Genomic DNA, 288358 nt, shown 5'->3' with positions numbered 1-288358 from the left:
CTACTCAGGAGACAGGCAAGAGAATCGCTTGAATCCAGGAGGCAGAGGTTTCAGTGAGCCAAGATCACGCCATTGCACTCCAGTCTGGGCAACCGGAGTGAAACTCCATCTCAAAAAAAAAAAAAAAGAGAGAGAGAGAGAGAAAGAAAAATAAACTTTTGGAAAGCCCATCAGTACATTAGAGAATTGACAGAAAGCTAAAAGCCCCAGGCTCAGAAAACACAAGCAAGGCGTGTTATGTATGATGCCTTGCTGGCATCATCACTTCTAGACATTTGGTGTCACTATTTCTGGCCCCAGTGCCACTGGACACTCACCATTACTATTGCCCCTGGACTCTGAATTCCATCACCACTGTGAATAACCCCAACAGCGCCATCAAAAGTAGCGTGTTTGCTAAATGCAAGTTAGAATTGGGACCATCCGTGAAAACACAAACAATAGATTATAAGTTCCTTGAGCTCAAGGAACAGGCCATGTCCACCTCTCTACCATTAAAACACTGCTTTGCCTAAAATGGTGTTCTGTAAATATTTGTGAATAAACCAAAGAAAAAGAAATGAATTGTCATGACATCATATGACATGGAGTGACAGCATGAAATGCGGACAACAAATGATGACAAGCAAAACATTATCACAGAGTAATTTCTGTGCTGAAAATTTTAGACCTAACGACTTAGGAGTTTCAGACAATGGGTAATCATTTTCTTCATCCAGGCTTCAATTTCTCTATGGTAAAATAAGCATGAGAACTGCCCTGTCCCTGTCACGGGGTTGGTTGTTTCAAGACTAGAATAAGTACTTTGAGAACGGAAGTGCAATGTTTTATAGGATAGAGCTCTAAGGGTTTTAAATAAACTCCTAGTCAGAGATACCAATCAGAGACCCTAAAGCAACCCCACCCCCCAACACTCGAATGTCAGAGTCCCACCTTGGAGAGAGATTGCCTGTCATAGGTAGTCTACAAGTTGGTTGCTTCCTATCTTAGTGTTGCAATGGGGATTTCTTAAGGAAGTTCTCAGCTAGACTGGTGTGAACACAATGAAAGGAGAAGAGTAAGAACTGGGCAATTTAAATGCAAGAGGTTTTATTTCCCAGGATATCTGAACAAAGTTAACTCCTTCATACATCCTGCAACTCAGAGCTGAACTGAGATATTCAGCCCATAACCTTGACTTTTACAGGTGGTCAGCAATTAGAGGTAAACAATTTGGTATATGTATTCAATATTAAAGGGCTACAAAAGTCATAAGCTTTTTGAGGACAGGGAATATTTTTCTTTTTTCTTTTTTTTTTTTTTTTTTTTTCTGAGCCAGGGTCTCGCTCTGTCACCCAAGCTGGAGTGCAGTGGTGCAATCTCAGTTCACTGCAACCTCGACCTCCAGGCTCAAGCGATCCTCCCACCTCAGCCTCCCAAGCAGCTGGGACTACAGGCATGCACCACCGCACCCAGCTAATTTTTGTATCTTTTTTGTAGAGACAGAGTTTCACCATGTTACCCCAGCCAAGCTGGTCTCTAACTCCTGGACTCAAGGGATTCACCCGCCTTGGCCTCCCAGAGTGCTGGGATTACAGGCATAAGCCACTGCACCCAGCCAGGAATATTTCTTATGTGTGTGTATTTTTTTTCTTCCAGCACTTTAAATAAGTCCTAACATATAAGTTTTTAATAAGTGTTGCTGAATTAACATGAATAAATAAATATGTGGATATATATGGTCTGATATAGAATCATTTCCTTAACCAGAACTGCCAATATGCAGCGTGAGTGGGCACACATAAACCATTGAAAAGCGAGCTAAGAGATGGAGGATAAATAAGAAAACAAAGATTAAGAGAACTCCATCCTCAAACTATTGAAAATGCCCTTCTGGGTTACCACTGATATTCCTATGCATCGAATCACCCTCTGATCACTGGTTTAAAAAGAAATAATTTCCCTAGGCATCACACCTCGTCCTGGTGAAAAACTTAAGTACTATCTATTGCGAGGGTTATAGAGCAAAAGAATGAAAAAGATTTTCAGAAGACAGGTACTTCAGTATGACATCCGGCATTTGTATTTTACCTTTTACTTTTTCAAAGTGTGTTCACTGTACTATTTCCCAACAATCCTCAACACAAGCTGATGAAGTGGATAAGATTTTTATCTACATGGAAATACACAAACCAGCTGGGCATGGTGGCTCATGCCTGTAATCCTAACACTTTGGGACGCTGAGGCAGGCAGATCACTTGAAGTCAGGAGTTCAAGACCAGCCTGGCTAACATGGTGAAACCCTGTCTCTACTAAAAATACAAAAATTAGCCAGGCACGGTGGCGTGCACCTGTAATCCCAGCTACTTGGGAGGCTGAGGCACAAGAATCGCCTGAACTCAGGAGATGGAGGTTGCAGTGAGCCAAGATCACTCCAGTCTGGGTGACAGAGCGCGACCTGTGAAAGAAAGAAAAGAAAAGAAAAGGAAGGAAGGAAGGGTGAGAGGGAAGGAGGGAGGGAAAAAGGAAGGGAGGGAGGGAGGGGAGGGGAGGGGAGGGAAGGAAGGGGAGGGGAGGGGAGGGGTAAAGTGACTCATCCACAGTTATACATCATTATGAATAGAAAGAACCAGGACAAGATGGGCCTTGTGTCACCACAGCGAAGACTGTAAACTCCTGTCAGTCATCCTGTGTGACTTTTCCTCTACCCCTAAAGGTTCAGGTGAGTTGCCCACAGTGGACACAGCTGATCTGACAGCTCTTAGCTGGGGCTGATGCTGAGACTCTGGCTGAGAAATGTTACTTTCAAGCAGACTGAACAGAAAGTGCTATTTCTGAATTGCTATCTTAGGGAGGGGATGTCAAATGAAATGTAATTTCTGAGGTTCTGGGTTTTGTTTTGTTTTTGTCAACTCGGGCAGGAGAGATGTTCTGTACCACGGAAGGAGCAGGGAAGGAGGAAGGGAGGCTGGCAGCATGAGAATAGACCATTCCAATTAAAAGCTACAAAGTGAGAACTGTGCAGAGCTGCTGGAGGTGAGTAAACTTTCTTGAAAAGAGATGCAAATTGGAAAATTTAGAGAGAAACAACAATAGATGTTGGTTTAGGGACTCTACTCAACCCATGTGGCTTGTTCACACTGAACACACGTAGGAATGCTGGCCACTCAAATAAACTTTGGACCCTAGATTCCCGTTTACTTGAACTTCATGGAAAAGGTGACAGGAATAGAGGAGGGAAGAGCTAATGTATATTACCAACTGATCAGCAGAGACAAACGTCATAGCCATCTCAACTGTCAAAGGGTTTATTAACAGATTTGGGAAAATAAAGAGAAGCACATATGAAACAGAACAATTCAAGCCAATGAGTAAGCAAGTGCTTTGGGCTATAGACAGGACCAAAGTTCTCGATATACCGTAAAGGGAGGGGTGACACTGGGATCTTCACCTAGATCATGTCACACAGTCATGTGTGGACTGAGAGAAGAGTGGAATTCTCACAGAGGAGAAGTTGTTAATGGCTGCACTAACTTCCCAGTAATCATGACAAACTGGTTTATTTTTCCCCGAACAGATTTTTCAATTAGTAAAAACTAAATAATATAGCTCCCCCAAAATGGACAAATGATATGAAAATTTTTTTATAAATTATCCAGTGATTGAAAATAATATCAGCAACTTAAGCACAAATTAACAATAAGAAAATGGCAGGGGCTGGGCACAGTGGCTCATGCCTGTAATACCAGCAGATTGGGAGGTCAAGGAAACAGGATCGCTTGAGCCCAGTTCAAGACCAGCCTGGGCAACACAGTGAAATCCTATCTCCACAAAAAATACAAAAATTAGTCAGGCATGGTTGCATGTGGCTGTGGTCCCAGCTATTAGAGAGACCGAGATGGGAGGATTGCTTGAGCCCAGGAGTTTGAGGCTGCAGCAAGCCAAGATCACCCCACTGCAGCTGCAGTAAGCCAAGATCATACCACTGCATTCTAGCTTGGGTGACAGAGTAAGACACCGTCTCAAAAAAAAAAAAAAAAAAATTGCAGGGCTGATATTTCTCCTTCCATAGTACAAGCTCTTCATCAGCTTCAATAGGAGGTAAGCAGTAGGATGACTTTTTCAGATATGACAGGGTATCAACAAAGTTTTGAAATTATTGAAAATGAAATAATATTTGAGATATAAATTTATATCTATTATTAACAATGAACCATGTCCTTAAGTGAATACTTTTCCTTGAGACCTGAGCTAGTAAAAATACTAAAACATCACAATTAGCATATTTTAAAAGACTGTTTATTTTTTATCTCACCTTTTACAATTTCTTTTAGCTGGGCACCATGGCTCAAGCCTATATAATCCCAGCACTTTGGGAGGCTGAGGCAGGAGGATTGCCTGAGGCCAGGAGTTCAAGACAGACCTGGGCAACATAGCAAGACTCCATCTCTCAAAAAATAAAGATAAAAAATAAATTAGCCAGGTGTGGTGGTACATGCCTGTAGTCCCAGGTACTCTGGAGGCTGAAGCAGGAGGACAGCTTGAGCCCAGGAGTTTGAGGCTGCAGTGAGCTATGATCGCACCACTGCATTCCAGCCTGGGCAACAGACGGACTCTTTCTCTAAAAAAAAAAAAAAAAAAAAATGAATAAACAAAAGTTAGTAATAAAAAAATAAAATTTATCTCATTTCTACATGATGTTTTAAAGCAGTTGTAGGTATATATTTTAAAAAATGAATAAACATATATTAGGAGATGCGCTGGAAAATGCTCCTCTGACAGAGGTAAGGAATCAGAAAAGCAGAGATCATTGGTTTCATAGCGAAGCAGCAGAAATTCAGAAGGCAATCATTCAGTTGAAGTCAGTGCTAGAGTTTCATAGAATTTGGATTTGAGGTGTGTAGAGATGGTGAGTCCAAGTGAAAGAAAAAGTGTCAACAAAGGCACAAAGAAAAGAACGTTAGAGACAGATCTGACTAATCTGGGGCTGGCACTGGGAGGAATAAAGGTGTAATAGTTCACTTTGGGACATACTTGCCTCCTAAAAACCGGAAGTCTCCTAGGCTTTCATCATCTCCTAGTCTCACCCTCAATTTTGTCTGTCCCTAGCCTCAGCTATCACCTCTGAGATGAGCCCCACAGACATATCTTTATATCAAGGCTGTCTTTTCCAGGTGCCAGCTGGACAGCTCCTCACATCTCCCTGACTCCTCACATTCCACAAGTTCAAAACCTTTCATCAGCCTGAACCACCCCTTCACCAGTCTCCATCCTCTGACATCCTGTCCCTTTGCATTACAACCATGTAAAGGGATCTGTTGGACAAGTGTCTGTTTATTGTTCCTAAAGCTACTTTTTATACATTTTTCATGAGGTAAAAGCTATTATTATTTAACAAATATTTATTGAATATCTACCATGTGCCAGGCACTGATAAAGATATCCTGACTACATCAGTGGGGAAAACACACAAGGATCCCTGATAAAGAAGAACAAGAACATCTAAGTTTAAAATAATAAACCTACAGGTAAAATGAAATGCCAAGTCCACCAATTACCTGATCTACAAGAAAGATTTATCTGAGACACTCAGCAACAACATCTGTTATTTTACAGGAGTAATATCCTGATTTTTGAAGTCAAACAGATCTGGGTTCAAATCCCAGCTCAGTCACTAAGTTTAGCCTCTTAGGCAAGTTACCTGCAGCCTCCTTCCTCATCTGCAAAATAGGCCTAAAAATACAAAATTGGGGTGCTGTAGGTTTGTATGAAATAATATGTGTAAGTACTTTACACATAATTGGTGCTCAATGTTAGTTTTTCTTTAATAAATATGCTCATGTTGGTTTCACTGAGAAATGGTGCGTGTGTGTGTGTGAGACATACAAATAAATCAAGTTGAAGAGATAACGTGGCATGGGGGAGTTGAAGGACGAGGTCCTACCCAACCACTGCTGCCTCCTCTATGGAAGCTTCTCAACTTCCCGGTCAGAATTCACTTTTCCTGGGCCCAGGAATTATTTCTAGACCACAGTGATTTTTACTGCGGTGATGTCTATATCTTCATTGCTACAATTCTTGAAGGTAGTGTCTTACATTTCATGTCCCCTTCAGCACCCAATACTGTACCAACCACAAATATTAGCCTTGTGGAATTCAGGTAGCTAATCATGTCCTAGCAAGACATTTTACAAAACCAGATGAAAGAATCATGGCATAGGTCCTGTATTAGTCGCCTTGGGCCTCCATTACAAAATGCCACAGACCAGGTGGCTTAAACAACAGAATTTTATTTTTTCTCATTTCTGGATGCTGGGAAGCCCAAAACCAAGGTGCTGTCAGAGTTGGTTTCTAGTGAGGCCTGTCTCCCTGGCTTGCAGATGGCCCCCCTTCTTGCTGTATCCTCCTATGACCTTTCCTCCATGGGAACAGCAGAGAGGGAAGGCTCTCTGGTGTCTCATCCATTTCTTATAAGGATCCCAGTCCTATCGGAGTAGGGCCCCATTCTTATGACCTCATTTAACCCTAATTACTTTTTCTTTTTTTTTAGATGGAGTTTTGCTCTTGTTGCCCAGGCTGGAGTGCAATGGCGTGATCTTGGCTCTCTGCAACCTCTGCTTCCTGGGTTCAAGCAGTTCTCCTGCTTCAGCCTCCTGAGTAGCTGGGATTACAGGTGTGCGTAACGTCTGGCTAATTTTTGTATTTTTAGTAGAGACGGGGTTTTACCATGTTGACCAGTCCAGTCTCGAACTCCTGAACTCAGGTGATCTGTCCACCTCAGCCTCCCAAAGTGCTGGGATTACAGACGTAAGCCACCGTGCCTGGCCAACCTTAATTACTTCTTTAAAAGGCCCTATCTTCTAATACGGCAGCATTGGGAGTTAGGGCTTCAACATATGATTTGGGGAGAGACAATTCAGTCCATAACAGGTCCTTACCTTTATTTTCACCTGCAAAAAGAAATGTTAATTAAAGGGAGAGAGAGATTTGTTGTCCCTGATCTCATAAAACTCACATCTATCTTCATCTATCAAGACTTGAAGACAAGGTTAGAAATGAAGAAAGAGGCAGGAAATAATGAGGAGCCCCCTCATGCAAATTGTTTCATTAGGGAAGAAAAACCAGTAATCAGGGAATTAGGAGTCTAGAGCTTAATGCCAACAAGGCCATTTACTCACTATGCACTAATCTCAGGCAATGCATCTAGCCTGTCTTCATTTTCTGTTCTATAAAATGAGGTTAAGATTTCCCGCTACAAAAAAGATTCTGTGATTCAAAAATAAGGTAATATTTTCCATCTTAAATAATATGCTTTCCCCTTATTAACGTTTTCACACTCACTATCTTTGAAAACATACTTAATCTTGGTTATTTTTACATTGTTTAATGCTTGATGTGAATTCACACCCTAAACACAATCCCTTTGTGTTTACTTTCTCTTCTTTACAATGCCCAGTATTTGAGCATAAATTGTTACTCTTGTCCCTGACCAGTTGAGAAGGTACATCTCTGATTTCTTGCCACAGTGAGAAATAAAATATTGTAGTGTACTGCTCCCCGATGTCTTTCTCCTGTTTGAACCTCATCTACCTGAAATTTTATCTTTCTGGACCTTCCCTTCACCAGAAAAGTACAATTCCTAGGCAGCATTTCCTTAAAAAAACAGATGTGGACTGCATTCTTCAGTGAAGCTCAATGTGGCACTCCATTCTGGTCCCTGGATATAATTTAAGTTAACTTCATAACAGACAACCAAAGTAAAAAAGGTGGGGATATAGTCAGTAGTCCTGTTCACCAAGTTTTCCATCTCTCTGCCTGCCTTTTGGGCACATTGTAGGATTGCACATCCCGGTCACTCTGGGATTGGATGTGGCCATGAGACTAGTTGTAGCCAATGAGGAGAAGTGACTGGTGTCACCTCTGGGTCTAGTATTGAATTGTAGGACCATCTGAGTGCACTCTTCTCCTCTGCCCTTGGCGATCAACAAAGATCAGCTAGTGACCGCTCTGATAGATTGGGTCATGGAGTGAGGACAAAGAGCAGACAGTCTCCCCATCTCCCCAAGTCCCTCCTTCCCCAACACAGGGTGGACATATACCATGAGAGAAAAATAAACTTTTTTGAAGGTAAAATTACAAACATTTGGAGGTTGTTTGTAACTGAGGCAAAACTTAGTCTATCCAACTGATAAAGATGACTACTACGGGCTCCAACCCTTTCCTACATTCTTATAATCTGAAAGATACAGCCCCTCCACCTTGGACAGCACAGCCCCACACATGTGGTTGTTCAAGTGCACACAACTAAATCTTTCAAGAGAAAATAGACTCTCAAGTTCAGTTAAAATACAAATATTATCAGAACTCAGTTATCCAAATCCAAATTTGAAGTGTTCCATCATTTGAGATTCCGTAATTTGAGGGCCTTGTACTAGACCTGTGCTGTCCAACATTGTAGCCACCAGTCAGTCACATGTGCTATGAAGTACTTGAAATGTAGCTAGTATAACTGAGGAACCGAATGTTTAATTCTACCTAATTTTAATGAGTTTAAGGTTAAAGTTAATGTAAAAGATTTTATTAACAATACTTGATTACATGTTGAAATGGTAATATTTTGGCTATATTGAGCTAAATGAAATATATTCATAAAATTAATTGTACCTGTTACATCTTACTCCTTTTAATGTGGCTACTAGAAAATGTAAACTTGCATATGTGTGCCTGCCATTCTATCAATATTTCTAATTTTTAATTTTTTAATTTTTTAATTTTTTTTGAGATGGAGTTTTGCTCTTGTTGCCCAGGCTGGAGTGCAAGGGCACAATCTCGGCTCACTGCAACCTCCACCTCTCGGGTTCAAGTGATTCTCCTGCCTCAGCCTCCTGAGTAGCTGGGACTACAGGCATGCGCCACCACTCCCGGCTAATTTTTGTATTTTTAGTAGAGACAGGACTTCACCATGTTGGCCAGGCTGGTCTTGAACTCTTGACCTCAGGTGATCCACCCGCCTCAGCCTCCCAAAGTGCTGAGATTACAGGCGTGAGCCACCACACCTGGCCTTAATATTTCTATTGACTGATACCGGTCTAGAACCTAGTCCTCAGGGTTGTAAATCTTCATTCAAGTCCTGCTTTTCTGTTTTCCTGTCCTATGTAAAACTATGCTGTCAACTCCCTTTAGTTTCTAGAGGAGTGAGTTTTCTTTTTTTTTTTTCCTTCTGGAGACGGAGTCTCGCTCTGTCACCCAGGCTGGAGTGCAGTGGCGTGATCTCAGCTCATCGCAACCTCCACCTCCCGGGTTCAAGCGATTCTCCTGCCTCAGCCTCTCAAGTAGCTGGGATTACAGGTGCAAACTGCCATGCCCAGCTAATTTTTGTATTTTTAATAGAGACGGGCTTTCACCATGTTGGCCAGGCTGGTCTCGAACTCCTGAACTCAAGTTATCCACCTGCCTCGGCCTCCCAAAGTGCTGGGGTGTAAACAGGTGTGAGCCACTGCGCCCAGGCTGAGTTTTCCCTTTCTAGCCCTAGAAATCCCTAATCCATTAAAGGTTGAAAGAAGTGTTTCCCCTGTTTCCCTAAGTCCTGACGAGCTCTCCCCTAGGGAATCCTACTGTGCCACTGTTCTCTCTGAAGCCAGCTTTCTCAGTCCTGCTGACAGGCCTTCTCCAACTTCCTTCTTGAATTGTTGTATCCTAGTTTCTTGCTTCCCTGTGTCTCTGTCCTTTTTAAACCACCAAAGTGTCCTGGTTGGACATCATTTGCATTTGCATGCTGACCCATTACTCTGAGACATCTCCATTATGTTTTCATTTAACAAGGAAATTACTAAAGATCTCTGTATTTATTGTAGGGGCCATAAGAAGGATGATGCATTGGAAAGAGTGCCTATCAGCTCACCACTGGGTTTTAGGAAGAGGATGCACTTGGCTTAATCTATTGCTTTTCTTGGGTGATCTCTGGGAAGATGTTTCTCCTGGCCACAGTTTCCCCTGCTAGAATGGCTGGTCGTAAAATATTTCTGCTGGACAATCATGGAATTCAGTGGCATCACTGTAGGGTCTGTCCATTGATTTCTGCTGGAGCTCCTCACAGTCAGAGTTTAAAAGATCTTGGATAATTCAAAGCCTGAACACTAGAAGAAGCTCTCAGGATCTTCCAGAGCCCGGGGAGGAGCTAGCGTGATGAAGGCCTAGACTCCTTTCATTACCCTTCTTTGCATCACATATTTATCTGGCCTTTGGTGCTGTCCCTCTGAATGTTAAGTAGCTGACCCAGTGTCATATTCTTAAAAGGCAAGTAAAACATCCCCCAACCGTGGCCTAGAGCCTACCAAAGGCCACTGACGGTACAGCAAGATATTTTTAAATCCTGCAAAGATCAAACAATTCTTCTACGGTTGCTCCAACAGCCGCAGAAAAACTACCCTCCACCTCCCCAAGCTAACTTCCTGACCCCAAAACCCAGAGTCTAATCACTGAGCCAATAGCTTTAAGTTTGGGGTTTTGACAGCTACGGAAAGCCAGGCTGCAGAAAGGTGGCTTCCAGACAAGGGCAGAGGAGGCTGCACGAGAGGTTCTGCAGGCTTACTTACTTTTAATCTGCTAGGTTCTTCTAATCTGCTTGCTGCTGCTTTGCATATATTTATGGTTTGAGTGCCTTCTCATTCCAACTCTTGAAGTGAATTAGTCCCAGGGATTGAAGTCAGGGAGGCTTCTCTTGCATGAACTAATCAGCAGGGCAGGACCTGCTGATTAGTGTACCTTGCATGGTCTCTTTCCCAAACTAGGGGCTTCCAGAATAGAGGCTGACACAGATCAGGCTCTGAATCTGAATACAGATTCAAACCCAAATAGATAGCACCAAGCTTCAAGCCAAATAAAATTGTGAATATAATAAATAAATGAAAGTAATGGATGAATATTTTTATGTTGATAGGTATCACCAAGCTTATGCTCTCAGCTCAACGGCCTGGCCACATACTGCCTAAACCTCTGGGCTTGGAGACGAGAGCTGTCCCAGAATGCAGTGAGCGTATGCTCTACACTGCTGGCCTCGACCATTGCATATAAACACAGGTTTCACTCAAGCTGTTCTGCAAAGGAGTATAGGAATGCAGGTTATTTACCAGTGAAAGAGTGTTTTAAGTGTGTTTAGAGGTGTAGACTGCTGTGGTTTTGCATATGTGAGGTAACCAATCATAGGATATGATTTTAAGGTCCAGAGCATGCTAGGGTTCTACCCACACTACATCCCATTCATGAAATCACTGATGCCTGAAATGCCCTGCGACCTTTACAATCATTTGGCTTAAGGGTAAGAATATTTCTAGAAGGAACAGTTCATTAAAGCTTATTAATTACCTCTAGTATAGATGATCCTATAGTATCAAACTCCTTCTGAGAACTGTTTTGGAGGAAGAAAGAACAAAGGTTTAAGGTGCCTGAGGAGATATTTTAGAAAGAGAAATGGGTACAGTGAGTTCCCCTCACTTTTCTGCATTAGACCAGCTCTGGGTGAAGATGGGAATTGGAGAGGCAGGAAGAGAGGGGAGCAAGGGAATTGGGCAGTATGGATGACCTCGAGTTCCGCCTTCTCTTTCCTGCCCAGTTGCCCTTCGCTTCAGCCTGCATGTTGCTGGAGCGTAGAGGCCAGACTGGGTTTGGTTATCTTTGTCACCTGAAGGGGAAGGGGGTGTGGTTTTATTTTAACTCGGCTTCCTTTGCTACTTGGGTGTTGCTCTCACAAGTGTTAACTTGCCCTGTTTGTTGGAACTGAGTTGTTGCTCCCTAAGCCCTTGTATTTCAGCAGAAAGAAGAAAAAAGCATCTCTTTGAAGGGAAGGTGGGTGAAAAAGAAAGCCACATTAAAACGCCAGCCAGTGTTAAATTTGGGCTTGCTCCTATTTGTAAGAGGTTTAAAAATACCCTGGGCCCTTTTCTGCTTTTGCACGCTTATTTAGCAGTTTGCCCCCATTTCCAAGCAGCCCCTTGTAAAGGTGCTTCCTCTGCTCGTACACCAGCTGAGAGCTTTTGTACCTGTTCTCTGAAAGATTCAGTGGCTCTAGAAACTCCTGTTAGAAGCTTGAAGACTGTGGCCCCAGCTAGGGAAGAAGATCTGACTTCAAACATGAGAAACACTAATGAAGAGTACTTCATCCTGCTCCACCCACCCCAGCACACGCCCCAATCAAACAAACCTAAACCCACACTTCAGGGGTGTGTCCCCCCCACCCCCAGCTACTTATTCAAAGATAAGTTGACTTAATTGTTGTTGTGAGAGAATGGTGAAGTGTGCTTATTCCACGTGGGGTGGGGGTTGAAAACAGTTGAGCAAGTCAGGGAGCCATGGAGCTCTTCCTAGGAAATAAAATCCTTTGTGTGTCCTATAGGAATGAGTTTTAAAATCTGGTGCTCAAAATGGAACAACAAATGGTAGCAGACACCAGTAAATAATGGGTTAAATATAATATGATGTAACCATAAATAGATAACTGAACAGTTGCAAAAAAAAGAATGAGGAAGCTTTTTGGGCACTGACATGGAACAATTACCAAGAGATATTAAGTCACACGAAAGCGAGGTATGGCACAATGTGGATAGCCTGCTGCTACTGTATAAAATATCTATCTAAACACAGATTATCTAACACAGATTATCTATCTAACACAGATTATCTAAAATCCACAAGACAGAATAAATTTTATACTGTCTCCCAGTGCCCTAGAATGTTTGAGCCCCAGGTTTCCTCAAGTGTAACCTTCCCAATATTGGCCTTATTGACTTTCTTTCTCTTCCTTCCCTCATTCTCCTATCAGATTAGTTGCCTTTGGGAGGGAAAATCCCTGCCTGGGGAACCAGGTCAGAAAGAGACATTTCACGGCCTATCTTTCTGTACTCTTTGCATTTTAAAATGTAAATGTGTTGCCTATTGAGAAAATAATAATATGGCTTAAATTAGGTGGTCAAAAGCTTAATGGAGTAGCAAGCCTAATTCTGGGGGTGCAAATCTCCCACCTACCAATGGCAAATCTAGTTAATCCAGCCAGCAACCATCCCCTAGGCAGCCTAACAGCCTAATGGCAGCAGGTCCAACCTGCAGATTATCTTCAGAGGAATGTGGCAGCCTGTGAAGCACTCTCCTTTCTGAACCTACACCTTTCAAACAGATGCCAGGATCATGCCAGGCTGGGTCAATTTCACCAGGCTATCAACATCCCATAGAACAAATCTTAACACATAAATGAATTGGACTTCACAGGTTCTCAACTGAGAAACTTTCTGGGAAAGGATTTTGGTCCGAAAGTTCATGAGCTGCTGGGTAATTCAAAATAAAACAAAATATACTACTGATTTTTCTAACTGTAAATTTAAGATTTGTTCAATGCAGATAAAGAAAAAAAAATACACAAGGGCCAAGAATTCTCCTCACTAAACATGTTATTGGGGTCATCACTTCATGGCAATGTGTAGAGGTTGATATGGTTTGGCTGTGTCCCCACCCAAATCTCATCTGGAATTGAAACTTCCATAATTTCCACATGTCGTGGGAGGTGATTGAATTACAGGGGCGGGTGTTTCCCCTGCTATTCTCGTGATAGTGAATGAGTCTCACAAGATCTGATGGTTTTAAAAAGGGGAGTTTCCCTGAACAAGCTCTCTTCTCTTGTCTGCTGCCATGTGAGATGTGCCTTTCACCTTCCACCATGATTGTGAGGCTTCCCCAGCCATGTGGAACTGTAAGTCCATTATATACCTCTTTTATAAATTGCCCAGGCTCAAATATGTCTTTATCAGCAGCATGAAAGCAGACTACTACAGAGGTCATCTTCTTGTTGTTTATAGCTGCATAGTATTCCACTGAGTGGACCTTCCATTGCCTTATTCAGCCAATTTCCAAGCTTTTGCTATTATAAACAATGCTGCAATGTATAGTCACATATAAAAGTATTTGTGTAGTTTTACAATATATTTTTGGATAGATTCCTAGAAGTTGGATTACTGGATCAAAGGGAAAATGCATATGTAATTTTACTAGATATATCAAATTCCCATTCATGAGGCTTATACCATTTTACATTCCCACTAGCAATGTATGGAAGCATCTATTTCACCACAGCCTCACCAACAATGTTGTCAATCTTTCAGATATTTATCGGTCTGACAGGAGATAATATTGTATCTCAATGAAGTTTTAAAGTGTATTCATTTTAAAAGTATGGCTGAGAATCTTTTCATAAATGCAGGAGCCATTTTCCTTTCTTTTTCTGTGAACTCTCTGCTCATATTTCCAACCCATTTTTCATAGATGTGTTGGCCTTTTTCTTCTATATTTTTTGAAGCTCTTTACATATTATGGTTATTAACTCTTTGTACTATAAGTTGCAAATGTTTCTTCCCAGTTTCTGTAGCCTTTCAAAATACATATATTGTTAACCTCAGATGAAGAAACTAAAGGACAAAAGATTTAAGGATGCTTCACAAGGCCATGAAATAAAGGCTACACACACTTCATTGATAACAAATTGTAGGTGCACAGTAGTTAATGACAAGAGGTCCATCTGCAGACTCCATCTGGATAGCAGTACATTTAGACTCAGAGCTCCAGAGTCCAGATCTACTGGATAATCTCAGGAATGTCATCTCTATGCGTGAGGCCGCTATTTCCATTTCTCTAAAAAACCAAGCAGAGCACCCTGTTTCCATTTTTGTGGAGCTCATTTGTTCAATACCTTCATTTGTTCTGGAAACCCTCCATGTATACAGTGGAAGTCAGGCAAGGTCTCTCTGAGGGGGTGATATTTGAACTAAGACCTAAGACAAGCCGGCCATTGTGAAGATCTATAGAAGAGATTTCTGAGCAACGCAAATACCAAGAGCTGAGTCTCTCAGAGAGAAAAGACATAAAATGTTCCAGAGAGGAACAACTGGAATACAAGGTGGAGACCCGTGAATAATGGGGCACGTGATGGTAGATGAAGTTGACAACAGAGGCTAGATTACACAGACTGTTCTAGGTTGCGTTACATGTTTTGGTTTTAACTATCTTTTTCCTCTGGCTGAGTCCAATTGTTTGTTTATTTATTTTTCCCATGAATTAATTATTTTTACTCTGTCTTCAGCTTCTATTACAGGAATACTAGCTCTCACTCCCACCGTGTACTCCTGTTAAAATTTGGAGAAAGCACTGTTCTTGTTCTCCTGGGACCTGGCAGCTCTTCTTCCTGGAGGAGAAAAGCAGATAACATACACAAGTACTTCATTTAGCACAGTTACACAAGAGGCAATTCATTCTCTATACAGAAAGGAAATACATGTTCACACAGGCCAACACACTCAACCTGGGCTTTGCCCAACACAGACCAGTGATCATCCCTTATACATTTGCAAGTTGCCTCTTACGCAAAGTTCATACAGGTACTTTGTAAGTTCCTTGTGGGGAGGAACTTTATTTATGTTTTGTACCCTTCATAAATTCTTAGGACATTGTTACATATTCAATAAACATTAGTGGCTGTTTACTTACTAAGTAGGTTTGCTTGGAGTTTAGCTATTAAGAAGCCCTATTTCAGCTGTCATGCCCATTGCAGGAAGTAGCAACAATTACAGAAGCCGAGGAAACTATTCAAAATAAATATTTCCTATGCTTTAGCACCCATTATCCCTCCTCCTTGCAATCCCTCACTGCTGGTAACAAACGAGTGTTTCCGCATCTCAGGAAAACCTGTGGAACCTGGAGAGGGCAGTGAAGAGCTAAATGAGTAATTCTGAAAGAAATTACACAGCCTACCTGGAGTATAAGAGATCTACCACAGGATTTTAAATCCTGACTCTTTTTTAATTGTATGCTTGTTTAATTTGAGATATTAAATATTCTGCTTGAGAAATATGTTCTGTAATCACTTTTTATCTTTGGCTATAAATGATATTCCTCTTGTTCTTGATAATGATATCTAATTTAGTAATTTAATTTTCATTCCACCAGACAGGCGTTCCCACACACAATTGAAGTATGCATTTAAAAAGAAACCTAAGACTGAGCAGGTTGGCTCATACCTGTAATTCCAGAACTTTGGGAGGCCAAAGCAAGAGGATCACTTAAAGCCCGGCTTTCAAGACCAGCCTGTGAAACATGGTGAGACCCTCGTCTCTACAAAAATATTTTAAAATTACCTGGGCATAACAGTGGTGCACACCTGTAGTCCTAGCTACTCAGGAGGCTGAGGTGGGAGGATCACTTGAGCCTGGGAGTTAGTGATTACAGTGAGCTATGATTAATCAGTGCCACTGCACTCCAGCCTGGGGAACAGAGGAAGATCCTGTCTCTAAAAATAAAAATAAAAATAAAAAATAAAAAGAAACATAATATAGATGTCTTCCTTGGATCCAATTAATATTTACTGAGTGCTTCCTAGATGCCTGACACTTTCACAAACACTATTTTATTTAATATTCTCCTAGACTAGTTTAGTTTTTTCAGCAAACATTTATTAAGCACCTATAGGTGCCAGCATCATACCAGATGCTGGGGATACGTATCAGTCAGGATGGACTTGCTAATGTTGTGGTAACAGACAGCCCCACATCATAGTGACACAAAACCAAGAAGGATTATTTCACACTCACACTGAACATGCAGCATGGGTTGGCTGGCAATCTGTTCTTCATCTCCATCATGCCCACTCAGAGCCCTGGGTTGACAGAGCACTCACTGCTCTACATTGCTGGTCAGCCAAGGAAATAGCCAAGGGGATGGGAAGGTCTCTGTCTGACAAATAGCTTCTCTGGCCCAGGGTTGGCACAAATCACACTCATACAGAACCAGCCAGATGGCCTCAGGGGGTCGAGAGGTATAATCCTACCACATGCCCAGAAGCAGAGTTCAAAATAGTCTGCAACCAGCATCAAGGACTTAAAGGATGGAAAGTTTAAATGATGTGGTTCTTGCCTTTGGTGGAGCAATCAGTCCAGTTGGGGAGACAGACGCATAATTTGAAATTTTCAAATCCTGTGTGCTCAGTGCCAACAGAAGTCTGCAAAGAGCTATGGGAGCAGAGAGGGAAAGTGGTGAATCCAGATTGGACCTATGGAGGGTAGCAAAGGCCTTGAAAGCCCGAAAAAATGATATTCACAGAGTCAGATGTAGACTCTGCTCATTCAGCTCTGTTCAGAGCAGAGAGAATCTCAGCAAATGGAATTTGAGACTTTCAATCATATTGCCAAGGCCAATCCCATTATGAGATAACTGCCTCAGGGGTTATCAGAGCCTGATGCTATTGAACATGCTATTGTTTAAACAATTCCTCTTAGGCTAATTCTGGTGCTCTCTAAGCAAACATCTCCATAGGGCTCCTCTTCCAATGTAATGTGAGTCTGAGAATGTACCTATCACTGAGGAATATTTAGGTCCACAAAAAAGTTTTATTTCTCACTTAACTGATGTGCTGACAAATCAAAATTTTGAGCCTGAAAGATTCAGGTCCTTTGTGGTATCACCAAGACAATGTCATGCTGTGAAACCTTATAAGAAAAAAAACAATTACAGGCTCCTTCCCTGGTCAATAGATATGCTCTCTGTATTGCACAGTGGACATGAGACCTAATTCATCTATGAATTTATTTTTTGTTCAATTTTTGAAATATGAGATATTTCAAATACACAAAAGGACCAAAATTATATAACAACATTCCATACACCAACCACCTTTTGTTGTTGTTTTGTAGAGACAGGGTTTTTCTGTGTGGCCCAGGCTGGTCTCAAACTCCTGGACTCAAGAAATCCTCCCACCTCGGCCTCCCAAAGTGCTGGGATTACAGTCATGAGCCACCATGCCTGGCCCAGATTTGACCTTTGATATTTTGAAATATTTTATTGTTTAGAAATAATTCAATGTCTAGTTAGTGTCCTTCTCCAACCCTTTCCCTCCTCTCTCTCCCGAGAGTTATGTCATTTCATACATATTTTTGTGCTTTTATAACATACAACTTATACTTTTATCACAAATAAACTACTGTGTTTTTTAAACATTTGACATAAACATAATACATGCTCCTTTTGTAACTGGCTTTTTTCTTCTCAACATCAGCTTTTTCAAGATGTATTCACATAATTACATGAAAATACAGGTCATGCATTTTAAACTGCTATAATACAGCATCTCTCAATCCTGACTACACATTAGAATTGCTTGGGGAACTTTAGAAAAAAACTGATTCCTGAGATCTACCCCAGGCCAATTCAATCCATGTGATCAATTTTGGTAACTGTTACATTCACCCTTAAAATGAATATATATTTCCTAATTGATGTGTACAGAGTTTTATAAATATCCATCATACATACCATGTTAATTGTATTAGTCAAAATTCCTATGCCCTTACCTGTTTTTTTGTCTTCTTAATTTATCAATTTCTAACTAATACAATTTCCTATTATGGTTGTTGATTTGTCGATTTCTCCTTGAAGTTCTTCAGTTTGGGGTTTATATATTTTGAGACCATATTGCTAGATACTTGCTCACTCAGGATTTTAATTTAATTTAAAGTTTTAATTGTAAAAGTTATTCCTATTTATTGCTATAAAATAATCATCTTCATGCATAGTGTTTTTGTCTTATAGTCTATTTTATTTGATATTTGTGTGAGTCCCTAGCTTTCCTTGTATTCATATTTTCATAGTATCTCTTTTACCACTATTTTATTTTCAACTTTTTGTGATATTATACTTTTGTATTTGGAAACCATCATATCAAGGTTTTAAAGTCAGTTTTTTTCTTTTCTTTTTTTTTTTTTTTTTGACAGAGTCTGACTCTGTTGCCCCGGCTGGAGTGCAGTGGTGCAATCTTGGATCTCAGGTCACTGCAACTCCACCTCCCGGGTTCAAGCATTTCTTGTGCCTCAGCTTCATGAGTAGCTGGGATTACAGACATGAGCCACCACTCCCAGCTAATTTTTGTATTTTTAGTAGAGACGAGGTTTCACCATGTTGGCCAGGCTGGTCTCAAACTCCTGACCTCAGGTGATCTGCCCACCTCCCAAAGTGCTGGGATTACAGGTGTGAGCCGCCCCACCCAGCCTAAAGTCAGTTTTTCTTAAAAGAATCTGAGTCTCTGTATCTGAACTGGTGAATTTAGGCCATTTACGTTTATAATGATTACTAATATATTTATTTGGACCTATTTCTGTAATTTTGTTTTGGGCTTTCTATTTACTCTTTCTTTTTCTTTTTTTTTCTTAAACTGTTGGATTTATCATATTTTCTATTTCCTCTTTTGCCTTGTTCTGGTTTTAAAGCAATATTTTCTATTTCTATATTTTGAGATTACCCTTAACATTCTTACATATGATTAATCAACAGAAATCTTAATTTAACCAATATTTCTAACTTCTTATAAATAATAGACTATTAAAACATTTTAAATTCAGTAAACTCCTATTCTACATGTAATAGTTGTCTTCTATTTTTAATTCCACCTTGAAATTACATCCCCAAAACTCATTATTTTGTTGATCCTATTATTGTTTTCATTTGTATCGCTGCTTATCAATTTATTACTGTTTCATATCATTTATTATACATTTTGGATTCCTGTACCATGTAGGCAAATAAATGTGGATATTAAGTCCAGGTAAAGTATAGGTCGGTGGTTTCATTTTCTCAGGTCAGACTTTTTTTTCATCAAGAACCATATGGAAACACAGAGGTTTCCTTTTTGTATCTTTGGCCATTGTTTTTTTTTTTTTTTTTGCCAGGGTGGGTGGGGGGGGTTTTGTTTATTTGCTTGTTTTTTCACCCTATCATTGAGGGTACAGCCTCAGCCTCTCAAATTTCTTGGCTTTTGCAGAAACCTCAGATTTATTCCCTATATCATGCAAGTTCTAGCTCCTTATTTAACATATTGTCATCCTTAAACCTAAGCCCCAGGTTGCAGGAACCCATCATCTTCACTCCAAGGGCAGCCACATGTCAGATCACAAGTTTACTAATCTGGTTTTCAGCTCCATCTTCATTTCTGGGATCTAGGGATTTCCTTTTTTTCTGGCAAGCTTAGCAAAATATTTCAAAAAATTTTTACACACTTTATTTGGCTTCTCTCACAATTTGTAGTGGGAGAGTTTCAGGTTATCTTAGTCTACTCTTTTGCCAGAAGTAAAGATATTCTATGTATTTGGGGTATGTGCACATATGCACAATAGTATGTGTTATGCATGTGTAAAACACGCACATAAACTAACAACACCCACAATTCCATAAGGTCAAATTTCTGTAAGAAATTTCTTATTATATAGTAACAAAATCACTCACAGTGGTTTCTCCTTCTCTGATTGAACCCTAATACAAAAATTGGTACTAAGAGTGTTTTTGTTGTTTGCTTCTAAATGTGCTTGAAAACATGTAGAAAACAAAAAAACAGCTCAGGACTAAATTCCCAGCTCAAGATCTACATAAGGGGCCTCAAATATATGACTACCCTAAAAGAAACCTTTATCTCCTTCTGCCTTAGGGCTAAGATTTTCAAAAGCCACACCCAAAGTCTAGAACAGCAGGTGGCTGACTTACAATGCAAATTGACTTCCCTTCCTCATAGAGTCTCCTATGTTAAAGTTAGGATATTAACTGGTAAAGAGGCTGAGTGCAGTGGTTCACACCTGTAATTTAGCACTTTGGGAAGCTGAGGCAGGAGAATTGCTTGAGGCCAGAAGTTCCAGAACAGCCCGGACAACATAGCAAGACCACATCTCTACAAAAAAAGTTTAAAAAATTATTCAGATGTAGTAATGCATGCCTGTAGTCCCAGTTGCTCAGGAGGCTGATGTGGGAGGATTGTTTGAGCCCAAGAGTTTGAGGCTGCAGTGAGCTATTTTACCACTGCACTCCAGCATGGATAACACACTGAGACATTATCTCTAAAAGTATTTTTTAGGCAGGGCACAGTGGCTCACGCCTGTAATCCCAGCACTTTGGGAGGCCCAGGTGGGTGGAACACAAGGTCAGGAGATCGAGACCATCCTGGCTAACACGGTGAAACCCTGTCTCTACTAAAAATATAAAAAAAATAGCTGGGCATGGTGGCAGGCACCTGCAGTCCCAGCTACTCAGAAGGCTGAGGCAGGAGAATGGCATGAGCCCGGGAGGTGGAGCTTGCAGTGAGCAGAGATCGCGCCACTGCAACCCAGCCTGGGTGACAGAGCGAGACTCTGTCTCAAAAAAAAACACAACAAAAAAAACCCAATACTTTTTAATTGATAGAGAATGGAACCCTGAGTATTGGGATGTGAATATACGAGTAAATCCTAATGAAGCTGGTCGATTCAAACCCCTTAACTCTCTTAAGTCTCCTTTGCCAATAGAGGCAGCCCTTCTTCCCCTAAGGAGATTAGTCTCCTCTTATCTGAAGAGCCTATCACTACCTCTCCCAAGATATTTTGCCTTGCTGGAACTCCTGAGATATTTTGCCTTGCTTGATCTTCCTCCAGCCCTAATCCCACCACCGTTCACTGCTCCTTTACTAGACCTAAATCGTGGTGGGTTTCTGTGTGAAGAAGACTCATGTGGTCAAGATACAAAGTGTGACTTAAGAGGAGGTACAATAAACAACAAATGAAGTGAATTATTTTACCAGTTCTCAACAACAGAAATCTAAGTAACAACCAATTCCCAACCTTGAGCCAGTTCACAGACCCAGAACCCCTTGAATAAAGAAGAGACTGGGCCGGGCGCGGTGGCTCACGCCTGTAATCCCAGCACTTTGGGAGGCCAAGGTGGGTGGATCACGAGGTCAGGAGATCGATACCACGGTGAAGCCCTGTCTCTACTAAAAAATACAAAAAATTAGCCGAGCGCGGTGGTGGGTACCTGTAGTCCCAGCTACTCAGGAGGCTGAGGCAGGAGAATGGCGTGAACCTGCGAGGCGGAGCTTGCAGTGAGCCGAGATCGCGCCACTGCACTCCAGCCTGGGCGACAGAGAGAGACTCCCGTCTCGAGAAAAAAAAAAAAAAAAAAAAAAGAAGAGAGTGAGTCCCCTTGAGTAAGGACCATGCTACCCAGACAAAAAATACAGATACTAAATCTTCCTTTTAAGCTTTCCCCAAAGGGACTTATGGCCTTTATCCAGGAAATTGTGCATTGGAGAAGGAAAAATGATCAGGCTTTTCAGTGAATACTGGACATCCACTAATTACTGTAGATCTAAAGCACCACTTTGATCCATCAATCAGTAGATTTTATGGAAGTCAATCAATGAATGGGATTTTGGCTCAAGTCTGTCTCACAGTAGTCCCGGTGGGTACCCTAACCACTGACAAAAGCATCACTGTATGCCATTGAGGTTTTGTGGCTGTTTGTTATGCAATATTATTGTGACAGCTGATAATTGATATAATTAAGAATATTTAGGTGAGGCTAACAACTGTTAGAATGGCTATCACCAAAAAGACAAAAGTTAATTTGCAAGGATGTGGAGTAAAGAGAAACCTCACAAACTGTTGATAGGAATGTAAATTAACACCAGTATTATGGAAAACAGTATAAAGGTTTCTCAAAAAATTAAAAATAGAACTACCATATGACGCAGCAATCCTACTACTCGGTTTATATCCCAAGGAAATAAAATCAGCGTGTCAAAGAGATATCCTCACTCCCATGTTTATTGCAGCATTATGCCCAAGAGCCAAGATATGGAATCAACTTAGGTGTCCATCAGTGGATGAAGAGATGTTTTGAATGTGGTATAAGCTTGTCTAACCTGTGGCCCACGGGCTGCATGCAGCTAAGGATGGTTTTGAATGCAGCCCAACACAAATTTGTAAACTTTCTTAAAACATTATGATTTTTTTTTGCAATTTGTGTTTTAGCTCATGAGCTATTGTTAGTGTTAGTGTATTTTATGTGTGGCGCAAGACAATTCTTATTCTTCCAATGTGGCTCGTGGAAGCCAAAAGATTGGACACCCCTGAAGTATATATACACACAATGGAATACCATTCAGTCATAAAAAAGACGGAAATCCTATCATTTGCAACACTGATGAAACTGGAAGATATTATGTTAAGTGAAATAAGTCAGGCACAGAAAGACAAATACTGCATGATCTTACTCACATGTGAAATCTAAAAAAGTTGATCTCATAGAAGTAGAGAGTAGAATGGTAGTTACAAGAGACTGAGGTGATTGGGGTGGGTTGGGGAGATTGTTGGTCACAGGCTATGAAATTTCAGTTAGATAGGAAGAAAAAGTTTATGAAATCTATTATACAACATGGTGACTATAGTAAACAATACATTGTCTTCTTGAAAAACGCTAAGAGAGTGGATATAAAGTGTTCTTACCACAAAAATGATAACCACGTAAGGTAATGCTAATGTTAATTAGCTAGGTTTAGTCCTTCCACAATGTATATATACTTCATAATAATATGTTGTACACAATAAATACTTAGGATTTTATCTATCATTAAAAAATTTTAAGACTATTTAGAGGCGGTTAAATTTAAAGGATGTGATTTTTAGATGTGACATGTGGTATTTATTAGCCTTATTTACAGACTAGGAGATTAAGGAGATAAGGGAAAAACAATTTACGTGTTCAAGGTCTCAAAGGATGATACTAGACTGTGTCCAGTTGTTATTCTCCAGGTAATAATCTACAAAAGTACGATGTAACTACATTGCAGATAGGTTATCATGCCCTGTTTAACTAGAAGACATTTACAAAGCAGGTGGTATGATATTAAAAATTATGTTCTTTCTTTGCATTTTTCTATAGACTACCATTTAACCATAATATTAATAGTTGCCTATCTCTAGCTCTAGTTCTCTGTTTAGTATCTTACAGAATGTGTTATATCTGTAATACTACTAATTCGCTTTATATCAAAGCATGCCCAAAACTGTGAGCCACCCTTTCCTTTAAGGCAAATTAGTGGGGTCCAAGCTCAGTTGTGTGTACAGAGTAACAGGTTACAGTAGGGAAATTTCTATAGCACAGAAGCACAAGAAAATCTCCTTGTCCTAACTGGACTCCCTCACTGAGCTCCCTATGTACCTACTTTCTACCATTAGTCACCCCTTGGGTTCTAATGTTAAAAGGAACTGGTAAAATTCAAATATTTCTTGAGAAGGGTGCCATAAAATACAGAGGATTTTCTCCTACTGGCTGGAGGCTGGGGGGAAAGGCAAGTATGTAGAGAAGAAAGCTCAGGCCCAGTGAGGCCAATCGAAGATAAGCTAAGGCAATGGACAATCCTCTAGCTGGAGTCGGGGAGACCCATGGGGACCTTCTCAGGAGGGATCATGGAGGTTAGCAGTAGGCTTGTCTCCTTCTTCATTTGAAGGGGGCAGATGACTTCTTTCTAGGAGTCAGAGTGGGATATGATCAATGCCAAGAAGTGAAGCAGAACAAAACTGGTAAAATGGTAAAGATCATTCATCAGTTAGGTGTTAGAAGACGGGTGCTGGTCTCCAACTTGGCCACAGATGAGCTGCCTCACTTTGGGCAGGCACTTCACCTCTCTGGCCTCACTCCTCACCCACCAAATGAGAGTCCACCAGAGGATCTTTCCTGATTTCACATCCGGTGAAATGTACCCTGGCAATTTTTGTATTAGTACCAATTTTTGTATTAGGCCCCTGGACCTAAACAAGAAATGCAACAGAAACAAATATTTCTAAATCCCAAGTCTCAATGTCTAACTGTGATTTCTGAGTAGAAATGCTGTGTTTGCCGCTAAGAGTGACCACATCCGACAGTAATAGACCCTGTTTCCTTACCATGAGGCTAATGTGCACATGGCTTGGTGTGGTCTGAGCCATCCCCAGCACCTGCAGCCCTTGTTGACTTAACGGCACTGTTTCCAAAGAAGATTACTGTAAAGCCATCTTTGCTGTGATGTTCAAGGTAACAGGTGGTTGTGGTTTCTGCATGGGTCTCTATGCTCAACATCTTGCTTACTCAAACTTCTGTTCAAGTCATACCAGTCTCCTGGATGGAGCAGTCCCGAATCATGCCACCAGTTGTAAGACCCATCACTACACACTACACTACAAATATTGTTCCTAATCTCTTCAGGATCAGGCTTCAGAGTTTATTCACCAAAGAGGCCCACAGCTAAGCCACACTCCTCTAACTGGGAGGAAACAGCTGTTATAACTGTACTTTCTAGCTGCTTTCCAGTTTTCAAAGGTCTTTGTAAATTCTTTGCAAATGCTGATTAATTCTCTCAACAGACCAGTAGGGAAATTTCTATAGGAAAAGTTTTTCTATGTGACAAACCTGAGACACTGAGCCTATGAATTACCCTTTACTACATTACAGGTTGGCCTGAGCCTAGATCACAAGACACAAAAATGGTGTAATATTCTCTCTCATGGCTCTAAGTCTCTTACATCTGAAAATCCCTGATGCATTTGCAAATCTCCCAGACTCCATCTTTACAGCCAAGAATGTATCTCTGTAATTCTGTCTGACAGATATGGACTAGCCAGTCTCATTCAATGAACATTGCATATCAACAAGTATTTATTAGGCTTCATTTAGCATACTTCTGCTTGCCAGAACACACACATCTTTGTACCAATATGCAGGAATGATCATCACCATCAGTCTATAGCATCTCACACTCTTAGGCAATAACATAAGACTCCTCCCAGCTAATATGTTAATGTGTAGAAAATACCAGATGGATCCCAATTTTTCTAGCCAAACTTATGACTTCAGAGTGAGGAGGAAAGTCTCTCAAACCTGTCCTGCTTGGAATACTCATCTTAATTCAGATCAAGTGGTAGAAACTGATTAGGTTTCTCATGAAGCCTTTGGCCCTGCTCTGACCAAATTTCCCGTGGGCAACCTATAAACTATGTCTGAGAGTTCCTCTAACAAAGAAAGCCACAGCTAACCCATACTCCCCTAACTTTGGAGGAGTTGGCCGGAGTGAGGTCAAGGAGAGGAAGGGAAATTATCTACGTGTATGCAAAGGGAGTGTTCTCTTGAAAGCAAGATGGATCCTTGAACATTCACTTTGAGTTCAGACGTGCCCTGGCAGGCATTTGGGCATTGGCTTTACCCAACATCCTACGAAATAATTTGTACTCCTTTCATTGATCCAGGAAGAGTAAATAATGGGGTCTGCCTGAAAATTTAATCAGGCTAGGCTTCCTGGCTTCATGAAGGTGTCAGTCTACAGTGGGAAACTTTCTCTCCTCATACATTCCTTTAGTAATCAGGACAAGTTGTTTCAGGAGACAGTCTCAACATTAAATCGATTCTCCCCTTTCATTGTTACTGTCCATGCCCTAATTCAAGCCCATATCACACATCTCATATGGACTCTTGCAAAGTTCCTAGAAGCCTAGACTTCTGCCTCTAGGCTTGCTCTCTTTAGTCCATTCTCAACAATGCCATGAGAGTGTTCTGAAAATGAATTGTATGTGCTTCCTGCAGAAAAAAAAAAAAAATCCAAACTGTGTAGTTTGGTACTCAAGGCCCTTCAAAATGGAGCCTCAACTTGTATTTCTAATCTCATTGACCACATCTTTATGTGTCCTTTTCTCCTGACATATCTGAAGGGATAGCATCAATTTCTTATTGCCACATTAATTCTGTGTAACCAACACCCTGAACCCAATGGCTTGAAACAATAATTTATTCTCAGGTTCCTAGTCTACAGTTTGGCTGGAGTGGCTCTGTTAATGTGTTCCTTATGGGACCCAGGTTGAAGGGGGATCAGCTACTATCAGCTACCATCAAAAAGGTGAGCAGAAGTATGTGATACATCTCAAGGCCTAAATAGCTAGTAAGAGACATATGGTCATTTTTTCCCACATTCCATAGGCCAAAGCAAGTTACATGGCCGAGTTCAACATGGTGGGGAAAGGATATATTTGTACTTCTAGTAGGAGAAACTGCAGTATCATATAGCAAAGGGCATTGATGCAGAGAAAGATAAAGAATGGGAGACAAATATCCATTGCTAAATAATAAATTATCGTTAAAAGAGCAAATATTTATAATCTCACAGATTCTATGGGTCAAGAATCCAACAGGAGCTTAGCAGGTGGTTCAGGATCTCTCATGAAGTTGCAGCAAGCTCTCAGGCAGAGCTGCAGTCATCTGAGGCTAAAGGATGTGCTTTCCAGCTCACTCCCACGGTTGCTGGCGGACTCACTTCTCCACGTGGGCCTTTCCAAAGCCTGCCTGAGTGTCCTCACAAGTTGGCTGCCAGCTTCCCCCAGACTGAGTGATCCAAGACAGAGAAAGAGAGCCCAAGACAGAAGCCATAGAATCTTATACCTTCTTTGGGAAATGCCACACCATTACATCTTCTGTATTCTATTAGTCACACAGACCAACCCTGGTCCACTGTGGGAAGGGGCTGTACAAGGGCCTGAAAACCAGGAGGCAGGGGTCATTGGAGCCATCTTGAAGACTGGGATCACAGCTCCCATTTTAATATAATTTAGTTATCCTCATAAACTGCTGAAATGTTTCCACACTTCTGTATTATTGGGTCTAAACCACTTTAATCAATACAGGTAACAGTAATTGTACAAAATCCTTTGTTAAGTCAGGTTAATTTTTATACCAAAAATAGTAGCCATAAATGTTAACATCAATAGTTTTTCACCATTTGGCTTTTTTGCATATTTGTCATCCTGTCTATAAGTTTTCTTCACAACAGCACATACCCATTACCACTTATTCCCTATCCCCTAATCAACCAGGTGAATTCTCAAATATCACCTTCTCTAGTAAGTCTTTCCTGGCTACTGCACACACGTGAGGTTATCCTCCTAGATGTGCTCAAAGCATTCAGTACATACCTCAATTAAAAGTCTTTAACAAATTCTCCATGACACCACAGAGTATCTGTTTCCTTCTTCATCTTTTTAATTACACTATGAGATTTCCAGGGGCCGATATTTGGTAATAGTGACTCAATAAACATCTGAAAAAAAGGTGAGAGGGATTAAAGGAGAAATGGAGAGAACACAAGGCCAAATCCTGATAGGTTTTTAATATTGTTTCCCTACCACCTGCTGGTTAAGCTCCTCCTACCTACCAGGCAGGTGTTGATGCTTCTATAGTCATCGTCTTAGTTAATCCTCACAATAACCTGGTAAATGAAAATTATTTGGTGAGGAGTCAGTTTTCAAGCTCAGAAAATTAAGTTTCCCAGCACACAGTAAAACCTGAATTACATCCTTGACTCTTGTGTTCCAAAGCCATGATTTTCACAGCACCCCATACAGCCTCTGTGGGGAAGAGCCCCACGGTTTCCACTCTACGGAGCAGTGCATGCCCTGCTTAGTAGAACTGGTTCTCCCATTTAGGGATCTTGCTATGTCAGTCCATGGAAATGGTTTGGTAGGGCATTCCTCGACTGATTGCTCTTTTTGTGCCCTGATCAGGGCTCCAGAACCTGCACCTGGGAAAGCCTTGGAGCGCACTCTCTCTCATCTAAGAGGGTAAGTTGTATCTGGAGGGGTAAGGAAATTACAGAGGAGCTTGAAGAAACCCACAGCCCTGCAGGCAAGCATAGCCCAGCAGCAAAGTCCAGTTCCCCACATACTGTGACACAAAGATGAAAAGGGGCTGCTGCAGGCATCTCACTCCAGATGTCCGTCACTGGAGCCAGGCAGAGAGTCCTGTGGGGTTTGACATTTAAAGGTCACAACTCCCAGGAAAGTTGTGAGGATGAAATGAATGGTCTACATCAAAGCATTCAGAGTTCTTTGAAAGAAAACTGCTGTATAAATTCATAGCATCTTTTTGAAAATCATTATTTTTTTAATTTCTTTTTTCTTTTTTCCAACCAGTTAACTTGGGTATGCATATATATATATACACACACACACACAGAAATACACAAGCCAGGCACGGTGGCTCACACCTGCAATCCCAGCTACCTGGGTGGCTGACACAGGAAGATGGCTTGAGCCCAGGAGTTTAAGACTACAGTGAGCCATGATTGTGCCACCCAAGTCCAGTCTGGGCAAGAGAGAGAGAGACCCCCATCTCTTAAAAATAAATAAATAAATAACAAAAACACACAAAATAGATACATTGATTTTAGATAAATTAAAACTTGAGTCATGTTACAGATACAGGGGAGGCGGGTATTACAGTCTTGTCTTTTTTTCCCCCCTTTTTATTGGCCTCCCCCTTCCTACCCCCTATCTATCCTCACAGCACTAAAAACCTATTAGGTATCCTTCTATGTCTTTTTCTGCCTGCTCACATGCATACTGATACTATCCTAAGGGTAAGTCGTTGCTTGTTTAACAATAGAAATCATATTATACAAGCATTTCAGTATTCTGCATTTCTTTTTCAACAATATCTGATAGAATTTCCCCCAAGTCAAATGGGATAGTTCTAAGTTATTATTTTTAAAGTTGTACAATATGTTATGATGTGGATGGGCCCATATTTTTTTATCCGTCCCTGTCTTCATAGACACTTACTTATCTCCAGATTTTTTTAATGTTATAAACAAAGCATCAATAACATTTATAGATAGAGCTCTACATTTTGGAGTTTTGTTTCTGAGGCCCCAGGAAAGGGATTGCTGCCTCAGATGGTATGTGTATTTTGGTTTTCAGGAAGTTTTTTCAGTCTGATGGAACTAAAGTGATAGCTCATTGTTATTTTGAAATGTGCATTTCCCTGACTACTAGCGAGAGTAAGCACTTCTTCAATGTATTTGTTAGCATTTTGATTTCTCCTCTAGTGAATTTCTTTTCCATATCATTTTCCTTATTTTTGTTGAATCATTTGCCTTTTTCCTTACTACTTTATGAGATCTCTTCAAATATTATAGACAAAAATCTTGGTCTTCTACATTGGAGCCATATTTTTCCATATTTATCATTTGTTTCTTGATATTATTTATGGTCTCCTCTGACATCATTGTTATTTTTGTATATATATATATATATATGCACATATTTACATATATTTTTATAGTCTCTGGTTTTCTGTCTTAGCTAAGAAAATGTCCTCTCCTCCTAAATTATTCATGAAGTTTTCTAGATTTGATTGTATGTTGTTGTATTGTTTTGCATTTATGCCTTTAATCCATCTGAAATATATTTTGTTTTTGAACATGATGTAAGACAGATTCCAATTTTATCTTTATCCACATGAAGAAAAACTATGCCAACACCATTTCTATAAAAATCCCTTATTTTCTCATTAGATCACCTTTGTAATATATTAAATCCTCACACATGTTGACATTGTTTTCTACTTTCTTTATTCCATTGTGCTGGTCTATTTCTCCATTCCTATGACAACGTCATCTTTATATGATTAGAAGCTGTTTTGCTGTCTGCTAAAGCAAATCCAACTCCCTATTTCTTTTTAGTCACACTTTCCTAGCTACTTTTGGACACTTGTCCTTCTATATGATATTTAAGATGATTTTTTTCCAATTTCAAAGAGAAAAACCTATTGAGATTCTCTAAAATTTAATTAAATTTTCACATTAGTTTTAGAAAAAAATACAATTCTAAGCCTCCATATTCAAGAACAAATTGTGTCTTTAATAAATTTTTTATAATTGTCATTGCTACTCAGAATGGAACATTTTCTCTGTGTTCATTTTAGGTGTTTATGGTAATATAGGAAAAGCTAATAAATTTCTATATATTTATATTATAAATAGCCATGAACAAAGTCTTTTATTTATTCTAGTATTTTTTACTAGATACTGCTTTTCTAAGTATACAGTTGCAGATCCAGCAAAGGGGATTATTTTATCTCTTCTATTCCAAAGTTTACACAAATTATTCTTTTTAAAAAATTACATTAACCAGAATCTCTAAGCAAATATTAAGAAAGAATATTCACAACAGTCAATCTCATCTAGATTTTAACTGGAATGGTTTTAGTAAGGTTGTATAATTTTGGAAAATAATTTTATCGCTGTCAAGGACCTCATTTCCCAAATACTCTTCACTTGGTGAGAACTGTCCAGGGTTTTCTCAGGGAGCAGCATGTCTAGGAAGAAAAGGTGATGAGAGGGAGGAGTGGGATACCAGGACTGGTGGAGGACGGGGTGCTTCCGGGAGCACCCCACCATGAAAGCAGAGGCCAGATTACACGAAGGCATCTGTGTGCCAGTAGGAAACACTCTACTTGCCAGTAAGACAACAGGTCCTCCCTTCTCCCATCTACAGAATCACTGACTTCCAATTGTCCTCTTCAGTTCTTCGTGAACCCAGCTTCTAATTCCTTCTCATTCCATATCCCTGGGCATGGAAAGCCCAGCCACACCCCAGCTCTCCACAGCCTCTCCCTTCCATCATCCTGAGGACTCCTGAATCCCACTTCTTCCTCTAAGTGAGACCCACCTGAGCATGTGTTTCACTATTTTTACAGGTCTCACTATTTACTACTAACCGAAGACAAATTCCTGGCCAGACAAGGTGGCTCACACCTGTAATCCCAGCACTTTGGGAGGCTGAGATGGGCAGATCACTGGAGCTCAGGTGTTCGAGACCAGCCCGGGCACATTGGAGAAACCCTGTTCATTTTAGGTGCTTATGGTATTATAGGAAAAGCTAATGAATTTATATATATTTATCTTATAAATAGCCATGAACAAAGTCTTTTAAAAAAATACAAAAAATTAGCTGGGCTCAGTGGCATGCCTGTGGTCCCAGCTACTCAGGAGGCTGAGGTGGGAGGATCACTTGAACCCAAGGCTGCAGTGAGCCTAGGTCATGCCACTGCACTCCAGCCTGGGTGACAGAGTAAGACACTGTCTCAAAAAACAAACAAACAAACAAACAAACAAAAAAACAAAAAACAACCACCTGGCAACTCAGACACTGCATAGGAGAACCATTTACTTTTGTTGTGAAGAGCTATCCTGTGCATTGTAGGATGTTTAGCAGCATCCCTGGCTTCTACCCACCAGATGCCAATAGCACCTCTGTTTCCAGTTGTGAGAGCCAAGAATGTCTACAAACATTGTCAAATGTCCCCTGGTGATGATGAGTTGAGGTGGGGATGGGCGGGGATGGGTGGAAAGGAAGCAAAATCACCCTATAGGGAGCCACCACCCCAGTCTCTATACCCTGAAGCATGATACCTAGAGTTGCCTATGTATCAAACAGCTCTTTTGCAAATCATTGCCTGTAGATTGAAGCATCTGCCCTTGTCACTTTCAATTTGGAACTTATTTGAAAATACTGCCTCTTTCCTCTCTTCAAAGAGATCTTAATACATATGGCTTGCTTCTCTTGACTGGCAGTCACCCAAGCCTCTTGTTGAAGGATGATGGCTCAGAGATCCTGAAAGTTAATTTTGTGTGTGCCACATCAGGGTCAGTTCACACCAATGTTACCTATTTTAAGTTGCAAGAGTGGGATCATTTTTATTTAGCTCGCTGGTATATCACTCAGCATGAAGCTACATGTACTTTTGTTCCTATTGATGATGGAGATAAAATATGTGCAGCTTTCAGAATTGCAATTTTCAAAAGGAAATTAGCTTGCCCCTGAGCAGCCTGACACTGCAGTTTGGCTGATGACATCCTAGTAAACAACCTACAAATAAACTCTTGACTTTAGAAATAAGTAGGAGCTATTTATAGGCAAGCAATAATTTTCAAGTGGGTAAGTGAAGGGGAAAAATAAGCTGAGAAAAGTCAGCAAGGAAACTCCCATTTCACTCAATACCTTGAAGTGAGGAACTGTAGGGCCATTCACCAAAATGGAAAGTTCACGTCACTATTACTAATGGAGGAATGATGTCTTGGTGAATTTTTAACTTGTTGAAAATGCCAACCCATTTTATATGAAACAGCCACAATTTAAAACATAAAACATGAAGGCATATCCTCAAGACTAAGGAAACAAAGGGATTTCAACCAAGATCTTGGAAGTATCAATCAGATAACAGGTATCCTAACAACTGAGATGCTGCTAAAAGGCCATCTGCTGAGAATGTGAGGTTTCCCATTCTGAGACTGTTTGAGAGAGGAGTCCATGTGCATGTGAATGTAAAGCCCCCTTTGCATTTTGAAAGGGTGTCATGTCCCTGCTGTTGTGTTCTTTCTAAGGAAAATCCGAAAACTTCGAATTGTCCTTGGAGGAAGGGCAAGCCAGGATAGGACACGGGCTGCAAGCAGCTCTTATGACAAGGAGGCGACATCCTAACAGGGGCAAGCAACCAGGTGGGCTCTGCAAAGGCAAAGATGGGATCTCGAGAAAGCTGTGCTGTTGGCCCTTGGCTAGGGACATAGTCTCCTTCCCAATCAGCTTTTCTGGGCTGAATCTTAGGGTTTCTGAGATTCAGGGCTTTTGTGGCTCTAAAATTCACTGGAACTTAAGACAAAGCTCAAGGCAAAAAGCAACAGCTGGTTGATGGGAAAGTGTCACTCTTGGTTCCCAGGGACTGGGATAAACCTTGCTCTCTTTTAAGACGGTAATGATCTCAGCATCTAAGACCTACATGAGAGAGATATAGATACTGTTCATCATGATCAGGGACCAGCAAACCTTTTCTGTAAAGATCCAGGTAGTAAATATATTAGGCCTTGCAGGCCATGTGGGCACTGTCACAACTATTCAATTCTGCCAGTGGAGCACCAAGCAGCCCTCGACAATATGTAAAAGAATGGACATGACTATTTCCCAATAAAACTTTATTTACAAAAATTGACAATGGGCCACATTTGGCCCATGGGCCATGGTCTGCCGACTACTGATCTTGATGAGTGACATCAAGCACAGCTAAATTTCCCCACCTAAATAGGTCAGTCATTCCAACCTGTCTGGCCCTTGCCCTCGTCTTCTCTCTTAATGCTTCTTCCTAACCTCAGTCTTTCCCTGCTCCAACAAATATTTCCATTGCTGAAAATACTACCCTCTTAAAATATATCATTAACCCATCACTCCCCACATTAAAAATCCTTAATAGTTCCCCAGTGCTTAGAGTAAAATGATCAAAATCTCTCAATATAGCATTCAAATCCCTCTCCAATCCACTAGGCCTTCCCCATGCACATCCCGAGCTCCCACCATGGTGGCAAAGACACCTCTCCCCAAATATGCCAGGCAATTACCCGCCTCCAAACTTTGTCTAGACACATTCTCTACCTTGTGCTACCATTCCCACAGTCCCTACCTGTCAGTCATTCTCGTTCTTACACTGTCACTTCTAATTCACTTTCACTTGAAGCCTTTCCTTTCTGTCTGTGATAAATGATTTGCTCCCTTCAATGAGCTCCCACAGAATTGACTTTATCCCTTAAAACAGTATGCCTTGAGTTCCATTTGCTGCCTGAGTCATCACATGCCTCTTTGCCGTTCCTTGTTTTTATATGCCACAGTATGTTCAATTCAATCATTTGATCATTCATCCATTAACAGATATGTTTTGCACACCCACTGTATGTTTTGCAGTCTCAGGCTAGTGGGGAGAGACAGCTATGCAAAAATAAATAAACAATTTGCTATATTAGAGCATTTCAGATAGAGATAAATGCCAATTAAGGAAAACAACACAAGGTAATTTGTTAGGAAGAGTGAGAGTGTGGTTAGGGGCAAAGCTATTTTTCCCAGGGGAAACAGGGAAGGCCTCTCTGAGGAGATACTGTTGGACTGATACCAAGTATAGATGCTAAATTGAATATTGAATTGTGAGACGCAAACACTTATACAAAGCTCTGCACAGAGAAAACACTTTTAAGCGGCCCTTGAATTCATAATAAAAATATTCCATAATTTAATAAATTATAATACAGTTGTTAAAAAGGAACGAAGTAGGTATAGCTATACAGGCACATATGAAAAGATACCTAAGATATACTGTTAAGTGGAAATAAAAGCAATTTGCAAAAGTATGTAATATATATTTACATTTTTGAAATTAAAAATATTCATATGTAGACGCATGTTAATCTATGCCCAAGAAAGTCCTGGAAGGATACACAAGTGAAAGTTAAGAATGGTAGTTTCTGGGGGTGATAATGAGAGATTTTGATACTTTTGCTTTCCATTTTACACCTTTCTGTACAGTTTGAAATTTTTGCAAGAAGCAATTTTTACAGTATTTTTGGCAAAAAAAATTTTTGCCAAAAAATCAATTTATCATAAAAAATTTCCCTTCACAAAGGCTTCTTCAGTGTTTTTCAGTCTGTAACTTATGAGTACATTTTCCCTGACATACGAAGAGAAAATTCTTCTCCATTGTCCTTACCATTATCGAAACTTGTGTGCCTCCACATCTCTATCCCTTCAATACCCTTAACACACACACATACCCAGAGCTGCTATGCACCCTCACAATTCAGAGGGCATTGTTTTCCATATTCCAGTGTCCCGAGGCATTAACTGAAACTCTGCTCTAAACAGGCTGGGGTTGCCAGATAAAATACAGGACCAACAGCTAAGTTTGTTTCCAATTAACAGTGAATAATTTTTTAATGTGTTATTTTCTCAAATATTGCCTACTAAAAAATACTCAAAAGTTACTCTGTGTTCACCTGAAACTCAAATGTAACTGAGTGTCCTGTATGTTTATTTGCCAAATCTAGCAACCCTAAAGCAGCCACACGTCCTGAATGAAAGACACTAAAACCTTAAATGAAGGATGTTACATCTTCTCCATGAATCTACAGAGTTAGAGGAATAATGATGCATTTTTCCAAACTCTGACTCTGTCAACACAGTTAAACATGGTCCCATGGCTCTCCTTTCACTGTCTTCTCAAAGACATATTTACATATGTTAGGGCTTAATTATATGTTTTAATGTACCTTCTCTTGTCCTTCATGGAGCCTTGTCAACATCCACGCTGCTTAGATAGAACGTCCAGCAGAGAGAGACAGACAGTGCCTTAACTTCACATGCCCAGAGCTAGAACTCAGCATATCTTTTGGGCAGTGGTGCTGAGCCCTGACGCACACTAGACTCACCCGAGAAACTTTTCAAACATACCCACCCCTAGTCTCCGCCCCAGATAAATTAATCCAGAATCTTCAGCAGTGGGAGCCAGGTGCTCTGCAGTTCCCCAGGTGATCCTACGGTACAGCCAGCATTGTGAACAATTACTTTAACACCTAGGCCATCTGTACTCCACCCTCAGGCTTAAGTCCCATAAAACGGTGCCCTTCAGACTTTATGTGAACACAGATAAGCTTGGGATGCTGTCAAAATGCAGATTCTGATTCCACAAATCTGGGGTGGGGCTTGAGATTCTGCATTGATAACAAGCTCCCAGGTGATGCTGATGCTGCTGACCCTTGAGACACACTTATAGTAACAAGACCACTAAAAAAAGAACTAAACCAAAGTCATTGCCACTTTTTACTTCACAATTCATATAATAGGGAAAATAAATATTATAATGAGATTGATAATAAAAACTTTCTTTGGATCCACAGTCATCCTAAGACTAGCACCATATGTGCACTCCAGTTTCAAGTGGCAACTTCTCTGGATTCATTTCCTACCCATAGGAAGCTAAACAGAAAATAACATTAGTTCAAGTTTCAGCAGACGGATCGTTTTCAGACGGGAATACTCAGAAACTTCAGGCTAAACCCCCTGCCCAAGGGTCATAAAACCCCTACAGACATGCCAGGCTTGGCAGAGGAATAACTTCTGACAACTATTTTCAGATAGGAGCAACAACACTTTAGTGGAACGGCTGGGGATGTGCTGCCTAAGGACAGGGACGTGGGTTACATGGCCTCAGAATGGCCCCGCAGCCCTATGGGGCCATAACTCAGCGCGGCTCCCAAACAACCTGGGCCAATTCTCCAAGCAAAATTTCCATATGTAATGGACAAGAGTTCCTGAGGTTCTAGTTTGAATCTCTCCTCTCCCACTGACCAGTTCTGTGACCTTTAGGACACATTATGCCGCTTAAGCCTTAGATCTCTCAGGTCCTCTGCAAAATGGGAACACAAGTGGATGTTTAGATAAGATTATATGTAAAGTATTTAGTTAGCACAGTGCCTGGCACATTAGCAGCACTGAATCTTAGCTATTATTGTAGGTCCTCCTACTTCTTTAAGTGAGATGAAAATACTAGCCTTGGTGTCACTCACAGAGAGGAGCTGAGCAGCTGCATTCAATACAGCACTGAGATCAAAAGTTCTGCTTCCCTCTGGGCTGCCTTTTCGTTTACCCTGTGTGAAGGACAGCAATTGGTGCCCAGAGAGAAATACAATAATAATCACACTGTATCTGCACACATGAAGAAAACAGATCAGGCTTGAAAGGAAAGTGCAGCAGATTTTCTCCCTCTTCACGGGAAGGGAAGTTTGTCTTGTGACCAGAGCTACTTCCTTTTGAGGCCAGGGAAGAAAGAACTAAGGCCAGATTGAGTTGCTCTGTGTACCCTCTATAGGTGCAAAGGCTTAGTGTGGTGCTATTAGTGAGGTCTGCGAATGGCAGGGGAGAGGAGCTAGTGAAGAAAAAGTGCGATAGGTTTTTAATATGGATGAGAAGCTGCCTGCTTTCTCCTAAGCAAATGAGGAAGGAGAGAAGTAAGGAACTCAAAACTATTTGCAGGTGGTCTCTGGGATAAAGGGATACACAGTGGAGGTGATATTATCCTGAGCCACATTTCAGTATAAAACCTACCAGTATTAAGTCCCGCTGCTGGGAGACCATCTCTGACTTGTCTCAGCAAAGAGACAATAAAAATGTAAAAATAGCAGATAACCCTTGAAATTCCAGTGTCAGCCCCAAAGAACAGCTTCCAAAGATGAAGAGTGGGTGGACTTCCAGAGACACAGATTTAGATTTCTAACTTTAGCCTGAACTTTCTGAAGCTTCTCAGCGGTACCAGGAAAAAGATTTGGTGTGAAGGAGGCTAAGAATAGCAGCTCAAATCAGACCGTGGAATTAGATGAGTTTCAATCAGCCATGTGTCCCCCCCAGTGTCTTTCCCTCCTCCCCAGCCTCACTGGGACAGGGACACCCATAGAGCTGGAGAGTTGGAGCTGTGAGAGAACAATGACAACAAAAGCTGACATTTCCTTAACGATTAGGACTTGCAGGCTGTATGCTAAGAACTCAATAGATGGGTTCGTTTAATATTTCCAATATTAGGAGTAACTCCATTTTACAAATGGAAATATTTATACTTAGAAATATCAAGAAACAAATCCAAGGTCAACCAGCTGGTTAAATGGTGGAGCTGGAAAAAGAGCAATAGGTGCTGGGAAATAGAAAAATGGAAAGAAGTAGAAGACTAAGCACCTTGATAGGAAGAGGAGAGCTTCAAGCATTGAAAGGGCTAAATGTGGCATTACTAACAATAGCAAAGACTTGGAACCAACCCAAATGTCCAACAATGATAGACTGGATTAAGAAAACGTGGCACATATACACCATGGAATGCTATGCAGCCATAAAAAATGATGAGTTCATGTCCTTTGTAGGGACATGGATGAAGCTGGAAACCATCATTCTCAGCAAACTATTGCAAGGACAAAAAACCAAACACCGAATGTTCTCACTCATAGGTGGGAATTGAACAATGAGAACACTTGGACACAGGAAGGGGAACATCACACACCGGGGCCTGTTGTGAGGTGGGGGGAGGGGGGAGGGATAGCATTAGGAGATATACCTAATGTAAATGACAAGTTAATGGGTGCAGCACACCAACATGGCACATGTATACATATGTAACAAACCTGCACGTTGTGCACCTGCACCCTAGAACTTAAAGTATAATATAGATATATATACACACACAAAAAAGAAAGGGCTAAATAATGGGTGGCATAGGCTGCTTTCTACCTCTATTGGAAACGCATAGAGATTTCTTAGACTACAGCAAGGAAAAAGGAATTTGGTTAGAGAGCAAAGAAAAAAGAAAAAACTCCTGGATTGCAACACTACGTGACATAACATTCATTGTTAAGAGACAATGATTAACCTGCTGAGTTAATTTTAAACAAGGGGTGGGGGAAGATGGTTTTGTGCTTCTCCAAGTGTGTTTCACAGAACGCTAGTTCCTTAAGATATTAACAGAAATAATCAAATATACTCAGGAAATATTGTGCTAAATAGAGTTAAACAGGTTTCTTTAGTGAAGGAGCTCTAAGAGATTTATGAGCTCAGTATGTTGTGAAACTCTAGTGGTGGAATAGAGTAGGTGGTGTTTCCCAAACTTATCTGACCAGAACCCTTTTTTGAACTAGTCTTTCCTCAAATATACTTGGGGAAGGCCTGGGGTTTTCTGAGATGATTTAAGTATGGAACTTTCTGGAAGCTGGGGACTGGCCTTGCTACTCAAAGTGAGTCCATGCACTTCATTATCATTGTAAGCATCACTTAGGGGCTTGTTAGAAAGCTTAGGTGCTTTCTTACAAGTATCTGGCACCTTGGTGCTCCTCCATGGGGCTTCTCTACAAGGAAAGCTTGGACTTCCTCAAAGCATAGCATTCTCAGAGTACTGGACTTCTTCCATGGCAGCTGGCTGCCAAGATGGAGAAAACAGATGCTGCCAGATTCTCAACCCCACCCCAGACCTACAGAATCAGACTCTGCTTCCTAACAGTATACCCTGATGATTTATTATATGCAGATTAAAGCTTGAGAAGCTCAAAATTTCTTCAAGCCTCAGGATATGGTTACACACAATTCTACAGCAGCCATATCTCTAACATTAGCTGTCTGCTATATAACAAACCGCCCAAAAATTTACTGTCTTGAAACACTAATGACTTATTTTTCACAATTTTGTAGGTTGACTTGGCTTGGTTGGCGGGTTCTTCTGCCTTCACTAGGCTGAATTCATGGGCTGGACTGCCAAGGTTTCACTTTTGTATCTGGCGCCTTGGTGCTCCTCCATGGGGCTTCTCTACAAGGAGGGCTTGGACTTCCTCAAAACAGCATTCTCAGAGAACTGGACTTCTTCCATGGCAGCTGGCTGCCAAAGATGGAGAAAACAGATGCTGCCGATTCTATTAAGGCCTGGCTTGAAAGTCCTAGAACAGCACTTCCGCTGCATTCTACTTATTAGTCAAAACAAACCGCAAGGCCAATTAGATTTGAGGAGAGGAAAAATGGTTTCCACCTCTTGACAGGTGAAGTGCCATGCATATGCAAGGCAAGGAATTGGTAATGGCTGTCTTTGGAGACTATCTACCATACTCTCTACCCCTCTTGAGTGATATTAGATGCTGTACATGATCCCTTCTTAAACTCTAAGTACTTGAAAAATGCTTTAATATGTGTCCCAGACTGGCTCTTCCTCCAAGGTAAACAGGAACTTTAACCCACTCTATAAAGGAAAGGTATGTCCCATTTATGGAATGTCAGTGCCAGGGGTGTGGGGAGAGGTGTTAGGTCTCATTACTCATCAACACCAACCAAAACCATTTATTCTAAACCTACTATGTGCCAGGAACTTGGTTCTGCATATATAGCATTATATAGTATAATGTACAATTCTAAGAGTACTTTCTCAATGATTTCCTACCCTTCTAATGGTAGGAAACAAACACTAAACTAGTAAATCATTAAATAAACACAATAATTTTGGAAAGCAATAAGGCTATGAAGAAAATAAAATAGTGTGATGTGATTGTGAGTGACTTTCTAAGTTGATTTAAATTAAGAGGTCAAGGAATACTCCATGGAGGGAGTGTCATTAATCGAGACTTGAAGGATGAGGAGGCAGCTGCTTGAAAAGCTGAGATCACAGTGGCAAAAAGTGCAAGTGCAAAGGCCCTGAGGCAGGGATAGGCTCTACATGCCTAAGGGGCAGAAAGAAAGTCGTTGGACCTGGTGCACAGGTCTCAAGGGGCAGGGAGCCTGAGATGGGGCAGGAGGAGTGGGTGGTGGAGTCAGGCGTTCACAGGGTGCTGTAGGTGAGAGCGAGAGTATCTCATTACTTTCTGACTGCCATGGAAAACCACTGGACAGTTTAATGCAGGATGTGACACAGCTTGATTTGCACTTTTACAAGAAGACTCTGGCTGCATGAGAAACAGATTATAGAGAGAGGGCCGGGCATGGTGGCTCACAGCTGTAATCTCAGCACTTTGGGAGGCCAAGGCAGGCAGATCACTTGAGGTCAGGAGTTCGAGACCAGCCTGGCCAACATGGCGAAACACCATTTCTACTGAAAAATACAAAAATTAGCTGGGTGTGGTGGCGAGCACCTGTAATCCCAGCTACTCGGGAGGCTGACGCATGAAAATTGCTTCAACCTGGGAGGTGCAGGTTGCAGTGAGCTCACATGGTGCCACTGCACTCCAGCCTGGGTGACAGAGCAACACTCTGTCTCAAAAAAAAAAAATTATATAGAGAGAAGAGCAGAAGCAGAGAGACCAGTTAGGAGGCGAATGCAACATTCCAGGCAGGAGGAAATAGCAGCTTGCACTAAGGTGGGGCTCCGGGTGCAGACGAGCCAGGTGGAGTATCCCTGTCCTCTCCAACCTCCTACCATCAGGGAAATGCAGTCAGACGTCATCCCAGACCCTGTGGTTCCATGTGAAGAAATACATGTCTTGATTAGGACTTCACAGGGTAGAACATTGCTTCAAGTCTCTTATCTTTTTTTAATTTTATTGGGTTTAGATGATGAGGATTATAATAAAATTTTCCTACATATCCTTTTGTATCTGGAAATATGTGACCATGAGACACTTTATTTCCTTCCTTAATCTTCCAGGGTCCTGACCCAAAACCCAGATTGGTCTGAATTAGGTCTGGTCTGCATCTACTGCAGCAGAAGGTGAGTATAATACCACGGTGAACCCTGGCAGCAGTTTATGGTGCAGCTAGTTAATATTCACTGACTACCTTTGTTCATGTTTCAAATATTTTGGCAAGGCCATCCATCACCTCTCACCTTCAGAGATTAAGCAGAAAGAAGCTGCTCTATGATTCCTTTCTTCCCACTTGAACCCAGAATGTCCACAGATGCCATAGCTGGTGGCCACCTCAATCCCACAGGTACTCTTTAGTTGGGACAGCATGAAGTGACAAAGTTTGTATTTCTTATTTCCATGATATTACCATCTTTTTAAATCCTTCACATGTTGCTGCTTCTGATTTTGCAAGCCATGGGCATGATATATAACATGTTCAATTTTCTGAGATCATTTCAATTTTTCTATTCAATGTATCATTCTAATTGTTATACACTGATGGTTCATTCAATGTATAACAAAACAAATTTCATTTTTTATACTTCTTTAGTTTCATGTAAGCTCCAAAATCGGGGAAAAAAACTACTTTCAAACCCTATCTCTAAATTTTGTTCAGAAACACAATCACTATAAATAATCTCTGCCTCTGAGAAAGTTTCAATAGGTGTAACTTTGTACATCACTGACTCCTTCAAAATAAAATATTTATCCACTATGTGCCAGGCCTGTGCCAAAAAACTCAGAATCTAATGCAGTTTTGAGCATGATGCCCTAATCAATTAAGAACATAACAAATGACCTTTGTTCATTATAAGCGAATTTCATTCTACTCTGTTGGGTAGGAGTGTACCAGATAGATCAGGTAAACCATGTGACAGGGACAGAAGCCAGGAGAACAGAAGGCTCTAGCAACACATATCTTATTTCTGCCTTTATTTATTTCCCCAAAACCTTTCTTAAAGTCTGCAGCTAACAGAACAGGCGGTTTTGGAGCCTTGACCTCAATGCCTATTTGTTCATGGGTTGGTAAGAGAAAAGGGACTTAGTTTCCCTAGGGGCTCATCAATAAAGAAAAAGAATGGCTTTCTCCTCCTTATTCCTCCGGGAGCTTGGAATAACAGTCATATTCTGTCTACTAGTTCCAGAAGCTGTTACTTGTGAAGTAAGACAACAGGGTTGATAGTAAGCTGGGTTGATATGGTAAGGAGGGGGAGAGAGAGAGAGAGTGGGGAGGAGAGAGCGAAGTAAGAGGAGGGAGGAGAGAAAAAGTGGTTTAATAAAGAAAGGAAGAGCAGTGATAAGAGACTGTTAGAAAGGCAATGATGAAGTCAGAATCACAGAATCCTGAATGAGAAGTACAAACTTACTTTTCCAATCCTCTTTTAAAACATAAAGTAGGCTGGGCATGGTGGCTCATGCCTGTAGTCCCAGCACTTTGGGGGGCTGAGGAGGGAGTATCTCTTGAGGCAATGCATTCAAGACCAGCCTGGGCAACATAGTGAGACCCTGTCTCTACAAACAATTTTTTTTTTTTAATTAGCTGAGCATTGTGGCATGCACCTGTAGTCCCAGCTACCGGGGGATGGGGTGGTGGGGAAGGGCTGAGGTGGGAGGATCACTCGAGCCTGGTGAGTTGTGATTGTACTACTGCACTCCAGCCTGGGTGACAGAGACCTTGTCTCAAAAAAAAGAAAACAAACTGAAGTGACTGAGGCAGAGCAGCAGGGGTGAGACCGGAGGACCTGGCTCTTCTAATTCTCAGAGCCTTTTTTCCCCACATTAACTTCGTTTGAGGATTTTGAGAAACTCCAGGTATGTCCAACTCCTACATAGCACCTTGCACTGTGTAAATGTTGAATGGCACTCACCCAGGTAGTGGCGATGACAGCAATCATATCAGTATTAGCACAAAGCTTTCCTCAGGTCTCTGAGTAGCTTTCAATAAGGAAAAGTCAGTGACAAGGGCAACAGCCAGGGTATAGAGCCTTGCTGAGATCTGTGGTTTATTTTTAGTTTGGAACTCCTCTCAGTCTCAGTTCTTTCTCCACGGGGTTTTCTCCTTTAAAGCTGTTGTGTGGGATGCAGGTGGCTGTGGGGAGGAGAGAGAGACTTCTAAAAACAAAGGAAAGAATGGTTTTCAACCACTCAGGATAATGGCATGGGCACAAACCTAACCAGTGGCAGCTCGTTGATCTGGAGCTAGACGGGGTGCAAGAGAAGGAAGGAGCAGAGAGAAAAAAAGCAACCCCTTATAGAACTGCCCAAAAGAGGAAAGCCTCTGGAAAATGACTGGCACAGGGCATTTTAGAAGATTTTAAAGAATAAATCAATAACTCTGCTTCCTGCTCTCTCTCTCATGATACAGTTCTGGACACAGAAGAGTGGCTTCAACATGCAAAAGGAGAAGATGCAAAAAGAAAAAAAGTGGAAAACAATGCATCAATTCCCCTCATGCCTATATGTCCAGTTTAAAGGAGATCTATCTGAGCACTCTGTTTGTTGAATGACTTATTGGGGAGGAAGGCTATTTCCATAGGCTAAGAGGTCCCTCATCTCTCCTGCTCAGTCCATCCTTTTCTTAAAAGCCAGGTTAACCTTCATAATGTTTCTGGGTAAGTCATATTTGTTTCCAAAACTGCCCATGGTTCCCAATGCATACAGTTTTGTCAAGCCCAGTGTCAGGCTGATACTCAGGCCCCATCTAGTATACATGCCAGCTTTGTCTCACACCATTCCCCTTTAGACACCATCTGATCTCCACCCTCTGCCTGAACCGTTTCCTAATTCCCAAACACATTCCATGCTTCTCCAGTTCTGTAACTTACTCCTGCTCCCTGGAATAACAGCAATAGGAAGAGTCTGGACACTTTGCTTTAAATCCTACCTTTATTAATTTATTAGCTGTGTGACCTATAGCAATTTTTTGAACCATTGAGTCCCATTCCCTCATCTTTAAAATTAGGGATTATAACATCTACCTCACAGAATCATAGATATCAAATTAGATAACACTGTAAAAGCACCAAACATAATAGGTGCCCAATAAACGTTGGTCCCTTCTCTTTATTATCCTTCTATACTAAGTACAAATATTACCTCCTTCTTACTGTAAGCAGAAGAGCCTCTCTCTCCACTGTACTGAGCAAACAGTTATGGGAGAATATTTATGGCTCAGTGAGGGAGGTACCAGGTCAACCAAGTCCATCTTGGAAGCAAATGGGCTGGCAGATGACGTGGTCATATGCCCTCAGACACAGAGACTTGCAGTTGTAGAGCTAGAAATCCTTACAGATTATATAACCAGGTCTGCTGTCTTACAGATCAGGAAATGGAGGCCTAGTGAGAAGTCAAGACTGGACTCCTCCCTTTTGCTCTTTCCTTTTTACCATGCCTTGAATAAAGGCCAAAATTCGCTGAGCCATCCAGAGGTCCAGGAATGCCCTGTGATGAGACTGGAACTGAACTGCGAGCCAAAGAGCTTCTGCAGAAGTGTCCAGTCCATTGCCTTTTTTCCATACAGGGATGCACATTTTACCCACTCAACACTTATTGGGCTTCTACAAAGTGTTGGGTCCACATCTATAAGGAAGATATTCAAATGTCTGAGACAGCCATCATCCTGCCCTTAAGACTGACAGCCAAGCTAGAAAGGTGTCGTGTGTTGAAATAATAGCCATGCAGTGTGGGAACCATGTGCACACCCCCATAGGAGCACCAAAAGATGGGGTGGTGATCCGTGGGAGAACAGAAAAATCATCACAAAGAAGGAGAAGGATGACTTGGAACTTGAAGAATAAGCAGCTCGCTGTGTAGACAGATGTTGGGACGGGCATTCTCACTTGATCATTTATTTTCATTCTCCATACAAACAATGACAATAGCACATGCTGGAGGTGAGGCTGCACACCTGTGTCTGCTGGCAACTTCCTTCTCATCACAATGGAAGATTCACCTCCAGAAAAGGCAGCCAAGGACTGTCTCAGGCTGTGCCAGGGATATTTATGAGCCAATTGCCAGCTACTCAATATCTTCCCTACTTTATTTGCTTTCCATCAGTTACTTCTAAGGGTTCCCACATCACCTCCTTTATTGCTGGGATTAAGGTGAGCCTAGATAGGAGAAATCAGAAGCTCAGATATAGACAATTCAACCCAGAAAAAAAAAAAAAAAAGACAAAAGCAAGTAGGAAAGCTCTTAAGTTAGAAATAAGTGGGTAACCTTTCAAAAGGTGTTTTTGCACAATGGGTCAGTTGGGGCTTCCAGAAAGTAGATGCCAAGATGGAGTTGGAAGTGTAAGAGATTTATTGGAGGCAAGACCTGTGAAAGATAAAGAGAAACAAAAACAAAAAGGGGAGTGGATAGAGAAGGCCTTCAGTCTACAATAGAGGTTTGACTCCTGTGAAAAGAAAGGGGAAAGAAAGAGAAGTGAGTAGAAAGTTCAGCTGCAAAGATTGCCCAGAGAGGAGAAATGACTGGCCTTTTACCGTGCTGAGCTCAGTCATTGGCTAGGGCAACCTGGGCAGGTCATGGCTTTGGTCCCTCAGGAATGGGCCACTGACAGCACACCTCACAGCAGGTTCTCTCTCTCTTTTTTGTTTTTGTTTTTTTTTTTTTTTTTGAGACGATGTTTCGCTGTTGTTGCCCAGGCTGGAGTGCAATGGTGTGATCTCGGCACACTGCAATCTCCACCTCCTGGGTTCAAGTGATTCTCCTGCTTCAGCCCCCCGAGTAGCTGGTATTACAGGCATGCACCACCATGCCGGCTAATTTTGTATTTTTAGTAGAGATAGGGTTTCTCTATGTTGGTCAGGCTGGTCTCGAACTCCCAACCTCAGGTTATCTGCCCACCTCGGCCTCCCAAAGTGCTGGGATTACAGGCGTGAGCCACCAACAGCAGGTTTTCTCTTAAAGAGAGACAAGCAGCACCTCCCCATGGCTGCTGAACACTTGCGTCATCCCACAGCAAAATAATTTAGAGGGGAATTTACTGTGCTAATAGATAGCAGAAACTTGTTGTAGGTATGCCGGGTGTAAACATGGATCTTAAGATAACAGATTAAGCTGGGTGCAGTGGCTCACGCCTGTAATCCCAGCACTTTGGGAGGCCAAGGTGGGCAGATCACCTGAGGTCAGGAGTTCGAGACCAGCCTGACCAACATGGAGAAACCCCGTTTCTACTAAAAATACAAAATTAGCCAGGCGTGGTGGCACATACCTGTAATCCCAGCTACTCAGGAGGCTGAGGCAGAAGAATTGCTTGAACCCGGGAGTTGGAGGTTGCAGAGAGCCAAGATCGCGCCACTGCACTCCAGCCTGGGCAACAAGAGTGATACGCCATCTCAAATAATAATAATAATAATAATAATAATAATAATAGATTAATTATAGACTTTAATTGCTAGTTAATTAATGGTATACCTGGCAGGAAAAATTCTATCACTAGCGCTTATGACTGGTCTGGGCTGAAGGTGTGCCTTCTAGCCTTGAGCTCTTAGCTCTCTATGAACCAAACCTCCCCACCCTCTAAGCAAGTGACTGATCACTAAATGAAAAGAATTGTAAGTCAAAGTTCTTAGCTAGATATAGAGAGAGAATGGGGTAAGGGAGAAAGAATAATCCACTAGACTTTCAACACTGTGAGTATAAGATTCCACTGGTCTTTTCCCCCTGTGAATTACTAGCTGTTCTCAGTATCTGGCACATGGAAGCCCTCAATAAATATAAGATAAATGATTCAGATAAACAGATGAATGTCACCCACCCTCTCCAAATAAAACAGTTCTCTCTAGCACTTATCCTTCCCTGTGTTTAGCTTCTCAGACATACTAATTTTGATTTTGTTTCCTATATTCTTTTTACACATCATGCTGTATCCACTGGGGTTCATTGTGGTAAAGAACAGAATCTTTTCTTTTCTTTCTTTCTTTTTTTTCTTTTAAGACAGGGTCTCACTCTGTTGCCCAGGCTGGAATGCAGTGGTTCAATCTCAGCTCACTGCAACCTCCACCTCTTGGGTTCAAACGATTCTCCTGCCTCAGCTTCCCAAGGAGCTGGGATCACAGGTGTGCTCCACCACGCCCAGCTAATTTTTGTATTTTTAGTAGAGATGGGGTTTCACCATGTTGGCCAGGCTGGTCTTGAACTCCTGGCCTCAAGTGATCCACCTGCCTCAGCCTCCCAAAGTGATGAGATTACAGGCGTGAGCCACCATGCCTGGCCAAACACAATCTTTTCTAACTAGGTAGTTAGTGATATTTTCAGGATGTTAAATGGTTTACAAAATCACTTGGAAAGAAATAGACCCCAGGCTGAGTTGTAGGGAAAGACTCCCAAAGCATAGCGCAGAACTGGGCCACCAAGAGAGCCGCTGCCTCCTCTGCAACCAGAAAGTGACCTCCTCCAGAACCACAGTGCTGCTGCAGCAGTAGGAGACTGCCAAGATCAGGAATCCCCTACGGCTGCCAGTCTGGATCCCACCAAACCTGCAATGACATAAATGAATGCCCCTACTCTGCCCCTTACCACCCATGAAAGTAATGAATAGATGCTAGAAGCTTTGGTAGTGCTGCTGCAGAAAAGCCAAACGCCACCAGACGCCTGTTGGCTGCAGGAGTATGGCCCCCATCACATTTCTGTCTTCCCAGTCTCATGTGAGTATTCCTCATTGATCAAACCCGAATCACCTGAGAAAGCCTACCTGCCAGGGAGTTTACTAGCCTCTGTGGAATAGAAGAAAGCACTGTCGAGGGAGGGCAGAGTGAACTGAATGAGCTATTCCACCAGACTCCCCCTTGGGAGGAAACTTTGGAGAAGGTCTTATCTGCTTATATCCTATCAATTGAAAAGTAAGTATCTTCAGTCCAATCCTAAGGTCAGGTTTTACCCTCACTTGTGAAGAGATTTAAAACAATGTTTGTGAGTTTTCTATGGACATTAACAAACGAAACAAACAAACAAACATAACAGGAGTCATCGGTCTTTAGTTGTCTTCCACAAGGGGACAGTATTCTAGCTCCCTGAATACCTCTTTCCATGCCATGGGGTCACTGATCCCATTCTATAAGCATAACTTTTGTGAGGTCAAATAGTTAACAACCCTTGAATAGTTCATAGCAACCAAACCACAACTCCTAGGTTTGACTTTTGGTGCTCTTGTGACTTCTGTGTCTCCATGGGAATCATCATGACATGGTTCACATTAGTCAGTAAGAGATACTGATTGAGCATTCACTGCATGCCAAGCGCCGCTTGCACATGTAATAGGCATGCTGAATAAGTACAACTTGTGACTTACTCAGACCTGTCTCTGTCTCCCATTGTCCCTAGATAGTTTATCAGTGGGTAACCTTCCCTGCCCCTGGAGAAAAGCCCTGGCAGCTTTTGGTGCTTTTCTGCTCACTCCTGGGTAGTAGAAGAGCACTGGAGTCACCTGAAGCCACAGGACATTTGTGTTTCAGACACAATAATTTCCAGTCCCATGTAACAATCAAGAGGCTGCACTTGACTTAGCTATCAATTCTCTCTCCTCAGGCCAGCTTCAGGCTGGAAGCCCGTAGAGGGGAAGGAGCCTTGGCACTTGGGCTCTCCTTGCCCCCAACACAGTCTTCCCAACTCCTTCACTGCCAGATCTAAAGGAGAAGCGGAGTGGGGGGAGGTCAGTGAGCAGGACCCTCTGGGCCTGGCACACGGTTAACACTGTTGTCCCTGGGAAGGGGAACTCTTTCTCTCATGAAACACTTTTTTTCCCATTTTTTTTATTGCATTAAGAAACACATAGGCCGGGCGCAGTGGCTCACACCTGTAATCCCAGCACTTTGGGAGGCCGAGGCAGGTGGATCACGAGGTCAGGAGATCAAGACCATCCTGGCTAACACAGTGAAACCCCGTCTCTACTAAAAATACAAAAAAATTAGCCGGGCGTGGTGGCGGATGCCTGTAGTCCCAGCTACTCGGGAGGCTGAGGCAGGAGAATGGCGTGGACCTGGGAGGCGGAGTTTGCGGTGAGCCGAGATCGCACCACTGCACTCCAGCCTAGGTGACACAGCGAGAAAAAAAATGCTCACACAGCTAATTTTCTTCCCTTCATTTCTAATAAAATCCATCTCAATCCGTCTCAAAATAAATAAATTAATTAATTAAATAAAATAAACACATAACACAAAATTTACCATCTTAACCATTGTTTAGTATAAGGTTCACTGGTATTACATGCATTTATAACATTGCACAACTATCACTGCCATCCATCTCCTGAAGCCTCTTCATCTTGTAAAATAGAAACTCTATACCCATTAAACATTTCCCCCTCTCTCTCTATTTCCCCCTCCTCCAGCTCCTGGCAATCACCATTCCACTGTCTCTGTGATTTGACTGCTGTCATGGAACACTTTTGTGACTCTTCATGAGTCACCTGGTAGACTCATCTGTCCTGCAGCACCGGTTGACCTGGTGAATATATCGCTATTTTTGGTGGCTTCTTGCAACTCTTTCCTCATCACTGGGTATTGGGCATGTATCTCTGGCCCTTTTCTATGGAGTTTCTCCCCTCTTCCCTCTCCTCTCAAGACAGGACATGTCCTATTGGATGGCATGCAAGATGCCTCCACCTCATCTCTTATGAAGGGCCTTCACCCAGTCCACAGGAAATGGGGAAACACTTGTGGCATCCTTGCCCTGAAAAGTCCTTGATCTGGCTGAGGGGACTGAGAGACATGAAAGAGGTCCTCAAAGCTGTTTCTTCTGTAAATCTGCAGAGGGCGTGGAGGTGGTGGGATCTGTCTCACACTCCTTTCAGTAGCTGATAACTGTCATATTGGTGCCTCAGTCAAAACAGGGGCAGGAATGGCTCTATTTTGGCATCCTGCTGCACAGGCCCTCTAACATCCCTTCCCTGGGATTTGCGCTGGCCCTCCCTTCATGCAGGAAGTTCCTCAGCAGTAGAAATTGTGCTCATGTTCTTCTCTCCCATCACTAACCAGCCCCTTCACACCTTCAAGATCCAAGCTCACCTCCCACTCCTTTGGTGAAGCTTGAAGTCTTTTTGAGTCTTCTTCAGAGCTCCCTAAGACGTTTACCTACATTTTTTACTACATTTTGTGGTGGTGTTTTTTCCCAACTATTTGCCTTACCTAGTAGCCTAAAAACTCTGCAAGGACAGGGCCCATGTCTTAGTCAAGTTATACCTCTAGTTTAGCACTATACTCAGTCCATAGAAGGCAATCCATTTGTCCATCCAGCACATGTTTGTTGTTTGTTGAGTGACTACTATTTGATAGGCACTGTAGACACCTCAGTGAACAAGACACACAAAGCCTTCACTTTCTTGGCACTGGAAGGGACAAATGCATTTATGACACTTCACGGATTCCCCTGACAGAAGTCTTTGTCTATGCTAAGTCCTACACAGGTACAGCCCATTGAAGAAGTGAGTAAGATTCTCAACTACTTAACATGGAGGCTATGGGACACACTGCTCCTTTTCGTAGTATCCATCACACTTCTAAACAGTTGCCACTGACACTTCTGGAGAAGTCCAACCTGTTCCATGCACATAGACTCACCCATTCAATGACACAATTTATTCCAAAGAAGGCCTGGTAGACGTCTTGAAAGTCTAATATTGGGAGCTCTGTCATGCTTCTTGAGAAAGGTGATGCTTCTCAGAAGGGCGTATCCTTCCCCATGAGTCACCTGAGTACATATCCAGCCCAGGGCTCCCAGCAGCGACACCAGATCTGCACATGCAGAGAGGGAGAAAAAAATGCTCACACAGCTAATTTTCTTGCCTTCATTTCTAATAAAAGGTTCTAGGTTATGAGACTACTGTTTTGTTGCACTTCTTTGTGAAGGGAGGCAAAGACAATAAAAATAAGGCAAATCATACCTGAACATTGGAGGTGGAAAATATCTGTGTCTGAATCTGTCAGTGCTAACAAATATATGCATCGAACTCATTGATAACAACAGTCTCTTCATAGAGCATGACCCAGATGTACACTTATAGGGCCTAGAAAAGAAAAAAGAACATTTCCCCTATACTTTACTCCACTAAGCAAGAAATTCTCAAGATGGAACTCCCACTAAGGCAAGATGACTCTAGTAGCTCTGTGCTTAGATAGTTGTGAAGGGCAGTGGGCATAAAAAGCTTCAGTGATAGTTGTTAACAGTGTAGGTTCCTAGACCCTAAACATTTTGATTCAGGGATCAGTCAGAGCCCAAAACATCATAGGATTTGCTTTAGCTTTTAGTATATTTGCTGTGGAATTTACTCTCTAGAGAGTCAATTTGTCAAATACCTGTGCTTGACCTCAGATTACACAGGGTAGGGCAGACCTTCCACGGGAAAAGTTGATGGGCCATTTTCAGACTTTGGGTTGACACAGAGAAGAGCATGTCCCAGGGAAGCAAAACTACGGGAGGCTGGACCCTGAAGGAGAGGATGTCTCAGAAAAGATTAGCTCTGCATCAAATCAGTACATAGGCTGCCGGTTCCTGGGAGGAAGGGAGGCAGCAGTCCTGTGCTCAAAACGGAGTTACACAGCAAAGACACAGAGCACATTTTTCTCTTAAAATCTTTCTAGTTTCTCAGAAGTCTTCCTGAACTAAGACTCCTCTGCCCGCGGTAAGGTCTTCTTATAAAAGAGAGTGTCAGTACCACAAAACCAAGTTGTGAAACAGCTGAGCTGCCAATTTCCTGGAGGCCATCACTGAACCCAAGGCTGGGCTCAATCTGAACTGAACTGGCTTTTCCAGGTATCTTGACTCAACCAGCCCATCCGGAACTTCCCTACAAAAAAAAGAGATATCACTTTAGCAAACACCTTTGTCCTCTCCTCTCATTTGGAGTTGGTGTTGTTTTATGGCACTGACAATGGAGACTAGGAGTATAAATGAGACATTTTCAGAGCTAAGTAGAGTCTATTTAGTTTTACGACCAGGGGCCAGGAGACATGCTACTCCGCCCACCTCCCAAGAGACTGCTGCAAAAATAGGCCAGCATGATGCTGAATCTGCAAACGTAAATGCAAATTTCAGTATGACACTCTGCCCTAGTGGTTCTCCCTTTTGGACCTGCTGCTTCTCTTTCATAGGTTTCATGTTTCATCCCCACCCCTACCTTCTAACAGATGCTATGTAGAGTTCAAATTCCCTGTGTTTACTCTGTTCTTTATCTGAGATGCTCCCCACTTTCGTCTCTCTATCGCATATCTTCAAGATCTAGTTCTGGTTTTCAACCTTCTATCAAGGCGTACTTGACAACTCTGAACTCCAGAAATCTTAACTGCGTAATTGTAATCTATAGTGGTGGTTCCAAAATTTGACTACAAAACAAAACTCTGCAAAGACCTTTTAAAGTATTTAACCATTACCCTCCTCAGATTGTCCAAGTTAGAAATTTGGATGATAAGGACCAGGAAATCTGTCTTCTGTTTTGTTGTTGTTTTTAAATATTTCCCTAGGCCCTCATTTAAGAATCACTGGCCTAGAAAGAGGTTGTACTTGATATATACTATCATTATTGCTTTTTAATTTGTTTCAAGTTTGCTACTTCTGTTTTTTCTACCAACCCACTGCCTCCCCACTCCTACACACACACACACATACATACACACACAACTACACATGTACACACTGACAAACATATACACAGCATAGTGCAGGACTGAGTACATGGTGAAAACATAACAAATTATTGATTCTAGATTACCATACCTGAGGATGAAAGAAGGAAACAAAATGGTGGGAGTACGAATTATTTATATTTTCCTTTTGTTGTGACTGTATGAAGAACAAATCTTGCACATGACTCAAACCATCCTCTCAAGAGCTCATCTTAAATGGTAGAGCTTGTTTTCACTGCACTGGACGCCAGCCTGCGCATGCCCTTCAAGATTCCCTCAAGGGAAGGGAGGGTGAGGATAAAGACACAGACAATGGGCTCTTGGGAAAGGGAACTAAGTAAAGCCAGGCCTTAGGAGAACTGAAAAGCCATCAGAAATATTAATACAATGATAATAGCTATTATTTTGTGAAGATTTACTATGTGCCAGGCACTATACTAAGCAATTCACTGGCAGAGATACCCTTTTTAAAGATTCCTCCTTCAAAGATGAAGAAATTGAGTCCTAGAGAAGTTAGGTCATTTGTCCAAGTTCACAAATGACAGAGTCCAGAGTCTAATCCAGGCCTATCAGACCCCAGAGTTGGAGTGTTTAACTATTTTTTCCATTTCTTAAGAAATGGAAACAGATCCAAAATGGCTGCCTCACCCCTAGAGCTTTTATACACGCTCTTATCTTTATGACTCTAGTTTAAATTCTTGAGAAAATCTGACTAGCTAATGAATTAACTGGATTTGAGTCGAGCGTTCATCCATGATCCAATCAGCCATAGCTAGAAGGATCACTCTAGAGCTCTGATTGGTATAGGCAAATTGCCTGATATAGCCATCATACCAGGGCATTGCTTACTATCCCTGAAACCAGAACACTGGAGTATGCGATGTAAAGTTGTTACCTCCCTCACATGTAGAATCAGGCTAATAATGGTACACCCCCACAGTGCTATTTTGAGATTTAAAGGAGTCAATCTATATGAAGTGCATAGAACAGTGTGTAGCTCTCAGGAATTGCTATGAATGGCATTATTATTCAAGTTATATTACCACTACTTTTGCTTTCGTTTGCCAGTATGCTATGTTCTTGACTCCAAACTTAGTTTGATTGCCTTGACCCACACCTTTCAAAAGCATGTACACGAAGAACTGCCAAACTTAAACCTCTCTGCAAACACATCTTTTCCAGTGTAGCTTTGATAACACGCTGAGACAAGCAGAGGTGAATGCCTCCCAGTCTGAAAATTTCCAGGGCTATTCTACAGTGACCCAAACCAAGGTTAGCTTTTATCTTTGGGAAAGTAATTACCAAAATCAAGTCTTAAAGGAAGAAAGTCGATTTCGCAGAAGTGATAGGCAGAAATGCCCTCCAGCAAACTGTCCCTGAAGTCACATGTGTTACTCGACTCATTCATTTAACAAGGAAACGATTCATTAGTGACTATGAATAACAGGTAAAAAGGACTATCGTACTGAGCATGTCCAAACAACCAAAGTGAGTGATGCGTTGACGTTACATTCCTAAGTAATGCCAGGACAAGAAATATGGGAAATTTAGATGTTACGAGAAGGTAGTTATAAATCTCAGCATAGTTCTCCTAGAATCAACTTAAGAAATGCTTTATTACAAAATAGGCATTCAAACTTTTGTTGATTTGATAGAGTCAATAAAGTACAAAGAGACATATCTCTGCCATGAAGCATTATCCAAACAAGAAAGGTAAGGAATTTCTCACCCTCAGTTATGCTGTATGTTATCATAACAACCACTAACTTACATCTGTGCTATTTCAAATTTCTCATTTGATATTCCCAACTATTCCCCTGCAAGCAAAGTAAGACCATGATTATCCAATTTTACAGATGATAAACTTGAGGCTCAGCACCTTCTTGCCTCTACTACTTGGCGCTGCTACTTGCCTCTACTACTTGCCTCTACTTGCCTCTACTACTTGCCACTGCTAGTAAGAAGAAAGTACAACTAGAACCCAGGTCTTCTGACCCATGTGTCCTTCCCCTGCCCCATGATGCCTCTGTGTGGGGTGTTTCTGGTATAAACTGTGGGAAGAAGCTTCCAAATAGCAAGATCAACTGGTTGAGAAATCATTGGTGTTTTTTAAAGTGTGTCCCTTAAATCACTATTGTGTCATGATAATCCAAGAAAAAGCTTGGGACCCACTGCTCACCATGCAGCCCATCTTGATTTATAATGCACATTAGTTTATTAAAGGCTCTGAGCAATCGTATCATAAAGAAACCCAAATAACTTTTATTAGCTCTGTATTCCTCAAACTTATGTGAGCATAAAACTCTGTATGCATTATTTATTAATATTACACAGAGGCATATTCTTTGGAAAACATTTGAGACTGTGTTAAAAAGAATTATTCGGTGACATGAGTAAATTAACTACAGAATCATGCCTCACTCTACCTTGCCTAATTCCCGGTTTCTTAAACCCAGACTAATTTCTAAAAGCAATACTAATTCTAAGTATAATTTCTGGACATCCAGTGAGCTATTAGAAAGCATATAAGGAGAGATGAAACTTTAAAGAACTGAAGCAGGTTTTAGAAGAGCAGATTAATATAGAAATAGAGTTTCTACCTCTACCCTCCCCATGGCCTGCAGAAACTCCAGATGGACTTCATACTTCATTCTTTCTCTCCACCTACATAGCTTTTCGTTTATCTAGGGTTACGTCAGTGGCTTGAGGAGTAAGATATTTTTTCTTCTGTTCCTCATCTGTAGCTTTCCCCACAAAGAGAACTTTCTCTAATCTTCAGGGATAAATCTTTGGCTTTCTGGAGATCAACATCTGATATAGAAAGTGGAGGCTGGGCACGGTGGCTCATGCCTGTAATCCCAGAACTTTGGGAGGCCGAGGTGGGTGGATCACGAGGTCAGGAGTTCAAGACCAGCCTGGCCAATATGGTGAAACCCCGTCTCTACTAAAAATACAAAAATTAGCTGGGCGTGGTGGCACGGCGCGGTGCACCTGTAGTCCCAGCTGCTCGAGAGGCTGAGGCAGGAGAATCACTTGAACCCCGGAGGCGGAGGCTGCAGTGAACCAAGATCACGCCACTGCACTGCAGCCTGGGTGACAGAGCAAGACTCCGTCTCAAAAAAAAAAAAAAAGAAAGTGGAAAATTGGTCACCCTGTGGTTGCCAGGAACAATGACTGGCAGCATTAAAAGAGAAGGGAAAGGAACGCATGTGCCTTAGAAAAACCTTTATCAAGGATTAATTAACCAACCAAATGAAATCCACGGCACAAACAGAGTGAGCGAGCCCTTTCTTTATCAAACTACTTTTTTACACCTTCTTATCAGTGGCTGTGGCTCCACAGCTAACTACCTCCCCAGTTTATGTTCCTTTCCCTGGAAGAATTTGACTTTTGACTCTCCTTGACTGCACACGTTTACATCCATATTAAATTCATCGGACCAAACTGCCAGTTTATTGCACATGTATCCGATCATGCAGTTCAGGACACGCTATCCCAAAATATGGCACCTTGGCAATCAAGGAAGCTGCAGAAGCAGGAAGGCCACTCTCACTTCCTGCCTCCCTTCTCCCCTGAAGCAGGCCATAAAATCTAGCTGATACTCCCTGAAGTAGGTCATAAGATTCTCACTCCAGAGGGGTCCTCCCTATACCTGGGGAAAAGGAGTGGAAGACACAGAGACTCCAAGAGGTATCAGAACAAACAGGCCTGCTGAGTTTCCCCCAGTTCGTTACCATTAGGTCACATCCCCTTTGTCTGATCACACCTCTACATGACTGTCTACTCTTCGTCAAACCTAAGCATAAAAATGCGCAGCTCTCCCTGTTTCTTTGAGTCTTTATTTCTGAAGATTCTTGTGTCACATATTAAATAAGTGTGCATGCTCTTCTCTCATTAATCTGTCTTTTGTTATAGGAGTCTCAGCCATGAACCTTGTGATGGGTGAAGAAAATATATTACTTTTTCTTCCCCACACTCACTTGGGGAAACACACGTGCTTCCTTGCTACACATAATTCCAAAGGGCTTAGGCTTCCCAGAGACTTTTCTTCTCCTCAGGTTCTCCTCTCTCAGGTTTCTTCTTTACCATCAGAGCAATTTTTCCAGGAAACAATCCTGAAGGTTAAGACAATGTGATCTAGAGGGCATAGGCGAGCCTCTCCTCTGGCCCCAAGGCTGCAGATAGCGACTTCCTTAGTGGCCCAGCCTTCTCTCAAGAACAGGGAACACATTTATTCTAGGAGGGTTTCTCCAGAGCAGAGGTGAGTTAGCGCCTTCCAGAGGGTCAGCTGGGCCACTCCACTGTTCCCACCTTCCCTGCCCTCATTGTCTCCATCAGTTAATTTCCTGGGAGACAGTGCACTCTGCAGATCCTCCCAGGGAAAACAGCAGCCTGAGGACTGGGGTCCTGGAGCACAGACCACCGCTCCATTGTTTTAGTCAGAACAATGCAGCTAACACTAAGCACTGTTGAGTCACCTCTTGGGAATTCAGCATTCAGTCAGTCACCTCTTTTCTCTCTTGCTCTGAGAAAGAGCAAAATTAACTTTCTAGATGTTACCGAGTAAAGGATTCTTCCTTGAGGTCTTTAACAACCCAAGGCAGAAAAAAGCACCCTACTCAGATGATTCCCCCCTTAGCTGCTTGTAATGTTCTTTGTACCATTTTTTTTTATCACTCTACTTAGGTTAAAGATGGTACTTTTAGCAAAGGTTAATAATAAAACTTCTGAATAATAAATATTGCAATTTTAAAAACAAAAACAAACGTAAAACGTACAGAAGTTTTAAAATGTTTTAGTGTATATATTTTATTATATAAATATAATTAATGTTAATAGATATTAGTAAGTTCACATAACAATGCTACGCAATAGGTATGATTATCTCCATTTTACGGATTAGAAAACAGAGGAGGAGAAAGGTAAATTCCCTATATAGCTAATATAGTGAATAGGACAGCTGGCGCTACTTTACTTTTTCCTCCCAGACTCTTTGTCCTTGTGTCCCCGTCACTGAGAGGTGTTACCCTTCTGAAAAAGATCCTCCCTCTTGCACGCACACATGCACACACAACCACACAGTTAAAAAAATTTATTTGGACATTTGTGAAAATGCTAAGGAAGACTTTATTCAAGGCCATTGAATTGAGAGATATTCCAATAGAGGAAACAGATCAGGCTCAACTCCAAATAAATGGACAAGTAGAGATTTATAGCCAAGGAGCAGGGGGAGGATATCAGTGGATGGAAAATTACTAAGAGAAGACAGCAAGAGCAGGGGGATTCTTGCTAACCCAACTTCACAGGATTCTTGCTGAGGGCAGGCCGAGGACTTACGCATCAAAAGTCGGGGATGAGGAATTTGATCAGCAGTCAGAGGTGATCAGATATCAAGGGTGAAGGGATTCTGGCTAAACTGACTAAGCTGTATTCTTACTAAAATGGGTGTGGTATCAAGACAAGGCTAAAGTGTAATCCAGAAGAGGGCTGAGGATCTTGAGTAAAATTTGGTCCAGGAGGGAATCCGTCAACACTCACACCCACGCCCACACCCATATGCCCCCCCCACACACACACGCATGCACACACACACACACACACGCACAAACCAGGTTGCCCTCTGGCATTCCCCATAGTGTTTTTCATTTTCTAAGAAAATGAGGACTGGGTAGAGTGACTCAGTCCTGTAATCCCAGCACATCGGAAGGCTGAGACAGGAGAATCACTGCTTGCACCCAGAAATTCGAGACCAGCCTTTGCAATACAGCAAAAGACTCCATCTCTACCAGAAACAAACAAACAAAAATTAGCTGAATGTGGTGGCATGCACCTGTAATCCCAGCTACTAAGGAGGCTGAGCTGGGAGGAATGCTTGAGCCTGGGAGTTCGAGGCTGCAGAGAGCTGTTATCAAGCCACTGCACTCCAGCCTGGGTAAGAAAGTGAGAGAGAAAAGAAAGAAAAGATTGGGGCAAGTTAATGATTGGAAAGCTGGAGTTCTAAACACTGCCTCCCTTTTTATTTTTGATCTCTGGGACAAGTGAGGATAAGCGGAGGACCATTCTTTTTCTTTTTTTTTTCTTGGAACTCCCTGAGAAAGTGTTGGGTGCTGGGTATAGAGAAAGAATTATTTTTTTTCTTCAACTCCCATAGGTTATTAGTTGAAATGGACCCCTATAACAAGAAAAAAGCAAACGGAAGTCTATTAACATATACATTTCCTATGTACATGGGAGATACCAAGGGGATGAGTAGCTCTCAAAGAGGTGGCTTTGAATTCCAGCTTATAAAGCATCTTCAACAAAGAATAGTAAATTTTTAGAGAAGTGACAAGACGGAGTAAAAGGACTTCACATCTCTAGGGGCAGCAATTTGTGGGCAGGCAAATCAAAGGCAGTAAAGGCTAGATAGCAAAGCACAGTCATGTAGATTTGGGGGGTATCATTTCAGAACGGTTTGTAAATCGGATAGCCCTCAGAACCAGAAGACATTCAGAAAGCTCCACTTCACAAAGTGGGCAGGCAGCATTTATAGACAGAAGACCCAAGTAAGGTACAGAAACAGCTTGATTGGTTACATCTGTAATTGACTGACGCTCTGCTACAGTGATTGGCTGAGACTGCTTTATGTTACCAAAGTGTACACCTAAATTACACTTTCAGGTAGTTCCTGTACTAAATTAGGTTGCAGTTCTTTACATAGAGACTCAAAGTACAGAGCCATCCTCGGGCCAGATTTAATTTAATTTAACAGTGGTTAACCTTTGTTCTCCCTGGTAGAGAGGGTAAGTGGGGTACCTTTTGTCTTTGGAAATCTGTGTCCTGCTTTTAGACAAATAGAGGGAGGGCAAAGAGCTTTCCTTCATCTAAGTATTTTAACTGTCTTCAGCTAAAACATCTTTCATCTTAGGAGGTGATCTATTCTGGTCTTCCACAAGCAGAAAGGCAAAACAGAGCAATCAATCGTCTGGGGTCCCAGTTGTTGCTGCTAGGTCTCAGTGGGCCCAGCCGAGGGCAGCACTCTGGGAGAGGCAGGAGGCAGGAAAGCCAAAGCAAGCAATGCAGGATTCGAGCTTCGGGCTGCCTCAGTAAAGCAAATCTCTTCCCACATGGGCTGTTTCAGCTTCTCATCTTTGATCGTTTCTTCATCCAGGGGAATATTTAATGCTTTTTAACTGGTTTTCAATATGTCCCTGTTGTAAGAGGCCAAGTAGTGCTATGAAGTCCTTCCTGCCATGATTTCAGACAAAGCATGTTTAGCAGTCCCGCAGATTTAAGCACACAGCAGGGTTAGGAAAAACTGAAAAAATGTTGAAATGAGCAAAAAGATTAATGGATGTTCTTTCAACTGAATGCTAGACATTGTCTGGAGCAGGGCTGTCCGATTCTATAGAGGTCTGTGCTTTTCTTTGCCATCGACTATTTTGCATCTCTGTAGAGATAGACATTAACTTGTGGAGAATTAAATAGGGATCATTCCCATTTGTAAAAAAGCAAATCAATTTTATCCTGTAAAGTTACCCATTGATTTCTACCTTGTGGCACAGGCTGCTTTTGCATGGAGTAGTAAGTTAATTTCAGCATTCCTGATTCTCTATAGAAATGACTAGTCTTTGGATTTTCCCTTGCACTGGTTATAATATCCTACAGTCTTCTCAATCTTTTTTTTTTTTTTTTTGAGACAGAGTCTCACTCTGTCACCCAGGCTGGAGTGCAGTGGTGCGATCTTCACTCACTGCAAGCTCCGCCTCCTGGGTTCACACCATTCTCCTGCCTCAGCCTCCTGAGGAGCTGGGACTACAGGTGCCCGCCACCAGGCCCAGCTAATTTTTTGCATTTTTAGTAGAGACAGGGTTTCACCATGTTAGCCAGGATGGTCTCGATCTCCTGACCTCATGATCTGCCCGCCTCAGCCTCCCAAAGTGCTGGGATTAGAGGCCTGAGCCACCGCGCCCAGCCTTGTCCTCTCAATCTTAATGAGTTAAGTAAAACATTTGACATGTGTGCATTCTATATTTGCATGTGTAGGGGAAAAGAAATATTTTTCCCCAACTTTTATTTCCCTCAGGTTTATGGCTGAGGGCCCTATAACAAAGACATTTGTTTAATACACATTTATTTAATACACAAAGTTTTAGATGACACGAGAGCCTTCAGAAATGAAGACTCAAAGAAACAAGAAAACCTGTGTATTTTTATGCTGTTTGATGAAGAGTCAATGGTCATGGGAAAGTGTAAATTGGACAAAGGGAGCGTGACTTAACGATAATAGTGTGAGCACTCCCTAACGGTAATGGACTGGGAGGAACATAGCCAGGCCTGTTGGGTCAGATACTTTTCTGTGTCCCTGTGTCTTCAGAGATAAGGGTGCTCTTTTCCTCCAAGTATAAGGAGGGCCCCTCTGGAATGAGGGTCTTATGAACTGCTTCAGGGAAAAAGGTTAGAGAGTGGCCTTCTTAGGTTTTATAATGTACTTCACGGGAGAAAGGCAAGGGGAAGGGAAAAATGGCCTTTTGGCTTCTGCTGTTTTCTCAGATCCCAAGGGGCCATATCTGGGGTAGTATATCCTAAATTCCATCATATGACAGTCATGATTTTATGTTTTTTAAAAACTTATTCTCTGACAGTAGGAATTCCACAATATGGTAACTAACATTAAAATCCTCCCTCACTCCTCTGCTCTTGAGTGTGACCCAAAAATTAGAGCAGATGCCAGACCATTCTGGCTCCCCAAAAGATGCAAGTTTACAAGTAAATAGACAAAGTGTTTCAAAGTTCCTTGCGAGGGGACTAGGATCTCATGAACCATCTTTGGTAGAGACTCCCTGGGGCACTGAGGCTGCATATGGCCCTACCTGAAAAGCTCAGCCAGCAAGGTCTGTGTACGAGCCGGGCATATCTTCACAGACGCCACATGTACGCTACACCTAAACTAGGAGAGCTTGGACAAAATCTTCCTAACGAAAGGGGTGGGGAAAACTAAAATGAAAAAAGCAAAAGAGAATTCTCACTGACATCACATAAGTTACTTGAGAATTTTGGACTCTTCAGACTGCACGTTTTCTCTGCAATATCATTAACTCACACATAACAACATGGACCAGAACATGGCTATAATGAACAGGTGGTGGACACCGACTTTACCTGAGCATTCCATCCTATGCCTCTTCTATTACTATTTGTTTCCTTTAACCCTACTTTGTGTAAAAAAAAGAAAAACAGGGCTGGAGGCAGTGAGTAGTGAGTGGCCCATTGTCATCCAATTGCCTGACTCCACGCTTTGCTTTTGCCACTATCCCTGATGCCCGTCTACAGACAAAAGCAGATGAGAAATAGCACCACAAAGGCAAGTATCAGTCATCCCTTAGTATCTGCAGAGGACTGGCTCCAGGACCCCCCCCCCCCAACACACCTCGGATACCAAAATTCAAGGATGCTCAAGTCCCTGATATAAAATGGCATGGTATTTGCATATAACCTACATACATCTTCCAGGACACTTTAATCATCTCTAGATTACTTATAATACTTAATATAATTTAAATGCTTAATATAATTTAAATGTAAATTGTTGTTATACTGTATTGTTTTATTTGCGTTATTTTTTATTGATGTATTTTTTTGTATTTTTTTTTTTTTCAAAATATTTTCCATTCCTAATTGGTTGAATCTGTGAATGTGGAACTCACAGATGTGGAGGTGTGACTATAGCCTAGTGCCATTAAATAAGAAAAAGAAAGGAGACCCAAAGACCATCTGGTTTCCAAGCATGGTCCAAAGACCACCTGCATCAGAATCACCTGTAGAGCTTGTTAAAAATGCAGACTCCTGTTGCCCACTTCTAAAGATTCTTAATTAGTTGGTGATTCTTATGTATTCCATAGTTTGTAAGTCATTAAATTTTAGTCCAAATATCAAAAAGAAGGGAGCATGCTGCTCATCCTCTGTGGGCCTCACTTAAAAACTAGTCAGGGTAGAGCCAGACTGGGCTCCAGATATTCCACTGTGCAGGCCCTTCCCACCATGCTCTGCTGCCTGTCAGGCACAGTTAAGGTGGAGAAATGAAACCAGCTTTATAAAAGTGTTTTGCTTTTCACCATCTGTCTCCCATTTTCAAACCATCTGTTCCTTCTCATGAATTATTTTGGCTATTAAGGCACTAGAGGGTGATGATTAAAGCTGAATTCTGGACCCAGAATACCAGGATTTAAATTCTAACTTTGTCACTTTCTAGCCTCGAAACCCTGGGTAAGTTACGTATCCTTTCTGTGCCTGAGTTCCATAGTCTATAATAATTCTGATAGGGCTCAGGATATACCACCCCAAAATATGACTGTAGGAGACCAGAATATGCCATTCCAAAATATGCCTCTTTGGCATATTGATGATTTTGAGCTGGTTATTTTGAGAAACTGCAGACAAAGAAGTAGCTCTGAAAAGTTACCATTTTGTAAGAGAAATTTACATTTATAAAGGAAATCTCCATTTGTAAGTGTGTCTCCCTCTGCTAAATCACTAAAGATTGTTAACCAGTGGATGGAGAAGGCATGGACTTAAATCTGGATAACAAACCATACCCTGTTTTAGGGTCCTTTCCCTGGCCATCTTGTCTTAACCAGGCTTTCCCCCACAACAAACACACACACTCTTCTTTCATAGAATGACTGTATTTAAGCCTTAAATGCTTTCTTTGAGATCTACTCTAGAGATCTACCTATTTCTCTGGGTTTTCTCCCATGTATACATGAGGTATACATGTTCATAAACTTCTGTTTGTTTTTTTCTTGTTAATCTGTCTTTTGTTACAGGGAGTCCCAGTTAAGAAGAGTAGAGAGAAAATTATTTTTTCTCTCCTACATATCTACTATTATTATTGTAAGAATTATACTTATTAAAGGAAGAGTGATGGTTTAACACAGCTTGTGAGAATTCAAATAATAGTACACGTACTGGGTCTTAAACAGAGCCTGGTGTGTGATAAGTGCTCAGTAACTATCAGCCTTATTATTATTGGCTTCTCTCCTATGATTTCCTTAAGATAGGAAGAGAGGGCTGGGCATGGTGGCTCATGCCTGTAATCCCAGCACTTTGGAAGGCCGAGGTGAGTGGATCACCTGAGATCAGGAGTTAGAGACCAGCCTGGCCAACATAGTGAAACCCCATCTCTAATAAAAATACAAAAATTAGCTGGGCATGGTGGCAGGTGCCTGTAATCCAGCTCAGGAGGCTGAGGCAGGAGAATCACTTGAACTCAGGAGGCGGAGGCTGCAGTGAGCCGAGATCATGCCATTGCACTGCAGCTTGGGCAACAAGAGTGAAAATCTGTCCAAAAAAAAAAAAGGAGAAAAGAAAAGATAGCAAGAGAGTTTAACAATTAATTGGGCAATCATGGGTATAATACTGAAGGGCAGTTGCCCCATTACAATCTTAAGTCACTGGCCCATTACTCCCTCCCTTGGCCATTATCTGTCAAGTTCACTGCCCTTGAAGTTCTCCAGGTGCAGGTTTGGTGAGGACTGAGCTTGGCTGGTACAGAACTGTATGAGGCAAGTGCAAGAAAGGAAGGGAATTCAACCATGTCTCTGTAACTATGCAATATGTCATTCTAAAGTATTTTTCCCTTCGTTAGCTGTCAGTACAATTAAATGTGCATTTTAATACTTCTTCCCCTGATAAAAATCAGAAAGACATCTACTAAAACAGGGCATAGGCCCCTCAGGGAAGAAAAAGCTAGAACATCTTTCTTCCCATCCCGATTTTATCTTGTTCTTATATATCCCACCTCAAGCTTTCCTCCCAGACCTCCAAGTTGGTGACTTTCTTGGAGTGGAACTAAATCCTGAGATCGATTCAGCACCACTTGCTGTGGCAAAGAAGAACTAGATTTCTTAAGCATTTAGTATAAATATCATCTTTTTAAAAGAGAATGACATTAAGAAGTGGTAACTACCAAACCAAAGCCTGTTATTTAAATAAAGAGCAAGTGTTACTTGTCATGAAGCTGAGTGTGTTGAAGTGTGCCCCAGAAATGAAAATCACTTTAGATAATCACTCTTCTTGCTTTTAAGAGAATTCATAAGACTCACCACGCATATCGAGTTGGAAAGTCATTAAAAGTGGCTGAAGCATGGCATTTCTCAGTGCACCTTGTAGCACAACTATTACACTGCCCTGGGGTAACACAGCTTGGTGAGCATATGAGTTCCTGAGACGTTGACTATTTATTAAATGAGTATTCATTCTATGATACCCTGGGCACTAGAGGCCACAGGGGATGTATAAGATTTTGCTTTGGGCAGGGCACCATGGCTGATGCCTCTAATCCTAGCACTTTGGGAGGCTGAGGAGGGAAGACTGCTTGAGCTCAGGAGTTTGAGACCAGCCTGGGCAATGCAGTGAGACCCTGTCTCTACCAAAAATTTAAAATTTATACAGGTGTGGTGGTGTGCTCCTGTAGTCTCAGTTATTCTTGAGGCTGAAGTGGGAGCCTAGAGTTCAAGCCTGCAGTGAGCCATGATTGCACCACTGCACTCCAGCCCGGGTGACAGACAGAGAACCGACCTCAAAAAAAAAAAAAAAAAAAAAAAAAGACTCTACTTTTTCTGGCCACTTGCTATCTGTTTAACTCTTGGAGTAAATACTGTAAATCTCTTTGAGGTTCAATTTTTCATCTGGAACACAGAGAGCAAAATAATTAACTACATTGGTTAGGATGCTTTTGTGGGGACTGTAAGTTACAGAAAAAGCATGACTCAAGAGCTTTAACACAATCATGGGACATCCCATTTTACATAACAGAAAGTGCTCAAGTATGAGCACAGGTATGCCAGGCAATTGGGGCCTGCCTCTGTTCTCTAGGCTCTGCCCCCCTCCCTCTGTGTTGGCTTCCTTTACAGCTATGGCAATTCCCGGCAAACGTCCAAACACCACAAGGTCCAGGGGAAGGAAGAAGGATGTCTTCCTGCATGCCTCATTTGTATCAGTGAGGAAACCTTCCCTGCTTCCCAACCCGGTACCAGACCAAGCTTCTCCTCCTACTTCATTAGCTGATACTATGTCACATGACCACCTCTGAACCAATCACTGGTAAGAGGTTACATGATTGGCTTAGACTATTCAGTACTTTCCCCTGGGCTGAGGACAGAATCACCTTCCTGGTGGACCAGGGGATAGGGAAGAAGACAAATACCTAAACAAGAGCAGGACTCTGCCAATAGGGATGGAGCAGTAGCTGGCTGGTGTGTAGGCACCCAATGGTGTCTCCTACACTGCCCACCAAACTCTTGTGATGAATAGATGAGACAAGGAATGAAAATGGCCTAACACAGTGTCTGACTGTGAGGATAATAATAGCAGCTGACATTTTGGAGGATGTATAATGTGGCAGGCACTTTAGGTGAGTTATCTAGTTTAATTAGTACTCTGTGGGGTAGGAACCATTATCATGCTCATCTTTTGTTTTTTTTTTTTTATTTTACTTTAAGTTTTAGGGTACATGTGCACAACGTGCAGGTTTGTTACATATGTATACATATGCCAAGTTGGTGTGCTGCACCCATTAACTCGTCATTTACATTAGGTATATCTCCTAATGCTATCCCTCCCCCCTCCCCCCACCCAACAACAGGCCCCGGTGTGTGATGTTCCCCTTCCTGTGTCCATGTGTTCTCATTGTTCAATTCCCACCTATGAGTGAGAACATGTGGTGTTTGGTTTTTTGTCTTTGCGATAGTTTGCCGAGAATGATGGTTTCCAGTTTCATCCATGTCCCTACAGAGGACATGAACTCATCATTTTTTATAGCTGCATAGTATTCCATGGTGTACATGTGCCATATTTTCTTAATCCAGTCTATCATTGTTGGACATTTGGGTTGGTTCCAAGTCTTTGCTATTGTGAATAGTGCCGCAATAAACATACGTGTGCATGTGTCTTTATAGCAGCATGAATTATAACCCTTTAGGTATACACCCAGTAATGAGATGGCTGGGTCAAATGGTATTTCTAGTTCTAGATTCCTGAGGAATCGCCACACTGACTTCCACAATGGTTGAACTAGTTTCCCATCTCACGTGCATAGACACACATAGGCTCAAAATAAAGGGGTGGAGGAAGATCTACCAAGCAAATGGAAGACAAAAAAAGGCAGGGGTTGCAATCCTAGTCTCTGATAAAACAGACTTTAAACCAACAAAGATCAAAAGAGACAAAGAAGGCCATTACATAATGCTAAAGGGATCAATTCAGCAAGAAGAGCTAACTATCCTAAATATACATGCAGCCAATACAGGAGCACCCAGATTCATACAGCAAGTCCTTAGAGACCTACAAAGAGACTTAGACTCCCACACAATAATAATGGGAGACTTTAACACCCCACTGTCAACATTAGACAGATCAACAAGACAGAAAGTTAACAAGGATAGCCAGAAATTGAACTCAGCTCTGCACCAACCGGACCTAATAGACATCTACAGAACTCTCCATCCCAAATCAACAGAATATACATTCTTCTCAGCACCACACCGCACTTATTCCAAAACTGACCACATAGTTGGAAGTAAAGCACTCCTCAGCAAATGTAAAAGAACAGAAATTATAACAAACTGTCTCTCAGACCACATTGCAACCAAACTAGAACTCAGGATTAAGAAACTCACTCAAAACCGCTCAACTACATGGAAACTGAACAACCTGCTCCTGAATGGGTATATAGCTCCTGAATGGGTACCTGCTCCTGAACTGGGTACATAGCGAAATGAAGGCAGAAATAAAGATGTTCTTTGAAACCAATGAGAAGAAAGACACAACATACTAGAATCTCTGGGACATATCATGCTCATCTTATAGATGAGGACACTGAGGCACAGATGGGTTAAGCAACTTGACCAAGGCAGAGTCTACATTCAAACTCAGACCATCTGACTTCAAAATCCAATTCCCAGGTACTCATTCTGTCAGATTTACTATACTGATGTTAGTCAAATGCATCACCTCATCCCTTCCCTAATTTCAAGAAATGTATGGGTTTTAGGTTCAATGGGATTAACACACAAGAAAAATGAGAACAATATGAGAGAGCAGCTAGTGACACTCTCAACGGCATCACAGAGGAGGGAAAAGATCAATGCACTGAGCATAGGAAAAGACAACACAGGGGACATCAGGAAGGCCATGGACAGGGCCTGGGCTTGGGGCAGGTGTGAACATGGGGAGGCAATGAAGGGTACCCCAGACTGGTGTGGCAGCTTGTAGTTTCCAGGAATAAAAAGCTACTTTTATATGATCTGGGCAAAGGGAAACAGTTTTGGTATCCACTAGTTGGAGAAGTGACAAAGCATTGCAGAGGTCCAGCCACATTCAGTTTTAGGAGAGAAACTGTGAAGGCTGCTTCACTCATGAAACCATGGGCTCTTGTGCTTCATTGCAGTGGACTTCAAGAGTCATAAAACTTCGTGCAAGGGAAGCCCAATTCCATCAGTAAACTCTCAATGATCCTAATAGCCTTATACCTACTGCCTGTTAGTTCAATCTGTAGTGTTATGAACTCCAAAAAGAAGTTTAATCTTGGTGGACAAGGCCTAGAATCCCCCTCCCACTCCCAAATCATGTCAAAACCTCCTTCTGCAGATTTGGATTGGATGAAGTTTGGTGCTAGAGTTCGAACTCAAGGTACCAACGGACATATCCTCATTTCTCACATCACCTCAACTCCCTAAAGATTATATTCCCAGGCCCGCTGTATGAGTGCCCAAGTCTTCCAAATGACTCTGGAGATGTGGACCTAAACTTCACATTCTTGTGAAAAGCATCCTGGGTTTCCCAGTCAAAGACTTTAGAATATTGGACACTAGATGGTATTTCCTGAGGAATATGACTTGAGGAAGGAAGAGGGTTTCTCTTTACATCTTACACCATTTCCTGTAGCACCAACATTCATACAAGAAAGGACCTCCAAGGACATGCTCTGGGCAGGGTTTGGGGTCATATTTTTTTCCTACATTGATGTGTCTGAATCAAACTGATGTTCCTATCCTATTTAGAGACTTGTCTGTTGACAGGTTTTGGTTCTTGTTCAGCATCATTTACTTAAAGTTACTTCCCAGATTTCTTTGCTTTCTAACATTTAGGCATTAGGTACCTTTCTACATTAATAAAACAGAACTAAGTTGGGAAAGGATGTTCTTTGGAGTCAGAGATGGAGTCCAAATCACAGCATTGTCAATCACTGCTGGGTGCCTGTGGACCCAGGACTGAATTTCTGAGGCAAAGTTCTTGTGTACAAGACAGCACAAGGCTCCCATCTTAACAGGGTTAAAAAAAATAAGTATAAGGAAGGCATCTAGATCATTGTCTGTCACATAATTTATGTTTTAAGTGTTAGTTTCTCATTCCTACACCCCCCATCTTTTTCTCTTTAGAGAAAGCAGGGAAATATTCAAAATTGTAAAAGCAAAAGAGCATTTTGTAGTTGTCATGATGCCTGATGATGCCACTAAGTTACTGTGTGACCTGGGGTGGGTCCTTTACCTTGTCTTGGTTCCATTTTCTCATCTACAAAAAGAAGAGCTTTCATATTCTCAAAACTACTCATATATTTTAAATTACATTTTTTAATTATATAATGTCTACATTCCCCAAGTTCTGAGTCATAAAAATTCCCCAAATTCATCTGCCATGTCCAGGCTCCTGGGTCATCTCCCACCACTGGGTGTGGTCCAGTTTCTTCCGTTTCAAGTTTACCCACTGGAGCCCTCCTGCTTTTGATGCGTTGTCAAATGGCTGCTATCTAAGATTAACAAATACTTACTGACCACTTAGGAAGGGGCAGTGGCAGGGATCTAGTGATAGGGATCTCCAAAGGACCCAGTGGCCAGACCTGTCTAGACAGCCAGCAGTTCAGTAAAAGTGACTGATAGCAAACACAGGTGGAAAAGAATGTAAGGTCACCTTGCCCTGTGATTTGCAAACTATGTGCCTTTGAGACCTGGATGTCCCTTAGAGCCCCTGGCAGCAGAAAGGGAGGGAAGGCAGAAGCAAATGGGCCCAGCCCCACTCCACCAGAGTGTGTTCACCTCTGATCCATTTATTTCCCGGGTTTCTGCAGAAGTTTCCGCTAGAAGAGTCTACTGACAAAAAGGGGAAAAAAGTCTTGAAAGCTACCCACTTTAATCTTACCCTTTCATTTTACAAATAAGGAAACTGTCCTTTACACTTCAAAAGCCTCAGAATAATTCCTGTCCTCTTTAGATCCAACAGTTCCACTTTCAGGTAAGTTAGTCCTAAGAAAATAATTATGGATTTGTGAATGTTTCAAGAATGTTCATCACACAATGCTTTACAGTAGAGAAAAAAATAACGGAAGCACCAGCAAGAAAGAGGAGTGGTTGAATAAATCTTTTTTTTTTTTTTTTTTTTTTTTTTTTTTTTTTTTTTTTTGAGATGGAGTCTCGTTTTGTCGCCCAGGCTGGAGTGCAATGGCACGATCTTGGCTCACTGCAAGCTCTGCCTCCCAAGTTCACGCCATTCTCTGCCTTAGCATCCCAAGTAGCTGGGACTACAGGTGCCCGCCACCTTGCCCGGCTAATTTTTTGTATTTTTAGTAGAGACGGGGCTTCACCGTGTTAGCCAGGATGGTCTCAATCTGACCTTGTGATCTGCCCACCTGAATAAATCTTATATCCCCAAACATGGAAAACTGGGAGGTCTCATATATTACAGATGAAAATTACTTATATGGAAAAAATGTTCATAATATATTGCTAAGTGGAACACAGGAAAACAGACACACGCAGGTGTATTTATTTTGCCTCTAACATCTCCATCTGTGTCATAGAACAGTCTCTAAAGGGACATCATTGTGTCCTGGCAGTCTGGCAGTATCTAAAGGGATATCATTGTGCTGATAATGGTCTGCCATTGCCCTATGGCATCACCCATTCTTTCTCTCCTGCATGACCTCTTCACTGCCACAGCAAGACAACCATGCTACGCTGCCACGTCTGGATGCCCCAGTGCTTCCATTCCTAGTACATCAGAATTCTGCTGGGTTTTTGACAAAAACAGGTAACTGTGAGCTACATTTTTTCTTGATCTTAAAACAGCCATGCTCATACTCAGAGCTGCACAGTCTTTCTTAAATGGCTCCATCCATTTCTGGCCGTCAACCCCTATCCAGCAGGTGTCAAGTCCAGTTTGTCACCAAGAATTGGAATAGACACCCCAGAACCTTTCATTCTTCTTTCTGCTTCTACTTTCTCTACCTTCTGTAACAGTAGAAGGTTCATTGCCTGATGCATGTGGCAAGTCAATATGCCGAGACACTAGGTCACAGCAGAGAAAGAAATTTAATCTTAGGGTCACCAAACAAGGATGTTGACAAAAAGAGTCAAACTCTGTAAAATACATGAAGAGATTTATTCTGAGCCAAATATGGGTGACAAATGGCCAGTGACACAGCCCTCAGGAGATTCTGAGAACATGTATACAGTGTAGTCAGACTATAACTTGGCTTTATACATTTTAGGGAGACATAAGACATCAATCAGTACATGTAAGATGTACGTTGGTTTGGCCCAGAAAGGCAGGACAACCAGAAGTTGGGGGGCAACTTCCAGGTCAGAGGTGGATTCAAAGATTTTCTAACTGGCAATTGGTTGAAAGAGTTAAGTTATTGTCTAAATACCTAGAATCAATAGAAGGGAATGTCCAGGTTAAGATAAGGGGTTGTGGAGACCATGGTTCCCATTATTCAGAGGAAGCCTCCAGGTAGCAGACTGCAGAGAGAATAGATTGTCAATGTTTCTTATCAGACTTAAAGTCTGCTCTATTCATCATTCCAAAAGGGAAGAGGGTAGAATGAGACATGTCCAGCTTCCCCTTCCCATCACAGCCTGAACTGGTTTTTCAGGTTAATTTCAGAACTCCCTTGGCCGAGTGGAGGGGTCCATCCAGATGGTTGGGGGGCTTTGAATTTTATTTTTAGTTTACAAGGAGATGAGAAGAAACCTCAAATCCATCTCCCTGAGGAATTCAGGGTTAGGGTTTTGGAGTGGGCCAAAGTGTGGAGATCATTGATTAGTTGAAGAGTGCAGGGGGAAGTCATGGGACGGGAAGATGAAGAAGCTGTATTCTCACACTGATCTTTCTCTGTGTGGTCTTCAAACTGGTTGCTGGAATTTGGGGGTCTGAAAAACATCTTTCTTCCTATCATAGCACATACACCTGCATGCATGCACACACTTACAAACACATAAAAACACATGCTCATAAACAGACCCACACATGAGAACACCACACCTAAATCCCAATGGTCCTTAGATTGCACTCAAAAAGTTGTGGTCCAATCAGTCACCCCAAGCCTCACAACCTTATGATATCTAGTTAAACTTCTCAAGTTTGGGCCAATTGGTATAAAGAAGCCCAATGCCAGGTATTTTTGTTTGTTTGTTTTTAAAGTCTGACTTATAGAATATCTTTAAGAATACAGAATTTTGTATTGGTATTCTTATTTCTCAACTTCACAGGACATACATTAATTGAAGATTCTTTTAGAATGCTACCTATCTACTTTGCTAAACTTATCTGTAATTAGTACCCAGCCCCAGCATTTTAAAAGCTATGTGAATCTTCAAAGGTAGTCTTCTTCTTAGCAGGTTAACAATTTGCTCCCACAATCATATGCTTAAGCTTAATAAACCCTTTCTTCATATATATACTTAAAAAACAGAAGCTTCATCTCATACCTCTGGAATTACTAATCTCTAAAACTATTGAGTGTGGGTTAGTGACATTTTACTTTGTCACTTAGCTAATTGAAGAGCATAGAGCTCAGTCAAAATTAAGCAAAGATGGACCCTGATCCCTTTCCAGGCCCTACCCTTTTTGGAACTAGTTTAGGGGTGTCCTGGCTGAGACAGCTTCAGAGAAGAAGGAGGGAGAGAGGCAGTAGACCTCTGAGATCAGCCAGCCCCTCCAGAAATTCACTATATTTATGATCAACATTCTTATGATTTTGTTTTCTTGGCAAAACAAGCTATTAAATTCAGAAGATATTTGACATTTATATTCATAGTAAAAATATAAGTATATTTTCGGTTCATATTTCCAAGTCTCAGATTAAAAAACAAAGGTAGGCTGAGGCAGGAGAATGGCGTGAACCCGGGAGGTGGAGCTTGCAGTGAGCCGAGATCGCGCCACTGCACTCCAGCCTGGGCGACAGACCAAGACTCCGTCTCAAAAAAAAAAAAAAAAAAACAAAAAAAAAACAAAGGTGAGATATCCAAGGCCAACACTGAAATCCTTAGGGATGAAGCTGGCATTTGCCTCCCTAAATCACCAGACTGGGTGCAGCACAGAACAAGGGTTGCAGTGGGGATAACATCCAGGATATAGAAAATGCTGGTAACCTTTTTTTTATTTTATTTTTTGAAACAGAGTTTCGCTCTTGTTGCCCAAGCTGGAGTGCAATGGCATGATCTCGGCTCACTGCAACCCCCACTTCCCAGGTTCAAGCCATTCTCCTGCCTTAGCCTCCCGAGTAGCTGGGATTACAGGTGCGCACCACCACGCCTGGCTAATTTTTTATATTTTTAGTAGAAACAGGGTTTCACCATGTTAGCCAGGCTGGTCTTGAACTCCTGACCTGAGGTGATCCACCCGCCTTGGCCTCCCAAAGTGCTGGGGTTACAGGCGTGAGCCACCGCGCCCAGCCGGTAACCATGTTTTTTTAAAAGTACATGGCCTTTTGCCCTTTTTAATGAAACAAAATAACTCAGCACAGAGGGATCATGCAAAAATCAAACTGTATAATGTGAATCAGTTATGGGAAGGCCGATCAGACTTTTCATGTAATACCTGCTAGGAACCAGGAAACAGAAACAGGATGAAGAAACGCAAAGACAAATGCTTTACCACCTGTGATGTAATCTTTTCAAGAAAAACTAGATACTCTTTTGGTCAGAAGGCCAAGCTAGAGTTTGGAGACATGATGCAACTCTCAATTTGTTAATGACTCACCCTGTAGCACTTATCTCTGTGCCTTGGGAAGAACTCTTGGGAGTAATGAACAATGAACAGGAAGGGAAAACCCTCTGTGAATTAAGAGAAATTAGGCACCTGTCTACTAAAGTATCAGGAAAAATGTAGGAAGATTCGGGATTTCTCACCCCTGGGCCCTGAAAGCCTGGAACTGTGTTGTTCCAGACAGTCCCAGTTATAAAGGCTCATGCTAGCATGTTTCCAGGGGTCTGTCAGGCCCCTCACCTCCTGCAGGTACCCAGTTCATCTTTAGATGTCTTTGGGTTCCTCGGTGGTCTCAGAGAGCTAAGCCTTCCCAGCTGCACCTAGGACAGGGTTAACTTCAGTGCCAGAGTTGATAAGACCCTGCCTTGCCTCAGATCAGTGCTGAGATCTGAGTTAAACCTCCTTAAGAAACAACTAGACCTCAACAGCTTTCAAAAGGAGTAAAAAGAAAGAAAATGAAAGAAGGAAACTGGTACACTGGCAAGCAATTCCCTGAGTTCTGTTCCCTGTTGGAATGATATGACTACTTTCTGTTTGATATGTATCTGTAACTACAGCCATACTCCTCAGGAAAGACAAGGTGAGAACAAGTGCAAACGGCAGGAAAGGGTTACTTCTTTCTTACCCTTCCGGATGGACTGATGAGTAATGAGCACTAAGTACCTTCAGATGGTGGCTGACCTGCCCATCAAAGTGCAATACTGCCTGGATTCCAGACAGCACAGTTTCGCGTGCATTCTCCCTGCAAAATGAGCAACTTTGGTTCAGTGAGGGGTGAAACTCTGAATACAAGGGACTGAAAGGACTTTTGTTCTAGACAATCTTTTGAAATCTTCATTTTCTTTAGCTCTCATCCTATTCATGTCACTCAACAATGACTTACTGTTCAGAAAGAGCTGCATCTGCCAAAAACGTTGGGCCCTGAGACTCTGATTCAAAAGCCACCCCTGATTCTCAGAAACCTATCCTAGGTTTGGGATATCTGCTAAACTTTACTAAAGTTACGGCAAACAAAATATTAAGTTGTCCATCTCATGCAACTCATCACTCGCTGCCTCCAAGTCAATAGGGCAAAAATACAGCTTTTAGCAGGGGAAAGAATCCTTCACTAAAGGAAGAAGTCAGGGGGGGCCGGTGGGTGGAGGGCAGGGTGGACAGAGTTAAACAATTTTTCAGGAAGCTGGACCTTTCCTGCTTTAGCAGAGCTAGAAACTAGGTAAGTCATCCCGCCTGCCTGTGTTTCCTTGTATTTCATCTCTAGCCCAGTCTGTTTTATAGACATCCTTGGATAGTTTACCATACACCCTTTCTTTTGTATATGCCTCTGTTTGTAAGGACAGGATTTGGTATGTACTCTTAGGATGGCAGAGGTGCCAGGCATCCACATTAAATGAAGATAAAATGAAAAGTGGTACTCCAATGTTCTGGAAGAGTAGAAGGAAAATTCAAACACTAGTGGAATAGCAGTGAATACAAGTTCGTGTCACTTGTGAGTCTTTCAAAGGGGCTGGGGACCAGGGAGAAAAGTGGCACCACTGAGCCAGAGAACTTCCTAGCATATGATTTCCCCTTTGCTGAGAGCAAGGCAAGTTGAGGGATCCTTCATTTCAGTGCTCAGATCTGTAGCAGAAGCTGCGAGCAGGCTGGGTAGAACAACAAGGTAGAAAGATATTGAGAACACTGGGTGTCTGGAGTATTCCAGGACAGGATGGTGTAGGGTGGGAGCTTGAGGGACTGGGCAAAATAATCCCCAAAAGAGAAAAGTCCATCAGTCTTAATTTTCCCTAATTTAACCAGGTCTGAGCAAATGTCTGAATTTATGTCTGCATTGCAGAAAAATATTCACAGCTGTTGAAAGTAGATTTTGAGACTGGAGCTCAGTTCCATTAATAGTTCAGTCATGAGAATAAAAGGTAAAATAAAAAGCTAAGAGTCTTGTTACAAAAACAAATTAATAAATAAGGCTTCTGGGTTTGTAGTTAGAAAGACCTAAGGAATAATGATTGAATCACTTGATTTTATAATTCCCCATTTCTTAAAGGGAAGGCCCAAAGCCCTCAGAAAAGGAATCATGGAGAAGAGATTGTAGCAAGAACCACACTTCTGTCCCAAAACACTCGCATACATAAACACGCATACACACACAAAGTATGGTACCTGGCACGTGAGAACTGGTATCACAGGGGAACGTGGCCTCCACCAACATATTTAATAGCACATTGGCAACATTTGTACTTTCACTTTTCAAATAACTTGAAACTGAAAACTTAGGGTAAGGCCAGAAGTTTTAAGTCAGTGATTTCTCTTTCCCCAACCAATGGCTAAGTCACTTTAGGACAATTCTCACTTGAGATGGGCCAAGGAGCAGCTTGTCACTAGACCAAAATTCTGACCCCTATGACGCTCAGGTTTGTAACTTGTAGTTGATAAGACAGCTAAAATGTTAGCACTTTCTTAGAGCATCAACAATATAGTTAGAGTTGGTTATTTACCATCTTTACCTCACCCAGCTCCTCATAATGGGTAATAACCAGCTAGCTGAACTGTTTAGGGTACAAAATCTATTATGTTATATTATGGGTGGGCAGTGTAGCAAAGTGGTGATAAGCTTGAGCTCCAGCATCACACTGACTTGAAACCTGGCTTCACTTCTCACTGGTGTGTTCTTGGATTAGTTACTTAACCTTTCTAAGCCTTAAGTTCCTCATCTATAAAGCAGGAGCAAATAACAACGGTAATTCATCACAAAGTTTGTTTGTGAGGATAAAGTGAAATGTATTCTTACTTTTTTTTATATACTTTAAGTTCTAGGGTACATGTGCACAACATGCAGGTTTGTTACATATGTATACATGTGCCATGTTGGTGTGCTGCACCCATTAACTCGACATTTACATTAGGTATATCTCCTAATGCTATCCCTCCCCCCTCCCCCCACCCCACAACAGGCCCCAGTGTGTGATGTTCCCCGCCCTGTGTCCAAATGTTCCCATTGTTCAGTTCCCACCTATGAGTGAGAACATGCGGTGTTTGGCTTTCTGTCCTTGCGATAGTTTGCCCAGAATGATGGTTTCCAGCTTCATCCATGTCCCTACAAAGGACATGAACTCATCCTGTCTTATGGCTGCATAGTATTCCATGGTGTATATGTGCCACATTTCCTTCATCCAGTCTATCATTGATGGACATTTGGGTTGGTTCCAAGTCTTTGCTATTGTGAATAGTGCCACAATAAACATATGTGTGAATGTGTCTTTATAGCAGCATGATTTATAATCCTTTGGGTATATACCCAGTAATGAGATTGCTGGGTCAAATGGTATTTCTAGTTCTAGATCCTTGAGGAATCGCCACACTGTCTTCCACAATGGTTGAACCAGTTTACAGTCCCAACAATAGTGTAAAAGTGTTCCTATTTCTCCACATCCTCTCCAGCACCTGTTGCTTCCTGACTTTTTAATGATCACCATTCTAATGGGTGTGAGATGATATCTCATTGAGGTTTTGATTCCCATTTCTCTGATGGCCAATGATGAGGAGCATTTTTTCATGTGTCTGTTGGCTGCATAAATGTCTTCTTTTGAGAAGTGCCTGTTCATATCCTTCGCCCACTTTTTGATGGGGTTGTTTGATTTTTTTCTTGTAAATTTGTTGGAGTTCTTTGTAGATTCTGGATATTAGCCCTTGGTCAGATGGGTAGATTGTAAAAATTTTCTCCCATTTTGTAGGCTGCCTGTTCACTCTGATGGTAGTTTCTTTTGCTGTGCAGTAGCTCTTTAGTTTAATTAGATCCCATTTGTCAATTTTGGCCTTTGTTGACATTGCTTTTGGTGTTTTAGACATGAAGTCCTTGCCCATGCCTATGTCCTGAATGGTATTGCCTAGGTTTTCTTCTAGTGTCTTTATGGTTTTAGGTCTAACATTTAAGTCTTTAATCCATCTTGAATTCATTTTTGTATAATGTGTAAGGAAGGGATCCAGTTTCAGCTTTCTACATATGGCTAGCCAGTTTTCCCAGCACCATTTATTAAATAGGGAATCCTTTCCCCATTGCTTGTTTTTGTCAGGTTTCTCAAAAATCAGATGGTTGTAGATGTGTGGTATTATTTCTGAGGGCTCTGTTCTGTTCCCTTGGTCTATATCTGTTTTGGTACCAGTACCATGCTGTTTTGATTACTGTAGCCTTGTAGTATAGTTTGAAGTCAGGTAGTGTGATGCCTCCAGCTTTGTTCTTTTAGCTTAGGCTTGTCTTGGCAATGCAAGCAATTTTTTGGTTCCATATGAACTTTAAAGTAGTTTTTTTCCAATTCTGTGAAGAAAGTCATTGGTAGCTTGATGGGGATGGCCTTGAATCTATAAATTACCTTGGGCAGTATGGCCATTTTCACGATATTGATTCTTCCTATCCATGAGCAGGGAATGTCCTTCCATTTGTTTGTGTCCTCTTTTATTTCATTGAGCAGTGGTTTGTAGTTCTGCTTGAAGAAGTCCTTCACATCCCTTGTAAGTTGGATTCCTAGGTATTTTATTCTCTTTGAAGCAATTGTGAATGGGAGTTCACTCATGATTTGGATCTCTGTTTGTCTGTTATTGGTGTATAGGAATGCTTGTGATTTTTCCACATTGATTTTGTATCCTGAGACTTTGCTGAAATTGCTTATCAGCTTAAGGAGATTTTGGGCTGAGACGATGGGGTTTTCTAAATATACAATCATGTTATCTGCAAACAGGGACAATTTGACTTCTTCTTTTCCTAACTGAATACCCTTTATTTCTTTCTCCTGCCTGATTGCCCTGGCCAGAACTTCCAATACTATGCTGAATAGGAGTGGTGAGAGAGGGCATCCCTGTCTTGTGCCAGTTTTCAAAGGGAATGCTTCCAGTTTTTGCCCATTCAGTATGGTATTGGCTGTGGGTTTGTCATAAATAGCTCTTATTATTTTGAGATACATTCCATCAATATCTAGTTTATTGAGAGTTTTTAGCATGAAGGGCTGTTGAATTTTGTCGAAGGCCTTTTCTGCATCTGTTGAGATAATCATGTGGTTTTTGTCTTTGGTTGTGTTTATATGATGGATTACATTTATTGATTTTCGTATGTTGAACCAGCCTTGCATCCCAGGGATGAAGCCCACTTGATCATGGTGGATAAGCTTTTTGATGTGCTGCTGGATTCAGTTTGCCAGTATTTTATTGAGGATTTTTGCATCGATGTTCATCAGGGATATTGGTCTAAAATTCTTTTTTGTTGTGTTTCTGCCAGGCTTTGGTATCAGGATGATGCTGGCCTCATAAAATGAGTTAGTTAGGATTTCTTCTTTTTCTATTGATTGGAATAGTTTCAGAAGGAATGGTACTAGCTCCTCTTTGTACCTCTGGTAGAATTTGGCTGTGAATCCACCTGGTCCTGGACTTTTTTTGGTTGGTAGACATTAATTATTGCCTCAATTTCAGAGCCTGTTATTAGTCTATTCAGGGATTCAACTTCTTCCTGGTTTAGTCTTGGGAGGGTGTATGCATCCAGGAATTTATCCATTTCTTCTAGATTTTCTAGTTTATTTGTGTAGAGGTGTTTATAGTATTCTCTGATGGTAGTTTGTATTTCTGTGGGATCAGTGGTGATATCCCCTTTACCATTTTCTATTGTGTCTATTTGATTCTTCTCTCTTTTCTTCTTTATTAGTCTTGTTAAGGGTCTATCAATTTTATTGATCTTTTCAAAAAACCAGCTCCTGGATTCATTGATTTTTTGAAGGGCTTTTTGTGTCTCTATCTCCTTCAGTTCTGCTCTGATCTTAGTTATTTCTTGCCTTCTGCTAGCTTTTGAATTTGTTTGCTCTTGCTTCTCTAGTTCTTTTAATTGTGATGTTAGGGTGTCAATTTTAGATCTTTCCTCCTTTCTCTTGTGGGCATTTAGTGCTATAAATTTCCCTCTACACACTGCTTTAAATATGTCCCAGAGATTCTGGTATGTTGTGTCTTTGTTCTCATTGGTTTTAAAGAACATCTTTATTTCTGCCTTCATTTCGTTATGTACCCAATAGTCATTCAGGAGCAGGTTGTTCAGTTTCCATGTAGTTGAACGGTTTTGAGTGAGTTTCTTAATCCTGAGTTCTAATTTGATTGCACTATGGTCTGAGAGACAGTTTGTTATAATTTCTGTTCTTTTACATTTACTGAGGAGTGCTTTACCTACAACTATGTGGTCAGTTTTGGAATAAGTGTGATGTGGTGCTGAGAAGAATGTATATTCTGTTGATTTGGGGTGGAGAGTTCTGTAGATGTCTATTAGGTCCACTTGGTGCAGAGCTGAGTTCAATTCCTGGCTATCCTTATTAACTTTGTCTCATTGATCTGTCTAATGTTGACAGTGGGGTGTTAAAGTCTCCCATTATTACTGTGTGGGAGTCTAAGTCTCTTTGTAGGTGTCTAAGAACTTGCTTTATGAATCTGGGTGCTCCTGTATTGGGTGCATATATATTTAGGATAGTTAGCTCTTCTTCTTGAATTGATCCCTTTACTATTATGTAATGGTCTTCTTTGTCTCTTTTGATCTTTGCTGGTTTAAAGTCTGTTTTATCAGAGACTAGGATTGCAACCCTACTTTTTTTTTGTTTTCCATTTGCTTGGTAGATCTTCCTCCATCCCTTTATTTTGAGCTTATGTGTGTCTCTGCACGTGAGATGGGTCTCCTGAATACAGCACACTGATGGGTCTTGACTCTTTATCCAATTTGCCAGTATGTGTCTTTTAATTGGAGCATTTAGCCCATTTATATTTAAGGTTAATATTGTTATGTGTCAATTTGATCCTGCCATCATGATGTTAGTTGGTTATTTTGCTGGTTAGTTGATGCGGTTTCTTCCTAGCATTGATGGTCTTTACAATTTGGCATGTTTTTTTCAGTGGCTGGTACCGGTTTTTCCTTTCCATGTTTAGTGCTGCCTTCAGGAGCTCTTGTAAGGCAGGCCCAGTGGTGACAAAATCTCTCAGCATTTGCTTGTCTGTAAAAGATTTTATTTCTTCTTCACTTATGAAGCTTAGTTTGGCTGGATATGAAATTCTGGGTTGAAAATTCTTTTCTTTAAGAATGTTGAATATTCGCCCCCACTCTCTACTGGCTTGTAGAGTTTCCGCCAAGAAATCCACTATTAGTCTGATGGGTTTCCCTTTGTGGGTAACCCGACCTTTCTCTCTGGCTGCTCTTAACATTTTTTCCTTCATTTCAACTTTGGTGTATCTGACAATTACGTGTCTTGGAGTTGCTCTTCTCAAGGAGTATCTTTGTGGCATTCTCTGTATTTCCTGAATTTGAATGTTGGCCTGTCTTGCTAGGTTGGGGAAATTCTCCTGGATAATATCCTGAAGAGTGTTTTCCAAGTTGAATCCATTCTCCCCGTCACTTTCAGGTAGACCAATCAGACGTAGATTTGGTCTTTTCACATAGTCCCATATTTCTTGGAGGCTTTGTTTGTTTCTTTTTACTCTTTTTTCTCTAAACTTCTCTTCTCGCTTCATTTCATTCATTTGATCTTCAGTCACTGATACCCTTTCTTCCACTTGATCGAATCAGCTACTGAAGCTTGTGCATGCGTCATGTAGTTCTTGTGCCATGGTTTTCAGCTCCATCAGGTCATTTAAGGTCTTCTCTACGCTGTTCATTCTATTTAGCCATTTGTGTAATCTTTTTTCAAGGCTTTTACCTTCTTTGTAATGGGTTCGAGCATCCTCCTTTAGCTGGGAGAAGTTTGTTATTACCAATCATCTGAAGCCTTCTCTCAACTCATCAAAGTCATTCTTCTTCCAGCTTTGTTCCATTGCTGGCAAGGAGCTGTGTTCCTTTGGAAGAGAAGAGGTACTCTGATTTTTAGAATTTTCAGCTTTTCTGCTCTGGTTTTTCCCCATATTTGTGGTTTTATCTACCTTTGGTCTTTGATGATGGTGACATACAGATGGGGTTTTGGTGTGGATGTCCTTTCTGTTTGTTAGTTTTCCTTCTAACAGTCAGGACCCTCAGCTGCAGGTCTGTTGGAGTTTGCTGGAGGTCCACTCCAGATCCTGTTTGCCTGGGTATCACCAGTGGAGGCTGCAGAACAGCAAATATTGCAGAACGGCAAATGATGCTGCCTCTGGATCTTTGCTCTGGAAAGATCCAGATGCCTTCTGGATCTTTCCTCTGGAAGCTTCATCTCAGGGGGCACCTGGCTGTATGAGGTGTCAGTCAGCACCTACTAGGAGGTGTCTCCCAGTTAGGCTACTTGGAGGTTAGAGACCCACTTGAGGAGGCAGTCTGTCCATTCTCAGATCTCATACTCCATGCTGGGAGAACCACTACTCTCTTCAAAGCTGTCAGACAGGGACGTCTAAGTCTGCAGAAGTTTCTGCTGCCTTTTGTTCAGCTATGCCCTGCCCCCAGAGATGGAGTCTACAGAGGCAGGCAGGCCTCCTTGAGCTACGGTGGGATTCACCCAGTTTGAGCTTCCTGGCCGCTTTGTTTACCTACTCAAGCCTCAGCAATGATGGACACCCCTCCCCCAGCCTCGCTGCTGCCTTGCATTTAGATCTCAGACTGCTGTGCTAGCAGTGAGCAAGGCTCCGTGGGCGTAGGACCCTCTAAGCCAGGTGCAGGATATAATCTCCTTGTGTGCCATTTGCTAGGACCATTGGAAAAGCGCAGTATTAGGGTGGGAGTGTCCCAATTTTCCAGGTACCGTCTGTCACAGCTTCCCTTGGCTAGGAAAGAGAATTCCCCGACCCCTTGCACTTCCCAGGTGAGGCAATGCCCCGCCCTGCTTTGGCTCACACTCTGTGGGCTGCACCCACTGTCTGACAAGCCCCAGTGAGATGAACCCGTTACCTCAGTTGGAAATGCAGAAATCACCCGTCTTCTGTGTCACTCACACTGGGAGCTGTAGACTGGAGCTGTTCCTATTTGGCCATCTTGGAACCTCTGAAACATATTCTTACATCTTGGCACCATAGTTGACATACAGGATGTACTCAATATGTTGGTTCATATAATCTTCCTAAGAAATTTAAGGGAAACAAAATACAGAGGAAAAAGTAAGAAAACTTCTGTTTGATCACAGAATCTAGCCCAGCATAACTTAACATGCAAGTTAGCCCTTTTTTGGTTTGCTTGTTTATGTGTTTTGCCTCCCACCAGTTGTGCCCAATAGTCCTCAATAGCCTGGAGCTTGCTGAGTCCTTTCTGGTTGGGCCTCTGGGTATAACAGCCCCAAGCTCAAGTCTGACCCAGAAGCAGGTACATGCCCACTCCCTGCTACAGGACAGGGACTTCTTAGTCACTAAGCTGACAGCTACCTGGACCATAGGTACTGCCTTTTTGGTTCCTCTAAGCTAGACCCTCTAAACTTGAATGACCTTTTGGAGCCCCTAATTTGCTTGTTTTGTTTTGTTTTTAATAGATTTTATTTTTAGAGCAATTTTATACTTACAGCAAAATTGATTTAGCAGCATTCCTGGTCTCCCAAAAAAAAAAGTTGAGCAGAAGCTACAAAGATTTCCCACATACCTCCTTCCTCTACATAAGCACAGCCTCCAACATTATCTATATCCCCCACCAGACTGGTGCATTTGTTTCAACTGATGAACCTGCATTTGCATATTTTTATCACCCAGAGTCCACAGATTACATTAGGGTCCACTCTTGGTGTTGTACATTCTACAAGTTTGGATGAACGTTAATGACATGTAACCATTGTTATCATACCATACAGAATCATTTCACTGCCCTAAACATCCTGTTAGAACTCCCAGTTTTAAAGAGGATTGTGTGTTTACCTCTCCTCCCCAGACAGGCCTTCACTTCCCATCCCATTTCTCATCCTACTGCTCTCCAGGTGGTGATTATTCATATGCCTCCCTTACTGCAAGTTCAAAACGGACATGAAAGGAGTTCCTCCTCTAAATTCACCTTTTCTTCTTATTTTACACCAAGATTTTTCAACAGGCAGAAGCCACCAACCCTGCTGGAACCAGGAAAGAGCACTTTGTCTTTCATGAAAGAGTAAGCCTAACTCCCAGGGTCAACTTATCCAGGAGGCACAGTGCCGAGGGCTCAAACTTAAAATTTCTTGTAAAATCAAAGAAAAAAGGAATATGATAATGGATATATAATAATGAATCCAGTCTGGGTTATAGTCATCCTTATGCCAACACAATCACAATATATGTTGGGAGTTTTTTGTGTTTTTTTTTTTGAGATAGGCTCTTGCTCTGTCACCCAGGCTGAAGTGCAGTGGCTTGATTTCGGCTCACTGCAGCTTTGACTTCCCAAGCTCAGGTGATTCTCCCATCTTAGTCTCCTGAGTAGCTGGGACCATAGGCGTGCACCGAGAATGCCCAGCTAATTTTTTTTTTTAAATTTCTTGTAGAGATGGAGTTTTCGCCATGTTGTTCAGGCTAGTCTGGAACTCCTGGGCTCAAGCAGTCCTCCCACCTCAGCCTCCCAAAGTGCTGGGATTACAGGTATGAACCACTGCCTGGCCAAAATATATTGTTAAATATATTTCTATGGAAGAAGGGGTGGATGCATGTAAAAATGTGGCTCTGCCACTCCTGCTGAGTTTGGAGAGGCCATAATAGAAGGGTAGGCCTGAAGCAAACTCGCCCACCTCCCACCTCTACCTCCCACCCTCACCCCCTACTCTACCCATTTACTTCCTCTGGCTGGTACAGGGCAAAAGTCACAGCGACTTTGATTTTTAAAAAGGACTTTTTTTAAACTACCACCAACATTGATTATATATAACTTGTTTATTTCACACATGCATCATAAATCTAACCCAGATTTCTTCACACCCCCAGTCCAAATACAAACTATTGACGTCAAAGCAACTAACACTACAGTAGGATTGTACCTGCCTAGGCCAAATTAAGATCCAGCATGAGGTAGCCCTCCTCTGGAGGCAAAGCCTGACTTTTAGGGCACTTGAAAATCACACATAAGTGTGCACTGATTACATTTATTGCAATATATGGCAATGCTTTTCACTGATTACTTAAGATCAATAAAGCTGAATATGTGGCTGACTACCTAGTCAAGAGTTAAATCTCAGCCACACTTGTAAAGCCATAATGCAGACTTCTCCAGCTGCACACTTTGTTAAGAGTCAAGTATTTTCCATTTGATGCAAGATGCAGAAAAAAAATACAAAAAAAGCAGTGTTTTACAGTAAATTTGGGCTATCCTTAGGCTGTGTACTGAGAAATTATTTCAACCAAAAGTTTGAATCAATTGCAAATTAGACAGATGCAGACCAATCTTGATCCATATACTTGCAGCAAATGTAAGCTTTCAGCTTTGTTTTTCAATCAATGCATTTCTAATTTTCATGATGCTCTCCTGTGTGAGACTTGATGACTTGTGAAATACAAACTCTATATTCACAGAGAACATGGTTATCCTCGGGGTTGAGCTGAGACAATCTCACTTCCCAATTCCAAAGCCAGAGAGCACAAAAGAGATGAACATAGAAGATAAATTACTTTATCCCATGTTATACTTCCATAAGACAGCTTTCTCCCCATGAGAGTTTCACTCCTTATTCTCATGACAAAGAATCAAGCTGAAAAAAATATGCTTAAGCCCTGTGTGGGATGGGGAAGATTGTGCTTTGGCAGAGAGGTAGTGAGAAAACTGAAAATCAAGAAGCAAAATGCTTGTAATCTGTGTACGAAATGGACTACTTTAGGACACCTTAAATATGGGTAAAGTATGACCCCTTTTGAGGGAGAAAAAAAAATTTTGCAGCCTTTAAGGATGCATGTGCAGATGATTGCAGTTTGAGAAACACCCACCCACATTGATGTGCAATGATTTTCTCCACTGCTCACATGCAAGTTTATCTATTAATACTCAGGAGTTTTCATTTCAATACTATGCTTATCACAGTAATTTTAAAAATGCATATTAAATTAAACAGTTTTGTACCCAGAAAACCACATCCTTTGGCTGGTCCTGGCAATTTGAATCTTTCTATGAACGCTTTTTTTCCAGCTTTTACCCTTGTATCTTCGTAGGTGTTAAATTATTAAGTAGCGTTAATGCAGTAAGGTGCTGGGTATACAATAGGAGTTTTAAAAATAGTGGTTGCATTACGAAACTGGTTTTAGCATTTAAATTATTGCTCTTCAGATTGCAATGCCAGGCTTTTGAAAGAGGCCCAGTGTTGAATTTTAATTAACTCAGCCTTCTTTTCAGCAGCCTTCATCTCAAGCACCCAAAGGCAAACTTGGGAGTGGTGTTAATTTAATCACATCCAAAGTGGAGCGAGGGATTTAAGGAACTCACGGGGGACTCTTCAAGGTGTGAAACCTCTCAGGCTCTGTGAAGGCAGAAAGATTAAGTCAGACTTGAAACTTTACTTACACATTGGTAGGTGGGGAGGAGAGAGAATCAGAGAATAAGCTCCTGAGTGTTGTGGTTCAGCAAAGCGTTCTACTCTTCCTTACCTCTGCATATTCCTCTTCTCTAAAACACCTCCTCCTCTTTTGCCTCACTTGTGTTCAGCTCACTATTTATCTCACTCTACGTGTTAGCCTAGGCCTCATTTCCTCTGAGACGTTAGCACTTCATCAGCCAAGATCTGGAGTAGGTGCCCCTTGGATGTCATGGTGTAGCACTTACTGGGTAACTGAAACATTCACTGTTGTAGGCCCACAGCCTGGCACAGAAGAAGCACTGAAAACCCTAATGTGTCTTCAGTGCCTCTGCGTGCAAGCTGTAGGTCATGGCATATAATCATCGCAAAGTTCTATTAGGTAGGTGTTGTTTGTACCCAATTTTACAAACAGGCTTAGAAAAGTTATTGACTGCTTAGAGTCACATTACTAAGAAGCATTAGGGCTGAGAGTTCAACTCAATCTAACTCCAAAGGTCACACATTTAACCACCATGCCATTTTGCCACCCAAATATTTGCAAAAAAAGAAAAAAAAAGATATTGTTTAATGAGGTTGAACAAAGTAGATTCACCAGCAACTTACCTTTGCTCCTGCAACTTACCTTTGCTGGCCTCACTCTCTGTTTTTTTAAACCTGTTCAGGCCAGAATCAGAAAGCAATAAGTTCTATGCCAGAATGAGTCAAAATAGCATTTATTTATTGAATAGGTACATGCAAATAATACAAAATAAAAGTTTCAAAAGGAGGGACAATGAAAAGTGAGAGTCCCCTGACTCAGAGCCAGTGAGTTCCCTTTTCCAGAAGTAATCATCAAGATCTGTTGTTATCATGGGAGATAGAGACCTGTATTTTGTAAACTGTGATTCCAACCCAGTAATGGATGGATTTACTGGGTTCTGACCAGCATATTTTTTAAAGTCATAGAAAAAGAAACAAATGTGAAGGATGAGAATGAAGCACATGTAGTAAGGGTAAATGTTGTTCATGTAGCTTGTGTTTCAGTTTTACACGTAGCATAAATGTACACCTGACGGTAACGGAGTATAAAATGGCTCCCTTATTGTGAAGCAATGTTTGAAGTAGTTTGAAAGCCACAGACCTGCCAGACCCTTATAGCTTAACATTATGGAGTTCACCTGCACCAAGAACCTTCCATCCTTACTGCTCATTAGCCTGAGTGACCCCATTAGAGCAGAAGTCAGATTCCATCCCTCCTCTGCGCAAACCCTTCCAAGAACTCTCCTCTTACCAGGAGTAAAATCCATGAGACAACATGAATTTCAATTTGTTTGTTGTGTTAGCATCCTTAAAAAAACACCAACATGAAATATGATCATATTTAGAGAGACTATTTAGGCCAATCTGACTGAAAATGTGGGGTTTGTGATCCAAATAAAAGACTTTGGGGGGCTCTGGAAAGGGCCTTTGAAGAGACAGGCAGCACCCTTCACAGCAGCAGAAAACAAGAATGGATTATTATATTTAGGGCCTAATTTGTGACGATGTAGTTTAAAATACAATTTGCATGACATTTATAAAATTTCCTTTGAAGAATCCTGGGGGTGCCTCAGGGAGATGGAGCACTCTCTGGAGCAGCAGACCTGTGGGACAGACAGAACCCCAGAGAGATGCACTGCCCATTCCAGAATATGCCCAGGACCAAGCACCAAGCAGGAGTCCAACCACCAGCCCTGCCCAAAAGGGCACAGGGGCACAAGGAGCCACTTCTCATATGGGCAGTTCCTCACAGGCTTCGACCAAGGTGAGCAGCAGTGGGGATTTATCATATTTAATGTACTGCTGAATGGGACAGCCAAAAATATTGAGGCCAACTCTCCCCATCAGAAGCAGGAGCAGCACTCATCAGGAGAGTAGAGGATGGTACCATATCCCCTCCCTCCTTTTCCCTCTCCCTGTCTCTTCACTCTCTGGAGCTGTGTGCTCCTAATCGCAGTGGTTTTGTCCTCACAGGTCCATGTGGAGGCTTCAACTAGGGCATCTCATGGTGGCCCCATGAGATTAGGGGTAGCAGCTCCTGGAAATCAGGGTGTGAAACCATGGCATATTTATTTATTTATTTATTTGTTGACTTGGCTACTGTCCACTAGACACGTGAGCTCATGTGAACAAGGATCTTGCCTGTCTTGTTCTCTACCAGATTCTCAAGGCACCCAGGAAATATATCTTAAATGGATGAATCAGTGCTAGGCAGTGGACCAGAGACCATGGTAGTCAATAGGTTCTCCAAGCACAACCAATCATGAAGCAGATGCAGATAGGGGGGTTTGCACCCCTCTGCACCTGGAGGCAGCCCTGCATATGCCTTCTAGGGTGAGCCACTGGTTCTGATATGTGTGGTATAGCTCCCTTTGTGTGTGCTTACCTGGTGAAAATAGATGGGCAGCAGAAGGAAGCACACAAGCAAAAGTACTGGGGCTACAAAGGGCACAGTGAACATCAATTTCTATAAGTGACCAAGGTGCACTCTAAGAGGTCAGGTGCTTGGGAGGGCATGGCTGGAGAGGTAAGATCCAGTCATGAAGGTACATGATGTTAAAAAGTTTGCACTTTATTCTGTAGGCAATTGGAGACTCCTAGGCAGTTTGGAAGCAAAGAAATTATGTGACCATCTACATGAAAGAAGCAACATAAAAGAAGAATCAGAGAAAAGGAGGTTATGTAATTAGGGACACCAGTTACAAAGCTATTACACATGTCCAGGTAAGAGATGACGGGGGCTTAGACCAGCATGTGGCTTTAAAGATGGAGAGAAAGCCCTGGGGAACAATGAAAGGAGGTGGTGGTTGAAAATGTGGGTCTGAATGTTAGGTGACAAAGGTGGATATTCAGACAGAAGAGTCATATAGTTCCTGCTGAGGCCATGGGAGAAAATTAAAACAACTACTTTGAGTAATGGATCATTTAGAAAATCTGAAGAAAGCTAACAACTCTTCCCCCAGAAAAAAACATACACAAAAATTTAGATATAGTTTCAGAAGCTTCACATATAGTATAGTCCCCTCTCCCCAGTTAATCTCCTCATGGACATTAATTAAGAGTCCATGATTGAGAGAAGGAAGAATAACAAAGAAAGCATCCAGAGGAAGGGCCTAACCCAAGGGGTGAGGAGAGGAAGACAATGCTCCCCAACCAAACACCTATCAAAAAGGTAGGAGAAATAGAAGAGAGGGTAAATGAGGGTACAAGATAAGACACTTGGGTGGCTGGCAAGATGGCCGAATAGGAACAGCTCCAGTCTGCAGCTCCCAGTGAGATCAACACAGAAGGGTCATGATTTCTGCATTTCCAACTGAGGAACCTGGCTCATCTCATTGGGACTGGTTAGACAGTGGGTGCAGCCCACGGAGGGTGAGCCAAAGCAGGGTGGGGCATCACCTCACCAGGGAAGTGCAAGGGGCCAGGGAATGCCCTCCCTAGCCAAGGGAAGCTGTGAGGGATTGTACCATGAGGAATGGTACACTCTGGCCCAGATACTATGCTTTTCCCACAGTCTTTGCAACTCGCTGACCAGGAGATTCTCTCAGGTGCCTATGCCACCAGGGCCCTGGGTTTCAAGCACAAAACTGGGCAGCCATTTTGACAGACACTGAGCTAGCTGCAGGAGTTTTTTTTCATACCCCACTGGCACCTGGAATGCCAGTGAGACAGAACCATTCACTCCCCTGGAAAGGGGGCTGAAGCCAGGGAGGCAAGTGGTCTAGCTCAGCATATCCCACCCCTACAGAGCCCAGCAAGCTAAGATCCACTGGCTTGAAATTCTCGCTGCCAGCCCAGCAGTCTGAAGTCAACCTGGCACACTCAAGCTTGGTGGGGGGAGGGGCGTCTGCCATTACTGAGGCTTGAGTAGGCCATTTTCCCCTCACAGTGTAAATGAAGCCGCTAGGAAGTTCGAACTGGGCAGAACCCACTGCAGCTCCACAAAGCCTCTGTAGCCAGACTGCCTCTCTAGTTTCCTCCTCTCTGGGCAGGCCATCTCTGAAAGAAAGGCAGCAGCCCCAGTCAGGGGCTTATAGATAAAACTCCCTTCTCCCTGGAACAGAGCACCTGGGGGAAGGGGTGGCTGTGGGCCACCTGCTGGCTCTGAAGAGAGCAGTGGATCTCTAGCATAGTGCTCGAGCTCTGCTAAGGGACAGACTGCCTCCTCAAGTGGGTATCTGACCCCTGTGCTTCTTGACTGGGCGACACCTTCCAGCAGGGGTCAACAAACACTTCATACAGAAGAGCTATGGCTGGCATCTGGCAGGTACCCCTCTGGGACAAAGCTTCCAGAGAAAGGAACAGCCAGCAATCTTTGTTGTTCTGCAGCCTCTGCTGGTGATACCCAGGCAAACAGGGTCTGGAGTGGACCTCTAGCAAACTCCAGCAGACCTGCAGCAGAGGGGCCTGACTGTTGGAAGGAAAACTAACAAACAGAAAGGAATAACATCAACATGAACAAAAAGGATGTCCACACCAAAACCGCATCCAACGGTCACCAACATCAAAGACCAAAGGTAGATAAATCCATGAAGATTAGGCAAACCAGCACAAGCTGAAAATTCCAAAAACCAGAACGCCTCTTCTTCTCCAAAGGATCACAACTCCTCACCAGCAAGGGAACAAAACTAGATAACAAACTACTCCAAGATAAAGGAGCATGTTCTAACCCAATGCAAGGAAGCTAAGAACCTTGAAAAAAGGTTAGATGAATTGCTAACTAGAATAAACAGTGTAGAGAAGAATGTAAATGACCTGATGGAGCTGAAAAACACAGCACGAGAACTTCGTGAAGCATACACAAGTATCAATAGCTGAATCAATCAAGTGGAAGAAAGGATATCAGAGACTGAAGATCAACTTAATGAAATGAAGTGTGAAGACCAGATTAGAGAAAAAAGAATGAAACGGAATGAACAAAGCCTCCAAGAAATATGGGGCTATGTGAAAAGACCAAACCTACATTTGATTGGTGTACCTGAAAGTGACGGGGAGAATGGAACCAACTTGGAAAACACTCTTCAGGATATTATCCAAGAGAACTTCCCCAACCTAGCAAGACAGGCCAACATTCAAATTCAGGAAATACAGAGAATGCCACAAAGATACTCCCCGAGAAGAGCAACCCCAAGACACATAATCATCAGATTCACCAAGGTTGAAATGAAGGAAAAAATGTTAAGGGCAGCCAGAGAGAAAGGTCGGGTTACCCTCAAAGGGAAGCCCATCAGACTAACAGTGGATCTCTCTGCAGAAACTCTACAAGCCAGAAGAGAGTGGGGGCCAATATTCAACATTCTTAAAGAAAAGAATTTTCAACCCAGAGTTTCATATCCAGCCAAACTAAGCTTCATAAGTGAAGGAGAAATAAAATCCTTTACAGACAAGCAAATGCTGAGAGATTTTGTCACCACCGGGCCTGCCTTACAAGAGCTCCTGGAAAGGAAAAACTGGTACCACCCACTGCAAAAATATACCAAATTGTAAAGACCATCGACACTATGAAGAAACTGCATCAACTAATGGGCAAAATAACCAGCTAGCATCATAATGGCAGGATCAAATTCACATATAACAATATTAACCTTACATGTAAAACGGGCTAAATGCCCCAATTAAAAGACACACACTGGCAAATTGGATAAAGAGTCAAGACCCATTGGTGTGCTGTATTCAGGAGACCCATCTCACATGCAAAGACACACATAGGCTCAAAATAAAGGGATGGAGGAATATTTACAAAGCAAATGGAAAGCATAAAAAAGCAGGGGTTGCAATCCTAGTCTCTGATAAAACAGACTTTCAACCAACAAAGATCAAAAAAGACAAAGAAGGACATTGCATAATGGTAAAGGGATCAATGCAACAAGAAGATCTAAATTCTAAATATATATGCACCCAATACAGGAGCACCCAGATTCATAAAGCAAGTTCTTAGAGACCTACAAAGAGACTTAGATTCCCACACAATAATACTGGGAGACTTTAACACCCCACTGTCAATATTAGAGACAGAAAATGAACAAGGGTATTCAGGACTTGAACTCAGCTCTGGACCAAGCAGAACTAATAGACATCTACAGAACTCTCCACCCCAAATCAACAGAATACATATTCTTCTCAGCACCACATCGCACTTATTCTAAAATTGACCACATAATTAGAAGTAAAACACTCCTCACCAAATGCAAAAGAATGGAAATCATAACAAACAGTCTCTTGGACCACAGTGCAATCAAATTAGAACTCAGGATTAAGAAAGTCACTCAAAACTGCACACCTGCATGGAAACTGAACAACCTGCTCCTGAATGACTACTGGGTAAATAAAAAAATGAAGGCAGAAATAAATAAGTTCTTTGAAACCAATATGAACAAAGACATAACGTACCAGAATGTCTGGGACACAGCTAAAGCAGTGGTAGGAGGAAAATTTATAGCACTAAATGCCCACAGGAGAAAGCAGGAAAGATCTAAAATCGACACCATAACATCACAATTAAAAGAACTAGAAAAGCAAGAGTAAACAAATTAAAAAGCTAGCTGAAGACAAGACACAACTAAGATCAGAGGAGAACTGAAGGAGATACAGACACACACACACAAAAACCTTCAAAAAATCAATGAATCCAGGAGGTGGTTTTTTGAAAAGATTAACGAAATAGATAGCCCACTAGCCAGACTAGTGGAAAAAAGAAGAAAAGGAGAAGAATCAAATAGATACAATAAAAATGATAAAGGGGATATCACCACTGATACCACAGAAATACAAACTACCATCAGAGAATACTATAAATACTTCTATGCAAATAAACTAGAAGAAATGGATAAATTCATGGACACATACACCCTCTCAAGACTAAACCAGGAAGAAGTCAAATCCCTGAATAGACCAATAACAAGTTCTGATATTGAGGCAGTAATTAATAAGCTACCAATCAAAACAAAAGCCCAGGACCAGATGGATTCACAGCCAAATTCTACCAGAGATACAAAGAGGAGCTGGTACCATTCCTTCTGAAACTATTTCAAACAATAGAAAAAGAGGGAATCCTCCCTACCTCATTTTATAAGGCCAGCATCATCCTGATACCAAAACTGGCAGAGACACAACAAAAAAAGAAAATTTCAGGCCAATATCGCTGATGAACATCGATATGAAAATCCTCAATAAAATACTGGCAAACTGAATCCAGCAGCACATCAAAAAGCTTATCCACCAAGATCAACTCAGCTTCATCCTAGGGATGAAGGCTGGTTCAACATATGCAAATCAATAAATGTAATCCATCACATAAACAGAACCAATGACAAAAACCACACGATTATCTCAACAGATGCATAAAAGGCCTTCAATAAAATTAAACACCCCTTCATGCTAAAAACTCTCAATAAACTAGGTATTGATGGAATATATCTCAAAATAATAAGAGCTATTTATGACAAACCCACAGCCAATATCATACTGAATGGGCAAAAGCTGGAAGCATTCTCTTTGAAAAACAGCACAAGACAAGGAGGCCCTCTTTCACCACTCATATTCAACATAGTATTGGAAGTTCTGGCCAGGGCAATCATACAAGAGAAAGAAATAAAGCGTATTCAAATAGGAAGAGAGGAAGTCGAATTGTCTCTGTTTGCAGATGACATAATTGTATATTTAGAAAACCCCATCATCTCAGCCCAAAATCTCCTTAAGCTAATAAGCAACTTCAGCAAAGTCTCAGCATACAAAATCAATGTGCTAAAATCACAAGCATTCCGATACACCAATAATAGAGAGCCAAATCATGAGTAAACTCCCATTCACAATTGCTACAAAGAGAATAAAATACCTAGGAATCCAACTTACAAGGGATGTGAAGGACCTCTTCAAGGAGAACTACAAACTACTGCTCAAGGAAATAAGAAATTCCTGGGTATCCTTGTTGACTTTCTGTCTCGTTGATCTGTCTAATGTTGACAGTGGGGTGTTAAAGTCTCCCATTATTAATGTGTGGGAGTCTAAGTCTCTTTGTAGGTCACTCGGGACTTGCTTTATGAATCTGGGTGCTCCTGTATTGGGTGCATATATATTTAGGATAGTTAGCTCTTCTTGTTGAATTAATCCCTTTACCATTATGTAATGGCCTTCTTTGTCTCTTTTGATCTTTGTTGGTTTAAAGTCTGTTTTATCAGAGACTAGGATTGCAACCCCTACTTTTTTTGTTTTCCATTTGCTTGGTAGATCTTCCTCCATCCTTTTATTTTGAGCCTATGTGTGTCTCTGCACGTGAGATGGGTTTCCTGAATACAGCACACTGATGGGTCTTGAGTCTTTATCCAATTTGCCAGTCTGTGTCTTTTAATTGGAGCATTTAGTCCATTTACATTTAAAGTTAATATTGTTATGTGTGAATCTGATCCTGTCATTATGATGTTAGCTGGATATTTTGCTCGTTAGTTGATGCAGTCTCTTCCTAGTCTCGATGGTCTTTACATTTCGGTATGATTTTGCAGTGGCTGGTACTGGTTGTGCCTTTCCATGTTTAGCGCTTCCTTCAGGAGCTCTTTTAGGGCAGGCCTGGTGGTGACAAAATCTCTCAGCATTTGCTTGTCTGTAAAGTATTTTATTTCTCCTTCACTTATGAAGCTTAGTTTGGCAGGATATGAAATTCTGGGTTGAAAATTCTTTTCTTTAAGAATGTTGAATATTTTTATTTTTTTATTTATTTTTATTTTTTTTTTCTTTTATTATTATTATTATTATTATTATTATTATTATTATTATTATACTTTAGGTTTTATGGTACATGTGCGCAATGTGCAGGTAAGTTACATATGTATACATGTGCCATGCTGGTGCGCTGCACCCACCAACTCGTCATCTAGCATTAGGTATATCTCCCAATGCTATCCCTCCCCACTCCCCCCAACCCACAACAGTCCCCGAAGTGTGATGTTCCCCTTCCTGTGTCCATGTGTTCTCATTGTTCAATTCCCACCTATGAGTGAGAATATGCGGTGTTTGGTTTTTTGTTCTTGCGATAGTTTACTGAGAATGATGATGGGATCTAATTAAACTAAAGAGCTTCTGCACAGCAAAGGAAACTACCATCAGAGTGAACAGGCAACCTACAAAATGGGAGAAAATTTTCGCAACCTACTCATCTGACAAAGGGCTAATATCCAGAATCTACAATGAACTCCAACAAATTTACAAGAAAAAAACAAACAACCCCATCAAAAAGTGGGCGAAGGACATGAACAGACACTTCTCAAAAGAAGACATTTATGCAGCCAAAAAACACATGAAAAAAATGCTCACCATCACTGGCCATCAGAGAAATGCAAATCAAAACCACAATGAGATACCATCTCACACCAGTTAGAATGGCAATCATTAAAAAGTCAGGAAACAACAGGTGCTGGAGAGGATGTGGAGAACTAGGAACACTTTTACACTGTTGGTGGGACTGTAAACTAGTTCAACCCTTGTGGAAGTCAGTGTGGCGATTCCTCAGGGATCTAGAACTAGAAATTCCATTTGACCCAGCCATCCCATTACTGGGTATATACCCAAAGGACTATAAATCATGCTGCTATAAAGACACATGCACACGTATGTTTATTGCCGCATTATTCACAATAGCAAAGACTTGGAACCAACCCAAATGTCCAACAATGATAGACTGGATTAAGAAAATGTGGCACATATACACCATGGAATACTATGCAGCCATAAAAAATGATGCGTTCATGTCCTTTGTAGGGACATGGATGAAATTGGAAATCATCATTCTCAGTAAACTATCGCAAGAACAAAAAACCAAACACCGCATATTCTCACTCATAGGTGGGAATTGAACAATGAGAACACATGGACACAGGAAGGGGAACATCACACTTCGGGGACTGTTGTGGGGTGGGGGGAGGGGGGAGGGATAGCATTGGGAGATATACCTAATGCTAGATGACGAGTTGGTGGGTGCAGCGCACCAGCATGGCACATGTATACATATGTAACTTACCTGCACATTGCGCACATGTACCATAAAACCTAAAGTATAATAATAATAATAATAATAATAATAATAATAAAAGAAAAAAAAAGGCACAATCTATAAAAGAATTATAAAAAAAAAAAAAAGGAAATAAGAAAGGACACAAACAAATGCAAAAACATTCCATGCTCATGGATAGGAAGAAACATTCCTAATGTAAAATATTGTAAAAATGGCCATACTGCCCAAAGTAATTTATAGATTCAATGCTATCCCCGTCAAGCTACCATTGACTTTCTTCACTGAATTAGAAAAACCTACTATAAATTTCATATGGAAGCAAAAAAGAGCCTTTATAGCCAAGACAATCCTAAGCAAAAAGAACAAAGCTGGAGGCATCACACTACCTGACTTCAAACTATACTACAAGGCTACAGTAAAAAAGACAGCATGGTACTGGTACCAAAACAGATATATAGACCAATGGAACAGAACAAAGGCCTCAGAAATAATGCTACACATCTACAAACATCTGATCTTTGAGAAACCTGACAAAAACAAACAATGGGGAAAGGATTCCCTATTTAATAAATGGTGTTGGGAAAACTGGCTAGCCATATGAAGAAAAACGAAACTGGACCCTTTTCTTATACATTGTACAAAAATCAACTCGAGATGGATTAAAGACTTAAACATAAGACCTAAAATCATAAACACCCTAGAAGAAAACCTAGGCAATACAATTCAGGACATAGACATGGGCAAAGACTTCATGACTAAAACACCAAAAGCAACGGCAACAAAAGCCAAAATTGACAAATGGGATCTAATTAAACTAAAGAGCTTCTGCACAGCAAAAGAAAATATCATCAGAGTAAACAGGCAACCTACAGAATGGGAGAAAATGTTTGCAATCTACCCATCTCACAAAAGGCTAATATCCAGAATCTACAAAGAACTTAAACAAATTTACAAGAAAAAACAAACAACCCTATCAAAAAGTGGGCAAAGGATATGAACAGACACTTCTCAGAAGACATTTATGTGGCCAACAAACATATGAAAAAAAGCTCATCATCACTGGTCATTAGAGAAATGCAAATCAAAACTACAATGAGATACCATCTCACGCCAGTTAGAATGGCAATCATTAAAAAGCCAGGAAACAACAGATGCTGGAGAGAATGTGGAGAAATGGGAACGCTTTTACACTGTCAGTGGGAGTGTAAATTAGTTCAACCATTGTGGAAGACAGCGTGGCAACTCCTCAAGGATCTAGAACCAGAAATACCATTTGGCCCAGCAATCCCATTACTGGGTATATACCCAACAGATTATAAATCATTCTACTATAAAGACACAGGCACATGTATGTTTACTACAGCACTGTTCACAATAGTAAAGACTTGGAACCAACACAAATGCCCATCAATGATAGACTGGATAAAGAAAATGTAGCACATATACACCACGGAATACTATGCAGCCATAAAAAAGGATGAGTTCATGTCCTTTGCAGGGACATGGATGAAGCTGGAAACCATCATTCTCAGCCAACTAACACAGGAACTGAAAACCAAACACCACATGTTCTCACTCATAAGTGGGAGTTGAACAATGAGAACACATGGATACAGGGAGGGGAACATCACACACTGGGGCCTGTCTGGGAGTGGGAGCTAGGGGAGGGATAGCATTAGGAGAAATACCTAATGTAGATGACGGGTTGATGGGTGCAGCAAACCACCGTGGCACTTGTATACCTATATTACAAGCCTGCATGTTCTGCACATGTATCCCAGAACTTAAAGTATAATAATTTTTTAAAAAGCACAAATATTATCCTCATTAGCTACCTTATAAGAATGTTGTATTAAATGATGTATTTTGTGGAAAAAAAAAAAAAAAAGAAGTTTGTTCTTGAGGTCAGAGGTGCCTCATATAACACCAGGCAGACTAATCACATGGCCGATGATGAAAAGAGACATAGACAAACTTCTCATTTTTTAGATGTTTGGAAAAGACTTATTGCTCAGGTAGGAGTGCCAGAAAACCTCAAAAAAGAGCTCGAGGGGGCCCAGAAGCAGAATCAGATGCAAGTGAAGTGCAGAGTTCTCAGAAAGTCCAAGAGAAAAACACTTGCTGGGCATATGTAGGCCTCTTTCTTTAGAAAACTCAGCAAGACTCATGTATTGAATGAATTAATAACCTTGGTTTCAACCATTTGTATATATGTGGACTGTAGGTGTGTAGATGTGTGTAATTGCCTACATGTGCACTTAGTATTATGCATATATGTATATTTACATATAAATATAATGATGCATTTACATAAAGGCATCCATTCGGCATACATACCTGTGCATATGCAGTATAAGGCTGGATTATTCCCCTGCCACACACAAAGATTTTGCTGTCCAAAGACTCAGTGCAATGAATGGCATGGAAGGGGCTCTATTTTCAAGGGTGAAGCAATAGAGAAATACCGAAGGCCTCGGATAACCTGTGATGGGGATCCCACGAAAGCCACAGGGGACAGCGCCAGTAAGCTTATCACTCCTGCCATAGACAGGAGATTTCAAAGAAAAACTGAAACCCTTTCTCCGGAAATAATCAGGAAAGATCTTATTTTCTTCTTTGAGGTCAGCACATTCTGCTTTTCAAAATCAAATCCACAGCAGTTTATTAGTAATGTCCCACATGTACTGCCTCAAGTTGGCAGCTGTGGAAGCTAAAGAAGCATAAGACCTGATTCTTGACCTCGGACAATTTAGTTTAGTTGTGGAGGTAAGACAGGGACACAGAATATTATGTGGCAATTGAAAGTGTAAATATTATAGATTTAAGTAGGGTAAAGAGCTCATTCTGGAGTAGAGGGGTCAGTGAAAAGTAATTGTTCAACTGGTAATAAGAGAAGATCTCTGTGAACAAAGTCTAAGACTGCAAACTTACGACTGTTGGGAGATAGACAGATTCATACACAGATACAAATCTTTACCATCCTCAGACATCCGCCAACTTGGTTGTTTAGGTTGTAGGGCTTACACGAGGAAGGGTGTATGATAGATAACTCTAAAAATGTTTGAGCCTTAGACCCAGTGAGTGAGAAAGGGTGTCATTATTTAATATTCTCCTGACATTCACCTGCCCCTTCTGCATCGGTGGCTGTGACTGAGGACTTGGTTCTTTATATCACCCAGTGTTCATGAGGATTCTCTGGAGAAATTTCTTGCTGGTCTCAGTATCAAGAAAGGGGGATCTTCTCTTGAGCAATTTTGTTTTTGGTCTTGCATGTGATAGGAATTGAACTTTAGACAAGGCCTCTCTTTAAACTTCACTGCTAGAAATGCAGGAGACAAATTTTGGTCCCACTTGTAGCAAGGGTATTTGACTCTATGAGATGCATTTATTTCAAATGATGTTCATTTTTGGCTCCATCTTGTGTGCCTCATTTTTCATTTCACACACTTCTTTTTGTAGGTTATGTGCTCTTGTAAGCTATCTTGAATTCTGTTTTAAGGACAAGGTAGCATATAAATATAAGGAAATATATAAATGACACAGAGGAAGGCTTTAAAGTCCAGAACACTATGGCCAGGAAGACTGTGGCTAGAGTTATGGTCTGTGGCCGTGATAATGAGTGTGTTATTAGGGCAGTCCAGCAGTGATTACAGACAGTCAGACAGACCTCAGTCCAAGTCAGAGGTCTCTCTGCTGTTTATTAGTTATATGATCTAAGGCATAGTATTCTCTAAACCCTCATTTTCTCATCTTTACAGCAGTGATGTCTTTGTATCGGGAAGGGTGGATTAAATGAGGTAATGTATAGAAAGCACTTAGCACAACAACACTCAATCATTAGCTATTGAGATTATCAGCACTATCACCTGGAGAAGCAGCGGGTGGGCCGCCCCTCTTGGCCAGGTCTTCTATGCGCACTGACGTTGTATGAAAGCTGTCTCCACGTCTCCTACACCCACCGACGCCAGGTGGCCACGTCTGAGCCACATAGGGATCACGCCTGTGGAGCGCACCTCCACACGGGCAGCCCTCGTCCAGGGCGCAGGGCACAGGGTACATGTCTACGGCCCAGTCCTGCAGACGGCTACCTAGAGACCCCAGTGCGCAGGTTAAGGCAACTGCACAACTGTCTTTCCGTTCCTTTCCCCTGCCGGACTTCGCGCTCTGATATATACAGGAGAGGCCCTGGAGGGGACAAGGCGTCCTCACTGCAATGCTTCGAGCAGCGGCCGCAGGCAGCGGCGTGGAGGCTGCAGGTCAGCTGCGGGAAAGGGGGTCCCATGGGAGCCGCTAGGCGCAGCCTGTTTCCCGAACTCAGGTGGAGGTCGACGGGCACAGGTGCCCTGCAAGGCGCGGGCGTGGTAGCCGGGAGCCCGCTCCTCTCCAACTCCCCTGAGACTTAACCCTTTGGCCAAGAGAGGTCGACGGCGGGCAGGGGTGAGAAAACCGCGCGAGGCGCAGGCCTGGGCACCCGCGGAAAGGGGTCAGGTTTCGGGGAAGAGCGGCGGGGCGCCGCACGTTTCCTGCAGCCGCCAGCATCAGCGTGTCAGGTGGTTGCCGGGCGGGTGTGAGCGCGCGCGCGAGGCAGAGGGGGCGCGCTCGCACAAAGTTTGTGCCTGCGGTGCGCCTCGGTCGGGCTCGCCGGGCTCGAGGGCGGGCGGGCGGCCGGGGCTACGAGGCCCGGTGGGAGAGAGCCGGCAGGCGGCGGCGGTGGCGGCGGGGGCGATGCGCCGCGCCCGGCCGCGCTAGGTGAGCCGGCTCCGGGAGCGCGGGCCGCGGTCATGGGCACCCTGGGCAAGGCGAGAGAGGCTCCGCGGTGAGTAGAGGCGGCCCGTGGCCCTCGGGAGCGCCTGTGTCCTTTCTTGGGAGAGACCCCTGCCCGTCGCCCCAACACCCGGAGGGAAGTTGAGGGCGGAGGGGGGCCGGGGTCGGCCGGAGTCCCGGGACACCAGCGCGACGGGCGGACGTGTCCAGAACGCCCGGCGCCCTGCGTCCGGGGTTTCGGGGAGGGAGCTGGGGCTGAGGGGCGGCAGAGGGGCGGCCGCGAGGCCAGAGCTCGTCCGGTGAGATCTGCTAGGGCCGAAGCTCTTCGCGGAGCCGGCGCCCGCCCGCCGACCTCCTCCCCCACATCTCCCCGCCCGGCATCGGGACTCCCACTCGCGGACTTTCCGCGCTGCCCGCACCTGCTGGGGCGCTGGGCTCCGGCTGCGCCACCTGGTGGCCCCTCCCGGCCCTGCCCAGAACGGCCGAGGGAGCTTGCAGGGAGCCCGCAGAGGCGGCATCGGTCGGTTGCCCCTGCCCCACGGAAGTTTCCAGATCCGTGGGTCAGCGAAACATATCGCCTTCTGGATGGGAAGCTGCACTTTTCTCCCCCTCACTATGATTCTATAGAGGGTCTTGGATAACAGAAGTTGAAGAAAGAGGGACAGTGAGTGAAAGGGCTCTTGGCCAGGCAGCTTTGAGTTTGTAGCCAAAGGACCAGAACTGGGCAACTGCATGAACAGCGGCCTGGCCTCTGCGTAGGGACTGGACAAGTTGTGCACTTCACATCTCCATTCACGTCGACACTGATGGGACTGTGCCTTGCACCACCATACCCAGTAGCGGCAGGAAGCTTGCGATGCTGGACTTCCCGTGCTTATAATCCCAGGAACGAAGGGTTCTTGGCCCTGTATGCACGCCCTGCCTCTCCCCATCCGGGTATCCCCTGAGGGTCCATCACTGTACTTTGCACTAAACTCAGAAGGAGTTCAATACATTAAATTGAGTATTATAAGGGGGAGAGGACGGGACTGGAAGGAATCCACACTAGAAGTCAAGAGAGTCACCTTCCACTGCAAAGAAGGTTGGGGAAGTTCCAGTTCCCTTGCTCCATTTCATCTCTTACTTTTCTAGGCTGGATTTCATAAAAAGCTCAGCCTGAAACTGACCTCCACTGAGATACCTCTGCCTGGAGAGGATTTCACCTAAACCAGTTTAGAGTTTTGACGGTCTCCTTCAGCAAACCTATGGGGCTTTGGTTACTTTTAGGCTTGGAAAACACCTTCAAGTTAATTTCTCTCGGGGTTTTGTTTTTTTCATTTACAAGAAAACATTTGGCTACTGTTTTTTTAAAAAAATATGCCTTTACGGACTCAGAGGCCATTCAGTCTATGGATTGTTAAAACACCTTCGACCTGCCTATAATAGAGCATTTTATAAATCCTTGTCTACTCCCATTTCACCAGAAAAGGCAGAACGATTTGAGGATTTTTCACAAGGCAACAAGTTAAGAGACTGTACAGCAAGAAAGCCAGGTTTCCTAGTCTATGGTGCAAATAATCCCCATCTTCTTAGAACTCTGAGGCTGCACTTTGGCTTTTAGTACTTTCTCTTTTCCCTGTTCTCTCATGCCCTAGTCCTCTGAGTCTCTCTGGGCTCCGTATTTCCCAGATTGCTTTTGTCACCCTTTCTTCCCTTTTACTACCCTATACTTTACCCTGATCCCTCCTAGTTCTGGTAAAGGCATCAACCTTCAAGAATCCACTTATGAAACAAAGTGGTTTCTCTTACTGGGGACACTGGGAAACTTTACCAGAATTAGAAAACAGGGCAGGATTAGGAGTCTTGAATGGTCAATGTCACCAACCAAGAAAGAAAATGGAATTTTCCTTGGATCTGTAGCCACCTCCCCTCCACCCCTAGCAGGAAGAGTTCTGTCTGTAGATAGAGCCTCTAGTTGCAGTTGCCTCTTCTTCAAGGTCTAGGGAGAAGTATTGTGGAAGGCCTGAGAGAAGGAGACTTCTACAATGAATGACTTTATTTTTTTTAAACCTTTCCCCTACTCTGCCTTTGGTGGAGGTCTTAATGGTGACAAAGGCAGCAGATGGGGCAGAAAGCTGAGTAATCCCAGCAGTGGCTATGTAGCCCCAGGTGTAGAGAGTTGTTAGTGCTTCCAGGAAGGGAAGGGCGCCCACCTGGGGCGCACGGCATGGGCTACAAGGGGCTGGCCTCTAGCTGGTCTCTGCAGTGGTGGCCAGGCACGTTGCTCTTCTGATTCTGGACCTCCACACTGTAGAAGAGGAGTTTGGAAAATGACCATAAAGAGTCTGTCCAGCTCTAGGGACCTCAGGACAGTTCTGAGGGCCTGCAAAAGGAATATGGGCTGAGATTCAGCCTTTACATTACCAGTTATGCTTTTGAAGGATTTTACTTTTGTTTTAAATTGAATTGAACTTTTCAGACTCTCTGTGATGGTCTACTACTAATCCTGATGTGAAATGTGCAGAGTTCCAGGCACAGTAAATATTTATTAAATGAATAAAGCCAGAGAGGTGCTGGGTACAAATCTCAGGTTTATTATATATGAGTTTTATAACCTTGGCTATGTCATTTACCCTTTTTTAGATTCAGTTTCAGCGTCATGAGATGGGGATAACATCCTTCTGGGCTGTAAGCCTCAGGACGCGGTCAGTCCCCAGCACAGTACCTGCCATAGCATAGGTACTCAATTCATGTCACCATTATTATTTTGCTTTTAGAGACTGATCCAGTTCTGGGCTATCACAGGACCTGTTTGAAAATCAATTATGGCCAGAAACTTGAGTCCTGTACCACTGACTTGATCTTTCAGGAATTACTGCCTAGGGTTAGCAGGTGCCCAATAACCAATTGTTGATTCAGTTTCACTGGACCTGCACCCGGTCAGAATGGAGCCGAGCGGCCACTGCAGACCAGCGCCCTGGAGCTAGTTTGAAACAACCTGAAGGGCCAGGGTGCCTTGCACAGGTCTAGCTGTGTACTGAGTGGCCCCATAGTTCAGTTATACACCATCTCTTAGCAGGCTGGTTTCCCAAAACCCGCATGTGCCTAGCATTTTATTTTGATCTAAGCACTTCTTCAGCCCCTTTGGTTGAGATTATATCCTGTCAGAGCAGCTTTTCCCGACACTGTCCCGCAAACTGCCTCTTTCTTCTCTGGGAACATCATGCTTCTTACTCTTGACACTCATAGAACACTTATTTAACATTTATATGGCTTTCTTTTCATTATCTCAGTCTGATTCCTCAGCTGTGTTTTTGTATTAAGGAACTTCTAGACTGCCATTATGTAACAACAGCAGCTAGTATGTAATGAGTATATAAAGTACCCTCACCTAGACTATCTCACTGTGGTCTTCTCTGGCCAATCACAATGCCTTACTCATAGAATAAACACTTAGAGATTAATTGATGCCATTATGCATTTATCGTATATAGTGAGTAAAGTTACACTTCAGAGGTCCGTTTTTTCCCTTTTTCTCTTTGCTGCTTTGGTAGTAAACTACAAAATAACCAAAGCCACAGTAGAGAAGAATTAACTAAATGCTCAAGACAGTTACCAGCAACACTCATCACTATTAAACCATAAAAGATTATAGATATGGATCTGTGTGTGTATGTGTATTTTTTAATGGAGAGGACAATAAACTTCCCAAATCATTTTGCAAAATGACTTTTACTGATGAGGTCATGACCAGGGATAGAGCTGCGTGTGAGTAGATGAAAGTCCATTGGACTCTTAAGCCATTTCTAGATCCAAACTTGCCCTTTTACATTGAGTTCTGGAACAACGCTCTCACAGCTCTGCTTTCTGTTTTAATCAGGACCCAAGTAAGGATTTGAAAAAATGATGTTTAGTAACAAAAATGACTCATAATGGTTACCTGTATTATCAGCCATGAAAAACAAGATCTTAAGACCAACCAAGATTTGTAAGAAAGGCAGGACTCACTTAAAATCTAAACACCACCATCATCACCCCTCACTTCCTGCACTTGGGTCCTCAGTCTTTGACTTCTCCCCTAAGGTCCTTAACGATGATTCTGAGGCTGCCTGACCTTGTGTAGTATCTCAGGTATTGCTCAAGACTAATGAAGTTAGCCAAAGATGATCTGGAACTCCTGACCTCAGGTGATCCACCCGCCTCAGTCTCCCAAGGTGCTGGGATTACAGACGTGAGCCACCATGCCCGGCCAAAGTTAGCCAAAGAAACCAATATAAACAATTTTTAAGATTCAAGTCAGTGGCTTAGTAGCTGAAAAAATATATATATTGCTGGGAGCTAAGGACTGCCAAGATAGTCTTGCCTCTGCCATTCCCCTTCAGGAACTAGGAGACAGTAGGACAGAGCAATCCTAATGCCAGGATGAAGAGCCCTAGTTGCAACCCTGAAATCTCACCTTTGCTGGGGAGATGTCTCTTTAACAGCCAACCAGTCGTTTGGTGCATTTGCCAAGTGGGAGGGGTATGGCTTCTATCAGCCCAACTCCTGAGATTAATTGTCTTATCTCCATTCCCTTCCTCTCCAATCTGCCTTCAGAGCGTGGAGCTGCCAGTTTGTCCCCTCACTGCCTTCTCTCTTTCCCCAGGAAACCTTCCCATGGCTGCAGAGCTGCCCCTAAAGCAAGACTAGAGGCAAAGCCAGCCAACAGCCCCTTCCCCTCCCATCCCAGCTTGGCCCAGATCACCCAGTTCCGAATGATGGTGTCTCTGGGACATTTAGCCAAAGGAGCCAGCCTGGACGATCTCATTGACAGCTGCATTCAATCTTTTGGTAAGTTGGCTAACTGCCCACAGGCATAAAAATCACTCGATTACATTGTTCTTCTTTAAAAGTGCTTTACAGAACAGCAATCTAGATTGTATTTTGGCTTTAAAAATAGCTTTTGAGCCTTTGAAATGTTGGAGACTGTCTGCAGAGCCTATGGCACATGACTATGTGGGTGTAATAGGTCGTGATGAGAAGTGCAATTTTAAAGTGAGAAAAGTTAGGAGAGTTTGCATTTCCATTTTTCTTAGGATGGAGGTTTTTCTTGTGATGAAAAATATCATAAAATAATACTGTGCATCTGGTGCTTTGAGACTTTTCTGTCCTTGCCTTCTTGGGGCACATAAAGACTGTTACATGAGCAAACTTTGTTATCAAACAGAAATTGGAATCATTTGGAGGAATAAAGTCCCAATAATTCCCCTTGCAATCTGGAGGGCAGAGTGGTGGAATAGGAAAGGACTGGGTAAAGCCAGGAAGTTTGTGACGAGAAGACATTGGTTAATAAGTGTTGCAATGCAGGGTCAAGGGGCTAGGAAATAAATGTGGACACACACATTTCAGATGCTGCACTCTGTCAGCACCTTTGCTCACCACGAGGGAGGCACAGCTTAGTGCAGCCGTCAAGCAATTATCTGAAAAGATTTTTTTAAGTATTATAAGCGTGGTGTATTTTTGGATTTTTATTTGTGAAATAGTGATTGAAAAGTACTAAATATTTCCTCCTAAAAATGATTAAAATTGATGGATTTCAATGAAATCATTGAATTCAAAGATTTCCAGCTTCCTGTTCCTCCTGTGGACCCCTTTTTGTATCCCTCCATCTCCCACGGTGAAGCAGAGGAGCCTGTGTGGCACAGCTCAGACATACCAACCCCTGCCAGCTTACCCCAACCCTGGGAGCCTCCTGGGAATCTAAGGGAGGCTTAATCAGATCCTAGGCAGCTCAGGATCCATGAGATCTCAGAATGATGGACTAGTGGCTGTGTGTGTTAAGTGCTTGCTCAGACCTTATGTATAGAACTGGGAAATACTTGACATATTAGGGATATTCATTTAGTACAATTTAGTACAGCATTGAACGGTTTCAACTATTTCAACGTCGGTTTAAAGTAATGGTTCTCAAACATTAGTGTCAGAATCACACATGGAGGCTGTTTTTTGTTTGTTTCTTTGTTTTGTTTTTTAGCACACATTGCTGGGCCCCACCCCCAGAGTTTCTACTCCCGTAGGTCTGGGGTGGGGCACAAGAATTTGCATTTCTAACAAGTTCCCAGGCCATGCTGATGCATCTGACCCAAGAACCGCACTTTGCGAATCGTTGCTTTAAAGTGCTGTTTGTTGTAGACTTTAACTTGGAAAAGAGAAAGAATTTTTAATATTACTAGTTTAGCATTAAATTTTCATTAGATTTCTCTTTATTTTATACTTCAATCTTATTTCACACTTTAATCTTTCAGTTAAGATGAATCTGGGAGCAGAATGAATGGCTTTCTATTTCAAAATAATCTCCTTAGAAAATATGCCGTGAGGAGATAAACTAGAGGATGGTGGAGACCGGGGAGGCGGGGCTGACGTGGGGTCATTGTTCATCATGTACTCCACTCTCACTTCCTTCCCAACCTGAATAAACTGCAAAGTTCCTTACACCATTTCAGCAGTCAGATTTACTGGGCTTTAGCAGGCTGCCGTGACTATTTCCTGAATAAGGATTTTTCTTCTTTCTGTTTCACTATTGAAAAAAGAGGGACGAGAAACCTGTTTATCACACCACCTTCCTTCCTTCCATGCTTGTTGTGCAACTGCCGGCCGAGTTCAAGACTGTTTTTCTCATCTTCAAAGAATCGTGATATCAACCTGAAAAATACGTGACTGATTCTGAAGTCCTTCCCCCCAAATAACCAAGCCTAATTCAATCCCCTTAACAGACCCTCCAAAGGCAACAACAATATATTGTGTTCTGGAATATGTTGAACTGAAAAAAGTGGCTTAAAATCCCAAAGCCGTAAAAGTCCCATTGAGTCGAATAGTCTTTTATCCATTATCAAGCAGCATTGATTAAGCCCTTAATTGTATCTGACACTGTGCTAGGCAGTGCTCAAGAAGAATTACAGCGACCAAACTCTGCCTTCCATTAGAGCTTACAACACCTGAGAAACATACTGTTCAGGAAATATATATATATATATATATATACACACACACACACACACACACATATATATATACAAAAGACAAAGAACAGGGTATATATATATGTGTATATATATACACATATGTGTATATATATATACACACACATATATTCAAAGGACAGGGTGATAAATACCGAAGGCATGCAGGAAAAGTAAGTTTTTATACCATGTAGAGTTTGAGTAAGTGCACTTCATGGGTGAGGACATAGGTCAAGGAGAACAGCCACCATTTGTTTAAGTCCCTCACGGGCCAAGGGAATGCTGTGGGAAGTCAGTAAGGTAAGATCTCAGGGTTTTGTGTATTATATACTGCAGAGTTTCTCATCACAGTACATGAAAGAGGCAAAAAAGACGCTCTGTGTCTGAAGGAACGGAAGCCAGCACCTTTTATCTGTCTCTCTTCTTGCTCTTTGGTTATCAGTTGACCCATCTATGGGGCTGGGACATGGAAACTGGGCTACAGAGGAAGTGGAGCCAGGAATCAGCAGCAGACTTTATGAAGGAGAAAAGACCATAGCAAAATATATGCCTGTGCTTCCGTAGGTCTCTTTAAGAGGTGATCTGACAGTAGAACAGAGTGAGGCTAATGCTTCTCCTGAAGTTTACCTTACTGGTTAGTTTCTCAGGTTTGTAGAGAAAAGTGGTGCTTTAGATTAAAGCAGTCTAGCTAGCTTTTTGTTAATGAGTTTAGATGTCTTCTCATTTTAAACCCATGAAAAACTGTACAGAAGTGTGGAGGGGAAATTATTATCATTATTATTATTGGTACTCTTTTGCCTCAGACCCTAATTTCAGCTACTCCACCAAGCAACTTGAATAAAAGAGGGAAAGAAACTGTTTTAAAGAGAAAGACTGAATAATTGTTAATTTAGTTTCTACTGCCTCTCAACCTCACCTTCTTGCTTTCAGGAGGTTTGAATTGGCTACAGCTGTGCTGTCCAATGCACTAGCCACAAGTGGCTATTTTCGTATGCATTTCAATTAAAGTTTAATGTAAGATTTCATTTCTAAGCCTCACCAACCATAGGTGAAGTGTGCAATAGCCACAAATGGCACCTACTGTTGGACAGAGAAGAGAGCATTTCCATTGTTGCAAAAAAGTCAGTTGGACAGTGCTGGAGAGGGTAGATGGTTGTCTCAAAGGAAAAAAGAATAGATTTTCTGCAAACCGTGGGATTTGCATTTTGCTAGCATTTCTAGATAAGAGTCTGAATATTGCTTAGAGCATCGTGGGCATTCAGAAGTCTCACTGATGGCTATCTCTTTAGCATTATTAACCATTAATTACCACCCACACTGTTCTCAGAAGAAGGACTTATATTGCTTTTAAGGGCAGTGGCTAGTACATATAAATTAAGAGCACTTTCAAAGGCCTCTAACAAGCCTCTCAGTGTCACATACAAGGTTACAGATCTGTGACTAGAAACTTACGGCCTTGAGTCATAGTTCATTGCTTTAACCATGAAACAACCCACTCCCACCTTCTGTTCTAACCAGAGGTCATGCTTTACATTCTCAGCATATTATTGCTAGTTAATCCTCTCTTCAGCTGAGCATAATAAGGCAAATCATCACAACCTGGTTACACTTATGTCAAATATATGTGAATCACACCATCTGTTTCAGAGGTAGAAAAGACCTATGAGATCATCTGGGCTTTTAAATTTTTTCCCTTTACAAGAGGGCTGCCAGCATTTGGGGCCAAATGGAAGGCTTCAAATGTCTGAATTCACAAAGCTCTTTCCTTATCTCTCTCTCAATGCAAGACAACTTCTGACAGCATCAGAAAGAAAACTGCACACCTGCCTCAGAAAGGGCCCCCCCGACACACATACACAACTCCACCCCAGCAAGCAGACCTCCTACTCCCAGCGAGACGTGGGAGAAACTCCATGTTTCATCTTACCTATTAGTGTGAAGGGAAATGCTTCCTAATATCTTCTATTTATGGACTGTCTTATTTTTTCTTAGAGTTCCATTTGTATTGATTTTCTTTTATACTGAGAACAGCTCTGAAATAGGCAGGTCAGATATTACCCTCTCCATTGAACAAACAGGAAAATAAACCTTTGAGAATGAAAGAATTTGCCTTGTGCCCCCAGTCTCAAGAGAGGATGTGCTGCTCCTGTTCTCCTTCCCCTATCCCTAGCAGCCACTTGCAACCTGGGTTGGGGCAAGCCTGGATCTCTCTCCTAAGACAGGCCTTCCTACACTCAGGGGAGACCTGCATGCCACATAGGATGGGGCTGTACCTGGCGTCCACTCTTCTGCAATCCTGGTGTCTCCCCATTTAGAAATGAAACTCCATTCAATGTAACAAATATTGATTGGACCCAATCTATATACCAGGTGTCTACCTGATATTCTCTGTTGAGCAAAGTGTGAATCAGTGAATTCCTGTGTGAATTGTACTAATGCTATCCAAAGACCTTCCAAACTAGAAATACCCCAAAACTAATATGTATGTTTTCTCCATCATGGAGCAGTTGGGTATTAAAAGCATTTTATAGGCCTCAGCTTATTGAAAGTAAAACAATTCCATCTCTTTTCAAAATGGGAGCCGCAAAAGGCAAACACACACTCAGGGCCATAACCCTCTCCGTAACAAAGGAAAGATTAGGTATTTCTTACCACTCTGCAACTTGGTCTGTGCACCAAAGCAAGGTGCCCAGAGGGCAACAGGAGCATAAGACCAGAAGCCAAGGGCCATGACATCATTGGGGATATAGACCTAATAACAGGCAACACCAAAGAACAAAGTCAGTCGTAGTGTCAGGAAGGGGCCGAAGCCTTAGCTACTGTTGATGGCAGGCCCTGTGTGAAGAACACAGCTTTCCCAGAAGCCTCCTCAGTGGAACCCCCCAGTCGCTGGTAGTCATGGCTACAAGATTTCATGTGTAAAGGATGGTCCTCAGGGACACTTGCATCCTGAGGCTTCTAGTCATCAGAGCAGGTCCCAGGCTGCTCTTAGTCCTCTAGAATGAACTAGCATTATTATAAGACTGGACACTATTTATTCCAAGGAGGCCTTTGCTGCATCTTTGATGAGCAGGCATCACCAGTTCCCCACGCTGGTCTGCCCTGTCATGAGCATGGGTTTCAGTGACTGCCAGGCCTGAGAAAGGAGGAGATGGGAAATCCCCTTCATTCATATCTGTGCTCTCCTGCTTGGCCGTATTTGTTGCAGGCCCCGCTGTAGAGAACAGAGGCAATGCTTATGCGTAAGTTAGACAGTGTCTCAGGAATTCTGCGCAGTTCAATTCAGTAAAGCCATCCAGAGAGATGAGTTTTACTGCTGAGAGAGCTGGAGACAGACAGACAGTGGGCAGACAGTATAACACTTAGTGTGGACTCTGTAGGGTCCTGAGCCTTTACCTAACTTGACCCAATTAATCCTCCCAACAACCCTATGAGGTGGTTGTTATTTTGCTCCTTTAACTAATAGAGAATTGTAGCTCAGGGAAGTTAAATGACCTGTGGAAAGTGGTTCAACTCATTAGTGAGAGAGCTGCTGAGATGTGAACTCTGGTCAGTCTTCCCCTGAGGTTCACGTTCTTTCTGCTGTTCCAGAGATTCGCCAACTTTGGCATGAGGAATAATCAGGGAGTGTGTTGAACATTCAAATTCCTCACAGTCAACCCCAGAGATTGCCATTCAGCCAGCCGTCACTGGTTTTGATGGAGGTGACCCATGAATGGATGTTGAGAAATACTGTCATATAGCACACTTGCTTCCTGAACATCCCAGATCATTTTTCTCAGACATCCTGGGAAAACCTGAAGGGCACAAATCTCCAGGGAAGCAATAGAGCATATAGGTTTTTCAGCTATGTGAACTAGAAAAGCACATGGTGAAGCCAGCCTCTTGGAGATCTCTAAAGCAATCCAGCCAGATCTAATGAGATCCCTGCCTAAGAGCAGGTCTGAAACCCTGGGAGCACTTCTATCAGATTTTCCTGCGTTCCTGTCTCTTCTCAACTGCAGTAAGCCTTTATAAAATGTACAGCCTGTCTGTCTGTTGGCTATGTAAATAGAATGTGGATGTCTGTTACAACTACAGTTTGATTCTTGCATTCAAAGGCCGTATTCCTAGTGTACATTTCCACCTTTATTCAACACTCCAGTTTCCTATGGTGCTGGGAGGGTCTACTCCATAACTCATGCCCATCCCCATGGGTCAGAGGACTACAATAGTGACTTAGCTGGGGAGGAATTGGGGAGTGCTTCTCCTGAGTACTTACCCAAAAGTACTACTTTGGCAACTGATTATGTAAGGCAATATATTGACCTGAAGTTTATGAAGTCTGTGATGAAAACACATTGGGAAACCGTGTGAAAGCAAAAACAGTCTTTTCGGTAATTGACAGAAACAGCTGTGTTGGACCCTGAGACCCCTGGAGAAGGTCATCTACAGTTCAGGCCCCAGCCGCAGCCCACCTGCTGATGTTAGAACTTGTCCACTCCTGCCCGGAACAATTATAGCTGCTGTGTCTTGTTCTGGAGTTACAGTGAGCTTTGGCTACAACCTAGTTGGGGTTGCCCTAGAGTGGCTGAAAGGAAAAGAACAGGGAAAGAGTGAGAATGTAAGCAGGGCCAGCTTCCTGGGCATGCCACCTCTGAAGGCCCACAGGTTCCCATGCTTGGTTTAATGCTGTCACAGTCTTGAAATTTTTAATAATTTTTGAATAAGAGACCATCATTTTTAATTGCACTGGGTCCCACCAACTATGTAGTCAGAGGTCTGTGTAAGAGCCACAAGACCAGAGGGCAAAAATAATTTGCCATATGTTGAAGACACATAGAACGATGTGGATTTGTCTTAATTTCTTTCTTCATAGATGCAATTGTGAAACAAAAATTATTTCATTATCTCCTGGCAGTGGTGTGCTGGGCTGGCTCATACCAGCTCACAAGAGCAGATTGTTAAATTTTCAGGAATTTTGCAAGCTAATTGTTAAACACAGCCATGATTGAAAATTAAGTTATATACGCTTACAATTAAATTATATTAAAAACAAAGATAAAAAATACTCAAAACTCACCACTTCCTAATTCATGACTACATTTTACTATTATCTTTGCTTTTGAGGTTATTTCTGTTATGTCTACCTGGTACAAACGCTATATAATGGTATGCTAGCATGCATCTTTTCCCAGCTCCGTGTTCAGTGAAGTCATGTTAGTAGCTTGTTAGTAGTCTGTTGGGAGTATTTACACCGTGGAAATCAACAAACATCACTAATCAGGGCTGCCTTTTCAATCCCTCCCCTGGAGAGCCCATTGTTAATCATTTACCAGCACACCACTGTCTCCCAGATACAGAGGGTGCTTACATAACAAAATGTTGAGGTGGGAAGGGACCCTAAAAGCTGGGATTTCTATTTTTTATCTCTTAATTAAGAGAAAGTAATAATTCTGCTATTATTTTGCTTTCATCTATGTATCTTATAAAACAACATCTCCGTGTGTTCTTCAAAGGAAAGGAACAATGGACCTTAAAGATAAGGAAATCATGTATCAGTGTGGTTGAGAAGTTTTCTTAAAGAAGTGACAATGGAACATGAAAACAGCGTGAGAGATTCTCATTCTGAAGTCAAAGTTATTTGGTGTTTTTATTGTTTTAATTCACCTCTAAAATATCTCTGAGATTAACCAGCCTTGTTTCTGACCAACCCTCAATTTTGTGAACTTTTGTTCTTCATCTATTATATGCTATCTCTATTTTGATTTCTGATTCCATCTGCTTAATTATTTCCCTTCATTACCCACTGCATGGTAACAGGCGCTATTGGTGTATATAACCAAGCTTTTGTTGAGTATGTTTTCATAAGTTTGTTTGCCTACTGTATTTCCAGTTTTATGAACGGTCTGTTCATATCCTTTGCTTATTTATCACTTGCTGCTTAATGCTTTTATTATTAGAGGCGTGCAAAAGCTTTTTATATAAAAAGCTGTTAACTCTTTGAATATCATTTACTATAGGCATTTTTTTCCTATTCTCATTTTCATTTTTATGTTGGTTTTGATATTGTCACGTGTAGAAACTTTGCATTTTTGTGTTTAAATTTGCCCATTTCTATTTAGCTTTTTAAAATTCTAAACCTTAAAAAAATCCCTATTCCAAAGATTTAATTAATAGTCCATTGTCATTTTAATCACAGTTTTACTTAACCTAGTGTATAATTCCATATCATACATTGTTGTGGATGATCAATACAAGCTTGTCAATAAGTTATTGCTAGCGAAAAAGAAGCCTTCAGTTTTGTTTCTGAGATTGTCATTTCCTTAAAACCACAGCACTTGGACTGGTCGTTTTGTAACTCAAAGCCTCCGTTTTTCGCTGTGATACCATTAAAATGATTTCTGAGACTTAAAGTGTCTGGAAGAAGGTGTAATGGGGCGTCTCCATCATGATATTAAACTTGAAGAAAGTCCGTCAGGAAATTGCATATTTTAAGAATGTGCTTTTGGATGTATTTGAAGAGTCAATATTCTTAGGATGGAGTCTTAGAAACCCAACAAATTTTTAACTCAGTCTTTAAAAATTATTAGTATAGACTGTTTCTTGGTCTCACATAGACTTTGTGGTAAGATATACATAACATAAGATCAACCACTAGCATAGACTTTTAAAATATTATTTTAGTAATAGCTAACCTTTGAGCATTTACTATGAATACCACAGTGTTTATGTTAATATTTTACATATGTAGTCTCATTTAGTTCCCACTATTTTATAAGTTCTTATATTTACAAAGATCTAACTGTCCCTCAGCATTTATACTTACTTTATAAATGTTAATAACTTTTAAAATTATTCGTGTTCACCATAGAGAACGTAGAAAATACAGACTGGCAAAAAGAAGAAAATTACTGTCACTCATTTTACCATCAAGAGCAAGATAAGCACTATCAACTTTCTTGGGTGTGCCTTTCTTGATTCTCTTCTATGGATATTTACATGTATTATAATCACAGTAACTTCTTGGTAATAAACTCACTATAACTTTTTGATTCCCATAATTTATATCTTAAACAATTTTGATCTTGAAATCAATATTATTATTTATAAAGAGGTATACTAGCACACAAGGTTGCTCTTCTATTTTAAAATTGATTTTTTAAAAATAATTCTGCTTAGTCCCTTCAAATATAGGACATAAAAGTGAAGGTTGCTTGGCAACTGAAATGATGGTAATGAGGAATTAAAGACATTACAAGACAAGAAGAATACTCAGTTCTTTTCAATGCTACATGCTAATTGCAGTAACTGTGGCTGATTACAGTTGTAATAAATGAAGGAAACAAAACTTCCATTAAAAATTCTTGATGTGAACTTTTTTTTATTTTGTATTACAGTGAAAGTGAGATGGGGTTTGTTGAAGAGAAACTTTACTTCCAGAAACAAGAAGAGATCTTTTGTCTGTATTAACTTTTTTTTCTTTTCTTTTCTTTTTTTTTTTTTTCTTGGCAACAGAGTCTCACCCAGGCTGGAGTATGGTGGCGTGATCTTGGCTTACTGCGACTTCCACCTCCTGGGTTCAAGCGATTCTCATGCCTCAGCCTCCCGAGTAGCTGGGTGTGCACCACCAGAGCCAGCTAATTTTTCTATTTTTAGTAGAGATGGGGTTTCGCCATGTTGCTCAGGCTGGCCTTGAACTCCTGAGCTCAAGAGATCCACCTGCCTCGCCCTCTCAAAGTGCTGGGATTACAGGCATGAGCCACTGTGCCCAGCCTATTAACTTTCTAAGGGAATATTAAGAAGTTAGCAACTGGGTGAGATACATAGCAGAAACACAAAGATTTGGTACATCTGTGATTCTTCAGCAGCACAGAAGAGATGGTGGGCAGTGGTGTGAAGGAATCCATGTCTACTTTGTTTTCTTTTCCCCAAAGAGTAGTCGAGGGCCCTGGAGAGATTGCTAAGGTTCTTACTAGAGCCTTCAAGCAGAAGATGCTGCCTAGGATGGAGATGTACTTAGAAGGACACCAGTGATTCATTGAAATGGACAAAGGGAGTAGAGACTAGAGGGGGAAGAGGGAAGCAGAGGGGAAGAGGGAAGCAGAGGGGAAGAGGGAAGCAGAGGGGAAGAGGGAAGCAGAGGGGAAGAGGGAAGCAGAGGGGAAGAGGGAAGCAGGGATTGCCGGTTTTGTAACAAAGAATGCAGTCACCAGAAAAGTAAGGCATTTGGGGATGAAGCCATCCAAGAACTTATCAAAGGTATATCTTTGCCAGAAAGTGAGGATTTCTAGTTGGAGGAGCAAATGGAGCTATGTCTGTCTCCTCTTCACTGATCTATCTGAATCATGGTATAGGACTTGGTTTTGTAATCTTGTGAACAGCCTCATTTTAAGGGGGAACTCACAATATTCAGGAAGCCAAGAAATGTCTGTGTTAATCATCTATGAGTCTGTCTTGCTAGAATATAGTTATAGACTATGGAATGTCCTTAAATCTGATGAGCAATTAATCATTGGTTAATTTTGGATTCACTTATTAAATGCCAGATGCATAGGGGATTTTTCACACTCTCTGCCCTTCCTCCTTCCCAGTTCATTAGCACTACAATTGGATTCCATATTTACTTCATCCAAACCTACCTTGGTGGGTTCACCATTTACCTCCAGTCCTGGGGAGTTCAGGCCAGACTGTGAGTTACTGCCATTTCTGAGGGGCTGCTTCCCAGATGAGAGCCATAGGACCCTCGCCTCTGGCCACTGGACTCAGTCTTCATTTATTGCCAACGGTGAGCACTTGGCCTCAGGAATGGATGCTGGGGTCCACCTATTTGGCCTTGTTTTAATCCCTAAAGGAAAAGCTCCCTGCATTTATTGTGTCTGTGATCCCCCCACCCTCTCTGTCCCCAGTGCCTAAGAGTCTCATTACCTTGTCAGCAGCTACCAGTGTCTACCTGAGATGGACTAAGCTTCATTTAACTGACAAAGTGCACCCTTAAAATTGCAAGGAGAAATGATGGAGGAGGACCCTCTGGATTAAAAGAGACTTAAAAGACATTTCAACCAGTCATAGTATATGAACCTTTTTTCTAAAAATTATATGTGTGTACACATACACACTCATAGGAGTATAGATGGATCCAAATCTGCTATATGCTGATCGTTGTTGCAGCTGGCTGAGTGCATGGAGTTCCCTTACGTTGTTTTGCTCACTATGGTATACATGCTTATAATTTTCCATAATCTTTTTTTGAGATAGGGTCTTGCTGTGTCACCCAGGATGGAGTACAGTGGTGCCATCTTTGCTCACTGCAGTCTCTGCCTCCCTAGCTCAAGTGAACCTTTCACCTCAGCCTTCTGAGTAGCTGGGACTATAAGCATGTGCCGCCATGTCTGGCTAATTTGTGTGTGTATGTGTATTTTTTTGTAGAGACAGGGTCTCACTATGTTGCTCAGGCTGGCCCCAAACTCCTGGGCTCAAGTGATCTGCTCGCCTCAGCCTTCCAAAGTATTGGGATTACAGGCATGAGCCACTGCACCTGACCTCTAATAACATATTAAAATTAAAATTGTCCTCAAACCTAAGAAAAATAGATGATTTAGGATTACAAAAAATTCAAACGGATTTTAGGAAATTTCTCTAAATTTTCTTAGGTGGCAAAATAGAGTGGCTGTGCCTGTTTTAAAGAAGGGAGAGGAAAATAAAGAGTGAAAATGGTTACTTTGGTTACACATCATGAAAATAATTCACCATGTCATGTACTTGACATCTCATGTCACAGCCCATTCCCCAATCAGCACTGAGATGCTCAGTTCCTGTAATCTTTAATGCTACTGTCAGAGGCGGGAGTTGGAGTTGAGTAAGTAAGAGAATGTGATACTCTCCTCCACACCCCATCTCACACACACACACACACACACACACACACACACACACACACACAGAGTTTTGAGCAGGGAAATGCTGTGACTGTGGCACAACTGATTGCAGCAAGCAGTGAAAAGATTATGGAGGCCGCATTGCATGGCAGTCTTTGGAATCTAAAGCTGAGTCTGCCATTTACCACATGTGGGGATTGTTTGCCCATTTTTAAAATGGAGAATAACGGTAAAAAAAATTTAAAGGTGGTTTTACTTTTAGTGAAAATTTAACAAGGTTGTGTTAGTTTGAGTTTTCCCAGGAGCAGATCCTGAGACAAGGATTTTTAAGTACAAATAGTTTACTTTGGAAGGTGGTCCTAGGAAAAACTGATAGGGGAGTAGGGAAGGCAGCCCTTGGAGGGTGCATTACCAAGTTACAACTCTGGGAGTCAGAGTAGAAGGCTCTTTTCAGACCTATCTTATCCAAGGGAAAGGAGCTGGAGCATTGATATACCAAGTCCCATCGGTCATTGGTTGAGGGCTGCTTTTAAGAGGGTGTTAAGTTTCCAGCACATTTGGCCTGCCCTGCACACAGGTGGGGGTGTGAAGGGCTTCCAGAAACCTCTCAGGCTGGTGGAAGTTGAGTTGGCATGCATTACAATGGTAAGGTCTGAGAGTATGTGTGTGGGAACTTACAGGCTCTGCTACGAAGTCAAAAAGTAAATGTTACATGGGCAAATATAGCCTACATGAAAATCCAGATAAACAGTTTCAAAGTTAGTGTATAGTCATACTCGAGGTGTATACATATAGATACGAGTATTGAAGGATGATGTCCTTCTGTAGGTGAACCATTTATGAGTGGCTGTGGACATTTTCATCAGATTTAAACACAATCTATGTTTTTGGTTAGACACACTGTGGGAAATAGTATAATTAGTCAGAATTCAGGATGTGAATAACATAGCACAAAGAACTTAGACAAACAGGACTTCAATAAAAATAAATGTAAAGTCTTGCACTTAAGTTTAAAAATAGTGCTTCCTATATGTTCTGGATGGGGGGAAACTGTATTAATTGTAGTTCTTATGACCAATACCAAGAGATTTTAGTAGATTGTAAATTCACCATGAGTCAGTAGTGTCATGTGTCTTCCCCAAAATATTAACTTTCCAAAAGTTAAAATAATTAGAGATTGCATCAACAGAAATAGCCTTTCCATGTTAAGGGAGTAATGCCTCCATTCTATTCTGAGGTCCAGTCCTAATGCTGACACATAGTAACTTTATTCCCTTAGCAAGTGTCTTAATGTTTCTGAGACTCAGTTTCTATCAACCTGAAAGTTAGTAGATACTTCCCCTGGATTGTTGTGAAGTAAGCATCTTACTAGAAAGTTAGAATTTATGGCCCAGCACGGTGGCTCACGCCTGTAATCCCAGCACTTTGGGAGGCCGAGGTGGCAGGCGAATTATGAGGTCAAGAGATCGAGACCATCCTGGCCAACATGGTGAAACTCCGTCTCTACTAAAAATACAAAAATTAGCTGGGTGTGGTGGTGCACACCTGTAGTCCCAGCTGCAACAGAATACTCTGGAGGCTGAGGCAAGAGAATCGCTTGAACCCAGGAGGCAGAGGTTGCAGTGAACCAAGATTGCACTACTGCACTCCAGCGTGGCGACAGAGTGGGACTCCATCTCAAAAAAAAAAAAGAAAGAATTTATGTAAAATGTTATTAAAATTCCAATCTGCAGTACATACTCAAAAACAGTAGCAATCATTATTAGTATAGACTTGTTAAGTGTTAGTGTATGGGTTTTTCAGGTTAATAATGCAGCTTGCCAGAGGATCCAAAATCACGGCATGGAGATACAAGATGGTTATAATAGCTATGCCAAAAAAATTACCAGGATGGTGTCATAATAGACACAAACAGCTATAAGACTGAAAGAGAGTGTTATAATTTAAATTTTTACATGAATTTGAGCTATATTAATGCAGTGTTTAGTAAGGAAAACCTGAAAAGTCTTTCATTTTTCAAAATATTAGGACAATGATGGAAATCCAACCAGAACTATCTTTGGGAATTTATTAGAAATAATATGGGGTATTTCATATATCTAAAACACAGGAAGAGTACAAGATGCCTGCAGGCCTTAGGAGTGCCTGAAATTAGGGACTATAATACTTTTAGGACACTATTGCGTATGTTCTGTGTATGTATGTGTCTCTTCTCTGTCTGACTTGCTTCTCTCTGCTTGTCAGCTCATCATTTTCTTTCACTGAAGATTTGTTTTCTACATGGCACTAACAGCTGTAAATCATGCATCTCTTACCATTAGAAATTTAATATTTTTTTCCGTCAATTTCAGTGAAAAAAAAACTGTCAGGGAAGAACTTTGGTTCAGATTTGGCCAGGTGGCTACTGTTTGAATGAATTAACTGTGGCCACAGGGTTGGAGTCATTTCATAATCCAGCATTTCTCTCTAAAACCACATGACGGAATCTGGGGAAGGAGCATTTCCTAAAGGAAGGCCATTGTGCTGGGCATACGAAGCAGTATCTGTCATGACCAAGATCTGACCAAACACCAGGGTGCAGCATGCTATTAGATTCAAGTTTAGTTTCTGGATTTTAAGATGGGAATGGAAAGGCTAGAGAGAGTGCAGAAGAGATAAATAGTTAAGAAATTATACAGAAATAACATCTGTGAGGATATAAGATGGCAGAACCTGAAAAGAAGACAAATAAGTGGGTTGCCCCCTTTGTTTTCTTAATAATGTAAACATGTATGTCTCAATAGTAATAACCATAGAAGAGCTAGTATGAGTTATTTACCTCCAGTGGGACATATAAAGGGTAAACAAATTTAAATCTACCAAAGAACTGGGACTTCCCATAAAAAAAATTAAACATCAAAAGGAGAACTTTCATATCTGACCATAGTAGAATACTGGATATTAGAATTATTTTCCTGCTACAAACAGCTATAAAACTGGACAAAATATCTGAAGCAACTATTTTTGGGTCTCAGAAAACAAGACAGACATGTGATTGTGGATAAAATAAAAAGATGTGAGGTTAACTCAAAACTCCTCTTGGCTTTCTGCCTGAGAGCACTTTACAAATCATGGTACAGGAAACCGGAGCCCAGTGAGCAGCATCTTGCCTTGCAGAGTATCTTAGTTCATTTTCTGCTGCTGCAACAGAATACCAGTCTGGGTAATTTATAAAGAGATTTATTTGGCTTACGATTCTGGAGGCTGGGAAGTGCAAAATGAAGGGACCACATCTTGTTATGTCATAACGTGGCAGAAGGCATCACATGGAGAGAGAGAGAGCTTGCAAGACAGAGAGAGAAAGGGAGCCAAACTCCCAAGATAACTAACCCTCTCCCAAGATATGGAGTTAATCCATTCATGAGGGTGAACCCCTCATGACCCAATCACCTCTTAAAGGCCTCACCTCCTAATACTGTTACAATGACAATATTAAATTTCAACAAATTTTGGAGGGACATTCAAACCACAGCACGGAGAGAACAGTTTGTGTTCAGGGATTCTGGGATGGCTGGCATTTGTGGAGTAGGATACAAGAGAGAAGGTATTTCCAAAGACTAAACTATGCATGGATATGATGAGACTCTATGATCCCTAATAGTTCCTGGGGGTCTTTGAGTTAAAGGAGGTCTCATGGTCTGGGAAATAATGCAGTTCCAACCAGCCAAAATAGAGAGACATAACACTTTGGACATTCAGGTGGGATGTGAAAAAGACTGCAGTGTAGGAGTTGGGCTACTTTAGCCCTAGAATATGAGCTAATCTTGACTCATCCTAATGAAGCCTAAATCTGAGCTTCAACAGGATTAATTTAAGGTCCCATGAATTAAATACCACTATAAAGGAACATATTAACGATTCAAATTATCAATATTGCACTTACAATGCCCAGCATGTAATAAAAATTATAAGACAGAAAAAGAAGCAGGAAAATGTGACTCATAACCAGAAGAAAAAAGATCAATAGAAATGAACTCAGAGATGACACAAATGTTGGAATTAGTAGATAGATAATTTAAAGCAGCTATTATAAATAAATATGTTGGAGGATTTAAAGTAAGATGAATAGATGTAAGTAAAGTAAGTAAAGTAAGATGACCTTAGCAGATAAATTGCAGCAATTAAAGGAACCAAATGGAATTCTAGAACTGAAAAATAAAATATACCAAAAAGAAAAATTAACTGGATGGGCTTAATACTACAGTGGATGCAAAAAAAAAAAAAAAAAAAGAAAAAGAAAAAAAGGAAAAAGAAAGGTCAGTAAAGTCAATGACAGGTCAATATCTCAGAGACAAAAGGCTGAAAAAAAAAAAAAATAGACTAGAGTTTCAGATGATGTAACCAGAGTTTAAATGGACATGAAAGGACCTGGAATAACCAGAATCTTGAAAAAGAATGAAGTGGAAAATTTACACTACCTGTTTTCAAGACTTAATATAAAGCTATAGTAATCAAGTCCATGTGATATACATATAAGGATAGACAAATATATCAGTGGTACAGAATAGCACGTTCTGGAAGAAATCTACATATATGGTCAGGTTCCTCAACAAAGGCACCAGAGCAGGTTAATGAAGAAAGGAGTGTCCTTTCAACAAATGGTGATGGAACAAATGACAGTCATGAAGAAAAGGAACTGTGACCTGTGTCTCACACCATACACAAAAAATGAGATGAATCAATTTACATAACTGTAAATAATGTTAACCTGAATGTAAAGTTAAAACGATAAGGCTTCTAGAAGGAAATTTAGGACAATGTTTTTGCAAACTTAGGGTATTTTTTTAGACAGAACACAAAGGACTAACCATAAATAATATATTTAACAAATTGGACTTTATAAAAATAAAAAACTTCTCATCAAAAGATACCATTAAAGAAATGAATGGAAGAAAAATACTTGGGTTATATATATATATACATATATATATATATATGTTTTTGTCATTATATATGTATATATGTATATGTATATATATGTGTATATATGTGTGTGTGTGTATATATATATATATATATATATATATATATATATATATGACAAGAACTTCATTTAATGCTAATATACAAAGGGAAATTCCCTGTGGCCCAGATGAATTGCCATTATTGGGACCCTCTGGCTCACACCAGATTGATTTCTGATCACACTTTTGAAATTAGAATTAACCAAGCCCCACCAAGGAGTCTGTAATATAGGCAGGAACCAAATCAGCTGTGTTAAGTACTTCCCTTGCATGTTGCCCTGAGAACAGGCAAAAGACTTCACTGCTGATTTCTGAAATTGGAAGGGGTCTTCATGGGGTCATCTAGTATAGCTTGTAGATGTACTCCAGGGCAAGGATGAACTCAATGGTCTAAATCAGTCTAATCAAACTTGATCTGATCCCTTGGGAGCTTTTTAAGAATGCAAATTCTCTGCGCCATCCCTGGATCTCTTGATGGAGTAGGTATTAGGTAAGGTCTTGGAATCTATTTTGAGTTCCATTGCTGGTTTTTTGTTTGCTATTTTGTTTAGGCCAGTCAATGAAGCAGTGGGAGTGGAGAAGAAACAAAGAAACCTGTAACTGGTTGTGATCAATTAGTTGTAAACACCACTTCAGTCAGACCAGTTTTTGTTCTGCTTTTGTTGTTATTTTTTATTTTAGTGTGTTGTTTGTTTGAGACAGGGCCTTGCCTCTGTGTCACCCAAGCTGGAATGCAGTGACAGTATCAGCTTATTGCAGACTTGAACTCCTGGGTTCAAGTGATCCTCCCATCCCGGCCTCCCAGAGTGCTGGGATTATAGGCACTTAATGGGTGAGCTGCCACCCCAGGCCCAGCCTTAGTTTTGTTGGTAAGCTACTCAGGAGGTCTCGAAAAGTCTCACCTGCATCTTAGTCTATCAGAATCTGACCCTTCCTTCAAGGTCCATCTCAAATGCTACCGTGTTTATGAAGGTTTAGCCATTTCTTCCAGTCAAATCTGACTTTCCCCTTCCTCTGAACTGCCCGTCTTTACCTCCCTCTAGGCCCTGACTGTACCCTGTACTGTAGTATTGTCTGTAGCTTCTTCAGGCTGAGACAGGGTGCTTATTATATCTGCAATCCCATAGTACCTATCACAGTGTGCTCTTTTAGCGAAGAACTCTGGTCTTGTGATGAGAAAAGCCAAGCCTAGAATGCCAACTCTGCCACTTGATGGTATTATTATCTGTGGGTTAGTGATTTATCCAGGGGTGACATTCAAAATATTTATGTGTATGTATATGTGTGTGTGTGTGTATATATATATATATATATATATAAATGAATGAATGAATGACAGGGTCTTGCTCTATCGCCCAGGCTGGAGTGCAGTGGCACAATCACGGCTCACTGCAGCCTCGACTTCCCTGGCTCAAATGATCCTCTTATCTCAGCCTCCCAGATAGCTGGGACCATAGTCATGAGCCACCATGCCAGCTAATATCTTTTTATTCTCAGTAGAGATGAGGTCCTGCTGTGTTGCCCAGGCTGGTCTCAAACTCCTGAGCTCAGGCCATCCTCCCACCCCAGCCTCCCAAAGTGCTGTGATTACACGTCACCACACCTGGCCTGGAAAATATTTAACCAGCATGACACATGTCCCTTCATTTAGACGCCCACTGGACAGGCTGGGGATTAGCCCTGTCTTTATGCTTTTCTCTTTGGTAAAGTGGATACAGTCCCTACCCACCTCACAAGGTTGTTGTGATGGTCAAATGAGATAATGCGTGTGAAAGTACTCTGTAAAGTACAAAGTGCTATACAAATGTAAGTCAGGGTTGCCTGGTGGTATTTCTAGTGCCCGTGTGTGGGGTTGGTTGCCCAGCCCTCAACATTGTCTCATGGTCTGCTCTGCTCTGCTCAGAGCAGTCTCCCAGGAGCTAACCAAGGAGTTGTTGAGTAATTGAGCAGGACACTGCAAATCTGAGAAATCCTGGAATCAACCTGTTAGGTCCTAAGGAAACTCAGAATATCAGCTCCTTCAAGGATGGCCCCTTTTTAGGCCTGAAAAATATCAATGTTTCAGTACATATATTTTGGAAAAGCTAAATAAAACAAAAACCTAACAAGGCTTTTTGAATTTTAACCTAAGTTTTCCTTATTTGAGGACACCTTGTTCTATTGCACAATGACCTTAAAATTCAGGATCCTTAAAGATATCTGGGCATCTCAGACTCATCTGATTGTCACCATATGGCAAGGAGCTGCTCTGCCTAGATCTGTAAATGGAGTTAAATGCCAGAGACATTAACATAGATTAAAGGAATAGTCTAAATCTTAGTCCCTGCTTTGTCTTTATAGTTTCTTGCCTCCTCTTTTTACCCTTTTACTTCCTTAAAAACTGTCTTAATTTCCTCACCATCACCTTCCCGCATGCTCTCAGGTCTCCAGGTCCTGGGGATACAAATCCTTAGCTACTTCTCTCTTCCAAATGCATTTCACTCTTCCCTCATATTCAGTGCCCAGTTACTGTTTTGTGTTTAGCGGTAGTTGCCAGTCAATGTCAACGTTTGTTCTTATATGCTTTGATTTCAATGAAGGAAATGGCCCCAGTGTAGTGTGTACAGCAGAGAACTAGAGACTGTAGGGAACGGACAGAAAATAGACACAACCCTTTTACTTACTCTTGAAGGATTCCCATTTAAAAGGCAATGCAGGGTTGGGCACAGTGACTCATGCCTATAATCCCTGAACTTTGGGTGGCCGAGGTGGGAGGATCGCTTGAGCCCAGGAATTCAAGACCAGCCTGGGCAACACAGCAGGACCTCATCTCTACAAAATATAATAATAATAAAAAAGAATTAGCCGGGCATGGTGATGTGTGCCTATAGTCCCAGATACTTAGGAGGCTGAGGTGGGAAGGTTACTTGAGCCCAGGAAGTTGTGTGCAGTGAGCCATGATTATACCACTGCACTCCAGCCTGGGCAACAGTGTGAGACCTTGTCTCAAAAAAAAAAAATAAATAAATAAATAAAAAAGGCAATGCAGGACTATGATAGATATTAATAACTTTAAAACATAATGATAAAATAACCAGGGTGATAATTTGTAGCCCCTTCTTGCTACTTCCTAGCTGTGGGACATTGACTAGATATTTTTACCTCTCTTGACTCTATTTCTTCATGTGTGAAACAGAGAAAACATCTATCATGCAGAATTGTAGTAAATATTGAGAGCATATCTGTAACATGGCCTAGTTCACTCCTGGCACATGGTGGATGGCTCAGCATATGGTGGCATTTATTATATTCTCATTTAGCATGCAGGCCAGCTCTGGAAACCCTCAATACCCAGGTAGAGGATGTGCTTTTTATCTTTACAACTGTCAGGGTGAGAGGCAGTGGTATCTGGTGGAAAGGGCAGGGTTTACCTCAGAAGACTGGAACTCAAGTCACAGCGTTGTCACTCATAAGATGGGTGACTTTAGGCAAGTCATACCACCTTACTCTCTGTTTCTTTACCTATAAAATAATGCAAATAATACCCATCTCTCAGAGTTGTGAGGCTGAGTTGCGGCAACGTGTGAGGAGAGAGTGGTAATTCATAAAATGCTAATAAATAGAGGTTATTAGTACTTCAGCACCAGGGTGAGGGTTTCATGTGCCTACGTGACAACTGTCAGGCAGCCTAACTATTTGGGACCCACAAGTTAACCAGACATCCATGGTGTGAGCTCAGTTCAGAACCTTGTTCTCCTCAAAAGATATTAACACTTTTTTCTTATCTTGAGTACCATCTCTGGACTCTCTCTCTGCTGGGAGGGGTGGGTGTAAAGACATTATCAAGCTCTCATTCTGCAAAGAGCAAATTGAGGCTCAGAAACAATCAGGGCCATCCCAGAGCCAGGCAGCCTGGGTTTGAATCTCAGGTCTACTACTTACTAGCTGTGTAAACTTGGACAAATTACCTTATTTCCTTGCCTCAGTTTCTTCATCTGTCAGATGGCACCTGTCTCACAGGGTTAATATATGTAAAGGCTGTCTTGAAACAGTTTCTGGTACACAGGAAGTGCTCCAAGTATGTTAGCAAAAAGAGAAGCCGGGGGTGGCTAAACCTTGAATGTAGTTCATTTCTCCTGGTTAGATGCTGCATTTCTTCCAACAATCTCAAATATTTCTCCTGGTCTCTTCCACATCTTCCAATAAGTAACAACATTGTGAGTTTCAGTGTTGTATTTTGGCCATTTCTGTAGGACAGTGACACAACACATCAATTCATGACTTAGGATGTTCTGAAGCACATTCTTTTTTGTTTTGTTTCGTTTTGTTTACGGAGACAGAGTCTTGCTCTATCCCCCAGGCTAGAGTGCAGTGGTGCAATCTTGGCTCACTGCAACCTCCGCCTCCCAGGTTCAAGCTATTCTCATGCCTCAGCCTCCTGAGTAGCTGGGATTACAGGCGCCCACCACCACACCCAGCTAATTTTTGTATTTTTAGTAGAGACGGGGTTTTGCCACTTTGGCCAGGCTGCTCTCGAACTCCTGACCTCGGGTAATCCGCCTGCCTCAGCCTCCCAAAGTGCTGGGATTACAGGCGTGAGCCACCGTGCCCAGCCCCTTGAAGCACATTCCTATTCAGCTCTTGACTACTGAATAGAGACCAGTTTCTTTCCTTCGGATAGTAAGAGATTCCTCACTCACCAGTGCAGTTCTCACTTTCAGAGTGGCTCTCCAGGTCCTCCTGCACACTTCTGTCTAGCACCTCTGTAAACTCTAAGATTGTCTGGAGGGTTCTAGAGTTGGGGGAGTGCGCTTAAAACCTAGGATTGAAGGGAAGCTTGGAAGGCTACTAATATAGTTTGGATGTTGTTCCTGCCCAAATCTCATGTTGAAATGTAATGTTGGAGGTGGGGCCTGGTGGGAGATGCCTGGATCATGGGGGTAGGTTTCTCATGAGTGGTTTTAGTACCCTCCTCTTGGTACTGTCCCCATGATAGTGAGTTCTCATGAGATCTGTGTCCCTCTGGGAAGCTAGGACAGGGCCCCACTGCTCCTTCTTCCCTTGCCTGGCTCATTCCTATAGTGCTGCATGGGAATGGTCAATGTCTATGAGCCATGGGGTTGCGTGCATGGCGGCTCATCAAAGAATCAAACTGTAGCATAACTACCCAGCCAGATGTGTGGCACTTCCTCCCTCTCCCTCTTGCTCCTGCTTTCACCATGTGACGTGCCTGCTTTTTCACCCTCTACCATGATTGTAAGCTTTCTGAGGGCTTCCCAGAAGCAAATGCAGCTATGTTTCCTATTCAGGAAACAATTAAATTTCTTTTCTTTATAAATTATATTTTCTTTATAGCAATGCAAGAATGGACTAACACAGAACCAACTAACTGCCAAGGAGGACCCCGTGCTTGAGGGAAATCAAGTCCAGTCTCACTGGCACAGTGATAAACTACAGTGGACAGCCACTCCTTGAGTAGTGGTTATAGTTAAGGGACAAAAAATCATGGTCCCAGTCTGGAATAGCCAAGGATGAATCAGAACAAAGAAAAAAAAAAAACAAAATAGTGCTTAAATCTAGCAAGAGAAATAAGAATAATTCATCACTGTTACAGTGCTTCACAGTTTTCTAAGCATTTTTATGTATTTAATCAAACATCATCTAATCCTAACCGCAACCAAAGAAGGGGTGAGGAAACTTTCAGAATAATTTCTATCTGATTTCAAAACACTCTGTTCAGTTACTTTTTACCCTACATGGTGATGTGATGTTTTTTTGTTTGACACTGTTCATTGCAGAGAATTATAAGCAATTAAAGGACAGTTTCTATGGTGAAAAGCATATTTTACAATAAGACTATGATCAGTGGATTTCTATTTTATGTCAGCATACACTGTTTGCCACAATTCCATCATGCACTGGAATGACGTTATCTATTATCTAGGCTTGTGGGTCTGATGGGACCAAGTCACTCATTGAGAAAAATTGTCTGAGGAAGGCTGAGGTCATGGCTAACCAGTAATTCTCAGATGGGCCTTATATTATTTTATTGTGTAAGTATTTGGGAAGTTCTCCAAGTTGCTTCTTCGTGCCTATTGGGTATGTCTGAAAATATGCAAAAAAGGCCAAGAATTTAATAGATAAGAATGACATGATAGAAATATGCTCCAGTGAGCAAGGTAAGAGCCTGACCCAGATTTTCTTCCCAGTTTGTTTATTTCTTTTTCTTTGGGTCCACTGGCCATTTGCCAGCCCTCCTCCCAGCAAGCTGCTAACAGCTCTCTGTGTCCCTCTGGGAAGCTAGGACAGGGCCCCACTGCTCCTTCTTCCCTTGCCTGGCTCATTCCTATAGTGCTGCATGGGAATGGTCAATGTCTGTGAGCCATGGGGTTGCGTGCATGGCAGCTCATCAAAGAATCAAACTGTAGCATAACTACCCAGCCAGATAATTCAATTGTTCCTAGAGAGTTTGATGGGACCCAGAAGAAGTAGCCACTGGGTATATTCAGTTGGCACTGACTTCAACAAATGCTGTTAGAGTTTGAAGTCATGGCGTTGTCCCAGAGTCAGCTCACTGGGTCTGCCCGGGACTTGCAGTACCTCCTCCCTGCCCTTGTGTTTATTTCCTAGCCCCAGTCCCCAAACCCCACCCACAGACTTGTGTCCAATTTCCAGAACTGAAGAGGACCAACTTCCCTCCTGACTTCTCAGACTCATGATTCTTCAGACATGACAAGTCCAGATCGAGACTGCAATCCCCAAGGAAGGCCAGCTGTCTTGCTCAGCAGAGACAATACAGCTAAAAGCTCTTTCTCACTTTAGGCAATTCATGCACTTGGTTAGACATTTATAGACTTCAATTGCTCATCCAAAAAATCTAGGTCATTCTTTACATAGAGCTTCACACTTTGGAAGGAAAGCCATGCCCAGGGAGGAGCGTTTCTGTTGATGTCTGGTTTGGCTGAGGCAGTAGAGAGTGCTTCTGCTGTGGGAAGAGGGAGAGATGGGCCAGCACAGGCACTGTGGGCTCTTATGGGACCTGGCATTTTCACCCCCTGGCCACTGGCTCACAGAGTCTCTGAGTAAATGGTGCCAATAATAGCTGCCTTGTGTTGATGTCATGAAAAGTGGTGGGTTTAAGGGTTAGGCTCTCTAAGGACATTTTTAAAGTATGTACCATAATTCCAGTGAGAAGGGCTGGGTGGGTCTGTTGGGGGTGTAGGGCTTCCTGGGGAGGAAGAAAGAATAGAGGTGTGGGTGAGAGGTTCAGCCGTATAACATGGATGGCCAAAATGGTAGAGCTCTTCCCAGTATATTCCTACCTACCTCCTAAGCCCCGAGGAGAAGGACATGCCAAAGAAAGAGCCTTGGGCTGGGAGTGAGAGGGCCCTTCTTTTGGAGGTTCCTCTACTCACCATGGCTGAGGCATGTTGCCTCAGTTTTCTCATTTTTAAATTTCAGCCCATGGTCCTGCTGCTGCATTGAGCTGCTGTACAATGCAAATGTTCAACACACGTGAAGCTGTTTGTTGAACCTAAGTGCCACAAAAACGTAACATATCATTATCAGGTGTTCTCACCCAGAGAGAATAGTGTGGTTCTTCAGCCACTCGCTTGCTTCAGGGATGGTTTGTGTGGGCATGTGCTCCTTTTGTACAGGTCTGTTCATGTGTACCTAGATGCTGTGCAACTTGAAAGGCCTGCTCCTCCTTCCTGCTCTGCTACTCTGGCCAGCAGGACAATGAATATCAATAGAACAGATGGAGGAAGCACGGTTCTTTTCCTTCAAGTCTTTTCCACGTTGGCTTCTCTGCAACAGGAGCTGAGGGAGGCTTGGTTAGAACAGATCATCTTTGTCTGGGGGTGGGTTAACCAGATTTTTCCCTCTTCTGTGTCTGTGGCCTTGGTTGTGGCACCAGCTGTCATCACTGCCCCAGCAGTTGGGTGGGAGAGAAGAGATGAGCCTGGCCAGCACCTCTCCTGCTTTGGTAAGACTCCACTTAAAGGCCTGTTGTAAAAGTTTGAAATTGCAGGTCAGGGTTAATCAAAGCTTGTGTATTGTCCATGTTATGGTGTCCCCCAGCCATTACAAGTAAATAACTAAAAGCCAATTGTAACCAAGATATTCAGAGCTCCATAAATTCCTGGACACCATAATATGACAAGAAATAGACACTAGTCTAACTATATGGCAGGCTGTCCTACGTGGGCCAGGGTATGACATACCAGGTTACCCCAGAAAGACGAAGAACAGGACAATCTTTACAAGGAACTGAGCTTCCCTTCTCCCAAATTCTCACCTTATATTAACATTTTTGTTCTTGGTTTAGAGCACCAACCACTTCAAGAAACTGCTGTTGCAATGTGTATTTCTCTGAAAGGATTCACCCTTGAAGTCCTTGTCTCCTGCAGAGGAATTTGTTGATCTGGATTAACTGTCCAGTCATTGGGCAAGGCCCAGAGGGCATGAGATTAGGAGTGAGATGAGGAGTGGAATGGGTTCAGGAACACCTGGGGAGCAAGGAAGGAAGGAATACGAAAGGAAGCCCAGCAAGCACCAGCCCTCTTGAGGAGGCTTGCAGCTGCTGTGGGTGCATGCTGGAGGTGGCCCACACCTGTCCTGAGAGCTGACTGCAACCATCTCTTCTTAGGTGCATGTTCAGTGACTTGATGTTGGTAGCTTGAAACTGGCCATAGTGGAAGTATTTACACCATGCAAATACCTGAACACTACAAACCAAGGTTCCTTTCACTTCTCTCCCAGGAGAGCTTTTCATTAAACTCTTGCAAGCATCCTGCTGGTGGCAACCATAATGGATTCTCACTTTCCCTGCAAAGCGGGACTTAATCCTGAGCAGACCACTTGCTTTCTCCTGATTGTTCTCCTCCCCTGAGTCTTGAGGGGCTGGGGACTAACAGAGACCAAAGTAGCCTTGGCGATACGTATGAAGTGGCTCAGGTCATAGAAGGTATACAAGTTCAAAGTTTGTGTCACCACATTGTTTCTTCACATGTACTTCCTGCCTAAGTTGCTGCTGTCAGCTCTAAAAAACTAAACAAACAACCACCAGAAAACAAACTACTGAGCTTATTTTCAGCTTGCCAATTTTTATACAGTCTCCAAACAGGATTTAATGAATGTAATAGTCTTGCTGACAAGTAGGTTTTATTTCTTTGGAATATTTATCACATAGTTATTTATTTAGAATTCTGTGTGTGTACCTACCAGGTTCAACCTAGACCCAGCCTAACCATGTTTCTGGAGATACTGACCTCCATTATCAACCGCAGCCTTACCACAGGCTCTGCTCTAACCTTGCCCCTAGATTTTCTGATCCTAGCTTTCCCATTACCACCCTCTGGCCTCTGGTTGTGGCACACCTGTTATTTCATGTTAGGCCCTCAATGCTGACAGCTTGCCTATCCTTCATATACTGATCTGTCTCTGGTACACTCAAAATCCCTTCACACATCAAGAGATTTCCTTGGAAACCAAAACAAAGGAGAAGAAGTGACTGTTCCGGAGTTGCTGCCTGGTGCTGGACATTTGTTTTCATGTTTCATGTTCATCTTGCAGCAAGGCGTTTCCATCTCATCCCCCAGACAAGCCTTCACTGTAGGAAAGCTGGCCCCCACCTCTTATCAGCAATGAGCAGGGTCTGCATCACCACCCTTTTCCAGTTTTCTCTCACGAGACTCTGATCATCAGGGAGCAGGTCTTCTCTCTCAGAGGCAAGCAGCTTATTTCAGGCAATGACAGCAGTTTTCATATAGTTCTTCAGATCTCCTTTAGTACCTAGGACAGTGCTTTCCATAGGGTGGATTCATTATCAATGTTGGTTAGTGGTGTCAAAAATTATTTCTACTTGAAGTAGAATGAACAGTTGCTGTATAGAATAGTTAGGAAGCCGTGTCCTGTCACTGGAGGGGTCCAAGTAGAAGCCAGACAACCACTTACCTGTGATGGTTTTAGGAGGGAATAATGCATTTGGATAGAAAGAAGAGGTAGAAGATGGCTAGCCTTTTCCACCCTGATTGTGATCTCATAAACGATGGGATGCCAGCACTGAGTCTAATGGTGGAAAATAGGCTGTTGGCCCAGAGACAGATGACTCTCCAGAATCCACTTAGTTTTTCTGTTTTCTTGAGCAAGTGGTCTGCAGGTTGGGTGAGTCTTTAATTAATACGCTTCTCTAGCAGCGTACATCACTCCCCTAGTCAAATGGCAGAGCATGTAAGATCAACATTGTGTACCCCACTGAGGCTTCAACCCTTTAAAGAAGTCTTTTCCTGTAAGTGTAAGGAGAAGCAGATGGTAATGAAAAAATATGCACATTTTATTATGCATTGCACATTTTACTTATTAGAATTTTTAGTATGACACCCTGCATTTTAAAAAGCCTAAAGATGAAAACAAAATGGAATTATTCTTTGAAATATTTAAATCAGCTTGCAGCAATTATCTCAAAATATGAAAATAAAATCTAGCAGCCTGGAAGGTAGATCTTCCTTGACCACCCACTTTGAAAATCTTGTCTTTCAAAGGGAGCCTCTTCCTCTCAAAAAGGAAGAAGAGCATGCTGTACGGAATGAGCAGGCAGGAAGGGACTTATTCCTGATGAGGTTGTATAGAAGCTGGAGCTTATGTGTGGGAGAGCTGGTGGTGGGAATGAGGGCAAGTGACTACACGGAACCATTCTCTCGTTGAAAAGTAGAACCAGGACTGGAGAGGAGTTACCTCGGAGTTCTGGACTGGGTGTAGAGAGAGAGTGTTTCTGTCTGCCCTTTCCCTAACCACATCTCTGCCTCCCTTTGCTGAGTGAGTCATCCTCTGCCAGCCTTACCATTTGCCAGCACTCACTCCCACAGAGACCATGTGAGGATTAACAAGCCGTACTTTGGGAACGTCACTGAAACTCTGTGGAAGAAGCGGTGCAAGGTAAAGGTGAAGTGTGGATATGATTGTGAATCTTAAGCACAGAACCCTGAGTTCTTAAAGGCAATTTTTTACATTAGTATCAGTCAACCAAAGTTCACAAGAGTTTTTCAGAAATCACCAGAGTACAAAAGCTATTTCATGAAATGTGCAGCGGCTGTGACCTTAGTGAGATTTCTTAGACTTGTAGCCATAAGGACTGGAAGAGTTCGTAAAGCTCAGCTTCCACTTTATTCTTGAATTCCTTATCCTGACAAATGGTGACTCAGCATGCAGCCAGGTATAGTGGAAAGAGAAGGGGCTCTGGAATCAGACAGACCTTGGGCCAGGTCCCAGCTCCTCCACCCATTGTCCCTTTGACCTAGAACAAATTACCTAATCTCTCTATGCTTTGATTTCCTCCGCTGTGAGTTGTGAACAATGCTTGTTGTTGAGAGTTAGAACATGGTTAAAGTGTTTAGCACAGCTCCTGGTATTTAGTAGGGCTTCAATAAATGATAGCTGCTATGCTAGTTACAATAATGCTTCTTAAGTGTTGCTCTTCGGGCTCTTTTTTAACATCTCTGTGATGGCAATGCTTCCATCATTAGACAGTGCTGATGGTTAGAATTTTCTGCCACATGTTGTGCCCAATCCTATTTCCTATAATTTCTATCCATCTACTCTGGTGCTGCCTTTTGTGGCCCCATGGAACAAGTCTAAACCAGCTCCCACAAAGAACACTTCAGATATTTGAAGACAATTTTAATCTCTTCCCCAAGTTTTCTTCGTGGTAAACCCTTTGGTTCCTGGAATCCTTCCATAGGTGACTTGGTTTTGATCTCACCCAGGACACGTCTAAGTCCCTTTTCCTCACATATGAGCATCCATGGGAAGATGCTAGCCAGCCATAAAGGAAAGTTGAGATGGCAAGTTTTAGATGCTATCCATACTGAATAAGCTGGCTTTTGTCCATGGTTCTTGTGAACATTCTAATGCATACCCCACAAGTATATTTCACAGTTTCTTCTTTTCACTGTAGTTTCACCACAGTGTTCAGGAATATGAACACTGCTACCTGTGAGGAAGGGTACATTGTAAAGACTGTATTGTCAAATGCTGCATTGAAAAGCCACCCCTTGTAACTGTGGTAGGTTTGATTGCATTATTGCCCCCTGACTTTTTACCTTCTCTGTGTCGGTGATATGTTCCATGTGACTTTGCAGTTCCTGCCCTTTGACTTTATATTCAGTAGTGTGACTTGCTTTGGCCAACAGAATGAGTCAGAAGAAACAGCATGCCAGCTCCAAACCTAGGCTTCAGAGGCCCTGGGTATTTCCAGTTACTCTTCAGTGTTCTGCCATCATCATGAGATAACCTACCCCCACCAGCCTACTGACCCAAGGAAGCAGGGAGGCATGTAGGCTAGGGCCCCCAGCAGCACCCAGCCTGCACTAGCTGATTCTAACCAACTCACAGAAACTTGTGCAAAAGTAAGTGATTACTGCTTTAAGGCACTGAGTTTTGGGGTGGTTGGTTATGCAGAATTTTTGTGGCAAGAAATAATTATTATGGAAATTATCTGGGGCCAGAAAACATAAAGTAATTACTAACCCTACCTGGACAGAGTACAAGTTTAGAAGAATTAATGAAAGATTTACAAAACTATAACCAAGCTAGATGAACACTTTATAAAAATGATTTACCAAATTGTAACTTTGAATTTCTTTTGCAAACTGTGACCAGGAAGAAAATAAATGTGTATATTACATTTCACAAATGAAATAGGTAATGACGAAAGCAAACTCAATTTCTAAATATATGTGAAAAGTTAACGTGTTTCCTATTCGATATAGTTCACTCATTTACTCAAGAAATGTTGACTGAATCATGTGTCAGTACCATTCTAGGCCCTGGAAATATAGTTGTGGAAAAAATGGACAAGGCCCAGGTCTCATGAAGCTTGTATTCTACTGGAGATTTAGAAAATAAAAAATTAAATAAATAAAGCAGATAACTTCAGATAATGGTAAGTACTACGAGAAAACTCAGGCAGGTTAAGGAATACCTTAGGTAGTTTAGAAAAGACTTCTCTGAGGATGTGACATTGAAACTAAGACCAAAATGACATCAATAATTCAAGGGAAGAAAGACTACATTGAAGAAAATAGCAAACGCAAAGGCCCTGAGGTAGGAATAAGCTGGGAGTGTTCGAGGTACAATTAGAGGTGTGGAGAGGAGTAATGTGGTATGAAATGAAGTGGATGATACTTAAAGAGGCCAGGACATGTAGTGCTCTTTTGGCCACAGTAAGGAGTCCGTTTTATTCTAAGTGGAATGGAATCCACTGAAGTGTACTAAGTGCATGACTTGATTTATAGGTTTTAGGAGTTCCTCCTGACTTCTGTATAGGGAATAGATTGTAGGTGGACAAGAGTGGAAGCAAGGAGGTCGATTAAGTCATTGCATCATGGTGGCTACAACTAGGGTGAGGCCAAGGATGCAGAGAAATGAACAGGTTTGAGATATATATTGGAGGTAGAATCAAGACTTCCTGATGGATTGGCTGTGAAGGAACATGAGAAATAAAGGATAATGCCTAGGTTTTTAGTTGGGGTAACTGAGAGGATGGTTGGTGGTGCCATTTCTGGAGATGAGGAAGATGGGAGGAACAATGAACTCGGGAGGGAGAGGTCAGGAGTTTTGTTTGAATGAGTTAAGTTTGAACTTAGACGTTGAATTGGATTTGCCAGGTAGGCTGCTGGACATACTAATTGGGTAGTGAAGGCCGAAGATACCAGTTGGGCAGTCATCAGCATATAGATGGTATTTTAGCCAAGGGACTAAATGAGTTCATCTAGAAAATAGAAGTGAAAGTGTTTTATTTTTAATTTAAAATTTAAGAAGTTTTAAATTTAAAAAACTGTCAAAAAATAAATAAAAGAAAAAGCGGGAGGACTCAACCACAGAGCATGCTGACATTTAAAAGCTTAGCAGAAAAAGAAGAGACAGAAGAAGAGCCTGAGAGAGAGGCTGAGAGAGTGTGATGCTATGGAAGGCAAGAGAAGAAAGTGTTCCAGGAAAGAGAGTCATCAACTTGGGTTGTGTTGGGTTGAATGCTACTGAGTCATAAAGTAAGATAAGGATCAAGGAGTAACTATTGGATTTGGCAGTGTGGAGCTGATTGGTAACTTTGAAAATAAAAGATTTAGTGGAATAATGGACACAGAAGTCAAATGGAATGATTGAAAAGTGAATGGGAGAAAAGAAACTGGTAACAGTGAGGTTTTGCTAAAAATGGGAATGGAGAAATAAGTAGCTAGAGAGGATGAGAGTTTAAGGTTCTGTTTTGTTTTATTTGGTTTTGAATTGGAGATGCAGAGGCATATTTCAGTGACAATGGAAATAAACCCACAGAGAGAAAAGTTGATATTGTGGGAGAGAAAATGGACAAATGCAGGATCAATGTTCTTGAGAAAGGGGGAGACCCAGAGCACAGTGAAGTGTTGGCCTTCCATGCTAACAGAAGAGGGCAGGGGGTAAGGGCAACAGAGTACCAGTGAAATGGTGGATTTGGGGATGGGAAGATGAAAGACACTGTCAGTTTACATAGACATATATATATATATTTTAGTATGTACAATTTGATTATTGAGAGGGGCTCACGCTCTGTCACCCAGACAGAGTGCAGTGGTGTTATCATAGCTCACTGCAGCCTCAAACTCCTGACCTCAAGCGATCCTCCCACCTTGATCTCCCGAAGCACTGGGATTACAAGCATGAGCCACTGTGCCCAGCCACTTATATTTTCTCAATGAGATATAACTTTAGGTCATCATTTGAGGAGCCAAGACTTCTGAATCCTGAGCCCAAAAGCACTGTGTCCTTCATTTACCATTTGGTACATTTGAAACAGAATGAACATGATAACCCCTTTAATATAATTTTAAAGAGCAATACAGATGACAAAACAATTCATGTATATTCTTTCATTTGATACTCTTGCCTTGAATAATTGAAGTTCCCAGTCTGGAACAGAATTCAGTTCGTATAAATGAAGACACTGTAATGAAGGGACTATTTACAGAGATGAGAGTGGAATTAAGAGATGTATCCAGAAACTATCAACAGTCAGGAGTCATTACCACCCTTGGGGCCAGGGGGCCAAAGGAGATTAATAGTATTAGATCCAACGAAAGCTGGTGCCGTGAAAGGAGGACCAACCAGCACGATCATTCGTTGAAGAGATATGTAGTCATTGTCAGGGGAGTGGTGTCAGTGCAGAGAGGGAATAAAAAACAAATATCCTGACTTCCCTCCACTCCCATCTCTTGCTGGTGCTTCCCAATGGCTAAACCCAACTGGAAGCCAGCTGGCAAGTGAGTGGGCTGATATTTTTCATGGTGAAAGAATAGATCTGGCAGAGAATAACCAGCACAGCTCCTAACACTTCATGCCATAAATGTTGAAAAGATTTTGAAAACCACTCCAAGGGGAATCTTTTTACCCAATGCCAGTGTATAAATGCATCTTATTATTTGGTGCCAGCTGGGATTTAGAAAACCTAGCTAACCATGTTCTTTAATACAAATCATCATGAGTACTTGTAATCCATTTGCAATCTTAAAATGTGATGTTTGCCCATAGTCGTCTTTTATTTCCATCCAGAGGCATATTAACCATAAAACTGGAGAAGCATATATTTCAGGGCTCCTCACTTGCATAAGCCCCTTCCAAGGCCATGGGAGGGCCCTAGAAATGTATTCATATGGTCATTTGTTTTTGTAAAATTTGTTAAGGTAAGATATTTTAACTGCAATCTATTAAAAACCAACTTTTCTCACTCTGACCCCACAGAATTCTCTCCCTGCCCACCCCCCAACCAGTTATATGAACTTTAGGCCCCACAAAACCTGGATCTGCTTCTGCTTTCAGTGAGACTCAAGTATGCTGATGCAGATTTTATCCCTTTCCCGATTTTACCGCTGTGGAGAGGAAAAGCGGTAGTTAATGAGCATCAAAATGGACATTCTGCAAGGGAAGAATGTAGCAGGAGGATGAGAAAAACAGAGGGGGGTGGTGCTAGGGGCAGTGGAAGAAAATCACTGTGCCTGAAGGATTGCACCTGAGTCACGGAGGGGTTGCAGGTGTCTACCAGGTGACTAATTTCCCTCCAGGGCCTAACTCAGGTGCTGCTCTTTATATTTTCAGATGCAGATGGAAACCTGTGTCGAAGTAACCAACTGTTGCAAGTCATGCTGACCATGCACCGAATTATCATCTCCTCTGCAGAACTGCTCCAAAAAGTTATCACCCTATATCCTTTAACATAGTGACTGGCAATCCCAAAATGGGATCCACCCAAAAAGTAGCTTGAAATTTGAAATATGCTTTTATTTTTATTTGTTTGGAATAACCCTGAGTGGCAAATAGGTCCATATGTCCTTTCAGGGGTATGGGTGCATGTGTGGGGGGTGTGTTTGTGTATCCTCTGTTGGGTAGGGCAATGTTATTGATGCTGATTGCTCTGGGGGGTGGTCAAAGAAATCAGTATGCAAGCACAATCTTCAGGTTCTTAATAGTAAAAAATATTTTTTTCTGTAGAGTGTCCAAAATAGATATTCATCCTGTGCAAATTGACAAAGGTGCAAGCATGACTCAAGGATAAATTTCTTTCTGGCCTTCCTGTCCAATTCTTCAACTTTCTCCAGGTTCTGAAGAAAGATTCCCAGTGCCACAGCATCTGGAGAGTCTGCTGGTGCCTTATTTGCTTCAGGCAGGAGGATTGACTATGTGCCAAGCAAAACCTGCTGGATTTTAACCTTATTATGGGGTATGAATCAAGTAGGGAGGAGAAAGCTCCTGCTTGCTTTTTCTCACTGATGACACTGTAAGCAGCAGCCCCCACAAAAGAAGAGTTGTAGGCGGAGTGAGACCGTTTAGCACCCAAGGCGCAGGTCCCTGGTACTGTGTCATGACTTGTAGCTGCTCTAACACTTTTCCACTCTCCTAATTCCCCACGTTTCATCTTACAGCACACAGAAAAAATAAAAACCATCAGGACTGAATCCCTTATCTATACCTACTCATGAATCTTTACCTCTCGTCTCAAAGGAGGTGTTTTCCAGTAGCACACAAAGCGGGGGAGCATTGCGAGAAGTGCACATAAATAAGAGGTGCAGGTAATAAGTGGGTGCCTCTTCTGCAGAGAATTTTAAACCATCGTGAAACCAACTCAGTGTCTACTTCTTATTAATTTCATGTACCAGTGATTATAAACAAAGTCAGTGATTAAATATTCCTCCCTAAAAACTTGTTTGTTGGCCTAGGGACTAAATTGTTCCTGGGGTGTCTGGGCACAGTAGCTCACATCTGTAATCCCAGCACTTTGCAAAGCCAAAGTGGGCAGATCACTTGAGGTCAGGAGTTTGAGACCAGCCTGGCCAACATGGTGAAACCCCATCTCTACTAAAAATATGAAAATTAGCCGGGCGTGGTGACATATGCCTGTAATTCCAGCTACTCATGAGGCTGAGGCAGGAGAATCACTTGAACCTGGGAAGTGGAGGTTGCAGTGAGCTGAGATCACACCACTGCACTCCAGCCTGGGCAATGAAGTGAGACTCTGTCTCAAAAAAAGAAAAAAAAAAAAAAAAGAAAATTGTACCTTGGGGTTCCTGCCCTTAGTGCACTACTGGCTGCCTACATATTGGAGCAGACTCCCTCCCTTCCCATGGTCCCTCGTACTTCTCACAGAATCTTATTCCACCAGCTATCGCCCCTCCTATACTTTCAAACTCTACCTCTTCAATGGCATCTGCCCCGCCTCTGCCTAAAACACATTCAAGTCTCCTCATCTAAAAATCAACTCTTAACCCTGTCTCCCCTTCATTCCATTGTTAGGGTTAAAAATTTGATGTGAAAGCGTCTTAAAATAGTCTACACTCACTATCTCCAATCTCTTTACTCCTCCTCACTTCATAACTGTGTTAAGTTGGCCCCCAGTATTTGAACTTTCCTCTGATGTTACCAGTAACCTCCTAATTGCAAAGCCCAATGGCTTTTTCTCATCCTTGTTTCCACTGACCCCCAGAAGCATTAGGCATGACTGACAACCCCGTTCTCCTCCCAGCTCTCCCTCCAGGGCTCGCGGAACTACACCCTCCTGGCTTTCCTACCTCTTGGGTTGGGCCTTCTCCAGCTTTTCATCTAGAGGCTTCTTTGAGCTCTGCTTACATATAGGTGTAATGTCCTGGTTTTCCTCTCACTCAGCTTCCTTTCTGTGGGTGATTTCTCATCAGAATTTCTACCACTGTTTCCACCATTCTTCTGTGCTGATGGTGACTTTCAAGTCTGGATTTCTCTAACTTAAACCTTTGCTTTTTTTTTTTTTGGAAATTGGTGCGGGGAGAGGGGTCTCCCTATATTGCCTAGTCTGGTCTCAAACTCCTGGCATCAAGTCATCCTCCCACCTCAGCCTCCCAAAGTACTGGGATTACAGGCATGAGCCGCTGCACCCAGCCATCTAACCTAAACCATTTTTCTTAGGTTTATACCAGTGTGTCCTGGTAACCCTTAAGACTTTAATATATTCATTAGCCCACTGTCCCCACCCACAGCCACTACCTCATTAATTCTGCTTTGACACCAGTAAAGCCTTGTTTTGCCTAACTAAGACACGTTCTGAGAAATACATCATTGGGCGACTTTGTCATTGTGTGAACACCGCAGAGTGTACTTACACAAACCTAGATGGCATAGCCTGCTACACTTCTAGGCTAGATGGTACAGCCTGTTGCTCCTAGGCTACAAACCTGTACAGCAGGTTACTGTACTGAATACTGTAGGTGGTTGTAGCACATGGCAAGTATTTATGTATCTAAACATAGAAAAAGTACAGTAAAAATATGGTATAAAAGATTAAAAAATGATATGTATAGGGGGGCACTTATCATGAATGGAGCCTGCAGGACTGGAAGTTGCTCTGGGTAGTCAGGGGTGAGTGATGAGTGAGTGTGAAGGCCTAGGACATTACTGTACATAACTGTAGATTTTATAAACACTATACACTTAGGCTATACTAAATTGATAAAAACAATTTTTTCTTCAATAATAATTTAGCTTACTGTGACTTTATGTTATAAACTTAATTTTTAAAACTTTGACTCTACACAGTGTACAGCTGTGCAAAAATATTTTCTTTATATTCTTCTGTAAGCTTTTTTCTGTTTTAAAAATGTTTAATGTTTATTTACTTTTTAAACTTTGTTGTCAAAATCTAAGACACAAATATACACAGTAGCCTAGGCCTATATTGGGTCAGGATTATGAAGACAGGACGAGGCAATAGGAATTTTTCAACTTCATTGTAATCTCATGGGACCACTGTCATATATGTGGTCCGTCATGGACCAAAATGTTATGCAGCACATGACTGTGTTTTCATGGTCAATTTCAGTTAATAGTGTTAGTTTAGTATCTATTCTTGCCTAAACCAGTAACATCAGAAACACTCTTGACTTCTCCTCTGCTTTCACCTCCTACAGTCTGTCACCTGATCCTAGGGTTTCTACTTCAGAAATGACTCTTATCTGGTGTCTGCTCTCTGTTCCCATACCATGCCTTAGTTCACGTCTCCGTGGTCCGTCTCCTGAACCACTGTCCCACTCCAGTCTTTGTGTCTGCATGGTCCGTCTACCCCGTCTCATGGTAGCTACCCTTGAAATTCTTTCCTACAAAGCAAATTGGGCAGGCCATTGCTTCTGAGCCTCTGCAGACTACGGAGTTAATGTCAACTCCTTAGCTTGCCAGGAAAAGGTCCTCCTCAGTCTGTCCCCAGAGAGTTTTTCCTGCTTCATTCCGTAGCTCTCTGAGAAACCCTTTCCCTTCCTCACTGAACTTCTCAATATACTGGATGTAATGGGGCCTTTTTTCATTCCTGTGCCTTGAAAGCCTTTCTACCCTCTTTGTTTAAAAGCTCTTTCAAGACCCTTCTGGGAAGCTTTTCCAGACTTTTCTAGCCCTTCTCCCCTTTTAAAAATACTTCTAGTGTTTTAAAATAGTATTATTGATTGACAATCTATTTAATTCCTTTGATTTTAGTTTGGTACTGCTTAAGTCAAAGTGCGTTTCTCATATCTCTGGCCTGGATGTAGTCTGCGTTGAAAAACTCGCAGAAAGTGTGAAGTGTTTTTATTCTGTTAGCTAAATAAATGTATCTACCTAAACTTCAGTCCGTTTTGCAATGTAATGCCTACGTACTCTGGTCTTTGTAGATGGCCATTTCAAGTAAAGTGCAGAACGTTTGTGTCTAGCTGCTGTGATTTCAATTTGGTTACTAATATAAAAGATTGCAAGGGTACTGAAAAATTGATTGAATGACAAATTAAGAAAGATATAAATATTTTTGTAAAGTACATACACTGTAACTTACCTATTTGTGTGTCGTCTCCCCGGCTGGACTCTGTCTTTCAAGGGCAGGGAGCAAGGCTTATTTATCTTTGTATCTAGAACTTAGTTTAGTGGCTGTTTCGTGGTAGGACACAATAAATGTTGCATTACTATGGGTGCAAACATTGGGATACTTTTTATATTTACAAGAACTTTTACGTGTGATATCTGGACTTTGCTCAGGTGAAGATGTAACCTGGGGTAGGGAAAGGGATTCTGAGAGTATGAAATAATACTCCTGTAATGAAAGCCAGGTTAAACATTGAAGGCAAAATTATTTTCTTTCTTTACGCTTAGTTTCCCTGTTCTCTGACCTGGAAGTAATAGAATTTTTAGTTAAATAAGCTCAGATGGCCTCCTGATTTCCATTGTGAAAAGAAGAGAGGGATAAATTTGAAAACATGCTTTGAATAGTTTAGATGCCTGAAAAGTACAGTCAGAACTGTACTGGTACTTTATAGCCACAGTACTAGCTATGAAGAGAAGAAAAAGGTATGGGGTCTGAGGGTTCCAGCAAACATTGAAGTTTACCAAGATCAGCAGATGCCTGAGCCTCTTACTATTTAGCCTGCATGTGCTGGTGTTTGTTTCAGCTTCTGAATGAAGTGAGAAAGAGGGTGCCCTGCTCCCTGTCGGGGGGCAGCCTTTGCCATGGCATAGGGGCTCTAAGGACCTCTGAATGACGCCCAGGCTCAGCACTCACGTGTAGACTGACTGGATTTACACCATTGACGCTGCGCCACATGCAGCCAGCGTGCACTGTCAGAGTATACTTTTGAAGGGAAGGATAAGGAGCCACTGGGAGAAGGCGAATCACACAGTAAAAGTCACCATGTCGATTTAATGTATCTACTTAGCTTTAAAACAGAAGTGTGGTCTTTGTGCCTTCCCCTTTAAAATGGAAGAATAAAAATTTCAACAAGTAGAACAAATGATAAAAATATAGAATCTGAGAGGTATTTATCTATGTGCCTTATGCCTGAATCTCTTTGCATTGAAGTGATGCATTTTCTTAGTGATGTGGCATAAAGAAACATAAAGCCATCTCATTCTCACTTCTACTTTTCCACCCAAAGAAAGGCAGGCATAAAAACTTTCTACTTCATGAAGTTTGCCAGTTCCCTGCACTTATTTTTATGTCAGTTACCTTTGTTAATGTGTAGGGTTTTGTGGGTTTTTGTTTTGTTTTGGTGCTCTGATCTAAAGGGCAGATTTTATAGGCAGTATATGTATTAAAATTTAATTTTTAAAACTAGAAGTCATTTTATTAAAATTACAAATTTTATAACCATAGTTCTTGTTTAGGGTTTCAAGTTTAGCTTGCAAATCTTACTGTTTCCATAAGTCTAGCATCTTTCAGCAAGCATTTTTAAGGGACTTTGAAAAATGTTTCATTAATTTGAATAATGTTAATTAAATATTTCCAATGATTTTAAACTATAGTTCTGCATTTTATATCTTAGATAATTTTAAGTGCTTCAGATACCTCCCTGAAATTCTAAATAGTTTTTTATAACTCTAATAGATTAAATTTATAAACAGTAAAGCTATCATTATCTTAGATGTTCCAAAGCTATGCATAAACTTAATAAGGTTTCAATTTAAAACCACAAGTCTAAAGCACTTAATTGTATATTGCAAATTGAAGTTTCAAGGCTATCATTCTAATATGCTTTTAAACATTACAAGCATATACAATTTCAAAATGCACAGATTTCCTTCCTAACAAAAAAGATCAGTACTATGACTTTGACTCTCTTTTACTTTTCTTTATTTAACTCTAAATTTTCCAAAGGTTAAAATATATACCCCCACAGAAGGAAGACCAGTCCTGTCCCAGTTAATTAAAATGTTTGCTGGGTTGTTCACTGGATTCCTCTCATGGGCCCAGCTGGAATTCACTGAACCCTATATTGTAGTCATTATGCACAGCTTTTAGAAGGAAAACAAGGCATGGCCTTTACGGGCGGGCACACAGCCCACATAGCCTAATGCCTCAGTCTGTTGATGGGAAATGGCAGGACCTATTCAGGCTCATCACTGCATTGGAGTTCTCATCTCTTTGACTCTTCAAATAGATGAACATTTTTTTCCATTTAGCTTTAAAGACATGTGAACTTGATGAGATCTTGCTATTCTTTTATATTCTTGGAATGCTCAGAATGAAAAGGATCCTTAAGGTGATCTCCAGTTTTGTTTTCGATTATTCACATGGTTTATCTGACTTGCCGTTACAATCTATGAGGCCAGTCTACTGACATCCTCTAGGTGTATATATTGTAACTTTCATATTATTGTTCTTCATTATCATGACATATCTGAATATGTATTTTTTCCTCTTCGAATTCACTGCATACATGTGTATCAGTTAAAAGAAACATTGTAAAAGATAAATGGGGCTGCTGTTTTTTCTTTTATTTCTGCTTCATTTTTCCTTCATAGGGGCTGCTTTTTGAGCACAGGCAAGGAGTCATTTGCCCCTTCTTCACTTTTTATAAGTTACCTGTCCTAGAACCTCTTTACATGATTCATTTCTTAGTTCTGCGGTGCTGCTGCCTCCTTCCGTAAGCCAGGTCAGCGTGGGCTGGAGAGAAAATTACCATCATCGCCTTTCTAGGCAATAATATGCATACAGCTGTACACATCAAGTTGGTTTTTACCCTTTGGTCAGAAAGATAAAGCATCACATTTTCATTTTTTAGAAAAAATATTTTGGGAGGTAGTTGCAGCAAATACTTCCAAGGATGAAAAGTTGTTTGGTTTCTGTAACAGAGGTCTCCATTTCCCTTAACCACAGCCCTACCTATAAGGATGCTTTGGCAAAGAATTCACCAGGACTTTGCCTGAAGATCTGTTATTTTGTAAGGTAATGTTTCTTTATGTATTTCAAGACTTTGTGGAGCAAGGTGAAATGAAAGGTGAAGCAAGGGACTTTCCCTGCCTTTCCTGACCTCTATAGAACACACTTGGACAGATGGAAAAGGGTAGTCCTTCATAACAGTGAATTCTCTCTGGTGTGCTTGAGCTTAATTATTTTATACCAACCTTTTTTCAGTCTTTGGTATCAAATGACATAAAGGAGGGAATACAGAAATAATTAAAGGTCTGTTATTTTCTTTATTTTTACTCTTAATTATACAAGTAATATAGCTCATTATAGAACATTTTTAAAATTGTAGAAAAGAATATAACTATAAATGATCACTCATATCCAGTTACCTATTTTGGTGTATTTCCTTTGTCTTGTTTTCATGTCAATTTTTTTGAGATGAAAATATATATACGGTTGTATATCCTCTAGTTTTCACTTAACTTTATAGCATGAGAATCTTCTCTAGTCATTAAAGACTTTTTGTAAACATTGTTTTTAATGGCCATGTAGTATTCGAATATGATAAAGCATCACCTATGAATAGATTGCCTCATTTTGGACATTTGGTTTATCTATAGTTCTCTCCTTTATAATTATCTCCGACCCACATGATTGTGCCTGAATCTTTGTCATGGCTCCTTTGATTATGCTATGCCTTATCCTACCACAGCATTTGTGTGGAGGGACAGAAGATTTTCAGTGGATGGGTTTTCTTCCTTCCCTGCTCCCACCCCAGCTCCTTCAATATACTAATAGATGAATCAGACTTTGTCTTTTTCTGAGTTCTCTTTGTGGCAGTAAATTCCTTTTGGAACCCAACAAATTGTGAGTCCTTGGTATCAGTTTTGGATTGTGTTTTTTAACCCCCTCCTTGTAGGTATTGGATAACAGAATTCTGGGTCATGTTTAAAATGGACGCCCGCTTGACAGACACTATGGAGGAGTTTCAGGAACTGGTGAAAGCTAAGGGTGAGGAGTTACACTGCCGCCTGATTGACACAACTCAAATGTGAGTGTCAAGGTCTTGACTCATCTTTCGAAACCACCTCCCTCCTGTAATAGGCACCTCCAGTTGCTTGCTAGGCTTCTGACCCCCAGCGGTGACTGCTGCTCTCTTTCTTCACTCTGAGAAGCCCCTCAAATACACAGGTTCAAACTGCCTCACCAAAGTGAAGGCTTGGCATTTAACAGAAAAGCAGAGAGGCCTCATGGTCATAAAGCAGTAGGTGACTTATATCCAGGAGCAGAAAAAGTAAGTCCCAGTCAAAAAGAAATCAGGTAGCAAGATATGGACTAAAATTAATCCAGATAATGAAAAACTGAAAGTGCAAATGACTGAACCCACGCTTGATGCCAGGAGGCACCCCTGAACTTGTAAATGGGGACAGGACTAAAAAATGTATTCAGGAAAAGGCTTATAACATATATGGATGTCTATGAAAGACACTTAGACTTCCAGAGCTGGATGGGATTCCAGGAATGTTTTAAATTATTCCTTGGAATTCTTATTTATAAGACTGACCCATTCTGGGAAAATGAGTGCCTTTCCTAATTAGGGGGAGGGGAATGTACGCTTTGTATGACAGGGTTTTCACAGTGTGGCTGCTTTATTTTGAAATAGTACAAATCCCTAAGAAATAGAATTCTAGAACTGATATATATTCTAGAGATCATTTCATCCAACATCCTGATTTTTCGGACTGGGAAATTGAGGCTCAGCAAGAATGTGACTCATCTAGGGTCCAGCTAGTTAAGCTAGTGACAGAGCAGCAGCTAGCCTCTGAGGTCCTGTCCATGATGCACTATAGCCATGTAGAAATTATTTCAAGATTACATTCCAGAGCCCCAAATAAGTCTGTTTATCAGTTTGGATTCTCTGTACTTCTCTGCTTAAAATTACACAACTTGAAAGATAAGAGATTATTCAAAGTAATAGTTTCTTCATTTTAAAGATGAAATTAGAGCCCAGGGCAATTCTCAACCCCAGCTCTCCTTGTCCCAATATTTCCAGCTGACTTTTCTTGACCAAAATTTTCCACATTATATTCTGTAGGAATTATTAGTCTGTGGGATATTACTTGGCCAGATATAATTGAGGAATAATGAGTTAAACTTTCCTTTTGCAGTGCTTTTCAGAGTGTGTAATATGCTCACTGGCCAAAGAGGCTACAGAATTTATAGCACTTCCCAAGCTCATTGACCACAGAACCCTTTTATCAAGAGACAAGGTTCCCAGGAATACCAGTTTGGAAAAGACAGGCAACCTGCTGTCTTTCAAAATGGGGCCGCTTCCCTTTGCTTGTTTAGTGAAGGAAACTGAATAAGAAATGCATGGGTTGATTACAAAAAAATAATGGGGGCAGGGCACACTCTTGGGTCAGCTAGGCTTCCTTGGTCATTTCAGTAGCTGAGGACATTTGAGGAAAATGACACAACTCTGCCAAGAGTGACCATATGTTTCTACACGTGATTCCCTCCCTTTATGACATCTTCTTGCTGTGGTTCTTTGAGCTCTCTTTCTGGCATGAAAACTGTCTCACTGCCTTGGGATTTCGAACCAGATAGAGAGTCCCTATCATTCACACAAGAATGAAGGAACACACAAGCAGAATGGAGGGAGCAGACATACCAGAGGATACACAAAGGAGCCAGGACCAAAGGCAAGGAAACTGACCGATACCTGAGACTCCTTCCTTCCCATTGCCTTAAAGTAAACTTATTTATCCTGTACCCAACTGCACACTTAAAAGGCTCACTGAAAACCAGCAAGACCTCCTGGTTGCTGCCGTGGAAAAAAAACTGATTTGGAGAAACTCTGTGAATGCAGTTTTGGCCAAGGAAAGTTAGCTAATGGTGTTTTGTATATTCTTGTGAGAAATGTTAATGGATTTACTTGCAAAAAGCGATTTATTCCTTTTCCCTGTCTTCTCCCTTTCACATTTGCCCACAAAAGCAATGCCCGTGACTGGTCCAGGAAACTTACTCAAAGGATAAAATCAAATACCAGCAAGAAACGGAAAGTCTCCCTGCTCTTTGACCATCTGGAACCAGAAGAGCTATCTGAGCACCTCACCTACCTTGAGTTCAAGTCCTTCCGAAGGATATCGGTATGTATGCAAGGGGCAGGAGAAAAATCTTCCCTGGGATATTTCTGAAAATAAGATGAGAATTCAACAGCCCATCCACTTCATAACCTTAGAGGCCCCCTCAAATAGTGGCAGGCTTTCCTGCCAGACATCATAGAGTCTGAAAAAATCAGTACCATCTGAATTCCTTTGGTTGTGACTCCTGTGTTTCTCCCATCTCTCTTCTTCCATGCCCCCACCCCATACCATCCCACCACTCACTCAAGTTACCATACTGTGGGCACACATCTCACACACACACACACACACACTCTCTCTCTCTGTCTCTCTCATTCTACCCTCATACCCCTGATAATCATTAGGCTTCAATAACTCTTTTTTAAATCTTCCTCAAAAAAAAAAAAAAAAAAAGGGGGTCGGGGGGCGGGGAGAGGATATGTCCTTTCAGAGTTTGAATTCATTCTGGGGTAAGCTTTGAATGGCTCTGGGAAATCCCAAAATAGATTCTACTGGCCTAGCCCAGAACATACCTAAATCCTTGAAGTGGTGCTGGCCCAGAAGTCACTGTGATTCTAGGGATAAGCTGTGCTGACCCAAAACCTTTCAACTGGGGCAACTAAGCAGAGTCAAAGGGAGAGAGATTTCAGTTGATCATCAGGAACAGAAAGAGTACACAGGTTCATCCTTTCTTCACTGCAATCCATATGTGATCCCAAAGAATATTAGTTCTATACAAGAGAACTTGTCAACATGTCAGATGCCAACAGACCCTCACTGGCCAATGTGCTTTCCTGAGAAATGAAACCCTTATTCCACTTAGCCCCTACCCCTACCAACAGATACAGTCTTCACCTTCGTGCTAAAAATAGTGACCACCTAGTTGCTGGGTCCATTTATTAAAATGACCAGTATTTTCCTGGTGAGGGGATGGAGGCCCAGAGGGCTGACTGGAACAAAGTCGACACAGCTGATTACAGTCAGAGCTGGGGCTAGGACTACATGCCTCTCTCAGTCACTCAGCACCAATTTATTGAGCTCAGTTGTGTCTGGAAGGAGACCTGCAAATCAGGTTACAAAGGTTATTTTACATTTTCATTCATAATGTTGACATCCCTTCTGTTTTCACTCAGCTGTTTGGCCACTCAGCCAGGAAGCTCCCAGCTTCCATTTGGAAATAATTTCTCCAAGCATTAACTCACCATTCTCTGCACCCCTCAGTACCCCAGACCCAAACTGAAAGGCTCTGCCTGGGGAGTTCCCATTTGGCGGTGGCTCCCCGTCACGGGGAAGGACAGCAGTCAGAGCTGAGCCACTGAAAAAAGCCATTTATCACACAGGCAATCTGAGCTCTGCAGGGGTCAAACTGGCAGGCTGCTTGGTCAGGCCTGCAGGATGTCTGCTTGATGCCAATGCTCACATCAGTGGAGGCAGAAGTGAAAAATCCGTGCAGAATGAGGAATCCCAGCCAGTGTCCCCAGGGGTTGAACAGTGTTCTATTTGCAAGTGAAAACATCAGTTTCAACCTTCATTTCTTTTGAGTGGCTTGGTCCCTTCATAGAAGACTATCTCAGGGATTTTTTGTTTTTCCTGTACAGTGCTAAACAGTTTTACCAAACACAAGTTTTCTCTCCAACATGAGGTTGGAGGGAAATTTGTGCTGTGAACTGAAAGGCATTTGATATCTTCTGTTTATTACAAAACTGTAGGGGTAGTGAGGATGTTACTGGGATAATTCTTTTAAAAAAACAAGTGGATTTAAAGTTATATTTATAGTGGGGGGGTGTATTAAATGTATTCACTGGAATATATTAATTGAATGAATATATTCAAAATATATGCATTCAATGAGTTGTGGCTACTTTCTTTTAGAACCAGTAAGATGTTTGCTTTATATATCTCTCTTAAGGAGCGATTTTGGTCCTACTTATAGGTTTTCCACCCATCAGCAGCCATAGCACAGTAAAATGGGGCTCAGTTAATTTGCAGCTATTTTATTTGGGTTGTGAGTTCTCATCTATATATTTACTACTTAGGCAGAACTAAGGTGTACTGTAGTAATAAACCCCCACCCACCCACCTCCTATACAATCTCAGTGGCTTAATTAAGCAAAAGTTTATTTTTCACTCACACTGCATGTCTAACATGGGTCAGCAGAGGCTGATTAGAGTTCCCCAGGAACCCGGATGATGGAGGCTTCATCTTGCCAGGAATTTCCAAGATCTCTGCAGCAGTGGGAAGGCAACATGGCAGACCATTCACTGGCTCTTACATCTTTCCCTCCAAAGTTACATCGCTTCCACTCAACATTCTGCTGGCTGAACCATGTCATATTGTCACACCTTCTTTCAAAGGGAAGAGTTGGAAATAATTGGGGAAAAGCACCAAAGACTTCCATAGGAAAGTTGAAGAGAAACAGACTGTGCCTTCCTCTTGGTTATATGATTTGAGCAGAGGGATTCTTTGTGACAGGGACACAATAGCTACAAACATCACTTAGACTAGATCTTCAGGGACATTTCCAGTTTTACACATGCTGTTTCATTGCCAACTATAGTCAATGCTGTTGTCAAGTTGGGAAACCGTGGTCAGCAAACATATAGCTAACCAAATTTTAAGTACTCCATTTGCCTCTGCTCCAGTTGGTGAGTAGAAGGAAATACAAACAGGCTTGTATTAGCATGAAGTTCGTAACTACTCCATTAGCGCAACCTTACATATATGTAGCACTTTAAAAAGTTAAAGCTTTCACACGTTATCTTCTTTGATCTTCATAACAATTCTGTGTCCTAGATAGGGCAGATTTTATGATCACATTTTTAAGGCAAGAAAACAGCTGGGGAGAGAGAGATTTGTTTTTGTCAGGGGAATTACCTTTTATTCCCTTAACCTTAGCAACGATACTGATCTTTATTCTGTAGTGTATTCTTTAGAATTTAGAATAGTCAGTAACAATATCTACTGAAATGCGGTATTTGGATTAACTAATGTGTCTACACATCCACTTATTCCTAATAACTTTCGATGTGGAGAAATCATGCTGTGGGTAGAATAAGAAAGATTTCCCTCCCATCATGCTTGTTGGCAAGTGGCCAAGATGCAGGAGAAGAGGGCCAGGAGCTCCTCTGTTCCATGGCAGTTCCCAGCCATCAACTGAGCAGACTGGACTTGTCCCTTAAATCTTCTGGAATACCAGAGTACAGTACTGATAGGTTTTTTTTGTTGTTGTTTTGTTTTTTCTTTTCCTGCAGTTCTCTGATTATCAGAATTACCTTGTAAATAGCTGTGTGAAGGAAAACCCCACCATGGAGCGATCTATTGCTCTGTGCAACGGCATCTCCCAGTGGGTACAACTGATGGTTCTCAGCCGCCCCACGCCGCAGCTCCGAGCAGAAGTCTTCATCAAGTTCATCCAGGTGGCTCAGGTGAATAACTGGTTTAAGACTTTTGGCTTGGGCTATAAGGTAAACATTCTATCCCCTTTTCCTCCAGCTTAGTCTATTAATTAGAGCTGTTTTTTCCCTCCTGAACCATGGCGAGGGGGTGGAGAGGTTTGTGTGCCTTCAACCAGATCTAGATACGGTGACTTGTCTCTTCTTCCATACAGGACAGTGTGGAGGGGAGGGGGCCATACAGGCCATATCAGGGGTCAGGATCCAGTTTTAGATCTGTTTAGACCTTTAACATTTTTCAAAAGATGCTTACCAGCCTACTTATTTTCCCGAGTCTGGCCCACATGGCAAAGGAAAGGGCAATTCTAAGATTTACTGGAGCTGGACCAGCCTGGATTATCTTAGGTCTTTAAGCCCATGCAGTGCTGAATGGCTGCATTTTATGTTTGAGGGGCATTTTATAAGAGGAAAACAAGTACTATGAACCTATATTTGAAGTTCCTCAGAGATTCTAGCTTCTCTGTCCCAGTTAACTGTCCCATATAGGCACTGGCATTGCACGGGAAAATAAGACAAAGTCCTTACCCTCAAAATAAAAGTCTGGTAAATTTGGAATAAATAAAAGATTACACTTAATAATATCTTTCTCCAACTCTGGATGGTCTAGACCAGTGTTTCTCAAAGTCAACAGCTCTGACTTTGGATCACCTGCTCTGATATTAACTAAAGGTATATTAAAATTACAGATCTCCAAGCCTAACCCCAGATCCAGGCAATCAGAATGTCTGGGTTAGGTCCAGAAACCATTGTGTTAAACAAATACTTCAGGTGATTCTAAGAAAGCACTGATCTAGAAGGTGGTCCACAGATTAGCAACAACAAAAGGAGAGAGATGTAATGCCTCCCAGATTTGGAATCCACCAGTCTGAATAAAGCAGAAGGGGAGACATGGACAGGAAACTGCAATGCCTCATAACTAGTCTTCAACCAGTGTAAGGGAGACTCACGGCACAGAGACAAGAGGCAGCCTCTAAGCTCCCCATGTAACTGACATGTACAGTGACTCTGCTGTCATCTGTCTTCTGTGTCACAGAAGCTCCACCAACTACAGAACTTCAATACACTGATGGCTGTGATAGGTGGGCTGTGTCACAGCTCAATCTCGAGGCTCAAGGAGACAAGTTCGCATGTCCCACATGAAATCAATAAGGTCAGTGCTATTGTCTTCTCTGGGGCCCTTAGCAGCATTCTCAAGATGTGTGCCAACATTTTCTCCTTGGTGGGCAGCCCAGAGAGCATTTCCAAACCACACCATCCCTTGTCAACTAGGCTAAGTGGCAGGGAGGCAAACCTTAAGGAAATCCATAGGATGGAGAAGTCACATTTTTTTTAGAGTAACTGTGATTTTGTCTGGCCTCAGACAATGTCACTGCAAACATTCCTGCTGGACCAGTTGAAACAATGTGCCTCTTCCCATGTTCATAGGCCACGGAATATTCAGTTACCATCTTTGACACTGATTCCCTCACTCCAGCTCCAGCTCCTTGCTCTAAAATGTGTTCTCAAAAGGAATTGTGGTTCTGTTGACCATAGGTCAGTTCGCACATTGAGTGTAGTTATATAGTGATACATTAAAAACTTAGCTATCCAGAACCCTTAAAGAATGACATTCTGGATAGTTGAATTTTACCAGATAATTGGATATGAGTTCTTCAGATACCATTTTGTAATACATAATGTTTTATTAATGAATATTTTTCTTAAATGTTCTGTACATTTTCCTACATTATTAGATTTTACAGAATATACTTTAATCTTTTATGACATAGGGCTGTTTTGCTTGTTTCTCTTTTTTATAGAAATAGGGTCTTGCTCTGTCATCCAGGCTGGAGCACAGGCTGGCATGATCATAGCTCACTGCAGTCTCAAACTCCTGGGCTCAAGCAATCATCCCACCTCAGCCTACCAAGTAGCTAGGACCATGGGTGCGCACCATTATGCCCAGCTATTTTTAAAAAATTTTATAGAGATAAGGGTCTCCCTGTGTTGCCCAGGCTGGTCTCCAACTCTTGGCCTCAAGCGATCCTCCCATCTCGGCCTCCTAAAGTATTGAATTACAGGCATAAGCCACTGAGTCCAGCTGGAGCTGTTGTTATAAACCACTGTAATATACCGAGGATATAAATGTATGGCGTGGGTTAGATAATGACTGCTCTTTGAGCACTTTCATGTAAGAGGACCTTACTATACTCAAGCCCCAGTCCTTCCAAACTGGCATGGAGAGTAACTCTCTTTTTAGGGAGAAATACCTGAGCTCATTACCCCATCTGTTTTTCCCAGGTGTTCAGCTCCCTTTTGGGGAGTCTTTTATTATCTCTGTTATCACAATGCTGGGCCTCTGGGGAGGCCCCCCACTTCCCAGTGGTCTGATCAAAAGGGCATCATCTTTAGTCACCTCTTCATTCCTTAACAGTTCTGCTGAAACCAGGTGGAACAGTTGAAAAGATTGCCCACATCTCAGAGGTGACAGAGAGAAACAGTCACAGAGATTAAGAAGCCTTCGTGTCATTTAGCTTGTAAGAGAGTGCTTGCTCCTCTTCAGCTTGGGGTCCCCCACAGCAATGCTTCCTGTCGGTAGCTACTTGACCCTCAGGGTGGTCTGCATAGTGAATTAGTAAGTCCAGGGTTGAAGCAAAAGTCCCCAAGTTGTTGATTTCACCTTCGGAGGGGAATAAAAATATCTCTATCATTTTTGCTGTTACACTCTTATCTTGTGAGCCCCTTCCATGCCTAGGGCTCACCTGCACCATTGGTAGAGGTTTATGAGGAAGAAGGTCTCTTGCCATCTCCCAGTGATTTGAAAGGGTCTGACTCCAAGAACTCCGAGTTCTTCATTGTGGAGAAATGGTATTTTGTAGGCCACAATTTTATTAAGTTTGGGCACAGTGTCCAAAAGGGTTACAGTAGTCCCCCTTATCTGAGGTTCTGTCTTCTGTAGTTTCAGTTATCTGAGGTCAACTGCAGTCCAAAAAAAATTTAATGGAAAATCCCAGAAATAATTAATAAGTTTTATTTTATTATTTATTGATTGATTGAGACAGTCTCACTCTGTCACCCAGGCTGGAGTGCAGTGGCTCAATCTCAGTTCACTGCAATCTCCGCCTCCCAGGTTCAAGTAATCCTCCTGCCTCAGGCTCCCAAGTAGCTGGGACTACAGGCGTGCGCCACCATGCCGGGCTAATTTTGTATTTTTAGTAGAGACGGGGTTTCACCATGTTAGCCAGGCTGGTCTTGAACTTCAGACCTCAGGTGATCCGTCCACCTCAGTCTCCCAAAGTGCTGGGATTACAGGCATGAACCACCACGTCTGGCCAATTCATAAGTTTTAAAATGCATGCTGTGCTAAGTAGCATGATGAAATCTTAAGCCATCCCATTCCATCCTTTCTGGGACTCCTTCATATCAGTCACTAAGTAGCCATCTTGGTCTTCAGATTGACTGTCATGGTATTGCAGTGCTTGTGTTCAAGTAACTCTCACTTTGTTTAATAATGGCCTCACAGTGCAAGAGTAATGATGTTGGCGATTTGGATATGCCAAAAAGCAGCCCTAAAATGTTTCCTCTAAGTTCTTTACTTAATAAGGAAGGAAAAAAAATCATATGCTGAGGTTGCTAAGATCTAAGAAGGAATTTCATCTATAAAATTGTGAAAAAGGAAAGAAGTTCATTCTAGTTTATCTTTTGCACTTCATACTGCAAAAAGTTATGGCCACAGTGCATGATGGGAATGGCATTACATTTGTGGGTGGGAAACATGAACAGAAATGTGTTCCACTTGACAGCAATCGGGTTTGTTACTACGCAGTTTCAGGCATCAATTAGGCGTCTTGGACTGTATCCCCCTAAGGATAAGAGAGGACTCCTTATGTTGTATGATAACATGATTGGCAGACAGTCACTTCATGTCTTTGCTTCTGAGAAAGCTGGTTATCACTCATGGGGAATGGATTCTGTGAACTGCTTGCTGACTTGAATGACATGTGATTGAAAAGAAAACCAGATCCGGCTGCTCCCTTTCTGTGCTGGTGAGCAGCCGTTCCCACTTCCAGGGTTGAAGCAGGGTGTAACCTCTGATGTCCTCTCTCCTGTCCTTTGCTCAGAATTGATCTAGTCTATTCAGTCTTTTTAGTTCAAGGTTTTAGTCTGTGAATGGAATGTCACTTGCTTTCTAGTCACAGGCCCATTCTGAGAATCTTGAAAGGCCCACCGAGCACCTCATAGAGAATAACACAATAGACTACTGAAGCTCCACTCTTAAAATACATGCTTTTCCCCATGCCAGCAACATAGTCAGCATTTCCTGACATCACATTTCAACTGTTAATCAATGCAGTGTCTCTGGAAGCATTCAGAAGACACCAAGGAAGGGAATCACATGGTTTGGGGACAGGAGTTAGAGGGATAGTGTTCACTATATATTCTTGTATCTTTTTAATTTTTGTGTCAGGGCCTTGTTTTTGAAAAGAAGGAAATTTTAACATAAAAATGATAAAACCCCCATTTATAATGTTTAAGTTACATAATAGATTCAAGCATGTCTTGTGTTTGTAAATATATTCTGTGATATTTGACATAGCCGAGGTTTTAATTGGGGAGTCATAATCTGTACCTTTTACATGAATTAACCCCTGCTCAACAAATTCTGGATGGGGTGAGATCATGGCAGGGGATGCAAATATGCAAGGTCGTCATTATAGACAATACACACTGCCTAGCGGGTACCTGTGATTGGTCTGTTCTGCTTTGTAGGTTCTCGGTGAGATGACTGAGCTGCTGTCCTCCTCCAGAAACTATGACAATTACCGGCGAGCCTATGGAGAGTGCACTGACTTCAAGATCCCCATTCTGGGTGTGCATCTCAAGGACCTCATCTCCCTGTATGAAGCCATGCCTGACTATCTGGAGGACGGGAAAGTGAACGTCCACAAGTTACTGGCCCTGTACAATCATATCAGTGAATTGGTCCAGCTGCAAGAGGTGGCCCCACCCTTGGAGGCTAACAAGGACTTGGTACACTTGCTGACGGTGAGGTTCACACTGGAGGACAATTACTAAGCACTTTCTATGTGCCAGGTGCCATTCTATACACCTTACCAAATATTCGCTGTTAGTCCTCATAAAGGCTCTATGAAGCAGATACTATTATTATCTCCAACATATAGACAGGGATACTAAAGCACAAAGATATACCTTGCCAGGAGACCACACATTATTAAGCAGCAGAGCCTTGATTCAGACCCAGGTGGTGGGACTCTAGAGACTGTGCCCTTCAGACTTCTAGGACTGTTTCACTACCCCTACAAAAGCAGTCCTAAGCTCTCTGGGAGGAGCTGATGGCAAATCAGGATACAAGTCTTGGTAACAGATGGAGAGAATGAATGTGCTCTCATAAAAAGGGCAGGCAGTAATTAAAAAAAACAAACAAAAAACACCCAGGGTTATTATTTGGTTCCTGGCTTAGATCTTTGCTCTTGGAGATATTCAAGTGAAGATGAACACTTGTCAATGGTGTGGGAGACCAGGATTCGCATTTTGCGTATGGGGTGAGATCAGATGAACTCCCTTCCAGACCTGCAATTCTGTAGTTTACCAGCTGTGTGACTATGGACATATAACCCTCCAAGATTCCTCTCCTCAAAGGGATTAGTCTCTGGGATGACTTCTAACTTCTCTTCCAGTTCTAAAGTTATACAATTTTTAACCTGCTGTTTTTGGAGAGTAGAGTAATGATCATAACCTCTTTCTGCCTCACAGCAGCATTTTGATAGAACCCTGGGCTTCACATCAGCTGGTGTGTGATCCTAGCCCTTTCACTTATTAGCCAGGTGACCTTGGCAGGTCTGTGTCTCAGACGTCATTAGTAAAAACATGGAGTGAATCTTAACATTCTTTGGATTATAAATCTTGTGATGAAAGCTGTGAACCTTCTTCCCAGAAAAACGTACATAAGCCATATATTTTTAAATATGCATGTAATTTCAAGCTCTGAACTCCTTAAAGCCTATCCATAGACTCAAGGTTAAGAATAAGATTATTCCTAAGGACTTCTCTCCTAAAATTTTATAGTTCTAAGATACATGAAACTCATTAACTCTTTTTTTTTGGAGACAAGGTCTGGCTCTATCACCTAGACTGGAGTGCAGTAGTGCAATCTCAGCTCACTGCAACCTCTATCTTCCAGGTCCAAGCCATCCTCCCACCTCAGCCTCCTGAGTAGCTGGGACCACGGGCACACGCCACCACGCCCGGTTAACTTTTGTATTTTTTGTAGAGACAGGGTTTTGCTATGTTGCCCAGGCTGGTCTCAAACTCCTGAGCTCAAGCAATCTACCTGCCTTGGCCTCCCAAAATGCTGGGAATACAGGCATGAGCCACCATGCACCCAGACTCATTAACTCTTAATAGCAATTAATATGTCTTACCATTTAAACTGGATTTTATTGCTGGACTCAAATTTAATAGTCTCAGACTATACACACCATCCTTTCAGATCATCTGTCTGCTTTGAGAGAGAACAAGTGATGTATTAGTCATCTGTCCAGACAAAGCCTTTGGCCTAAGCTCTATATAGAGGCTTAGATTTAAATCATAGTTAAAAAGAGGGCATCCTGAGACATGTCCAAAATTTAAAAACATTTTAATGAGAATTAATGCTTGCCCTATTGCAATAGTAGGTGTTATACCTGTTTTGTGACTTTTAAAAACAAACTGTTTAGAAGCTAAAAGAGTAAACTACCGGCAAGGAAAATCCAAGAAAGAACCATCAGCTGTGGGAGAGGCAAACAGCATCTTAGCAATGAACCCTGTTCTGCTTTGATCTGCAGTTATCCCTGGATCTTTACTACACTGAGGATGAAATCTATGAGCTTTCCTATGCCCGGGAACCAAGGAACCACAGAGCTCCAGTGAGTTTTTCATATTAAGACTCCACATGTAATAGGTGCTTTACAAGCTTCTCCTCGAGTTCATTCATCCTCAGGAGCAGACTTTCAGTTCAGTTTAATAAGTGTACTGTTTTTCTTAAGTGCTCAACCTTATGCTAGGAACAGAGAAAGCTTTTCAGCATATGTCTGAGGAATAGTTCCTGTCCATTAAAAAGCTGTGATATAGTTGAAGGGGTAAGCCTAATGTGTGACCAGTGAATAACTAGTGAACAGTAAATAACTATATCATCAGAATGCCAGGTGTGGTGGAGTCAGTGGTTTACAAAGTAGAGAAGGAAGATACTATTGTGCACCAGAATGACATCCCCCCCATTAAGAAGAGTCCCCACATAAATTTCTTTTCTATGATTCATTGATGATAATGAGAGTAATATGCATACTAATCAGAAGCTAAATTTCTGAAGATTTCCAGGTTGGTAGGTAGAAAAGCCCCATTTTCCTGTAATGTTCTGGGTGAAAAGAACAGTCTGCTGAGTCTTTTGACCTCCTATGCTGAGAAGTCCTCAAAATAGTACACAGTCCTGGCACTGCCCGCAGTAGGAACTTCACAGGTTATCTGCCCTACCCTCCCACAGGCAAGTAAAATCACTTCAGTCTCTTGGGACGTTTCCAAACCCAAAACAAGTGATACTCAAGGGAGGAGAGTTGCCCACACTTAAGAAATCCAGCTCATCTACTGGGGTGGCTAAATTGCACTCCTCCACACAGAAAGATCAAGTTCTAGCTTTCTATTGTAATGAAAGATTCCACTGAAAATATTTGGTAGATTCCATTTTCAGGTTAGAGGCATTTCAATGGAAAGGGTACATTCTGTTTTTTCAAAGAGATTTTAATTTGGGCCGGGTTTCAAATACAGTCATGTACCACATAATGACATTTTGGTCAGTGATAGACCTCATATATGACAGTGGCCCCTTAAGATTATAATGGAGCAGAAAAATTACTATTGCCTAGCGACAGAACAATTGTAACATTGTAGCACAACACATTACTCACTATGTCTGTGATTATACTGGTGTAAACAAACCTACTGAGCTGTAAAAAGTCTAGGTCATACACTTATGTACAGTACATAATACTTGATAATAAGTATTACTGGTTTATGCACTTACTATACAATACTTTTTATCATTATTTTAGAGTGCATTCCTTCTACTTAGAAAAGTTAACTGTAAAACAGCCTCAGGCAAGTCCTTCAGAAGGTGACAGCTCCATGCATGTTATTGCCCCTAAAGACCTTCCAATGGGACAAGATGTGGAGTGGAAGACAGTGATACTGATGATCTTGACTCTATATAGACATAGGCCAATGTGTGTAATTGTTTGTACCTTAGTTTATAACAAAGATTTAAAAAATTAAACATTTTTAAAATAGAAAAAAGTTTATAGAATATGGCTATAAAGGAAATAACTTGTACAGCTATACAAGGTGTGCTTTAAGCTAAGTGTCATAACAAAAGAGTAAAAGTTAAAAAAATTAAAAGCTTTTACAGTAAAATAAGGTAATTTATCATTGAAGAAAAAACTTTAAGAAACTTAGTGTAGTCTAAGTGTACAGTGTTTATAAAGTATATAGGCGTATACAGTAACGTTAGGCCTCCACATTCACTCACCACTCACGACTTACCACAGTAATTTCTAATCTTGAAAGCTCTATTCATGGTTAAGTGCCCTATACAGGTGTACCATTAAAAAAAAATTTCTATACCATATTTTTACCTTTTCTATGTTTAGATATGTTAAGATACACAAATACCATTATTACAATTGCCTACAGTACTGAGTATAATAACCTGCTGTATAGGTATGTAGCCTAGGAGCAGTAGGCTATACCAAATAGCCTAGGTGTGTAGCAGGCTATACCATCTAGGTTTGTGTAAGTACACACTGTGGTGCTCACACAAGGACAAAATCACCTCATGACACATTTCTCAGAACATATCCCAGTCATTAAGTGATGCATGACTGTATTTAGAAAAGAGCCTGTCCAGGCTTCAGATGATTTTTCTTGTGCCTTCCTGCCTTTTAGCTAAGCTTTTCCTTCTTCACATTTCTACTGCGAAATGTGACTGGAGAATAGAGAGGAAACATAAATGATCCACTTTACTCTTTGTTGATAGCTCTGACAAAAGGTTTAATGGAGAGGGAATTGCAACTCAGGCAGATTGAGAATTTCAAATTATTTGTAGCTGCAGATAATGTATGTGAAGAGCACTCTGGAAACTGTAAGCACAATGCCTTGTTAGCCAAGATTATTAGTAGAGATTTCAATTGCCTGTGGGTTCTCTGCTCCTTGCCACTGAACATAATTGAAGATTGTCCATAAATGTAACTGACAGGTAGTGGGAAAAGAAAGAGCTATAGGTTATAATATTGCATTGTAGTCATGAGGATTTCTCTAAATATTTCATTTTAGCCACTAACACCTTCAAAGCCACCAGTAGTAGTGGACTGGGCTTCTGGAGTGTCTCCCAAACCTGATCCAAAGACCATTAGCAAACACGTCCAGAGGATGGTGGACGTAAGTACAGCTGTGTTCAGCACACAAAAACTAGGCATTGCCTGGCTCAGTTCTGTATGTGGGGTAAAGGGAGAGGAAAGCACAATGGTGGAAATGTAAAGGCAAAAAACTTGAACCACTTCTTCTCTTACTGTGGCTTTCGAACAATTCAAAAGTTACATTTTGACAACACACACTGGAGTCATATGAAGTCAGTTGTGCCTCCTCTTCAAGACCTAGCAAAAGAGCATATGCTTAAAGGTTGTCAGTTGATTTAGGAGTACAGAAGTATTGGGATACATTTGAGTATAGTAAAGGGTAATAAGGTAAACCTAAAACTGAAAACCTTTGTACTGCTTGATTCAATTCTCTGTGCTAATTGCTGAGGAAGGGGTATATATTCTCATACTTCTGCATGTATCCTCGTGGACAACTCCCATGTAACAATAGAAAACTAAGAGCGTAACGGTGAGAAACAAGAGGATTAAGAGTGGGGACAGAGCACTTCCAACTGGGCTGTTTGGTGCAGCTTCTCAAAGAAGGTGCAACTGGAGCTGAGTGATGAAAAAAAGGGTAGAGTGAAAGGAGAACATCCCTCTGTGCAGTGAACTAGGAGTAGCCAGCGTGATAGTATAATTGACGTGCTAATGAATCAAAGTACATGGCCACCCCCCACATGCTGCTACCAGCAAAGGCCTGAGATGTGACCTGCCACATCTTTGCCACAGCTGAAGGAGCAGGTTTCCCTGTTCCTCTCGTTCAGGTTGTTAAAAGGCTTTTATCCAACTGCCCCAGCTCTTTGTCATTTGACTAAAAGGAAAGAAGACCGGTTTCTCTTTAGTAATCACCAAAAAAACTCCTTTTTCACAGTCTGTCTTCAAGAACTATGATCACGACCAGGATGGATACATTTCTCAGGAAGAATTTGAAAAGATTGCTGCGAGTTTTCCATTTTCCTTCTGTGTGATGGACAAAGACAGGTGAGGGTTTGTACTTAGGAATATGTGGTTATGAACCTACTGATGAGAATAGGTTTATAGGTATGTCACTAGAAGAATTTGAAAACTCAGATATGTTGTTGCTGTGATCACTTAAAGAACAGACCATGAAATATACATTCTTTCAAAAATATTCTGGGCCGGGCACAGTGGCTCATGCCTGTAATCCCAACACTTTGGGAGGCCGAGGTGGGCGGATCACCTAAGCTCAGGAATTCGAGACCAACCTGGCCAACATGGTGAAACCCTGTCTCTACTAAAAATACAAAAATTAGCCAGGTGTGGTGGTGGGCGCCTGTAATCCCAGCTACTCGGGAGGCCGAGGCAGGAGAATTGTTTGAACCCAGGAGGCAGAGGTTGCAGTGAGCCGAGATCATGCCACTGCACTCCAGCCTGGGCCACAAGAGCGAAAACCTGTCTCAAAAAAAAAAAAACCAAAAACTGAATTGAACATTCCATAAATCTGCCACTTTATAAATAGTCAACTATAAATAAGAAAAAGTTTAGTCTTCCTTCTTGCTTTGTCATTACAGATTTTGGGAAACAACTAATACTTATTCATACTTTGCATATTTACTTTTCTCAAGGTTAAATAAATTCTATCTTGGTTCTCTATAGGAAACTAATTGTATGGTTAGTGGGTTCCAGTTAGGTACTGTCTAACGTCAGAAACTGTAGCATAAGACATTTCCCTCCCTATACACATGTACATGTTACATTGTTTCTTTTTCAAGTCTTATAGATAGTGGTCAAGTTAGTTAGGGAAACCTAGTTTAGCCAAAGAACACCTCTGTGGAAATGAGTAATGCTGCCTTACCTACTTACCACATGTCATCTTGTATCCTTATTAAGAGTAGGGCCCATGGAAGTAATCTTGAGGTAGCACATACCATATTACCACTGAGGATAAAAAGAAAGGTGAGTCTCTAAGGCTAGAAGCCCCCCTTGCTACCTGCCTCCATGCCCCTTATACTCACCTCCTTGCCTTGGTCATTTGCCGGCAGGGAAGGCCTCATCAGCAGGGATGAGATCACAGCCTACTTCATGCGAGCCAGCTCAATCTATTCCAAGCTGGGCCTGGGCTTTCCTCACAACTTCCAAGAGACCACCTACCTGAAGCCCACTTTTTGTGACAACTGTGCTGGATTTGTAAGTTGTTCTTAGGGTGCTCCAGGGTTGAATTTGGGGGAAGAGTGTGGGATACTTTAAGACAGGCACAGACCTCACAATCCTTATAAACCCATCCCAGCTTGGAGCCCAAACAGACACCTAGAATAACCTAGAGCCCAAGTGTGTGGTTTTTACCTGCACTCATCATCTCTCACTTCTTCCTGTTTTTTCTTTTCTATTGCAATGAGGCCTTAGATAAATGGTACCAGAAATGCTGAATTAGGGATATACTTTTAAAGTATAATATTCATGTGCTGTTTCAAGTGTTCTAACAAAGACATATGAGATACCTTCTGTCTTTAGGAGATAACCTGGGCTATGCCCCTCCTCCGTTCCACTCCTGACCAATAGTTTCCCCCTAAACTCAGGTCCTGATGCAAGGCTCTATATCCTTCTCAGTTTGGAGTCCTGAGGAACCTGTTTGCCCGATGATTCATCCATTTCTCGAGAATGTCTGGGTCATAAGGCTGCTAGTGAGGGCCAGGTGTGGTGGCTCATGCCTGTAATCCCAGCACTTTGGGAGGCCAAGGCGGGCGGATCACTTGAGGCCCGGAGTTCGAGACCAGCCCACCTAACATGGTGAAAACCCGTCTCTACTAAAAATACAAAAAAATTTAGCCAGGTGTGGTGGAACATGCCTGGTAGTCCCAGCTACTTGGGAAACTGAGACAGGAGAATTGCTTGAACCCAGAAGGTGGAGGTTGCAGTGAGCCGAGATCGCACCACTGCACTCCAGCCTGGGCAATTGGGCAAGACTCTCAAAAAAAACAAAACAAAAAAACCCTGCTTCTTGAGAAACTTTGATCAGCATAAACTCTTCTCATGGATTTAAGGTCAGAAGGGAAAAGACATGAGAGATAAATGAGGTTTCCTTCCCACTTGAGCTAGAGAGTAGAATGAAGGAAAATAAAGGAATGTCACCTTGTAGCCTCACACCAGATGGATGAATGACATGTGGTGCATTCTGTCTCTTGTTTCATAGCTCTGGGGAGTGATCAAACAAGGATATCGATGTAAAGGTAAGACTCAATATTGTTGACTGTTTTTCCTGGTGTTATCAGTCCATTCTCACGCTGCTATAGAGAACTGCCTGAGACTGGGTAACTTATAAAGGAAAGAGGTTTAATTGACTCACAGTTCCACAGGGCTGGTGAGGCCTCAGGAAACTTAACAATCATGGCAGAAGGGGAAGCAAACACATCCTTCTTCACATGGTGGCAGGAAGAAGAAGTGCTGAGCAAAAGGGGGAAAAGCCCTTATGAAGCCATCAGATCTCATGAGCAGTCACTCACTATCATGAGAACATGAGGGTAACCGCCCCCATGATTCAGTTACCTCCCATCAGGTCCCTCCCATGACACATGGGGATTATGGGCACTACAAGGTGAGGTTTGGATGGGGACACAGAGCTAAACCGTATCAGCTGGTCTTAGAGTCCCATCTCTAAAACATTTTTTACCCATAGTAGTTGTCCATTTAGTCCACAACTTCTCAGCAGAGTTCAGAGTCTCATCCCCAAAGTGGCTTCCCTCGGACACCCCCGGTGAATGACCGCCACACCGAAGAGAGAAATGCCTGGTTGCGCAGTTAGGCATTTTCCCTTTATAAAATCCTCTTTCTGTCGTGGTTGGCCTAGAACGGGGTAGCACTTAGGAGACAGTGCTCTCATATAGTCATGGAAGGGTGGGTCCCCAGTGAAAAAGATAGAATCTCTTCTGCAACAGAAGATAAATGATTACTAAAGGCCCTTGTCAGCTTTCCTTTATCACTCAGGACATAACTGTCCTTCCTTGTGACTAGGAGAATTCAGGAGGGAAAGAGAGGAAACTTTTACTGCAAGAAAGAAAGTAAGACCTAACAGCTGAGCGTTTCCGGAGGGTCTCCCTAGAGTAGGCATAATGTGTGGGATACCAGGACACCATCTCTTCCCTCCAAGATATCAGGATACTGCTTCTGATGCTGAGACTCACTGATAAGGGCTACATCAAGAGTGTGAGCTCTGGGCTTCACCAAGTGAGAAGAATACTAGCTTCATTAGGAATGTTAAGTGTCTTAGCTCCAGAAGATAGAATAGACATGTGTGACAAGAAAGCACTGCATGAATTTGGTTGTGAGACACACTGGGGAAGAGAGAAAAGTGAAAGACTTCTTGACCCAGGATGTGTTGTCCACAGACTGCGGGATGAACTGCCACAAACAATGCAAAGATCTGGTTGTGTTTGAGTGCAAGAAGCGAGCCAAGAACCCAGTAGCTCCCACAGAGAACAACACTTCTGTGGGGCCAGTGTCCAACCTTTGCTCATTGGGAGCCAAAGATCTGCTCCATGGTAAGTAGGCACTGGGACCATTCATCTTGGAAAGTGAAGTAGGAAGGGAAAAGTTTTAGAGAAGGAAAGATTACCTCATGACTCTATGTTTGAGTTTAAATGTAACCTCAGCAGCTAGGCCAGGGCTGACCCCTCCCACAGTTTTGGATTTTAGCTCCATGCCTATGTCTTAGACTTAAGGTGTGAGAATAGCAGAGTCCTAGTTAGGCATAAAAATCAGCAGGTACTTATTGAGCACCTACACCAAGCACAGATACTGATTTCTGGCCAATATAGTGCCTTAAGTTAACAGTTAACTATCCCACCCTATCCCCAGCTCGAAACCCAAAACAGTGACTAGGGAGAATATGTATGTACATGCATATGTATGTGTGTGTGTGTGTATAATGTAAATTAACATATATAGTATATAAATAACATTAAAAGGCATAGTGCATTCAAAAACAAAGACACACATCTCAAGGTTACACATGTACTAGAAACACACTGCAAGGAGTAGATGCTAAAGCTACTGGTCTGCTTGGCTGCATGTCTAGAAGCAGGTAGAGGCAGCTGCAAATTTGATTTCTGCATAGTAGCAGAGACCACCTATGCATGAAAGGTGACCAGAATCAGACTTACTGCTTAAAATTGAGAAGGAAAAATCCAATGCTTAAAAAACTGACTGTCACTTAGCAGCAGGAAGCAGACTTAGCCACAGACAGACTTCTACTAGCTGAGTGACTGTCTATGATAGCCCCAATTTTTCTCCAGGAGAGGAACCCCAAGCCATTAATTTAAGACCAGGTCCTAGTCTGAGGAACCCTGAGGAGCCAGGTAGCAGGTAATTGTCAAAATTCTAGAAACAGAAGGCTAAATGTAGAAAGGAAGGGCGGGAGGCAAAACTCCCACTCAAGTGGAGCTTGCAGATTAAAATTCCAAATCATACAAGGAAAATCCTAGGACTAAGACAAAACATTCAACATTCAAGAAATAAACTAGCAAATTTACTTATGTTAAAATGCAAACAACGGTACAATAAGGAAATGACTTTAAGTATGTTTGAGATGCCCCAGATCTAAAGTGCAAAGAAGCAGAACAGACTGTCTCTGTCTTCATGGAGTAGTTCTAGTTAGGGGGAAGATAATATACAAATACAGAGCAGTTTAGAAACAATGCAAGAGTATATGCTAAGAGCCAAATAGGTTGCAGTGACAGCAAATGACAGGAGGACACAGCAGAGAGATCGCTGTACTGGGGCTGTTGGGACTTTATGGAGAAGGTGGGATTTCAGCTAAGTCTTGAAGGAAGGGTGGAATTAAGTTATGGGAGGAGGACAGTGCACATTCCAGACAGGATGTACGGTAGGAGCAAAAGGCCAAGGGCAGAACAGCTTTAGTACTATTGAGATAGTGGGGAAAAAACAAAAAGGTGTTAAGGCGGTTTAGGTAAGAGATGAAGTGGAAAAATGAGACAGTCTAGAGAGTCTTAAATGACAGGTGCCTGTCTATATGATAAAATGAGGAGCTGTTTAAAAAAGTAACATGAAGGGCTTGTTGGGGAGGGTTGGGGCACAAGGCTTCATAGTGCTGTACTAGGCCCTGATCTCTGGGCTGGCTGGTTAGCCAGCATATCAAAACACTGATCACCTTGACTAACTGAAGAACATATAGGTCTTCAGCAAAAATCCAATGCTTATTAGGTTAGTGCCAGTTTAATATAAGAAGCCATGTGACTTCTAAGTAGAACCAAAAAAGGAAATAAGAAATGAGTTTATTTATATAAAGCACTTAAAATCGGGCTTAACACGTATGTACCATATGTTAATATCATTATTCTTTTGAAATAAGCTCCCTAAAGTGGTAAGGCCACTATCGTTACAACAGATGCCTAGAGAAAAAGTCCATATAGTATACATTCTGCATTTGAAGCACTTCTAATGTTCAGTGGTAAATATCAACATGCATTTATTGATCAATTAAGATCAAAGCTTAAGTGCTTCACTTCCATGTAAGAAATGAACATTCCTTTTTATCACATCAGCCAAGTAAAAATTTTCTGCTGTCTTCCTAAATCCTTCCCCTTACTGTCTATCTAAACACAGGCTGACTTCAAACTTTTGGGATGTTTTGTTCTTAGGGAGTAAAAATCCTCTTAGGGTCTTTTCTAGGAAAGAATATGCTAATCAATTAAGGATTTGATGTTCAACTTTTAATAGAAATCACAAACACCATTGTGAAAAATAGGCCTGTACCCTGTATTTCATTCATGCACTCTGTATTTTCAGAGTTACACATAACCTTAGGGCACCACAATTCTGTCACATAAAATGCAGATTTTCAAGTGGAAAAGACAGCAGAGAACAGCCTGAATCTGAGGACTCAAAAAGGAATCCCTGAAGGGGCTGTTGTTAGAGATTTCTCCTCTCCAGGCCATCTCTCCTCTTTCTCCAAACCCTGCCCCACACTGGTAAGATAAGTACTTTTCAGGAAGTAGACCAATAGGTAGGATAAACATACATGTATCATGGGCAACAAAATGAAAATTACTATATTATTATAAAGTTGCTAAAAGTCAAGGTCTATTTATAATGGCAAAAATGACTATTGGATATCATCCATTCTTAGTTGTTTCCATCTCATTATTATCTGGGATGGTTTCTGCTTATCAAATCAAAATTTCCAGTGATTTCTTTTAGCCCATTACTATCTTTCTCAATCTCATCAACTTTCACTTTCTTGAAACTTGTAACTCTCCTAATTTCTGTTAATACTGTGGTCTCTCAGGACTCTTTCTGCAATTTTAAGGGCTTTCTGTTGCTTTTTGTTCTTATTGCTTTCTTCCTTTTGCTCCTCAAAGTGTATAGTGCCTGAATTTCTGTCCCAAGCTCCCTGTATGTCTAGGAATTCAACCTAAATAATAGAGGGGATTATATTCATAATTTGACAATTTAGGTTGGTAAAAAGAATATATAACTGTATTACAGAAAAGTTTGAAAATGGAGATATAAAAAATAATCACCCATAATACTCCTTCAAAAAAGACAATGTAATTATTTTAGGGTGACCATAACAATTTAAATATTTGAGCACTTAACTATGTAATTACAATTTTGAGCTTTATTGGATAAATATTAAATGTTAATTTAAATTATGTTCTCTTTGGCAAGAATTAAACTAAGATCTTTGTAAGATTTCTAGTTTTACAACTGGTTGATTCTGATCAAATACTAATTAGAAAATTTTTGTTGTTTTTTAAAGCCATCTTGACTATACTAATCCAATGTCTTCAAAGTCAGACTATCCAATGTTTTAATCACTGCTGAGTCTTTCCAAAAAGTAAATTGAGATGATCTGCAGTTTATCTTAAAGCCTATCTGTCACCCACCTCAAATACATCTGCTCTTACTCTACTTTTCCAGGAAATTACTCCTTATGGCTAACATTACTAGGCTGGATCCTGGGTAGTGGGTCTTAGTTAAAGAAAACCAGAGTAACTTACCTTTTTCCTCTCAGTATCAAACAAGGGCAATACATTTTAAGGTACATTTCCACAAAGCTAAAACTTCTTTCTCACGGTTAAGCTGTGCCCACTGTACAAACGGGTTCCCAGAGAGTTCTTATCTGCTAGAGGGTGTCTGTATCAGGACTGAGACATGAATGCTGAGAGCTCCCAAATTCCAGGGTCCAAAAAAGTATTTATGGAGCATTTCTGTCTACATATTGTTCTTGTTCTCTTTATTTTATGAAACCCTGTGGCACTGAGGCAGGGGCTTCAACTTACCTCCAAAAACAGAAACCCTCTAGGCAACCTTCGTGCAAACAGAAGAAGATGCTCTTTCTCAAGGTGGATGTAGCTTGACACCAGTGGCCATGTCTTGGCCAGCAAAGCCCCTGGATTTTAGCCCTCACCCCCTAAACTGGGTGCCTGAAAATGGGTCCTCTTTGAACATACGGAACTTCTGTAACAATAAGAAAGGTCTCATTGAAACTAATGTCTCAGTCTTGAGTCTCTGCTTTCCTAAGCTAGAGTACTAGCATGTCCTGTATCTTCCTACAGCACCTGAGGAAGGACCTTTTACATTCCCTAATGGGGAGGCTGTGGAACATGGTGAGGAGAGTAAGGATCGGACCATCATGCTGATGGGAGTGTCCTCACAGAAGATTTCTCTTCGGCTGAAGAGGGCTGTTGCCCACAAGGCCACCCAGACTGAATCACAGCCTTGGATTGGCAGTGAGGGCCCTTCAGGTCCCTTTGTACTGTCTTCCCCAAGGAAGACAGCCCAGGATACTCTTTATGTGCTTCCCAGTCCCACCTCTCCATGTCCTAGCCCAGTCTTGGTCAGAAAGCGGGCTTTTGTCAAGTGGGAGAATAAAGACTCCCTCATAAAATCAAAGGAGGAGCTCCGTCACCTCAGACTGCCTACCTACCAAGAGCTGGAACAGGTACCTTCCTTTTCATTTTCCTTTTTTTCAGACTATCTTAGAGAAGTGGGGCCAAACCAGGAAAGAGCATGTGGACTGAAGATTCAGATCAGGCTGATTAAAAGCAGTCTAAAACAAAAAAGGAGGAGGGTAGAAACAGGGAGGGAGAGAGGGAGGGAAGGAAGAAAGGATGGATTGATTCCAGCTTTCTCACAACTCACTGGGGGCCTTGGTTCACATTACACAAGTAGCACAGGCTATACAGGGCTCCCTATCACCACACAAGTGGTGGCATTTCAGAGTGCTGGTGCCAGTGCCCAAAGCCCTGTTTACTAGGCTCCCAGAGAAAAACCACAGTATCTACTGGTTAGCTTTACTGTGCTGATGATACCACTCCTTTTCTAGATGGAACTAAAATGAACTTGCCTAAATCCTCCTTCCCTAGAGGTCTCTTTAACATGTTCATCAGGGTTATAGTTTAGGATCATCATGGTTACCTAAGCATCTTCCTAAGAGAAGTTAGTGATCTTAGTCCTATAGCAACAACAAGAGAAAGGTGAGTGTATTGTGGCTCACCATAGAAAACGCCTCCCTCCTAAATATAAACGAGGAGAATCTTTTCTAACACATCAGGGAATATGCTGATCTTTTACACATATTAGAATAGTGAAAGCAACAGTAGCAGGCAAACGCACAGTGGAATATAATATAGAGCAATATAACCTATAAAATGTTAACAATTATGACAACAGGAGCTGCTCTTCAATGTTAGGCTCACAATGTCCTAATTATCAGGTACCTAACAGAGACAATGGAAAAGACAAAATAAAGTTTACCAAGGAAAGGAGAACAAGAGTTTGGAAACATGGTGCCAAGATTTGAGAGAAGGGAACAATGACATTAAAAACAGGAAAATAGGGCTGGGTGTGGTGGCTCATGCCCCCAGCACTTTGGGAGGCAGAAGTGGGTGGATCACTTGAGGTTAGGAGCTCGAGAGCAGCCTGGCCAACGTGGTGAAACCCTGTCTCTACTAAAAATACAAAAATTAGCTGGGCATGATGGCAGGTGTCTGTAATCCCAGCTACTCAGGAGGCTGAAGCAGGAGAATCACTTGAACCCGGGAGGTGGAGGTTGCAGTGAGCTGAGACCAAGCCACGGCACTCCAGCCTAGGCTACAGACTCCACCTTAAAAAAAAAAGGCCTGGCACGGTGGCTCACGCCTGTAATCCCAGCACTTTGGGAGGCCAAGGTGGGCGGATCACGAGGTCAGGAGATCAAGACCATCCTGGCTAACATGGTGAAACCCCATCTCTACTAGAAATATAAAAAATCAGCCAGGCGTGGTGGCGGGCGCCTGTAGTCCCAGCTACTTGGGAGGCTGAGGCAGGAGAATGGCGTGAACCTGGGAGGCGGAGCCTGCAGTGAGCCGAAGCCTGCAGTGAGCCGAGATGGCGCCACTGCACTCCAGCCTGGGCGACTGAGCAAGACTCCATCTAAAAAAAAAAAAAAAAGCGGGGGGGAGGAGTAGGAGATGGGAACAGCAGAAGGAAGACGAGCCAACAGCCAACTGTCGAGATACTCAATTCTGAAGGTTCAATCATTACTATACTTCTTTTTGTTTTGAGTAGAGTACACAACTCACAGGGCTGGCTCAAGAGGTTACCTATAATTGGTAAGAACCTATAAATGGTAAGAAACTACTGTCCCATGTTAATTATAGATAACTAAGCCATTTTAGAGACAGGGAAGCAAGGATACATTAATATCAACACTACTATTCACTTTATTAGAGGAGGAGGAATGCCTTTCTGGCTTTTCCCAAAAACATCAAGGTTTGCACTGTGTTTTTGGAGGCCTGTCAGTGCAAACACAAAACCAATATCCAGCTAGTAGAATTCCTTATATAATTCTACATTCTACAGACTGAAAAACTGTCCACGAGGGCTTCAGGATTCCCTGCATTGTCCTCAATGCTCTAGCTTCCCTGTCAGACCCCCAGAAACTGAATTAGAGAAACATCTGAAGAAACAAGTTAGATAATGTATGTGAAACTCTTGATTTGGTGCTTGGTACAAAGAACATATTAAGAGAAACATATGAAAAAAGAACAACAGATTTTCTGGATGAATGGTACTCTCTTGCTCAGAGTTATTGTTAAGATGTGCTGTAAAAACCAAGTCAATGAGAAGGTGGCAAAACGTGGGTTAGACAAACCCCTTCCTCTTAGGGATAGAAACTGCCAAATGCAACTTTTAAAAACGATGAAAGAAACCTCGAAAAATGAACTCAATAGAATAGAAAGAACTTTGGTCTTGGAGGCAAAGATTTGTGTTTTCAGTCCCAGACATTTCTTACACCAGCTGTTAAACTCTACAGCCTATTTGGTTCTTGTGAAATACAGGGCTGGGATTCCATGTTCTGAAAGGTTTGCCTCAAATCTTGACATTTTACATGCCGATGAAAAGGAAAAATGTGGTTGGCAACAATGCTTTAAGAAGTGGCTCGCAGAAAGATTAGAATTCCTACTCAGCAACATCAGAGCCAGTAAACCCTCTCAGCATTTTGACCACTGCCTCTCTTTACTTTTTAGGCTTGTCAGATAGACCTAAGGTCCAGAATTCACTGTGTGTATTTTAGAGGAACAATTATGTGTCCCACTTTCCCATTAAGTATAATCCTTACAATGACTAGTCTATGTGTAATTCAACAGTCCTATCCATAATAACTAGTCAAATTAAATCAGTATTTACAATATATAATGTATATTAATAAGAATAAATATTATGTATTATTTTAAGTATAATGCACCACTGAACCAGCATGGGGCAAAAGAATAAGCAAATAAAAGCTTTTATGTTTAGATATACCAAGGCTCAACTCTGCAGTTGAATTGGCAACATTTGCCTTTATAAGATTGAGGTATACAACCTATTTTCAGGGTGTTTGTGAAGGTTAAGGTATTCCATTATGTCACACAGCACAGGCACATAGCAAGTGCTCAATATTATATGGCAGCTGAGACAGCTATCTAGATAATTCAGATTGAGAAACAACCCAGTGTATCCCAAATTACCCAGACACTGTCTATATATAATATTCTCTTGGAGTAATCAGTACAGGATAATATAAGAACACTGGACTCAAAATCAGAAGACTGGAAATCAACTGTTGGCTCTATAATGTTACCACTACAAATTAGATCACTAAATCTCAACTTAGGGGTGGGGTGAAATTCTTAACATCATCAAAAAGTTACATTTGTTTTCAATAATTTGTGGGGGAAAAACTTAGATAAAATTAATTAACACCTCGCATTAAAGAATTCTCAGTCATGCTTTCATGGCTCAGACCTGACCAGAGACTCTGTTTCTGCCAAGTTGAGATCTCCCGCGAGAAAACATCCAAAAGTTTTGTCATTATCTACCTATTGCTCGGAAATGGTTTATTCTGCCTATTAACCACTCACAAACTTTGATATGATAACAAAGACTAACTGCTGCTTACAAATGCTCGTTTGATATTTAACTTGCTATTTTCTATTCAGGGCAAAATAATTGTCTTGAAAATAGTTGTTAATTCTCAGCCACAGTGAATAGGAGATGCCAGTCAAAAGTAGCTCTCAATTTGTAATTCATTTGCTATTCATTGCTGCTTTATTAACATACCTCATTCTCCTTTCCCTTTAGGAAATAAATACTCTGAAAGCAGATAATGATGCCCTAAAGATCCAACTGAAATATGCACAGAAGAAAATAGAATCCCTCCAGCTTGAAAAAAGCAATCATGTCTTAGCTCAAATGGAGCAGGGTGACTGTTCTTAGCCCAGAAACTAAGTAGCAGTCTGTAGATGAGTATAGTGATCTCATTTCCTAAACTGTAACACACAGACCTGAGGAACTTTACACTGACCAGCTTTAAAACAGTACTTTAAAAGGAAAAGCCTGTTACTGTTTATTTACCTAAAAGATTCCTAGTGTGCAGCACTGTTTTCTCTTTCAGTCAGTTGACTCAAAGGGGGAAAACTAAAGAACGCAAAACTTGCTATACATACCACTTATGTTCATCAAAAGTATGCGATCTAAAACATGACTATCATTTCCTGACAATGGAGCATCTCAGTGGCCTGCCTGGCTGATTCTTCCTAAAAACTAAAATCTCTGGAAAACGTATTTGCTTCTTACCCTGTGTTTTCTGCAAACTGACTTACTTTGTTCCAGCCAAAGCTTGCTAATAATAGAAAACTACCCATATTCCAAAAGTAGATTTCTTCTGTATCCCAGCATACTTTGTGAACCTGGCTCCTTCTTCACTACCTCAGATCTAATCAATTAGTCTGTGTACCCTCCTTCCTCACTACAGTCATAACACATGAGCATATCTACCTAGAAGCCAATTTCTACCGATGTAGCCACAACTTTTTAGAGGCCTATTAAACATGACGTTATCCAATTACAGGTCAACTTACAGTTGTAGCCTTACAACTTACAGTCATCATAAAATAAGTAATCAATCAAATTAGGTACCTGCAAACATAGCTATTACCATCTCATATTACTGTCTAATTAAAATAAACATAACGCAAACATGTTTGTCCTTATATATTCTACAGTGGACAGAATTAGGAATTGATGGCTTTAAAAAAAAAAAAAGGCTATGAAGAGTCTGTTTAACTCTTCATGTTCCATCTTTTTATCTTCTGAAGTAAACTATTTTGAAAGTTCTCTTTGAAATGAATTTATGCTTAACTGTCTTCACTATTAATACTATTTAGAAATAAGCTAATTGGATCAGTGGCTTAAATAATAGCTGACTGTGTGTACATATGTATATAATATGTATATACAATATCAGGCATGCATGTGGCTTGGAATTTTGTTTCCTCCATAAAATGTGGAAGTGAATTAAACAAGTTTTAGTCATTTATGCAAAGTCACAAATATAAAGTTCAGTTTGTCACAAGATTAAATTGCTCACAAGGTAAAATTGTATTGTTTGGCAAAATCACAAGTAACAATCCTGTGAGTTTTCTATTATGAAGGTTAATAATAAATGGGCTCATTTAGTTGCCTGGGCACCTATTCACAAATTCATTTGTCAGCCTCTTTTTAGTTCTCTTAAAAAAAAAAAAAATCATATGATCATTTTCCTTTTTCGGGGTACTTAGCTTCCATGCCTATAAAGTCTGGTAACAGACTGACTTGAAATTCATAAACAAACAAGTTGTCCAATTGCCAAGAATATGTTAACAATTAAAAGTTCCAAACCTAAAGCCAATAGCACCAAGTCTTCATAAGAATACAAAGTATATATACAGTATTGCTTACCTGGAGGATTCAGATCATTTAGGAATTCTCTTTTTATGAAAGACCAGTTCCCATTTGAGTTCCTCCTTGCACTGAGTTTTAGTGATATAGAACTAGCTTGTAATTAGTGTTTCATTACATTATAAAGAATCATTTTACACACATATTTACCCTTTTCCAAATTTAAACTCAGAAATACCCAAAGCAGGCCTGCTTAAGCCCACTACCTGGCATATAAACTTATAGTAACACTTTGTTACTTGCTTTTTAATAGGACAAACATGAGTTAGGACAAACTCTAAAATTCATATTCTTCACTATTCTTTTTTTCCTTTGATATAGACCAAAGATGGTATACTCTAATTTTTTAAAACAGTAATGGAACACAATTTTTTTCATTCTTCCTCCTCTCCATTCAAAGTAAAGATCCCCAGTTAGTTTTTATATAAATAATCTACAGGGATTCAAAAGGTCACAGTCCCCTTAATTAGTCAGATTAGCAATGGCTAAACAGTATCAAGTACTGCAGAATATATCACTGAAACGGAGAAGAGGAAATAGTTTCATCACAGGTTTTTACAGTCCAGCAAGGGCCAAAGAGGTATAGTATACAAGTTAATAGTATTTGTGTTGAGCAACATGGGGCTCGTGGGATCACAGAAATCTGGAAAAAAAAAAAAAAAGTCTTGGCTTATCAAGCCTAGTGTAAATTTTTGCATCTCACACGACTTTAGTTTGGCCACGTATTTATCTGCCGAAACAAGGACAAATCTTGTTGTATTAACAGCCGGGTCACTTCTCATTTTCTTTGCTGACTTACCTTTTTACTGACCATTGTGAATTTCTGTCTAAAAATGTATAATATAGAAATGCAAGAAAAAAACAAATGTACAGATTGTAAAGTTTTTTGATACCTAATGTAAGTTTTCTTTGTGTAATATTTATATGATAAAAGACATTAGGATCCCTGCAACACAAATGTCTTTTGTGTTTCTTCTGCTTCGTGACTATGTAAACACTTTACCTGAATTTTTACTATATTCCACAGCTAAGACCACTGCCCTATTCTATTAATCAAATTGAGTTTTCCTGGAAGGAAAGGCAAAGCAGCTATTCAATTTAAAATTTTCTAAATCTTTTTACAACACGAAGAAGTAACACTACAGAAATATTCACTCTCTTTCCATCTTATTCATAACTTACAGTGGTCCCCAAATATTAAGTCTATAAATATTTACCATTAAAGGAGACAGACTTGAGGTTGTCCCTTCTCTGTGGCTTGTAATTCCACAGTTTCATCTAAGCAAACTAGCACGTAAAGAAGAAATCCTTCGAAGCTATGGATAAAACTGGTAACGACAGTTCAATCCAGGTTACAGACCTACTCAGGGCAATTTATTTGTGGTCATGATTATTTAGAATGATCAGACATAGCCACAATTTTCCCTTAATCCCCAGCTAATTTTTGTTTAACCACACCAATGAAGAGAGAGGAAAAATTTCAGTCACTCAAATTCCTCTGTGGAATGCATTCTGGAACATTTAGATGGGGGTGTATTTATCATTTGGGCAATTCATAATACTTCATACAAAGTAATAAAGTCACACTGACAGCCTGATCCTGAAGGCAAGATTAAACTGCCTGCTCACCTCCCCCAATTTTCATCCCCACATTTCTCTAACCTGTGCTCCTTCCAAGGTATAGATAGTATCACTGCTCAGGACATTTTTCTGGTCACAAATTTTTTTTAGGTTGTCATGCCTCCTCTTGTCACAGATACAGGTAATAAAATGTTTTTTATTTAAAATGTTTTCCTTTTTCTGTTTAATGAGGCAAGGTTTCCCTGATCTGCAAAACAAAAGTAAGTTCAAAGAAAACCCTTGTTTCCCTTTTGATGTGTGCTTATGAGTAATAGTGTGGTGATTATGTTATGGACAGAATACATGCTCTTTATACTGTCCAGCGGAAAGATGACTACTTTAGGCAGAAACTCCCAGTAAGATCATGTCTATATTTGCTATTAGGTACCAGGCTGGACAAAAAGAGAAGAAAAAAGGGGAAGGACAATGAGGTGATTAAAAAATGAAATTGAGAACCAGGCAAAAAAGAATGAAAAGGAGGTATCAAAAGAAGTGTTAGATTTTAGGAAGCAGTGGAGTGCCATTCATCATACTCCATGTTGTATTGCACTCAATTTATAAAACATTTTCACACTATGGCCTTTCCCATTAAGGCCCCAAATCTCCTTCCTGCTGTTCTAGATACTGCTGAACAAATTGTTCTACAAAAGAAATTTTTACTGAACAAAGATTATCAGGAAAATCCCACCTTACAGGAAAGAGTAAAATATTAAGAGTCTATCTGATTCAGCTTTTCATTCAATTAAGGTTTATAGGAATGTGTACAGAGGAGTGGTTTCAGCTCCAACACGATTCCAGGAGCAAGTGCTAAACTTTGATAGGAAATAAGTGATTGCAGTGAATAACCCAAGCAGCACTCCTATAAAGGTACAAAGAAATCTTACGGAAAATCTAATGAAACTGATAAACTATTGTTTCTGCCATATTTACCATAAACCTTTAGTAGTAAAAAAGTTTAAAGTAGTTGCAAATCTCCTTCATCAGCAACTAATGCTACCAAAAAAGAAATGAGGCAGAAATGTAAAGGTTTTAAAGAAGATTTTTAAACTCTTGAAATATTTTACTCAAGTAGTTTTTTTCTTAAAATTTTTTTAAAATTATTTTTCAGAGTTCATAGCTACTGATAAAGGTATTTTCTTAATTATGGAAAGCCTTTTTTCAGCTATCACAAATGAAATTACATCTTTTCATTAAATATAAACACACAAAAAATAAATTTACAAATAACCAAAAAATTTTATATTTTCCTACCTTGAACACATTTCTTCAAAGGGTTAGCTTGAAAAATACATGTCGAAGATTACAGAATATTCAACAGTTACTTTTAGGGTTTTAACATTATTTTAGATTTTACCACAGAGTTTACCAAAAAAATAACAAAAAAAAACCTGCTAAACATCAAATACTACTTGTCCACTGGGAACAATTCAGCTTTCTTTCAGTTGAGTTGGTTAGAACACATTAAGTTGTTATGTATAGGTATTGACCAGAAGCCTACAATGAGATATAGATTTTACACTGAGATTGAAAAAATTTATGGTACCAGCTCTTTTTCTCTAACTTTCTACACTAAGAGAAAAATACATTACTTGGCCTACATTTTAAAGCATTCAAACTAGGCCCTCTGTTAAGTTTTTAACAAATTGTATTTGTACTTAGGTCTTTATGAAACAACCTGAGATGATGGTAAGTGTCTCATTCCTCATTTGACAAATGAGGACAAATCACTCCTTGAGAACTAAGGTCATTTCAATCCATACCACCCCCGACCTAGTGCCATGATTCAAATTCACAACTCTTGATAGCTAAAACTTTGACTGCTCCAACTAGCAAATCACATATAGCCATTCCCTAACTTTGTGTTTCCCAAATCTAGCTGTGAATTAGAATTACCACGGGATGCCTTAGCCCTACCCTTGATCTACTGAAGCAGGAAATTACTGCCTTAATTCTGTGTGATACAGGTCAGCCTGCCTTTTAATATTTGGATATCTAAAGTGAGAGCACAAATGATGAAGAGACCAGTTTATAGGACTATTTCTCACACCATCATGTAAAGTTGGTATGTGTCTTTGCTCCATTAAAGTATTTCTGACCTCAATCTTAAACTTTGCTTTGTCGAATAAAATCATGCTGATTTCAAATCCAATTAGAAAATAAGTATGTACAGTAAAAAGTAAACTTGGGCTTCAATTAATGAAACTTTAACAGAAACATGGCTAGAGAGGAATCTCCTATGAGAGAAAAAAATGATTCACAACTGCCTACTAAATACAACTGGAAGTGCCTTTCCCTATTTTGTAAAATCGAATGAAAAACCCACAAAACACATCCACAGCAATACAGGTGAGGCAAGGGTCTATATTCCTTTCCATTACAGGTGAAATCTTTTATATGTCTCAAACCTGAACAAAATACAGGTAACAATCTAAATTCAATCATGACAATAAAATACTTTCCATTTTCCAAGTCTGATGGTAATAAATATTTACATTTTAAAAAATAATTTTTGTTCTTTTTGTTTTTTAAAAAGACACAACATGCTCAAGGGTACACAGAATATGGAAAAAGTCGTCACTTCATTTGAGAGATCAACTGGTAGTAAAAAACAATGTTCTTACATATTAACCAATTCAAGAATGGTATCACCAGGGAGTCTAACATGGTGTTTACTTCAAAGATGATATTCAAGTATGTTATTTGGAACACTATTTCTAATGTATCTATAAAGAAGCAAGCACTGCTATCTAATTTTTATAGTTTTTAGTATCTTCTATATCCACCTCCTCCACCACCACCACCACCACCACCACCTCCTCCATATGGATCTCCATAGCCTCTCCCACCATAGCCCCCTCTTCCACCATAACCCCCTCTTCCACCATAATCTCCCCTGCCTTGGAAACCTCCTCTACCACCTCCTCCTCCTCCCCCCCACCCTCCTCCCCCTCCCCCACCACCTCCCCAACCTCCTCCTCCACCCCCCCAGCCACCTCTTCCACCCCCACCCCCACCACCTCCTCTACCACCACCTCCACCACCACCACCCCAACCACCCCTTCCACCGCCGCCTTCTTGTCTCTTTTGCCAAGGGGGCATTTCTGGGGGTGGTGGTTCAATTTCATTCGGCCGGCCTCCCCTGTCAGGCACCCTTCCCATCAGCACCTGTGTGAAGAAACATTTTCTTTTAGTTTCTAATATTTCAAAAAAGTTTACATAAAAGTTTCAAGTGATGTTGTTTCTAATAAACAGAAGCCAATATTTAAGGACATGAAAGTATCAGACATGGCAGAACAAATTAATATTAAAAATATTAAGTGTGGAAGGATAAGGAGAAATCTGTTAAAGGATACAAAATCACGGCTAGACAGAAGTAATAAATTCTAGTGTTCTATACCATTGTATGATGACTGTAGTTAATATATAGTTTCAAATAGCTACAAGGAGGATATTGAATGTTTCCAACACAAAGAGATGATAAATGTTTGAGAGGGATATGCCAATTACTCCATCTGATCACTATACATTGTATGTATCAAAACATCACTATGTACCTCATACGTATGTACAATTATTGTGTTTCAATTTAAAAAATAATTTTTTTACTTCCTGTTTACCAAGTCTGAAGAAAAAAGAAAAAAATGAAAATTTTTAAAAAGGAAATATGAAAAAATATAAAATGTGTGATACATGACAAATTCTTTAGAATACATACATATATATATATATATATTTTTTTTTTTTGAGACGGAGTCTTGCTCTGTCGCCCAGGCTGGAGTGCAGTGGCATGATCTCAGCTCACTGCAAGCTCTGCCTCCTGGGTTCACACCATTCTCCTGCCTCAGCCTCCCGAGTAGCTGGGACTACAGGCGCCTGCCACCACGCCCAGCTAATTTTTTGTATTTTTAGTGGAGACGGGGTTTCACCATGTTAGCCAGGATGGTCTTGATCTCCTGACCTCGTGATCCACCCGCCTCAGCCTCCCAAAGTGCTGGGATTACAGGCATGAGCCACCACACCCAGCCTAGAATATATTATTTTTAAACAATCTGAGAGAGTATTTCTGAAACTTAAAGGCTTAATTTTTTTTCTCACTTAAATTTGTTTAGCAAATTCTGTAACAAATGTAGTACCCATTTCACTAAGAAGTTCTTTTAGGAAAACATTTTTTATATATATAACAACATGCCTTACATTCATTAACTTAATATCCATTTATACAATAACAACTCTGGACTTTCCATTGCCATTGATTTGGTAATTGATTATCCAATAAAAGATTATATTCCTAAGCACATTTCATTTCAAAAATGTATGAAGTATATATAACATAGGACCTTAATGAGATCAAAGATTGATATAAAAACTATAATTCCAGGTATCACTGCAAAGAGAGAGAAGGATTCTCAATGAACTACTTCTTTTAAGGAACTTAAGCTCACTTACTTTCAGTGATGATACTAGTATCATATTATTACAAGGAAAACACACAGTTGATATAATTCCTTTACTATGCTTTATAATCTTTTCAAAAATAAACTAGGGAAGAGTTTAAGTATCCAACCTTCTATAAAAAGTAGCAGCTTTATATGCCATGAGCAGAGGAAAGATAGCAATAAGAAGGGTGTCATCTGCTCACCACAGACAAGGGGAAGCCAATAGCTTCCTGCTACTGCCTTTCAGGAAAGAAAGTAAAACAGCAACTACCTCGACCAAAATGACCAATTAATTATACACTTCCATTGATCCTCCAATCAAAACCAAGTTTAGGATTTATGTCACAAATGAAAGACAAAAAGTGCAATATCCTCAAAGTGAGACAAGGTTCTAAGTATGCAACATTCTTTTAAAGATGGCAATGATGTCCTAATTACCAAATCCAAAAAACAGCCTTTCTTGGTTATTATTCTCACTGGTCTCTCTACCAAACATGGCAAGTTGGTGGGCATATGGAGATGCCAGAACTGATCATAAGACTACCCTCAAATAATGAGACCATAAATTATAAACTCAGAAGAGAAGGCCAATGTTACTTACAGAAACAGAACTCTTGATCCAGCAAGAGTAAATTATAACCCAATGCAAGATGTTAGGTAATATATTTAAAGAGAGAACACTTTCAGAAGATAGGACTCAGCCACAGTAGAAGCACAGAGGCAAACACTGGTGATGCCTAACTTAGCAATAATTAGCAAAATGACTTTAAAAACAACCATCCCTCTGAAAAGGTATTTTATCTCAAGTTACACTGAGTGAGAAACGATGCTTTAAAATTATCCAAATCCCTTATTTCTGATTTTTTGCTCTTTTGTAATAAAGTTTGCCATGGAGTGCTCTACCTAAATGAAGAGGACATGCCAGTTAAGCTGACATAAACATACTAAATTAGTTTATTTTTATTGCTGTTGTAAAGTGAAAAACTCAGATTCCTTGAGCTCGTTTAAACAGACTACTGTCAGAGAAATGGATGTATACTCCAAATCAGGAAACAGAAGCTCAAAGAGGTTCAGTAGCTTGCTCAGGGTCATTTCTGTAAGTAAATGATAGAGCTAGGTTGGGAACCCAGATTGGTCTGACTCTAAAGCACAAACTCTTCTTCCCTTTACACCAAGGATATAACTAATCTGTCAGTACTTGAAACAATTCCGAAAGATTCTTACTGACAAAAAATGATTGCTTTTTAGAAAGATGGAAGATAATTCTTGCTAAAGCTTTGACAAAAACAATTTATAATTCCTCTAATTCAGAAAATACTTTGATTTATGAATACACAAATTCAAGTGAACACACACACATACACAAAAATAACATAACTAAGCCTAGACGGAACCCCCCTGCCACTCTTTTTTCTAAACATTTACCAGGACATGAAAGAAAAATAGACTAAAATCTATAAAAACATTAAGTAAGATATTAGCAATTCACTTTCCACTGTGCTGAAAGAAACACCAACCTTATTAATGGCACATGCGGTCTTCTCCCGGCTGGTGCCACTACTTGTCCTAATGATCTTGGATAGATCTTCACGAGCAGCAAGTAGATGTGCCATTGTAATTGTTGTTTTGGGTGACAAAGCATAACGCTTAGGCTGATAAATTCTTGCTATATCATCTGTTTTTACCTAAATGACAAGAGTTAAGGAAAAAAGGAACAAAAGTACATTTTAATGAAAGAGCAAAAACAATCATAATCTTTAGAAAGAAAGAAAAGGAGATAATGCGTAAGCAAGGAGTTAGAAAAGAGCAAAAACACCCAAATATCTGAGAATTTATGAATAATTTAGAACAAATAAAATAGACCAACAGGTGTTAAAAATATGTAACTACCAGCAACAACTCGCTAAAAAATAACAAAAAAATTTTTATACATATTAACAAAAAATACCTAAAAAATAGTTTTACCAAAACCACATACAGGACATTTAAAAGGGAAACATCAGTAAATCTTGCAAAAACAAAAGGAAAACTTGCATAAATGGTAAGAAATAGAAATACCAAGTTTCTGTATGGGAACATCAAATATTATTGTCAGTTTTCCCCCAAATTAACTTATAATCCTATATAAATAGTTTTTGAGAGAATGAAAAAAAAATCTAAAGTTAAATCCAGAAACTCAATATGCAAGAATAACTAAAAGCATTTTGAAATATAATCCTACCAAATACTAATATGCTATAATACAGAATTATCATCATCTTATCAGTTAACATTTAATGAGAACATATTAAATGTGCCAGGATGCTGTTCACTTAGTAAGGCATTATTTCTTTAATCCTCAAAATATCCTTTTAGAGTGGTTGGTTTTTATTATCCCCTTTTGCAGATGGAAAAAAAAAAATTAGGCATAGAAAGCTTAAGTTAGTTTCCCCAAAATATAGAGAGAATCCTAGCTCTGCCCACTTACTAACAAAGGTCTACCTGACCCCCAAGCACAGGTCTAGTATAGATAACAGTTTGCTATCCTACCTCCATCTAATTAACTAGAACTTGGGAGAAAAAAAAACAGATTGATGAAATAGTACATTGAGACTCAGAGCCTCATAAATCTATGAATGCAATAAATGATAAAGGAGACATCACAGATCAACGAGAAAAGGAAAGGATTATCTTTTAAATGGTGCTGGAATGACCTGGTGGCTATCTGTAATAATAACAATAATACAGCATACCATATAACAAAGGGAATTCCAAAGAGAATAAAAAGTTAACTGTTTGAGGTTTAATTTACAATTTAAAAACAACTACATTATAAAAATTAAAATTTCTGTACTTCAAAAGATATAAAACAACATCTAATGACAACTGGGGAAAATATTTTCAACAAATAATTCAACCAGCAAACTTCCTTTATATATAAAAAGCTCAAACACAAAAAGAAAACAGAATTCTATAGGAAAAAAAAATGACAAGACATATAAATAGAAGTTAAAAAAAGGAAATTCAAATTAATAAGCTTATGAAAACAGTTCAACTTTGTCAATAATAAGAACAGACAAAACAAGTTAGTCTTTTTAACATCAAGTTAGCAATGAAGAGGCTAAAGTGAGACAACATTTCATTTACCTTACTGGTAGGAGTTTAAATTCATATAAACTTAAGTGGAAAACAATTTGGCCACGGGAAGTGAGAGCATTAAGAGGCAAAACCTTTGACGCAGTAAATTTCCTTTAAGGAATCCACCTTAAAATTTTACTTTGAAATTTATATATAAAAATTATACATAGAAACATGCCTGGTATTGTTAATATAGAAAAAAATGTATAAAATAAGAGAAGTAAATTATTGAATCACTAAATGATAAAATATAATGCAGCCATAAGAAGGATACTGAAAGAAATTTAGTACTGTTACATGCTATGACGTGAATAAACCTTGGAAACATTATGCTAAATCAAAGCCAGATGGAGAAGCCACATATTGTATGATTCCATTTATATGAAATGTCCAGACAGGCAAATCCATGGAAACGTAAAGTATATTATAGTAATGGTTGCCAGGGCATGGAGGTAGGGAGTACTGGGAATGACTGCTGAGAGGTAGCTATGTCATTTTGGGATGATGGAAGTGTTATGGAATTACATATAGGGTTACACAACATAGTGAACAGACTAAAAACCACTGAATTGTACACTTTAAAATGGTATATTTTGACCAGGCACAGTGGCTCACTCCTGTAATCTCAGCACTTTGGGAGGCTGAAGTGGGAGGATTACTTGAGGCCAGGAGTTTGAGACCAGCCTGGGCAACGTTGCAAAACCCTGTCTCTATAAAAAATAAAACAAAATTTTTAATTAGCTAGGTGTGGTGGCACACGTCTGTAATCCCAGCTGCCTGAGCAAAGGCCGCAGTGGGAGGATCACTTGACCCTCCAGTGAGTTGCAGTGAGCTATGATGATGGCACTGCACTCCAGCCTGGGCAACAACAAGACTACAACTCAAAAATAAAAATAAAATGGTAAATTTTATGTTAATTATATCTCAAAAAAATTAAAAATTAATTTTAAAAAGGGTACTAAAATAGAGTTTTTAGAGATATTGGAAAATGGTTACAATATATTTAGTGAAAAAGCAAGCTATAAAATTACATTCACAATATTATCTCAATACTAGCAAAACAGTGAAGAAAAGAAACTACATAACCTTTTTAATAAATGACTATAATCTTTTTGAAGGGCAATTCTGGAGTATGCATCAACAGCCTTAAAATCATTTCCCTTAATCAAATAGTTCACTTTTAGGAATACATCATGGACATGAACAAAAATTTAGCTGTCAAGGATTTTATTACAGAGTCAAAGAGACAAAATTAGAGAAAACCTCAGTGTCTATCAATACAGTATATATATGCATATAATAAAATACTGTGCAAAGATTTAAACTGCTGTAAAACAAAGTTGATGACAGTCACTCAACAATATCAGACACATTTTTCTATCATGAATATAGGGAGAAAATGATAAAGATATAATAAATTCAACAAGAAAAGAAAACTTAGTATACAAATGCATATAATCATATAATCAATTGAAAAAGACCAAATGAAAGGCTAAAACTGATCCATAGTCTAAGGAAAATATATTTTTAAAAACTTTCCCAAATAAGAAAAAAACAAAAACACAACCTCCTTGTCCTAAAACATGAAGAAAAAAGACCAACATGAGAAGATAAAATATCAAGATATTTCCTAAAGGAATATTTGCTCAAAGCTCCCATTTAAGTCCAGTTAAGGGGTCAAACATGCCCATGAATCTATGTCACTGAATGTTGAAAGAATATATCAAAACTCATTTATTTTGGATTTCTCTGTAATCTTAATGCCAACATTGAAAATATCAAAGTACGTTAAGACAATTTTAATGCAACTACCCTTCGCAATTTGCCTAATATTCCTACGTTCTTTTTTCTCATTAAAATTCTGTTAGGTTAAACTGGAGACTCAACATACATACAACCTCTATTTAAGTTTCCAGAGCTCAGTAATGCTGGTGCTTCCCACACATCTGAACTCTATTCCATTTCTTGAGGTAAGCAATCATGTCATCTACTTCGTTGGTAACTTATAGCTCTTAACAGCACTCGAGCTTCTTGCACAAAGCAGTTACTCCAATGAAATACACAGACATCCCTGGAGTTTATCCTGGTGCACATAAAGAAGTGAATCAGGCTTTAACCACCCAAGAAGCTGATTAGATATTACACACACAAATCTTCTATACCTAATCATAGGGAGTACTAAGATGTTCATCCTGAACCAGGTACATAGTACCTGACATATACAAAGTGCTGAATGTTTATTAAAGAAAATGCATGAATGATAGTCTTCAATCCCTGTTCTAATCACTCTTCACTTTTCTGTATCTGTCAGGTGTTTGGAAAGGGACTCTATGTAAAACACATGAGGGAGGATTTCTAAGTAAATGAATCATACTGAAGACACTAAATTATAAAAGGTACATATATCCTATGACAAGGAGAATGAAAGAGAGACAGATAAAAAGGGAACCACCATTTCAAAACACTCAAAGTCTATTTGTAAAATAGTCCATCCCTCCAACCCCTGGTGACATGCTGCTTACTCCTTTCCTGGACAAAGAAAAATACAGTATATAGGAAAAAAAAAATGAGGTTTATCTTCCTGAGAAAATGAGCAGCTACAAAGACTACACGTTGGCATTAAGAATTGCCACAGCACATCGGCCAGCTCCAAAACCTGACATTAATGATCCCTAATAACGACTGTAGTTCCCAACAGGCTTTATAGTGCTTTACTCTTTTTTTTTGTTTTAAGAGACTGTGACTCGCTAGGTTGATCAGGCTGGTTTTGAACTCCTGGCCTCAAGTAATCCTCCCAGCTCAACCTCCCAAAGTGTTGAGATTATAGGTGTGAGCACAGCACCTGCCCCCCAACCCCAACTGCCTTTATCATTAGAGACAGAGTCTTGCTCTGTCGCCCAAGCTGTAGTGCAGTGGCATGATTATAGCTCACTGCAGCCTCAAACTCCTGGGCTCAAGCAATCCACCCGCCCCAGCCCCAGCCTCCTGAGTAGCTGGGACTATAGGCACACACTACCATGGCCAGCCAGTGCTTTACTCTTAAATATGGACAGCCAAAAACTACCGTGCAGCTGAAGAAGCCACCAACATGGGAGAGACCAAGAAAAACAAATAAACAAAAAATTATGCTAGAGGAAACAGATAATTGAAAGCAAAAAAAAAAAAAAAAAAGCAAAGTTTCTATCTTTAATCAAGCTGATAGCATACCAAAAAATATTTTTAAAAAATCAAGAATCAAAAAGAATTTATGGAAATTTTAAAAATAATTGCAGAAACAAAAATTCAACACCAAGTATAAAATAAAGTTAAAAACATTTCTGAGAAACTGAATCAAAAAAGGGAGAGAGAAAATGAGAGGAAAAAATAAAAAACTTAAGCGAGTCTATCTAGAATGTTTAATATCTGACTAAAGCATTTCAGAAAGAGAATAAAGAAAACAAAAGGGAAAAATTAATAAAGGAAAATATAAAAGCTAAAACAGTCTACATATCGAAAGGTCCATCTAGTAGGGCACAATGAATGAAAAAAAAACTCAGACCAACACATATTGTGCAATTTCAGAACTCCAAGGATAAAGAGCCCAAAAGCTTACAGAGAAACATAACAGGTCACACAAAAACACAGAGAATGGAGTCAGTTTTCTTAATAGCAGCACTAAATACTTGAAAACGATGAAGCAATGCCTTCAATACTCTTAGAGAAATACATTTTCAACCTAGAATTTTATATTCAAATGTGAAAGCAGACTAAACATTTTCAAAATGCAAAGAGATTGACAAAAATCACCTCCTATGCACTCCTTGTTTGGAAATTACTTGTGGATTTCCTACAGCAGAACAAGGGGATAAACAAAGAGTGAGCCATGGGATCTAGAAGGTAGTAGAGCAGCGAAGGATAGCCAAGCAAACAGCAAAACTGCAGTAAGTGGATGCAAGTTTCTGAGAGAAAAAGTATACAGAAAATGGAGAACTCATTAGAAGACCTAATTTTTTAAAGTACAGTTTTTTAAAAAAAAAAGCATTTTATCATATTGCAGAAATACAATGCAAGAAAAAATAAAATTCATTTAGAAGCCCCTTTGTAGGCTGACTAGCCCTCCAAAGAGGTCCACATCCTAATTCCTGGAACCTGTGAATGTTACCTTGCAGATGCAGGTATGATTAAGTTAAACATCTTCAGATGGAGAGGTTATTCTGTATTATCTGTGTGGGCCTAACATAATCACAGGGGTTCCCATAAGGGAGAGACAGGAGTGTCAGAGACAGAAGACGATATGACAATGGAAGCAGAGAGAGAGAGAAAGGCTGGAAGATTCTACTGGGCTACTGGCTCTGAAGAGAGGAGATGAAGCCAACAGCTAAACTATACAGGTGGCATTTAGAAGCTAGGAAATGCAAGGAAACAGATTCTCCCCTAAAGGATCCAGGAAGAATGCAACCCTGCCAATACCTTCACTTTAGGACTGCTCATCTCCAAATTTTAAGAGAATAAATCTGTATTACTTAAGCTACTAAATTTGTGGTAAACTTTCACAGCAGCCATAGGAAACTAATACATCACATGGAAAGAGACATCATGTGAAAGACAAGAAGGTAACAGAAGCACCACACTTAGGAGAAGCTAATGCCTGATGATCTGAGGTGGAACAGTTTCATGCCAAAACCATCGCCCTGCCCCCCAGCCCTCCATGGAAAAACTGTTTTCCACGAAACCAGTCCCTGGTGCCAAAAAGGTTGGGAACTGCTGGCATAAGTGACCCCAACTGATCTAGCATGGAATAGAACTGCCCAGTTAATTCAAAAAATGTAAAAATAATAATACCTGAAATTCCACTTGCAATCAAGATACAGTAATCGGCACCAGATTAACTCTCCCACCTGAAACAACTAAAAAACTGGATAACCCATGTGATGTGAACCAATGATAGTCAGACACTGGACATCAAGGAACACAGGACAATGATCCCTAAATGAGGAGAAACCCTATAATTGTCTCAGCTTACTGCCTGGAGAGTTTCCAGGCAATGATGCAGGGGAGGGAGAGAGGGGGTGAGGAGTGATCCCAGACTAAGCATGGGTACAGATTGAAGGCATAAAATGGGAGTGATGGGAGACAGCTCTTTAGAAAGCTATCTGAAGAGATTCAAATTTGGAAATGCCCTCACCTCCCAACCCCCTCTTCAACTGAAACACATTCTATATTCATCCAGCCTTAAGATACTTTTAAAGCCTGTTGGCATCAGTGCTACCTGCAACTATTCTTATATCCTGCTTTCTTGTTACGTTACTCACTATATCTATCTCATTATCTCATATGATGCCCCTTCTTTTATGCATATCCTGGCATAAATCACAATATCTATGAGTTTAAAACAAATGTCAAAAATGTGGGGAGAAATTAAGTTATATGCAACAGGGATTTATACAAGACCAGGTTCATCTTGTAAAACCAGTAGTTGGCCTGGGCATGTAGTTGAGATAGTGATGAAGTACAAATGTGGCATGGTTATATAACAGACAAGCAAGCCAGAAGAGCTGTTATAGGCTACCACCTACAGGACACATATGGGAAAACAGCCTTACCTTTGCTCTATCAGACCATCCAAAGGACTGTACAGTCACATCTAATCGTTTCATTAACATTCGTCGGCGGCACTCATATTCACAGGAAAGAGCATCATTGATTCTTTCCAGTTGTTCCTAAAAAATTTGGAAACAAAAATAATAAACTTTAGATTCTTTCATTCTGCAAAGAAAAGAAATCTGAAAATTGTGCTAAGTACGTCCCACTGAGTCAAAAGATATTGTACTTACTGACCATTTTCTGTTCCCATAAGACTTTATGGTAAATTATTTAAATACTAAAGCATAATTGAAAGAACATTTATGATATCCAGAAGACATTAAACATACAAATTAAACTCCACCCGTTGGTAGAGTATACTTTATCTACAATCAAATTTGTTAATTTAAGTAAAACATTTACCTGCTAAGCAGTCTGGACCAATAAGGAAAGAAAATACCAATAACTCATCTTGCTGGCTTTGAGCCTCTGTTCTTTTCAAGTCACAACTGTGCTAGCACATTGAGCACTATCAATATCCTCAGCCAGGTATTTTTAAAAATTAATTAATAATTTAACTAAAGAAATGTTAGGACATATTACTCCAGAATATCAATCAATTTTAATTCTACAAAATAATATATGCATGCTACATATTCCAAAATAGATGTTCATTTATAAAATTAAGTCATATTCACTAATTTAATTACATAAAACTAATAACAAAAAGGGGGATTTACCGCCTGTTCTGAATTTAAATCAATTTTCAGCAGTGGTTTTCCCACATGATTTTTCTGGACCTTTGAGAGAACATCTTTCACCTAAAAGTAAATATAAAAGATTGTGAAAAATGTATATTCCTAATTTAAAACAATCTTATGCTTGTTTAAAGTATCGCTCTGAACACTACAGAATAAAATATTAAAGTGACATAATTAAAATATACCATCACACACCAGAATACCACTACAATACAGAGTATCTTTTTCAAAAAAGCACATTATATTCATTCAAGCTATAGAGCACATTCTTTCCCAGCGTAAGAACGAACATACACAGACAGCTACAGAAGTACCTAGGTTCTACTATGAGAATCTGTGTCTTAATGAAATAACTTTGGAGTTCCTACTTAAGATAGCACTTTCTTACTTCCTAGTAAATTTTCAAAAGGATACTAAAACCTTTAACCAGCACATTTATTTTTCTCAAATAAATGCTACATACACATTCCAGTTGTATGTATTCTAGTTCATTGTTCAGCAAGACAACATAAGGGAGCAATCCCTCTCTCTCAATTACAGTCATCACATACATATTTTCATTACTTGTGCAAAGCCCCTAATTTAAATTACTTGAAACATTTTTATTTTGATAAACAAGATATTAGGCATTTACTTTTCCTTTAGCAATATCAGGGTCGTTCAGTAATTTATCCTCCTAACTAAAGGATTAATTTACCTTCCTGACTGGAGAATCCATCATTAGCTAAATAAAATATTTACAAAACCAAATGAAATATTTACAGTTTTTTTTTTACAAGGTAACCAAAGGAAACAACCAAGGGCAGTTCAGATTTTAAGGAGCATGAAGCTTGTTTAATGTTGGGGGCACTCTTTAAGGAAAGAATTCAAAATTAGCTTGGAAGCTGGGGTTGTAATGTGGAGTAACTGTAAATGGGCACAGTTGAGGTTTCTTCTGAGGGTGATGGAAAAGCTCTAAATTCAAGAGTTTGGTGATGGCTGTTTAACTCTGTAAATATACTAAAATTCACTGAACTATATATATATACTTAAAATGGGCAAACTTTATGGCATGATTACATTTCAAAAATGGTGTTTTTAAAAAATTAGCTTAGAAAGAACCTGTGCAAATGAGAGACCCCAAAACTTCAGCTTTAGTAGCTTCACAGCAAATCTACATCTACAATGATACAATTTCTCTACTGATACAATTTGTACATATTTTAAAGAAATTATTAATTTATTTTCTTAAAATGGACCATTTCTGTAGATTCTCCAACTGTTGTAAATATCTCCAATTTTAGGTTTTTTCATACATTATAAAAAGTATGACTTGTAACTCCTTACTCCAGAGGAATTCTCAATGTATACTTGTAGTTTGTTACGTGTAATCGCATTCAGCTCCATTCCTAGGATTCCAACATTACGTAATAGTTTTAATAAATCTGAAAATCACTTGTTATAGAGTAAGTTAAGGGCACAGGCTCTGGAGGTTGCCTACCTGGGTTTAAACCTCAGGTCTACCACCATTTAGAAATTTGCTTGTTTAACTTATTAGATCTTTCAGTACCTCAGTTTCCTCACATGGTTGTCTAGGTAATACAACACAGGGGTGATGTATTACCCATAACCATGGGTGATGTGAGAATTGAGTTATTACATGTAAACATTTAGAACCACCTCACATGGGTGATGTGAGAATTAAGTGAGTTATTACATGTAAACATTTAGAACAGTGAATGCTATATATTTGCTGTTATTATACCACCACTATATATTTGTTGTAATTATACCACTATAAATACACATTTGAACAACTTGAAGTTAGAAAATAATACTTTCCTTCCCCAATGGTAACAAAGTGTCTTCTGGACACATCACATGCAGAAGAAAGAAAACATGAAAATTTTTACTTTTGGTTAAAAACTGAATAGAGTAGGAAGACCTTTTAAGTAAATATTTAGCCAAGATGGCCATAGTAACAACTACCTTACAATTAGTATGCCAGTATTTGAACCTAGGCATTACAGACTACTTCAAGTAGGGCAAAGAGGTAATTGAGAATGTTGTTAATACTAAATAAAAACCATAAAACGGAATAGCCTCTTTGAGAAGCACTAGAAAATTATAATGAGCTCAGAAATCTGTCTCAATTTGAAATAGTCCCAGAAAATTTAGGCAACCCCAGATCAGTCTTCATCCAGAGGAAAACAGAAAAAAATTCTGAAGAGTAACTTGTTAACTCTATAAGAATGTTCTTGAGCTGATTTTCACAGACTTACTCTCTGGTTTGCAAGTTCTACCAAAAAAAATTTTTTTAATATTCTGTTTTTATCTTAATGATACTATAATTCTCTTACATTAAGACAAACCTTATTTTTCAGTTCATAAATTATCAACGCAAAAGAGATCTTTACTGAACAAGGATTTAATTTAAGGCTCTGTGTCTAAAAATGGAGTTATGTACTTATTCTTGAAGGTTAGGCAAGAATTTTATTTTCCTTTAAAATGAAACCTGTATTCTTCCCCTAGAGGACTGCATATTTAACAAATGAAACCCAGGAACTAGGCCAGAATTTGGTCTGTGAGAGTAGCATCCTCTCTAATATATGGCTTGACAGGGAACAAGCGTTGTTTAGTAATTGAAAAAGAAAATGCCAAAGTACATAAGGTACATAGTTTGTAGTTGTTTTTAACTACCCCCATCAGGGTACTAATTAATACATTCTTCCATTCATTATATAATGCACTTACTCTTACTAAACATTTATCCACCAAAAACTGTGCATGCTCACTGCCAAAGAAACCACTCTGCAATTCTATTAACATCCATTTTTTAAAAAGTTTAGTTTCCTTTGACTTTGTAGGATAACTCTACTTCTACTTCTTTCTTTCTTTCTTATACTACATTACAACCCTGGTTAAGAAAGTGATCCTTAAATTTGCTAAGTGATTTCTATCATGGTAAACTCTGGCAAAGCTGAAGGCCAGTAACTCATTAAGATTTGATTCCTGAATATTAGCTATTGACAGATTAGGTCACATGCCTGTTAAGTCTGAATCCAAAACTGGGTTTATATGAAGATAAACTCTTGAAATAAAATGTATACCTCATAATTATAGGGAATAGTTTCATTTTTAATGTAGCACTTACATGTTAGCATTCAGTTGAATTTTGGAGAAAATAAAACAAAGATAATACCTTTGACTCCACCTGGTTTAGCATATGCGGAATGTCAGAAGTTGTTGACTTGGGTATACCAAGTGTATCAAACATAGCTTGAACTTCCTGATAAATTTCACTATTTTTATCTAATTGAGAATTTTTATGTTTCTTGTTCTGTAATATCTGTGAAGCTTGAAGTTCTGTACTTAAAAATACTACAATAAAGAGAAAATAAATAATGTTAATACATGTATAAGAATCTCTTAAAATATTTTACTGAAATTATTTATTCACTTAAAACAAGTATCAATTAATACCAATAATGCCAACTTACAAAGACCCAAAGAACAACACCAACAGTTGTAGAACACTGTACACTTATAAACGAAGTGATTCCCTAGTCCATGGCAAGTGTTACTTTTTTTTTAAATGAAATGAGAAAAAACAACTAACTAAAGCTATATAAAATAGACACCCTATTAAATGCATTTACACTGTCAATGCCACTTTAAATGGTTGGTTCTTTTCACACTGGAGGAGCCCTAGCAGCTCCTACTGGAGTTAAGCAGGCAAAGATACAGGTCCCCAGAAAACAGCAGCGTAACTTTCATCTACTTTACCTAGAGAGGTTTAACCTTAGTTTGAAACAGATGAATGGGTACAAAAAAAAAGGGCACTACAAGCGAAAAACTAAAATGAATTTACTTAATACTACCAGGAAAAAGAGAAATAGTTTATTTTATTCTCTTTGATTTCACACTAGCTGGTTTCAGTTCGATTTTAATTAACATATTAAATGATCCAGATTGCTATTTCAATAAGTACATGTTTACCAAGGACCTGTTCTGAGCCAGGAATGGTGTGAACAATGGGGATGCCAAGTCAAGGAAGATATGATGCCTACCCTCAAAGAGTATAAAATCCAGTAGTTGAGACCCACCACCAAATCAACAATTTAAGAACAGATAAGAATGTGTAAGACTCTGATAAATTATTCTCTGTCTTATATGTACAGAGCACGCAGGTCAGGGGAGAACATATAGCTCTAACTGATCTATAAGCACATACAGCAATTTGAGTCAGGATAAACCGCCCCAAACTGTTTACAAGTCCCTTTACTTTCACCGTTTCATCTAATCCTTTCAATAGCCATATTTAAGAAAATTACTCAAAAATCTTAAATGGTTATAGTCTTGTTTTAAAGAAACTCTTCACTACGGTAGGTAAGACTTTGTTTTTGGCTGGGCGTAGTGGCTCACGCCTATAATCCCAGCACTTTGGGAAGCTGAAGCAGGCAGATCACCCGAGGTCAGGAGCTTAAGACTAGCCTGGCCAACATGGTGAAACCCCAACTCTACTAAAAGTACAAAAATTAGCCAGGGGTGGCAGCAAGCGCCTGTAGTCCCAGCTACTAGGGAGGCTGAGGCAGGAGAATTGCTTGAACCCGGAGGCAAAGGTTGCACTGAATTGAGATCGTGCCATTACACTCCAGCCTGGGTGACAGAGCAAGATTCTGTCTCAAAAAATAAATAAATACTTCGTTTTTATTTGTTTAGTTAAAATTAGACATAAACGCCACAATTTAATATAGCAGTTTTAACTTCAGCTGAGCAAAAATACATCTGAAAAACAATTTAAAACTACAGGTGCCAGGGTCCCATCCTCTGAGATTCTGAACAGTAGATCTAGAAGTAGGAGTTGGGCATCTGTGGTGGTTTGTTTTAGACCCAGTGTGATTGCCAAGGTCAGGCAAGATTGAGAGTCACTGGTTTAAAGACTTTTCCATGCCGTCTACACTTGACAGTTTAAAGAGTCAAGTACCAAAATATTAAGATCAATTATTAAACTTTAAGACCAATATTAAACTTTCCTTATGAGGACTATACTAAGGTCCTTCTGACTTAAAAACTTCATTAAGACCAGGTATGGTGGCTCAGGCTCGTAATCCCAGTATTTTGGGAGGCTAAGGTAGGAGGACAGCTTGGGCCCAGGAGTTTAAGACCTACCTGGGCAACACAGACCCATCTTTACAAAATATTTTTTAAAAATTAGCTAGGCATGGTGGTGTATGCCTGTAGTCCCAGTTATGCAGACTGAGGTGAGAGGATCGCTTGAGTTCCAGAGTTTGAGGAGCTACAATCGCACCATCACACTCCAGCCTGGGCAACACAGTGAGACCCCATCTCATAATAAAAACTTGATTAAACTTGATTAAAACAGATAACCAGTTTTTCAAAAATTTATATTTTAGACAGAACCTTGGCTGAAGTCTACCTTTGCTCTATGGAAACATGCTTTCTCCATGTAATAGTACAAACAAGAGTTTAGCATTTACGATGCTAATCCATGAAGATAGTAAGCAGTACAGGGAAAATTAGGCCTTCTTCCTTTTGCAGATCCTTAAATTCCCCCTTCCCAGAGGCAATCACCATTAATTTCTTGGGTATCCTTTTAGGCATGTGTGTGTGTGTGTATTCAAGATACCTAGTAGCCATCTATGTGCTTTTGTTCCTTTTATACAAACAAGAACGTGCTATACATGTTCTGTATATTTATTTTGTATTTACCAACATATCTTAGAGCTAATTTCACATCAGCACATTTGATTTATCTGCATTCTTCCTATTACCTATCTAGTGACATCACTGCATTAATGTACCACTTCTATTTATCTATATTTATGGACACTCAGGTTTCTGGTCTTTTTGCTACTACAATGTCATAATGAACATGGTTTTCATTTATCTTTGTACACTTGGGGAAATAGATATATATTCATAGACAAAGAATTGCCAAGTCAAAAGAATTGCCAAGTCCAAAAGCCAAGTGAATTTTAATGTGACATTGAAAATATGTCCTCCTAAGAGGCTGTACAAGTTATTCTCCCACCACAGTCTAATGTCTGTAGTATACGAAAAGGCTTACTCTCCCAAACTTCTATTATGATTTTTTGAGTGAAAAATGGTATCCTGTCATAAGTGATATTGTGCATCTTGTCATGCTTAGAAGCAGTTAAAAAAATTTTTTCTGTAGAATGCATGTTCATGTCTTATGTATTTTACACATTTTCCCAGTGAATTTTTATCTTTTTCCTGTTGGTTTATAAAAGCTGTTTACATAGTATAGAATTTGGCCCTTTTAATTTTATACATGTTGCAAACACTTTCAAAAAGAACATGAAGAAGCTTATTACATCAATATGATTAAAACAGTCAAACTGAAGAAAGACTAGATGCTGGTAAGACTGTGAATTGGTATAACCTTCCTGGAGCAAAATATGGCAATATACATCTAGACCAGAGACTATTTTAAATGTTCATAATCTTTGTCTAAGTAAGCAAAAATATAAACAAGGAAATCATTTTAAAATAGAAAAAAATCCAAATACCTCCAAATTTGAAATCTATTACACATAATGTTATGTCAATAGCAGAGCCAATTTAGTTTTTCAAAAAAAAAAGGATAGGGAAATAAAGAGAAAAACGTCACATCAAATGAAGAGGAGGAGGAGAAGGATCTGAAACAGGATCTTAATCTTATTTAAGAGTGAGTGCGAGTGTGAGAGTGTGTGTGTATGTACACAGAAAACAAAGACACAATATTCTCTCTAGGGAGTGAGATTATAAATGCTTTTCTTCTTTATGTTTTATGTATTTTCTAAGATTTCTATGATAAGCATGTAATTTTTGCACATATAAAATTTACCATTTTAATCATTTTTAAGTATACAGTTCTATGACGTCACCATCCATCTTCAGAACTTTTTCGTCTTCCTCACTGAAATTCTGTACCCATTAAACACTAACTCCTCATCACTGCCCTCCTGAGCATGTTATTTTTATAATCAGAAAAAAACTATATATTTCTGTTAAATTTCTTCTTTATTCCTATTTGTACCAGAAACCTGTATCACTACAATTGCTAAGCTTCTTAGCAGCTAAGGAAAAAGGGAACCATGATGGATTACATAATTCTCATTGACTGATATTAAGGATATGCAAGTTCCTCTAGTCGGTGTTTCTTCGGTTCCTTTCTGTCCCAATATACCTAAGACTTACTGTGATCTCCCATTAAGAGTGGTTCATTAAATCCGTGACTCACACCAAATGGGAGGAAGATGGAAAACGGTGTATTGGGATGGAGAGAGAGGGCATATAATTTTTATCCCCACTCAACACACACAAGGTAATTTCAATGCCAATACTTTTGTCACCACTAAACACATACACACACACACACACACAGACACAAATATCATCTCTAATGAAACAAATTTTATTAAAACACTAGCGCCAAGGAGAAATATGTCACATGTAATCCTTTTATAAATGGCATAATCTGAAATAGAAATCTTCAATAATAAAAGGTATTAGAAAAATTCTTTCAAATAGTCATTGTTTGTAGAACTTTAAAAACATAAAATTAACTTAAGTAAAAAATGATGAAAGGAACCCAACACAAACATGGACCTACTATTTATGGTAATTGTTTGAATACAGTATGACCTATATTCCAAATCCCTCCCTGATGAAACTGGCCACATTTAAAGTGTCCTAAAGGCACAAATTTTATATTAAAAAAAAAAAAAAAAAGGCAACCCTCATATATCCCTAGTATCCACAGCAGTTCTTGGTGTAAGAGTAAGTGATCAACAATTTTTTTTTTTAACAAATTATCATCCAATGCCTAGTTTCAGAGAGTTTTAAGATTAAATAGGACTTTGGAGATCATCAATTTTAGCCATATAGTTACGAACAGTAACAGATAGAATGAGATAAAGAAAAAATTACTAAAGTACTATATAAATCACAAACACAGGACATTCTATATTGGCCAAATAAATCACAAGTGTTAGAAGGTATACTGGTAAAATTTATACTATATTATAAAAACATTTCTGAGATAGCTTTGTATTTTAAGTAAAATATTAAAACCTTTTCAATATACAAAATGTCTAATGCTTCATTAATTAATAAATCTTGACTTGAAAATAATAAAAACCATGTCAAACACATGCATTTAAATGTTCAAGATAACTTACATAGAAGTTTCAAACAGTCCTCCTTCTTTTTTAAACGATCTTTAATATCTCCTGATATGAGTACAGAATATGGACATGCCATTTCTTTTAAAAAGCCACTTATCTCAAGCTGGAAGCTCTCTAGATCATCTCTTCCTTTAAAAAAGAAAAATCATAAAACATTTACCGAGCATTTACCATGTAATCCAATACTATAAAATCTACTCGTTTATTTCCATTTTACATTCAATTCTAAATTTTCACATTAAATCCTTAAATGTGTGATCACGAAGCTTATGTTAACAACTGAAATAGTAAAAGCATTATTATGGCTATAATTATTAATTCACTTCAGAGCAAATGATCCATTTCTACTGTATTTCTATATATTCAGAAAATAAACGCAACCATCTAATTAACCCTCAGTGCTTACCTTTATTTCATAATGTAATTATGTAGGCAGTAGTGTTATATGTTTAGAATTCAAATTATTTTACTTTGCGTCAAGTGAACTGTTAGATCTGGCTGGGTGCGGTAGCCCACACCTGCAGTTTCAACTATTCAGGAGAGTGGGGTGAGAGGATTGCTTGAGCCCAGGAGTTCAAGTCCAGTCTGTGCAACATAACAAGACCCCATCTCTTAAGAAAAAAAAGGATACCTTTCAAAGAAAAAGCTACTTTTGTGAATGCACAATTTTTAATTTTTCTTTTTATTATACTATTAATATCCAAAATTCTACCAAAGACCCACAGGACTCCAGTTACTAAGATGGTAGTGAACTAAAGAAGCTTTATGAGCTAGTACAGAAGTTTTTAATAGAAGTATTCCTATGTGAATCCATATCCTGAGCTACAAGCTTCAGAACACAAATTAGGAATTATATATATACATAATATTTTAAGCCTTAATTCAACATGAGCACCATTCAAAAATTAAACTTTTAAATAATCAAATTCAGACCCTACTTTTTCTAAAAAACAATACTAAGGTTTAGACAGCAGATATCACAGCTGTCAGGAAGAGAAAAAAATAGCAGATAAATAGTAATTGCTTATAGTTTTATAGCAAATTTAAATACCAATTCTGGATTAATATAAAATTTAATCCAAAAATGTTTACTACCACATACTGAAATTCTTTGGAATATGTGATTTTTCTTTGTACAGTGGGCACATTATTGATAAAACTATAAACCATAAGTTATCAGTTTAGTTTACTACTAAACAGAAAAGTAAATAAAACATAATGGCAATACCAGCAGACGTGATACTTTCTTCCAAGTTGCATAATGATTTTATTTGAGAGCCTAACCAAATACAGAGCTCTGAAAATTCAGGTGAAGATAATCCACCCTCTGCCGCCTTCATAAGGGCTTGCTCTTCTAACAACGGTCCTTTATACCTAGAAAGGAAGAAATACAAGTTAAAAACTAAATAAGCCAATCAAAAAAACCTCCAACACTCTGTGTCAAGGTCTGCTGCTTGTTTTTGTAAATAAAATGTTATTGGAACACAGTCATTAAATGTATTAATCTATAAATTGGCTATTGTTTCCACACTACAATGGAAGAGCTAAGTATTTGTAACCGAAAATGATGACTACATGGCCTTCTAAAGAAATGGTTTGCTGATTCCTGCTCTATATAATTAACATTTGGCTTTTTTCCTATGTTTTAACATTTTACAGTAAAATTATCTACCAATTTTAAGATAAATACCACAGGTATCACAAAGTCAAATACAGCATAAAGTCTAATAGCCTTATATTAATTACAATAAAAATATGGTGAAAAAAGCACAGATACAAATTACAAATTTAAAAAAGCTAAAGTTGAAAAGACTCTATTAGATCATTTTAATCTAAACCCTTATTTATTTTATTTTATTTTATTTTATTTTGTTTTTGAGGCAGGGTCTCACTCTGTCACCCTGGCAGGAGGATAGTGACACAATCTTGGCTCACTGCAACCTCCGCCTCCTGGGTTCAAGGGATTCTCATGCCTCAGCCACCAGAGTAGATAGGATTACAGGTGCCCACCACCACACCCAGCTAATGTTTGTATTTTTAGTAGAAAGGGGGTTTAGCCATGTTGGCCAGGCTGGTCTCCTGAGCTCAAGCAATCCACCCACCTAGGCCTCCCAAAGTACTGGGATTACAGGTGTGAGCCACCATGTCTGGCCTCATTTATTTATAATTTTACACTTTTAAACATTTCTGCAAATTGTATTTCACAAGAATCTTAAATTTTCAAAAGACTATATACTATCTTAACTGAATTAGATGATCAGTTTTCTACTTTTATGGTTCTTTTTGCAACTGAACTTTTGTTAACATTATAAAGTCATAGATAATATATTTGATGTGTTTTAATCCATCACAGTTATTCTTTTGATACTCAAATTCTTCTATCTCTGGTTTGTAGTAGCCCATTCAGGTAGGCCAATGGAGCCCTCTGTCTTGTCCCCCGTACTCTCTGAATACTTTCCTTGCTTTCTACAACAACATCTTCCTGCCTTAGACTCGGAATCAGGCATTTCCAAGGAGCACCGATTCTTTTAATGGTATTTAGAGTACATAATCTGCTACCAAAGGTTGGTCACTGTTTCTATGCCTTCTTCAGAGAAACTATACCAGTTTCATATTGCTATTTCCAACTGGAGTTTAGAATTGTAGGGGTTTTACTTATTTTGTTTTACATTTTTATTTATCTTCTCTTACAATGACAATTCTTGTTTTAATAACATTTACAAATTCCCAATATATATTAAAATAGGTATAAATTACACATGGCTTCAGAATAGGAAATCCAGCATTACTACTAACAATAAAATTAGTTTAATTTTTTTATATTTACGATGTATTCCTGTAAGGATATACAGAAAAACAATTCCCATGTGATTAAACCACCTACTCAATGTATCAATAGACATTTATTTTGTTCAGCTTTAATTTGTAGGGATTTGTTTCTTTTTATTTCATTTTTGTCTTATAATTATGTAAAACATTAATGCAGTTTCAAAGTCTAACTTCAAAAACAAAGTACATCAGAAAAATCTAGTTCGCAATTTTAATCTTGTATCCTCTACTCTGTTCTCTCCCTCCCCTACAGGTGACCATATTTATTAGTTTGGGGTTGTCCTTCCATCATGTTTTTCAATATAAATATATGCATTTTTGTCTCCTTTTTCAGATAAAAGGTAGCCTGCTATGTACTGTTCTAGTCCTTGCTTTAAACACATACATGCTCACACACACATACATTTACATATAGTAGAGATCAGTATTTAGACATAGTATTCAACCATTTTTACAGTTATATACTACCCCACTGTCTGGATGCACCATATTTTATTTAATCGGCATCTACTAAAGGACACTTGGATTGTTTCCAGTGTTTTGTTAATATAGTTTGGCAAATTTTTGTCAGTTTTTATCTAGGATAGATTCCTAGAGGTGAGACTGTTGGGTCAAAGGGTAAATAGATAGGTAACTTTGCTAGATACTATTAAATTCTCCTGTAGAGGGGTTGTATCATCAAGGTGTCGGAGTACCCATTCCCTCATGATTCACCAAAGTTGTTAAACTTCTGGATTTTTGACCATCTGGTAACTCAGTATAGTTTTATCTACATTCCTCTTACGAGCAAGATATAGGGCATCTTTGCATATGTTTAAAGGCCACTTGTATTTCTTTTTCTTTGAATTCTCTGGTTATATCAGATGAAGGGTGAGTACAGGTATTTTCAAATCCTCATTGTGTAGGTAAAGAAATTAAGACTTCATGACATTAGGAAATCTGCCTTTATGTAGCAGGCCAGGCACAGTGCTTGGCATATATATATATATATATATATATATATATATATATATATATATATAATATTTCATTTAATCTTTACAGCAATGCTTTAAGTTAGCATTATCCTAATTTTGTAGAATCAGAAGATGGCACTAGGATTTAAATCCATGTTTAACCCAAATGCTCCATCATTAACATAGGTCTTGTTAGACCTCTGTCTACAACTATAAGGAAACTAAGGAAATAATCTGGTCCAGTTGATACAGCCAAGTAAAGGCAGAGCTGAGACTAGAACATTATTTCTGCACCCCCCAGCTCAATGCTGGTTCTTCTATGACTGAGCCTTCTTCTATGTCTTACAATGCCTCTCAATGAGATTTCATAGTAAACATCTTATATCCTCTTACTTGCTTTCATTTCTGCAATAAAGCAATACTCATAAACTCTTAAAGAAATTTAATTCATATTGGTGTAAGTTTTAACTGAAACGTCAATAATAAAAACCAACAAAAACTGATCAAATCACAAAAAATTCTGAATTTGGAAAAAATATCTAATCTTTAATGCCTTAGCTCATCAGATGAAGTAAAAATAAAAAGAGGAAAAAATAAATGCATTTAACATACCTGAACATCTAATAACAATCAAAATCACAATAGTGGCTAACATTTAGAAAGTGCTAACTGTATGTTGGGTCAGTGCTAAACGATTTACATAACTTGTCTCATTTAGTTGCCACAAAACCCTATAAGGTAGGTACTATTATTAGCTTCATTTTACGGATGAGGAAGCTCAGGAAGATAAAGGTAAGTAATTCATCCGGGATGGCCATAATCATAGCTAACAACTGTACCGGAACTAAGCCACACAACCTACCTCCATAGCCCCACACTCAGCCCGTATTGTTCTGTCACCATCCAGAAATGTATCTAATTGTCTTACGCAATAGAAGTGTCTAAATATATTCTGCTAGATAACTGAATAAGAATATGAAAGCACTTTTCTGGCTAGAACAGTGCTTCTTAAACTTTTACATGCATATGAATCTCCTGAGGGTCTTGTTAAAATAAAGATTCTAATTCAGTAGAGCTGGAATCATGTCTGGGATTCTGCATTTCTACTCCCCAGGTGATGATGATGCTGCTAGTCCACAGACCTCTCTTAAGCAGCATAGTACTTATTTTTTTACTTTCATTTAAAAAAAAAAACTCTCAATATTTATCATAACTCCTTCTCCTCTTGCAGTACATGAGAAATTAGAGCAGGCATTTAAGAGTCTATTTATGCTACATTTAGCAACTGTTTAGTGTTTACCACATTTATTTCATACTTGCTTTGATTTCCAATGCCATTCTGCGTTTACGGAGAATAACCATGCTCCTAGTTTGTTTTATATATTCTTAGTTAATCATCAAAGTGCTACTGTTATTCCAAACACTGGGAACATCTCCCCTAGGCCTAGGCCCTCCCCCAAAGCCTCATACCCTGGAAGCATAGTTGCTGGTCCGACACTGCTTCAAGCTGGGTGATCCAAATCTTCAGTCCATTAGGGCTGCTGGCAACGCTCCTCAACAATACAACCAGGGCCTAATTTACTTTCTATTTTCATCAGCCAAGAGATAAAACAGAAGACCCTTTCTTTTCCCATCATTTACCCAACCTATTGTCTTTGCCCCTCATCCAACTCTCCACCTCTCTCTGCTTCCCAAAAATGTCCACTATCTTTCATCTACAATACAGTGGATATTTTGCTATACTGTCCATTTCTTCTCAGAAAGATTATTCCTCTCTTGTTTTCACTCTGGATTCTCCATTTTGGACCCAAACTGAGAAGCCCAGAGCTGCTGCTAAGAGACTGGAGCCAGGGTACCCAGGGAAGCCCATCCCCAGGCGCCCACCCTTGGTACAGGCCACCTTGCTTCCCAGCCCAGAGAGGAAAGGAGAGGGAGTATGTAAACAGCTGTGGGAGATGGGAGTCCCAGGAGTTGCAGCAAGCCCAAGCCCAGGCCCCCCAGCCCAGCCCAGACCATGGGCTCACTGGTTCTTCCACCCAACCAGCCCACACCTGTGGAATTAGATGGAGCACAGTTCCATCATCACCCAGGCGCAGGGGAAGATGCCCTGGTGCTCACCAAGCAAGGCCTGGTCTCCAAGCCCTCCTTAAGAAGCCTCATGGATATAACATCTTCAAGGCCCTTTTCTGCTATTTTCGCACCCAGCATGGCCAGGCAAGCTCTTCCACTGAGCTCATGCATATAAAGAGGAAGCCAACACCACTGCTAAGTCGGATCTGCTCCAGTGTCTCCAGTACCAGTTTTATCGGATCCCAGGGACCTGCCTGCTCCGAGGTGACAGAGGAAGATCAAAGGAGGATCTGTGTGGTCACTGACCTGCATGAAGCCCTTGTGCATCTTTAAGCCCAGCAACAATGCTAGCTTCACAGTGCCTACAGAGATTGAGGCGACCACTCAAGCAGGTGTATGTGCTCAAAAGGGCTCACGTGGAAAGAGACGAATGAGAGAACTCTTTGAATGTGTTCCCTTCACTGCCAACCTGGCCAAGTATGCCAACCCTGTGACGGATCTGCTGGCCGGTATAGGGTGTTCCGGGCTCACCTATTCCATGAGTCCTGTGGTTCCACCAGGGCTGCTAAGTCAGGAACCTCAGCCGCCTGGGGAGGAACCTGAGGAAAACCCTCATCCCGGACAACTTGTCTGCTTCTTACATCTTCCACCCAGAGAATGCAGTGCCTGTGCAGTCCTGGTTTGATGACATGGCAGATACTGAGTTGCTGAACCTGATCCCGGTCTTTGAGAAGCTGAGCAGAGGACGTCTATACCAGCCTTGGGTAGGTGCGGGCCTCTTAGCCTTCCCTGCTTCCAAGCAGTGGTCATCCCAGTAAGGGTCTTTCCTACACTGTGCCTTTAGGATCACCTGACGGACAGAGTGAAAGCTGGAGGGCCTCACCACATGGGCCTGGAAATAGTGAGAAGTGATTGTAAAGAGCTTTAGGACAGCTTAGATGCCAAGTAGGCAAATGCCAGATCAACAATACCCAGAGCTACCTGCTCCCGAGTTGTTGGGTTCCCGAGATGTGTGTGTGAGTGTGTGTTCTGCCATGAACTGTGGCCCCAGCATATAACATTTCAGTGGGGGAGAAGCTGAAAGAGTCTTGGTCTTTCAAGTCGTCTCCTCTCCTGTCACCCTAAAAGCCACTGAACTCTACAGGGATGAAGACTATTGAAGACTCCATTGCCAAACCATGGCCTTTCCTCAGTGTTATAAGGCCTATGCCAAGAAAAAAGGAAGGGTAGGCCTTTGGGTGCTCCAGGTACACACCTTTCCAAAATCTTTCTCCAGCCAGCTGCTGCAGACAAAAGTAAGACATTTCTGGGAAGATAAGGACTTGTTTCCAGGCCAGTACCCCAGTGGCCATCAGGTCTTGTGGCCCAAAAGCTATGCTTGCCTCTAGCTAAGTGCCTGGCATGGGCCCTTTCTGGGTCTCCCCAAGGTCGGGTACTGAGCTCCCTTCCTCACCATCTAGCCATAGTCTCGAACCTATGGGGAAGGAGGTTTTCTCCCCACCCTGGAAGAGAAGAGATTACTGATTTCTATTCTTTTGACTCTGTTTGAAAATTCTCTTTCTAACAAAAAAAAAAAAAAAAAAAAAAGTAAGATTGTTATTCCTGCCATCTCTAGCTTTAATTATTTTTATTTTCACAAATTCCTTAAGGTCAGATAATAGGGGTTTTGGCCTCCTTTCTTACCAAAATAGCACCATTATCACTGCTCTCCCATTATCTTACAAATATCTCCTGTTTCCTTGAGGCACAGGCCACTCAGATTTGCCACCCATTCACTTGTGGTTTTCATCTATTACCTCTTGGACACTCCCCAACATCCCCTTTGCTCAGTTTTCCTCTCCACCTCTATTCTTGCCATTACACTGAGTTTCTTTAATGTCTGTATGTATACCCTATCTCACACCCTGAGCTCTCAATTCCAACTTGCACATGTCACTCAGCCCCCCTTGCACCCTTGCCATTACCTGCAACCACTGTACCTCCAAAATCACTTATCCAAACATGTGGCTCCCTGACCACAACCTCTTATTTATCCTTCCACTTGCTTCTTTGACCACTCACCTATAACTATTCTTTGATATCATCATTACCTCCATTCATTGATCCCTCTGCATTTTCCATATTTACCAACTCTCTCCTATCTTCACATTCTTCTGTATCCAATTTAGATTCTAAGGTGTATCATTTCATTTTGGTGCTCAATAAATACCAACTAAAGAAATTAATCTGTTGGGGCGTGGTGGCTCACACCTGTAATCCCAACACTTTGGGAAGCCAAGGCAGGAGATCATTTGAGGCCAGGAGTTCAAGACTAGCCCAGGTATCATAACAAGACCCTGTATCTATAAAAATTTTTTAAAAATAAAGAGAAATGAATCCTTGAATTTTAATATCCAATCAATCACTAAGCTCAGTAATGTAGTTCTTTCCATATCCACTGCCACTAAGCAACCATCATTTCTTTCCCAGACTATTAACTAAATTCTCCAATCCATTTTCCACCTTACTGACAGATGTAATTTTCAAACTAGACATCTAATCACTCCCTTTTTATTTAAAATTATTCAATCACATCACATTGCTGTTATGATCAAGAATAAAATCCACAACACAGCCTAAAAGGGGCTGCATGCCCTGATTTTCACCTAACTCCTGAATCCAATTTCCCACCACTCTGCCCCTCACACTCTGCCTCCAACCACATTAGCCTCCTTCCAGTTTTTCTAATACAGCAAGCTCCTTCACATTTCAAAGTCTTCACATTTTCTTCTCACTGTAAGGATATCTTTGTCCCCCTTTTTCATCCATCCAACCTCAACTACTTAACTTCTATTCACCCTTCCTATTTCAACTCAAATGTCACTTCCTCAGGAATCTATCACTAACCCCTAAGACTTCTTAGATCCTCCTGTTATATCACCCTGTTCTTTTCCTTTGACACATTTATTATAGTTTATAATTATTTTTGTGATCATGTCTGTTTCTCCACTAGATTATAAACTCCACAAGGGCAGGAACCAAGTCTGTTTTGCTCACCACTGTCTCCTCAGAACCAGGTCCAATATATATTGTGTTCAATAAATATTTAAAGGAAACTTCTCTCCATAGTAGTGTTTCTCAACTGAGGCTGTGAATCTTTATAAAAATATGCAGGTCTGTACTGTATCTCTGAAGATTATGATTCCGTCAGTCTATGGTATATACAAGACTGGAACAGTTTTTCACAAGTTCCACACGACTATGATGTACTTCCAGTGTTGAGATCTACTATTCCACAAAATCAGAGATGATCAGAACTGAAAGAGACTTCTAAAATCATCTGCTCCAGCCCTCTCTTTTCACAGATGAGAAAACTGACTGACTCCTAGCCTATCGTTTTCACCTGTATCACTAAATTGTCCTTTCACATAGATTTTTCCCTTCAAATGCCTCCCATTAATTTATTTTACATGACAAACTGAAGTACCTTTGCTGATATCCTCAATACCTTACAACAGAAAATGCATTATTCACTATCTACATGGATATTTGAAAACACAGTGTTCCATTACAACACATATTGTAAATAACTACTTTTTTCACATCTTATTATCATAGGAGAATTCAAACTTCAAAATGTTGCCCTCATAGTTATTCCAGGAAAAACTAATTTTGGAGTGTGTAAACTGTTTTACTTTCCATGTTGAATAATCTGACTAATTTTCCTTGATAAAAATCAAGATTATAGCAATGAATTTTCTAAAACACTTATAATATGAACAATAAGTTCAAGAAATGAAGAAAGAAGAAAAGCACTGCCTTTTCCTTTTTCATAAACCACTGATGAGATCCCAGTATTCTTACCTGAAGTTCTCGGGAGCTCAAACTGTTTGGAACCTAAATAATTCTACTAAGTATTTTCAGTTCTTATTTTGGTTCCTTCTTAACTAAGTTAAGTGAGAACTTCCAAGGGACTTCACAGAAGTAAAAATGCCCCCTAAATAATCAATGGCACTGTTCTTTCGTTTGACAAATATGTATTCACGATCTACTAAGTGCAAGACTCTGTAACCCTGGGTCACTGCAAAGTAGGTATTATCAGGGTTCAACTAAATAAACAGTTGATAGAGAGGCAAATGCAGTTTTAGGGAAGATAAAGTGGGGTGTGGGATTCGTTCAAGCTTCATAATAACACTGCAAAGGCACAGCTTCCCCTATCAAGAAACAGCAGCACGTAGCTGGGCAAACAAATGTGCAGATGGCTCCAAGCTCTTTATTTAATGTGCACTGTATGACTCAACTATCTGGTCCTATGCTTACTGCTGTGGACTCTCTTCTCTAAGCTTTTCTTCATTCATTTACTCATTCATTCAACCACTATTTACTGTAAGAGACTCCGTTCTAGTGTGTTGCTGGGAAAACATCGGTGAATAAAATATGCAAAGCATCAGTTTTCCAGGAGCTGACTTGGGGAGGAGGAGGAATAAAACGAGGGAGAAGCAGAGTTCAAGAGACAAATGAATGGGCAGGACATGATAATTTGGGAGGAGGACAAGAGCTGTGTGGAAAAAAACAGGATGAGGTTGAGGGGGAGATTACGAACCACCACACTTGTTACGTATTAACATTACTCCCACCTCCACCCTGAGTTCTCACAGCACTTACCATCCTGCATTGTAAATACCAGTCGGCAGCAGACTTGCAGCCTGCGCGACTATGTAAGCCAAGAGTAATCTGAAAACTATCTTTTTCCCTTGCCTAGGGGAAATTTACAAACGTAAATATGTGTAAATGAATATACAAGCTAATATACACGTTGACGAACGGACGAAATGGCTGAAAGAACGAACTCGCAATGAACTACAACACTTTCTCCGGTCAAAGTAAAAGCGATTCGCTCCAGAGCCCCAAGTTAAGCCACAAGTTGTACACTGTAGGAGACAACAGTCCTCAACAGCTGCTCAGGTTCCAGGACCTCCCTCCGGGCGCCACAACTACGTCAACACAAATATCACCCGCGGGCGCGGGCTCGCCCAGAAAACCGGTGCTAGAAGGGCCGCTCCGCGCCACCCGGCGGATTCCTGCAACAGAGTTTCGAGGCAAGAAGTTTGGAAGAGGGGGCCACGAACCCCAGCTCTCCGGCCCTGCTCCACCCCCCAAATAGATTTCTCTCCCGCCTCCCGCTTAACTCCGTCGGCGCCGGAGGGATCGAGGCAGGGAAGGAGGCCTACACATGGCCGCCCAGGCCCACAGAGGCCCAAGGGAAGTAGGCTAAGCAGCCAGGCCAAGGAGAGGTTGCGTTTTCAGGGAAAAGGCGTCTCCAAAAGCACTCACCCCAGCGCCTCCAGTGTGTCCAGCACGTCTCCCTCCATCGTTGGTTCGGGACCCGGCTCCGGACCTCTCATGGTCCTTTGGCCCAGAGCTGTTCGGCGCTCTAAGTAGCCCGCCGGAAACTAGCGTCACCGCGCCAAGGTTCCGGTCCCGGTCTATCCGGTAACTGCCTGAGAGCACAGCTGAAGAAGGGCGCAAAGGTTCCCAGCCCCGAGGCAATGGACACTTGATAGTGCCTAAAACCGCTGCGTGTAACGATAATAATTTTTTAAAAGAATAGTAGAAATAATAAATAATAGTAATAAAGAGGTCTCTGTGTTGGGACTTTTCTGTGTGTTCAAATAAATTTTAGCAAATATCGTGGTATCGAGTTGATCTCAACCTATCCGATTCCAGACCTTTTTAATAACAGAAATCTGAAATGAAATTATAATTATCTTCAGCTAAAATTAGTAACTAATATCACATGCCTACACATATAATTTTTAAATCAATATACACGACGATGCTTCAACTTTAAGGAAAAAAAATGAAGTAATTTATAACAAAGTAATATTTTTCTCCTTATGAAATGCTGAAGACCAATGAAGTGATCAGATGCTTGCATCTATCTATGTAGAATCCCCTCAAATGCGTATTCAGATGATGTGCTTCATTGCTGACAAAGCATCAGTTGTATAAGCAACAAACATACCGCCAGCAGAGTAAGGTAGTTGATGTGGTTTTCCAAAATTGTGGCGAATTCTCCATAAAGTTCCAAACAAACAAAACATAATATACCCTCTGTGTACTATCCATGGAGAATTCAATCTCTATCTAAAGGATTTAAAAAATATATTTTAGAGTTCATATGTAAAAGGTACTAAGAGTATAAGGTTAGATCATTATTAGCAGGCATGTCACCTACATGAATACTCCAGCAGAACTGTTGAAAATCCTGCATAAAGTGTAACTATTGATCCCTTGTATGGACCTGTCCCTTGCATTGCAGACTACATAGCATTCGTAGCCCCGGTCCAATAAAGACCAGTAATGCTCTCACCTTCCTAATTATGGTTACAAACAAAAAGCATACCCATAAATGTGTAAAACACTCAAAGGTAAGCTGTAGTAGTCCACTCTCATATTGCTATAAAGATATACCTGAGACTGGGTAATTTATAAAAAAAGGGGTTTAATTGGCTCATGGTTCCACAGGCTGTACACGAAGCATGATGCTGGCATCTGCTTCACTCCTGGGGAGGCCTCAGCAAATGGACAGTTGTGGCAGAAGGGGAAGGGGGAGTGCAACTATCACATGGCCGGAGTAACAGGAAGAGAGAGGGTGCAGGGAGGTGCCACATACTTTTTTTTTTTTTTGAGTCTCGCACTGTCGCCCGGGCTAGAGTGCAGTGGCATGATCTCAGCTCACTGCAAACTCCGCCTCCCGGGTTCAAGCGATTCTCCTGCCTCAACCTCCCGAGTAGCTAGGATTACAAGCGCCCACCACCACGCCCAGCTAATTTTTGTATTTTTAGTAGAGACAGGGCTTCACCAGGTTGGTCAGGCTGGTCTCGAACTCCTGACCTCGTGATCTGCCACACACTTTTAAAAAACCAGATCTCATGATAACTCACTCACTATACAGTGCCAAGGCAGGAATGGTGTCAAACCATTCAAGAGAACTCTGCCCTCATGATCCAATCACCTCCCACCAGGCACCTCCTCCAACATTGGGGATTATAATTTAACATGAGATTTGGGCACAGACACAGATCCTAACCATATCATAAACTCAACCATACATTTGTATAATGACTATTATCACTCTATATTTTAGTGTTGTACAAGGCTTAAGCGTAAAATTACTTGCACTTTAATGTATCTGAATTCATCTCCAAATAAGGGAGAGGAGAATGTATATTAGTGGTTACTGCCTCTTGTCAGAGTTGGGGTGTCATAGAAGGTACTAGTCTTAGTAATCTTGGCAAAAAGTCTGTAAAAATCAAATAGAAATGAGGTAACTGTTCTTTATTATTGTTGATCTTAAGTGTTCTGCTGCTGGTTTTCCTAAAAAATCTAAATAAATGAATAACAAAAGTTATGCACAGAAAAAGAACTAAAAACAAACAAACAAAAAAGCATGACTGGCCTAGCATGGTGGCTCACATCTGTAATCCCAGCACTTTGGGAGGCTGAGGTGGGAGGATCACTTGAGTCCAGGAATTTGAGACCAGCCTCGGCAGCAAAGTGAGACCGTATCTCTACAAGAAATTTAAAAATTAGTCAGGTATGGTGGTATGCACTTGTAGTCCTAGCTATTGAGGAAGCTAAGGCAGGAGGATCAGGATTGCTTGAGCCCAGGAGGCCGAGGCTGCAGTGAGCTGTAATCAGGCCACTGCACTCCAGCCTGGGCAACAGAGTGAGACCCTGTCTCAAAAGAAAAAAAAAAAAAAAGCATGACAGATATTTGAAAAAACTGAAAAGGTCTAACATAGTAAATGGAATAATTGGACTCCAACAAGACCATTGAGAAAATGAGACAGAAGCAAGAAGAGACTCTGCTAAAAATTTCCTGACAAAACACTGATCCAAGAGCACTGTTAATGTCAACCAGGATGTATACAAAGAAATTCACAATTTAGGAAAATTTTAGTAAAAATGCTGAAAACAAAAGATAGAAGGAAAAGCTTAAAAGCAGCTTGAGAAAAAAATCAAACTTTAACAATAATATAAGCTGACTTCTCAAAAGAAACAATGGAAGCAAGAAAATAATGGAACAACATCTTTCATATGCTTTAAATAATGACAAATCCAGAATTTTACACAGTGGAAATATCCTTAAGAAATGAAGGCAAAATAAAGATGTTTTCAGATAAACAAAACTAATGTAAATTGTTTCCAGCAGACCCATGTCAAAAGAAATATTAAAGAGGGTTCTTCAGGTTAAAAAAATGATGCCAGATGAAAAAAAATGATGCCAGATGAAATCCAAATAGTGCAAAAAATAATGAAGACTATCACTGGAAATGGTAAATATGTAAGTGAAACTAGATAAATATGTAAGTGAAACTAGAAACTATTCAAAACAGTAATAGTAATGGCTTCTGAAATGTAAAATATAGAGAGAATTCAGGGGGTGAGGTGCTGACAAAGAGTTTAAAAACTATAATGTTCTTCCATTGTCCAGGCAGTGGTAAAATAATGAATTTATGGTAGCAAATCAAGATTGCATATTGCCATCATTTAGGTAATCACTAAAGGAATTATGAAGTAGTATATAACTAACAACTAAGAAAAGGGAGAAATGGAATAATGAAAAATACTTATTAAATCTAAAAGAAGGCAAAAATGGAAGATAAAATATCAAACCAAAACACAGCTGGGTAGCAATATTAATATCAGAAAAAATAGCTATTAACACAAGAAGCATTATAATATTACAGAGAGATAAATAGGGACATTTCATAATGATAAAAGGGTCATGATGCAGAAAACCATAAGAATTCTAAATGTTTATTTGCTTAATAACCAGCCTCAAAATATATAAATTTTAAAAGCCAACAACTTAAAGGAGAAATAGACAAAGTCGCAATCATGTTAACTAATATAACAAGCAGTCAAAAAAATCAGTAGGCATAAAATATTCCAAGTCAATAAGACTTGGAAAACATAATTTATAAATTTGACCTAATTGATATACATAAATCTCTACCCCTCCCAAAACTTCAGAATATGCATTTTTCAAGTGCACATGTAATTTATAAAACTTAATCCTATAGTGGATCCTAAAGTAAGTCTCACCAAATTCAAAATTGAAATCATAAAGAGCATGTTCTCTGACTAAAGTGGATTTAAAATAGGAATTAATTCCTGAGTATGAGATTGTAACAAAAAAAATAAGGAATTAAGAATTTAAAAAGAAAGCTAAAAAATCCCTTAACTAATTGATTGGAATTTAAGCAATACACTTCTAAATAAACAGGCTTCAAACTAGAAATTACAATGGATATTGGAGAGTTTTGAACTGAGTGATAATAAAAACACAACACATCAACACATGCAGGATTCAACATATGTGGATTCATTCTTAGAGGAAAATATATAGCATTAGGTGTGAATGTTAGAAATGAAAAAAGATTAAAAATTACTTAAGTATCAATCTTAAGAAGCTGAAAAACAAATTAAATCCAAAGAAGCAGAGAAATAAAAACAATAAAGAGTAGACACCAACGAAATAGGAAGAAAATGCAATAGAGAAAATTAAGCCAAAATCTGAGTCTGCAAAGACTAATAAAATTGACAGATCTTTAGCAAGGCTGATCAAGGTGGGGGAAAAGAACAAACAACCAATATAAGAAATGAAACATATCAGTACGATTTATCAGACATTAAATAGTTAAAAGAGAATGTTATGAACAACTTTATGCCAATAAATTTAAAAACTTAAAGGAAGTTGATAAATTCCTTGCAAAATACAATTTAACAAATATCAGAAAAAATTAAAATATGAATGGTTCAGTATCTATTAAAGAAACTTAATCACTAATTAAAATTCATCCACAAAGAAAACTCCAAGCCTAGATTGCTTTCCTGATGAATTCCTCCACATAAGTAGCACCATTCTTACACAAACTTTCCAAGAGACTGGGAAAACATGGAGCATTTTCTATGTTTTTTGTGAAGACAACCTAATCTTAAAACAAACACCAATAAGGACATTACTAAAAAGGGAATTTATAGACTAATTTCCCTCATGAATATAGAGCTGCACTTTCACAGTCACCTAAGTAATGACCAAGTTGCCATTGCAGTTCAGGCCTTTTCAACATACGGTGCTGGCAATGGGATATCCAGATCTTCACTTCAACTTCATGCTATACACAAAAATTAACTTCTGATAATGGTAGATGTAAATTAAAAGAGAAAACAATAAAGTTTTTAGGAGATAACATAAACTATCTTCATGAACTTGAGATAAGCAAAGATCTCTAAATATACTGGTTAGGGCTTTTGTGTCCTATTTCAGAAATCTTTGTGGCCGGGCACGGTGGCTCACGCCTGTAATCCCAGCATTTTGGGAGGCCGAGGAGGGCAGATCATGAGGTCAGGAGATCGAGACCATCCTGGCCAACATGGTGAAACCCCATCTCTACTAAAAATATAAAAATTAGCCATGTGTGGTGGCACACACCTGTAGTCCCAGCTACTCAGGAGGCTGAGGCAGAATTGCTTGAACCGAACCCTGAGGCGGAGGTTGCAGAGAGCTGAGGTCGTGCCACTGCACTCTAGCCTGGCGAGAGAGAGAGACTCCCTCTCAAAAAAAAAAAAAAAAAAGAAAAGAAATCTTTGCATATTTTACAGAACATGATGATATTCTATATTATGTTGGCAACTTGGTCTTTATTAAATTAAGATCATGAAAAAGATTCCATTAAAAAAGCCAGAATGCAAGCTACACAAATGAGAGAAAATATTTGTGATACATGTATTTGACAAGGGACTCCTATTCAGATTATGTAAAGAAATCCTTCAAATCAATTAGACAAAGACAATTCACAACTAACTCAAAGTTGGGAGAAGAAAAGTGGAAAAAAGAGTTGAATAAACATTTCACAGAAGAGAATATTCAAACCACCAAAACCTATACAAGACAGTGCTCAATCTCATTGGCATTAGAGAAATGCAAATCCAAATAATCAAGACATATTACTACATACACAGAAAGAAAGGCTAAAATCCTCCCTCAAAAAAACAAACAAACAAAACCCTGACAATATCAAAGATTTGCAAGAATGTTAACACTGGAACTCTTATACACTGTTTTTTAATTAATTAATTAATTTAGTTTTTTTATTTCAATTTTTTTGGAATATCAGTGGTTTTTGGTTACATGGATAAGTTCTTTAGTGGTAAATTATCAGATTTTAGTGCACACATCACCCAAGCAGTGTACATTGTACCCAATATGTAGTCTTTTATGCCTCACCACCCTCCCAACCTTCCCCCCAACCACTGCGAGTCCCCAAAGTCCATTATATCACTCTTATGCCTTTGTGTCCTCATAGCTTAGCTCCCACTTAAAAGTGAGAACATACAATACTTGATTTTCCATTCCTGAGTTACTTCATTTAGAATAATGGCGTCCAGCTCCATCCAAGTTGCTATAAAAGACATTATTTCTTTCCTTTTTATGGCTGAGTAGTATTTCATGGTGTATATATAGCATATTTTCTTTATCCACTCATTGGTTGATGGGCACTTAGGTTGGTTCTATATCTTTAAAATTGCAAATTGCACTGCTATAAACATGCCTGTGAATGTGTCTTTTTGATATAATGACTTCTTTTCTTTTGGGTAGATACCCAGTAGTGAGATTGTTGGATCAAATGGCAGTTCTACATTTTAGTTCTTTAAGGAACCTCCATACTGTTTTCCACAATGGCTGTACTAATTTATGTTCCCATCAACAGTGTAAAAGTGTTCCCTTTTCACCACATCTACTCCAACATCTATTGGTTTTTGACTTTTAAATTATGGCCATTCTTGCAGGAATAAAATAGTATCTCATTGTGGTTTTAATTTGCATTCTCTGATAATTAGTGATGTTGAGCATTTTTTCATATGTTTGTTGGCTGTTTGCATATCTTCTTTTGAGAAATGTCTATTCATGTCCTTTGCCCATTTTTGATGGGATTATTTGGTTTTTTTCTTGCTGATTTGTTTGAGTTCTTTTTTTTTATCATACTTTAAGTTTTAGGGTACATGTGCACAACGTGCAGGTTTGTTACATATGTATACACGTGCCATGTTGGTGTGCTGCACTCATTAACTTGTCATTTAGCATCAGGTATATCTCCTAATGCTATCCCTCCCCACTCCCCCCACCCCACAACAGTCCCCGGAGTGTGATGTTCCCCTTCCTGTGTCCAGGTGTTCTCATTGTTCAATACCCACCTATGAGTGAGAACATGCAGTGTTTGGTTTTTTATCCTTGCGATAGTTTGCTGAGAATGATGGTTTCCAGTTTCATCCATCTCCCTACAAAGGACATGAACTCTTCATTTTTTATGGCTGCATAGTATTCCATGGTGTATATGTGCCACATTTTCTTAATCCAGTCTATCATTGTTGGACATTTGGGTTGGTTCCAAGTCTTTGCTATTGTGAATAGTGTCGCTATAAACATACCTGTGCATGTGTCTTTACAGCAGCATGATTGATAATCCTTTGGGTATATACCCAGTAACGGGATGGCTGGGTCAAATGGTATTTCTAGTTCTAGATCCCTGAGGAATCGCCACACTGACTTCCACAATGGTTGAACTAGTTTACAGTCCCACCAACAGTGTAAAAGTGTTCCTATTTCTCCACATCCTCTCCAGCACCTGTTGTTTCCTGACTTTTTCATGATTGCCATTCTAACTGGTGTGAGATGGTATCTCATTTTGGTTTTGATTTGCATTTATCTGATGGCCAGTGATGGTGAGCATTTTTTCATGTGTTTTTTGGCTGCATAAATGTCTTCTTTTGAGAAGTGTCTGTTCATATCCTTTGCCCACTTTTTGATGGGGTTGTTTGTTTTTTTCTTGTAAATTTGTTTGAGTTCATTGTAGATTCTGGATATTAGCCTTTTGTCAGATGAGTAGGTCACGAAAATTTTCTCCCATTTTGTAGGTTGCCTGTTCATTCTGATGGTAGTTTCTTTTGCTGTGCAGAAGCTCTTTAGTTTAATTAGATCCCATTTGTCAATTTTGGCTTTTGTTGCCATTGCTTTTGGTGTTTTAGACATGAAGTCCTTGCCCGTGCCTATGTCCTGAATGGTATTGCCTAGGTTTTCTTCTAGGGTTTTTATGGTTTTAGGTCTAACATGTAAGTCTTTAATCCATCTTGAATTAATTTTTGTATAAGGTGTAAGGAAGGTATCCAGTTTCAGCTTTCTCCATATGGCTAGCCAGTTTTCCCAGCACCATTTATTAAATAGGGAATCCTTTCCCCATTTCTTGTTTTTGTCAGGTTTCTCAAAGATCAGATGGTTGTAGATATGTGGCATTATTTCTGAGGGCTCTGTTCTGTTCCATTGGTCTATATCTCTGTTTTGATACCAGTACCATGCAGTTTTGGTTACTGTAGTCTTGTAGTATAGTTTGAAGTCAGGTAGTGTGATGCCTCTGGCTATGTTCTTTTGGCTTAGGATTGACTTGGCAATGCGGGCTCTTTTTTGGTTCCATATGAACTTTAAAGTAGTTTTTTCCAATTCTGTGAAGAAAGTCATTGGTAGCTTGATGGGGATGGCATTGAATCTGTAAATTACCTTGGGCAGTATGGCCATTTTCACGATATTGATTCTTCCTACCCATGAGCAAGGAATGTTCTTCCATTTGTTTGTATCCTCTTTTATTTCATTGAGCAGTGGTTTGTAGTTCTCCTTGAAGAGGTCCTTCACATCCCTTCTAAGTTGGATTCCTAGGTATTTTATTCTCTTTGAAGCAATTGTGAATGGGAGTTCACTCATGATTTGGCTCTCTGTTTGTCTGTTATTGGTGTATAAGAATGCCTGTGATTTTTATACATTGATTCTGTATCCTGAGACTTTGCTGAAGTTGCTTCTCAGCTTAAGGAGATTTTGGGCTAAGACAATGGGGTTTTCTAGATACACAATCATGTCATCTGCAAACAGGGACAATTTGACTTCCTCTTTTCCTAATTGAATACCCTTTATTTCTTTCTCCTGCCTGATTGCCCTGGCCAGAACTTCTAACACTATGTTGAATAGGAGTGGTGAGAGAGGGCATCCCTGTCTTTTGCCAGTTTTCACGGGGAATGCTTCCAGTTTTGAGTTCTTTGTAGATTCTGGATACTGGTCCTTTGTCAGATGTATAGTTTGCAAATATTTTCTCCCACTCTGTGGGTTGTCTGTTTACTCTGCTGATTATTTATTTATTTTTTTTTGCTGGGCAGAAGCTTTTTAGTTTAATTAGGTACTATTTATTTATTTATGTTGCATTTGCTTTTGGGGTCTTAGTTATGAATTCTGTGAATATTCTAAAACTTCTGGCCTTTAGTATCACCTGTTTTCAGGAGATACTGACTCCTATGGCAATTCTCAGATTTCATTCGGAGGAATTTTACCCTCAAGACATTAGTAATAGTGCAGAGCATCATTAGGAAGACACTGATTTGTTTGATTAGAGGAATAAAGGTCCTTATACCCAGTACCAACTGCATAATGTATGGGACCCACTGCAAAATGAAAAAATATTAAGAATTTCAAGACAGCAACAGCACAGTATTAAACCAAGCATGGAGTTATGCTAAGAGCAGGGTTCTGTGCAACTGCACATGTTGCATATCTTTGAAGTTGGCTCTTCTTGTATCCACCTGCTATGGTTTGAAAGTTTGTCCTCTCTAAAGCTCATGTTGAAATTTAATTGCCATTGTAATAGTATGAAGAGGATGGCCCTTTGAGAGTTGATTAGGCTGTGAGGGCTTTGCCCTCATGGGTGGGCTTAATACCTTTAAAAGTGGGCTTTGAAAAGTGAGCTCTGTCTTTCTTTGCTCTTCCACTCTTCTGCCATGTGAGGAGAAGTGTTTTTCCCCTCTGGAGGATGCAGCACTCAAGGCACCATCTTGGAAGCAGAGGCTGGGCCCTCATCAGAGACTAAACCCACTGGCACCTTGATTTTGGACTTCCCAGCCTCCAGAACTATAAGAAATAAATTTCTGCTCTCTACAAATTATCCAGTTTTAACTATTATAGCAGCACAAAATGTACTAAGATACCACCAAAAGGCCAAAAGTTTATGTATTTTTTTGTAATTTTTATTCATTTATTTAGTAGAGACAAGGTTTTGCTATGTTAGCAAGGCTGGTCTTGAACTCCTGGCCCAAGTGATCCACACACCTTCACCTCCCAAAGTGCTGAGATTACAGGCATGAGCCAACATACCTGACTGGCCAAGAGTTTACGAATTTCAATACAGATTGACTGGAAGCCCTAAGGGAAAAAGTATACTCTTATACATCAACCTGAAGAACCTGCCTCAGTGATTTCAATGCAGAAAAATGGTCTGTGTTCAAACTTATCTCCTTTACCTAGGAATCTATGTCTACGTTACTACTTGTTGAGAATGGATGGGTTCTCCCAGACTATCATACATGTGTAGGAAGTCCAGGGAGGGTTCCTGCTAGACATCATACAAACTGGAGAAAACAATCTGTGGCCATATATTCTTCCTGATATCAGTTCTTTGGGCCCCTAAACAGCAGAAACAAGACTCTTGGAAGGTAGAAGTACAAGACTGAATCCTTAACCAATATATAGGTACTATGCAAATGATTTGAAGTGGGCCCTACACGAAAAGATAGCACTTCTTGTGCTACAATTAAGAACTCCAATAAACTCTTGAGGGATGCTTATAAAAATGCAATATATAAAATTAATTTGAATATATGCTATCCTTGAAATAGAGTTAAGCCTATGTGGAAAAAACCTTGGAATTTGAAATAAGATTCTGAAATGTGCAAAATAGAACTCAGGATTTGAGGTGGATCTCTCACTTGAACCAACCAGATGTCTGGAGGTGGGAAATTCTGCTTGTGAAATGACACTGCCTGTAAGGTGATTATTTCCCAGTGGAAGTTGAGCCAGACCTTTAACTTGGCAGCTGGAGCTTGGTATACCAAATGTCTTTGTGAGTGAATATAGCAGGTACCTCATTACACCTAGGACTAAGTATTCTGCTTGAAATGATGGTATCCTCATTGTGAAAATAAAGTACTATTTCCTTATCCAAGCCGAGAGGAGGCATTACTAATAATCCAGGAGGCAAGAGGGTGGTCCTCTCAGTGGATGCACTATTATGTATGGTAGTCAGGATAAACTAAGTGCTGTAACAAACCTTCAAATCTCACGGGGTTAGGATAATGTAAGTTTTTACCTCACTTATGCCATAGTACAGTCAAGTGTTTGGTGGGACAGTATGGCATATTGTATTTTTAAAGATGATCACGACAATGCCATCAATACCTTATGTTCTTTTACAATGTGACTTTACTACTCCCCCATCAAGATATACAGTTTATATTCCCATTGAATAAAGGAAGGGTCTGTGACTACTTTGATCAATAAAATATGCAGGAAATGATGTTATGCCACTCAAGGCATAGTCTTAACTGCTTCCAACTCTTGACTCTTGGAATGCACATGTATGGGGCTCTTCCTCTTGGAACCCAACCACCAGACTAAGAGAATTTCATGCCACATGGAGAAGCCAAGTGTAAGCCCTCCAGTTGACATCCCAGTTGGGTTTCCAGCACATAGCCAGCATTATCTGCTATCCATGTGAGTGGAACTTCTTGGTCACTCACCCAGTTGAGCCATCAGATGACTGCAGCCATCTGTACTATCCAACAAGTGCCCTCAATTGCAAGAGAGATCTCAAGCAAGAGCCACTAGCTGAGCCCAGTCAACTCAGAGAGTCATAAGATCTAATAAAAGACTGTTGTATGAGCTACTAACTTTTGGTGTGGTTTATTGTGCAGCATTAGATGATCAGAACAATGGCCCTTCATGAGGTAGTTCAGGAACCTAACATCTTTTTTGTGACTCAGCTACTTTTGACACATGGCAACCAAAGTTAGCATAGAAATGGATATGAAGAATGTGGAGGATTATACAAAGAGTTGTACAGCATGGTCTGGAAGAAAGCACATTAATTCTGTCCACCTTGCACGAATTAAAACTAAGTCATACTACCCTAACCTAACTGCAGAGATGCTGGGAAATAGTCTAGGCTGTGTGCCTAGAAGGAAAAACAAACGGTTGATGAAGACATTGCATTTTCTCTACCAAAATACCCCCTTAAAAGATTTTTATCCCCAGTAAGAAGCCATACATAACTTTGACATATACAAAATTTAACTTAAAATGGGTCAGTAAACTAAATGTAATGGTTAACAAAAAGAAAACTTCTAGAAGAAAACATAGGAGAAAATCTTTGTTAGTCTTGGATTAGGCAAAGATTTCTGAAAAAAGATACCAAATACAAAATCTGTAAGATAAAAAATTGATAAATTACACTTGATGAAAATTAAAAACTTTTGCTCTACAAAAGACACCATTAAGTGAATGAAAAGCAAGCCACAAGCCTGAGAAAATATTTGCAACTCATATCTGATAAAAGACTTGTATCAAGAATCCATAAATAAATCCTAAAACTCAAAAATAAGAAAACAAACAACCCAACTTTAAAAAATGAGCAAAAGATTTGAACAGACACTTCACCAAAGAAGATATGTGGATGAAAGATAAGTACATACAACTATGCTCAATTTGTCATAAATGCAAACTTAAATCACAATGAAATATCACCATATACTTATAGGGGCTGAATTTTTTTTTTTTTTTTTTTTTTTTGAGACAGGGTCTCACTCTGTTGTACAGGCTGGAGTGCTGTGGCGCCATCTGGCTCACTGCAACGTCTGCCTCCCAGGTTCAAGCGATTCTCCCACCTCAGCCTCCCAGGCAGCTGGGATTACAGGCACGCACCAGCAGGCCCAGCTAATTTTTGCAATTTTAGTAGAGACAGGGTTTCACCATGTTGGCCAGGCTGGTTTCGAACTCCTAACCTCAAGTGATCTGCCTGCCTTGGCCTCCCAGAGTGCTTGGGATTACAGGTGTGAGCCACCACACCTGATCAATGGCTGAAATTTTAAAATCTGACCATACCAAGTGTGAGGAAGACATGGAGCAACCTACACTCTCACACACCACTGGCAGGAATGTAAAATCATACAATACTTTGGAATACAGTATAATGGCTTCTTAAAATGTTGAACATATATCTACTATATAACTCTACATTCCAGTACCATGTACCCAAGAGAAAGGCAAGCACACATCCAGACAAATACTTGTATGTTAATGTTTATAGCGTTATGTTTACCCAAACTATAAATAAACCAAATGACCATCAACATGTGTATGAAATGAGTAAACATATTCTGGTATTTCCATATAGTAGAATACTACTCAGCAATAAAAGAAATAAACCAATGATATACATAACAATATGGTTAAATCCCAAAATAATTGTAATGAGTGAAAAATGCAAGTCAAAAAAGTGCACAGAGTGTACAATTCTATTTATATAAAATTCTGGGGGGTCTGATTCAAGATGTCTGACTAGAAGCAGCTAGTTCATGCCTGTCTCACAGAAAAGAAACGAAGTAGCAAATAAATACTAACTCTTCAACTGCATTGTATTAATCCATTCTCACACTGCTATAAGGATACTACCTGAGACTGGGTAATTCATAAAGGAAAGAGGTTTAATTGACTCACAGTTCTGCATGGCTGGAGAAGCCTCAGAAAACTTACAATTATGGTGGAAGGTGAAGGAGAAGCAAGTACTTTTTCACAAAGTGGCAGGAGAGAGCGTGCAGGGGAAACTACCACTTTTAAACCATCAGATCTTGTGAGAACACTCTCACTGTCATGAGAACAGCATGGGGGAAACCGCCCCCATGTTCCAGTCACCTCCCACCAAGTCCCTCCCTTAACGTGTAGGAATTACAATTCAAGATGAGATTTGGTTGGGGACACAGGGCCAAACTATATCATGCATCATCATCTAAGAAATCACTCTGGGATTCACTAAGGAAGCGACCAGACCCATGGAGGGCAGAAAGGACTGAAGCCTGGCAACTGCCCACCCAGGACTGGCAGGAACCTGGAGGAAGCTCCCTAGCCTAGGGAAAGGATAAGTGAGTGAGGGTCTCCAGGAGATCCACACTTCTGCCATGGGCCCTTACAATCCTGGGCACAAGAGACTCTCCTTGACTACCCCAGGCCTCTAGACCAACACAGAAAGCCTCCTGGAGTCTGTGCAGAGACACTACCCCAGCTCACATGGAACCTCATAGGCATTTGATCCCTGGGCAGCCCAGTGCCAGCTACCCTTACCCCACTAATAAAGGAAACAAGGTTCTTTTGCACACCCCTGGGGTAGATGCCAAAGCTGCAAAACGGAGGAGTGGCCAGACTGCATATTACATTACCTCCAACTCCACTGCTCCCTGCCAGTCAGGGCTTGCTGGCTTGGGCCACCTGCACAGCCACGCTGCCCCTGCCGGAATACTGCAGTCAGAGCTCTGCATTCCTCTGGGTGCAAAACTCCCAGATATAGCTAACAAGCCCTTTGTACGGCCATTGCTACTGCCTCTGCCTCTGCTACCCCCAGGCAAAGAGAGGCCAAGGAGTCTGGGTACTTCTGTGTGTCTCCAGCATGAACATAACAGCTGAGATATGGAGGAACAGTGGGCACACTGCACACCCCACAACCCTTCATCTCTGCTGCTCCCTGCCAACCGGGGCTTGCTACCTTCCAGCCCCCAGTGCACACACACAGCCCCTCCCTGGACTCACTCAGCTGTCACAGCTCTGTGTTCATCTGAGTGCATAACTCCCAGAGGGAGCTGACAGGCCCTTTTCAGTCATGGCTGCCACTGAGTTCCCCCCTGCTGCCCCCAGGCTAAGAGGGAATGAGGAGCTAGGGCACTTTCATGTGCCACAGCTGAGATACAAATGAACAGCAAGTAGACTGCACTCCCCATGACTCCCCACCTCAGCTGCTCCCCATCAAATGAGGCTCACTGTCTTCCAGCCCCCAATGCAGTCTTCTTGCCCCTGCCTGGACATCTGGCTGTAGCTCAGTTCCTCTGCAATCCCAATTTTCTGAGGCCAGCCACAAGCTTCTGGCAGTTGCCACTACCACAGCCTCTGCCACTACCACTCCCAGGTCAACACAAGAGAAATATTGGCACCCTTGTGTGCCCCCAACAGTGAAATCCAGTGTTACTTATATAGAAGGGAAGTGTGAGTGTGTCACACACCCCACAGCTGCCAGTCTCCGTCGCTCCAGCTGAGGGGTCCTGCCCTCCCCAGCTGCTCTGTCTCCACCTGAACATTTCAGCTGCGGCCCAGAGCTCTCCTGAGAACACAATCCCCAGAGACCTGTGATCTTCCCTTGGGCTCCCACTGCCTGGGTGTTCTGCCTGCCCTCACCTGAGAGTTTTGCGAGTGACCCACGGACCAGTTCACCCCTTCCCATCACAGCCAGCACCTGAACTCTGGGCTAACCCAACCCTTGTCCAGCCCCACCAAAACTCATACATTCACACACACTATCCAGTGGGCCATCTAGGGGCCTGGGAACCGGGGAACTACCTAGCCCATTTCAACACAGTGGGCACCTGATCAGCTCACCAGGGCATGAGATTGGTTTGACACAATCAGCCAATACCACCACAACCAACACCCTCCTGCACGGGCCCAAAGGTGGAACCTCTACCTCTACACAAAGCAGCAACATTACCACACCGGAGAACAGGTGAGCCACAAAGCTATCTGTGACAGGCTGAGTGAGGAGTTAATGCCCTGAAGCCACACCCGTGGAGAGTTGCAGAAAGGGTTTTCCCATGGCTCTCAACCACATTGTGGACCAGAGATAGACTTTAGTGTGCATATAAACAGGAAGTCATGAGCCCCAAAATGGGGTTATGATAGGGAAACAGATCATATTCCTGTCCTTCTAGGATGTGGAGCCGGTGCAGCCCCCTCACCACCTGCAGAGACCTCAGCACATTTCACCAAGAGCTCCTGCCAGCCACCCCCATCAGGGCTGGTCCCTGTGTTTGCCACTGGGGAATTTGTAGGCAAGCCAGGAGGTCCGGCTCTGCCCAGCTGTCTCCACCCCTTCCCCCACCACCCCTATTGCAGAACAGGAAGTTCAGGATATCTGGCACTCCACTGTCCAGCCTATCACCTGGAACAACACAGAACACCTCACAGTAAACAAAGATCAGTTACATGCCCATCTGCTCGTGCCACAGCTGACTCTTGCCCATCAGCGCCATCTACTGGCCTATAAATGGAACTGCATAGCTCAATATGAAACCTGCCAACAGAAGTGCAGAGCGGATATAGGAATCAAAGCCCAAAGACCCTATGCAACATACTCTACAGTCACACTCCCTAGAGAGGCTGGAGAAAGGGAAGAAAAACATTATATCTGAACGAAAATGATTTCAAAAATTAGAAGTGGCAGCCTCACCAGATGACAAAAAACAAGCATAAAAATTCTGGCACCATGAGAAATCTGAATGTTGCAACAGCATCAAAGGATCACACTAGCTCTCCAGCAACGGCTCCTAACCAAAATGGAAATTCAGAAATAACAGATAAAGAATGGATTCAAAGGAAGCATTAATTCATATTTTATAATTCAATTCAAAGTATGAATTGCAAGGAAGCTCAACAAGATCCAAGACAAGGTCGAAAATCAACACAAAGAAACTACAAAAGCAATTTAGGAAATGAAGGCAGAGATTTTAAAAAAATCTTTAAAAAATCAATCAGAAACTTCTGGAATTGAAAAATTCACTTAAGGAATTTCAAAATACAACTGAAAGCCTTATTAATAGACTAGACCAGGCAAAGGAAACAATTTCTGAGCTCAGAGACTAGTCTTTTGAACTAACCTAGTTAGACAAAAGTAAAGGAAAAAGAAATTAAAAATTAGCCAGGCATGGTGGTACACACCTGTGGTCTCAGCTACTTGGGGGGCTGAGGCTGGAGGATTGCTTGAACCTGGGAGGTTAAGGCTGCAGTGACTACTGCACTACAGCCTGGATGACACTGGAGGACCTCGCTTCAAAAAAGACAGAGAAAAGAAAAGAAAAAAGATTTTTAAAAATGAAAAAAGCCTTAGGAAATATGGGTTTATGTACAGTGACCAAACCTGTGAATTATTACTATTCCTGAGAGAGAAGGAGAAAAAGTAAACAACTCAAAAAACATATTTGAGGGAATAATTCAGGAAAATTTCCCTGATCTTGCTAGAGAGGTAGACATCCAGATACAAGAAATCCAGAAAACACCTGCAAGATACTGTGCAAAACAAGTTATCACCAAGGCATACAGTCACCAGACTATCCAAGGTCAACACTAAAGAAAAGAATCTTAAAGGCAGCTATAGAAAAAGGTCAAATCACCTGCAAAGGAAAACCTATTAGACTAACAGAGAGACTAGTAGACAGACTTATCAGCAGTAACCCTGCAAGCCAGAAAAAAACTGGGGCCTATTTTTAGCCTCCTTGAAGAAAAAAATACCAACCAAGAATTTTATATCCTGACAACTTAAACTTCATAAATGAAGAAGAAATAAAATCTTTCCCAGATAAGCAATTGCTAAGAGAATTTGTCGCCACTAGACTGGCCCTGCAAGAAATGTTCAAAGAAGTTCTCAACATGGAAATGAAAGGATGATACTCACCATCAGAAAGGAAACATAAGTGCAAAGCTCAAAGATCCTGTAAAACAACTACACAATAGAAACTCCAAAGCAACAAGCTAACAACACTATGTCAGGAACAAAACCTCACATATCAATATTAACCTTAAATACAAATGACCTAAATGCTCCCACTTAAAAGATACAGAGTGGCAAATTTTGATTAAAAAATAAGACCCAGCCATCTGCTCCCTACAAGAGACCAACCTACTGACTAAAGACACATTTAGACTCAGAAGTAAAAGGGTGGAAAAAGATACATCATGCAAATAGAAAAGAAAAGCAAGCAGGAATAGCCATTCTCACACCAGATAAAATGACTTTAAACCAACAACAGTAAAAAAGACAAAGAAGAAATATTTACTATCCTAAATATGGATGCACCCAACAATGGAGCACCCAGATTCATGAAATAAATACTACCAGACCAGTGAAAAACAGATTGATCACAATACAATAATAATGAGGGACTTCAACACTCTCGCTGACATCACTAGATAGATCATCAAGGCAGAAAGTCAACAAAGAAACCCTGGACTTAAACTGGACTATAGACCAACTGGATCTAGGAGACATCTACAGAACAGTCTACCCAAAACTACACAATATACATTTGAAGAAGGAATTAATGACATCAACTATAACCTAATAGTAGTAGTAATAGAAATTTTAAAGTCCTCTTAAAGTTGCTGCAAAGTGTGACCCCCACTTACACTCAAGTTAAAAGGGAATATTAATAGCCTGTCTTCTCTCTGTGGACAGTGGACCTTATCTATATTCCCCAACTCCACATTCCTCAAAGTTTATTACAGGCCCAGTGAGTTCCTGCATGACTGCCGGGTCACAAGACTGATAAGTTTAGGTTGCAAATCATGTCTTTCTCAAAATGTAAGAAATGTTGCAATGCCGCCTTTGTTTCTTGCTTCTGTAACTCACTTCCAGCTTCACATAGTTCCTGCCTTAAGATGTTCAAAAGTAGGAAAAGCCCTTGTTCAGGGCTCAGACTTTCTGGACATATGTCTGGCTGGGCCAGTGATCACCTTAATAGACTCTCCTGAACCTTTTTTCAGTCTCTCCAGTCTTTGATTGTCCTGTAACACATTCTTTTTACCTGTGCATGGAACATTCTCTAAAACTGACCATATGCTTGGCCATAAGGCAAATCTCAATACATTTTAAAAAATCAAAATCATGGCCAGGTACAGTGGCTCACGTCTATAATCCCAGCACTTTGGGAGGCAGAGGCAGGCGGATCACAAGATCAGGCATTCGAGACCAGCCTGGCCAACATAGTGAAACCTGTCTCTACTAAAAATACAAAAAATTAGCTGGGTGTGGTGGTGGGCACCTGTTATCCCAGCTACTCAGGAGGCTGAGGTAGGAGAATCGCTTTAACCTGGGAGGCAGAGGTTGCAGTGAGCCGAGATCATGCCACTGCACTCCAGCAACAGTTTGAGACTCAAAAAAAAAAAAAAAAAAATCAAAATCATATCAAATATCTTCTCAGACCACAGAGATATAAAATTAGAAACTAAAACCAAGAGGAACTCTCAAAACTACACAAGTATATGGAAAATAAAAAACTTTCTCCTGAATGACTTTTAGGTAAACAGTGAAATCAAGGCAGGAACAAAAAAATTCTTTAAAACAAATGAAAATAGAGACACAACATACCAAAACCTCTGGGATATAGCAAAGGCAGTGTCAAGAGGAAAGTTTATAACATTAAATGCCTCCATCAAAAAGAGAGGAAAATCTCAAATTAGCAACCTAATAGAAAAACATGAAAAAATCAAACCTGAAATTAGCAGAAGAAAAGAAATAACAAAGATCAGAGCAAAACTAAATGAGATTGGACCAAAAAAAAGATACAAGGGATCAATAAAATGAAAAAATTGGTTCTTTGAAAGGAAAAACAGAATTGACAGACTGCTAGCTAGACTAAGCAAAAGAGAGAAGATCCAAATAAGTACAATCAGAAATGGTAAGGGTGACATCACAACTGATACCAGAAAATACAAAAGATCATCCGGTACTACTATGGACACATCTATGCACATAAACTACAAAACCTAGAGGAAACTGATAAATTCCTGGAAAGACACAACCTCCTAAGATTGAACCAGGAAGAAATAGAAACCCTGAATGATACCAATAACGAGTAATGATATTGAATCAGTAGTTAAAAATCTCCCCTCACACACACACAAAAAAGCCCAGGACCAGATGGATTCATAGCTGAATTTTACCAGAAGTACAAAGAAGAGCCAGTTCCACTCTTACTAAAACTATTCCAAAAAATTGAGAAGGAGAGATCTCAGGAATCCTAACTCATTCTACAAATCCAGTATCATTCTGATAACAAAATCAGGCAAGGACACAACAAAAAAAAGAAAACTATAGGTCAATATCCATGATGAACATAGATGCAAAAATCCTTGTCAACAAAATACTAGCAAACTGAATCCAACAGCACATTAAAAGATGATTCACCATGATCAAGTGGGCTTTATTTCAGGAATGCAAGGATGGTTCCACATAGATAAATCAATAAATGTGATCCACCACATAAACAGAACTAAGAACAAAAAAAAAAACATTATGATCATCTCAATACATGAAGAAAAAGCATCCAATAAACTCCAACATTCATTTATGATAAAAACCCTCAACAAACTGGGCATAGGTGGAACATACCTCAAAATAATAAGAGCCATCTACAACAGTCCCACAGCCAATATCATACTGATTGGGGAAAAATTTAAAGCATATCTTCTTAGAGCTGGAACAAGACAAGGATGTCCACTCTTACCACTCCTACTCAACATTGTACAAGAAGTCCTAGCCAGAGCTATTGGACAAGAGAAAGAAATAAAAGACACCCATTGGAAAAGAGAAAGTCAAATTATGTCTGTACACTGATAACATGATCATATATCTAGAAAACCCTAGAGACTTCTCTAGAGATTTCTAGTCTTGATGAGCAACTTTGGTAAAGCCTCAGGATACAAAATCAACATACAAAAATCAGTAGCATTTCTATATACAAATAATGTTCAATCTGAGAATCAAATTAAGAACTCAATCCTATTTACAATAGCACACACAAAAATAAAATACCTAGCAATACATTTAACTAAGGAGGTGAAAGATCTCTACAAGGAGAACTAGAAAACATGGATAAAAGAAATTGTAGATGACATAAATAAATTTTTAAAAATCCCATACTTGTCCAGGCACCGTGGTTCATGTCTGCGATCCCAGCACTTTGAGAGGCTGAGGCAGGAGGATTGCTTGAGCCCAGGAGTTTGAGACCAGCCTAGGCAACATAGTGAGGCCTCCTCTCTACAAATAATAATAATAATAATAGTAATAAATTAGCCAGGCATGGTGGTGTGCACTTGTGGTCCCAACTACTCAGGAGGCTAAGGTGGGAGGATTCCCTGAGCCTGGGAGGTAGAGGCTACAGTGAGATGTGATCATGCCACTGTCCTCCAGCCTGGGCAACAGAACAAGACCCTGGCTCAAAAAAAAAAAAAAAAAAAAAACACCCACGCTCATGGATTGGAATAATCAATATCATTAAAATGACCATATTACCAAAAGCAATCTATAAATTCAATGCAATTCCTATGAAATTACCAAACTATTTTTTTACAGAATTAGAAAAAACAATCCTAAAGTTCATATAGAACCCTTCAAAACCCAAATAGCCAAAGCACTCTTAAGCAAAAAGAACAAATCCAGCGGCATCACATTGCCTGATTTCAAATTATACAGCAAGACTATCATAAATAAAATAGCAATGGTACTGGTACAAAAACAGACACATAGATCAATAGAAGAGAAGTGAGAACCCAGACATTAAGCCACATATCTACAATCAACTGATCTTCAATAAAGCTGACAAAAATAAACAATGGGGAAAGGACACCATATTCAATAAATGATGCTAGGAAAATTGGCTAGCCATAAGCAGAAGAATGAAACTGGACCTTTGTCTTTCACCATATACAAAAATTAACTCTAGATGGATTAAAGACCTAAATGTAACACCTGAAACTATAAAAATTCTGGACAAAAACTTAGGAAAAACCCTTCCAGACATTGACTTAGGCAAAGAATTTATAATGAAGCGCCCAAAAGCAAATACAGCAAAAACAAAAATAGACAAATGAGATTTAATCAAACTAAAAAGTTTCTGCACAGCAAAACAAATAATCAATGGCTAAATAGAAAAATCTAAAGAATGGAAGAAAATATTTACAAATTATGCCTTTGACAAAGGATTAATATTCAGAACCTATAAGGAACTCAAACAACCCTAAGGAAAAAACAAGTAACCCCATTAAAAACTGAGCAAAGGACATGAACGGACATTTCTCAAAAGACGTCATAGAAGTGGCCAAGAAATACATGAAAAAATGCTCAACATCAACTAATCATTATAGAAATGCAAATTGAAACCACACTGAGATACCATCTTACACTAGTCAGAATGGCTATTTTTAAAAAGTGAAAAAACAAGAGAAAGTGTGGATGCAGAGAAAAGAGAATGCTCATACATTGTTGGTAGGAATGTAAATTAGTTTAACCTCTATGGAAAACAGTATGATGATATTTCAAAGAACTAAAATCAGAACTACCATTTGATCCAGCAATCCCACTACTGGGTATCTACTCAAAGAAAATAAATCATTATATAAAAAAGATACCTGCACACCTATGTTTACAGCAGCACTATTTACAATCGTAAAGTCACGAAACCAACTTAAGTGTCCACCAACAGTTGACTGGATAAGGAAAATGTGGTACATATATACCATGGAATGCTACATAGCCATAACAAAGAATAAAGTCATGCCTTTGCAGCAACATTGATGGAGCCAGAGGCCATTATCATAAGTGAACTGACACAAAAGCAGAAAATCAAATATCACATGTTCTCACTTACAAGTGGAAGCTAAACAAATGGTACACATGGACATAAAGATGGGACAAAAAAAAAAAAGAAACGTAATTTTTTTCACTCCTGGTGGGGTAAGAAAAAAAAAAGAAAAGAAAAAAATGATGGGAACAATAGACACTGGGACTATTAGAGGAGGGAGGAGGGAGGAGGGAGGGGTGTGAGGGATGAAAATTACCTACTGGGTACAATGTCCAATATTTGCATGATGGGTACACTAGAGGCCCACCCCCCAGCCATTGTACAAGTTATACTCATGTAACAAACAAGCACATATACCCCTGAATCTAAAATACAATTTTAGATTAAAAAATTTATAGAAAAATAAAGTAACCTACAGTGACAGAAAGCAAATCAGTGGTTGCCTGGAGACAGGTAGGGGGCAGAGGCTGTCAAGGTCAAGTGTGAGGGAAGATTACAGAGCAGCAGAAGGAAACATTTGGAAGTGATTGATATGTTCACTATCTTGATTGCAGTGATGAATGCACATGTGTATAAATTTGCCAAAATTTATCATATCGCATATTTTAATAAGTGCCATTTATTATATGTCAATTATACTTCAAAAAGCTGTTTTTAAAAATAATGTATGTAACACAGGCATAGCATGACAGCCATCATTCTCCGCCTTGTGCACCTTAGATTTTTATAGTAGTAGAGCTTCACCTATTCTGCTAAGCCTAGGCTGGACCTCATTATTCTTCTTAATGTGTCTCCTTCTCTGTCAGACTGTCAGAGGAGATAACCTGAAAAGGAGAAAGTTTCCTCTGATTTCGCTAGAATCACTTAAAACACTAGAATCTTCCTCAAAAGGTAAAATAAGAATGTTCCAATATTCCCTCGATACCTCATTTCCTTATTTCATTCTCACCAGGAACCAGGACAGGGGGATGGGAGGGAGAAAAGCCACCTTATGTAACATCATATTGAAATATTACAAATTCTATCTTATGGACCTTTATATGTAAACAAGGTGATCAATTCAGCTAAATATTTTGCTCTTTCTTTTACTGAACACTTTAGTCTATGTCACACTTAGGACTCTTAGTGCCACAGCTAACAGAAACCCCAATCTGAATTGGCTGAAGCTAAAATAGGAATGTGTTGGCTCATGTAAATTCATAGTGGAAGAATATTTCTGGTTTTAGGAATGGTTTGATCCAGAGACTCTTCACAAGGCCTTGGCTCTATTTCTCTGAAACCCTCTCAGCTCTAACGCCCCTGATGTAGACTTCCTGGTTTTATGCATCTTTATATCACAAAGGAGTTATGATGATGATGCTCTCAGAAAAAGAAAAGTGTCTGGAAAGAGACTTCAGTCACATCTTACTTGTCTTGGGTCCAAACCAGATCTGTGCTTATTCTTGTACTAACACTGTGGCCAGAAGGAGAGGCTGTGCTCATTGACTGAAGCCTATCAAGACCCAGCCCTGAATCTGACAGTAGAATTAGTATCTTCCGAGTACTTGGAGGTAGAAAGGGATCCCCAAACAACAGGGGAACTGTTGTTACTGACAGGAAGGGGAATAAATGTTGGGCAACCCAAACAGCAAAGGTTCACCTTAACAGTATCATACTCTTTGATGTTAAATTTGAGTGCAAATATAGGATATATGTATGTATTTATGTATGAAGGCAGCCCTTATATGAGTTAACATTAAATAGGCAATTGTTAATGGCATTACCTGATGTTTCTTTGAAGGCATTACAAAAAAGTTATCATATAGTTAGAAGTAGTCTTTGCTGTTTTATTTCACAAGCAATAACTCATTAACCAACTTTGCATTCATTTTCATCCAGTTCAAACCACAAACATTCCCTTTTCTTGATCCATATATAATGCTAGGAGCACAGACTTATTTTAAGTGGTAGGCATGGTAACCCACAGCCATAAAATGCTAAATGCTAATTCATTAACATTGACTTCATATTTTATTAGTTTCAAGCATTTATGGCAAAGAAGATAGTGATGATCAAATATAAAGTATTTGTGGCAGACTGTACACCTTACTGCACGTAAACTGTTTGGGTTCAAAATCTCAAAGCTACCTTTTAAGGAGGATAACATTTTCCCCTGCATTGGTTCAAACATAGAAGATCTTCACAGACACTGTTGTATGACAGCCATCCCACTAGGGGCTTTGGGGAATTGGGATGCCTATCTTGTGAGCAACACTAACAAATAATTAACAAGGAAGACAAATATTATATCTGATCAATTCTGTTTTCCCAGAAGCAAATTATTTGGTGATCTTTGTAAAAACAAGAATCTGTCATTTTTCACTCCAGCAAACTGCTTATCCTTATGCTTAGGATTCAAAATCCCTCCCTGCCTTCAAATGTTTTGGATGAAGACCAGTAAAATTTTGACACTAAAGTGGGTTCTTCCAGAAAAACACTCCCCTGGGAACCTGACTATTTCTTTTTTGCATTTATTGATATTTTAAATATACTTGGACTACCAGAATAAATTAATCTGATTTATCAGTGCCAGAATCTAGTTTTTTTTTCTCCTTTTATTTTTTGTGTAATTCAAGCCTGAAACCACTCATTAACTGGTCCCAACTTTGAATAATCTACTCTCACTGTCCAGAGACTATTAGGTCAAATTGGTAGTCACTAACAGGTGAGGGAGGGCTTTTTCTCTTTAATCAGTACTTTTCTAACAGCAAAGATCAACCGTATTTTTCCCTAGACTCCACCCCAAAACTCAAGTAAAAACGCATTGCAGTGGCTCACAATGGAAGCCATGCCATTACACTCATATCCTCAGGTTCCACATCTGGGGATTCAACCAACCTCAGATTGAACACATTAGAAAAAAAAATTCACAATATCACAATAAAAATACAGTATAACAACTATTTACACAGCATTTACATTGTATTAGGTATCATAAGTAATCTAGAGATAATTTTAAGTATTTGGCATCCAAGGTGGGGTGAGGTAGGTGACATAGAACAAATTCCTCAGATACCAAAGGACGACTGTACTCAGATTGCTCTACAGGACAAAACTTCTATTTTTCAATCCCCAGTTAAAGTTAGTATGGATTGAACTCAACCCTTTCACAGAATACTTTTCTCAGTAAATTTCAGCTTTAGTTGAATCCAATTAAATTGAATTGAGTTTACTCCAAATGTAAAATTACTGAAAATACGTATGGTATGTCTTGAGAGCAAGAAATGAGTTCCAGAAAGAATCCCTGAATGTATACCACTACATAAATACGTGATAGATATCACTGGATACATATAAAGACAGAGAGAAAGGGAAAAGGAAAGAGAGAAAGAGACAGGGGGAGGAGTCATTATTTGCGACAGTTTTAAAACATGTTCATAAATTCTTTGGCACTTCTTCCATGGACAGGTAGGGTCCATGTACCTTCCCCTCAAATGTGGGAAGGCATGTGACTGGTAGCCCACTAGAGCACAGTGGAAGTGATGCTGTACTGCAGGCTAAGTATCAAAGGCAACACTCTTCACAAGTGGTCCTTTTGAGACACTGGCCTTTGGTGCTCTGATCTGCCATGTAAGAAAAGTCTGAGGCCATGATACTAGAGAGAAGTAAAATCCCCCTGAATGGGTCCTATGTAGGTGCTCTGGCCTACAGCTGCAACTGATGTCCCAGCACACAGCAAGCATCGACTGCCAGACATGTGAAAGACAAAGCCTCCAGCTGACATTTGCTTCCAGCCATCATCACTCCCAGTGTTTGTGTCATTGTCAGCTGAGGTCCCAGATATACCAAGAGGAGATCAGCCATCCCCACTATATCCTTTCTGAATTCTTGACCCAAAGAATCCATGAGATTGGTGAAACAGTTATTTGAAGCTGGCAAATAGGTTTGTTAAGCAGCATAGGTAACATGAACTTAATGGTATAGAAATAAGCTTCTAAAGGGAAGAAATTCAAACAGATAAGTTTACATTGGGCTACCAGCAGTCACTATCTTGATCTGTCATTTTCCATTTCCATCTTATCTTTAAATTTTTTTTTTTGAGATAGGGTCTTGCTCTACCACCCAGGCTGAGTGTGTGTGCATACATATTCAATGGCGGAGAGCAGGGTGCATTTCACAGTACCTACCATGCCATGCTTTAATGTAGAAGAATTACCATTCAAACCCACATCATGGCTCACTGCAGCCTCAACCTCCCAGGCTCATGTGATCCTCCCACCTCAGCCTCCTGATTAGTTGGGAGTACAGGCACACAAACCACATCTGCCTAATTTTTGTATGTTTTTGTAGAAATGAGGTCTCACCATGTTGCTCAGGCTGGTCTTGAACTCATGGGCCCGAGCGATCTTCCTGCCTCAGCCTCCCAAAGTGTTGGGATTACAGACATGATCCACTGTGCCCAATCTCCATTTTACCTTTAACATCTATTTTTTCCACATTCCTATTTATATTAGTTTTGTGTTGAAAATTAATTATGTAGAGTCAGAACTCTTTCAGGACTAATGCAATCTTTGTTTTTGTGTGATGCTAGATATTAAAAGGAGGATGTCCCTGGTGACACAATGTCAAAATTATTCTGATCCATTTGGAATATTTCCAGTGAAAATGAACAGGCGCTGCTTAAGGAAGTCAAGGACACGTGAAAAAATATGATCAGAAAACATCCTCTAGAGACTAATTTAGGTAAAAGCAATATATAGCAGCTCATTTCTCCCCTTTCCCTGTTAAAGCTTAATTAGCCAAAGAGCACTGGGCACAATGTATAATCTGACAAAATCAGATGTATTGATTTTCAGTGAGGGAGCACATGGCAGAAGCACTGTGGCAGACCACTCAACAAGAAGGAGCAGGAAACATCTTCTATACAGTGTGTGTTTCACTGAAGGATTCTGAGCAGGATCTAGGAACTGAACATCGGTTCTGGATTGGATGCTGCTTCTGAGGTAGGATTAGGAAAGTGGGGGTTAACTAGGGATTAGGATTGCCATGGGTGTCCCCTGTAATACATGGGTGTAGCGGAATAGTTCCAGGGGCATCATCGATAAGAAAGCAGTGGTCACTCATAGAGCAGGTCTCTATGGTATTGGAAAGAAATGCTCTCTGTTCTCTGGGATCTCTCATTGTAAGGACTTGAACTTGGAGTTATTTTATCACCGTGTGGAGAGAACTTGCCTGAGAATTAAATCAACATGGATTAAAGCAGAGCTGGGGCACACTGGAACCCCTCAATCTAGCTCTGCCTAAAAAATCCATCTCTTGAATTGCCCATCACAGAGGCTAATACATTCCTGTTTTTTAAAGCTACTTTGTTCAAGCTACTTTTAGGAGTTACTCTTGACTAATACAAGTCTGATAACATTTTCTGAGGTTCTTCAAGATGCTCTCACCTGAACTCCAAAGAGAAGCTTGTGTGTGTGTGTGTGTGTGTGTGTGTGTGTGTGTGTGTGTGTGTGTGCATATTCAATGGGGGAGAGCAGAGTGCATTTCACAGTACCTACTATGCCATGCTTTGATGTAGAAGAATTACCATTCAAACCCCCATACTCTTGACATTTATATGAGGTTATATTTCTAAGTAACTAATAAATAAGCATCTAATATTTAATAAATTGACTTCTGTTTGTTGAATGCACATTTTGTACAAGGTGCTGAACTATATACCCTGAGGAGAAAATAAATAATAATCCAATATCATCCTGTTTTCAAAGCTATAGTTACTAGTTATAGTCAAGGCCAAAAGTAACATAGGCAGTCAGTCTTAATAGCACCTCAGAGGCAGGAGAGGCCATTACAGACCAGCAGCAGTGGAGAAAACTCTCCCACCAAGGCACAGGAAGGGAGTGGGGCTTTGACTGAAGAGTAAAATTTCAACCTGGGTGGGAAAGAAGACATTCCAGAAAAGGGTTAAGGTGAGGAAGTTGAAAACAATTATGGAAAGAGTAACCAGGACAGCTCAGGTCAGGAGAAGACCTCCTAAAGGGAGAGGAATGGAATATAAGTTTGGAAATGTAGATTGAGACCAGTCTTGAAACACCAGACCTCTAGATTTATATTTTATTTGGTAGGAACTAAAGTGCCAATGCAGATTTCTGATTAGAGGAATATCAAGACAAAAAGAGGTTTTTAGTCAGGCATGGTGGTTTGTGGTTGTAATTCCAGCTACTCGGGTACTCAGGAGGCTGAGATGGGAGGATTCCTTGAGGCCAGAAGTTTGTGACCAGCCTGGCTTATATAGCTAGAGCCAGTCTCAAAAGAGATGAAGAGAGAGAGAGAGAGAAGAGAGAGAGATTTTCAGGAAAATATATTTGGCAATTCAATGTTTCTGACTGGAGAAGAGAATGGAGAATGCTGGATCCTGCTGCTATTCTTTACACAAAAGGTGACAGAAATGTGAGTGTGCCTCTTAGCCAAAGGCAGGATGCAGCTAACCTCACTCCCACCTCTACTTCCCATACCACCACCCGCTGGAGTAATTCAAGTTGATCCCCTTGTTGGCCTCACAGTTTACAGATCAGGCTAACATTTCTTTGAGCAAAGTTTTCTCATTCAACAATCATTTTTTGAGAACTACTGCTGCAAGGCATTGTTCCAGTTGTATTTTGGGTCCTAGCTTTTCCTTGTTATTTAATTAAGAATGCAAAAACACAGGGGTTTAACTGACTTCACTCACAGCTGGCCCAGAAGCAGGGATGTCAGAATCACCTGGAGGGCTTTCTAGACAGACACTTCCAGGCTCCATCCTCAGAGATTCTGATCCAGTGGAGGAGATGGGGTCTAGGAATCTGTATATTTTAAAGTTCTTTAGATGACTAAATAAAGAGTAAAGTTTGGAAAAAACTCTTGTACTAAATATTTGCATATATTTTCAATCTGAGCAATAGCACATAGATCTGAGAACCTCCTCCTTTGAATTGTATATTTAAAAATAATAATTTTAAGGCATGATGGTGTGTACCTATAATCTCAGCTACTTGAGAGGCTGAGATGAAAGGATTTCTTGAGCCCAGGGGTTCAAGGCTGTAGTAAGCCATGATTGCACCACTGCACTCCAGCCTGAGTGACAGAGTAAGAACTTGTTTCTGAAAAATAAATCAGTCAATAAAATAAAATACAATAAATTTTAAAAACACGTTCCAAAAGTGTGGGGGAGGGAAAGGACAAGGAGACTCAGTGAGGGACCTTGAATTTCAATCCAGTCTTTCCAATTCTCCTCTAAATATTCTGTGTGTCTATTTTTCTCACCAATGAGTCATCACAAGTACCTTTTATGGCATCCAACATCCACTGTGCCACCGAGCCACCATTTAGAGTGCAGATCTTCATTATGCCTTTCACGTCATCCTCTCTGCACTTTAAGATTTAGGCTCCTAGGTATTTTCCAGTCTAAACAACTATTCCAGCGGCCAGGCCATTGGGTGGTCTCATCCTTATTACCTGTGCCAGTGATTCACCTGCCCAGGCCTGGTTTTTTTATTGATACCTATTACACATATTTATGCAGTATGTGTGATATTTTTTCATATGCACAGAATGTGTAATGATCCAGCCAGGGTATTTGGGGTGTCCATCACCTTGAGTATTTATTATTTCTATGTGTTGGGAACATTTCAAGTCCACTCTTCTAGCCATTTTGAAATATACAATAGATTGTTGCTAACTGTAGTCACTCTACTCTGCTATCAAACATTAGAATGTATATCTTTTTTTTTTTTGAGACAGAGTCTTGCTCTGTCTCCCAGGCTGGAGTGCCGTGGCCCAATCCTGGCTCACTGCAACCTCCGCCTCGTGGATTCAAGCAATTGTCCTGCCTCAGCCTCCTGAGTAGCTGGGATTACAGGCGCGTGCCACCACACCCGGCTAATTTTTGTATTTTTAGTAGAGACAGGGTTTCACCACGTTGGTCAGGCTGGTCTCAAACTCCTGACCTCGTGATCCACCCACCTCCACCTCCCAAAGTGCTGGGATTACAGGCAGGAGCCACTGCACCCGGCCGTATATCTTCTATCTAACTGTATGTTTGTGCCCATTGACCAATCTCTCTTCATCTCCCCTAACCCACTTTATGTACCCTTCCTAGCCTCTGATATCAGTCATTCTATTCTCTACCTTCATGAGATCAACTTCTTTAGCTCCCACATATAAGTGAGAACACATGAAATTTGTCTTTCTGTATCTGACTTATTCCCTACAGTTCCATCCATGTTGCTGCAAATAACATGACTTCATTTTTTTGTTTTTTACAGCCTTTAAGATAGATCTACTCAGGTGATTCTGATGACCAGCCAGATTTGGGAACTACAGCCTAAATGCTATTTTTAAAAAACTCTCAAATTTATTATTTTACAGTTTTGGAGGTCAGAAGTCTGAAATAAGTCTCACTGGGCTAAAGTTAAGGGGTTATTGGGGCTACTTCCTTCTGGAGGCTTTGAGGGGAGAATCTATTTCCTTGTCTTTTTAGCTTCTATAGGCTGCCTGCACCCCTTGGCTCATGGCCCCTTCTTACCTCTTCAGAGCCAGCAGTGTAGCATCTTCACTTTCTCTTTCTCCTCTCTCTCCTCTCTCCCTCCTTCGCTCTCTCCTTTTCCCTCGCTTTCTCCTTCCTCTTTCTCTCTCCCTCTCCCTGCCCTGCTCTGCTTACCTCACCTTCTCTCACTCTGACTCTCTTGTCTTCCTGTTATAAGAACTCTTGTGATTACATTCTTGGGATGACATTGGGCCCACCTGAATAATCCAGGAAAATCTCAGCATGTCAAGGTTCTTAACATTTGTGTGTGATCTCCATAAGAGCTATTTTCAATAGCTTACTGCAGCTCTTCTGAGAGTGTTGAGTCCCTTCCAGGTGAATGGTACAGCCTGTGTTCTAAAGGAGATAAACCCCTGATTCCTTTGGAAGACTCTGAAGCTAATCAACAAAACAAAAAATGAGTTCACAAGCCAAAACATATTTTTTTCACACAGAAAGCAAGAAAGTTCTGCCAGTATCAAAGTCCCGAATAAGTGCATCAAGTAAAACCTATTTCCCTATTCATAAAAGAAGGAATAAGAAGGTTTGGTGGGCAAGGGATTTAAGTTATAAGATTTCCTCCACTGAGTTAGGAATAAAATAAAATTAATTCAAATTGATAGAAAGCACTTTGTTTAAATTTCACTGGATAGTTCTAACCCAAGCTGGTCCAACCCGAGGCCCCAGGACCACATGCGACCCAGGATGGCTTTGAATGCGGCCTAACACAAATTTATAAATTTTCTTAAAACATAATGAGATTTTTTTGCGATTTTTTTTTTAGCTCAGAGTAGCCCAAGACAATTCTTCTTTTCCAATGAGCCCCAGGGAAGCAAAATGATTGGACACTGCTGTTCTAATCTGATTGGATTTGTAACTGGAAATTCAATAAATAGCAGTTTCTGAGTTCAAAGTATTGCTTAAAAACAAAACAAAACAAACAAATACCACCATGGGCTGACATAAATTCTGCCCAGCCAGCAGTAACTTCTGAAAATACCCATTGAAAAAAAAATGTTTTACACTTTTTAGAGCAAAGTGAAACTTGTGGTTGGAAAGACATTAACAAGATTTTTGTTTTCTTGGAAGCTTAACGTGTCCAAACGAACATTTTGCTTTCAGTTTCTAGAATGTAAGAGAAAACAAAAACTTTAGCAACAAATATACCAATTGATCCCCTCAACTGAAATAGCCTCCACATTCAGAAAGAGGAGAAAAGGTGCAAATATCTATATATTTTTATATATAGATATAAATTTTTATATATATTTATATATATAAATTATATATATAAATATATATATAATTTATATATATATATTTTTAAATATATCTAAATATATATATTTTAATATATATAAATATATATTTTAAAAAATATTTTGTATATATATATTTTGTATATATATATAAAAATAAACACGGAGTCTCCCACTTTGTCACCCAGGCTGGAGTGCAGTGGTGCTACCTCGGCTCACTGCAGCCTCCACCTCCCGCGTTCAAGCCCTCCAAGTAGCTGGGACTACAGGTGTGCATCACCACACTCCGCTAATTTTTGTATTTGTGGTAGAGATGGGATTTCACTATGTGGGTCACGCTGCTCTTGAACTCCTGAGCTCAAGAGACCCACCCATTTTGGCCTCCCAAAGTGCTGGGATGACAGGCACGAGCCAACCTGGCCTGACTTTTTTTTTATTTCATGCTAGATAAAAAATCTTTTAAGCCTGTGGTAGTAATGGGAAACGTCTGATAGAATTTAGTACAAGTTACAAAGAGATACATTCTAATCAAATTCTACAACTAAAACATGGGTCAGATTAAAGTATAACAATTATTAAAGTATAATAATCATAATACAATAATGTCATAATTATTTTTAAAAATTTAACAGTACTATATTTCCTTAATTTTAATATAACACTGCTTAGAAAATGCACTATATATTTAATAGGAGGTTTTATTGGGGTGGAGGGTGTATATGTAGATTGTAAGATTTCAGTAATGATGTCAAAAAAGGTACAAGAAAAATAAGATAATTTGTTCATAAATAATCAATCCTTAAAAATAGACATGCTAACAAAAGAAAAAAATAGAAAAACTGGACTTAATCAAAGTTAGAAGTGTGTGTGCTTCAAAGAACACTACCTGGAAAGTGAAAAGGCAGCCCACATAATGGGAGAAAATCTTTGTAAGTCATACATGTGATCAGGGCCTTATATCTAGAATATATAAAGAACTTTTAAAACTCAACAATAAAAAGACAACCCAATTAAAAATGGGCAAAAAATCTGAGTAGACATGTATCCAAAAAAAAATAACAAATGGCCAATAAGCACATGGAAAGACACTGGACATCATTAGTCATCGGGGAAACGTAAATCAAAACCACAGCCACTAGAATGGCTATAATCAAAACATCAGATAATCACAAGTGTTGGCAAGGATGCGGAGAAATTGGCACCCTCACACTTTGCTAGTGGGAATGTAAAATGGCACAGCCACTGGGGAAACTAATCCAGCAGTTCCTCAGAAAGATAAACATAGACCCAGCAATTTCATTTCTATTTATACACCTAAGAGAAATGAAAACATATGTCCATACAAAAACTTGTACGTAAGTGTTCAGAGCAACATTATTTATAATAGCCAAAAGGTGGAAACAAGTCATATGTCTATCAACTGACATTGACTACAAATTAGCAAGATGTGATACATCCATACAATGGAATACTATTTGGCCATAAAGAGAAACAAAGTACTAGTACATGCCATAACATGGACAAACCTCAAAAATACTACGCTAAGTAAAAAAAGTCAGTCATAAATACCGTATATTATTCCACTTATGTGAAGTGTCCAAAAAGGGTATCTTTATACAGAGACAAAGTAGATCAGTAGTTGCTTAAAACTAGGGGATGCAAGAGGATTGGGCAATGGTAGAAAAAACATATAGGGTTTCTTTTTGAGGTAAAAAAAAGTTTCTAAAATTGGTTGTAGTGATGTTTGCAGAACTCTGTGAAGACACTAGAGACACTTCGAGTGAGTTGTATGATACTTGTGGTATAGATCTCAAAAAAACTGTCAATTGCCCCTTCATCAAAATAAGAAGTCATGTTGAATTTGCGTCACCCAAAGCAAAAACAGAGTAGATAATCAACACCCTCTATTCCCTAAACACTCCTCCTGATTTTTAAAATTCTGATGAAAGATACCACAATTCATTCAGTAACCCATGTCGTAAACCTTGTTCCTCCCCTTAGCTCACCCTTCATATACAACCTAATAGAACACAGTTTCTGGGTATATCATAGGCTAAGAAACACAGTGCAGCAAACAAAACAGAATTTGAAGGTAACCGAAGTTTTTTACTGGATTTCTCATACACTGTGGAGGGGATACACAATTCTCAGTAACACTCTTAGACATTCCCCACTGACCAGGCACGGTGGCTCATGCCTCTAATCCCAGCACTTTGGGAGGCCAAGGCAAGTGGATCACCTGAGGTCAGGAGTTGAAGATTAGCCTGGCCAACATGATGAAACCCCATCTCTATTAAAAATACAAAAATTGGCCAGGTGTGGTGGCACATGACGGTAATTCCAGCTACTCGGGAGGCTGAGGCACAAGAATCACTTGAACCCGGGGGGTGGAGGTTGCAGTGAGCTGAGATGGTGCCACTGCACTCCAGCCTGGGTAATGGAGTGAGATTGTCTCAAAAAATTAAAAAAATTAAAAAAGGAAAAAAGAAAAAAGAAATCCCCCACTCTTCTTCCATCTGCTCCTTTCATGACTCTCATGCCTCTCAGCTTCTCTCTACTTTTCCCAAATTACCCTGAAATTTCTCTTCATACTTCTGGCTTTCTGCCACTTTGTTCCCTCCCTCCTCCAAAGTCTGCATTTTTAAATGCTTAGGAAATGGTTATGTTAATTAGCTTTGTTTAATCTTCCTACAATATATACATATATTAAAGCATTACATTGTACCCCAGAAATATATACAATTATTATTTGTATTCAATTTTAAAATAAATAGATGAATAAACCCATGGCTGAGTTGTGGAAGGAACTGAGTAGTCACAGCCAGCACCCTCTTGAAAAGGCAAAGGTGACGAAGGGCTCTTTCAGATGAGGATCTTATGTTAGGCTATTTGTTAGGGGAACCTACTTACAGGACTGCACCTTACAGCTGCTCAGGGTGTGCACAGCACAAACCACACAATCCAATAGGCAGTGCTGTGCTTCCCTGGCCTCATGCTTCCATGTGGAGGAACTTTCATTAGTTTCTGGGCTCTTGATGACTCACTTCTCTGCCATACTGAGCTATTTGACCAATGAGATTGTAGAAGCAGCCTGATATGCTCCAGTCAGCCACTTTCCTTTGTCTTTTCAACTTTGCCTGCCTACCGGGAGAGTGCATTCTGTTTCCTCTACTCCATGTGGTAAGAAGCCTCCCTTTCTGAGGGAGGCCTGCAGCTGTCCAGCTATGCCAGTGTCTGCATGTGTAGCTCTAATTTATGGGTGATGTAGTAGTGAGTCCATTTGGCTACAGATTTAAGGCTGTGCCATGCAATCAGCTTTAAAGTTAATAAGGGTGATTTTTTTTATTAAAAAAAAGAAAAAAGAAGAAAGAAACAGGGTCTTACTATGTTGTGCAGGTTGGTCTCAAACTCCTGAGCTCAAGTGATCCTCTTCCCTTGGTCTCCTAAATGTTGGGATTACAGGTGTGAGCCATCATGTCCAGCCAATAAAGGTAATTTTTAAAAATCTTTATTTTTATTAATCCTATATATACCTATCAGCTGCTCCCAAACTCTGGAAATAAGAAAGGGAGTTTATGTACTGACTCTTTTGGCTTTTTCTTCAATTCCATGAGCTGCCTCCAATTTTCCAATAATTAATTTTTAGCCTAAGTTAGTGTCTGTTGCTTGCAACTAACAGAAGCAAATGGAAACATCACTCAATACATATTTAACTAAAACAAAATTTATAATAAAATCAATATTAAGTTTTGGATTATATGCTATAAGATAACACTTAGATGTATTTAAATGAAAAGAAAGCTTGTATCCAGAGTTCTTTATAGCTGCAACCTGGAACTTCAAAACACCCCGGAGCCCAAATCATAAACTGTTGACAGCAGAACTCATTTTTTATGGCATTCTCATAAATCTTATTATTATTAACTTGGCATGCCAGGTTTTTCCTAAACTACAGCCAATTCTATTCATTATTGTATTGTGATTTATTTCAAAATGATTGCAAGACAAATTTAATGATCATTAAGCTAGAATCGGGCATGATAATGATTTTTGAATGTAGGTTAATTTTACCTGGAGTCTGATATCTTTAAAATATACTTTTTTCTTCCCCAAAAGAAATACATAATACCAAATTATTCCTTGCTCCAATAAATCATCACTTAAAGCTATTTTATAAGGACCAAGTAATTTTCATGTCATTCTAAAGTACATGCTAAGAAAAATGTATGGTATTAGATAAGATTTAGCACTGCTGGAAATGAAGTACGCTCTCAAAACAGAATTAGTATCTTTATAACTGAAGTGAGTGAAAGCATAAATATATCGTAGGTGTTCCTTAGTCTACTCTTTTTTTGTACAAGTTGTAATAATTTTCAGTGATTCTGTGTTCTTGAAGCGCTGAGATAGATATTGGTATCATTAGAGTGATGAGGTAATGTGGCATTTGCTGCAAACCAGGAGTTGGAAATAAAATGGAGAGGGATTGAAAAGACACCCTGAATATAGGATCATAGAAAAATTTTGGAGGAATTTCTCAGTTTTGTCATATACAGATTGTATCAAGCTCGATTTTTTATAAGCAGAGAATGTTAAATTGCTGATTGCCCATGTAAATTTGGCAGCATGAGGAAGACCCCATTATTCTAGTCCCAAAATCATCCTCAACCACTTACTGATTTCTGGAACTCCACCAGATATCCTGTGTCAGCTCTTTGACTTGACATTGTGTCAGTTATGAGAATACTAACACCATTCAGCTCTGGGATTCATGCTGGTTTAGGAACTTGGCATAGTGGAAAAAATCTGTTTTAATCCTAGTATCGGCTGAACACCGTGGCTCAGGCCTGTAATCCAGGACCTCTTGAGTCCAAGAGTTCAAGACTTGCCTGGGAAACATGGCAAAAGTCTGTCTCTATTGAAAATACAAAAATTAGCCAGATGTGGTGGCATGTGCCTGTAGTCCCAACTACTTGGGAGACTGAGGTGGGAGGATTGCTTGAGCCCAAGAGTACAAGGCTGCAGTGACCTATCTTCATGCCACTGCACTCTAGCCTGGGTGACAGAGTGAGACTCCGCCTCAAAAAAAATTCCTAGTTCTATGATGTGCCAGGTTATAGAAACACCTGTTAAAAAGATTCAGGTTTCAATGGTACATGCCATGGTACTGATCATTTTATAATAGTTCTTTGAAAGAGGACAACCCTCCCAACATTGTTTTCCAGAGAGAGAGCTTCAGATTCTCTCTGGTCTCTTAGAGACCAACGCTTTCAGATTACAGCATGGTCACTCCCAAAAGGGCTGGGACCATCTCAAAGACCCTGACCACCTCATCCCTAAGCCAGAGTGAGACTTGTCCACTAATCCCATCTCCCTGTTGCTTTAGGACAATTTTATTTCAAAAAACCCTTAGCCAGGGTCCATCTCACTGGCCCATCTCAACAGGACTCCCTGACTCTTTCAGGGTGTAGGACTTGGGATATCATTTCCTTCTATCCCAGGACACCTTTGTCTCCTTATGCCCACTTCCTCCCCAGGGGCTTGTTCTGCATGTTCAGGCCATGGCATAGCTTCTGCTAATCCACTCAAAAAGGGCACAGGTTTGCCCCAATACTTGGGACCTTTTGGCTTTAGATTTTCATAACAAATCAAGGCCATTCAAATAACCAAAAAATTTGTTTCAAAGTGATTTCTTGTTGGTACTGAGTAGCAACTGGAACGGTCTTTCCCTTAAAAAAGTAAAATTTTGATAGGGCATACTGCTACATTAATGTTATTCTCTAGTTGGCATCACACATTTTAAACTACATGAATGAAAAGCGCTTATAGCATCTCCATGGTCTATAGTTAATTATTGCAACAACGAATATTCCTTCAATTTGGCAAGCCATTACTGTGGACACTCACTGAGTGGCCAGTCACCAGACTAAGCACTTTAAATTTAATGCTTCTAACAGCCCTGTGAGGCTCAGGGAGGTTAAGTAACTCTGGGTAAGTTCACAGGCTAATCAGCGGCAGAGCTAGGAGGTGGTTTGTCTGGCTTCGTCCTTGACTCGCTGCCCTGCCTTCCAACATAAGAGATGCAATGTTGGCACTTAACATGAGAAGCAAAATTTCAGTGGTTCCTAACTTATCTCCCACTGTCCCCCACAACAGATACACATGCATAAGCACACACACACACACCCCGCCACCCACACACACACTATACAAAGTTAGTAAGTGTATTAGTCTGTTTTCACACTGCTGATAAAGACATACTGGAGACTGGGCAACTTACAAAAGAAAGAGGTTTAATAGACTCAGTTCCACGTGGCTGGGGAAGCCTCATGATCATGGTGGAAGGTGAAAGGCACATCTCACATGGCAGCAAACAAGAGAAGAGAGCTTGTGCAGGGAAATTCCCCTCTATAAAACCATCAGATCTCATGCAACTTATTCACCATCACAAGAACAGCACGGAGGGAAAAAAAAGAAGAACAACATGGGAAAGGTCTGCCCCTATGATTCAATTAAGTCCCACCGAGTCTCTCCCACAACACATGGGAATTGTGGGAGCTACAATTAAAGATGAGATTTGGTGGAGACACAGTCAAACCATATCCCCAAGTAACTTTCACAATTTCTTCACCTTATACACATATACATCTCAGTGCAGCTATACACACATGTACACACACACACACACACACACACACACAAGAATATAGGCACATTGTTCTTGCTGTTGAGCCTGTCCAAAAGGAGTTCTGTACACACTGCAGGTCTAATGAGCCTTATTGAGGGAAAGAGCTAGTGATTTAGTAATTGGCTCTATTGGGACTAACGTTTGGCCCCCAGGGCTTAAACCCCTGGGTGGTTAAGGTACAACAGCCATCCATCAACCATCCTTCCAAGAAGATGGGGAAGAAACTCATTCTGAGAAGAAAAATGTCAGAACCCACAAAAGTTTTCTCAGACTTTTCAGGAGAACACAAGGCATTACCTTCCACTGGTTTCTGGTTCAGACAGTTTCCTAGTTTGCAAACAGCAACAACAAACCAAGATATCAAGCCAAATAAAAGACTATGTCAGAAGACACAGGGTATACTGTGTTACAGCCTGCTGACAGAGTTTACTAGATAGTGGAGGGTATGTTTTCTATTCTCATCCACTCCAGACCCACTTTGGCAGGGGAGCTACCCCATGGAGTAGATCAAGACAATGTCAGGGCAACAGATGGAGGTACAGAAGGGGGGTTTGGGGAAGAGTCATGCCAACCCACAGTGAAACATCTTGTCCAGAAAAAGCAGTGCCTGGCAATGATCTGAGATCCATATGATAAAAGAAAAAAGGAAAAGGATATCAAGGGGGTAGGAGGAAGATGCTGGAGTGGTAGGAGTATGTGTAAGACAATCTGGCCCAAGAAGAGAACAATTTCCATGGTGAAGACTGAGACAGAGGCTACTGTTCAGTTGCACTGACCTACAACCCTCCATTTAAATTTCTTATTTTTAAAACAAAAGCTAAGACATATTGTTCATAGGACCAGAATACTTCAAAATTTAGAATAAGAATTATAGACTTCTATAACCTTAGAGCTGACAGGGACGTTAGAGTTTAACTATTCTGTGTTAACGCACCATGCTGAATTTTCTTTACACCACCCTTGACAGATGCTCTCCTAGCCTTTCCTTGGACATCATCCCCTCAACGGCACCACATTCCTGCAGCATACAGGTCAGATTGTTAGGCCCTCAATAAAAGCCTAAAAGCCCAAAGTTAATGGGCTCAATGTCACCATATCATTACTGTTCACAGATTTGCATCCTAGATTTAAAAAATAAAATAATGTTATGGTCTTCAAGCAGACATGGTCTATGTCCATACAAGTTCAGATTGTCCCTCAAGAAGGGGTGAAAAACAGTCAAGAATACTTTGATATTAAACACAGTGTTTACCTCTTTCAGGACTATTCACAAGTATTCAGTGATTCTGGAAGAAGGGTATTCCAGGGAAAATAATAAATTTCTCTTATGAAACCAGAATTGAAATGGGGTAGCATATATATAATACCTGTACCTATGTATTAATTTATTCAATCAGTGTTTATTAAGTACATACTATATTCAAGACTTTATGCTCAGAACAAAAGTTACAAAGACAAAGGAGTCTAGCACTCAATAGGCTAGTCTACAATTTAATAGAAGAAAATTTTAGGGCCCTAGCATCACAAGGATATACCCAAATTAGGTTAAGAGGTTAAAAGTACTGCTTAGAGAAAAGCAGTCCTTACACTTTACACAAAAATTAACTCAAGATGGATTAAATTTAAAACTCAAAACCATAAAAACCCTAGAAGAAAACCTAGGCAATACCATTCAGCACATAGGCATGGGCAAGGACTTCATGACTAAAACACCAAAAACAATGGCAACAAAAGCCAAAATTAACAAATGGGATCTAATTAAACTAAAGAGCTTCTGCACAGCAAAAGAAACTATCATTGGAGTGAACAGGCAACCTACAGAATGGGAGAAAAATTTTGCAATCTATCCATCTGACAAAGGGCTAATATCCAGAATCTACAAGGAACTTAAATTTACAAGAAAAAAACAAACAACCCCATCAAGAAGTGGGTGAAGGATAGGAACAGACACTTCTCAAAAGAAGACATTTATATGGCCAACAAACATGAAAAAAAGCTCATCATCACTGGTCATTAGAGAAATGCAAATCAAAACCACAATGAGATGCCATCTCATGCCAGTTAGAATGGTGATCATTAAAGACTCAGGGAACAATAGATGCTGGCAAGGCTGTGGAGAAATAGGGACGCCTTTACACTCTTGGTGGGAGTGTAAATTAGTTCAACCATTGTGGAAGACAGTATGGTGATTCCTCAAGGATATAAAACCAGAGATACCATTTGACCCAGCAATCCCATTACTGGGTATATACCCAAAGGATTATAAATCATTCTACTATAAAGACACATGCACATATATTTTTACTGCAGCACTGTTCACAATAGCAAAGACTTGGGGCCAACCCAAATGCCCATCTATCATCTATCAAGAATGTGGCACATATACACCATGGGATACTATGCAGCCATAAAAAAAGAATGAGTTCATGTCCTTTGCAGGGACATGGATGAAGCTGGAAACCATCATTCTCAGAAAACTAACACAAGAACACAAAACCAAACACCGCATGTTCTCACTTGTAAGTGGGAGTTGAACAATGAGAACACATGGACACAGGGAGGGGAACATCACACACTGGGGCCTGTCAGGGGGTTGGGGGCTAGGGGAGGGAGAACATTAGGACAAATACCTAATGCACGCGGGGCTTAAAACCTAGATGACAGGTTGATAGGTGCAGCAAACCACCGTGGCACATGTATACCTATGTAAAAAACCTGCACGTTCTGCACATGTATTCCAGAACTTAAAGTGAAAAAAAAAAGGACTGCTTAGTTCTCTTGTTGGCATTACAGCTTTGGAGAAGACACACAGAGGTGTGCTCAGAGAGTCAGCCATTGAAGGTGCTGTGTCCTGAACAAGCACTCATCCATGCCTCTCTACATTTGACCTCACTTGTGTTCTATCAGCCAAAACATGGAAAGGATTCATCTGAAGAGAGCAGGCGTCTAACAAGGGGAAATGAAAAAATTTAATTACCTACTGTTTCCATGCTTCATGGACCTTTTTTAAAAAAATTTATTTAAAGCCAAGCAACATGGAACAAAAAGCCCTGAATTCAACTGATTTTAAAGAGATGCAGAACTTGCTGTGACAAACTGGAGCTACCAGCTGGCAGGCAGTGCAGCCCCATTGAATAAGGCACTAGGAGGAGAAATCACTGTGGAACCACTAGGGGGGACCACAGCTCCAGGGAGCAGAGAGAACTGCTTTGGACACACTAGAGAAAGCCACATGGATGCTTCCTGTGGCTTTAATTTTGTTCTTTAAAACTCTTAACCATGGAATTCTGCCTCTTCTCCCAAATAGCCACTAACAGGAGAGCACCTAGTGCTGCAATGATACATTAAGAATAATCATTAGAAACAAAAGGATATTAAATGAAACTAACTGAGGTCCCCATGAAGAGTCAGGAAATTTAGGAAATCTACACATACACATCTCAATCTATCCTTTTAATTGTTATAAATTTTATCATGGACCCAAAATAAGGGATAAATAAGGCTGAAAACTATTCTGTACAACATTAGGAAGTGAACTTGCCTTAGCAGGGAAAGGAGATCAGCAACGTGGGGCAGATTCACAGCCCAGCTCTGCTTCCCCACCATCAAAAGGCTTCAACACAGCCAACTGAATGCTATGGACTCGGGTAGGGAATGTTTCAGAAGTGAGAGGAATTTAGGTTAGTTATGTGTCTCTCAGTCCAAGAAAGAGACCTGTATAGAACTAGCATTCAGAATAGAACAGTCAATACACAATGAGCCCAACTTTCTGGAAATTCCAAATATGAGATGGGAACCTATAAAACAACAAGATACAGAGCTCTATTTACATTACACAAGTGTTAACACTACAAAAGTACTCTCGTTTTTTTCTCATAATTCTTTTTTTTTTTTTAATTAGATTCGGGAGTACAAGTGAATATTTGCTACATGGTATATTGTGGAATGGTGGGCATTGGCCTTCTGGTATACCTGTCACCCAACTATTGAACGTTTTATCCAATATATCCAGTAGGTAATCTTTCAACCCTCTCCCTCTCTTTCCTTTCCTCTTTTTGGAGTCCCCAGTGTCTATTATTTCCATCTTACGTCCATTGTTATAAATGAGAACATGTGATACTTAATCTGCTTCTGAGTTAGTTCACTTAGGATAATGGCCACCAGCTCTACCCATGTTTCTGCAAAGAAGATGATTTCATCCTTTTTTTAAAGGCTATGTAGTATTCCATGGTGTATATACACCACATTTTTTAACCCGGTCAACCATTGATGGGCACTTAGGTTGGTTCCATGGCTTTGCTATTGTGAATGGCACTACCACTTTTTTAAAGGATGCATTTATCACAGGATTTCATTTGAAAGAAATCCTGCTAGTGCATTTAAAATAGGTGAAATTACCAAAATTTTAAAAACATAATTTTTCAGTAATATGTTTATGGTCTCATGACATTCTAAAAACAGAGGTAAAAAGTATATTTCTAAGAAACAAATACCATTATCATTAATTTTTTTCTAAAGTTAGCTTTATGTGTTATATGATTCTCTCCTAATAGTCATGTGAAAATATCAGATGTAAGACATTTCCATTTAAAGTTGGGCGTTGCAGGAGCAAAAAATACCAATCAATTGTAAAGGAAAATACGATGGACACATCAAAGTCAAGCTTACAAGCAATGGGGAAAATATCTGCTCAAATTATTTTCACTTTTGTTTCTAAATATTTAATTGTTCAACAATTTAACTATTTAAATTCAAAATTTCCAACTATATTGCTAAACTAGAAATTGCTGAGATCTTCAAAAATATTTATCAAGAAAAAAACTGACATGAACCCTACACTAATTAAAGCTATAGATATATATTTTGGGGGGAGTGTTCGAGTCCCAGGTTAATCACCTGTGCTTTAGACTGGAGGCAACATGAACTCTAAGACAAGATGGAATATGTGGAAGCGGAAAGGCCCATTGATACAAAAATAACATCTGCACCAATGCCTAGACAATCAGAGTGCCAAGCCTAAAATGCCTTTGGCAGTATAGCTGCAGTATTTAAGTCTCACGCTGAAATGACCTAAAGGTGCAGTTTCACATAACCCTGGGGAAGGCTGACATCCAGCAGAGGGGTCTGCTGTGAATGGTGAGGGTCAAGTTGAGCAGCTGGACCCCACTCCCTTGCCTCCAATCCAAGTCAGGTTTATCTGTTTATCTACTGGGCTTCTCAGTGTGATTTTATTTGAAGGAAAGTTTTTTTCTGCTAAAAAAATACAAATTAGGAGAATTTGAAAGTGCCGAATAGGTTATCTCTGGGTGACTTTTATCTTTTGGATCATCCATGGTTTATTTTTCTATTTTTGCTTTCTATATCTTTCATATTTTCAACAATAAAAATGTATTGCTTGTGTAATTAAAACACACGCAAAGTTACATTAAAATAAAATAATAAGCTTTGCCTACTTCTCCAAAAAAAAAGTGCTGAAAACAGGCTTTCTGCTGGGATTGTAGAATTTTGAATGTGCGTTGCAGTTTTCAAACATAAAGCACAGCTGTTTTGTCTCTTACCCTGAAGCTGTGAAAAAGGGGAAAGATTTTTGAAAGCAGGAACAGGAAAAGACTGTTGAGAAAAGTGGCTGCTATTTCTAGGCCAAAGTCTCCCTGACAACACTGTTCCTACAAGTAATGCCTTCTTACGTGGTCTTAGTGGGATTGATGAGTGATAAATCCAGAGATTCTGTGGGACCCAAAGTCAGCAGAGACCAGAAGAAGTTTGAGACAAAGCAAAGAATGATAGCAGGCTGGAGAGATGTAACAGACAATTTACTGCAGTCAGTGGTGTCTAATGGACAGTGTAGCTAAGTGGCCCACAGAGATCTGCAAGAAGATAGGACCAAAGAGGTCACTAGGTTTGCAGCCTTGCAGGTCAGGATGAGGTTCCTGAGATACGAGAAGGTCCAAGACCTCAGAGATTGAGGCTGAAGAAAAAGTGCACCTTCGAGGAATTGTTACAAAGAGCAAAAGGTGAGCATAATCAGCAATTGGCTGGCACAGAAAAACTGCAGACTGATTAAAAATGAGTACTGGACATTGGGGGTTAGAAATGATTTAGAGGTGCAATGCTGTGAAGTTAAAAAAAAAACCTAATTGTAATTTAGTTTTAAACAAGTGTAATTTAAAAACAAAGCACAATAGATAAAAAGAATGGGCATAGCTTTTGTGACTAGATCCCTGAGCAGTGTTCCCCACTCAATGGATCAGGCAATTCTGGAATGCATGAATTTCATGAAACAGAGATACATTACAGATGTAAATAACAAAAACAAGGAATTCACAAGACAGGCACAAAAGCATACACATTAGAAACAGGACTTAAGCCCGTGCAGAGAGAACCTGCGTAGGTGTCACAATTAGCATACATCTAAAGCAATGGTTCTCAAAGTGTGGTCCCCAGACGAGCATCACCAGCATCACCTGGGAGCTTGCTGGAAATGCACATTCCCAGGCTCTGCTTCAGACCTACTGGATCATATACTCTAGGTTGTGAGGCCTAGGAATCTGTTTTAAAAAGGCTACCAGGTCATTTTTATGCATGTTAGATTTCAAGAATTGTTGATCCAAAAATATTAAAATCACCAGAAAAAGCTACCTACCAAACATAGTGAACACAAGAATGAACATTAAAAGAAGATGATGCCAAATGAAGCCGATCAAGGACTGAGATTCAACCTTAAACCATCCATGGCTAGAATTCTTACCAATCTCCCACGCTAGTTCAAGTCTACATTGCTTCTTGCCTGGACTACTTCCAAAATAGCTGGGATGGCCATCTGTCCTGGTTTCCCGGGGAAGTCCTGGTTTGAATCTGCTGTCCTGGTGTAATAATAAAAGGTCTCCATTATACTCTCAAAATTGTCCGGGTTTAGAATATAATTGTATGGCTCCCCTAGCAATAGCCTCCTCACCATTTCTCCTGCTTCTGCTTTTGCCCATCTCCAATATGGTATCTTAACAGAAGCTAAGAATGTAAATTGTTGATGTTATTCCTCTCCTTCAAAGCCCTTCCATGACTTTTCGTTGCTCTGAGATAGAACTTAGACCCTTTCCAATGGCCCTCAGTGCTTATCTTCCCATCTTCTCCTTGTTCCATGTTCCTTCTTGCTTTCTTCATTCTGAGTAAAGTGGCCTCCTGTGAGTACCTTGAGAATCCATGTTCATCTGACCTCAAGACCTCTGCACATGCTGAGGACAGTCCTTCTTCCTGGACTGTCCAATCTGCCCCCCTCTGCCAGTGTCATGTGATCTCTTTTTTTTTCACTTAGTAATATTCTGAATGATTTCTCAAATACTTTTTGAAAGAATTATTTTAATGACTGCATAGTTTCCCATCATGATCTGCCTTAATTTATTTAGCCATTACCTAATATTATACATTTTGGATTGCTCCCTATTTTTTACTGTTATTAAGGAAGCTGTAATTATAAATTAGTTATGGTTCTTGGTTGCAACCAACGCAAACTACCTTAGGCAAAAAGGGAAACTTATTGGAATGATATTGAGATTTCTCCATAAATGAAATAAGCATTAAACAATGAAATTGCACAAAAGGCAGTGATCGAATAATAGAGACCAAGTATATAAATGTTATCTATCTACCCACACACACAGAGGGATATATATACACCAACATACATAAATACACACACACATACGTGTGTATATACATATATATTAAAACGCTCACTCATCTTTTCTTCCCTCTGTGTGCAGCATCACCCTTTCTCTAGAAAAGGCTCACTCTACATGGCTGCTAATGTTCTCAAATCATGGCTCCCACCACCAGCCAGAGATACTGAGTCATATTCTCTCTTACCTGACTAGCAAGTTGGGCTAAAAACCAGACAGGTTTGGAATTGCACCATCCTTTCAAAATTCCCCAAGGAAGGGCTCAGATTGGCTCCACTTGGGTCAAGTACCCACCCTTGGGACAATCGACAATAACAGCATTTGTACAAACCCCACGGTTAACGAGGAGTATGAAGCCCAGATAAAGAAGGTGGTTCTTCCCAGAACACGAGCAGAGAGATGCTGAGCAAACACAATTATAGATATCTACTATAGAAGAAGATATTTGTTTGTAATGCTATGGAGTGGAGTGGGGGGAGGATTTTTTAAAATCTCATGCATATTTTTAAATAATAAAGACATAAAAGTAAATGGTTTTAAAATCTGTAATTTCCATCTCTTAAGTCTTTCATTTTTTTCTATTTCATTAAAGTATTCTTCCACATAGATAGTTTTAACTATCTAGTTTTGAATAGTTACATTCAAATTAAACATAAAATCACATATTAAGGCTTTTGTCAACTTACCATTTTATCACACATTTGTTCATGTCTGCATTGTAGTCCCTGTGTTTTCCTTTATCTCATTATTAAAATAGTATTTGCTCACTGTACTACCACTACTAATAATAATGGCTGAAACTTGAATGGAGTTTTCTGGGCACTGTCCTAAGCACATTATATATTTTAATATTTAAAATATTTAATTTTGATTCATCTGCCCGAGTACTGACTTATCAGGTAGGTGCAATTATTGTCACCATTTTTTTGGGAATAGGAAACTGCGGCACAGAGAGGTTGAGCACCACGTGCTAGTTAGTGGCAGGATCAATCTTCGGGAGCCCAGCTCTAGATTTACAAAGCAACACTTGGATGAAGCAGGAAAACACATACATGCTCCTGACTCCCTGAGATCACGCCTATTTACATTTGGATATATCTTACCCCATCTTTTAAAAATTTGCATTCTTCTTCTTACACAGTTAAAATTATACCACAAGGTAAATGGCAAATATTTGGCAGATATCGCAGAATTCCCTATACTGATCCCTATTTCACCCCAAACAACCACAGCCCACATAAGCTTCTGTCCATACCATTCATTCCTGTTCCATTCTTTCAGGCCCAGATGTGGCCTGAAAATCCATCTGGGAAAAAAAGAAGCCCTCTTAGTCAATGCTAGCTGACATGCGAGAGAAACCTATCCACAATTTCTGTACTTTAATATATCATTAAAATTCCTGCATTTCCCCACATTGTTAGATTCGCTTTAAGAACATCTTTTAAAACAGAATGATTTTTTCATTTCCTAAATATGATCATTTAAGTCGTTTTCAATATTTTTGCCATTATAAATAGTACATAGCTGTTTTAAAATAATATCTAATGCTATAATGAATAATGTAAATTTTATCGTTATTTCAGGTTTTTTCCTTAGTACAAATTCTAACGGAAAGCATAAATGCCAGACCTTTTATATCACAATGCTCCCAATCTTCAGTTTTCCATTTTCTCTTCTCAGTCAGATCCATTATGGGGGGTGGGGCTGGGGAGGTCGACTAGGGAGGAGGGAGAAGCAGAGAGGGGAGATGTATGTGGATGTCACGGGGAGAGGGGGCTGCTTCTTCCTTCTTCCTGATGACACCTGGGAAACACTCCCAGCCCCTCTTCCACACCCTCACCCACTCTTCCCTGGGTAGCAGTGGGAGTGGAACAGAGATGCAAGTTGGGCTAAAAAAAACTACACAGGTCTGGAATTGCACCATTGTTTCTGAACCAAGCCTGCCTTCAGGAAACAATTGTTCTTCTCGGCCTTCCATGCTGAATGTTTACCAGGACAGGCACTCACATAGGGGAGACATTTCTGAAGATAGCTTTCTAGTCCTAGGGTTCAGTTAGGAAATCCAATGTTTCGTAGATATAAGACACGTTCTCCAATATGAGCTTTATCAGATTATAAAGGGAGGATTTGGGCCCATCTGCCCAATTCTGACTGTTTCTCAATTGGTTGAGAACTTGGGAAGAGATGATGGATGCTACTGACTATATCCCAAGCCCTCAGTAAGTGGGAATATTTATTATGGCATTTCAAGATGTTTTCCAAACTCTCATATTTTAAATTTTCTTTGCATTTTATACAAAGTTGTGCTGTGTATACATTTATTTATAACCATTAACTCTCAAAAGTTCAGCAGTTTTGCTACATTTTTATATGGTATTTTGCTTTACATGTGAATGGTTTGGGGCCAGCCTGGGTGCTATTTCTTTGTAGGTAATTACTCCCCCTGCCTGAATGCTTTTGAAATCATTTTTAAAAATCATTGCTAATTTTTAAAAAATTTCAGGTTATCACCAAAGGTGGTTCTTTTTTTCATTGACTTTGCCTAGAATGTAGTAAACTAGCTCCACTCAGAGAGCATACTTATTTGTTTTTACTTTTGAAGCTTAGGCATATTTCTTTGTCTTTGGTCATGATTTGTATTGCAATTGTCCTTGTTTTTTACTCTCTAGGAGCATTTATTACTGCTGGGTCAGCTCTCTGATTTCTGTCCTCCATGTTGATCATATTTTCACTCATTTCTATCTCTTAGTCTTTCTCCCTGTATTTTTGAGAATCTTCTCGTTTGTCTTTTACTTCTCTCAGTTTTCACCTCTGCTGCTTACCACTTCTACTTCTGTGCTTAGCACATAATATTATTCAATAAATGTTTCGCAAATAAATAATAAATGAAAAAACTGTGGGATTTTTAGTTTTTCTGTTCTCTTTTCTTCTCTCATGTGCCTCTTCATTTGATGCCACTTTTTCATCTCAGTTACACTCTCATTTTGATTTTTGGTACACATTCTTTTTCCTTTAAATCATTTTGAGCAAATTAGATGCACCCATTTTATAGAGCCATTTCTTCCTGCATCCTAGGAGCACACCAAACCAACTTTCTCTTTATCTTATGGTAAACCATATTTTAGAGGTCTGTCCTTATTCTGAGTCTTGAGAATAATGCTTTCTTCTTTTTACTTAGCAATATTTCACCCTGTAAGACTCAACGTTTAACCCTGTTTTCTCATCCTAGAATGAGGTGAGCTCCAACCAGATCTTATGTTAGTAATACATACATAGAATGTGTGCTTTTTTGGCCCCACTTCACGTGGGGTAGCTTGAGTCACTTCAGATCTATCTGAGTAGACTGAGTCACCTTCTCAGGTCCATGTCTGATGTCTATGTATGATGAGTTGGTGTACACAATTTTTAGCTGGTTTCATTTCCAGCAGCATTTCATCTAACAGGCATATGCTGGAATGAAACAGAATCTTGCCTGCCCCACTGCATGACTCGAGGATGCTGGGAACAGATGGAGTTCATAATGCACGACAGTCCCCACGAGCCGCCAGTGCTTCCCGACTGCTTCCACCACAGCGCTTTACTTGTGGGAATCAAACCTCCCAGGATGAAATTCAGTCCTCCCTTACTTCCTGCCCAGTTGTTTCTTGAAAGTGTTTTATTCTGCTGAATACAGAAAAAAGAGGTGCAGATGGCAGACAGGAACAACACTGGCTGCTTCAAGAGAAAATGTCATCACAGGAGAGAGAGGACTGCCCGTTTTTTCATTTGGTACAGATCTTCCATTTCTGAATGACAGATGAAAAGGTAGATCATCCCATCTTTGTTCCAGTTGGCATACCACAGGATAGAACAAGAATTGTTTTCCAAATCAGCTTCGTGAGCTTTATAACTATAAAATCCATCCAGATTCTGGCACTGGGTTATCTAGTGGTCAATTAATATTTGATGATAGTTTTCAAAATGTAGACTCTATTGATCAGACTGAGGAGGTTCCCTTCTACAATGAGTTTACTGAGTTTATCATGAAGGGATGTTAAATTTTATCAATGCTTTTTCTGCATCTATGGAGACAGTCATATGATTTTTCTCCTTTATTCTGTTAATGTGGTGAATTATATTTATTGATTTTTTTAATGTTGCAGATCTTGCATGCCTGAAATAAACCCAATTTTATAGGGATGTATTAGCCTTTGTGTAACTAATATTTTATTTATGATTTTTCATTTTTGAGATATTTGGCCTATGATTATCTTTTTTGTAACATCTTTGTCAGGTTTTAATATCAAGATTATGCTGGCCTCCTAAAACAAATTGGGAAGTACTTTCTTTTCTTCTCTTCCTAGGAGATTTTTGGCTTTATTGTTGCTGTTGTTTAGTTTTTGTAAGATTGGGATATTTTTAATTTATTAAACGTTTGGTATAATTCACAACTGAAGGTACACTGGCCTTTAGTTTCCTTTTAAATTATGGATTCAATTTCCTAAGTAAGCACAGGACTTTTCAATTTTTCTAACTCTTTTTAAAATTAGTTTGGATAAATTACACTTTTTTTAAGCAAGTTTTGCATCTCATCTAAAATTTCAAATTATTTTCCAGAAAAATGTATAATATCCTCTTTTTGTCTTTTTAATTTATAAGATATGTAGTGATGTTCCTCTTTTTACTTTGTTAGTCATTTGTGACATCCCTCTTTTTTTTCCTTGATTAGCCTCATCAGGGGACTATCCATTTTTTTAGTTACTTTCTTTACATGTGTTTGTTTGCATTGGTGGTGTGTTGATTCATAAATGTTTCATATTGCTATGTAAATCTATCCCTTTTTTGTGATTATTTTGTTTGCATGTTTTCCCCTCTCAAAATCAGATAAATCTGTATCTGTATTTTCTTCTAGTTTTTAAAATTTCTTTTATGGTTAATAAATTAAATTTTTTAAATAAAAATAATATATACACATATTTAAAAGAAAATATATCGGCCGGGTGCAGTGGCTCAAACCTGTAATCCCAGCACTTTGGGAGGCCAAGGTGGGCGGATCACGAGGTCAGGAGATCAAGACCATCCTGGTTAACACGGTGAAACCCTGTCTCTACTAAAAATACAAAAAATTAGCCGGGCGTGGTGGCGGACGCCTGTAGTCCCAGCTACTCGGGAGGCTGAGGCAGGAGAATGGCGTGAGCCCGGGAGGCGGAGCTTGCAGTGAGCCGAGATCGCGCCACTGCACTCCAGCCTGGGTGGCAGAGCAAGACTCTGTCTCAATAAAAAAAAAAAAGAAAGAAAGAAAAGAAAATATATCGAACAGTTCAAAAAGGTATAATGTGAAAAGTAAAATTCTCTCTATTTACCCTAACTCTCAGTTTCACTTCTCAGAATTTCTAGAATGAGTTCCTCTGTCTATATCCAGGATACATTTATGCACAGAACAACGTGTGTGTGTGTGCATGTGTAAACACACAGACATACACACACGTTATATATATTATTTTAACACATTTGGGGACAGACACAGAACTAAACACTATACATGTATTCACATGTTATTAGATATTTGCTTACAAGAATATGCTTTTGTTCTTCAAAATTAGTGATTCTCCAAAAAAATAATAGATGCTGGTGTGGATGCAGTGAACAGGGAACACTTCTACACCGCTGGTGGAAATGTCAACTAGCACAACCACTATGGAAAATAGCGTGGAATTTCCTTAAAGAACTAAAAGTAGAACTACCATTTGATCCAGCAATCTCACTACTGGGTATCTACCCAGAGGAAAAGAAGTCACTATACAAAAAAGATACTTGCACATGCATATTTATAACAGCACAATCCACACTTGCAAAAATGTGGAACCAACCCAAATGCCCATCAATCAATGAGTGGATAAAGAAACTGTGATATATATATATATACATATATATGTATATATATATACACACACATATATGTATATATATACACACACATATATATGTATATATACTTCTAGTTTTAAAAATTTCTCTTATGGTTAATAAATTACATTTTTTAAATAAAAATAATATATACACATATTTAAAAGAAAATATATCAGCCAGGTGTATATATACATATATATGTGTGTGTATATATATACATATATGTGTGTGTATATATACACATATATATATGTATGTGTGTGTATATATATATATATATATATGTGATGGAATACTACTCAGCCCTGAAAAAGGAATGAATTAATGGCATTCGCAGCAACCTGGATGAAGCAACCTGGATGAAATTGGAGACTATTATTCTAAGTGAAGTAACTCAGGAATGGAAAACCAAACATCATATGTTCTCACTTGTAAGTGGGAGCTAAGCTATGAGGGTTCAAAGGCGTAAGAATGACACAATGGACTTTGGGGACTTAGGGGGAAAGGGTAGGAAGGGGGTGAGGGGTAAAAGACTACAAATTGGGTGCAGTGTATGCTGCTCAGGTAACGAGTGCACCAAAATCTCACAAATCACCACTAAATAACTTACTCATGTATCTAAACACCACCTGTTCCCCAATAACCTATGGAAATAAAAAACTAAAAACAAAAACAAACAGCAACAAAAAAATAAAATTAGTGACTCTCAAACTTTAATATGCATCTGACTGACCTTAAGGTTTATTAAGATACGGACTGCTGGGTCCCACCACCAGTTTCTAGTTCAGCAGGTCTGGGTAGGAAGCTGAGAATCTGCATTTTTAACAAGTTCCTTGGTGTTGTGTTGGTCTCGGACCATACTTTGAGAACCACTGCTCTAAATGATTATTTCAAAATCCCAGAGTAGCGGCCTTCAATTCAAGTGTATTTAATAAAGAAGAGCAGAAACTGGAATTACAGCAGTCATTGATGTGGTATGACCCACTCAGGAATTCCCCCTACCGTGACTTCCAGCCAGCCCCCTTTCTACACAGACCCCGTTTTCAAAACTGACATCCACGTAGGGAGTATCCCTCATTTATTTTCCAATAATACAACCCTGTTGTATAATCAAGTGCTAATATGATACTGGAGGGACATGAATTTAAGCCTCTTATCTGTCACCACAGTTGCATGGTTCTCAGGACACATAGTTTCCGATGGCTGCAAGAAGGAAGGTCTTGAGGACAACCGTTTGCCAAGTTCAGGCCTCAGATCTACATCAGCATCACTGGAGACACTCATGTGAACTACAGATTCCCACTCCCTCCTAAGAATCTGGAGCTACTAGACATGGATCCCAGGGATTTGCATTCTTAAAAAGCATCCAAGATCATTTGTATGAATCCTTGCACTTCCTAACTCTGGCCTGGGGAATGGAGCAGGATGGGAAGACCACTAGGGAAAAGGCAGTGAATTGTTAAGGAAGCGCTGGAAGCAGGGAGTAGCACACAAAAAGAAAAAAAGAAACTGCAATAAGGAGCTGCCTACCACCGCCAAGTATCATTTTTTTTTTTTTTTTTTTTTTTTTTTTTTGTGACGGAGTCTCGCTGTGATGCCCAGGCTGGAATGCAGTGGCACAATCTCCACTCACTGCAACCTCTGCCTCCTGGGTTCAAGCAGTTCTCTGCCTCAGCCTCCCTAGTAGCTGGGATTACAGGCATGCCTACCACACCCGGCTAATTTTTGAATTTTTAGTAGAGACGGGGTTTCACCATTTTGGCCAGGCCGGTCTCGAACTCCTGACCTCGTGATCCACCCGCCTTGGCCTCCCAAAGTGCTGGGATCACAGGCGCGAGCCACCGTACCCGGCCTAGCCAACTACCTTTTATTTAGCACCTCCCAGGTACATACCCAGCACTCCTTCAGGCACTTCACATAGGTTACCATCGCTGTTCTCACAACACTATGATATCTAGATAGCAGAGTGTAAGGAAAACATGCTAGTAAGAGGTGGTACTGAGATTTAGGCCCATGCTTGACTCCAGTGCCTATGCTTGTTTTCTGTTCCATGATGCCTCTTTTACCATTTCTTTCACCCAAGTGATGCAGGATGTGGGTGGTTGTGCTTTCATACCTACACTGCCCTTTGAGTGGTGGTGAAGTGGTTATGTTGGCAGAATTGTTGGTGATCATTACACGTTGATGTGCCAAGAGATAAAGAGGATAAGAATGGCTGGGTCATTGGTAAATTTGGTGATATGGAGAGACAAATGGAATAACTAGAGCCCAAGTAGAGTTTCATTCGCAGTTGCTTGATTCGGCCACTGACAAAGCCTCATGTCTAAAACAAATATTCAGTCAACCATCCTCTGAGTCACCATCACAAAAAAAAAAAAAAGAGGAATAAAACAAACCCTGAGTCTGATTATGGAAATGCATCAGGCACCAAGAACAGCAAAGCATTTGGAGCCTGGGAAATCCCAAAACTAACATTGCCAAGATCTCCTTTCTTCTGATTCTGAAATCCATGTGTGCTTCTTGGAAAATTTAATCCACATGTTTTGAGATCATTTACACTTAACCCATCAATATGCAGTTTTAAAAGAACCATTTGATGTCTAAGAAGCCTGATGTGCTTTCTTTTTTTGTTTTTTAACACAAGCCTCTGTAAGCACATCCTTTCCCACCCATAGCCAGTTTCTGAAGCTGGAAGTCATACTTTGTCAACAAAAACTAAGCCTAGAACCTGAAAACAGGTAACCCCAGGCCTAACCTATGAGCACATGAAAAGTGACAAGTCTGAAGCCTGAACAAATATGCCCTGTCATTTCCAAGAAAAGTCTACTGCAAGCTGTGGGAAGAAAGCCCACCGTGCTGCAGATTCAGCCTCTTCTCCACACAGCCCTCTGCTGAGCAGGGGAACACAAGATGTATTCCAGACCTTTGTTTTTTATTTTTTAGTTCAAAGAGAGCTCTGCCCACTTTTTTCAGGGTAGCATTCTGGAAGCTCAATTTAGTGATTCATTCCACTGAAATTCACAGGATACGAAACCATGATGAATAGACTCCAAACTGTTTCTGTCTTGCTTTTGTGGAAGTTTTCGCTGAGAAGAACACCCCAAACTCTATCAAGGGCTAGTCACACAGAGCCTTATCAGGGACACCTGAAATCAAAGTGGAGTGGTGGCCATTATCCATAACACACTTCCAAGTAGGGAAAGAGTACTTATCCAAATCCATTATTCATCATTTATTTCATATACTGTATTCCCCTTTGGTTTATTAGGTTGATTGTAATTGCCACACAGTTTTTCCAACTTGAGGCTATTAGTAAATTACTAGCATTACTAGACTCTGTTTCCAAGTATTTGAAAAGCAAACCCAAATCCAGGGCAAATCTCTCCCTGCATGAGATTACATTTTAAGTTAAAAGGAATACGTTGATAGAAAACAGTACGACGATTCCTCGAGAAATTAAAAATAGAATTGCCGTTTGATTCAGCAACTTCACATCTGAATATATATCCAAAAGAACTGAGAGCAGGATATCAAACTGATATCTGTACACCAAATATTCATAACAGCAATATTCACAATAACCAGAAGGTGGACACAAACCGATGTCCGTTGACGAAGGAATGATGAAACATTCAGGATACAGTTAAGTCCTCACTTAACATTGTCAATAGGTCCTTGGAAACTGTCTTTAAGCTAAACGCCATACAACAAAATTAATTTTACCACAGACTGATTGATATAAAGAAGAGTTAAGTTCCTACAACATATTTCTGGTTACCAAGGCATCACCAAACTTCTAAATAGAAATCAAAGCACTTCTAATATTAAACATTGAAATAAATGTGAACTATAGATACTCTTAAGAAAGATTAATAAAAATAAGATAATTATTTACCCAATTATCCCAGTTAATGGTCACAAGTGGCCAGAACCTATCTTAGCAACTCAGGGTGCAAGGTGGGAACCCACCTTGAACAGAACTCCATCCCATCACAGGGCACAGTCAGGCACGCACTCACACGCACTCACACTGGGACCATGTAGACACGCCAGTTCACCTAAGGGGCACATTTTTGGGATATGGGAGGAAACCCATGCAGACATGAGGAGAATATGCAAACATTGGTTCCTGCCAAGAATTGATTTATTTTCCTCTTCAATGTTATAACAAAGTGACATTAACCAAACTGGCTTTATTTGAAGACCTCTGTATATACATATAATGGAATATTGTTCACCTTAAAAAGGAAGGGAATTCTGACACATGCTACAACATGGGTGAACCTTGAAAGCATAATACCAAGTGAAATAAGCCAGTCACAAAAGGATAAATACTGTATGACTTCATTTATATGAAGTACCTAGAGTTGTCAAATTCACAGAGACAGAAAGCTGACTGATGGTTGCTGGGGAGGGGTGGGGGTGGTGGGAAATGGGGAGTTACTGTTTAATGGGTGCAGAGGTTAGGTTCAGTTTGCAAGATAGAAAGACTAGTTCTGGAGAGATGAATGGTAGTGACGGTTGCACTATATGAACGTACTCAATGGCACTGAACACTTCACCTAAAAATGGCTAAGATGGTGAATTTTATGTTGTGTTTGTTTTATCACAATTTTTTAAAAAGAAAAGGAACAGGTTGAGCCGAAGTAGGTGAAGAGGTGTTAGACTTGAAGTTATTTTGCAATTTATCTGTATCTGCCTTGGGATGTTTAATCGTGTTTTGACCTAAGCCCTGGAAATATTTTGAGTGTATAAGAACACTAATGTGTTCCATGGTCTTCTATTATGTCTTTATTATTATTGTTATCATCACTATTTCCTAGCCTTAATATTAGTGTAGAACTGGTAAGGTCTTCTTGAGAAACTGACTTTTAGAATTAATAAGTTAACTCGTTCATCTCCTCCCTCTAAAAAACCTGAGGAATTATAAAAGCCTTCCAGAATAGGGTGGCAGAGTGAAGCCAGATATTAAATTTTATCCCTCAAAACCTACGAAAAATAATCTGAAAATAAATAAACTTGAATAAGAAATATAGGGATACAAACTAATGCTATAGTCTTTAAAAAGTGGTGGCCAAAAAAAGGAGAAAAATTCAGAAGCCGAATTGATGCTCCTACCTTACTTCTGTAACACAATCCTCCAAAGCAGTAGCAGAGGAAAAAGGAGAGGAAAACTTTCTCTGAATGAAAGAATTTGAGGGTGGGGTATATTTTTATTTTATTTGCATACCCTTTAAAATATGATTTTACTCTAGATTTATGGCAAAGAATGATCATCAATCCCTTGATTCCCTTTGACAATGACTTTTGAACCTTCATTTATAACATTTTGAATGAGGTGAGAATTTAGACAGTTCTTGTAGGAATGAGGAAGAGATATTATGTAGATGTAGTGCATTAGGTTATTCTAGAACGATGGCAGAACAGGAGCCATTGTTCATAGCATCAGAAGTGGGGGAAAATCAAATTTAACAATGATGATAACAAAAAAGAGGTGAAAAGTGGAGAGAATTTAGGGGGGAAATGTGTGAGAATATATGAAGGGATCTAGAGACTATTGAAGAGGAAAGGAGCAGCTCAGAGGAAATGTGGGAGGAAGTTTCTGATGACATTAAATCCTGGGGGGCCAAGCCTGTAAATCGTTATTCTCACCTTTTGACTACATGCTTGGAAAGTCAAGGTATAAACCAAAGGGACATGACAGTTGATCAGGGGAAAGCTTTTGGTGAAAATATTAGAATTTGGATCTTTGCCATTGGAGAAGTTCAAGGGATGACTGATCAGAGGATCTCTGAGCCATTCTCTGTCATCTAGCCAGGATAACACCTCAGCTCTCCCACAGAGTTCCATCTTGAATACCATATCCAGAGAGATAAACCACAACCTTCATTTGATTCTTAGCCACTGGTTGACCAAACAGGAAGCTTATCCTAGTGTCTACAGAATCCAAGCTGTTTGTGGAAGGTTAAGTCTGGCCAGCACACAATGAGTCAGCCGCCATTACCCAGAGGAGTGAGCTAGGGCAACCACTTTGGACAATATGTTGTTTTGGAAGTGAGGATTTCTTTTAAAACATTTGAGCCTGGGAACATGGTGTGCTTTATATAAAGGACAAAATAAATAAAAGATTTCAAGGAATTCCTCTCCCACATGACCAATTCGAAAACCCAAGCAGATAAACCCAAGCACTAAATGGATTCAGTGAGCACTCATTTACTCCAAATTTAAAAATATAATACACATGAAACTATTTTAGAAGTTTTTTTCTCCTAAAAAAGGAAGTCACTGAAATAGAGACAACTGGCCACAATAATTTGGGTTTTACCAAGTGTGGGCTTCCAAATTATATCAAAAAAAGGCACCAGAAGGGATTAAACTTTTTTTGTAGGAGGAGGAGAGAACATGGGTTTGATGTCATGTTAGGAAGTAAGGTCAGCCCCATCCAAAAATGATTAATAACAGTCTACAGTTAGTGAGTACATTGTCTAAGAGTTCCCTGTTTTTAATTTGGGGAAGGGACACTCAATACCACATTGCTTCTTGTTTGCTATTATAATGTTTATTTGCAGCTGATATTAATTGTTGTCCACTGACATCCACTTTTTTCTCTTTCCATGGTAATAAAATGCATGATTTTTAACTGGCCCTATGGTTGCTCAGAATAAAGATATTTCGTATCACCTTTGCAGCTAGGTGTGGTCATATGGCTAATTCTGCTAATGCAGAGAGAAAGCGGCATGTGCAACTTATGAGCGTTTCCTTGAAAGGCACAGGCATGCTCTTTGTGTTTCCATTCTTCCTTTCTGTTAGTTGGAATTCAGATACAATGAGTGATGTTCTAGCCATCAGTCTGGGCCAAGGGGTCCTTGAGAAGGGAATCAGCATGGTGAAGCCACGCAATAGAAGTAGCCTAGGTCTCTGACCCTCTGCAGTGCCCAGATTGTCCTGGACTGACAAACTCGACTTCTCAGGAACATGAGAGGAATAAACATCCATCCTGCTTAAGCCATTGTTATTTTAGGTTTCTTTGTTGCTTACAGCCAAAGCTAATCCTAATCAACAAGCTATTTTAAAAGTGTTGTTTGATTGAGAGAGCAAAATCTAAATTCTCAAGTAGCTATAACCTAAACCTGGATGTTAAGATGCCATGGTCCTATCAACAATCTTTTTCCTCATTTAGCCATTTGACATTGGCTCTTGAGACACAGAAGAAACCAAGAAGCTTTTGAGAAAGGACAGCCGAGAGCATAGAGGTTCCCAACCAAGAGTGACACACATGCAGGCTAGAATGTGTTTTCATGGTCAAAAGGATACGGCATTCATGATCTTTTTCAGGGAAAATTCTGGCTTAAAAAAAAAAAGCCTCCAGCACTGGAGCTTGGCATCCCATCACTCAGGATTCACTTCTTTAGGTTAAGTAAATGCTATGTTTTCGCCCTTTAAAATGCAAACTCATAGAGAGGCAAGACAGCAAGTCTCTTACACATTAGTATAAAGCTTCTTCTGTTTCATTCTGATTCTAGAAAAGTCTTTAAAAGATAAAAGATATGTGTATTGAGGGGAGAGATGGGGAAAGTATAGAAATTGAGGATTCTAAAGAAGGAGAGAGAAGATAATTAAAAGACCATCTACAAATATTTTATGATTATGCCAAGGACTTCAATGTAAACGATGTCCAGAACCTTTACTCGGTGGAGTGATTGAAATCATAATGTAAAGAAATGTCAAGACAATTCTTTGGAATATGAGCAACATGATCTTACCACCAACCTAGCTCAAAAAATGTAAAGAGTTTAAAAATCAGAATATAGGGAGGAGGGTGAACACAGAGAAGTATCAGCAGTTTGTCTGGCATTATTGAAAACAAATAATACATTTGGAAGTTTCAATATTCGGTAGGCAATAGCCATCGGGCAAATTAATCAGTTGCATTTTGCAACCCCTAATAAAATAATAATTCCAGGCAATAATCATCAATTACTTGCTAAAACCATTAGTTAAAAGAGGATGGGATGTCAGGTGCAGTGGCTCACGCCTGTAATACTGGTGCTTTGGAGGCTGAAACCGGAGAAGCAGCTTGAGGCCAGGAGTTGGAGACCAGCCTGGGAAACATAGTGAGACCCCATCTCTTAAAAAAAAAACTGTTTTTTATTTAGCCAAGCATGATGGTATATACCCATAGTCTTCGCTACTTGAGAGGCTGAGGTGGGAGGACTGCTTGAGCTCAGGAGCTCAAGGCTGCAGTGAGCTATGATCACACCATTGCATTCCAGCCTGGGTAAAACAGCAAGACCACATCTCTAAAAAAAATAAAGTAAAATAAAAGGCGATGGGGGCCTATATAATGAGCAGGTCAAGCTGACAATATCTGAACTCACCAACCAATCTTAACATCACAAAATGAGAGACAATCAGACAGTATGTGCCTCCTGATAGAAAGCAGTAGGAATTATGTGGCACTACCTATGGAATCATCTTGCCAAAATATGGAATCTGAATCTGATCAAGCTTTCCAAGAAACAGAGAAACATGCTAAACGCTATCTTGGAAATTCAATCAGCAAAATCCAGAATGTGGGAAATTGTACAGACAAATGAATGACAATGAAAAAAGACAGTAAGAAGAGGAGTGTTTAATTTAAAAAATGCTTAAGAGACTTATCAGATGAAACTTGTGATCCTTGTTTAAATTCCCTAATCAATCAAACGAACAAACAAAAACCAATTGTAAAATGACATTTATGAGACCAAAAAAAAATCTCAACATTGACTACAAATTTGATGATATATGAAATTGTTGTCATTTCTTTAGTTTCAATAATAATATTGTGATCTTGGATTAGGCAAACAGTTTGTTAAATATGACACCAAAAACACAGCAACAAAGAAAACATACAAATTGGACTTTATCAACATTTAAAACTTTTGTGCATCAAAGGACACTATCATGAAAGTAAAAAGAAAATCCACAGAACAGGAGAAAATATTTTCAAATCATGTGTCTGATAGGGTTGAGTATACAAAATATATCTTAAAAACTCATAGATGCAACAATAAAGAGACAGCCCAATTTAAAAATGGGAAAAGGACTTGAGTAGACATTTTCTAAAAAATATCTATATTAATAACCAGTAGGACATGAAAAGATGTTCAACATCATTAGTCATTAGGGAAATGCAAATCAAAACAACAAATGGATACTTCACACCCACTAGAATGGGTATAATAAAAAAGACAAATAACATGTTACCAAAGATGTGGAGAAATCAGGACCACACACATTGCTGGTGGGAAGACAAAAATGGTGCAGCCACTTTGGAAAATAGTCTAGCAATTCCTCAAAAAGTTAAATGTAGAATAACCAATGATCCAGTAATTCCACTCCTAGGTATATACCCAAGAGAAAAGAAAACATATGCTGTCACAAGAAGTGATACGTGAATTTTCACAGTAGCATTAATGATAATAGCCAAAAAATGGAGAAAATAATCCAAATGTTGATCAACTGATGAATGGAAAAACAAAACGCGGTTTACCTATACAGTGGAGTATTATTCAGCCAGAAGAAGGAATGAAGTACTGATACCTGCTGTGGCATTGATGAGTCTTGAAAACATTATCCTAGGTGAAAGAAGCCAGACCAAAAAAGCCACACATTGTATGATTCCATTTATATAAAATGTTCAAAATAAGCAAATCTATAGAGACAGAAAGTAGTCTAAAGGGTTGTGAGGATTTGGAAGTGGCTGCTAATGTGTAAGGGTTTTCTTTTTGGGGTGATGGAAGGGAATCTCCTATTTTCCATGCCCACCATAGAGAAGGACAGCTTTACTAGTGAAGGACAACATTGTGTATATACTAAAAACCATTTAATTTATACCGTAAAATGGATAAAATGGTGAATTTTATCTCAACAAAAAATGTTTTAAATAGTTTTATATGTTTTAAAAAAGAATCCTTATCTCTTAGAGCTGTATACTATATTTATGAATGACATGATAATGTCTAGGATTTGCTTTTAAAAAATCTAGTGGGGTGGTAGTAGGTGGTAGTGCTTGGGAGTTAGGAGGGTATGAATGAAACCAGATTGGCCATGAGTTCGTATTTGTTGGAGCTGGGTGATGACTACACGAGGGCTTGTTATGCCATTCTCTCTGCATTTGTATAGGTTTGAAATTTTCCATAAGTAAACATTTAAAATCAACCAATAGTGTGTTGTCCTTTAACAATAGTGGCAGAGAGAGCATGTGAGGCACAGATGGGGCCTTACAGATTATCTAGTTCAGCTCTTTCTTTTTATATAAATGTGGAAACAGACATACCCAGAGAGAGAAAAAATTATTTGCCCAAATGATCAGAGTTAGCTCCAAAACAGGGGTTGGCAAACTTTTTTTAATACTTGTTTTTTTAAGAGCAGTTTTAGGTTCACAGCAAAATAGAGAGGAAAGCACAGAGCTATGTCATATATCCCCCTCCCCGACACATATATAGCCTCCCCTAATATCAACATCCAGCAGCAGAGTGGTACATCTGTTACTATTGATGAAGCTACATTGACACATTATTCTCATCCAGAGGTCATAGTGTACATTGGGGCTCATTCTTGGTGTTTACATTCTATGGGTGTGGAATGTCATATAGTTACAATCATACAATATGTAGCCTTTTCAGATTGGCTTCTTCCACTTAGTAATATGCATTTAAGTTTCTTCCATGTCTTTTCATGACTTGATAACTCACTTCTTTTTAGCTCTGAATAATATTCCCTTGTCTAGATGTACCATAATTTATCTATTCACCTACTGAGGGGCATCTCGGTTGCTTCCAAGTTCTGGCAAGTATGAATGGAGCTGCTATAAACATCTTTGTGCAGATTTTTGTGTGGACAAAAGTTTTCTCCTCCTTTAGGTAAATACCAAGGAGTGTGATTGCTGAATTATATGGTAAGGTTATGCTTATGTTTAATTTTGTAAGAAACCACCAAACTGTCTTCCAAAGTGGCTGTACAATCTTGCATTCCTTCAGCAATAAATGAGAGTTCCTATTGCTCCACAACCTCACCACCATTTGTTGTTGTCAGTGCTCTGGATTTTGGCCATTCTAATATGTATGTAGTGGTATCTCATTGTTATTTTAATTTGCATTTTCCTGATGACAAATGAGGTGGAGCATCTTTTCATATGCTTGTTTGCCATCTGTATATCTGCTTTGGTGAGATATCTGTTAAGAGCTTTGGCCCTTTTTTTTCAGATGGGGTCCCACTCTGTCACCCAGGCTGGATGCAGTGGCACAATCTCAGCTCACTGCAACTTCTGCCTCCTAGACTCAACTGATCCTCCCACTTCAGTCTCCTGAGTAGTTGGGACTACAGGCATGTGCCATCACGTCTGACTAATTTTTGTAGAGATGAGGTTTCGCCATGTCACCCAGGCTGGTCCTGAACTCCTGGACTCAAGGGATCTGCCCACCTCAGCCTCCCAAAGTGCTGGGATTACAGGCATGAGCCACAGTGCCTGGCCTGGCCCATTTTTTAATTGGGTTGTTTGTTTTCTTATTGTTGAGTTTTAAGTTTGTTTTTTGTTTTTTTAATTTTGGACAACAGTCCCTTATCAGATATGTTTTTGCAAACATTTTCTCCCAGTATGTGGCTTGTCTTTGCATTCTCTTGAAGTATATTTTTCGGAGCAGATCTCTAAAAATTTTTAATGAAGTCCAGTTTATCAATTCTTCCTTTCATAGTTTATGCCTTTGGTATTGCATCAAAAAAGTCATCACCAAACCAGGTCATCTTGATTCTCCTATGTTACCTTCTAGGAGTTTTATAATATAGCATTTTACATTTAGGTCTGTGATCCATTTTTAGTTAATTTTAATGAAGGGTCTGGGTCTAAATTCATTTGTTTGCATGTGGATGTCCGTTGTTTCATTTTATTGCCTTTGCTCCTTTGTCAAAAATCAGTCGACTCTATTTACGTGAATCTATTTCTGGTCTCTCCATTCTGTTCCATTAATTTGTTTACTCTTTCATTAATACCACACAGTCTTGATTACTGTAACTTTCTAGGAAGTGTTGGAGTTCTCAAGTGTCACTCCTCCAACTCTGTTCTTCTCCTTCAATATTGTGTTGGCTATTCTAGGTCTTTCACTGCTCCATATAAACTTTAGAATCAGTTTGTCAATATCCACAAATGACTTGATGGAATTCTGATTGGGATTGCACTGAATCTATAAATCAAGTTACGAAGACCTGACATCTTGATAATATGGAGTCTTCCCATCCAAAAGCATGAATTATCTCTCCATTTATTTAGATCTTCTTTGATTTCTTTCATCAGAGTTTTGTCGTTTTCCTCATATAGATCATGTACATATTTTTAATACTTATAGCTAAGTGTTAATGTAAATGGCATTATGTTTTAAATTTCAGATTCCATTTGTTCATTGCTGGTATATAGGAAGGCAATTGTCTTTTGTATATTAACCTTGTATCCTCCAAACTTGTTATAATAACTTATTAGTTCCAGGAGTATTTTTGTCAATTCTTTTGGATTTTCTACACGAACTTTTTCTGTAAAAAGCCATACAGTAAATATTTTAGGTTTTGCAAAATGGTTTATGTTCCAACTACTAAACTCTGCTGTTATAGCAGGAAAGTAACTATAGAAAATATGTAAAGAAATGAGTGTGACCCCATTCCAATACAACTTTATTTACTAATTACATTATGTATTACATTGTTACTTTATGTGTGTACGTTTTATTTTCAGGTTGTGGGTGGGCAGATTTGTTTGGTTCATCTCCTAGTCTAAATGAACTGAATTCTTCAGACTCTAATTCCTGTTCTTTTTTCACTGGCCTAAGTTACAAACAAACAAACAAAAAAATCCTCTGAAAATCTCCACACTAATGGACTTGTGGTCACAAATGATGACTCAGAAGGGAGAAAAACACCATCCTTGAACCAGAGCTTCCCTGCCCCATCTATTCCTCACCTCTCAGTTTTGATCTACAGATGATAGGGGTATAGAGGCATCTTCAAATCGTTTTGTCCTGTGATACAAATATCATAGCACATCACAACTATACATAAACCTGACCTCTAAATCAAGTTTAAAATGTGGGCGGGGGAGTAGAAAAAGTGTTTCAGAGAAACTCTTTTCAAAAGAACATAATATCATACCTGGTCCTGGGCATTTAAATTGTTTAAAATTTAAATTGAAGTTAGTTTAAATTGTTTTTAAGTCAGTCTCTTGGTCTTAAATAGTTTAAAATAAATTTGATGTTAATAATTAATTTTGGTTAATAGCTTAAGCAGAATAAATGAGTTAAAAATATCTAATATTTAATGATCTTTCAATTTGTATCAGGCATTCTGCTATAATACATGCAGTATCACCTTGGATCCTTGCAAAAAACAAAAAAGTCTCTTAGTAAACACAACTCGAAATTCTGGACAGAGTGTATGGGCCTATTTGAGGACTCTGGAAGGTAAATGGCAGCAGACTGATTGAGGAAGAAGACCAGAATTCAAAGTTTCACCAAACTGGTGGAGCTTACCATTTTTTTCTTTCTGGTATCACATGGCCTAAACTTAATGCACTGTTGAACTGGGGAGCAGGCATTGGAATGATCTCTCCCTAGAGGTCCAAGAGCAAGCCTCTAGATCTGGCTCAGAAGCAGAAAAAGGAACTCTTAAAACTCCAAGATGATGTATAAGTCCTCTCACCCTTTTTCATTCTCTCCATTTGCTTGCACCCCACAATCCCACGGCAACAGTGGTAGAGGCTGCAATTCAACAGGAGCCAAAACTGTGATAGAGGGGAGATTTCCTCCCCAAACCATGAAGCTGTGATCCCAAGAGGATGGAGCAAACCCTGTTGCCTTTTCTCTCTCTCTCTGTCTCACTAACCTTCCACCACTTGGTCCCACGGATGGCAGAGCAGGGTAAGTAAAGCCTCTGCATGCTGGCCACAGGCCCAAAGAGGAGAGCTTGAGAACCAGAAATTACTGGAAAATTGCAGAGAGGTATGAGCTCTGGAAAGTGACCCATAAAGTTGTTTGTGAACTACTGGGCTTACCCTTTAGTTGTACATGTACGGATCTGATCACAATTGGCCTACCAAAAAGACTTTGAGAACTGAACTAATGATAGACCACTACCCAGACTGACCACTGGGTGGTGCAGATGAGAGTAAGTGAGCAGGCATGACTACATAAAGGAAGCAGAAAGGAGTTTTGCCAGGTATGGAACTGTTCTGTATCCTGATTGCAGTGGTGTTTTAATCCATACAGATGTTAAAATTCATAACATTGTATGCCAAAAAAATATTTGAACCATTTATACATAATTTTAAAAACAGAATGAACAACAAAACGGGAGTAAGATAGTGCCCTTCTCAAAGTCCTTGGATGCAAGTATCAGAAATGACTCCAGCTTACGTAGGCAGGAAAGTGTTTTATTTGAAGACTATTGATTGGCTCACAGAATTGACAAGAAGGAAAAAGAACTAGGACCGGAAAGGTGATACTACGAAACTGCTCTAGCTAGAACCCTCACTGGCCTTGCCAACGCTGGGCCTTCAGTTCCACCACAGCCACTTGTGTTCCATCTGCCAGGGCTAGGGAATATCTGGACCCTTTGGCTCCACAGAGAGTCCCAGAATGGATGGAGAGACAACAGCTATAAATGGGAGGGGTGCTCAGATGTCAGTTGGTAAAAAGAAATAAATAAAATACTATTATTAGCCCATCCTACAGATGAGACACCTGAGGTGTGCACAATTTCTGTAACTTCCCTGAGATCACATAACTTCACCAGGACTCAAGGCTTGTGCTCCTAATTACTACAGGTCAGTTGGAAACGTCTCTGGCTTTAGGAGAGCTTTGTGGAAACCATAGTGCCTGTCTGAAAACAAAGAAGAGAAGTAATTGGAAGCAGAAAAGCCAACTTCCGCCTGGCTCTGCAATTTGAGGGAATGCTAACTCAGCTGTCTTGTTTTTTTGTTTGTTTGTTTGTTTAATAGTTTGACCATATTTTATCTTTGAAGTATAAACTCTGTTGTTTTTTTGGTTGGTTGTTTGCTTTTTTAGTATATGCTGCCTCTGATATATTCTCTAGAGAAGTAGCATCCAAAATTTTTTGATCACACACCCACCAGCTAATATTTTTTAGTATTACTTCTAATATACATGTTTACTTATAAATTATATATACACCACAATACTTATACATGGAATTCTAACACCTAAAAAAGAAAAAATGATGAAGTAACAATACTTTTAAATACATTTATTAAAATGGCACAAAATCACTTTTTATGTCATTAACAAATTATTAATGTGAGCAAGTTACTGAATATGCTTCAAATGTCTGGTCCTACGTTCAGCTTATTTTTATACTTGATGTGAATGGCTGCTATAATTAGAAAAAATTTACATTGGGAGGCTGAGGCAAGAGGATTGCCTGAGCCCAGGAGTTCAAGACCAGCTTGGATAACATAGGGAGACCTCATCTCTACAAAAAAGAAAAGATTAGACCAGGCACGGTGGCTCATGCCTGTAATCTCAGCACTTTGGGAAGCCAAGGCGAGTGGATCACTTCACGTCAGGAGTTCAAGAACAGCCTGGCCAACATGGTGAAACCTTGTCTCTATTAAAAATACAAAAATTAGCCAGGTGTGGTGGCACATGCCTGTAATCCCAGCTACTCAGGAGGCTGAGGCAGGAGAATTGCTTGAACCTGGGAGGCAGAAGTTGCAGTGAGCTGAGATCATGCCACTGCACTCCAGCTTGGGTGACAGAGCAAGACTCCATCTCAAAAAAATAAGAAAAAAGATTAGCCAAGCGTGGTGGCATGCACCTGTGGTCCCAGCTACTTGGGAGGGAGGATCCCAAGATGGAAGAATCACTTGAGCCCAGGAGTTTGAGGCTGTAGTGAGCTACAATCAGGCCACTGCACTGCAGCCTGGGACAGAGTGAGACTGTCTCAAAAAGAAAAAAAAGAGGAAAAGAAAAAATTCACAAAGATGTAAATCTAAATTAAAGAAGTTCATTGTTGGTTCTGTTTATTAAACTACACTTGTTATTTTTAAAATCCCATCTACCAATTATGCAAAGGGGTTTTTGGAGGGAGGAGAAAATTTAGTTAGCTTATGTTCATTTCTGCTACTATTGGGCAAACAATTAGAAGATGTTGTTTTTTTTATTTTTAACAAATGGCTTCCAGACTCAATAAAATTTTTTCAGCTAGAAAGATTTAAACAGTTGAAAAAACTGTAATTCCTAATTTGTAACTGTCTTGCAGATGAGAGACTTTGTAAGTGTTAACCTGATACATGCAACAACAAAATCTTAAAATGATGGAAATGTTTAACAAATGCTTCTTTCAAAATTCTCTCTCCATAGCACAAAGTTCTTTTGAAATGTAGTCCCTTTCTTACTTGCTGTTAAACTTTACATTTACCTCAAAAGACTAGATCAAGATGCTTATTTTTTACAAAGAAATCTGCAAGGAAGCATACTATCAATAACTCTATAGCATCAGAGAAAACATCAGCAAATTTGGTACCCTTTGATCTTTCATAAAGCAAAAGCTCATGCTTCATCTTTCCCTTTCAATGAAATTTTGCTTCCAGCTTTGGTAGACTAGGTTGTTTCAGAAGTATTTCCCCATTTAAAACAACTAGAAAAATTAAAACAAAATTCTTTTAAATTTGTTTGAAGGTATTAGGGAGCTACTAAGGTGCCGAGAAATTGTGGACCAAGATCCAAGAGAGCAAGAAAGTGCAGAGAGGTGAGCATAGCACTTAGAGCTGCTTTTCCTTTGTAGGTAATTGACAGTCTAAAAAGTAATAGCTGAAAGGCTAAATAAGCTTTCAACAGATTCACAGGACTCGCGGAAAAATCAGAGGAGGGGCCCTGGAAAATATTTCGGGAAATGAACCCTAAGAGTAAAGCAAATTAGAAATAAATCATTCCTCTCAAAGACTGAAGCTCAGTATCAAATCATTTCAATTCTTGTTTGAATTAAGATGATTTGTAATTGATAGCACTCCTAGCCTCGATACCTGCTTAAGCAAAAGTAATCTTCTTGGAGGAAGATAACATAATCCAGAGCTTTAAAATATTTCTTCAATGTCAAGATCTCAGTAAATAAATAAATAAATAAATAAATAAAAAATCAGGCAGGTTGGACACAGTGGTTCATGCCTGTAATCCCAGCACTTTGGGAGGCTGAGGCGGGCAGATCACTTCAGCCCAGGAGTTCAGTACAAGCCTGGGCAACATGCTGAAACACCATCTCTACAAAAAATACAAAAATTAGCTAGGCGTGGTGGCATGCTAATTCAGCAGGCTAATTCAGCAGGCTGAAGTGGGAGGACCTCCCGAGCCTGAGAGATGCAGGTTGCAGTGAGCCGAGATGGTGCCACTGCACCCCAGCCTGAGCAACAGAGTGAGATCCTGTCTCAAAAAAGAAAAAAAAAAATCAATCAGGCAATTAGGCATATAAGCAGACAAGATGTAATGGAAAATCAAGAAAAAAAAACACATGATAGACACAAATATACAAGTAATCAAGACAATAAGGTTATTAAATAAATATAAACTTAAAATATATATGATCAGTATGTTCAAATAACTAAAAGACAAATCTGAGAATGTTGGCAGGAAATTGGGAAGTATAGTAAGTAATCAAATAAAAATTTTAAAGTGGATAAAACATAAATGAAATTGAGACTTGAATGGATGGATTTAACACAAAATCATACACAGCATTAAAAAATTTGTAAGTTGGAAATAGGTCAAAAGAAAATATTTAAACTGAAGCATGAAGAGATAAAAATATAGAAAATAAAGAAAGGAGACATTGAGTGTGTGGTAAAAAAGGAAAAGATCTATAATTAGAGTCATAGAAGGAGACGAGAGGAAAGAAAGCAGAAGAAACATTTGAAGAGATAGTAACAGAATTTTCCAAAACTGATGATAGGCATTAAGCTACAGGCTCTAGTACTTTGGCACAGGTAACTAGCAAATTTCTGTGAGGTACCAGTGGTTTTTAAAAGAGTTTGTATAAAATTAACTTATTAATGGCATCTGGTGGGCCTCTGTAAATTTTAGGCTTCACCCATTTTTTGAGTAATAGCTTGCCTATGAATCATGTGGAGAATAAGTTTCATATATGGTACTATATTTGTAACTCCAGAATCTTTTATTTATTTATTCTGGTCAAAGGATCCACTTCTTTCAGTGGTTACATGTACACAAACTTTCTTAGGAACATTGGTGTTTGTCAACCTTAAAATGTCATTCACTATTGAAATAATATATTCTGTAATATAATTTTATGTAGAAGCTCACATGAAAAGTAGATTTTTGTCTACGGTTGACCCTTGAGCAATGCAGGGGTTAGAGATGCCACCCTGCCCCCATGCAGTTGAAAATCTGAGAATAACTTTTGACTCCCCAAAAACTTAACTACTGAGGGGGAGGAGCCAAGATGGCCGAATAGGAACAGCTCCGGTCTACAGCTCCCAGCGCGAGCGACGCAGAAGACGGGTGATTTCTGCATTTCCATCTGAGGTACCGTGTTCATCTCACTAGGGAGTGCCAGACAGTGGGCGCAGGTCAGTCGGTGAGCGCACCGTGCGCCAGCCGAAGCAGGGGCGAGGCATTGCCTCACTCGGGAAGCGCAAGGGGTCAGGGAGTTCCCCTTCCAGGGGTGACAGACGGCACCTGGAAAATCGGGCCACTCCCACCCGAATACTGTGCTTTTCCGACGGGCTTAGGAAACGGTGCCCCAGGAGAGTATAGCCCGCACCTGGCTCAGAGGGTCCTACGCCCACGGAGTCTCGCTGATTGCTAGCACAGCAGTCTGAGATCAAACAGCAAGTCGGCAGCGAGGCTGGGGGAGGGGCGCCCGCCATTGCCCAGGCTCGCTTAGGTAAACAAAGCAGCCTGGAAGCTTGAACTGGGTGGAGCCCACCACAGCTCAAGGAGGCCTGCCTGCCTCTGTAGGCTCCACCTCTGGGGGCAGGACACAGACAAACAAAAAGACAGCAGGAACCTCTGCAGACTTAAATGTCCCTGTCTGACAGCTGTGAGGAGAGCAGTGGTTCTCCCAGCAAGCAGCTGGAGATCTGAGAACGGGCTGACTGCCTCCTCAAGTGGGTCCCTGACCCCTGACCCCCGAGCAGCCTAACTGGGAGGCACCCCCCAGCAGGGGCAGACTGACACCTCACACGGCCGGCCAGGTACTCCAACAGACCTGCAGCTGAGGGTTCTGTCTGTTAGAAGGAAAACTAACAGAAAGGACATCCACACCAAAAACCCATCTGTACATCACCATCATCAAAGACCAAAAGTAGATAAAACCACAAAGATGGGGAAAAAACAGAGCAGAAAAACTGGAAACTCTAAAAACCAGAGTACCTCTCCTCCTCCAAAGGAACGCAGTTCCTCACCAGCAACGGAACAAAGCTGGACGGAGAATGACTTTGACGAGCTGAGAGAAGAAGGCTTCAGACGATCAAATTACTCCGAGCTACGGGAGGATATTCAAACCAAAGGCAAAGAAGTTGAAAACTTTGAAAAAAATTTAGAAGAATGTATAACTAGAATAACCAATACAGAGAAGTGCTTAAAGGAGCTGATGGAGCTGAAAACCAAGGCTCGAGAACTACGTGAAGAATGCAGAAGCCTCAGGAGCCGATGCGATCAAATGGAAGAAAGGGTATCAGCCCTGGAAGATGAAATGAATGAAATGAAGCGAGAAGGGAAGTTTAGAGAAAAAAGAATAAAAAGAAACGAGCAAAGCCTCCAAGAAATGTGGGACTATGTGAAAAGACCAAATCTACGTCTGATTGGTGTACCTGAAAGTGACGGGGAGAATGGAAACAAGTTGGAAAACACTCTGCAGGATATTATCCAGGAGAACTTCCCCAATCTAGCAAGGCAGGCCAACATTCAGATTCAGGAAATACAGAGAACGCCACAAAGATACTCCTCGAGAAGAGCAACTCCAAGACACATAATTGTCAGATTCACCAAAGTTGAAATGAAGGAAAAAATGTTAAGGGCAGCCAGAGAGAAAGGTCGGGTTACCATCAAAGGGAAGCCCATCAGACTAACAGCGGATCTCTCGGCAGAAACCCTACAAGCCAGAAGAGAGTGGGGGCCAATATTCAACATTCTTAAAGAAAAGAATTTTCAACCCAGAATTTCATATCCTGCCAAACTAAGCTTCATAAGTGAAGGAGAAATAAAATACTTTACAGACAAGCAAATGCTGAGAGATTTTGTCACCACCAGGCCTGCCCTAAAAGAGCTCCTGAAGGAAGCGCTAAACATGGAAAGGCACAACCGGTACCAGCCACTGCAAAATCATACCGAAATGTAAAGAACATCGAGACTAGGAAGAGACTGCATCAACTAACGAGCAAAATATCCAGCTAACATCATAATGACAGGATCAAATTCACACATAACAATATTAACTTTAAATGTAAATGGACTAAATGCTCCAATTAAAAGACACAGACTGGCAAACTGGATAAAGACTCAAGACCCATCAGTGTGCTGTATTCAGGAAACCCATCTCACGTGCAGAGACACACATAGGCTCAAAATAAAAGGATGGAGGAAGATCTACCAAGCAAATGGAAAACAAAAAAAGGCAGGGGTTGCAATCCTAGTCTCTGATAAAACAGACTTTAAACCAACAAAGATCAAAAGAGACAAAGAAGGCCATTACATAATGGTAAAGGGATTAATTCAACAAGAAGAGCTAACTATCCTAAATATATATGCACCCAATACAGGAGCACCCAGATTCATAAAGCAAGTCCTGAGTGACCTACAAAGAGACTTAGACTCCCACACATTAATAATGGGAGACTTTAACACCCCACTATCAACATTAGACAGATCAACGAGACAGAAAGTCAACAAGGATACCCAGGAATTGAACTCAGCTCTGCACCAAGCGGACCTAATAGACATCTACAGAACTCTCCACCCCAAATCAACAGAATATACATTTTTTTCAGCACCACACCACACCTATTCCAAAATTGACCATATACTTGGAAGTAAAGCTCTCCTCAATAAATGTAAAAGAACAGAAATTGTAACAAACTGTCTCTCAGATCACAGTGCAATCAAGCTAGAACTCAGGATTAAGAATCTCACTCAAAACCGCTCAACTACGTGGAAACTGAACAACCTGCTCCTGAATGACTACTGGGTACATAACGAAATGAAGGCAGAAATAAAGATGTTCTTTGAAACCAACGAGAACCAAGACACAACATACCAGAATCTCTGGGATGCATTCAAAGCAGTGTGTAGAGGGAAATTTATAGCACTAAATGCCCACAAGAGAAAGCAGGAAAGATCCAAAATTGACACCCTAACATCACAATTAAAAGAACTAGAAAAGCAAGAGCAAACACATTCAAAAGCTAGCAGAAGGCAAGAAATAACTAAAATCAGAGCAGAACTGAAGAAAATAGAGACACAAAAAACCCTTCAAAAAATAAATGAATCCAGGAGCTGGTTTTTTGAAAGGATCAACAAAATTGATAGACCGCTAGCAAGATTAATAAAGAAAAAAGAGAGAAGAATCAAATAGATGCAATAAAAAATGATAAAGGGGATATCACCACCAATCCCACAGAAATACAAACTACCATCAGAGAATATTACAAACACCTCTATGCAAATAAACTAGAAAATCTAGAAGAAATGGATAAATTCCTCGACACATACACCCTCCCAAGACTAAACCAGGAAGAAGTTGAATCTCTGAATAGACCAATAACAGGAGCTGAAATTGTGGCAATAATCAATAGCTTACCAACCAAAAAAAGTCCAGGTCCAGATGGATTCACAGCCGAATTCTACCAGAGGTACAAGGAGGAGCTGGTACCATTCCTTCTGAAACTATTCCAATCAATAGAAAAAGAGGGAATCCTCCCTAACTCATTTTATGAGGCCAGCATCATCCTGATACCAAAGCCTGGCAGAGACACAACAAAAAAAGAGAATTTTAGACCAATATCCTTGATGAACATTGATGCAAAAATCCTCAATAAAATACTGGCAAACAGAATCCAGCAGCACATCAAAAAGCTTATCCACCATGATCAAGTGGGCTTCATCCCTGGGATGCAAGGCTGGTTCAATATACGCAAATCAATAAATGTAATCCAGCATATAAACAGAACCAAAGACAAAAACCACATGATTATCTCCATAGATGCAGAAAAGGCCTTTGACAAAATTCAACAACCCTTCATGCTAAAAACTCTCAATAAATTAGGAATTGATGGGACGTATCTCAAAATAATAAGAGCTATTTATGACAAACCCACAGCCAATATCATACTGAATGGGCAAAAACTGGAAGCATTCCCTTTGAAAACTGGCACAAGACAGGGATGCCCTCTCTCACCACTTCTATTCAACATAGTGTTGGAAGTTCTGGCCAGGGCAATTAGGCAGGAGAAGGAAATCAAGGGTATTCAATTAGGAAAAGAGGAAGTCAAATTGTCCCTGTTTGCAGATGACATGATAGTATATCTAGAAAACCCCATTGTCTCAGCCCAAAATCTCCTTAAGCTCATAAGCAACTTCAGCAAAGTCTCAGGATACAAAATCAATGTGCAAAAATCACAAGCATTCTTATACATCAATAACAGACAAACAGAGAGCCAAATCATGAGTGAACTCCCATTCACAATTGCTTCAAAGAGAATAAAATACCTAGGAATCCAACTTACAAGGGATGTGAAAGACCTCTTCAAGGAGAACTACAAACCACTGCTCAAGGAAATAAAAGAGGATACAAACAAATGGAAGAACATTCCATGCTCATGGGTAGGAAGAATCAATATCATGAAAATGGCCATCCTTCCCAAGGTAATTTACAGATTCAATGCCATCCCCATCAAGCTACCAATGACTTTCTTCACAGAATTGGAAAAAACTACTTTAAAGTTCATATGGAACCAAAAAAGAGCCCGCATCGCCAAGTCAATCCTAAGCCAAGAGAACAAAGCTGGAGGCATCACACTACCTGACTTCAAACTATACTACAAGGCTACAGTAACCAAAACAGCATGGTACTGGTACCAAAACAGAGATATAGATCAATGGAACAGAACAGAGCCGTCAGAAATAATGCCACATATCTACAAGTATCTGATCTTTGACAAACCTGACAAAAACAAGAAATGGGGAAAGGATTCCCTATTTAATAAATGGTGCTGGGAAAACTGGCTAGCCATATGTAGAAAGCTGAAACTGGATCCCTTCCTTACACCTTATACAAAGATCAATTCAAGATGGATTAAAGACTTAAATGTTAGACCTAAAACCATAAAAACCCTAGAAGAAAACCTAGGCATTACCATTCAGGACATAGGCATGGGCAAGGACTTCATGTCTAAAACACCAAAAGCAATGGCAACAAAAGCCAAAATTGACAAATGGGATCTAATTAAACTCAAGAGCTTCTGCACAGCAAAAGAAACTACCATCAGAGTGAGCAGGCAACCTACAAAATGGGAGAAAATTTTCGCAACCTACTCATCTGACAAAGGGCTAATATCCAGAATCTACAATGAACTCCAACAAATTTACAAGAAAAAAACAAACAACCCCATCAAAAAGTGGGCGAAGGACATGAACAGACACTTCTCAAAAGAAGACATTTATGCAGCCAAAAAACACATGAAAAAATGCTCACCGTCACTGGCCATCAGAGAAATGCAAATCAAAACCACAATGAGATACCATCTCACACCAGTTAGAATGGCAATCATTAAAAAGTCAGGAAACAACAGGTGCTGGAGAGGATGTGGAGAAATAGGAACACTTTTACACTGTTGGTGGGACTGTAAACTAGTTCAACCCTTGTGGAAGTCAGTGTGGCGATTCCTCAGGGATCTAGAAGTAGAAATTCCATTCGACCCAGCCATTCCATTACTGGGTATATACCCAAAGGACTATAAATCATGCTGCTATAAAGACACATGCACACGTATGTTTATTGCGGCATTATTCACAATAGCAAAGACTTGGAACCAACCCAAATGTCCAACAATGATAGACTGGATTAAGAAAATGTGGCACATATACACCATGGAATACTATGCAGCCATAAAAAATGATGAGTTCACGTCCTTTGTAGGGACATGGATGAAATTGGAAATCATCATTCTCAGTAAACTATCACAAGAACAAAAAACCAAACACCGCATATTCTCACTCATAGGTGGGAATTGAACAATGAGAACACATGGACACAGGAAGGGGAACATCACACTCTGGGGACTGTTGTGGGGTGGGGGGAGGGGGGAGGGATAGCATTGGGAGATATACCTAATGCTAGATGACAGGTTGGTGGGTGCAGCGCACCAGCATGGCACATGTATACATATGTAACTTACCTGCACATTGCGCACATGTACCATAAAACCTAAAGTATAATAATAATAATAATAATAATAATAATAATAATAATAATAAAAAAAAAAAA

The 288358-nt window shown here is 40.3% G+C and overlaps 2 protein-coding genes and 1 pseudogene across 4 annotated transcripts; 2 read left to right on the top strand and 1 right to left on the bottom strand.

Moving 5' to 3' along the window:
• The first annotated feature begins 101272 nt into the window (after positions 1-101272).
• On the top strand, positions 101273-176535 carry RASGRP1 (RAS guanyl releasing protein 1). Of its 3 annotated transcripts, XM_024232886.2 has the most exons (17): positions 101273-101494; positions 106067-106251; positions 139384-139489; positions 146426-146488; positions 147372-147503; positions 149448-149601; positions 152830-153003; positions 154064-154180; positions 157780-158055; positions 159855-159935; positions 162391-162495; positions 163345-163454; positions 164477-164621; positions 165625-165661; positions 166817-166969; positions 171008-171393; positions 175059-176535. In XM_024232886.2, exons 1-17 carry the CDS (start codon positions 101460-101462, stop codon positions 175191-175193), a joined length of 2394 nt encoding a protein of 797 aa, XP_024088654.1. In that variant the 5' UTR covers positions 101273-101459; the 3' UTR covers positions 175194-176535. The 3 variants fall into 3 exon arrangements, with proteins under 3 accessions (XP_024088654.1, XP_054387347.1, XP_054387348.1); XM_054531372.1 differs by having other exon boundaries at positions 101345-101494; positions 171008-175189; XM_054531373.2 differs by lacking the exon at positions 175059-176535 and having other exon boundaries at positions 101345-101494; positions 169284-171233.
• A 2997-nt stretch (positions 176536-179532) lies between these two features.
• Positions 179533-211689, bottom strand: FAM98B (family with sequence similarity 98 member B). The gene is made up of 8 exons (XM_024232898.3): positions 211553-211689; positions 201613-201758; positions 200379-200513; positions 195374-195552; positions 192172-192252; positions 191452-191568; positions 184270-184437; positions 179533-181481 (listed from the first exon to the last, which is right to left on the bottom strand). Exons 1-8 carry the CDS (start codon positions 211621-211623, stop codon positions 181080-181082), a joined length of 1299 nt encoding a protein of 432 aa, XP_024088666.2. The 5' UTR covers positions 211624-211689; the 3' UTR covers positions 179533-181079.
• On the top strand, positions 206233-207022 carry LOC112129102 (carboxy-terminal domain RNA polymerase II polypeptide A small phosphatase 2-like; annotated as a pseudogene).
• Positions 211690-288358: the final 76669 nt, after the last annotated feature.

This window comes from Pongo abelii, chromosome 16 (genome assembly GCF_028885655.2).
Source record: "Pongo abelii isolate AG06213 chromosome 16, NHGRI_mPonAbe1-v2.0_pri, whole genome shotgun sequence".
NCBI lineage: Eukaryota > Metazoa > Chordata > Mammalia > Primates > Hominidae > Pongo > Pongo abelii.
This window is presented reverse-complemented; position numbering and strand designations above follow the sequence as displayed.

Coding starts and splice junctions, on each gene's coding strand:
- RASGRP1 (XM_054531372.1), top strand. CDS start 101,460: ATGGGCACCCTGGGCAAGGCGAGAGAGGCTCCGCG. Junction 106,252..139,383: donor CAGCTGCATTCAATCTTTTG/GTAAGTTGGCTA, acceptor TTATATTTTCAG/ATGCAGATGGAAACCTGTGT. Junction 165,662..166,816: donor ACAAGGATATCGATGTAAAG/GTAAGACTCAAT, acceptor TGTTGTCCACAG/ACTGCGGGATGAACTGCCAC.
- FAM98B (XM_024232898.3), bottom strand. CDS start 211,623: ATGAGAGGTCCGGAGCCGGGTCCCGAACCAACGATGGAGGGAGACGTG. Junction 201,759..211,552: donor GACACACTGGAGGCGCTGGG/GTGAGTGCTTTT, acceptor CTTCCTTTCTAG/GTATAAAGGACCGTTGTTAG. Junction 181,482..184,269: donor CCGCATGTGCCATTAATAAG/GTTGGTGTTTCT, acceptor TTCTTCACACAG/GTGCTGATGGGAAGGGTGCC.